We start from the raw sequence: 288,358 nt of genomic DNA, 5'->3' as shown, positions 1-288,358 counted from the left end.
CCTACTTTTAATACAGTCTTAAGTTTATGAATACTGCCTAGCGAACCAAAGCCATCGGTAAAGTAATCGGGTTTTAGGCCAGAATCCATGTGGCCGCAGTGGCCGAACTTGCTTTAGTCTGAAATGGCTAATTTGCAGAACGGGTGAAATGAATCGAGTCATTTCCACACAAAGCGCTGCTAATGTGGCCGTCCGCTGCAGTGGCCCACTGCACCGATACGTTTACATACAACCTCTGCAGTCTGCTCGACATTTACGGACAGCGAACGTGCATTTGAGGATAATATGGGGATTTACTTAATCCCACCCAATATCCAAGATTTACCCATGACTAAACCATTTCATCAACACCGAAGCTGTGACAGCCTAGTGGATAGGACGTCCACCTTCTAATCGGAGGTCGGGTTTTTATCCCGGGCACGCACCTCTAACTTTTCGGAGTTATGTGCGTTTTAATTCATTAAATATCACTTGCTTTAACGGTGAAGGAAAACACCGAGAAGAACACTTGAGAATTCTCCATAATGTTCTCAAAGGTCTGTGAAGTCTACCAATCCGCACATGGCCAGCGTGCTAGACTATGGCCAAAACCCTTCTCACTCTGAGAGGAGACCCGTGATCTGTAGTGCAAAAGCTTACTTTTGCAAATAGCAAATTAACTAATTGCAAAGGTAAGCTTTTGCATATAGGTAGCAAATATTTGTCGTATCTACTACAGCACAACTAGCCTTTACCAAAACACTAATCTGAGACCAAAACTTATATAGGTCATTCTATCAACATCTATTCAACATATTCTAAACTATAAGTCGATTTGAATTAAAGGGGTCAGAAACAGCGACTTTGCGAGCTCTCTAAATCATGAATTTTTGAAGTACTTAGATATATTTTTAAGAATTCCTTACAATTTAGCCGGGTTTAAGCAAAAAATGCCCCTATTTGCGTACCTTAAAATAGTAAGTAGGTATGTTCATTATACCTGCTAGCTATAACTGTGATAGCCTAGAGGTTCTAGCCTCCTGATCGGAGGTCGGGGGTTCGATCCCAGGCACGCACCTCTAAATTTTCAGAGTATCACTTGCTTTAACGGTGAAGGAAAACATCGTGTGGGAACTCGCTTGCCTGAGAGTTCTCCATAATATTCTCAAAAGTGTAAGAAGTCTGCCAATCTGCTTTGGCCAGCGTGGTAGACTATTGCCAAAGACCTTCTCACTCTGAGAGGAGACCCGTGCTCTGTAGTGAGCCGGCGATGGGTTGATCATCATGACGATGATGATGACGTTCATTATTTCAGAAGGCTTTGACAAACAGACATGTCAGATATAGCGTGGACAGTCACAAACATTTTCATTCAAGTTACTTGTCGTGGGCGATAAAAATTCTACAAAAGTGTTTTGTTTTTTAAAACACTTTACACACGTACCTACCACGTTTTTCAAGCACTATTATTCGCACTAGAAAAGCTCATGAAAGCATAGGCGACCCGATTTATACAGCGGCCTTTCTTCGTAATGAAAGCCGTATTTCATGCCCTAATGCGATGTTAACGAGCTCGCGTTAGTGTTCAATATGCTTTAATAGAATAAGTAAGGCTTACATCAAGAAAGCTCACACTTAAGAGAAGATTATACTACCTACTCTTAATACTTAAAACTGAGAGTACCTAATAACATTTGTTATCTCCAGAATACTGTTATTCGTAGTTTTAAGAAATATTTTTATTTATTATGGGTACAAATTGACTTTCACGCGCCATTTTAACTTTACATGTGTCAGTTGTCATGACATGTTTAGTCCTATTTTAAAGGTGAACCCGTACTTTTGACATATGACAGTTGACCCATAGAGTTGAAATGGCGCGAGAGAAGTCATTTTGTACGGAGTATACCTACTGTTTTGCCGCGAACAAAGTTGCGGGCATCAGCTAACCTTAGATTCATCCAAAAAATTATTTACCTACAATATCTAAATAACAAACCGTTCTAGCAAAAAAAACCTATAAGTATTTTTGCCTTGAATCGGAGTGGTTATACTTAGAGCGGATTTATTCAATCGCTAAATAATTATTTTATCTATGTATAGGAACAAGTTAATCTGGTTTGATAGTTGAAATCTGCAAGAATGAAAAATCAGCACTTACGGCCATCACCCACGTAAAATGCAGCGGCGCGTATCTTGGATTCTGGATCGCGACAATAGCTATACCACAGAATATAATATAATAGTACTGCTATACCCAGTCTGTAGGTAGATACAGCTACTGTCGCGCTACTACAGTTTACAGAAGCAAAGGGCAAAGGTACACGAGCCAGCAATAGTTCGCTACTGTATCACGACCTTTTTGCAGCTGTATTGCTGCAAAAAGGCGCAGTGAGAAATCCCCTTAGTACCTTATATTATTTATATTCATATATAATTTTAAATTAGTTTAATTCTATCATACTTCGGAATAACTTGTAAAAGTAATAAAGTGATTCAGAATATTCAACCGGCTTCTTGCCTTTAATTATTGGTTTTTCATGTTTTAGAACTTCTAGGGATATTTCTACATCCACTTACGTAGATGTTAGATTAAATACATCTTTTAAGCAGGGGCGCCACCTTAGGCTGCATCATCAGTCGCCTAAAGTACGCGGCAGAAAATAATGTACATCGACCTTTAGAAGGAGATAGCGGATTTGTAGAGCATTTGTCTCTGTCCTTGAGACCGACAAAACGCCTGAAATGAGTGACAGAGACAATGATCTACAAAGCCGAAAAGTCATTCTTAAGGCCGATGTACATTATTTTCTGCCGCATACTGTAGTAACAATTTGAAGTACATTATATTGTGTGTCTGTATAAGAACCAAACTGAAGTTAACCACTAACGAGATTCTAGAAGCTAATACCTGTTCCATGGAATTTATTGCCTGCACTTAGCAACCTCACGGGTGAGCATTTGTCTTAAGTAAAGTAGCCACTTGCTCGGAACTATTCTAAGCTGCTGCACCTTTTAGCCTTCTTAGGTTTCTATTCGTTTTTTTTAAATATAAAGAATCAACATAATATAACATATGATCTTTTAGTAGTAGTTAATTAGGAACATGGGAACTCAGCGGGCGATGGGAGAGAGCTATGCTTGGAGTTTCTTTACGTGATCAAAACAGAAATGAGGAGATCCGTATGAGAACTAGAGTAACCGACATAGCTCAACGGGTTGCGAAGTGACAATGGGCAGGGCACATAGTTCGTACAACCGATAAACATTGGGGTCCCAAGGAATGGCGACCTCGCACCGGAAGACGCAGCGTTGGAAGACCTCCCACTAGGTGGACGGACGACATCAGACGAGTCGCAGGGAGCCGCCAGGCGGCGCAAGACCGTGGCGTGTGGAAGTCCCTACAAGAGACCTATGTCCAGCAGTGGACGTCTATTGGTTGATGATGATGATGATGATGATGATGAGGAACATGGGTTCGTTTGCGTTAGTTGCCTATATCACCCACCAAAAACAAGTTGGACCAAACGTGGTCCACTACTTTTGTATGAGAAAAGCAGAGGGTAGTTTGAATAGGTAAGGTAGAGTAAAACTTAAAAAAGTAATACCTACAGACAGACTAATACCTAGATAGGCGATATCAAACAAGTCGTAAGGAGACACTGGATTCGGGCGGCATGTTTAAGTTTTTACTATAAACCTATGTCGGTTGACAATAGTGATGATAATGAGGTAAGCCTCATTGCAGTATGCAATGAGTCCTGGTTGCAGTATCACTTCAAGGTACTACATTATTGTATTGTGGTCGAAATTAGTTACTATAGTGCGCGTTAAACAAGCAGTCCAATCTTCAACAATTTTATTTTAGTTATATAGTATATGCTATAGTATATGCTATAGTATAGACTCTAGCACCAACTTTGAAACTTGACGGACTAAACCAAAAAGCGGCTCTTTTTAGGGTTCCGTACCTCAAAATGAAAAAGGAACCATTATAGGATCATTTCGTTGTCTGTCTGTCTGTCTGACTATTATTTGTTCTGTCACCTATAGGGTAGGTACTTCCCGTTGATCTAGAATCATGAAATTTGGTAGGTAGGTAGGTCTAATTGCACAAGTAAAGGAATAAATCCGAAAACTGTGGATTAGTGAACACACAAAAAAATTAAAATGTGTTAATGAACAAATAATACCTAATTAGTAGGTACTACCTGTGGTACTACTCACTACTTATTTTTAATTTTCAAAGTAAGAACTATACCAAGTGGTAGGTACCTATATCATATGAAAGGGATTTACTTGTATATTCTAAAACAGCTTTTTGTTTATTTTTTTGCAAAATTGTTTTTGAATTATAGTGCAAAATATCTAAAAAAATACCCGAGTATGGAACCCTCAGTGCGCAAGTCTGGCTCGCACTTGGCCGGATTTTTTAAATTACAATGTTTCTTGGGAACTCACTAAAATCAGTAGCAGGAATAAAGTCACAACATTTTTAAATACTTTGAAGGGAACTTTAAAGTATTGTAATTTTGTATTAAAATGTACCTACCTACCCGGTAACGCTGACTTCTTACTTTTTATTATTCTTATACTTGTTATTTTTTTAGTATCTGTTTCTATTTCAGCATTACTTTACTAAACCTAAACTTATACGCAGAATAGAACGGACATCAAAGTGATCCTACATAATATGCTCCGTTTTTCCATTATGGTACGGAATCCTAAAAAAGGCCTGACTTTTTTCCTTATGGAGGCTCTCCAGACTATTTTAATTTATTGTAGGAGAAATAATATAGGCAAAGTGAAAATCCGGTTTAACTCAGTCGTACCTGCCCGCAATCGGCGTCTAGATTCGATTCCCGAACGCCGCGAATTGAAATTGCATTTGCGGATCTGCAACGCTTTGCATTTCGCACGTCCTACTTTTACTTAAGTATACCTACTTTACTACTTACTTAGCTTTCTACTGAATACGAACGTTGTTTCTAAAGCAATACAAATAGATATAACGTCTTGCTTATTTGAAAGGATAGAGTCAGAACGTACGGCAGCTGTTAAATAACCAGCGGCAAGCATTAAAAATGAAAATTACTACAACTACTCACCTATTTATCGGTTCTTCAATAAATAATTGTAATAATGTGGTCTCATTGTGATAAAATGGCGACCTCACATTGAAAAGCGCAGCGTTCTCAACCTCCACTAAGTGAACAGATGACATCACATAATACCTTAGTCGCAGGGAACCGCTGGTTGGAGGCAACGCAAGACCAGAAATAATTTATACAAGACCGCATGTGAATTGTGGACTGTGGAAGTAAATCCCTACAAGAAACCAATACAGAGAACAGAGGAGTGGAGTATGGAATCCACTCTATGAAATTGCGAATAATTTTATCGCACATGCTACAATTTTACTGTGCTTTACTTTTTAAAATCCGTACCACCGACCACAAACTTTTTATCAGCCGATAGTTTGGTCGGTTTCTTAATCAGTATGAAGATGTAATCGTTATAATTTGCACACTTACACACATCTTCATAATGATTAAGAAACCGACCAACCTATCAGCCGATAAAAAGTTTGTGGTCTGCGGGGACTCTAAGTATACTTATCTATATATTGATAAAAATGAATCCCCGAAATGTACCTAATATGTACGCGCATAGCTTCCGAACGACTGGCACCAAATGGGTTAATTCTTTTCCGCTGTGTTTATAATTGTCAGCACAAGGTTTTTACGAAATATTTTTTTTAGAAAATTTGCGGGAAAGAACAGTCCCCCCAGGACGCGGGCAACATCTAGTAATATTATAAATGCGAAAGCGTGCCAGTCTACCTGTTACCTTTTGCACGACCCATTCGTTGACCCACCAATTTTGACGAAGTTCGATATAGCTATAACTTACATCCTGAAGTCCGACATAGGCTACTTTTTATTCCGGAAAATCTAACAGTTTTTAAAAAAAATTAAATCCACGCAGACGAAGTCGCAGGCATCATCTAGTTAATTAATAAGTAGTTGATATAGAGCCTAATACTTTCATAGTCGCCAGCCATTTGCCAGTAAACTTTGCCCAAAATGCTTTCGAACAACAAAGCAAATAAAGCTTTTAACCAAATGAAACCCATACATTACCGAATAACGCGCCCCGCTCAGTATATAAGCGGCTCAGAAAATTTCCCCGCACAATGTAGCGCTGATAGCACAGCATTCATAACGTGCTTAATGCAATTGTATATATCAGTTTATTCAATTTAGCTGCGATGAAATAATTGGTCTATTCGGTGTGGTGGTTGAAAATTACAGAAACGTCAATTTTCAAAAAATCCATCTCTAATTAATATTTATAGATAACTCAAAGAAATTGGAAGTACCTAGTACTTAATATTATTTATTATATCCGTAATGTTCGTCGTCAAACGTGGAGATGACGACTTTGTTTTATCTATATTATACTTACCTACTAAAGAAGGGAAAAGTATATCTCCATAATAATTGTAAAATCTGTTTTATTTTACGCAAAAGCTGTACAATACGCCCACTTTGCCGTAAAATTATGTGAAGATTGTGACAAATTGACACTTATTTAAAACAATCTAACGCAGCCGTCACCCCAAATTGGCCCTCGTTATCCTGAAACACGAATTTTTTCTACAATATCAAAATCTTTTTTGTTCCGCGAGATGACGCCACATTATCGCAATATCCTGTCGCTGCTGAACGTCCCGCGCGCCGGCGGGAATATCAAGAAGATAATATATTCCTATAATAGGTTGCCTTTTCTCCGAGTATCTCAATTTTCATTTTTACTCGTCGGAACACCCGGTGTGATTTATAGTCCGGGTACAAATAGTGTACGAATCCTTTGATAAACGCTTCTTTTAAATTTTTACCCGAATACCATAAAGCTGAAAGGGAGGTTTATGGTTTTAGAAGTCTATGTATATAAGTATGTTTGTATTAATATATGTTCCACCGTAGCGCCTAAACTACTGTACAAATTGTTTTGTACGGTATAAATTGTTTGTTTTACTAGTCAACCGTTTAAATTTGAATGTACCTATTGCTATGGTTTCCGCCAATTTGTCTGTATTTATTGAGGGACAAGCACGCTTTATTGGGTCGGTTATTCAGAACCATTTGATTTCCACATCGTTAAGTTCGTGCTTAATTGATATTCAAATGGATCGATGAACAATAATTGTATTTAAGTAAAACCTACTGTTATTTATTTCACAAACTATAAATGGTCTAGAATAGGTAGGTAGTAGGTACCTACAAAAAATGCTGCCGACGAAATATTATTGGTAAACAAATGAAAATAAGTACTTCTAGATATTAGTAAGTATTATTTATTATAATATATTATGTGATACTGACTTCAAAGTGGCATGCTTGTAATTATGTTGATTACTAGATGATACAAGCGATAACCCCTATTTCACCCCCTTAGTGGTTGAAAAAATTCGAGTGTAGTACGGAACTCTCAGTGCGCGAGTCTAACTCGCACTTGGCCGGTTTTTTACTTTTTAGCTGAACCTAACCTCATATAATATTGTCATTTTTTATGATTGATATTTCTGAAATGCGGAAACCGTTTTCGTTAATTTTTTCTACAAACAATATTCTGACGATGTCATTGAACTGATAGAATTTGATTTGATCGTGATATAAAAATCTTGAAGACCATTTTGTTCATACTTGATTAGGCATTGTCTTTTATAATAATAATATACATACGTATCTTATTAGTTATGTTATGTTTAACTTAATTAAACTTCATAGAGAGCTTCGAATTTATTTTAATTATATATATTGCAATACCAATAAGGTACCTATACTTCCTACTTGTTTAAACTGTTTAGATCTACACGACACTGTATCTTATTAGCTAAATGGGGCGTTGCAGCAGTTGTATGTGTTCTCTACAGTACACAGTGCGGTAGCGCTAGAAGAAGGACACTATTACCTTCTAGCGAGCCGTGGAGAAGCCGTTTGTAAAATAAACACACACCGTTTAGCACTAGCGTTGTTTACTTTGGCAATTGTCTTAGGAAATAAAACTGTTTTGTTGTTTTTAGTGGTCTTAAATGAAAATAATATTTATGGAACAAAATACATACTTTACTTTTACTTTGGTACATATTATTTTCATGGAGTCTCGACTCTACGGCTGAGATCTATAGAGCGCACTCTGACTTAGCTTAGACTGAAGACAGAGTTAAAACGAGACAGATTTATCTCTCTCTCATAAATCTGTCTCGTTTTAACTCAATCTTAAGTCTGAGCAAAGTCAAAGTGCGCTCTATAGTTCTCAGGGTCAAACTAGGACAGCCCATATTGGCGAGCCAGCCAGGTAAGCTCCCAGTGTGCCTGGGTGCTTCTGGTCCCTTTTGGATGCGTCCGAGGGAAAGAGCAGTATTCGGGCCGGTGCGGTAACATGGTAAGTAATCTCTCTTCGGGGATAAGTATTGTCGGCTATGGCAACAGTGGATGAACCACATGGGACGCAAGCGACGTGCGCGAGAACGGCGCCTGCATGCCGCTCTGCTGGGAGCTCCGGACGGTCGGTCTGCAGTTGTCGCCCGTTGGGTCCCCGGGTCGGGAGGTGCACTTTGTTGTTACGCCTCGGACCTAGCGAGCCGGGATCTAGCGAGTGGGTCACCGGTGGAGGGTCCGCCTCCGCGAACGTCGCTGGCTGTCATCCGTCCACCTAGTGTCCACTCATCTGTTCATAATAATCAGCTTAATCTAGTCCTACGCTTTAATGAAAACGTAAACTTAATCATCGTCTGATTATTATTCTAAACCGATCTTACTAGTTACAAGTTTTGACAACATTGAGCGACTGCCATCTGACATCCACAGCCCATGGTTGAAATAATAACCCATGGCTAGAATAATAATTATTACCCATTTGTCAGACCGACGCGACGGCTTAACATGCTCTTCGAGATATAGAAATTGAGACACTTAATAAACAAAGTAGAGAAAAGTAGAGATAAAACTTAATAGATAAATAGAGCGTTGACCAATGCAGACATGCACTGACTTAAGTCAATCTTGGAACCTTTATTAATCAATCAATCAATCAGCTTGTCTGCTTCCACTGCTGGACATAGGCCTTTCTAAGAGCGCACCACCACATGATCCTCCTTCCTCATCCACCCACTTCCCGCTACTTTGTTAAGGTCGTCAGTCCAGCGGGTTGGAGGACGTCCCACACTGTCCTTGCTGATATGCGGTCTCCAATTCAGAACACGTCCTCCCCAGCGGCCATCGGTTCTACGGCAGACGAGACCTGCCCACTGCCTCTTCAGCTGTCTAATTCATTGAGATATATCGGTCCCTGAACCTGTATAATCAACTGATATACCCACCTAGTTGCGCTGTTTCTAATACTCCACACCACTAGTTCATTCTAACACCACCGTTAAGAAAACTTTGCACTTTAAGGCCGGCCGCATATTATCAGAATTGTCTGTCAGAAAACTTTCTATCGCACTCACTCTGCGAACATCAGTAACGGACGACCAATCCGGCAAATTTTTTACAATAATATACGGAATCTCATGTAATAAGTGCGCGCAACTGATGACAATGTTCAATTTTCAAGCCCGGCAAGGCATAGGCAAACATATTTCTGTTTCGCTTATCAATATAAATAAATAAATAAAAATATTTTTTATTCAATGAAACTTTTACAAGTACTTTTGAGTCGTCAAATGCTATCTAAAATCTAAATCTACCACTGGTTCGGAATGCCTTTTCTACCGAGAAGAGCCAGGAAGAAACTCGGTGGTTGCTCTTTTTTAAAGATTTGATATTATATAAAAATATATAAGGCCCGTTTATTAGGTTAAATTAACTTATCCTAATAAATTATAAATAAAATACCTGGTGCTATGATTGAACAATTATTACGTTCCTATTTCCGATTTTTGCTGCGCTCAGACTTATCTGACACGTGACACGGACTCTAGTAAAATGTATGAGCAGAGACTAGAGTGCCTTTCAATCCATTTTTTTCTGACAGATAATATCTGATAACATGTGGCTGGCCTTATACGGTGAGCAGTAGCTTAAAATGCGGGTAGTTCATTTTCGCTGAGTGTGCGGACTAGACACAACCCCGCCCAAACCCGGTTCCAGCGCCACTAAAGAATATCGATTGAATTCAACTACCGGCTAGCTGGAATATAGCCTCAAGGGATTTATTACAATAGAGCTATATTTAGGCTATCGGAAATTTAGGGATTATGGACAGGTAGGTACCTATTACGTAGAAATAACTTAGCTACCCATATAAAACTTGTTTTTATTTAACTTAACATAATACCTAAATTCAGTCTAGTAAGTCTTCGATGGTTCTATATCGATAAGGTAAATATTATTCATTTCAACTTATAGTATGCGACAGGTCGAGATGGCAATCGGTGTATGAGGCTGGGGTACGCCCCGCAGTACCGCACGTCACCCGCGCTATCCCGCACCGGATTAGCGCAGGGGCTGTACGGGTGTGCGGGGCGTCCCCAGCCCGATTGCCATCTCGATCTGTTGCGTTGTCCTACTATATTAATTAATTGTGCAAAATTCCTCAAAATAATTATGACATGGCGTTATTGTGGCGGATATGCAAAACTCATTGGTGGGCGACGGTGGACACCTAATCAAGTAACATGGTGACATACCTGCTCGCTATTCATCTATATAAAAATACACAACATTTTGACGTATTTTTTTTTAAAGAATAGTAGCCATGTTAAATGACTAATAATCCCCTTTCCTCTTCAACTAAGCGTCAAGCTTATAGGAGTAGGTACGACAATAGTGCAACGGGCGGGGTTTGAACCGTCGACCTTGAATTTTGAATAGAATATATAATTATGTTGAGTCTATATACTCGTACATAAAAGAAATAGATATGAATAGCGGGCGAAGGATCTCCCGTGCCCTCTACACAAATTACAAAACACGATAGGTACTTTCTTTTCGTAAATCCTATTAGGCATGCAAAAAGTATACTGAATACAAAGGAGCGAAAGCAGCGGTACACAGACCTCATTTCATTTATTCAGGACCCCACCAAATGAAAGTGAATTTTATATGTACGTACCTATGCATATATTAATACGAGCAGCCAAATTCAAAACGAATTGAGGACCTGGCGCACAAAACCAGACACACAAACAGGGCTAGATTATGTAAAAGTAACCTTGGTAGTAGAATCGTCATATCCTATAACAACGTGTTCAGAAAAGCTAACCTTATAAAGTTAGCTTATAAAGTAATTAATTTAATTATAGATTTTAGGCAAAGGTCTTAGTTTAAGCATTACTATTTAGAAGTTTTAGATTACGAATGTTGAGTTAGCCTGTAAGTGAGTAGGTAGGTATGCATTGATAGTCTAAGTTTATATAAGTTGTCATAATATATTAAAATTATTTCTTTGTATACTGTCGGCTTCTGTCTTGATACAGTTACGTCGATCCGTGTAATGACTTTTTATGAAAACACTGCGCAATTGCGGTAGAATGACAGCTACAATGTCACGATCGCAATCACCTCTGACTGGTTGACGCTCGCTCATTATTGGCAGCTGCTAGGTACAATGCATTGTTGCAACAAGAATCACACAAATTCAGCCAATCAGAACAATTGAGATTGTAATAATGATTGATGCAGGCTTTACGAAATCGACCTACAGGCTTGGAATGGAGTAAAAATAACTTGAAAAAGTGTGTTTTCAAACAACACCGGATTAGTCGAATAGTAGGTACCTACCTATACAAATCGCGACCTTGAAGTTTCCACCAATACCAAAATCGCCCAACGTGCCTAAAGAAGTTTTCACTTCGAATTGAGAAACTCCTCCATCTCAAAAGTCGGTTGAAAGTACAATATGTTGATAGGACCACTTGTAATGAAGTTGATGTTAAATTAATATAATTAATTAATACCACACAACTCAATTTGAAAACAAATGAATCTGGCCAGCCAGTTAATTTGATTGCGCTCGCCTGTGAAATAATGAGGCTTTATTAATTATCTACACAAATTAAAAAAAACTTTTACTTTGGTTTGATAGCTATTAATATTTAAAAAATCAAGTGTGAGTCGGACTTGCACACGTAGGGTTCCGTGCCATCGTACAAGAATAACACTTTTTATTTTTTTTATTTTCATTGCGGTCATTTTTCAATTTTAATTGTTTGTTGTTATAGCGGCAACAGAAATACCTACACATTCTGTGAAGATTTTAGAATACACATTCTGTGAAGATTCACGAGATATAGCCCGCTGACAGATAGACGGACGTACGGACGGACGGACAGCGGAGCCTTAGTAATAAGGTCCCGTTGGCACCCTTCGGGTACGGAACCCTGTACAGTTAGTATAAGATTTTATAGTTTTAAAAATACCAATCTCGAAATCGACTGTTTCCATACATCTACAGGCAGCGACACAGCGGAAATATTGCGAACTAAAGATGATCGAGTGTTTGCGAGTATAGCTTTCAACTTTACGATACCAATTACCATATAACTACGTCACCATCGAGAATGGTTTGCGTTTACCTACACCAATACCAATATCGAGTAATTTGGCAGTACGAGTCCTAAGTTTGACGTCCTAAAACTAGTAAATGACGTCATTTTCGCTTATGGATACGAGTCGATAGTCGAATTGTAATTCACCAAAAAATACTCGGTGAGAGAAGCGTGAAAGCTTATTGATAATTAAACAAAATGATGAATTTTAATAAGTGAAGAGCCTTAATTTGCCCAGGGAGGCAAGGAGAATGTTTAGGAAGGCAGTCAAAGCTAACCGTCGTGATTGTGTAACTTAAATTTGGTTCAGTGGCGTAATTTGTGATGTGCGCAGTGTATCCGTCAAAGAAACAGGTTTTCACATAGCCCAAACCCCCCAGCAAGTGGAAGTGGCAGTGAACAATCCATGCTTGTCGTACTGGGTTGAGCATCCGTCAAAGAAACAGGTTCTCACATAGCCCAAACCCCCCAGCAAGTTGAAGTGGCAGTGAACAATCCATTCATGTCGTACTGGGTTGAGCATCCGTCAAAGAAACAGGTTCTCTGATGGACCGTCCATATTATAGAGTTGGTAGGTACCTAACGTGAAGTGGCTGAATGAGGATGCCTCAAGACTGGGTGTAGAAGACAGACATCCGCAGGCTAAAATGATAGATAATGATAATAGTGCATCTCGGATGAATCATTTTGTGCAGCGATAGCCATGCCATCCATACATATAGCTCGCAGAATGCATTTACTGAATGTTAAGGTAGAATTGTAGCGTTAGAAGATCGATCACAAAGAGTATGTCATACCTTGATCAGTGAGGCAAAGGTAAGATATGCACAATTTATTACCTACGTAATACCTACATATTATTATTCTAAGCCTTATAGGTAGGTACATCAAACGTGTGGCTCAAATTTACTACTAAGTAGGTGCCTACTTATATTATTTTACCATCATTTAAAACAGTTCACCAAGAAGATTGATTCAATTATACATATAAGTTGGTACAGCTATATCTGATTGAAATCAACCCATTTTTTCACCAGAATAGAAACCTAGGTAGGTACCTACCTACTAACTGAATATTTTCAAACTTATTCGGTACCTACCTACCTCATAGAGGTGAAGTAGGTAGGTATATTAATAAACATGCATACAATAACAGAAAATACCCACCTACTAGGTACCTACCATTCCTTGCATCCATTCCCAAACAAGAAAGTAGGTACCTAATTTATCTATATATAAACATATATAAAAGGAAAAACTGACTGACTGATCTATCTAATTGAAATTTGTGAAGTCCTCGCGGACAAAATCGCGGGCACAAGCTAGTATAGAAGGGTATAAGTTAGTATGAAATGGACCTACCTACCAAATTTAGCTAGCTTATTTATATAAGTATGTTTCTAAAATAAAATATTATTTTCAGGTTGCAGATCATCTATGGTACCTAACCTATACTTACCAGATTATGTTGCCTATCTTCCAGCTACCTAAGCTAGGGCCACTAAGACCTAACTTAATTCAAGAGTCAAGACTGCAACTAACCCGGGGGTCATCAGACTTGTAGAATACCTATATGTTGATACGAATTTTGAACTGTTTATGATGTACCTACTTAAATACACCTTATGAATTTTACAGCTGATGTAAAATACTTATATGCATACCTACCTACTTATAGTCTCAAATTTAAATAAAATGATTTAATTTGTTTTATTTCATCCTAAAAAAATAAGTTCTCAGATGATGCTAATAATAGTTAAAAGATATCCTGGAATTTGCCTGCCTGGATATTTCCAGGTATCTATGATCAAAACTAAATTAAAATGACAGGTTTATGTGTGTATTGCTGTTCCTTTCATAAGCTCCCTGCACTGCAGAAAAGGATAGCAATAGATTTAGACCTTGTCTAACAGAATTAACCACACTGTCCCCAACTGTTTGTGCACCAAGTCTCATCAAAATCGGTTCAACACTTCAAAGATTAGCTCACAGAGCTTATTGAGAACGTAACAGGCAATCTTCAATTTTGTTTATTTGTATGAATAAACATTTTGAAAACGTCGTACCGCCTTGATGGGGGTAGCTGAAGTAAGAGGGAGGGGAGGGAAATCATTCCCTTTGGAAGGAGTGACCTTCCGCCGGGGACGTATACTTTTTAAATGAATTTTTAATTTTGATAAAATTGTCATTGACTTAAAACGGACCTCGATAGGGGGCGGCGGGGTAAGTCAACCCCTTCACTCCTTCAGCGAGAGACTCACTCACTTTTTGTATGGGTGAATCCAGAGACCCTCCGGTACGTCCCTATCTACTCTTTTTTTTCCTCCATCAAGGCGGCAAGTCTCAAAAGCTAGCCCGTTGTATGTAGGTAGGTATAAATTGAAATGCCTATAAAAGAATCTATTATGGCATGACTAGCTATAAAAACACTATGTACTTAATAGAAAAGCAGAGACAAAAAAACATTTTATTTACTATTAAATTTTTATATTATTATAAAACTGTAGTTTGTTGCGCAGTGTTACTGCACTTAGATGACTTATGAGGATCCTGTAGGGTGTAGTCTTGATGCAGCAATATCAACTTGCATTCTTCTAACAAAGTGGATTAGGTAGGTGGTGTGGTAATCCACAGGCTTTGAATAACTAACTGGTCCACAGGTATCACTGAAAAAATAGAAATTATTGATCTTTAATTTTTTTAATTGCTAATTAGACAATGGGGCCGATTCTCTTGTACACAATCTCTAAACTAAACTAAATTAACAGGTCTAAATCTAGTGCTATCCTTTTCCACAAGCAACTTTATAAAAGGGATAGCAATAGATTTAGACGTGCCATTTTTAGTTTAGTTAAGAGATAGTGTACAACGGAATTAGCCACAACAACTGTTCCTCTTATTTTACTATCTATCTTAATGAGGTCTAAGTTTTATTTATAATATTAATTAATAAGTGGATGATGCCCGTGACTTTATCCACACTGATTTCCGGGATAAAAGTAGCCTAAGTCTTTCTCCAGCATGTACTCGCAACTTCATTTATCTTGTGGGAACTGTTCAATTTTCAGAGCCTAGGTTATTTAAAAAATAGGCTATATCCATGCCCAGGATGAAAGATCTTTGTACCTTTCGTCAAAATTGGTTGAACGGATGAGCTGTGAAAAGCCAGCAGATAGATAGACAGATAACCTTTATACATACACTAAAATACAGCTCAAACTCAAGGTCCCGAACTTCATTACATGTCTTAAACAAAGAAAACTTTATTGATTATTATTAAAGTGTAATATAGAGTTGCCTTTCTGTAATAGACTACCTAGATGTTTTATTGCAACTTTAACTTCAGTGTACCACAAGATTATGTCTAAAATGTGTTGCCATTTATCAAGCGGTCAGTAGTCAAAACTGTTCTAACAAATATAATAATTAATGATGGCTCAGCCCTTTTTGAACTCATTTAATGCTAGGTACCTAGTAGACAGTCATTATTTAAGTAGGTAGGTACATATGAACTCATTTAATGTTAGGTACCTAGTAGACAGTAATTATTTAAGTAGGTAGGTACATATGAAGTTATGTTATGATTTCACTATACTCTTCAAACCTGGCCACTTGTCCATGTGTCAGAATTCAGATCAAGAGATTTGTATTACCTAGTAATTAGTACATTATGTGGGCGTGATCCGAAGAGAGAGAGTAAACTTACTTAAGGTCGTCAGTCCAGCAGGTTGGAGGTCGTCCCACACTGCGCTTGCTGATACGCGGTCTCCACTCCAGAACACATCGGCCATCGGTTCTGCGGCAGACGTGGCCTGCCCACTGCCACTCCAGATTTCTAATTCGTTGGGCTATGTCAGTCACTCTGGTCCTCCTACGGATTTCCTTGTTACGGATTTTGTCCCTCAGAGAGATACCCAACATAGCCCGCTGAGCGACTTTGAACTTGTGTGTCCACGTTTCAGCGCCATACGTCATCACAGGTAGGACACACTCATTAAAGAATTTCGTCTTTAGGCTTTGGGGTAGCGACGAATTGAAGACTTGACAAATTTTCCAAATGCTGCCCAGCCCAGCTGTATTCTTCTGTCAGCTTCCTCGTCGAAGTTGTTTCTACCAAAGTTGTATTACGTACAATAATATATACCTAATAATCAGTAAAACTTCAGTTTTCTACTTAAAACTAAAGCGATTGTTCCCTTTGTTTCAGTTTCTATGTTGGTTTGTTTTGATTTATTTTTTATTGACAATGACAGAGTAACAGACTAGAAAGCGGTAACTTTTTTTTTAATCTGATGAAAATTTGGCTCTGGACACAAGTTTCTTGAGGTTTTTAGTGATCTTAGACAAATTACCATAGACACACATACCATAGAGTGTGCGGTGGGCTGTCACTTGACTGTCACTGTCACGCTGTCAATCTTCTGTCAAATGCGTCAGAAAACGAAATAATAAATGCCAAATTAAACAGAATGACAGCGTATATCTGTCTCATTTTTTTGCGAATGTGTAAGAGAGACAAATTGTGGCGAGAGTTGGACCATTGCGTATACTATTTCTTTTACTCGATGAGTCCAATACTGACTGTTATGGCCAACTCATACTGTGAGACAATACGTAAACATTGATAGTGAGGAGCAAACGAAACCATTAACGATAAATGCCTTGTTCAATCTTGTACTAACTGTACTGGAAATGGTCTAACAAGATAGGTATTTCAGGAACTCGCATGTAATGGGGACTTTTCGTAAAACTTCCTGTAGGTAGGTACATGAAGCCTTCGGAGTCAAGGGGGAAAATAGTCTATTTTAAACCACTTTCATAGATAATTTAAACATTTAGTTTAGATATAAGATAAGTAACATATTAGGTACATATTATTTAAGGCCCTCGCAACAAGTCCTTTCATTTGTCGTTGGTACAGTTTGCAAAACTTTTTTAAAATTTAATATCTTACCTCCCCAAAAGTGACCCCCATATTTAAAATTCATTTATTCACGTTACACTTCCATGTTTTGGTCACAAAAATTCATTTATGTACTGTACCTATCGATACAGACGATTCGGAGCAAATTGGCTATGATAAATGGACAGACAGACTGACAGACACACAAGTGATCCTATAAGTGTTTAGTTTTTTCATTCGGAAGTACGGAACCCTAAAAAAGTACTATTGGTTAGGTACCTACTAGCACAAAACATGTTCTCGAAGTGTATTGCAGTGTAAAACGTATTTGCAAGTTATTTAGTTGTCACTGACAAACGTTTGGTCGGTATGCAATGAAACTACATGAAACAGCATAATTCTTGTCGTTGCCTTTCACACTGTAATGTATGTAAGTGCCAGTTCAATAAACGACACACCTACTTACTGTAGGTACCTATAGTCCGCGACAGGTCCAGATGGCAATCGTGGTAGGCGCGGGGACGCCCCGCATTCATGTCCGCCCGCACCGGGTTAGCGCGGGGGCTGTATGGGTGTGCGGGCGTTCCCTCCGCGATTGCCATTTCAACCTGTCGCGTTCTATACTTAACTATGTATTCCAAATAAAACTACTTATCCATTCTCCTTTACATTAATGACAAGTTTTCAATAGTAGGTATCAATAAATACTGGATGATGAATACAAATTATCATAATATAGTATAGTAAGTAGCTACCTCTTTGCCAATCGGCACCTGGCCAGCATTGTTGACTATGACCAAGCCCTTTTCATACTGAGAAGAGACCCGTGCTCTGTAGTGAGCCGGCTATGGGTTGATGATGATGATGATGAAGTACCTACCTATTTAAGTAGGTACTTAGGGATTTTTTTTAATCCCGCGGGAATGCTTTAATTTTCCGGGATAAAAAGTAGCCTATGTACGGCCCCGGGATGTAAGCTAACTCTGTAGCAAAATTCATCAAAATCGGTTGGTCGGTCGGTCCGGGGACCTACACAACCTCATTCCAAATTCTCGAATTTCACTTTAGAAAATATGTGCGTTATCGTTTCATTTCCTTGCAATCGAAGTGAAAATCAGAGTGTATAACTCGGTCATAAAACAAATTTTATGCCTTTGTTGTACAATCAACTATTTTTTAACCTTAAAATCCGCTATCTCATTAAAATTCCTTCTATTTTGTCTGGAAAAGATACGACCTAGGATTCTTTTACGAGAGGAGTACCTAGTAAAGTTGATAAAAGCAAAATAACCGTCGACGCTCGGGTCTCGAAGGGGTTTAATCAAAGCGGGACTACTCGCTGCCGGGGATTTAGTCAATAGCCCATACAAATACTTCACAACAAGCGCTTGTAATTTCGACTAAAATCTCCAACAACATCAATTTTTTGGAGTTCCGTAGTAAACAAGGAACCCTTATAATTTCGTCATATCTGATCCGTCTGTCCATCCGTCTGCGGCTTAGCTCAGAGACTAATAACAATAGTACGCTACAGGTCGAAATGGCAAACGCCTCGCACACGCGCGCAGCCCCCGCGCAAACCCGGTGCGGGCGAGTGCGGTAAATTACGTGGACAAAGTGGTAGAATAGAATCTTTAAAAAAAAATCTGGTAGGTGTACCTCTGTTTAGCACCAAGAAGAAATGTTGAAGTATGTGCGCTCTGGCGCCATCTAAGCCGATGGTTGGTAGGAGTCACCAGCTGTTATGACGTCATATTCGTCACCATTAGGTACTTCCGTCACGATGAATAATATAATATACTTAGTTATTTAAGTACATTTTACAAAACCTGATCGGTTTTAAGAAATGCGATTACACTCAAGAGCAGAAAATCACTTTACCAATAAAGCAAGGCTGAAGTTTTGATTGCGTTAGCAAACTCTATTGACCTGTCAAATAGAATAGAGCCTTTCCGAGATTTAAAAAAGAAATAGTGGACAAAGTCTTCGAATAGAGCATGTTGCCAGTGATGATGACATGGATCCAAGGCATGGTCGCTAACTATGAGCCTCATAAGAGATACTCAGCGGGCGCTGGAGATAGCTATGTTTGTAGTTTCTCTACGAGATCGTAATATCAGAAATGAGGAAATTCGTAAGAGAACTAGAGTAACGGACATAGACGTAGACAATGTTAAGCAGGTGAAAACCACTGTGCAACTTAATAATGAGGAATTAGATTTAGTGGATACCGCTATTTTTCTTGGAATAACGTTAGATGCAAAACTTCAATGGGGCTCCCATATAAATCTCTTATCGAACAGACTTAGTTCTGCCGCATATGCGGTAAAAAAGATTCGCCAGTTGACAGACATAGAAACTGCGAGACTAGTATATTTTAGTTACTTTCACAGCATTATGTCATATGGTATATTATTATGGGGTAGTGCTGCTGATATTAATTCTATTTTTGTGCTGCAGAAAAGGGCTGTTCGAGCCATATACAGTATGGGGCCACGAGAGTCGCTGAGAACTAAATTTAGGGAAGTTAAAATTATGACAGTGCATAATCAATATATTTTTGAAAATTTACTGTACGTACATAAAAACATAAATAAATTTAAAAAAAAAAGTGACTGTCATAATATAAATACTAGAAATAAAAATAAACTTGTAATGCCCGCCTCTAGGCTCAGTAAAGTTAGCAATTCATTTGCTCGTAATTCCATACGTTTCTATAATAAGCTTCCAGAAGACATATTGGAGATGTCTCTCAACAAGTTCAAAGTGTTCATAAAACGTAAACTAATTGAAAAATCCTATTACAATGTAAAGGGTTATTTAAATGATAAGCAAGCTTGGGAATGAGTTGCTTAACGACTTTGTGATAGTTCTAATAAGTTTCAATAATTTTGTAAAGTGGTGATAATAAAAAGAATACCCGGCTGAGTTTGTTGTGGGCTCTTCTCAGACCTGGGCGCGTTTGGAACCCTCGTAGCTTTAGTTTTAAGTTTGCGTTATAATTATCACCACTATATCTTACAAATCTAACACCATACCAGACCATCAATAAGCGTAATTTATTACCTATTTTGAATAAATCATTTGACTTTGACTTTGAAATAACAACGGGCAGGGCACATACTTCGAATAACCGATAGACGTTGGAGTCCCAACGTGCCAGAATGGCGACCTCGCATCGGAATGCGAGTGGCCTCGCACCGGTAAGGGCAGCGATAGAAGACTCCTTACTAGGTGCACAGATAACCTCAAACGAGCCGCGACGATTCAGGCGGCGCAAGACCGTGGCATGTGAAAATACCTCCAAGAGACCTATTCCCAGCAGTGGACGTCTATTGGTTGACAATGATGATGATGATGAATCAAATTTATTCTCTAGAGCTGTAAATCGCTCAACTTTAATAGAGTTAGGTTGAAGGTAATTGCATTAACAATATTGATTTGGCCACAGTCACTGCTTGACAGATCCCTTGGCGATCGTCGCGTCGACCCAATTCAATGCGAGTGTTGATATAAATATCTTCCACGTCATTTGCAGCAACAAAGAAAGGTTAGGGTTCGATCATTATTCATGAATACCGCCAGTCACTGATGTCTTATTAAAAAGAAACCAGCCCTGAAGATCTCGTAAGTCACATACTATTAATCATCAGCATTTATTACTTATTCCGTTCGTAAACCTATCAATCACCTCTTAATGAAATTATCGCTAAATAAATTATTACATAAGACTCTACAGCTACATAATTAGCGATAGACCACAAGATTAAAAATATTTCAAAATTTCTCTTGCAGTTCTAGTTCTAGTTCTAAAGGGTTCTTTTTAATCGTAAAACTTATTTATAACTATGATTTTAGTGACCTCCTTTTGGGTTAGGACTCTCTTTCCTAATGAGTTTGAATACATCAAGTTAAATCAACTTAAAGCCTATTAACTATTGGTCCGATTCGTCCAGTAGTTTGAGGTGTGCGTTGATAGATCAGTCAGTCAGTCAAGCTTTTCCTTTTATGTATATTTAGATGTGCCCATAATCAAAGAGTCAAACTCTATCGCCGACCACTAATTGATCACTGACACTGATCTACTAGACTAAAATTCAATTTCATCATTCTTGAACTTAGTACTACCTTAAAATTTATTTAGTATACTATAGAACCTGGATTATTAAAAATATATAAATGAACTTAAATTTTACGAGCTTATAACTTTATAAGATAATAAGTAATTATTGTGTGAGTCATTTTTATTATAGACATACCTATTATTCGTATTATTCACACGCAAGAAACAAAACTTTTTCGCGACCTAACTCACTTGTAACAAAAGCAATAAAATCGTATACCATGGACCATTTATTTTATTTCCAGCAACGCTTTGTAGTTTTGTAAAACCAATAAGATATACGTGGAAAAGGTTTTTCATTTGAACGTTTCTGAGACGTACGAGTATTATCCACAGCCTCAGCAAACGAAGCTGTGGGTTCCGGAGGAACGCTTTAGTTCCGAGCTCGGTGCAATACAGAGATAATCCCCGTTTCTGATATTTGTGTAGATATTTTCTTTTTATTTATTCACCATGTTTAGAATCATAAATAAATATACCCTACCCTACGCAAGTAAACTAAACTAATTTGTGCCTCCGGCTTGGCCTGCGTGAAATGAAGAATTTCTGAAAATCATTTCTTAGTGGTTGAAGGCACAGTTGAAGGTCTACGGTTACAGTAAAAACCTATAGTACGCGGCAATCGGGGCGTGAACGCCCTGCACACCCGCACAGCCCTCGCGCTAAACCGGTGCGGGCGAGCGCGGGTGACGCGTGGGCGTGCAGTGTGAGGGGGGGTCCCTGATTGCCATCTCACCCTGTCGTGGACTATACATGCAAAACTCAAGAATGTCCGGGTTTGAAATGTATAGTCTGTGTGTGGATTTCGCGATCGCGCATCTCGACGTCCCCCATATAGATGTCAATACACTCGATTTTGCTGTATGTTGTTGTTGTCAAAAGGTATGTCGCGCTCGCGGATACTTATAAACAAACACAAACCACACACACACACGCACACACACACACATACCCGCGCGCACGCACGGTGGAAGATCCCGAGTTTCCATAGGTCGGTCACTTCCAGATTTTTCTACATTACTTACTTATATTTTTACTAGCAATACGCACTGTTTGAGGCCTTTGGTCACAAATAAAATTTACTCAACAAGAAAGTGATAAGACGAGTCAAGCGAATCGTCAAACCACAAACACGATCTTTTCCAAGCGAGAAAACTTTTATATCTTAACGCAACAACGCACCTTTCACAAAAATTTGAACTTTTATTTTGTTTAGTGACTGTCAACTTTTCTATGCGAGAGTTTACCCACTCAGTTGATTTGAATATAATATTAAGTACTTAGGTACCTATAAAAAGTTCTTCTAGGACCATGGCAGTACGAATCACACTAATATTATAAAGGCGAAAAATTTTATATGTATGTGTGTGTGTGTGTGTGTGTATATGTTTGTTACTCCTTACGCAAAAACTAGGTACTGGACGGATTTGGCTGAAATTTGGAATGGAGATACATTATACCCTGGATTAAGACATAAGCTACTTTTTATCCCGGAAAATCAAAGAGTTCCCGTGGGATTTTGAAAAACGTAAATCCACGCGGACGAAGTCGCGGGCATCAACTAGTAATTTATAAACCTGTGTCTTCTATTTCAGAGCTAGGCAAATAAAATAGATAAGTAGAATTTCTTATACAAAAATCTTTCAAGGTAAGCATTTAAAACGTACAACAAAAGCATTGTTCGTAGCGCCTTTGCTGCCTCGCTATTTTAATAACAGTTTGAAATTGTTGAAAATTTGTTAAAACTCCTTTTGATAATACAAATGTTTTTTTTCGAACGATTAGGTACATCAGAGCACTTTATTCAAGCTCCAATTTTACCGCAAAAGTTGACCAATTTTTACTTTAACCAACTCAAATCAAATATTACTAAATAGATTTATTAGTTTTACTTCTTTACTAAGTACTTTCTTACTACTACTTTGTCCTATTTTCTGTAATATTACTTACTTAGGTTCGTCTATTGAGAAAAAATTATGTACATATACCTATTCATGATCATCATGATCAACCCATCGTGGGCTCACTACAGAGCACGGATCTCCTCTCAGCGTGAGAAGGGCTTTAGCCATAGTCTACCACGCTGGCCAAGTGCGGATTAGCAGCCTTCACACACCTTTGAGAACATTATGGAGAACTCTCAGGCATAGGTACAGGTTTCCTCAAGATGTTAACGTTCACCGTTAAAGCAAGTGATGTTTATTTACTCAAAACGCATATATCTACCTATAACTCCGGAAACTTAGAGGTGCGTGCCTGGGATCGAAACCCCGTCCTCCGATAAGGAGGCGGACGTCATAACCACTAGGCTATCACAGCTTTCAGGGACTAGGTATTATTATCTCCGAATCAATAAACGATTTACTGACTTTTTGATAATACTTTATTAGAATTTATTCTCTGAATACCTAGGTATTAGAAAATTTTAGGTAAAAATTTATTGTATTTTATAGTTTTCTAAGACCCACATTTTGATTTTGCTGTCATACGCGTGCTGCTATGATAGAATAGAATAGAATAGAATAGAATAGAATAGAATAGAATAAATTTTATTGCATTAACTGTGTAGGTACATTAGGTGTTATACTTGTTATAAAGTTCTAACAGTTTGCCACTTAGTGGCGTGCAATACTGGTTATATACAATATTTTTTAAATATTACAATTTTTAACTATTTTGTTTACTAAACTAAAAAACACTACCTACTTACATACTATACTTACATCAATAATTTTCATAAAAATACTCATTAATATTATAAAAGGCCTTACTAATTAACCAATTTCTTAATTTATTTTTAAACATATTGCCTTCTGTTTTTTTAATATTGAGTGGTAAATGATTAAAATTTTAAACACCAAATGCAAATGCGCTTTTTGAGAAAGTGTAGCAGTTATTTTAGGGTACAATTATGTTGTATTGTATATTATGATCATGTCGTGGACAGCCAGGTTGATTTTTCGCGCAAAAAATATACTTAGTTAATTACTAGAACTACTACTAGGTACCTACTAAAACTTGGATAGAAGTCGTTGGTTCGTATGATAAGAAAGTTTAGTTTGTTAAGTAGAGACATTAAGGAAAAACAGGAAAACATTTGGGGTGCCATCTGCAGTGTGGCTGTTTGCCAGACGACACTATAAAATACCCCATCCAATCAGAACTTCCAATTGCAAAGCATTGCAATCGCTCTGGTAATTACTTACCGAGTAATTAATGTTTTAAACTTAAACGTTCCAACGTTTTAAACATGCTAAACTTCAATAAATAACAATTTTTTTAAATTGTGAAAAAATAAAACAACATATTATTTACTTATTCCGTATAAGTTTTAATTTCATGTTATTCATACTATTATAATCATATTATCTCAATTTTTAGGGTTTCGTAGTAAACAAGGAACCCTTATAGTTTCGCCATGTCCGTCCGTCTGTCCGTCCGTCCGTCCATCCTCGGTTAATCTCAGAGACTATTAGTGCTAGAAATCTGTTTTTTTTTTTTTTTCTTATTGTTGAGTGCCAATTAGCTACTCAATTATATTACGATCTAGCCTAATGTATGACTAATAAGTAATTTTATTTTAACCTAAACTTATAAATTATCTTATATACTAAGAAATTGTCCACTGACGCATCTTAGTCTTTCTTGATTTGAGATATGACACTTTGTTCACGTGTTCTTTCAGCACTTACACTATGTACACTATCACTAATCACTATACACTAACTCAAAAGGTTTGGTCCTTTTTAGTCTTCTCACTGTCTCCGTTACGTCAAGCAGCTGGATTGCTTTAACGTTGACGTGGTGGTGAAGCCTATAGTCGTGGGCTTTGGCAGATTTGGTGATAACTTTATGGACGTATTCAATTTGAAGGTCCCTATGAATATCATCATGTCTGATGTACCAGGTTGCATTTACAATATTCCTGAGTACTTTGTTTTGGAACCGTTGGATGATTTGGATGTTACTTTTTTTGGTACAGCCCCACAGCTGTATGCCATAAGTCCAAATGGGCATCAGGACTTGTCTGTACAAAAGAATCTTGTTGTGTATTGACAGCGAGGAATATCTACCAAGTAGCCAATACATCTGTTTATACTTTATATCAAGTTCTTTCCTTTTTTTCTTGACATGAGCTTTCCAGCGCAATTTCACATCAAGTGTCATACCAAGGTATTTAGCTGTATCCACGTAGGAGATTTTTTGGTCGTTTATGAAGACAGCGTGATACTTTTTTGTTTTATTTGTGAAATCTATATGAACTGACTTTGATTCATTTAGCTTTATTCTCCACTTTTTAGTCCATTTATAGACTTTATTTAGCGCTATTTGTACGTTACCCACTGCCTCTTCATGTGTGCCTCCTACGGCCATAATGGCAGTATCATCAGCAAAAGTGGCAATAGTATTGTTTTCAAGGTCTGGAATATCGCAGGTATATAATAGGTACAGGACTGGCCCTAAAACACTCCCTTGCGGAACTCCAGCTTTTATACATTTAAGCTCAGAGTAGGCATCTTCTTGTCTTACTCTAAATGCTCTATCTGTTATGTATGATTCCAGGATATCTGCGAATGATTTGGGTAGCTCGTTTCTAATTTTATGAATAAGACCTTCATGCCAAACTTTATCAAAAGCCTTTTCAATATCAAGAAATACCGTGGAACAAACTTTCTTTTCTTCAATTGTTTTTTCTATGGTGTTAACAATTCTATGTACTTGATCAATAGTTGAATGTTTCTCTCTGAATCCAAACTGATGATCTGGTATCAGGTTTTTGTTTTCTAATATTGGTTTCATCCTCTTCAGTAGGAGCTTTTCGAATAGTTTTGACATAATAGGCAACAAAGAGATAGGCCTATATGATGTTGCTTCATGAGGTGGTTTTCCTGGCTTAGCTATCATAATGACCTCGGCCACTTTCCACACATTAGGCACGTACCTGAGCCTAAATGCAGCGTTTATTATTGTGGTGAGCTTAACTATGGCTTTCCTTGGAAGGTTTAATAAAATTTCTCTCGTAATTAAATCATATCCAGGAGCTTTCTTGGGACCCAATTTGAGCTTTATTTCTCTACATATTTCTTTGGGTGTCACTAGTTTGATGTCTACATCTTCCTTGATTTCCCTAGTAGAGTCTTTATCAATTTCTTCTCCTTCGTATGGCTGAAATATATTCTCTAAGTGGTCTGCAAATCGTTTAGCCTTTTGGTCGTTATTTATCGCCCACTCATTGTTTTCTTTTTTAATTGGGGGAATATGCATTAGTGACTTGTCCATATTCTTTGTCGCTTTCCAGAGTGAATAATTGGTGCTCCGGTCATTTGTCAAATTTTGAAGGTAATTGTCCATAGTTATTTGTTCATACTTTTTGATTTCGCGCTTGATTTTTTTTGTAAGTTTATTCAATATTCTTTTATCTAATGGAGATCTAGTCTGATGCCATCTATTTTTTGCCCTTCTCTTTTCAGTTATTAGGTTTAATATATGTTTCGGATACACTGTACTTTTAGGTATATTTTTATATTGTGATGGAGTATTTTTCCAGGCCGCCTGTTGTATGTCTACAACAAATTGATTGAACTCTTCATTTAGTTGTCCTGGACATTTTAATGATACTTTTAGATTAATGCTGTAATTCAGTTCTTGTTTAAAGCCTTCCCAGTCCGTCTTTTTACTTGCTAAGGTCGGAGTAGATTCTTTAAATAAGATTGTTTCGCTTAGTGTAAGTAATATTGGAGAATGATCAGAGCTCATGTCATGTCGTTCTTCAATTCTAAGTGTTGGGATATTTAGAATTTATAGGAAAAATATCAGTAAAAGGAAAAACTTGGACGTCCTGTTTGAGATATATATTTGAAGTCAGTGAATATGTCATCGAATGTAAAACAAAAAACTCTTAGAAAATATAAGAATAAGAACATATTTAAATATAAACAATTTAGTTTGCAGCCAGTTCCAACATCCCCCGTTAAACTAAATTAACAAACAACAAGAAAAAAAAAATTTACATGAGAAAAAACTAAGACCTAAACTACCTGATGATTCTTCTAGTTCAATTGATTCATGCCTATGCGACATAAGTGTCCTAACCATATGCCAGAGCTGATACCTGCTCAGACGGTCAGAGTGCACCTCGTACGCAATATCTTCACTATACATCTTAGGTGGAATATTAACAGTACAATCAACTATGTACAGTCCACCACAGGGCGAAGCATGACGAACAGAATCACCTTCAATGATGCAGCGGTCGTTTCTCCTTCTGGATACCCATCAATAGGAAACCACAGGTTCTCATGTAGCAAATAGTTTAATCATTTTAAATTTCCAAGTGGGATATCCTTCTCTATTTTTGACATTTGGTAAAAATTGATTTTTCTTGTTCGCAACAAATATAATATAAATGGACAATTAACACCACTTTTCCCATTGATACTTTTTTTTTCGGTTGAACTGGCTGCAAACTAAATTGTTTATATTTAAATATGTTCTTATTCTTATATTTTCTAAGAGTTTTTTGTTTTACATTCGATGACATATTCACTGACTTCAAATATATATCTCAAACAGGACGTCCAAGTTTTTCCTTTTACTGATATTTTTCCTATAAATTCTAAATATCCCAACACGTTATCAGCACGAAGGGGCTCTAGGTGGAAAAATAAAAGTGGAAAAGTGGTATTAATTGTCCATTGCTGCTGTATTTGTTGCGTACAAGATTGGTTGTGAACAAGAAAAAATATTCTTTCCTACTTTAAAATGCGGAATTATTTCCTACATGACGACCTGTGGTTTGTGTTGATGGGTATCCAGAAGGAGATACGACCGCACGAGTAGAAATACGACCGCTGCATCAATGAAGGTGATTCTGTTCGTCATGCTTTCGCCCTCTGGTGGACTGTACAGTGTACATAGTTGATTGTACTGTTAATATTCCACCTAAGATGAATAGTGAAGATATTGCGTACGAGGTGCACTCTGACCGTCTGAGCAAGTATCAGCCCCCCAATTGTGTAAGAATAACCATTTCATGGCTATCGCAATCGTCAAGAAATTCTGCCCTTTGATTGGTTGATTCGCTGTTTACATTTTTTCACAGCCAATCAAAGGGCAGAATTCTTGACGATTGCGATAGCCATGAAATGGTTATTCTTACACAATTGGGGGGCAGCTCTGGCATATGGTTAGGACACTTATGTCGCATAGGCATGAATTAATTGAACTTGAAGAATCATCAGGTAGTTTAGGTCTTAGTTTATTTCTCATGTAATTTTTTTTTTCTTGTTCCTCTGTGTTAATATTTTATGTTAAGTTTTTTTTGTAAGACAATTTAGTTTAAAGGGGGATGTTGGAACTGGCTGTAAACTAAATTGTTTATATTTAAATATGTTCTTATTCTTATTTTCTAAGAGTTTTTTGTTTTTACATTCGATGACATATTCTCTTACTTCAAGTATATATCTCAAACAGGACGTCCAAGTTTTTCTTTTTACTGATATTTTCCTATAAAATCAAAATATCCCAACACTAAGATATTTAGGTGATATATTTTTGTAGATAAAGAAGTCTATTAGGTCTGGAATTTTACCAGGGTCAGTCGGCCAGTATGTTGGTTTTCCAGTGCTAGCTACATTACATTTCAGTTGCTTAATTGCTTCTAGTAGTTCTTTTCCTTTAGTCGTAGTTAATCTAGATCCCCAATAGGTATTTTTAGCGTTGAAGTCACCTCCTACGATAAACTTATTTCCATATTGTTCTAGAAAACTAACATATTTATCTTTTTTTACTGAGTGCCTTGGCGGACAATATATAGCTACTACTATAATTGGATACAGCTTTGTTTGTACGTGTATGGCCACAGCTTGAATTTCTTGTTCTTCATATTTGCTTTCCTGGAAGTGGTAGAGATTTTCTTTGATAATTACCGCACTGCCCCCCCCCTAGCTGTATTATTAGGATGTAACGCATGGTAGACTTTATATCCTTTAAATCTAACGAATGACTCTTTAGTGAAGTGTGTCTCGGATATCAGACACACGTCAATATTTTCCATATTCAGGACTACTTCTAGCTCGTGCTTATGTTGAAGTAGTCCGTTAGAGTTCCAAGCCATAATTTTGAGGATATTATTATTCATTATTTCGATTTAATTGTAGCTTTTTTGGTGCTATCTTCAAGTTTTTTTAGTCGCTCATCAAAGGAAGACATGTATTTTAAAATTGAATCTAGTTTACTTTCAAGATTGTTATCTGTCTGTATGTTAGATTTAGCTGCAACAGTTTGAGCATATGTCATTTTATTTGATGTAGTATTTTTTGGAATCTCTTGTTTTTTGGTAATATTATCAGTAGTTCCTAGTTTTCCTCTACTTGCTGCGGATTCTTGTTGCTGTCTATATGGTGCTGATGACTTTTTAGTATTATTTTTTCTTATGCTTTGCATTTCTTTGGCTATCATACACCCCCTATAATTTGCTGGGTGTGATCCACCGCAATGCACACACTTTGGTTTCTCATCTGCTGGTTTTTTGCAGTCTTTAGTGAGGTGTTTTCCGGTGCATTTTACACACCGTGGTTCCCGAGAGCAGTATTTTTGTGTGTGTCCATAAGATTGACACCTTTTACATTGAGGTACTAACTTCGATGTTTTTAGGGGTTGTTTTTCTACCTTGCATCCTAGGATAGACTTAATATTGTGGATCTTGTTGATATCCTCATCGTGATTAAACCTAAGAAATCTGTGATAGAGCCGAGTTAATATACATTTTTAGTAGGTATGTACCTACTTAATTACGTCTTGTTTATTAACACAGTGTTATTTTTAAAACACTATATATATTTGATTTTTATCCCATGGCGGCTAACATTGCTTTATAGCCATCTACCGACGTGAACAAGCGCTTAGAACGCAATATTATAAAAAATAATTTAGATCCACATTCCAACATCGTACATGAAATTTCAAACAGCAAGTTTCGTTACCACTAGACAGAGGTGTGAAATCACTAATACAAAGACAAAGGACATTTTAAAGCCTTCGTTTTGTATACCTACTATCAGGCGCTACAAATCAGACTGGATGTCCCAACGAGGGGAAATGAAAATTGAGATACCGAGGAGCATTGTTCCGCGAAAATATATCTCCCTGATATTCTCCGCGCAGGACATTCGGCAACACGCGGACTACGTTATATCATCTCAAGAGACGGGGTAGAAGCGCTTTTGATATTGTCGGATAAATTTTCGTTTAAGAATAACGAGTCTATTCAGAAAACTGCTGATAAAGATGTCTGAAAATGATGTTATATATGTATAAAGGTAACCGTATCTTAGCCAGCTCAAACAATTCTTTAGTAAAACCAATAGTCATTATAACTGGTTCATCACACGTTTTGATGTCGATAGATCGACACAATAATATCCACAGCCTCAGTGTGTGTTGCATTATCTAGCTAGCCAAAAAAACCAGTGCCCTGTATCGTCACTTGCCACCAAGAAAGATCGTTGTCAAGGGCTAATATTAATTTGTCATATTATTATAATGAAAATAGAGGTGCCCAATAATATAATAGAGGTGGTAGCAATGGTTTTGCGAGAAATCAGCCTCAACTTTATTTGTGAAGTCTTAGGACCAGTCGTGTTTTTGTCATTCATTAAATTTGATTGGCGCTATATCTACCTTTTTTTTGGATAACAATTATCATCATCACCTTCATTGTCTCTGCGTCAAATTCTCCGTTTTTAAAGGTCGTGAAGCTGGTATATACTCGTATGTCCAGCTGCAGTGAACGTAGATTGAATTGGATTGAATCGCCTCTAGGCCACACCACAGTTCACTTTGACGTCACTCTCGAAGTCAGCTCTTATTTATCTGCACCCTAAAAATTATTACCAATATTATATAGATATAAAAATATATACTTATCAATTTTATAAGCCACTTTGAAGTTTGATGTGAGAAACCATAAACTTGAAAACCCCGGATAATCTCTTCTAAAGAGCCTATTCGTGTTTTTATGTGGAGTTGTCAGCTCATGGTTATTAAAATGTGTTCTTGTCCCGATTTTTTATAATTTAAGTACCTAAGAGTAAACAGATCCAGTATCTCCGCTTAAATGACATATTTTACTTACGTCTGGCAAAGAACCATTAAGGACAGCCCCAAACGTTTTCCTGTTTTCCTTAATGTGCGGACTTTACGAAAAAACTTTGCTATCGAACGAATCAAAACTCAATTCAAAGTCAAACGAAATCTTTACGAAACTTTGATACTCAAATCTCGAAGTTATGTAGCCATTACAAGTTTTGGATTAATAATAATATGCTTTAGTTTTTCTTTTGAGACATAAAATAGTAGCAATCCTCAACAAAGTATACCATAATAACTAACAAACTTTAAGATGGATTTCAATACGGTTTTGACCGTTACTTTGGCACATTTTACCAAAGAGCTATTGGTATTGATAATCTTACCTAGCCATGCAAAACGGGGGTGAGTCAGCAACTTTTTAAATATACATAAGTAACTTCCTTACTAGATGATGGTCGTGACTTAATCCGCGTGGATTTAAGTTTTTTTTATAGGTAGGTAGGTATATCACAAGGGAAGTCTTCGATTTCCTAGGACAAAAATGTCCTGATTCATGTCCGGAATGCATGTACATATGTATCAACAAATAGGTGATGCCTGCGACTTCATCCGTGTGGATTTAGGTTTTTAAAAATCCCGCGGGAACTCCTTGATTTTCCGAGGGAAAAAATAGTATGTGGTCCATCCCCTATAAACATGCAAAAATGCAAACTATTTCTGTACCTAACGTTGAATTGGTTACATGGATGAACCGTGCAAAGCTAGCACACAGACAGGCAGACACTCTTTCGCATTTATAATATTACTAGCTGATGCCCGCGACTTCGTACGCGTGGGTTTAGGTTTTAAAAATCCCGTGGGAACTCGTTGATTTTCCGGGATAAAAGTAGCTTATATCACTCTCCAGGTCTTAAACTATATCCATGTAACAATTCAAGTCGATCCAATGCTCCGTTGCGACGAGATTGAAGGACAAACTAACAAACCAACAAACAAATACACTTTCGCATTTATAATAAGGGTACTGAAGTAATATAGTTTAGTACTTAGTTTCATTCGCATATCGAATGAGGTTAAAAAATGAAGAACGCAAAATGTTTTCAATTGCATATATGAAAAGTAGGCAATTACATAATTCAAAGCTCTACCACGGCATGCGATTTCTATTCACCGTGGCTGGGAATTGAATATAGCTGCGATTCCGGATTACATACCTACGTTTAAATCGGATTTTCACTTTACCTAGGTACCTTTTGCATCAATGAATAAAAAATTATTCAGCATTGCAAATTCTTTCTGAACGCTGAAGAAAATTAAAATACAACTAAGTGTAAAATCAATTATTATTTTTACGGTTCAAAAATTTCTTTTATCACGTTTAATTTAAAAGCCGAAGTCGATACTTTTCTTCATTGATAAATACTACGTAATATTGACGGCTATTGAACTGTACTGTAGGTTTTTTTTTGACCTAGTCAAAAAAAATTAAAATAACCGACTTCCAAAATCACTACAAAGTAAAAAATAACTTTTGTTTCTACACTTGTATGTATGTTGAAGTCGGGCGAGCTTCAGGCTTTGATTTCTAGTTTATTTTATTATGCTCGCCCGTTTTTTTTTACTTTGTAATTGATTTTGGAAGTCGGTTTTTTTAATATATTTTTTTTACCTAAACTATGAATTCCCTAGCAAAACTTTCGAAATCCACATGGCTTAGGAGTTCTTTGAACCTTGCAGCATCAGGATCGAAGAGTCGGCCCTGCAGCATCAGGATTGAGGAGTTAAGTCTAGAAAATTTTAATGGGACCCCCACGGAAACATCCTGTTTGATTAAAAAATAATTTGCAAATCGGTTTTCCGGCAAAAATTCCAGAAACCTGAAAAAAATCGATGTACATACATACATAAAGAAAACAAAAACGAGCCGAGTTGAGAACCACCTCCTTTTTGGAAGTCGGTTAAAAAGACTACGAATAGAATAAATAGAATAGAAAAGTTTTTAATCTAAAATAAGTACATAGTTTTACAAAATGGTTTGATTCTTCAGTTGAACCCACCCTGTACTCAGGTTCAAAATGCCCTTCCTACTTAGAATTCGATTTTTGTCATGTACAATATACATCGATGGTTATACCTACTAGAAATGTAAAGTATAATAAAATAAAAATTTCAACTTGGGCTTAGGTGTTAAAGACTAGCCAAAATCCTACGCATTATAGGAATGATACAAAAGAGATCTAAGTAACTTGGTATTCACATTACAGAATAGTCAATAGGTAGGTACAATAAAAATATGGTTTAGCTCATCAATCCTTGCGAAGCCAGTACAAGTCGTCTAGCACCCAATAAGCGGAACCACGAACACAAAGCCGCAGGCAACATCAACCCATTATTTATAACAAGGCCTTAAAATCCAATATACAACATAATTTTGTCTCTTGTCAACAGAAAATAAATGAAAATTCTCAACAAAGTGTGAAAGGAACCGCAACCGCCAATTAATAAAGATGTTGGCACCCGAGGGTATTATATGAACTTCCGCTATTATCGAGCAAAATTTTATCTGATGTTGCTGTAACCACAGAGAGTTACTAAATTACAGTTTTCTCTCTTATTAACTAGCTGATGCCCGCGATTTCATCTACGTGAAACTCTTTAATTTTTCAGAATAAAAGTAACTTATTTCACTCTCCAGGTCTTAAACTATACCCATGCAAAAAACACCTCGATTAATTGCTCCGTTGCGACGTGATTGAAGGACAAACCAACAAACAAACACACTTTCGCAATGATGTACGAGTATAATTTTTTTTTAAATTTAATTTCGTACAGATTGTTTTACAAAAAAATATGACCTTTTTTCAACGGCTCCTATTTTATAAGAAAGCTCAAAGTCATGGAGAGAGCCTATGCTTGGAGTTTCTCTACGGAATCAAATCAGAAACGAGGAGATCCGTTGGAGATCCAGAGTAACCGACAAAGCTCAATATGTTGCGAAGCTGAAGTGGTAATAAGCAGGGCACAAAGTTTGGAAAACCCATAGACGTTAGTGTTCAACGTGCTAGAATGGCTACGTTACACCGGAAAGCACAGTGGTGACAGAGCCCCACTAGATGGAAGACGACATCAAACGAGTTTGCAGGGAGCCGCTGGATTCAAGCGTGTGAAGTGAGACCTATGTTCAGCAATGGACTGCCTATGTATTTTTTTTGTACAATTCTGTTGGTAGTTCAATTAAAAAAATGGACATATCTATCGGTCGAAGCACCTATTTACAACAAGAAATCGCAAAATCGCTGATTAGAGGATTTTAAGGAGGTATTTACCATAATTTAGTCCGCGTAGAATTTCAAAGGAAAATTTTACATCAAAATTTGGTGAGAAGAATCTATTTATTCTTGTTTTCAAAAATTAAAATTTTTTATTAATTTTTTACGAATAATAATTGATATCTTCAAAATATTAAAAGCTTTAATACGAAGGCATTGTCATTTCATCTCTATATATAAAAATGAATCCCTAAATGTGTTGCTGATCGCAAATCTCGAGAACAGCTGGACCGATTTCGCTAATTCTTTTTTCGTGATTTCCTTGAAGTACGGGGATGGTTCTTACGGAGAGAGAAATTAAAAAAATTGCCTGAAAAATAATCGACTGTTAGGCGGTACGAAGTTCGCCAGGGCAGCTAGTTTCAAATATTTATTTTATTATCTCAATTGGCGCATGAGAGCTCTCTGGGCGCAATAGCCAGAGGGCGCTTAAAATTTGCGTGTATTTTGCTTTTGCAGCTCCATCACAAAATCAAATTCATCAATCAGCAATATGCAATCCAGGTAAGAGGATTAGTACCTTATGAAGTGAAATAATTTTCAAGTACCAAGCTTCACGTTACCAGGATTGGTGAAGCACGGAGGATCTATGGACATTGGGGTCCCAAAGTTTTGGAATGACTGAAACTTTATGTACAACGGAAAACACCGTGTGTAAATAGGTATAGTACGCGACAGGTAGAGATAGCTATCGGAGAGGGAAAATTCCGCACACCCACACAGCCCCTGATGCTGGCGAGTGCAGGTGACGTATGGGGGGCGGGGTGTCCTCCGCCTCATACCCCGATTGCCATCTCAACCTGTCGCGGACTATAGACCTCCTAATAAAAATTTCTCCTAGTGACCTAGTTAAATAATTTTAAAGCCCCAAGCTTTGCGTTGCCAGGATTGGAAGAGCAAATACTCGTAGCACGTAGGATCTAAAGGTAGATATCGAGATCCCAAAGTGCTGTAATTGCTGAAACTTTACAACGGAAAGCGCTGTGTGTGAGTAGACCTCCCATGTGTAAAGACGAGTATAAGGTTTGTTTCTGGTCCCAAAAATACCTTACCTTCAGATTAAAGCGCGCTGGGTCAAATCGACACAAAGTTCCTGGGCACCAGTACGACTGAGCCCCGCCGCGCCGGCTCAGCGTCTTTTGATATGATTGGTGTTATCCAATGATATCAGATGACAATTATCTAGATCTAAACTTGGAAACTAAAACATTACTTATCTAAAATTACAAAATTGCATCAAAATAGAATAGAAATAGGCATCTTATGTTTATTATATTAAACCTCTTATATCTTTTTATAATATTTTCATTTGCATATAGAACGTGAGTACAACGCGCTTCAATTGACAGTCTCGAAAAAAAATATCAGCCTGGTTCAGATACATGTTTTCTTCTAATAGATACCAATGTACCAACGCCTGACCTTTTTCAATGTCCTTTTTCCAAACGAACAATTTTATCCTACCTTTTATTATTTCCAGCCCATAAGCATTCACTCCGAATGATTCTGTGAATCTGGAACCAATCCCTCTGGCGCATATAAAAAGACAGATTTCTCGGGTTTGGTTCCCCGTAGGCTGTGTAGGAGGGAACGGGGAAAAGCACTTGGGTAGGTACATAAACTCTAACCCAAGCTATAGGTAGGTATATTATGCGTCATATTTTTATTTATCTTTACCATACTGCGTGATGTTTATTTAAACTTTAAGTACAGTAGAAATACCCCGCAGTAAATATTGCACATCAAACTTAAAACAGAGATAACGGTTTCGTAGAGCGGTGTCCCTGTCGTTGAGACCGACAAAACGTCACTTAGGTATGAGTGATAGAGACAGTTAAATTTTCAAAAATCCTTTCTTAGCGGATGCATACGTGATAATAGCTAGGTATATGCATGCCACATTTCAGCTCAATCCGTCCAGTCATCAAGTGGTTTGAGCTGTGTGTTGATAGATCAGTTATTCAGTCAGTCAGTCGGTCAGTTTTTCCTTTTATAAATATACATATATGTACGACGTAAGATTTTTATGAGACACTTTATTATAACACTTTACTGCTTTGTTTTGACTAACTAACAATAAATAAATACAATCTGAATTCTGAGTCGGCAAAAACTAAGTCATGCCAATCCGTGAGATAATATTTCTTTCTATTCTAATTCATTAATATTAAGGTTTTCCGAGAAATCTTTACAGGAAAAATTTCCTACCGTATTACAATATAGTGCTACTAGAATAGAATTGCTTTGAAGTGATTTTGGATCGTCAAAACAATTTACCACTGGCTCGAAATACCTACCGAGATGAACCAGTAAGAAACTCAACGGTTTGTCAGGATTTCAAAAAATGAAAAATTCTAAGCGTCACTGATGTTCAAAAATAATGCTCTAGCCAAGCCGGTGCGAGTTACCTAGTGCATACTCGTAGATATCTACCTATTTCTAAATATATAAATTTCGGGGAACTCATGGTTCGTTGCACGTCAAAGTAGCTTTACACGAATGCATATCCACAAACTTTGCTATGAAGCGATGTTTGAAAACCCGTGTTTATAGAGTTAAGTAACTTCAAACGTTATCACCTGCAAAGTTTCATAGCTGCTTCTAAGAAGTGCTTTTGAAAGCGATTTCTCTTCTTTTTCAGGATCAACCGTGAATTTATATTTGGATTCACACGGTGCAGCACGCGATATGCCACGTCCGCTGCGCCATAGTATGAGTATTCTTACTCTGTGGTAACCACAGTAAAATACACAAAATACATCGATTATGGTATGTGGATCGATTCGAATGAGGACCAAACTACGTCTGTCTGGAGCGAGTGACGGAGAGACCGCCGGTCGTTAAACTTCTTTGCGGAGTGAGCCTCCTGTACCGTACCTGTGTGGTACTAATAAGTTGCACGACGAGACTGGAGACACTTGTGTGAGATTTGTACTCCATGCAGAGAACAGAGTTCGCAATCAACGCACCATGCGGTGTGTAAAGTAAAACAATAATAATTATGTACTGGCCCTTCAAGTTTAATATAAGTAGTACCTAGATCACATTCTGATCCAAGCGTTATTGTCGCGTCGGGAAACCGCCCCAGACACACACACCCCTGTTTTTGCGTCGAGGTTACAAAACTAGAAACGAACATTAGTCAAACTCTAATTCTTGGAATACATCCCTTGAGGGTATATTCAAGTTAGCCCAATGTTGAATAGAATCGATATTCTTTAGTGGCACTGGAACCGGGTTTGGGCGGAGTAGCGTCGAGTCCGCGCACTTAGTGAGAAATGGAGTAACCCATTTTAAGCTAGAATAAATTGCACCCCGTGCAGGTTTGCTGGAAAGTTGCCCAGTGACAACTCTCACCTTAGATTACATACGCGTTTTTGTACAGTACCACGAGCCAGATTTTTATTAAAGTTCCACAGAATAGTCATGTTCTACCGTGTTGAACCCTATTTGACTACAATATTACATTAAAGACCCGTAATGTTTAATAAGTTATTTTCCGATTTATTTATTATAGTCTGAGAGCCAACGCGGCCAGACCTTCGTTATTTTATTAAAGCTGAAAATTTCTCTGCATGTTTTACCCAACATAGGGAGCGATGATCAGCGACTATGAAGTTTGGATCTAGTGGATTTGGGAGATAACAGGTAATAAAGGTGTAAAAAATCTTACTTCAAAGTATAAAGTCCATTTTTTTTTTCGGAATAGTATTAGAAATCACGTCATGCATTGCTTAGTATGGTGGCAACCCCCTGCCAGACACCCTTAAACTTTAATAAATTGTTAAACTTTAAAGGCGTCTGGCAGGGGGTTACCCCTAGCTTTAGTTTTAGTTGACTTAAATAATTGGCTACTTGACTCATATCTAATTTCGTCCAATAAATGATTATTTATTATAGTATTTTGCTAAAGACAACGAAATATATCAATAACAATTATTAAAAACGCAGGATGGATATATAAATCCAATTTAAAAAAATACAGTTTTTATTTTTATTTGAAATGCAGAAAACGCTGTCAGCCATGATGTGACGTCATTAAATATGTAAACAAAGAAATGTCATCCCTATGTCACGCGTGGACTAACGTAGTATCCATATATATAAAATTTAAAGTCCTGACTAACTTATATATCAACGCACAGCCTAAACATCTAACCAGCTGGTCCTAGATACATGAAATTTGGTGGGTGTGTTCTCTGTAGGTAAAGAGAAGGTATCCACTAGGAAAGGATTTTTTGAAATTCCACCCCTGAGTGGGGAAATTTATGAAGTCCACGCGGGCGAAGTCACGAGCATAAGCTAGTTTTTATATATTTCTAAAAACTCATAGTAAACGTAAAAAATTATCGTTTTCTCTTTATAAATTGAATAAGTTATTAAGTATGACTTACAACGAAGTGATCTTTGCAAAAATAAATTTGGGTTGCAGTCGTTAGTCATATAGGATCGTGTTACGTATATTATTTCACTGGGCACTCTAATCCACAACTTTCCTGTGGTCTTTATCGATGCGTTTTTACATTCTCGGATGATACAATAACGATAATTACTATATCTTTCATGAAAACTAGTATAGAAGTCATGTTTATTAAACTTTGGGAGGTTATGCTGTTGTTTACAAATGCATGACGTCAGAGCACAGATAATCTATCGGCCAAACATGGCCGACAGTGTTTTCACCTGTCTAAGAAAAATATATTTTTAAATTAAAGTTTTACGGTTTTTAGGGCGCAAAAAAATATAGTGTTAATTTTTTGATCTAATAGGACAAATATCTACCATTTAAGACCTACTTAAAAAAAGTGTCAACTAGCCTATTATTATCACTAATCTCACTTTTACTTAACTACTTAACACTATTAATTTAACTATTAACATTAGTAAGTGCTTCCAATATATTTTGAATATCGTCGCGCGTTCTTTTTATGGTAATAATATTAAGTATAATATTATGACGTTAAAAATATCAAATCAGAAACAAAGATTCTGATGAATTGAGAACCTCCTCCTTTTTGAAGTCAGTTAAAAAGGAACATGGCATGAAGATGTAGATATAAGGTACTCTGTCGCTGTCAATCTCAAGTAAATTCCATAGTAAACTTCGTTAACAACAAAACTTTATTCATTAGCGTGTATTGTTCCACGAATTGCTCGTCGGTCAAACACGGGCGGGCTTACCTAATCTTTCACTGGATATTTTCCCCAAATTCTTCTCCTAAATAAACAATTTGCAACTTTTAATAAATTATGATTCTTGTTTGTGTGAAAAACACTACGACACAAATTCCACAAGCATCACAACCACCACCATGCAACAAACACAACCACATAAATTCCCTCACGTCTATCAACCACGCAGCATGCTAAACACAATAAAATAAATTTCCACACGACCCTGAACCACCACTATGCAACAAACAAATTTCCAGACGTCCCTCACAAGTCACAACGCTCAAAACACAACCACACAAATTCCCTCACACCCTTCGACCACGCTAAAAATGCAACCACACAAATTCTCTAAAACACACATTATATCTACGTTTCGCATTATAGCGTCAACATCTCCTGAGAATACTTTGGTGTCGGAGTGAATTAAAGTTATGTCCATGTGGTTAAACATCATTTACCTCTTAGCTACCAATTTACTCTATATTTTCAGTAGTTGTTCGCTTGTTTAATGCAATTTATGTCAATTAAAACTAACCTAGTTTTACCTCTCATTTTCCTAAGCGGAGTGAATTTATGCAACAAATTCGCTGCGTCTAATGAGATACTTATCTACCTACTAAGTACCTACGGTATTTCTGTATTTCATAAGATAATGTTAGCTAAATATATCGACATGAAGGTTTTACTAACTAAAATACGTCAGTAAAATTGATTTTGTGAATTCATTGAATCAATTATGAATGTAAAACAGTGAATAATTGCGTAGGTAATATTTTTCTGTGCATCTCTTGCATACATTACTACCGCGGTTGACAGTTTCATTTACATAATACTCTCAACGTACCTACAGCGAAATTTAAATCCCGACGAGACGGGAAGAAAGGATTCCAAGATAAAGTTATCGGAGATTTATCCGATAATCCCCGACTTCGTATGCAAAATGAAAACCAATTGCAGCGATTAGGTACTAGTGACGTAAAATTCAGGCTGGGAAAAATTAATTTCGTTTTTTTTAAATCAAACATATTATTATAATATTATTTTGGCTTCTTTAACAAAATATAGTGAGTATAACGTAGCCTGTTGCGGTCTACTGCTGGACCAAGGTTCTGTTCTTAAGTTAGTTGAAAGCAGTTCTTCACCGCTGCCACCTCAATATCTTCGCACAATCTTGCAAGTTAGTCAACCTATCGAAAAATTTATAAATAAGTACTTAATTATTTCGATGGGTAAGACAATGCTTATGAAGAACATATTGTGCGGTTGCCACACTTGTATCTATTTTGACTTTTGAGTATCAATTTGCCTAAAATATTCCTAATTATTACTAACTGTCTGTAGTACTTAATTGGTATACTTACCTACATAACATTGAAAATCATCCTCAACTCATTAATAGGGTACTTTATCAGGAAACACCTTGAGCTTTAATTAATTGCACTGAAAGGTTTCTATGGTAAATCAAAATCGATACCTCTTTAGGTACCGATTTTACTTTAATATTGAAAATGAAAAGCGAGCATACGATCTATGAATAGATAAATAGCTACCTACTACCTATAAGGATACCATAAAAATTGTAGCCATATGCAATAGCTATGTATAATAATATAGCACTGTTCAAAAGTTAACAATTTGAACTTGACAGCTCCACGACAGTTCCTTTTCTCTCAACTTCATAATTATTTTGGTATTATTACTTAACATTAGGTACCTACTTGGTACAAGAAGCAGTGGTATCATCCCCGGGCACGCACCTCTAACATTTCGAAGTTACGTGCGTTTTAATTATGTAACTAAATATTACATAATTAAAACGTTAATTGGGGTCCTAGCGCTATAAGACTTTTTAAGGAAATAGCAAAAAGGTTAGTCGACATCACAGGAGACCGAAGAGCTGGCAGCTACCTCGGACAAAGAATTAGCCTAGCTATTCAAAGGGGGAACGCTGCCAGTATCTTCGGAACCTTGCCTAAAGGGACTCCTTTTAATAATATATTTTAGTTATAATATTATATTTTTTAAGGTTTTAGTTTTAGTTTAAATTATTAATTAATTAACTTTTAATTTGTATCTTTTTAAAATGTATTAAATATCACTTGCTTTAACGGTGAAGGAAAAAATCGTAAGGAAACCTGCATGTTTGAGAGTTCTCCATAATGTTTTCAAAGGTGTTGAAGTCTCTTTTGGCTTAGAGAATTAAAAAAAATTGAGTCCTGTATTAACAGTGTGTAATTTTCCCCCCATAGTGACACGCTAGCTTTCCACATTTTGTCTGGTGGGAGTACATGCCGTGGCTAGTTACCAGCCTATAACTAGCAAAGCTAGCCAAGCGATTTAGCGTTCCAGCGCCGTGTAGAAAAGGGGGTATGAGTTTAATAAAAAAACTGTCCAACCCCTTTTAAGTTAGCCCACTTCTAACTTAGACTGCATCATTATTCATTACTTACCACCAGGTGAGATTGCAGTCAAGGGCTTACTTGAAATAAAATAAATAGTGATCGCCATCATGTTGTAGGAAAATTATTTATATTTTATGATAACTAATTTTTTTTTTAATTATTATTGACATCGACATGCGTTTTTAATGTAATAGAACAATTTGCACACTAAGTTATTGGTTGAATGTGTTAGAACAAAATAGATTTAAGACCAAATTGTACCACATTCTAGCAAATAAACACTAAAAAAAAAAAAAAAAATCTACTTAACTAGGTACATTTTGAAGTTACAGATATAATTTAATTCTATATTCAGAGCACCAGGTTGAGATGGCAATCGGGTTATGAGGCGGGGGGACGCCCCGCACAACCGCACTTCACCCGCGCTATTCCGCACCGGTTTAGCGCTGGAGCTGTGCGGATGCGCGGGGCGTGCCCACGCCGATTGGCATCTGGACCTGTCTACTATAACTTTGACTAAATTGGAAGTCCAAATGAGAACAACATAAAAGAAACTGTAAGCAAGTGACAGGCAATTTAACAAGAAAGCTCATTGGCAGTATTGTAAAACGCTGAATAACGGCTGTCCCGAACACGCCCTGGCGTTCCCATTGAATACGAATGTATCAGCGTCTGACCTCTTTCAATATCCTTTTTCCGAACGAACAATTTTATCTTCTTTCTTACTTTTACCCAATGAACACTAACCCCTGGAATGACTTACAAAATATTCTCTGTATCAGAATTCAGAAGCAAAGAAAACTTGTACCGTTTTAGCTTGTAGGTAAACAAAATACAAAACTTTATAGGAAAAGCTGACTGACTGATCTATCAACGCACAGCTGAAACTACTGGATGGATCGGGCTGAAATATTTTGGCATGCAGATAGCTATTATGACGTAGCCATCCGCTAAGAAAGTATTTTTGTAAATTCAACCCTTAAGGGGGTAAAATAGGGTTTTTAAATTTGTGTAGACTTGACGTTTGGGACAGAGATAGCTGAAAAGAAAAGTAAAGTTCCCCCAGGATTTCGCGGACGAAGTAGCGCGCATTACCTATCTTGTAAATCGCCGAAACATGTTTCTGCAAACGAATCTGTTGGTCGAACTTAAGCCATTCAACTTAACAATTTCGTAGAATGTTGTTTATCTTGAGAAGACAGTTCAAGAAGTTTCCTTATATTAAACACAAATTCTATTCGAGGAAAAAGACGGACTGCAAAGTTTTGAGTCTTCTGTTGTTATCTGGACTGAAACCTTGTCTGCTCTTGATACAAAGTTATGTCGAAATTACCCCTTTTTCACTTCAGTTGATACTTGATAGTAGGTACCTAGATACCTAAAGTTTTGTAAGTATACGTATAGTACACGACAGGTCGAGATGGCAATCGGGGTGGGGATGCCCTGCACACCCACACAGCCCCCGCGCTAACCCGGTGCGGAAACGTGCGGCTAGTCCTCACGCCTCAGTCCCCGATTGCCATCTTGACCTATCGCGTACTATAGGTATCATATTATAACAAAATAATAAAAACAATATTTTATCAATAATCGCAGTAAGTATTGAGTATAACAAACTTGTACAAAAGTAGTAATGACGGTTTTTAGATCTCTTATTAACATCGAGTTAATAAGACATATTTTATTCGGGCCATATTCGAACAAACGTGGCACTGAATATAAGTAAGTAACAATAAGTGTGTAAACACAGGCGTCAAGCCAGAAGAAGAAGAAAAACCGGCCAAGAGCGAGTCAGGCTTGCGCACCGGGGTTCTGTACTACAGTCGTATTCTTTCGACATTTTGCACAATAATTCAAAAACTATGATGTATAAAAATAAATAAAAATCTGTTTTAGAATGCACAGGTGAAGCGCTTTCATATGATACTACAATTGATATACTTTTTGGTGTGATGCAACCACAAAATTCACGGTTTTCAGATTTTTCCCCTTATCTGCTATAAGATCTACCTACCTGCCAAATTTCATGATTCTAGGTCAACGGGAAGTACCCTGTGGGTTTCTTGACAGACAGACAGACAACAAAGTGATCCTATAAGAGTTCCGTTTTTCCTTTTGAGGTACGAAACCCTAAAAAGCACAACATTCTAAATTCTAATAGATAATGTTCGTGTCCTAAACTCTGGCAGGGATTTGTAGCGAGAAGGTAAGTGGCAATAAAAGTTTAGGGTGAACCCATATTGAATCTATGTGAAATGGATATCATCCTCAAATAAAGCATGATTGATGGCACGGAAGGATTACCTTTCAGTAATGTTATGAAAAATGGCCTTGGATTGTTGCAAATGATTTGTTAAAAATTATACACGTAATGAGTTGTGATAAGTTTTTTCTATATGTATATACTATATATAGTTTTCTTTTGTATTTCAGTTGTGATATTAAATTTGTCAGTCGTAATGAGTTTATTTTCGAATCACTGCATTTTCTCAAAAACCATTAATTATGTCTAAGTATATCAAGTGGGGTATACATATTATATGTAAATACCTCACTTGAATTAGTAACCTCACTTTCACCTTCTTTTTGCAATTGTATTAACAATATTTTTGAATGCTTTAAATTGCTGTAAGGTTGGGCAAAATTTATTTAAAACTAACTATCTCTTTCAACTTTCAAGTCCAACTAAGCTCATCGGGGGTTCGATTCCGGGCATCTCTAACTTTTCAAAATTATTGTGTGTTTTAAGAAATTAAATATCTCTTTAACGGTGAAGGAAAACATCGTGAGGAAACGTGCATGCTTGAGAGTTCTCCATAATGTTTTCGAGGGTGTGTGAAGTATGCCAATCCCCACTTGGCCAGCGTGGTGGACGACTATGGCCAAGCCATTCTCATGCTGAGAGGAGATCGGAGCCGGCTATGAGTTGATCATGACGCTCATTTTAATACGGGTACCGTCAAGTCAAGAGTGAATAGGCAACTTCTAGGCAAGTGGGCTCCATCTAAGGCTGCATCCTCACTTGTCAGCAGGTCTGATTGCAGCCAAGCGCTAGTCTATAAATTAAAAAAATGAAAGAAGGAATTAAACTGTTCATCGAAACGTAATTTCTTTTTCAGGGAAAATATCACATACCGTCCAAAGGAGCGGAAACATCAATTTCACAAAGGGTCCAGCTACTTTCCTGATAAACAAATTGGGAACGGTCGAAACTACTCTCCCGTAATAGAGTGACACATCTCGAGGAAGGGATGAGTCTATTTACGTTTGTCATAAAAAGTTATGATTTTATTAAACCCAGTGACTTACGTATACTTACTACTCGTAGTACTCTTACCTCAGTCATTTTAGCATTTATGGTTGAAATAGAACGGGTAGTTTTGAAAATCGGTTTACCTACCTACTTAATATGTCTTTCATTTTTTTCGTCACTCTTCCAGTTTGCCCAATATAAGACGTAAACGACGTTGAGAAATAAATCACCGCCATCTTGAAAAATATATTATTGTACTGTATCCCATTATGCAGATTTTTCCTTTTTTTGAAAATTGTCGATTTGAGAATTGTGAAGGTTACCTCTTATCAAAATTGATTTATTATCAAATAAAAATTGATGATATAGGTACCCCACGGTGGATTAGTCTGACCCGCACCCCAAACCTTAGAGCCGTATCAATGCATATAAATCATATCATCATATTATTATTATGCACCATTGGCGTAATTTCAAACTATATTTCAACCGATTCCAATTTGAAATTGTTGATTTTACCTTTATTTGTTTGTTATAGCAACTGTCCAACTGCATAATGTGCAACGGATGAAACGTATTAGCATTATTCTGTGAGGAATTTCGGGATATAGACAGTAACTTTATCCTACATATCATTTATCTATATTAGTTATTGAAATTGACATGTTCATTAATTATGTCCATAATTTTTTTTCTCTGTGGGTTATTCAACGGGGTATCGTTGAATAGGTCTTTTAAAAATACTGTGGGTGTGGGAACATCATTTTTCGATTTCTAGATCCGTTTGTAAAATATATTATGATGTTTTAAAGTGCTAATTTTTATTACAATCAAGTGTGTCGTCGTCCCCCCCCCCCCCCCCCCCCGCCCCCCTCCACACCTGACTGCATCACCACCAGATGAGATCGTAGTCAAGGGGTAAGTAACTTGTAATGGTTTTTTTTAATGTGGAGGAGATTAAAAGCAAATAAGAACTCTTCGACATCTTGAAAGGAGTGCGCAAGTTAGCATAAAATTTTGCTTTGTATTTTAGCCTTTTATATTAAGGCACAATCTGTTGAAACCAGACGACGCAATTGCACGATTATAATGACACAGCTTCAAGAATATATAAAATACCGCTTTGTGATAGAAATACGCTTGTACTACTTAAAGAAAAAATATTAAGTAAGTTGTTTAAAATGCTGAAAAATGGCAAAGGATGTAGTAGGGTAAAGGTAAAGCTAGTACTTACCTTATATGGTTTTTTTTTTTGCTGATGGGTGACTTTATGCATCCTTTTCGTATCTCGGAGAGACCAAGAAAACCGCTACCATCATGTCAATTGAAATCGTTATAGGTATGATAAGTATTAGCATGGGCATCACCCTTGACTTTATTCGTGTGGACTTAGTTTTCTTTCCCGTTAAAGTAAGGATACTTTTATCCCGGAATTTGATTGAGTTCCTGCAGGATTTTTAAAAACTTCATTTAGTATCTAGGTATCATAATATAATCCTTATAATGGTTGTGGTTTCAACGTCTCCAGGATGAAAACTATCTCTGTGCAAAATTTCTTCAAGATCGGTTCAGGCGGTTGAGCCGTGAAAAGGTAACAGACAGGCAGATACCAGAAAAATTATAAAAATACTTGCGTAGTGCATTTTTTATTTGTCTTAAACCATCTTCGCATTATTGTCTTTCTAATAAAACCGGTTTGGGGCCCATCGCGGTTCAAAGTCTATAAAGGACACAGGTAGAAACATTTTTACTGTCTTATCTAATAGAGATAAATAAATAATATTATGATAAATGGAGGTATAAATAATGATAAAGTAAAGCCAAAATGAAATAATTTACAGAAACCCCATAATAATATGAATAGAAAGGTTCATTCTAAAAGAAAACAAAGAGAGAACCTCTGTCAAATACTATTACCATTCTCATTATTCTTGTGTTTGTAGCCAAACGCTTTACAACACTGAATACATTTGTTGAAACAATTCTTCGTAGTAATATTATTATAATACACGGTTTCCTTATCCTAAATAATAATTACCTACTTACGTAAAACATACCTACGTATTCTGAAGATTGCATGTGAGATACAACATAATTTAATGTTCTTACTGTTATTGATTGGCTGAAATACAAGCAAGACTGAGCACACACACATACACACACACAACCGCCCGAAAGCCCGCCCGCCCTTCGCACGTCCTCCCGCACGCACATACGCACGCACGCACGCACGTGCGCACACTACAAATGACATTTTTTGTAATTGCATGTTAGTTTAGAGGAACATTGAGTGCTCATCTTGACTGCGTGATCTCAACTAATAGAAACTAATAAGACCCATGGGCCGAGCCCAAAACGAGCGCGGCGAGAAAGTCTCGCGACAAAGGTCCTAAACCAAAGGACAGAATAAAAGGTGAAATTATATATCTACGTATCTAAAGTCCGCGACAGGTTGAGATGGCAATCGGGGTATGAGGCGGGGGAACACCCCGCATACCCGCACGTCACTCGCGCTCGCCGCACCGGGGTAAAGCGGGGGCTGTACGTGTGTGCGGGGCGTTCACTCCCCGATTGCTATCTCGACCTGTCGCGTAGATACTATATAGGTACAGCTTGTCCCCTGAAAAGAGGCACACAAAAATAGAGTTTTCCACCGTCCCTGTTTAATTTTCCGAAAGAGCCGAGATGATTCAACACTTTTGTGTAACACGAGTTACAAGACTAACTAATTTCCTTGACTTCTTAGTACTGAAATAACTTCTAAAAGCCAAGGTAAGAAGGTAATAGGATACGGCATTGTAAGAATTGGCCTTTTCTGTCGGATAGCGAACATTAACACTGGTACCTAATAAGGTCCTAGGGATGAGATTTCTAACTTAGTAGGTACCTACTACCTACGGAAGCTGAAGTGGTAATCAGCGGAGCACATTAGGTACTGGAATCACCGATAAACTTTGGGTTATAAAAGTGAGTAGGCACTAACCTCGCATCGGAAAGCGTAGTGCTAGGAGACCCCCAACTAGACTGAAACACAACATAGAACAAGTCGCAAGAAGCCGAAAGACACAAGCGACACTTGAACAAGGAGTGTGGAGATCTCTTCAAGAGATGACCTATGCTGTCCAGCTAAGGACATCTAAATCCAAAATTCAATTCATTAAATCCAGAGGATTAAGGGATGATTTATGCTAGACCGTGTTGGGCCCGAGCCGTGCCGCGTCCGAGGCACCAGATTGAGAATTAATATGAGGTCACATCAGCCCGTGCCGGGTCCGAGTCATCTGAGCCTCGTCCGTGTTACGTTTTTTCATACAAAATTGCAATCCGTGGATCATCCGCGCGTCGGACGTGCCTCGGACGTGGCACGGCTCGAACCCAGCACGGTCTAGCATAAATCATCCCTAAGTTGCCCTTGTGGATGACCTTCAAATTCCAAGTCTTTGAAGTTTCAAGGAGTACGTACCCGAAAGGTGCCAACAGGGACGGGACGGGACTAAACCTCCGCTGTCCGTCCGTCCGTCTGTCTATCTGTCAGCGGGCTGTACCTATCTCATGGACCGTAATAGATAGAGAGTTGAAATTTTCACAAAATGTGTGTTGCTATTGCTGCTGTAACAACAAATAATAATAACTTCAACATGTCCGCCAGAAAAATGCATTACCTAAATTTAATTTAGGTAACGCATCAATAATTAATATTTTATAAGTAGTAGGTACCATATTACAGGTAGGTCTGTAAATATCAATTTTCAGCTTATTTCCAATTCAGCCTGTTTCTGACAGATGGTAAAGAGCGTTAATTAACTAGCAAATATCACAAATTATTTTATTGCTTTGTAACAATTATTATATTAATTAATTATATTATGTGGATTGAATTGCAGGAAACACAGATTGTTATTAGCTATTATTTCTATGAATATTAATAAAATATGTAAAATAAATACAACGATGGTTACCTAGAATAAGATAATTTAGGGCTGCCTCTTCCAACATGGTTGACAAAAAAACTTGAATATAGTAAGTTAGGTAATAGTCTCTGACCATCTCCAGGATGCAAACTATCTGCGTACAAAAAAAAATCGGCCAAGTGCGAATCAGACTCGCGTACTGAGGGTTCCGTAGTACAATAGTATTTTACTAGATTTCGTTCAAACCAATTTTCGATGGAAGTTTGCATGGTAATGTACATCATATATTTTTTTAGTTTTATCATTCTCTTATTTTAGAAGTTACAGGGGGGGGGCACACATTTTACCACTTTGGATTTTGGAAGTGTCTCTCGCGCAAACTATTCAGTTTAGAAAAAAATGATATTAGAAACCTCAATAACATTTATGAAGACTACGGAACCCTAAAAACGATGCAGCTGCTTCCATGTGGATTTAGGTTTTTTTTAAATCTCACGGGAACTCTTCGAATTTCGGAGATTAAAAGTAGCTTATGTCCTTCCCCGGGATGCATGCTACCTCTGTACCTTTTGTCAAAATCGGGTTAAACAGATGGGCCGTGAAAGCTGAAACAAACAGACAGACACACTTTTGCATTTATAATATTAGTATATGTATATCTATATACCTATATTATAAATGCAAAGTGTGTCTGACATCCATAGACTGCTAAACTTATAGCCCTTCTACCTATTCCGTAGTCGGGTAAAAAGATTGAAAGGTTAAAATCCGTACCACGACACGTAACCTATGTTTGATGGAGTGCTTTGTCAAACTGGGGTGATATACAGCCTCATATTTTTTGGATTACTCGAGATTGGCAAATTCAATCTACCAATAGCTACCAAGTTTTTATTGACATAGTGAAAGTAATTTAAGGAAGCCTAGCCTAGTTGTTAGGACGTCCGCCTCGTAATCCCGCTGCGTACCCAGTCCGATCCCGGGCGCATTTGGAACCCTCGTAGTTTTAAGTTTACGTAATTAATTATCACCACTAACATCATTGTATTGCAAATTCAGCAATTGACCATTAAAAAGTGTATACAATAATACCGAATCTGAATAAATGATTTGACTTTGACTTTGATCTGCACGTATTCCAGGCTTATCAAGGGCTTTATAAACACTAACCAGTAACCATATTATACTGAGTTGCTTACCTGCTGTTCTCAGTAGAATCTGTTTTTTTTTAATTCAGATACAAGTTAGCCCTTGACTGCAACCTCACCTGTTGGTAAGTGATGATGCAGTCTAATATGGAAGCGGGCTAACCTGGGAGGGGTATGGCAGTTTTTATTAAACCCATGCCCCTTTGGTTTCTACACGGCATCGTACCGGAACGCTAAATCGCTTGGCGGCATGGCTTTTCCGGTAAGATGACCAGACCAGAAATTTAGAAATTATAAAATTCCAAACCCCTGCCAGGAGTCGAACCCGGGACCTCCCACTAATAAGACCACAGCGCTTACCACTGCACCAGGGAGATCGTCGAAATCTGTTTTCCAAACCGCGATGGTAAAGTCGTGTCATTCATAAGTGGCAAGTGTTGTCCTACATAAAATAAATATTTCATATTATTTCTATACTAAGTACTATTATACTTCAACATTACCACACTAAACTATAGAAAACACTATCCTTTCACAAGAAAATGTATAGATCCAAACTTATGAAAAGTTTAAGGCCATTCATCATTCAGCTTTAGCTGTCCTCGACACGGCATCACAGAGTCGTGTTCTCAGTTCTCACTATTCAAGGTAGATAATACCTGCTATAGCGACTCCACTTATCCCGTTCCGTATCGCGTTAACTAACAAATAATTTAATCAGTATTGTTACCCCGTGAATTTACCAACACTTTTTAGAATAACCTGTCAATTGCGAATCGGACTCGCACACGAAGCGTTCCGTGCCATCGTGTAAGAATTTTTTTCAATTTTTATGGCTGCGATTTTGTTTTTTTTTTGTCATAGCGGCAATAGAGATACATATTTTGCTCTTTCTCTCTACCTCAAGAGTATAGTCAAGAGCACTTAAGAGCTATATACTTTGGACTTGGTACAGGTCCCATGGGCAGCACAAATTGAAACTCAGCTAGGACATTGGCTCTACTAGAGAGCTCATAACTTTTTAACAGTGAAAACAATATGAACTTGTGAGTCTTGGCAACCAAAACATGAAAAATTTTTGGGTGGGATATAATATCTTACTTTATTTAGGTAGTAGGTATCACCTGAAAAACCTATCAAAAGGCCCTTTAATAGGCACTATATCAGAGTAACTAGGTAGTAGGTAGTAGCTATCTTAATATTCTGTGATAGTACCTAAGGCAGATCACGTCCTCTTTTCAAAGATTTCAATTTTAAATATCTTTATTTCAAGTAGGCCAGCTAGGTGATTCTCTAACTCAGTGTCTAACACTAAATGATAGCCACCGAGGTTGGTTAGTTCTACATTGCTGCTTCACTGGGTGATATTAAAATATTTTTTCGTAGAAAACCTTCAACGGATTTAAAAATGAGCTCCGTGCCTATCATTCAGTGTTAGAAACTGAGTTAGCGAATCACCCTGCTGGTCGAGTCTCTTTTAATATAAATAAATAATAAATTAAAAGGGCCTACGTACTTGAACAAAAAAATCACTAGGTTAGCCAAAATTTACAACGGTTTTCGGGAAAACATTCAGTTGGCAGTAAATTCTCTTCGATAAAATATTCGCGTCACATTCACACGCAAATTCGAGCGATCAGCCGACTGTGAAATAATGCAAACACGATAAAGTTATGACATCTGCAGGGATCGGTGTCAGTTGTATCATTTATTTTATTTAATGCAATTCCACCTCAATCGCGACATTTTTAACAATTCACCAGAATGTAATAATATTATATTCTACGTAAAAAATATTTTTGTCATATTAATTAACCTCTTCACTGAAATTAATCAATAGTAGGTACCTATTGCTAATGTAGAATTGTATTAAAGATATTATTGATTAAATTGAATCAACCTTAACGCTTCTGATGTCAATGCTTATAAATAAAAGTTAATTTGAATAGCGTCTATAGAATATAAAGATTAACACTGCAGAATTGCAAATGCAATTACCATTCGAGGAGTCTGGGGATCGAATCCAGACAGCGATTGCGGCTAGTTACGACTGAGTTAAATCGAATTCAGTCAGCTTATATACTTACAATCTTTCTTGCGGAACAAATTATAAAAAGAAACTAGAAGTTTTATTATTTCCCAGATACGTAGAAAATGAAGAAAATATCATAAAAACCAGCTTCACCAGTCGTTTATTTATATACATTTATAAAATGATAAACTAAATAACGGCCTTCTTGAAAGTTAAAATTTCTCATAGTCTCCTCTACCTCTCTCTAAACCTAAACCCCAATACGTACAAAAGGAAGATTTTCAGAAATTCCACCCGAGGTGGATCAACAGCAGTCAATCAGTTTTATTTGTCATAAAACTGAAATTAGACTATACGTTTATACTACACTCTATTAGAGAGTCTACTACAGAAGCTCTGAAACTGAAATTACTTACATAATCTCAACCCGTCACCACTGAAAACGGGCCTCCTCGCAGAATGAGAAGAGGTTTAGCCCATAGTCCACCACGCTGGCCAAATACAGATTGGCAGACTCCACACACTTTAGAGAACATTATTGAGGACACTCAGACATGTAGGTTTCCTCACAATATTTTCCTTCGTCGTTAATGGAGTTAATATTTAATTCCTGGAAAAAACCTAATTCTAAGTAGGTAGGTATGATATGATATTCATACTTGTAGTTAAACATTAAAAAATACCTAAAATACTTTTAGAGTGGTTAAGTTATTCACGCTTGCTTTTTAAACTCCATTTAACAAGGCATTCGCATCTGTCAAAAGCGATATGCATATTTAATAAGCGAGATGCTGACCTAGTAAGCTTTTCTCATTCTATTTCTTAGAAACAATACAGGACGACCTCGGGTGATGCATTAAGCAAAGAAAGTCCTCTCTCTTCAAATTAACTCGCAAGTAAGATAGGACTGTTTTGTCTGGCAAGGAAATGTTAAACTTCAAGGATGCTTTACAGCAGTAGTAAAGTAGACAAAAGTAAAAACGTCGTCTATAGAGTATAGAGTAGGGATAGGACCCGCAAGGGCACAGAATACTTAACAGTATCTTTCAGTATAAGGGTTCAATATAAACCGACTGTAGGTATAAGTCTGCTGTAGCTACATATTCAGTTTCTGTAATAGGGAGCCAGCGCGTGCCAGACCTTCGTTAGTTTATAAAAGCTGAAAGTTTCTCTGCGTATTGTCCATAACACAGGGAGGAACGATCAGCGACTACGATGCGCAGGTTCTCTCTCTATAATGTATTCATTTCTACTCGTTTATTTCAGTCGTAGAAATGCTTGTTGCAGAATCGAGGGATTATCTTTAAATTGAATACAAAACTTGGAATTAAAATGTTTCTGGGTGACTCAACGTCTCGCGTGCCGAGACTGTGGATTTAGAAACGATCCAACAGAAAACCTTTTAACGTATTCTACAAAACAACATAGGTTACGGTAAATAATATGCCTTTACCGTTTAATGCGTTGGTAATTATATACATATTATTACATTATATACATATAATATTATGCATTTTATGGTTCCCTCCCCGATTGCCATTTCCACCTCTCGCGTACTAAAATCATAAGAGAAATTATTTTGCAACTAATAAAATAAACTGGCAGCGTTTTAATTTTTTGCAACAAATAAATTATGCACCTCCTAAGGGAGAAGGGGGTAAAATAGGGCGTTGAAATTTGCGTAGTCCACGCGGACGAAGACGCAGGAATAAGCTAGTAGGTAATAATTATAAATATTAAACTTGACGCACGTGTTGCTATTGCTGTTTCCTGAAAAGTTTTATTTCATTTTCGTGAAAATAAACAATTTTCATTTGAAAGCTTTCAATGAAATTACGCGAAAAATGGTTATTATGCAGCTAAAGCCAAAGTTTGAACTACTAGGTACCTACTTCGACTTGTTTGAGTTATAACTTTATTATTAAAACGGGAGGTGGTCAAAAGTTGGATTTAACTCCGCAAACGTGTTTTAAGCAAAGTTAAAATATTTTAATAATTAATTATTTTCTTAGATATGTAAGGCTTTGTTGTTTTAGCGTAAGTATATTGAAATATTGTAAACTCTGTCCATCATCATCATGATCAACCATAGCCGGCTCGCTACAGGGCACGGCTCTCTTCTCAGTATGAGAAGGGTTTCGCCATAGTCCACCACGTTGGCCAAGTGCAAATTTGCGGACTTCACACACCTTTGAGAACATTATGGAGAACTTTCAGGCGTGCAGGTTTCCTCACGATGTTTTCCTTCACCGTTAAAGCGAGTAATATTTAATTTCTTAAAAAGCACATAATTCCGAAAATTTAGAGGTGCGTGCCCGGGTATCTATCAACGCACAGCTCAAACTATGACGTAAGCATCAGCTAAGAAAGGATTTTTGAAAATTCAACCCCTAAGGAGGTGAAATAGGAGTTTGAAATTTGTGTAGTCCACGTGGACGAAGTCGCGAGCATAAGCTAGTCTTCAGTAAATATGCTAACCGCTAGACCAACGAGGCAGTTAGGCATATTATTATGACTAGGCATACCTACTCTAGGCATACTTATCATATTGTAGAATATGACATGGAAGGAAAATGTAATAGGAGTAATAAAATAGCAGTGATAACGAAATTAGATAGTGGGTACATTAGTAGGGGCATCCCTCACAATAAGTTCCATAAGTGGCCACTAACTTTTATAGTGCCGTTTACGATCTTGCTGTAATACAAAACGAAATCGGCCATTTCTCTCGGCTTCTGTAGTGTTAACATGATACTACTTTTTATGGCTTAGTGATTTTCTGAACAATACAATTAGCGACGCTATCTGTAAGCATAAGTTACCTAAATAATTTTAAATACATACTCATCAAAAATTGCGGACCGGCAGGAATCGATCCCGCGTCTCCTGGGATCGCGCTCGATTCGCAATTTTTGATATGTATTTAAAATTATTTAGCAATTTCCTTGAAGTGTAGGTAAAACACAAAAAAAACTTATAAAAACATAAGTTACCTCCTAAATAACAACATGATCGTGACATTTTAACTGAAAATTACGGAATATTTTTAGACCAAAACTGAAATTGACTTGGAACCAAACTTGTCCCAAAATGTTATGTTTTCGTTTCGTACAATTCAATCCTCGCATCAGGTGACCTAAGAGATAATGCTTATTTTAACCCAACGGCTAAGTTTGGCAATCCAACCAGGCATCAGCCAACAGCACTGCCACTGACCAGCCAGACTGCCAGTCTAAAACACTATGATTATATGATACTTAGAATAGATGGTATGCATTTTTTTTGTAATTAGGTTTTTTTTTGTGAAAGGCTATAATTAGCCTTTACGAAGGTACTTAAATATTTTATTTTGTTCAGTACGAGGTAATGACTGTTATAATAATTGTTGGTACAATATTTCTCCCATCACCCAGTTTGTGTATATTTCCATACTAGCTGATGCCCGCGACTTCGTTTGATTTAGGTTTTTAAAATCCTGTGGGAACTCTTTGATTTTCCGGAATAAAAAATAGCCTATGTCACTCTCCAGGTCTTTAACTATACTCATGCATAAAAATCACATCGATCCGTTGCTCCATTTCGCCGTTATTGAAGGACAAACCAACAAACACACTTTCGCATTTATAATGTGGGTAGTGAAATATAATATGGGTAGTGATTAAAAAATAAATTATTCGAGAAAAGTACTGACTACTTATAACGTAATTTACATATATTTTATACTTAATAATATTTATATTTATTATATAAAAAACAAAATTCGCTTCATGTTAACGTTCATCAAGAGAGGGCTTTAACATGTAGATTTTTCCATCCGCTGCCCTATCCGGCGTTGATGAGCAAAACATTTACATACTAAAGCAAGAAATATTACATACGCGTGAGCTTTTATCCTTTTATATTGAGAACTAGCTTTAAACCGCGACAGCTTTTTTTTAAAAACCCTTTGCATGAAGCAAAGGGTTTTTAAAAAAAAGTATAGATAAAGTAAGTAGGTATGGAGTAAAAAAGAGTGGTGATATCCTAGTGGTTTTAATGTCAGCCTCCTATTCGACAGGTTAGGGATTCGAATCCGGGCACTTTTCTTTGTATTTATTTTTAACACTAATAATTGGTTACCTACTCAAATATAATTCCGTAACATACCTGTAGAATAACTTCTAGTTTTATACCTAAAATTTATTATTTACTCCTTAGTGACGGGGAGCGTTTAGAGAAAACCTAGGAATCCCGGGAGAAAATAATATATTTAATTCACCAAATTGTTTTGGAGCAGCATAAGGGAATTCAAGCTTTACTTACCTGCACTCCTCTTTCGAATAAAACAGTATCTCAGAATTCTTAATAGTACAGAACAGTAGGTACCTAGGTCGTTAATAATATATTTTCAGAAAAGTATCTGTGGGTTACAAAATAAACTATGGGTAGGTAGGTAAGTTAATTTCCAAAGTATAAAAAATCTATGAATTCGAGTTCAGCTTTATTGAAAATGTAAGTAATAATTATTTATGAAGAGGAAATGTTGTGTTTGTTTGTTTCTCTGAAACTACTGAACCGATTTTAATAATTCTGTGACCATTTAGAAAGCTACCTTATCCAGAAGTAATATATTAAATTTTACCGGTAAATTGGAACTGGGCGGATCAGCTAGTAATTTATAATAGCAAACTACCTACTTATGTTTATTTAGTAAAATATACGAACGATTACGTCTATATTTTAATCTATTTTCATTAAAACCTTGCAGTTCATACTTTTAGGATACCCAGTTGAACTTAACCCTAATGGTTTTAATACAAAATCGATATACGTTAATCGCACCGCGCCAGATACCTTGCTCCTACAAAGTTCACCAAACTCATTACGCGTAGTTTGTTACTCTCCAGAGTGCTGTGTAAGTTTGATTAGAATTCCTACGGAGTAAAATAGCTTCCTTGACTGATAGGTGAAGCATGATTTGCAAAATAATAGCAGAAAACAAATCTATTTAAGTAGATAATGGCTTTTGAGCACACAGTTTTCTAGTAAGTACAAGACTTCAAACTTATGTTAAAACAAAGTTTTTACAAGTAGGTAGGTACAAGAACTTGCATACTGCGAATTGTATTTGCAAAAGTTGAAGTGGAAGAGTAGCAAAAGATTTAATTATTAGATACATTAGTAATTGCTTCATTATATTTATTCTTGGCAAATTCTGTTGAAGCGATGAACAAACTATTGTGAAAACTTTTCGAAAAATACCACATTTAATAAAGATATAAAAAATATAACAGATAATTTTGACTTGACTCTAACGAAAATTAGCGATTTTGAAAGCTTGATAATATTTCGGAAACGGATCCCTGAATCGAAAACTAAGATTTACACGCCGGTAATTTTTTTAAAGATCTTCCAGAGACACCACTTTACATTTATGAGAGGTACCCTAACAAAGTCCTAGATTTTATTTTACCACTTTGTCCTTAAAATAGCTTTCTAATACTAATAGTCTCTGAGCTAAACCGCGGACGGAATGACGGACAGACGAACATGGTGAAACTACTTATAAAGAAGAGTTCCTTGTTTACATACTACGGAACCCTAAAAAAGTCGTAAAGTAGTGACAGCCTGTTAACAAGAAGGCTTCTGACAGGGTGTAAAACACTGAATAGCGGCTGTCCCAAACACGCCCTGATATTTGCCTTGAATACGAATACAGAGTCTGACCTCTTTCAATATCGTTTTTCCGAGCGAACAGTTTTATGTTCCTCTTTGTTATTTCCACCCAATGAGCACTGACACAAAGGATCAACAAAAATATTCTAAAAAATTCAGTGAATACTTATTGTAATATTACATTTAAAAGATAACAGCCAAAATACACCAACACAAGAAAATTTCTTGTCTTGGTGTATTTTGGCTGTTTTGGCTGTTCTTCTTCGTCTTGGTCAGCGTAAAATTAGGTTTTTAAAAATCCCGTGGACACTCTTTGGTTTTCCGAGATAAAAGTACCCTATGTCACTCTCAAGTTCTTTAACTATATCCATGCAAAAATCACGTCGATCCGTTGCTCCCCTCGCACCTCTCTAGTTTTCTAACCGACTTAGTAGGTCAGTCAAATCACCACGATTTAGGAATGCAATTTGTTACAGCATCAGGGTTGAGGAGTTGGGTCTTCGAGTTTAACGATAAAGTATTTACTTGGTATTACCTCCAATATCAATTTATAACTGACAGTTTCTAAATCTCAGACAGACAGATATACAGACAGACAGACAAAAATGTTAAAAACGTTTGATTCAGTCATGGTACAGTCCAAATAACCATATTATGAGCTTAATAATGAGGTAGTTATTTCGAAATACAGACAGACACTTCAATTTTATTTATTAGTATAGATAAAAATACTAAATATAATAATACTAGCTGATACCTGCAACTTCGTACGCGTAGACTTAGGTTTTCAAAAATCCCGTGAGAACTCTTTGATTTTCCGGGATAAAAAGTAGCCCATGTCACTCTCCAGGTCTTTGACTATATCCATGCAAAAAATCACGTTAATACGTTGCTCCGTTGCGACGTGATTGAAGGACAAACCAACAAACCAACAAACTGAACCAAAAAACAAACACACTTTCGCATTATAATAGGGGTACTGATAAACTATAAAGCGCACTTCGTACACTCGAAAGCTCGCGCCTGCCGCTGAAACGCGAATGGCATATTAAATAATATTTTACGACATAATATTAAATCCTGCTTTGGAATTTTCATATTGAGAATGTTATTGCGAAGAAAATTGCCCTATACGCTTTACGATATAGGTATGAATTGTCTCCATGGTCGGCTTAATCGGTATCTAATCGTCCACACCCGGACATAGGTACTTAGCTCATTTCCCTGAACAGGGTATAACACTCATGGACAAATAGTAGAAATTTCCACACAACACGATCTCATGCCACTAGAGTTCAGTCAGGTCCCTGAGACCCGATTGTTGTCTACTGTACTCTGTACCTACATGAGAAACCAAACTACACTTTTCAGTGCGAGGTGCACCAACCAAGCAACAGGAACTATAATAATATAAAGTTAAATGAAGATGGTCTCAATTAGTTTTATCAGGTAAAATTAGATGGGGTGTGAGGTCATATTTTATAACGCGTAATTTCCCTTAAAGAAAATGTGGGCACCTACTTCTGTTAAAACGCCAATTTTATAACCTTTTTCAAGCCTTCAAGTTTCAGCACACGTGGATAATAATGAAAATTGGAATATGGCCTCTAAAAGTGTCATTAACCGACATCGCATAAAAGCTTATTAGCTGAACATGTGCAGGATTATACAGGAATAGGCACTTGGTACAGGAAACGTCTTTTCTTTTTAGATTAACCATAAAAAGAATGTTAGTACCTAATTGAATTGGTTAGCTAATGCGTGCTACAACATAAGAACGCAAGAGATTGCTCTTAAAGTCATTGTGGTACAGTCAAGGTCTTCGCACATCACATCGACTTAACCCCACAGGCACACATCTTGGTCGATTCTGGAAAAGCTGCATCAATCATTATTACAATCTCAATTTTGTGTAATCGGCTATGAATATGATATTCTTATTGCAACAATGCATTGTATGAAATGAACATTATTTAGCTAAAGGACGGGCGAAGGTGGACTAAGGCAGACATTAGCATCCTGAATGCATTATTGTACTGAACACGCAGGGCATTGTACTGTCTCTGCGTGTAGTTCACCCAAAGGCTGCGGGTTAAAGTTTGCACTTTGATGTTCAGCGGTTCAGGCATAAGGGTCTAGATGTGGACAAAAAGCTCACCGTCGTGCGTGGGGCTTTTTTCAAGTCCGATGATGCTTGCATCGTTATTGGTCACTACGTCGCCATTTCTTTGCACTGTTTTAGTTGATCGCGAAGGTTTTCACTAAAAGTAATTCTTTCGAAAAACGTTGGAAGTTAGAACACCGAGACAGCTAGCTGTGTAGTGTGCCTACCTACTAACTACATTTTTGGACGAATTACACATACCTACTACTACCGAGGTAAAAGGAAAATAATAGATGGAGAGAAAATCCGACTCCAGTTTGGAATCCCCTGAGTTGCTCCTATCCGTACCTACCAACTCTACGGATTTTTACGGTGCACTTTAATAAAGTAAATACTTACACTTTACTGCAAATTGGAGTTAGGAGATTTCTTTGTTAAGGGTTATAAAATAACACTTATCGCCGAGCCGAGTATAATACACACTTGTGATATACCTACTTAGCATTTTCTATTTTTCCTACAGAAAATAGTTTGAAAAATGAAATTAATATTTTAATTATTGTTCAGTTAATTTAAAAGTCACAAGTCGAGTAAACAGCAAATGGCGTGACGAGGCGGACGCCGCACCATGCTTTTCTCAAAGCAACTTAATACTTACGGCACTTTTAAGACTCTGTATCTTCGTTTTGAATAAAGGTCTGAAAGTATAAAGATTGCTTACTAAACCTACCTCTACCCTTAAATTACATGCTTGAATCTACTCATCTACTCATATTAGAAATGCGAAAGAGTGTTTGTTTGTTGGTTTGTCCTTCAATCACGTCAAATCAGAGCAACGCGACGGATCGAGGTGGTTTTTTGCTTGGATATAGTTCAAGACCTGGAGAGTGACATAGGCTACTTTGCGTACCTACGGGAAATTCAAGAGTTTCCACGGGGTTTTTAAAATTCCACTGATAGGTATATTTTTTATAAACTAAGAAATATCTTAAGTCTTTTTTCATTATTTTGTCCAATTATCAAAATTATAATCTGTACTTGTAGCAAAGAACTACTAACTGATTCGTCCGGCTTCTCTCGGGTGGAATTTGAGAAATCCCAAACGTTTTTGTACGCCGATGAAGTCGCGGAAATAACTAGTGGAGTACAAAATAAAAACTGTTTAATACAAGCTTTTAATAGGTACTTAGTTGTAACTCAAGGTTAACATATTACATTAAAGTATACATTTGTGTCTATATTCTCCCGTAAAACCACGAGCGCGAAAGAAAAATATCCGCTCTGTTGAGTGCTTAAAGCTCATCTGATATTTTCGCGAAAGGCGAATTTATTCGAATGATCGAATTTGAGATTACATTGCTTCTTCAAGGTAAAGTTGAAGATGCCTTCCATTATTTGTATCTTGAGTTCACTACTAATTAAATGCTCCAACTGAGCTAGGTTCTTTAGATTGTTAGAAAAACTATTATAGGTAGGTACCTATATTTAATTTTGAGATATGAAATAATCTGTCGCTAAAAATGCCAATTCTTTGTTATGTAAGTAGTGAATCTTTAAAAAGCCTCCAGTCAATTGGATGCAATGACCATTTGAAACTAAAAAGGCACCAATTTCGAAAAAGAAAACACTCGAACTGACTAACTGACTGACCTGACATTACTGATATTACTTACCACATGATTACCAAGCTCTAGCTATAGATCTGAAAAGATAAGACTATGATGAAGAATGTGCCCGGCTGTGTTTTTAACCTAACACATAAGAATGGTTTGGCCATAGTCTACCACGCTTGCCAAATGTGAATTGGTAGACTGAAGAACTGTAAGGCATGCGGGTTTCCTCACCATAATAGCAAGTGATACTTAATTGCTTAAAAAGCGTTGCTCCGAAAAGTTAGAGGTGTGCGCGCGCCTGGGATCGAACTCCAGATTTCCCGACTTGTAGCCCAACGTCTTAACTCTTAACCACTAGGCTATCACCGCTTTCATGCTCTCAGCCACCTTCAATCAATCAATCAGCCTGTTTGCGTCCACTGCTGGACATAGGCCTTCCCAAGAGCACGCCACCACACACGATCCTCCGCCTTCCTCATCCACCCACTTCCCGCTATCTTCTTAAGGTCGTCAGTCCAGCGGGTTGGAGGTCGTCCCACACTACGCTTGCTGATACGCGGTCTCCACTCCAGAACACGTCTGCCCCATCGGCCATCGGTTCTGCAGCAGACGTGGCTTGCCCACTGCCACTTCAGTCACCTTTAATATCATTAAAATATTTATATCTATAGGTGTGTATAGTAATACGATGAATCCGATGAATACAATATTAAGTAGGTATAATACTGGGTTTGGGCGGAGTAATATGAGTCAGCGCAATCAACGAGAAAATGGTGTAACCCATTTTAAGCGCACGTCGTGTACTGCAGGTTTACTGGAAATGTGCCCACTGTTCTTACTTCTTACACACTGTACGCAAAAAGGTTTCAGACATTACAGAACAGCACACACCATGCACACTGTAGGTATTTAATACACTTAACTAACTTGGAAATATAGCTGCTTGTATAGTTTCTAAGAAATTCTTAGTAAGAATCGATGTTGAGTACGATCTAGCAAAATTACCTAATATTTTTTCACACAATCCATACCTACTAATATAAATGCGAAAGTGTGTCTGTCTGTCTGTCTGCTAGCTTTTCACGGTCCATCCGTTCAACTGATTATGATAAAAGGTTACATCCCGGGGACGGGCATCTGCCACATTTAGAAAAAGTCTTAGAAAATCGAAGAGTCCCCACGGAATTTTTAAAACGTAAATCCACGTGTATGAAGTCGCGGGCAATCCATAGGTACATACTAATTATTATTATAAATCCAAAAGTGTATCTGTCTGTCTGCTAGCTTTTCACGGTCCATCCGTTTAACCGATTTTGATAAAAGGTACAGAGCTAGCGTACATCCCGGTGACGCACATAGGCTACATTTTGTCTTGGGAAATCGAAGAGTCCCCACGTCCCCACGGAGTTTTTAAAAACGTAAATCCACGGGTAAACCTAATCTAGTATTAGATATTATATTGTATTACTTGTCAGCTAGAAAGACTGGACTGAAGTGTTACATGGAGCACGAGTGTAATATGTACCTGCCTACCGCAAACTAGATAAAGGTAGATAATACAGGTTGACCCTTTTTAAGAAAACAGGATTCTGGAGTTGTGTAGTTTTATATATTCGTGTATTTTTTTGCCAAGGTGGCACTAATTTCATAAAAAGAATAACACGTTCGGCCTCGTGACAACGTGTTAGTACAATGAGAAGTGCGCGATCAGTCTAATTAAAATTGTAGGTAGGCATTTGTAGTTTGCACATAATTGCAAACATGCTTGTTTTATGTACACTGTTACACAGTTATAAAACTCATTAGCTACAATCAATGACATTCTAATGCTACAATGGACAATAATAATGATGAATTTTCATTTTTTATATTGTTTCTGTTCATTGTTTTTGATTCAATAATATTATAAACGCTAAAGTGTGTCTATCTGTCCGTTACTTTTTCACGGCCCACTGTCAGCCGATTTTAACGTAAGTAATTCGGTACAGAGATAGATTTCATCCCATGGAAGATGAAATCTATCGACGCATCTATCGAGTAATAACAATAATGTCCTCCCGCAGTTTGGCCAGAGCGGCCAGTCATTACAGGGATGATTAGCCATCTGAGCGGAAGATATTAGGTATAGTGTAGCACAAAATATGTCTACAAGCACAGTTGCACTCTCTAGGTATTATCTCACACTCATAGCCCGATGAAACGACAATCCGAGACGACCGGAGAGAGAGCAGGCGTAGGACTGCTCTTAAGAGACACGAAACGGGACCGCCGCCAATTATTCCTCAACATCATCATCACCAACTTTCGATTTTTAACTGCCGATATTTCGACTCAGTTGCATTAGTCGTGGTCATGACGGGACTCATTTATTAATAGGTAGCTTGTACGGTATAATTATGACGACATTAAGTAGAAGTTTAAATTTAATTGCGTCAAAATACACTTATAAGTACCTATTAACTTTCGCAAACGTGTCTTGACAGTTTTGGTCTATAGTAGAATTATCAATGTACAGAACCACTTTCATCGTTTCTGAACCATTTTCATATTTATGGCTTCCCGCGACATAAATATTGAAATGATTGAAATTGGGTAAGAAACAAGAAAAATATTATTATTTTAACGTTCAAAAGGGCTCGAGTCTAATGAGTCAAATCGAAAGATATTTGACTTTGGAGTAGATACTTAGTTAATTTACCTACTTAATAATCATCATTCGCATGCAGCTTGCGGTCCCCACCCTTTTGTTAATTTTCCACGTTTCCTTAATGGCAAAGGAATACATGAAGTTGCCTTTACGGATTACAGACTAAAACATTGATTGGCTAAATTCGGTTGAATGTTATGTGAATACAAATTAGGTTCCTACGATGTCAGTAGGTAGGTACGTAAACAATCTTCAAAATGATAGAGATATATTTAGATAAGCTGACCCCGAGAGCTGGTGGTAGTTTCTGAGATTTTGTAAAATTCCAGGTTAAATAAGTTGCTTCACTGCTAAGTGCTATCTCACCGATGCTAGATGGCAGTACTCTTAGATGAAGCATGCCATGCAAGCTAACATAGATTATAAGGGTGAGTGTCAGTAAGTAGTAACCATGTCAAATGCCAACCCATCTAGGTTAGGTACTGAAACTAATAAGCAGCATCGCTGTATATAAAACAACCAGACACCACACACCACCACACACGCCATACAAACGCCACACACGCCCCATACACACTCCACACACGTGCTACAAACGCACCTCACAACATCACACTTGTACCATACACACGCAACACTCGCTTCACACACACACGCCATACACGCTCCACATACGCCCCAAACACGCTCCACACCACACCAGCATGCATGCGCGCACTACTCACGGACCACACCGGCTCCACTCAAGGCCACACAAGCACCATACACGCCCCGCTCACGCTCTGCTCACGCATGCATGCACGCGCTACATACGCTCCACACGTACACCACACATGCGCCACACACGCACCACACATTCGCCAAACTTGCACCACATACATGCTACGCACGCGTATAGATTAGATACCCACTACACGAGCTTAACAATATAGAAATAAAATAAAATAAGAGGAATATTTAGGTGGTTAGATATTATCTTCGGGGAGAACTTCCGTCAGTTTATAGTTATGACTTCCTTGTTTATACGAAGGCCGTTTATTTTATCTCAATCTATCCGAGCCACAAAATTTCCTGCGAAATCCACACAAACTCATATCTCCGATTAAAGGTTTTATCCTTCGATATTGGACGATCGTAAAATTTTAACGACGGATCGTCCCTGAAATTACTTCTTTGTTTTAATGCTTATGTTTTATTATTTATCGAAACATCAAATTACCTACAACGCGAAATACCTTTCAAATGTCAAACAATAGTCACCTCAGTAACTTAACGGATTACCAGTTGGAAAGGAATTTGAAAGACTATCCACTGTCCCAAAGGCTTGGAAATAGAAAAACTAATAGATGAAAGGTTTTTTCAAAACTACTTTCGAATCGTCAAATTTGTCTACCACTGTTCGAAATGCCATGCCTACCGAGAAGAAGCAGCAAAAAATTTTTTACAAAAAAAATTAAAACCGACTTCGTTACACAAACACTAAAAATTGAAAAATAATTTAATTTATTACCGAATATATTATGTATACAAGAATTGCTATAGTTCCATAATAATACTTTTTGGTGCCGGTGCCAATTAGCTTTAGCCTTGGGCTTTAGCTGCGCGAATCGTCTAGACTTCATATTTTTATGGGACTCCACAATGGAACCTCATTGGCACCGACCCCAAAAAATATTATTATGGAACTATATTAACTCTTGTATACATAATATATTCGGTAATAAATTAAATTATTTTTCAATTTTTAGTGTTTGTGTAACGAAGTCGGTTTTAATTTTTTTTGTAAAAAAATTTTATTTCACAATTTTTAGTGGCCCCATGGAATTATGCTATGACTGGTTAAAAGTCTACTGTTTACTAAGCTATTACACTGATCGCGAGCAATTTACTCTTATCCGTTGAGGAGTTCCAGTATCTATCTTCGAAGATGTTCATCAGATCTTCACCAAATTGAAATGGGACCAACTTTGAAGTATACCCTTTCAAACAAAAAAATAATTTTCAAAATCGGTTTAGGCGTTTTCGAGTTATCGGGGAACATACATAAAAAAAAAAAAAAAAAAAAGATTCCGACGAATTGAGAACCTCCTCCTTTTTTTTGAAGTCGGTTAAAAACTCGGCAGTTGCTCTTTTCAAAGATTCATTTCACAATACATAATATTAGGTACCTATCTATTATTTCTCTTTTATTTCTTATATGTATAATATGTTACCGGCAATCTGTATACTCTGTAATTGTATAGAATACCTAAACATTCCATAGAATACCTAAACCATTCAGGCAATGTATAAAATATTTTTTAATTCTTATTTTATCTAAGTGTTCTATATAATTCCAAAACAGCAATAGGAAATGTATAAAATTCGGGATGAAAAATGTCTCCAGGTCATCATCATCATCATCATCATCATCAGCCTGTGGACGTCCACTGTTGGACATAGGCCTTCCCTAAAGAGCGCCACCACACCCGGTCCTCAGCCTTCCTCATCCAGCCACTCCAGGTATAAAATGTATAAATATCCTGGTAGGTATATAAATATTCGCATACAAGTACGATTCGCCGACCGCCTTGGGCCAACGGGCAACGCACAGACCAGTGATTGTGTGTGACCATTCAATAGAACTGAAAGTACTACAGAGTACAGATCTATGTACCTATGCTGCTATGCAAGGGGCTTAGCAAACAATGGACACGTCGTCGCGCGCCGGTGTGTTCGTGCTGGCGGAAACATCGCGTCGCTCCGTGTAGTGAACAGCAGATATGGGCAACAATAACGGCTTTTGCTGAATGTAGTGTAATGTTGTTAGTTTGTTGTAAACCGTGGATGGGATATTTATACGGTACGGTACGATTTCGCTCATCTACATTCTACCGCGATCCAATCCTATCAGATGTACCGTACTTACTTAGATAATAATTTAATCATAATTGATCTACTTATTATTATTATTATTTTGATTTTGCTAAGGTCATTGAGGTCTTTCAGAGCTTCTACAACAATGACTTGTCATCGACAAATCGGTCGCTCGGGGGACACCTGCACGTCACCCACGCTCGCCCGCACCGGGCTAGCGCGGGGGCTGTGCGGGATGTTCCGTCCCCGATCGTATTATTTATAACACAGACGGTAGAGATGTCGTGGTAGTAGTTAGGTAAGTTAGGTATAGGTACCTATGTTTCAGAAACACGACACGGTTCGTATGACAGACTATCCACTGAGTTCACGGGACAGCAAGTTTCTCCGAAGTCCCATCTTACGCTACAGCGAACTGATAAGTAAGGACTTGTGGCGATCTTGCATGTAGGTAGTCATCTCATGTTCTTTGTGAAGAGATGGACTATGCGGTATTGATATCAAATAAGTCAGCTTTAGCTATATGTTGCAATTGGAAACTGTCAAATGGCTCAACCTCATCGTTGTGTTATTTTATAATACAACGGTATTATAGGAACCGTAAACTGAGGCTTTACTCGTAACTACTTTAGTGTAACTTTAAAACTGTCACTGTATGTATGGAGATATCAAATCAATTTTTCCGCTCCTTTCCCGTCCATACTAACGACTTGAAAGTTTACCTATATCTACGCTCCGGGCTCTGAAATCCAAAAGGTCTTAGGTATTATAAAGCGCAGACCTGGTGTGCATTTAAAAGTGGAGTGGAGCCGAGACGAAGCTCAATACCGTTCAGGCAGAGTTGGAGACAATTTGCAGATAAACTTTCAGCTTTTATAAAATACCGAATATCTGGCACGCGCTGGCTGTTACTCCATTTCAACAGTATGTCAAAATGGTCGACATAAAAAGACTACCGGATTATTTGCCATTAAAATTAATGATGTTCAACGAATAGTTAATTAATGCAGTGCTGAATTACCGATTTTACATTGTAATGTTGAAGCTTTAACTAATCCCTATTAAGCTATATTGATTGTTACGAGACACATTTAATATGTAATTTCGTAGACGGATAGAAAAATCCAAACCCATCCATCCATCCATGTTTTATACCTATACAATGCTGTTTTTAGGGGTCCGTACCCCTAAGGATGCCAACGGGACCCTATTACTAAGCCTCCGCTATCCAACCGTCTGTCTGTCAGCGGGCGGGCGGGTATCTCATGAACCGTAATACGGTAATAGCTAGTGTTGAAATTTTCACAGTGTGTATTTCTGTTGCCTATACCTACAACCTATAACAAGTAGGTAAGTAATTATCTACCTAAAAATATTTTAACAATATTCCACCTTCTACCAATCCACACATGGCCAGCGTGGTAGACTATAGCCAAAACCCTTATCACTCTGAGAGGAGACCTGTGCTCTGTAGTGAGCTGGCGATAGCTTGGTCATCATCATTTCAATGTTTAAGCGTACATTCAAAATCCTTTAATCGTTTTATCGGTTTTATCGTTTTGTGTTTTGTGTCTTTTGTTTTTGTGTTTGTATTGAAATTTACTATTGATCATCTAGTAACTAGATGTAGTAACGACAGTGCCACTTTACTAACTAGATTCTAGTTAGTGAAGTGGCACTGTCGTTCCAATTATTAGATGTGAAATAAATAAATAATAACTGATGATGATGATTCCACCTTTGTTTAATCAAGAAAATATCATTCTCTTTTTCAGTTAACATAGGGCAGGTAATTACTAGTGATATCTGAATCAAATCTTACTAGCAAAATCAAATTTCTTTCCTATCGATAAAACTCGTTACATGAATAAAACTCCCGTGGGGCGGCCTTCGAATTTAATGTATCCTGTGTTGTATCGGAATATTTTTAGTCGCAATACATCAGTACTTTTCTTTTTTTTTTTGCTTTTGATAATAATAAGTACCTACTTACCTAAGAACTTGTACTGTGTAGCTGATGGTAAGTGACTATGCAGCCCAAGACTGAACTCAGTAGTACTGACTTGGGATAGGTAAGTACCTACGCAATTTTTTCAACCCGTAGGGCCCTGGGTTCCTCATCCTATGTGCCATTTATCCAGAAAAACTCCGCTAGCAAAAACTTAACGCTACAACCTAAACACAATCTAATACCAAGAACCATTTGCCTTACTTGCAGTTACTTGTACTTTAGTGATTTAGTATTTTTCAAACCCGTAATGTAAAGCTTGCAAAACTTGGAGTCAATGCCCCGCCTGCGACGCGGCATTGACCCCACGGGACCGCAACCTACGTTGACCTCTAGCGTCAGTCAGATGTTTTATTTGCAATAAGTACATTGCGATTTTTTTAATCAGGTTTAAGACATTTTAATTAAAATTAAAATACAGAATACAGAAAAATACAGAATTTTTCAATTTTTCTCGCGTAGATCCAGATTTTATTTTATATTAGGTACAGTCAGCAACAAAGTTAGGTCCATAGTCCCGTCCATAGTCGCTTGTCCTGGCGGGTGCAAACCTAGCTTTCTTGCTGAACCTACCTTACCCACGTAGCAGTGATAGCCTAATGATTAAACACCGGCCTTCTATTCGGGGAGTCCGGAGTTCAATCCTGGCACGCACCTTTCACTTGCTTACTTTGGTGAAAGAAAACATCGTGAGGAAACCTGCATGCCTGAGAGTTCTCCTTAGATAGCTGCTGTTCTATATGTCGTGTATGTATCCGCAGGTGCGGATGGCCTGGTGGCCAGGTGGCCAGCGTAGTGGACTATAACCAAACCCTTTTCATTTAGAGACAAGACTCGTGTTTAGTAATTATCCGACGATGGGTTGATGATGATGATTAGGTACGTAGTATGTAGGTAATTACGCCTATGTTAGATAGATTTTTTCAATAGGCAGACACTCTAGTTAGATTAGGTAGGTATATATCTACGCTCTAGAAAAGCTTCTGCATGCAAAACACAATTGAGAGAAGTGTCTGCTTCTAGGTAACGTAATGTAAAATTCATTCGAAAACCGACTGCTTAGGATCACCAGAAAGTATTTTTTTGCAGAACATATACTTTCTTGAGATTTTTCTTTGTGAATTTATTCGTATTCTACCTATAGTATAGGTACGCGACAGGTTGAGATGGCAATCGGGGAGGGAACGCCCCGCACACCCGCATAATAATAATTACTATGTCCACATAATAACAACTATGTCTATAATATATACTTAGGTACTAGGCTTTTTCTCAGGACTTTGTATGAATTTAGGTTTTAAAGATCCCATTGAAATTTTCAAATCTTTTTCTTTTTAGCAAGGGTCTACATTACAGACATAATCGACGCGCCTCGGCTCAATATAAGGCAAGGCAAGGGTCTCCTCTCAGAATAAGAAGGAATCAGGCCACAGTCCACCGTGCTGACTTTGCACAATGGGTCTAAATATCCTTAGAAAATTCATCATCATCATCATTATTATTAGCCGACTCAGCGACAGATCTTACCTACTGAGTCGGTTGACGCTATTCGTTTCTTCCAAGTTTTGTAGGTATTTTATTGGGGCATAACATCCAGCGATACGTAAGGGCACATCTACTCATGTGCCTAGTGCGTCCAACCACTCCAACGTCCAACGTTTCGGTTTACAGCGAACCTTAGCACGATCTCCTCCCATCCTTTGTTTGCCGGGCCAGCATAGTCAAGCATTTAGTTTCTATAATGACTTGGTTCAGCCACTAAATATACTTATTATAGGTAATACATCAATCAATGACGGCCTCCCTGGCGCAGTGGTCTTATTAATGGGAGGTACCTACCGGGTTCAATTCCTGGCAGAGGTTTATTGGAATTTTATAATTCTAAATTTCTGGTCTGGTTTGGTGGGAGGCTTCGGCCGTGGCTAGCTACCACCCTACCTGCAAAGTCGTGCCGTCAAGCGATTTAGCGTTCCGGTACGATGCGGTGTAGAAACCAAACGGGTATGGGTTTTATAAAAACTGCCATACCCCTTCCAGGCAGTGGCGTGCACAGGAGTTCAAGCCAGGGTATGCATTTAGGTATGAACTTATTTTACAGCCGGTTATAATGAAAAATAAACATTGATTTATTACAATGAGGGTAAGCAGTGCGTTTATGCCTCTATGAGCTGCACGCCACTGCTTCCAGGTTAGCCCGCTACCATCTCTTAGATTGCATCATCACTTATCACCAAGTGAGATTGCAGTCAAGGGCTAACTTGTATCTGAATCCATACTTCCATATTAGTATGGAAGTAGTTATGCAACACTTTCGCATTTATAATATTAGTATTATAAATGCGAAAGTGTGTCTGTCTGTCTGTCTGCTAGCTTTTCACGGCTCATCCGTTTAACCGATTTCGATGAAATTTGGTACAGACAGAGATAGCTTGCATCCCGGGGAAGGGCATAGGCTACTTTTGATTCCGGAAAACAAAGAGTTCCCGCAGGATTTTTAAAGACCTAAATCCACGCAAACGAAGTCGCGGGCATCATCTAGTAAAAATAGTATAGTAAGTATATTAGTTTGCACACCCCCTTTTATACTTACGTAGGTAGGTACTTGTTCTAAGAAAAGAACCGTCTTACTTTTAAAATATGCGAGTCCTACGTTAAGTTTTAATAAATAAGTACTTACAAAAACCTTTTGTTAAAAGTTAGCAGCCTATATCAATTTGTTTTGAAAAAAGATTTAATAAAATGGAAAGGTAATTCAAAAATTAATTTCCACTTTCGCGTACCTTACAGATAATATAAGGAAACGAAAATCCTCGGAAATCCTTCAGAAAAGCCAACATTAGCATATTTATTGAACTTTGCATCCGCCTCAGTCCGGTTCACGCGGCTCCGTTATCAATAACAAATTAGCTAGGTACGTGACAATACAATTAAAATTCAGATTTCCACTTGGAATCTGCTTAAAACACAGAAACATACTTACTTAATCTCAGCTACATATTTAAAAACTATACCTAATCACCAATAATTCTTATTTGGATTTTCGCAGTTTACATTCAGCATAGGTACCTATAGCACGCGACAGGACTAACCGGGTGCGGGATAGCGCGGGTGACGTGCATGTGTGCGGGGCGTCCCCCTGTCTCATACCCCGATTGCCATCTCGACCTGTCGCGAACTATACTAACCTACCTAATATTTATCATCTAAACTTCTTATCCAACTGCACTAAGGTTGATCAAAACCGACCGAGTAGGAAGGTACAACCCCGAAATATAGGTTCCTTTTAAGGTTTCGTACCCGCAGGTACCGCCATAAGCGCATTGAAGACGCGGAGCATGTGGGCAGCGCGGATTCAACGAAGTCAGTGTCGAGTCTGTGTAGTGTGCGAGGACCTTAATTCTGGTCGCCTTTGTCGCGTCTCAACTCTCAACGTGTGTTTGCACCTTTAGGTATCCCTTGCTCTTCATATCCGCGTTTTCTCAGGTTTTCGAGCAAACGAAAACGTGCTAAAATCTGCTTCGTAAGTGATTTCGCTGAATAACATTACAGCGATGCATTTAATGAACAAATTCGATTTATTAAACACATGAACTTCCTATACAGTGGCGGTGACTAATTAATTTGCACGTAAAAATGATTGAAAATGGAAATGCGACTTTGTTACGTTTATAATATTAGTTGCTGTGTTCTTGTAATATTATCTTGTAAGTACTTACCTACTTATTAAACTTTTTGAGTGGATACATACATAGTTCCATGTTCCACATAATATCTACAGGGTGGAACCGATTTGTTACAGCTTACAGGCGATAGTTTCCATAAAAGATAAATTCTAAAAACATCGCCTGCAGAACAAAATGACTAGGTATGTTATGTTATATGATGGTTAATTCATGGACGAAATGATATGGGTTATTAGTCTACTTTCTATTAATCTGTTAGGTACAATGATCGCAATTGGCCTCAAAAACTATTCATAAGATCTAAGACCAACCTGTCACTCTGTCAGGTTAGTTCTTTGTCAGTTCTTTTGCTTTTACAACCTTTGTAAAAAAGAATAAGTCGAAATCGGTTCAGAAGATTTGACGGGAGTTATAGAGTAGGTACCTAACATCGACAAAAAATTTCATTCCCTATTATGAAAGAACATTTATAATGTTTTATTTTCTTATTGCAGATATCGACGCCAAATCGGTTTCGCTGAACGACATCATAGCGGCTGAAGAGCAAGCCACCCAGCATTCTACCCACCGATCATCACGGCTCTACACTTTAGCAGGTGGCTATCTATACCTACCTAACAGAACCTCCTAGGTTAAAAATGTTAAAAATAACTAAAAATATATAATTGCAGGTACTGCCATACCAATTAAAGGAAAGAAAACTTCACCACTGCAATACCGACAAACTTTTCAAATAGCATCTCCTACAAAACCAAAGAAATTTAAAACCATACAAAAATTAAGATATAAACGAAAAAAAATTAACAAAAAAAGGGAAACTAAACACAATGACGGAATTATACAGAAATACATTCCCCTACTTAAAAATATTAGGTTGCTTGTTGATAACATTCTCATTACAGAGTCGAGCGAAACCTACGAACCTAGAGAAAATAAATTTAAGGGAGATCTCGTTACTGCCAATGAGAGAGACGTTGTTTGTACCTGCAAACGAAAATCCAATTCAGACTCCACATTCCATCCGCAGGAGGAGACAATCGCTTCTGCCTCGGCTGTTTCCACTGAGATCCAGAAAACGACTGTCACCTCTACCATTGCTACCACCACGCAGACCTTTACTACTATCGATGATAACGTCCGCCGTATCGGACGGAATAAGAACCTACCCCTACTACTTACAAGAAATTCCACTAGCGTTTGGAGAAACGATAGTGGATTCGGTCAGAGAGGCAGCACCCCATTTAACGGGAGCTCTGAAGGATATATCACCAGGAATAATGGAAATAATGAACATGATACCGGAGAAGAGGCTGGGCCCTATACAGAAAATTATGAAGAACATACCGATAGTTATTCACGAAACGATGCAGGTCGCGATAGATCCAGTGAACGATTACGAAGACTCGGAATCGAGCCCCGAGATACTGAGCTCGATAGAGGAACCGTCGAAGAAGAATCCACGTTACCGAGAAGTGAAACCTTTGAAGACGTTACAAGAAACCTACCTGAACACGAAAGAAAAATTGAATACAAAATTCGAAGAGACGAAGCAGAAAGCTCACTATCTGTACCAGAACTTGATTCAAGATTACGAGGATTTGACTCCCAAGAAAAAGGCACGACAATACGAAACGCCGAAATTAGTAAAGAAAGCGTCGCAAAAAATAGCGCCAGTGATAAACAATTCCCTCACAGAAGTGGCCCATTTACCTCAGAAAATCAAGAAGTTGGTAAAGCAAATGAAGCAATAGCACCAAAACATATTTTACCAAATTCAACTTATCCAGTGGGTAAAGTTGTTATGATTTTCGATGGATACAGTGTTGCAAAAGATGTCAATGGTGCTAACAGACTGACTGAAAAAGCTATCCAAATCCATACTTAGGTTATGGACTAAGAGCCAGCTCGTGCCAGACCTTCGTTATTTCATAAAAGCTGAAAGTTTCTCTGCATATTGTCCCCAACACAGAGATGAACATTTGTTTGGATCATTGTGGCTTTGGGACATAACAGGTAATAAAGGTGTAAAAAATCTTATGTCAAAGTATTAAGACTAATTTTACCACAATTTTAAAGCCACCATGATCAAAGCAAACGTGCCTCCCAGTGTTGGGGACAATACACCGAGAAACTTTCAGCTTTTCTAAAATAACGGAGGCTTGGCACGCGCTGGCTTTCTCTCTATTATGAATTTGTTAATTACCTATAGAGTTATAAGTATAAAAACAAATATATTAACAAAAATTTTATTACTTGTAAAATTATAAGAATAAACAATTTATCTGCGTCCTTTCTTTCCCTTGGCTTTATTGCTACCTGGCTGAACCGCTTGAGGCTGTTGATCCGCAGGTCTACAACAACAATTCTAAATTAGCATCAAATAAAGACTAACATAATATATTACAGTACCTACGCGGTACCACAAAGTAATGTACATCGACCTTTAGAAGGAGATAGCAGATTTGTAGATCTGTCGTCGACAAAACGTCATATAGATATGAGTGATAAGACAACGCTCAACAAAGTCGAAATGTCATGCTAAAGGCTGATGTACATTACTTTCTGCCGCATACTGTATACTAGATGATATTGTGACTTCGTCAAAGCAACTTTTTCGGGAACTCTTTGACTTTCTCGGTTGAAAAATAAGCTTTGTTCATCCCCTCACTTTGACTTTCTCGGTTGAAAAATAGGCTTTGTTCATCTCCAGGATGCAAGCTATCTCTGTACTTTTCGTCAAAATCGTAACAGGCAGATACACAGAAACACTTCCGAATTTATAACATTAGTATTGATTATTATCTTATAATATAATATATTATATTCCGTACTAAAATTATAAATGAGAAAGTGTCTGTATGTCTGTCTACCTGTCTGAGACTGCTAGCTTTTCACGGTCAATCTGTTAAACCGATTTTGACGAAATTTGGTACAAAGATAGCTTACATCCTAGCGAAGGACATAGGCTACTTTTTGTCCTGGAAAATCAAATAATACCCACAGGAATCTTAAAAAACCTAAATCCACATGAATGAAATCCCGGGCATTACCTATTTGGTACATAGATAGCTCGCATCCTGGATATGGGCATAGAGCTACTTTTTATCCAAAATCAAAAAGTTCCAAGTAAATTAAATCCAAGCAGACAAAGTGGTAAGCATCATCTAGTTTTTATATAAATAGCTTTAATTGGCTTTCATACCTGTTCTGACGAGTTTTCAACTTGGGAATAGATTCAACAATGAATTTCATGACAGATTCTCTATTTGGATATTCCTCCTTAACAGGTGAACCATCGTCATTCTTTATCTCAACACGGATTCGGCCTCTATGTAACATTTCCTAGAATACAAACAACAATTTCCGTTTATTTTACATTACCACATATTAATTTTGTAAAAAAAAGCACTTTATTTTTGTACCATGTTCAATTGTTCACACCTAAATTTCCATACTATTTTTAACCCCTGATACAAAAAGAGGGGTCTTAATAGGTCTAATATGTGTATCTAGGTACTTGTGTATCTGTGTGCCTCTCTGTAGCATCGCAATGTAGCCCTCAAATGGATGGACCAATTCGAATGCACTTTTGTTAATTTGAAAATCTGTTTAATTGAGATGGTTTTTAACTATGTCTGATGATTTGTTCAACTGTTTAAAGATTACCAGCTATTTTTTCAGCCAATATAGGGAACTTGGTCATCCAGTTGAAATTTTTATATTTGTTCCATTAACTACAGTGCAATAATATTGGTAACCTTCACCTTTTAGGGGTGATTTAAATTTAATGTATATAAAACAATGGAGAAAACATCATGGAGAACTCTCGGGCATGCAGGTTTCCGTATGATGTTGATGAATTACTTAAAACAGACTCGTGCTCTGAATCAAACTCCAAACCCACTTCCTCTTCTCAAGGAGGGTGATATCTTAACTTACTAGGCTATAACTGCTTCAATACTGAGTTATATAAGTTTATTTACCTTACTCTGCTCACGTGGATAGAGTTTATTTTCAACTCCAATACGTAAGCCAGTTGAAAATAATACATCTCTAATTTCTTGGTGAGTAGGATTTTCTACACATATCTCTTTAGGTAGCCGCCGCCCCTGTGCCAATGTCTTCTTATTGTTCAGGTAAGCTGGATATATGCAAATCCATCTAGAATAAAATAATTAGTAAAATTATTATTTCCTCAACCATAACTTATTATACTTCATGCCTATATTACATACTTATAAAATTATTTTAGGCATTGCATCAAATATACCTTTTTTCAACAAAAATCATGTCCTATGAAGTATCTCACAAGAAGCTCACAATTTTTTTATTTTGATAGTACATAGAGATTATATTTTAGGATACTACTAACAGCTAATGCCTGGCATCAGTGCCATGCACAGGGTTTAAAACCAGGGTAGGTATTAGTAAGGTAGTTGCCTATTTACTCACAGATCATAACAAATGAGCATTGAGCTATTTCAATTAGGGTAAGCAGTGATTTTATGCCTCAATGACCTGCACGCACCTGCCTGGCATGTGCTACCTTGCAACTCACGTACAACTTATTGTATGTCTATGTTACTAGTCATGTATGTCAGAATCACACAAGTCCTAACAACTGCTTGCTACATTTCAACTAAATTAGGTGAATAATAACAGATAAACTTTAATTTTTAAATATGTACATATTGTATATTATATGATATTAAATTGAAGTGCTTTAATGTTATTTTACTTATATATTTTAGTGTTTAAACTATCGCGTGAGTCATGTCCATGAAGGCTAAACTCCGAATGACATTATATCGCTTGTTTAAATTTTTGTGGTAAGACTGAAACTATTTTGTAATTATAATAATAAAATTATGGTTTAGTATCCACATAAGGTATATGGATATAGTATATGAAATAAATCTACCTACCTTTCAACGTCACTATGCTTCTTATCTGGACTCCAAGAAGTAATCATCGTTGCCATTGTGGATTAATATTAAAACGCACTTAAATGGCTTTCAAACAAAAATAAAAAGATGAAGCCAGCTGTTATAACCTTAGATTTCGTGCTTACGAGCAGAATATTTTCAGTTTATATTATTTTACTCTATGATATAGTGTTAGGTAAATACCAGAAATAAATAGGGCATAATAAATCCTACAAAATGTCGCTAAATAAACTGAAAAAATTGAATTATTGCGTTGTTCAATTAATTAAAATTGATTTTTCAGTAGAAAATAAAATTTAACTCCTCACGCGCCATTTTAACTTTTTATCAACTGTCAACCAGTCAACTGTCAAACGTCAGCCAAACACCTACCTTTACCTATGTTACTTTCTCTATGGTGTCAAAAGTACGATTTTAGTCACAGATCGTCAGATCGTAGACTGAGTAAAAAAGCCAGACTAAAGTACTGTGTAATCGCGTGTGAGATAGCGATAGCACGACGTAACGATGAATTACTTGACAATTACCATTGTTGAATAGTCAATATTTTTATTAACCGATCAACAATATTTGTGTTAAACGTTTTTTATGTGAAAACAAGTAAAGAATGCTTTTAATTCTTTGGACAGGGCAACTTTGCTGACAGAAGTCTCAACGCAACTTCCTGAAATTTACCCATATGTTTGGCAATGTTACAGCTCTGCTTCTAAATTATTCTTTGGAGATAGCGATATTAAGTCTTCTGTAGGCGTTCAGCAGGGGGATCCTTTAGGTCCGGCCCTGTTCAGCTTAGGGATCCATAACCATATCTCAAATTTAACATCTAAATTTAACATATGGTATCTTGATGATGGAACCATTGGGGGCAACGTGGATGACGTTCTAAAAGATCTTAATCATATTAAGCAACAGTTTGGGAAAATTGGTTTAGAACTTAATTTTTCGAAATGCGAATTGTTTTTTACAGAAAAACTGTCGCAAGAAAGAATTCTATTGGCCTCTGAATTATTCAATGAAATTTCACCTAATATTAAAATACTTGATAAACGTTCACTTTGCCTTCTCGGTGCTCCTCTTTATAATGAATCCATAAAACCACTCTTGGATCAAAAAGTCAGAACATTTTCGGCTGATACCGACAAATTGGGCACTCTAAATTCTCACATTGCATTTTCGATCCTAAAATATTGCCTTTTTGTACCTAAATTAATTTACATTCTCCGCGCGAGCCCAATTTGGAAATTTCATGGACTACTCGATAACATGGATGCCACCCTTAAAAGTACACTAGAACAAATTCTAAATTTAACTTTTGATGAGCACTCCTGGAACCAAGCAACTTTACCGGTCAAGTACGGTGGCATCGGCGTGAGGAAAATTTCCAGTGTAGCTCTTCCGGCTTTTCTGTCCTCTGTGCATAGTATAAAAGAGCTTAGCTCTCAAATTCTCAAATCCAATTCATCATTGACCTATGCCACAGAGGCCCTAGAGAGTTGGAAGGTCAGCTGATGTCCCAATGTCGACATCCCGAAGGAACGTACTACACAAAAACTTTGGGATTTGCCATTGGTTCAACTGACACATACGAATTTGGTTCAAAATCTTACAAGTGACAGAGATCGTGCCAGGCTTCTAGCATTATCCGAAAAGGAATCTGGGTATTGGCTGCATGCCTTGCCATCAAAAAATCTCGGCACACTTTTAGATAACGAAAGTTTTCGTGTGGCTCTAGGTCTCAGATTGGGAACACCACTGTGCCATCAGCACAGATGTCCGTGTGGAAAAGAGGTTGATAAATTTGGAATCCACGGACTCTCTTGCCAAAGGAGCTCCGGTAGGCTGTTTAGGCATGGCTCTCTTAACGATACAATTAAAAGAGCTCTTGCCACCATAAATATTCCTGCGCTCATTGAGCCGGCAGGGATTAGTCGGGATGATGGCAAGAGACCTGATGGATTGACGCTGGTTCCCTGGGAACGGGGACGGGCGCTAATGTGGGACGCAACTTGCGTTGACACATTGGCCCCGTGTCATATCAGGAAGACAGCATCAAGACCGGGAGCCGCAGCAGAAACAGCTGAAAACGGCAAGCGGCGCAAGTATGCCTCTCTTATAGAGAGTTACATTTTTGTGCCGTTTGCCGTGGAGACCCTGGGGCCATGGAGTCTTAGTGCTAAAAAATTTTTACGAGACATTTCACCGCGATTAATAGCCTCAACTGCTGACAGAAGGGCTGGCTCATTTTTTGCGCAGCGGATCAGCCTGGCTGTCCAGCGCGGAAATGCAGCCAGTATTCTTGGCACCATTCCACGCGGTCATGATTTATATAGTAATTAGATAAGGCTAGCTTTAAGTTTAAAAAAAAAAAAAAAAAAAAAAAAAAAAAAGTAACTAAATAACTAATGAGAAATACAATGATGCCACGAATTCTCATTGTTTTTTTTGCAACTAAAGTTGAAATCCTTGAAAAAAATCTGTTACACGATAAGAGACAAAAAATAGGTTAGATGCGTCTCTGTTTATCACTTTATCTGTGCTCTCTTTTTAGTGTGAATGAGAAAGCAAACGTCACTTTGTCTAGATTTTTAACTCCGTCTACGTCATAGATATATTCTGTATTTTAGTCCTTCTTCTTCTTCTCATTTTGTAATGTGCTTTTTGTGGAGATAGTATTCATCCAAGCTACTGGGGTGCTCCTCCTTCTATTCACCATCTTGTCACAGTTGGGCGTTGTCACTTATCAGGCTCAAAAAGGCTAGAACCTAGAGCCTTAAAACCAGTTTAAAAAAATTAACTTGCATAGACAGTCATTTGATTTTAATCACGATTTTGAGGTTATTTTAAAATCTGAATTTAATATTAGATTTATATTCTAATTTATTGCAAGTTACTGCCGGAAAGTGTTTATTAAACATGCATATTTAATTGTTACGATTGTCTTATTCATGTAAAACATGTTCATGTAACCATGACGCTTATTGCTGTAAGTAAAAACAATATTGTCGTATCCAAGGGAATCTATGTCGATTGTTATGATTATTCAAAACACCATGTTTTAAAAATCACATCAGGTACACCAGGGGAAGATGAAAAAATTACTGATATTGTATTATCGTTTGATGGAAAACTTCTAGCAGTGTTATTGTCCAAAATAATAATCATATATGACCTACCACATTTGAAGAATATCAAAAAATTTGTACTGCCTAGAAGTGCCAGTAAAATAAGGTTTGGTGTAAATAACTCGAGCATATTTGTAGCAGATAAAACTGGAGATGTGTTACACTTTGAATTAAATGAGGATAGTGGAACTAAACTTCTCGGACATTTAAGTCTTTTATTGAATGTATTGCAAACCAATGATGGTAAATACATTATAACCTCGGACAGAGATGAAAAGATTAGAGTGTCATGTTATCCAAATACCTACAATATTCAAACTTATTGTTTGGGTCATAAAGAATTTGTTAATCATATAGAACTTGTCCAAAATACAGATAGTCACTTGACAAGCACTTCGGGTGATGGAACTGTTAAATTCTGGAACTATATCAATGGATCACTTTTATACACTATTGACACATACATGGACATAAAAAATAATGATGGAATAAAAGAAGAGTTCTGTAAGATAATGGATGAAGAAGGGATAGAAATAAATAGTTTGCCGATTGTAGATTACACAATTACTAAGCTGAATGATGTTTCCAGTCTTATAGCAGTTGCTATACATTCTTATATGAAAATATTGGTTTATCAAGTTTCATTCATAAATGGACAGTTTTCCCACAGTCTAGTAAAAGATATTCCAGTAAACAACTTTCCTACTGCTATCAAATTTTATAACTTGACACTATTTGTATATGATGGTATAGATTCAGTAATAAATGAATACAAAGTTGAAACTAATAATGACAATATTTCTCTAAATCCAACTGACACAATAAAGGTTTTTGAAAATATGGAAGTCCAATTAAGTGCACATGATCATAGCTCAATTAAATTATTATTTAAGAGAAAATTTGATAATGTGCAAGAATATCAAGATAGAAAAAAGCAGAGACTGGAAAAACCGATCGAGTAGGATAGTAATAAAAATTTAAAAATAAAAATTTGCTTTCTTTGTCTTATCTTTCTTTTCAGAATAATATGATCAATCTAAAAAGCTGACTTGTCATACTAGATCAGCAATATATACCTATCCCACAAAATTGACTCAAACCCGACTGGGGCACAAGCTTACCCTGGTGTGCTCATCTGGGCATGCTTTTACTCTTGAAACACCATCTTTAAAATGTGTGTAAGTTGGTTACCTACCTTATACCTATGTGGTTTCCACAACCTTACATGGGTTACTGGAGCACCCTATTTCCAATGTAGGAATGTCCAACCCCCATTATAGGAAAATCAGCCCTCTATAATGGTGAACTGTTATTAAGAGCCATACGCACGGTCGACTAATCTGTCGTTGCGCACGAAGTCGCCGCAACTCCGTGCGCATAGACACGGCAACTTCCACATACATAACAGATAGTAATAGTTGCCGGGCGACTAGTCGACCGTGCGTAATGGGTCTAGAGCCTAATGTTAGGGCTTTCTCTTGAGCTATTTTCTTCTATCTGTTTAGTTCACACAAAAAAAAATTAAGGCTTAGTAAATAAAATACAGTAAAAACCAAGTAATTATTTATTTTAATTACAGTTTAAACATAAAAATATGAAGTGCAAGTCTTATAAGTTGTACAAAAATAAATGAAACCAAGTGTTGTTTCAACATTAAGCTAGCATGGTAGGTATCTAAGCCATGTTTTACTAACCAAAAGCTAAATTACATATCACATTTTTAATAAAACAACAAGAAACCCTTAAAGTATTGAATCGGATATTCCACAGGTTTTTAAAGCCTACACAGACAATGCGCGAAGCACGACGCAATGGTGACAGAACGTCAGTCACACTGAAGTCTGCGGCTGAGATCTATAGAGCGGACTTTGACTTTGCTCAGACTTAAGATTGAATTAAAACGAGATAGATTTACGTGAGAGATATAACTCTGTTTCGTTTTAACTCTGTCTTAAGTCTAAGCTAAGTCAGAGTGCGCTCTATAGATCTCACCCTCAATGAATAAACGACTTGTATTGTTAACACAGCAAACAGTATGGAGCAAGTTGCACTAGCACAACGCAAACGCCTTAGTCCTTAACGCGTAAAATTTAACTCCTCATGCGCCATTTTTAACTTTTAGTGTCAAATTTCAGGTCATAAGTATGATTTTAGCCCTTATTTTACAGGTGAACCGTACTTTTGACATGACAGTTGACCCCTAGAGTTAAAATGGCGCGTGAGGAATCATTTTGTACTGACTATACCTCAAGCGCCCTGTTAACGATTTATATTTTTCATCAAACCAATGTTAAACTTGCTCATAGTCTCGTTATTCTTTGTCGTGGTGTTATCGTGCGATATTACAATGAACAAAAATATCTACAGTTGTAAAGCATTTTTGGATGTAATGATCACAGATTTGCGACGATCATTGACCTATATATTACTTCGTAAGGACAGGGCCATTGAAACAGCAAAATGGCACCGACTCATTGGTCCTAAAATGTTTATTTAGCACCAATGCAACCTCAGTGACGTCTGGATTTCAATCGGGTCGTTCATTAGTATCTAAGAGGTGGCGCTGATTTATTTGATTCCAAAACCGTGAAACATTTTGTTCGCTTGGGCATATCTTGTCATTTATATCGATGGCGACGATAGAGATTTATTCGCATGCCCGCAAAACATCAGTTTATCAAAAACGCCGTCAATCATGATTTCCATCAAACGTACATATTGTTGCACAAGTGTGTCAAATAAAGCTATATATTATCAAATAAAAATTTGACAAGCACGTAAAGACAAATAAAGATCGTTAACAGGACGCTTAGGGCCGATTCACACCGGAATTGCAGCGGCCGGCAGCGACGCAGCGAGGACGGCAGATTCTGCCGCAGGCAGTAAAAAGAATTTTAAACTTTATCTACATAATTAAGAGACCAGCATCGCTTTTCAACCTTTTAATTATGTAGATAAAGTTTAAAATTCTTTCACACTGAAAGTGCTCTGCCGGCCGCTGCGGTTCCGGTGTGAATCGGCCCTTAGGAGCCGAGTTGTGTACACGTCCGTCGCACGTCTGTAGAGCTTTTAGAGCCTTTAGAGCTGTTTAAAACTTGTTAAATGGCTACTAAAATCCATAAAACTTAAGTATTATTATACAAACGATTTTTTTACAGTTACAATACATCTAAATGCAATAAATACAGCTGGGCTTTGATTTACCTAGATTTAAGCACATTCGCAAAGTTACGGAGCTGTGAACTGAGACTGTCTATTCCATTCAAGACACTGTCAACTTCAGATTTTAGTTCCAAGAGGTCAGGTAAGTTGTTACAATCAGGCACGTTTAGAAGAGTGGTAAATATTTTGTCCCACAAGACATTTTTCATGTACCTGTAAAAAAGATTAGAATTGACTGCAGTCACGCGAATTTTAAGGTTATTAATCTTTTTTTTTTCTTAATAAAGAATATTAGCCATATTAAATGACTAATATTCCCCTTTCCTCTCCAACTAAGCGTCAGGCTTGTGCTAGGAGTAGGTACGACAATAGTGCAACGGGCGGGGTTTGAACCGTCGACCTTTCGGTATTCAGTCCACTCCTTTACCGGTTGAGCTATTGTGGCCGATTCTCTTGTACACAATCTCTAAACTAAACTAAATTAACAAGTCTAAATCTAGTGCCATCGTTTTCCGCAAGCAACATTATGACAGGGATAGCAATAGATTTAGAGGTGCCATTTTAGTTTAGTTTAGAGATTGTGTACAAAAGAATTAGCCACATTGAGGCTCTTTAATATATAATAGGAAAAGGCGACTGGATCTATCAACGCACAGACGGATTGGGGTGAAGTTTCACATGCGGGATTTTTACCCACCGAAACCCCCTGGATGGCCACCCTCAGGGCATAATGAGACTTTGGCAACCAGATTCAGTCAAACCATTATGTTCATCACACAGAAGTGGGAATTTAACACTTGGCCTATGGTTTCAGTCAATTTGAACCATTAGACTAACAAGCCAGTTCATATGATTTTTATTTTATCTTATCTGAGTCAATGATTCATATGTCTCTTTTTGGGGCAACACTACCCTGTCCGTGGAGAGAAATTAGTATAGCGCTCCATCTTAGGCTGAATCATCACTTGCCACCAGGTCTGATTGCAGCCAAGCGCTAGAATATAGTCTATAAATTTTAAAAAAGCGCTATCTCTGTTATGTAATTCGAGTTCCCATACTAATGATATAGAGGCAAAGATCTCTGGGGGTTAACCATTGAGACACCAAGTTTTTTGAAATCATATTTGTGATTGGTTAATTTCTCAAAATGGTTAACGCCCACTGAGATTTTTGCCTCTCATTTATATGGGATGACGTAACAAAGAGAGTGCTATACTAACTTCTTTCCGCGGATAGGGTATAAGTATAGTACGCGACAGGTGAAGATGGCAATTGGGGTATGAAGTTAGGGGACGCCCCGCACAGTCGCCGCGCACCGGGTTGGCGCGGGTGACGTGTAAAGTGTAAAGGGCGTCTTCACCCGAATGCCATCTCGACCTGTCGCATTATATATTATTATTTTCTTGGAAAAAACTGGCAACCCAGGAAATGTCAATTTGTTTGATTCAAATAAATTATAAATTTAAATTATATAAATATAAATTATAAATAAATTGATTAAATTATAAATGTACCTACAATATTTTATTTCGCATTTTTAGTTTAATCAATATACTTATAATAAAACTGTAACAGGTCAAATTCTGTACATTGAAGATATTTTGAAAAATTTTTTTCGAGGGCACTATAATCACGGAACAGAAAAAACAGTGGAAGTGCTAAGTAGGCGTGGCACGCGTGCCACAATTAAGCGTAGTTACGCTTAACTGATCCCAGTCGCGTTCTAACATCGCGTAGAGTAGTCTCGCGACAAATTCATATTGCCCTAGCAATGCCGTACTGCCGTTTTGTAGTGTAAAAATGATAGTAGGAGATAAAATCTTAAAAATGGAGGTGTTTCGTATTATCGGTAAGTACGATTTTCATTGTTTTCTAATAAATATTAATTTATTTCAATTTACTAATATTTAATAGAATGGTTAGTTAAAATCAACCTTAAACAATTAAGATAAAGTTTATTTTGGATTGATTCTATTCCGAAAGTACTTCGCTCCGTGTTCGCTACTCAAATAGTGATGTGGCCAAGTAGAATATTGAATTTATCGATTGATATCGATACAAGGATATAAATAAATAGTAACGCAATAATTATAATTTATTAACGAGTGAGACGTTGCATTGATCACTAAATAGACATCAGTAGTTCCTCTAACCTTCATTTAAAATATTTTTAGGTTTCCCAAAGCAACGGGTAGAGTTAATTGGATGCCAACCAAATCAAGCATGATATGCTCTGAACATTTCTTTAGAAGTCGATTTTATAATATCAAATAAAGGATATAGATATACGAAACCTACTGCGCTTCCATCAATGAAAATCGTTAAGTCTTTTAATCAAATAACCTTGTTTTATTTTATTACTTTCAGTAAGTATTGAAAATACTTGATATTATAATACAAAACAACACACCTCTTAGTTATATTTTTGTATGAAGATTGACTGACTAAATATCAAATTTAATTCATAAACACACTAATTAATTTTTCTCCTATTCATTTTTATATAGGTACTAGATGATGCCCGCGACTTCGTCCGCGTGGATTTAGGTTTTTAAAAATCCTGTGGGAACTTTTCAACTTTCCGGGATAAAAAGTAGCCTATGTCCTTTCCCGGGATGCAAGCTATCTCTGTACCAAATTTCATCAAAAACGGTTGATCGGTTGAGCCGTGAAAAGCTAGCAGACAGACAGACAGACAGACACACTTTCGCATTTATAATATTAGTACGGATTTATTCTCAAAATTTAATTTTGGTTTCAGCCACAAAATGATAAATGTGGTCACTCCAGGTTCTTCAAAAAGACAAAGTGATTCGGAGATTCCTGCGTCTAATCACGTTACCGATTTGATGAAGGCAATATTCGAAAAATATATACATAAATGTTCGCATACACCATTTATTAAAATTAAAAATAAGACTTTCGAAACGCCAGTTTCTTAACAAATATGTTTTATTTCAAGGGCAATAAATAAAATTTATCTATTTTCATACGTTGCAGTATTTATTGTGCATACTTGTAAAAGGCATGCATACATACCAGCACTTTTATTCAATTTTATAATTACCTTTTTTAATTTTATTTTTGCGAATGAACAAAATAACGAGTATCTATCGATATCGATAGGTAATTCATTGAGCTACGTGGTGCAGCCTTAACTGAGTAGGAAAAAAAATCGACCGATCACGCAAATGTCAACCATATGTTTAAAGTAATTAAGTTTATAATTGCTACTACTTAGAATACCGCCATCTATGGTCAAGTAGCGGAATTAATTGGACAATTAAATCTAGTGTGACTATAGCTCGTAAATACGTTCTTCCGCTAAAGCAAAATAAATCTTATTTCTAGAACGTCAGGGTTTATTTCCAAATCTGTGACGTAGGCTAGTTTTGACTAAACTTAAACGACAAATCAAATGATTTGTTTCTTTGTCGTGCAATATATGACTATCGGTATATTTGTATGAGTTTGGCGACAGCGGTTCCTATAGTAATTTTGGTGAATTGCACTTCCACTGTTCTTTCTGTTCCGTGACTATAATCGATACTGAACCCAAAACAGTATTTTTTTTTTGTCTGTCTGTCTGTCTATCTGTCTGTCTGTCTGTCTGTATCACGGCCGCGCATCACGCTGAAACTACTGAATGGATTCCAATGAAACTTGTTACGATTTGAGGTCATACTATGAGGAAGAATATAGGATACTTTTTATCCCGAAATTCAGCATGGTTCCCGTAGGAGAGGGGATGAAAGTTAAAATGTATACTGAGTTGTAATTCATTGGAGGAGGTGGTTCTTTTTTCTACATCGATTTTTTCGCATTCTGGACCGATTTGCAAATTTTTTTTTTAAATCAACAAAAAAGTTTTCGTGGTGGTCACATAAAAAATTCTGGATTCAACTCCTTAATCCTGATGCTGCAGGGTTACTGCCCGCCTGAGTTATCAAGATTCAGGAAGTGTTCATAGTGAATTCATATTGTAGGTACCAAGCAACGACTTTATTCTCAGACTTCAAGTCCCAACTCCTCAACCCTGATGATGTAGGGTACAGCACTCCTAAACTATAATGTTTCAGTAACTGCGGATGATGCAAAATTAATTTAGGTACCAAGCATAGGCTACATCATTGAACTTCGGATCCTAACTCCTCAATCCTGATGCTGCAAAGTACTAAAGTCCTAAATCGTGGGGATTTTAGAATTTCTGATAGTGAATTGATATTTTAGGTATCAAGCAACGGCTTCACGATGACACTCCCAGTCCGAAATACTCCACCCGAGCGAAGCCGGGGCGGGTCAGCTAGTTGATAAAATAAAAACTCACCTTGGAAATTTTTTATCTATGTTCCACTGTCCAAGACGGTTAGCTACCTTCATGTAGTTGCCCATCAAGATAACATAAATTGTACCAGCAAGACAGTACAAGTCGGTTTGGTATGTCCAAGGCTTGTTTTCTCTCATTTCTGTACAAGTGAATCCTTCTGTAGCAATTAACTGCAACAGAACAGTTAATAATATCTTATTATTTAAAAGAGTAATGTACCCATAAGTGCAATGTACCCACCATTTTCTTATAGAATTTTTGTAAAAGTTATCAATGTATGGGTATAAAAACCCCTTCCCGGAAATGTCCGGAACGACCGAGGAAAATTATTATCAAAATCGGTTCATTGATCTTTGAGATAATCGCAGACAAATATAACATAGACACGGATCGAATACATAACGATACGGGTCGCTTAAAAATCAGCTAAACTCAAATACCTTATGTTTGAGGTCTGTTTGCGTAGGTACAGGAAGTTTTACGTTATAGATAACTAGCTGATGCCTGCGACTTCGTACGCGTGGATTTAGGTTTTTTAAAATCCTGTGGGAACTCATCAATTTTCCGCGATGAAAAGTAAGCCTGTGTCATTGCAAACTATCTCTGTACCAAATTTCGTCAAAAACGGTTGAATGGTTGAGCCGTGAAATGCTAGCAGACAGACAGACAGACAGACAGACAGACACACTTTCGCATTTATAATATTAGTATGGATTTTGTTATAAACTTTCATTCAAGTAAGTATTTAATTCAAGTATACTCGAATGAAATTAGTTTAGCACTATTGGCGGGAAAATCGACGTGGAGGGGACTTTGAATAATGATGTGATAAAAATTAAAATGCAATACTGAATACATACTTCTCTGAAAGTAGTTTCTTGAGGAAATAATGACATATCTATTGCACATCCTAAATCAATCAATTGTAAGGATGGTGTTCTCCATTCCTGAGTTGGGCTGTAATTAATTGAGAAAATAATATTTAGAGACATGTAGTACAAGTCTTAATGTCCACTGGCAAGTTTTCTTACATTGATGACATTGCCTTGTGAATTTCTGGCAATTTTTAATTAGTTATTGTACAAAATTTGCAGTTGTTAACTTGCTGAAGTATATACAGTTCAAGAATCTGACTTCTGCAATAAATTGTAAAAGTTACTCGCCAGTGAACACTTGGCCTTATAATAAATAAGTATATTAAATTTGTCGTAGGATAATCGGAAACATTAAATCGAATGATTTGAATCTGACATTTGAATGATGTTTTTCATAGTGAAATGGATTATGATGAAATGATAAGAACAGTTATTTGATTAAGATTTGATCAATTCACGGAAGATGTTAAAATGATAACTTAATATGATACTTTCCCTAAACAAATCTAGTAATTTAATCATTTGATCAAATGTTTTTAGTGAATGTTTTCTACATGGGCTACTAGACTCTCGATCATCGCTTGTCGTCTTTTCATTCAGGACCTTCGTTTCACTACAGAGGTCACCGGCTAGCTTCATTTAGGACCTCCATGGCGAGCTTCTGGCTTCGCCTTTACAAGTACACTCTAGGGGTACAACAGATGTCAAATTTTGTTCTGGGCTACGCCTTGGTACGCCGGTTACTTCGGATCTTCACTACCCCTGCGACATTTATCTACTTTCTATCAAATTAACTGCTGCTTTTGCGAAAATCCTAAGATTTTCTCCGATTGTCCTGCGACATCATAACACATTTTTAATCAAAATCATACGTACATCTTCATTAATAGGAAGTTGTCCGGCTTAATATCAGCGTGAATGATCTGCGCTTTATGCAAATAGTGAACTATGGAGAGCATTTCTGAAGTCAATAAAATGACAATAAACTCGTTTATACATTTTGAAGTGGCAACTTTAACTTTGTTCGCGACATCCAATAAAGAACCATATTTTGAATATTCAGATACAAATAAACTCGCGTTTTCTCCAAGAAAGGCTGTTGTTATGTCCATGTAACCTGGAAGCTGAATACAATACCTTGTTAATGTAAACTATACATGCACTGTAGTAAAGTTCTAAAGCAATAAATAATAACATAAATTGCACCAGCAGAATAAATAATAATAAATCTTATAATGTGGATATTTCTGTGTTAATAGAAATAAAAATAATTTATATTCACCATGAAGGGATCCTTAATTCTAGCTTTTATTTCTTGACAGATATAGAACTCCCACGGTCGGCTCGGTTTTTGATATTTTACAGCAACCGACTTATTGCTGTGTAGGTCCAAAGATAAGAATACTGCTCCATAATTTCCTTTGCCGAGTTGCTTCTCAATAGAAAATTTGTTATGCCCTACGTTCATTACAGTACCAGTCTGTATTTTTGGAATAGTTCTTACTTCCACATAGCCATCTTCATGGGTTTTGTTAGGAAACTTAACATATTCTAATAGTGACGCTAATATCTTCTTATTAAATGGATCAATCACTTTTGGGAATTCTATATCGGCCGGTCTAGGTATGTCACTAGTTTCTACTAGAGAAATTGAGTGAGTGCATTTAAAAGCAGCACATTCCATTGAGTTTTCACTATCGACATCCATGCCGTAGCCGTCGGACTGGAAGTCCGACTGGCGCGAGTAAATCGAAGAGATTCTACTGTCCTTGCCGACAGAATCCCGACTGTCTTCGGATTGGATGTCAACCCTATGTTCAAAGTCCAAAAGTCTTTTAGAAATGTCTTTATTTTTGTCGATTGAATGAGATATTTTAGCAGACTGAATCGGTGTAGCGGTCTGCGCCGTCATACCGTCTTTACTATCGGTGTCAGACAGACCAGATGATGGTGGGACTTGAGCCTGTTCAGGACTCGATACGTACAAATTTTTATGCATTTTCTGCGATATGTTTGGACTATTAGTAAATTTAGGTGTATTTGCGTTGTCTTTGGGTTCATTTCTGTTGGATATGAAGTTTAAAAATTGATTCGAAAATCCAATGTCTGGCGACTTCTGACTAAGCTTAACATTTGGCTGATCGTGCCTCACGTTCCTTAATACTGAACTATTAGGACTTTTTTCTAATGCCTGATTCTTAGACTGAATGGCATTACTGTTATTAACATATTTATCTTCTTCACTCCTCTCTTGACTTTTCATAGAAGAATCGGAAGTTTCTTGTTTAACTTGAGATTCGGAATACGTATTTTGTACCATATTAGCGTCTTGTACTATAGTATTACGGTAATTATTTTGAGGAGGTTGAGGACTTTGGTAAATTTGAAACGGTGGATTACTAGGCATTCCATATGGCGATTGAGTGTTTTCTACAGGTTTAGCGGGTTGTCGATAAGGACTTTGAACAACGTTATAATTTGTACTTCCGGAGTGCTGGTTTGTATTGGAATACATATTTGGGCTATTGTATTGACTTTGGGTATTATAATTCGGCTGTCCGTATGCTTGATTAGGAGCAGCCACTTGGTTCGGTCTTTGCTGGTAGTATAATGAGTTGGAGTACTGAGGCTGATGTGGAGGGCTCTGATAAACTGCCGCTGGTTGATGTTGTTGCTGGCTAGTGTAGGCATGTCGATCGGGTGCGTTGGGGTAGTGGAACTCCTGCCGATTGCCGTAGCTCGGCTGAGGACTCATCATAGCATGCGCGGGACTGGACACTGGGGAATGCTGGTATACCATTTGGTTCGAGTAGGTGGGGCTCTGAAACCCCACAGGGACCGATGGATTCATATCATGGGTGTTTTGTACACCAGGGTGCTGGGGACTATGATAGGCGTTCGGGTTTGGGCTCCCGAAACCTTGAGCTTGTGGTTGATTCATTAAATGGCTGTTATGATACGGTTGTTGGTAATTGTAACCTTGTTGGTAATGAGGGTGGATAGATCTTTGAGGTGAATATCCACTGTAGTTCTGCGGAAGAGGCTTCTGATACTGATGATCGTGAGAATGGTAAGACCCCGAGGACGGCGGAAGCACCCCTTTGCTTTCTACTTGATCACGTTTCAACTGATAATTTCTAGCGAATTGGCCATTAGGCAGTCTCGACTGAGTTGAAATTGAATTTCTTTTAGGTGCAGTGTTCTGTAGGTTTGGGTCATTTTGATTATTATACATTGAGTCGTAATTGGTAGTGTATCCTGTAAAATTTGTTCTTGTTGATTGTCCTGAGGAGCTGGAGCCTGATTTGCTGAAAACAAGAAAGTATTAACAATTTAAAAGCTTCGGTTCAAGACATATTGTGGTAAAGCTAAAACGTTGTCCAGAAAATACGTCCACATAACATTCGTGCAATGACCATTCGGCTCAACAATGCGATGGTCACGTAATCGTGTTTTATTTGGGTACTATTTGTTACATATACATCCAACCAACCAATCACAAACATGTTTTCAAAAAACATTCGAAATTCAATAAGAAAACATACTTTCGTTTGTGATTGGTTGGTAAGTCAAAATGGTTAGCGCCCACTGAGATTTTTGCCTCTATCATTTGTATGGGATTACGTAACTGAGAGAGCGCTATACTAAGTTTTTTCCACGGATAGAGTATGGTCGTCGCCACCGGTCGCTCAGCTTACCTATTGTACTCGCGCGTGGCTTCCATTATAACGGACAGCCCGGCGCCCTGCGCATCGGCGGCGAGCGGCTCGGACGGACGCGCGTCGCGCCCGCCCAGCTCGGCCGCCTCCGCCACACTCTCGTCCATCACAAACTTCGGCACGGACGCATATTTACTGGACTGATCGATGCTTGTGGGTTTTTTGAACTGTGACATATTTGGGGTGCTAGCATCTTTGATGTTGAAATTGAACACTTGTGTGCAGGAAGGTTCATCGTAATAAGCAGTCTTGTTCACCTGAAATATAGTACGGTAATTAGAAACGGGCATCAATTAAAATTTACTGTTCAATATATAGCTGGATACTCAGTGTAGCATTTTTTATTTTATTTTATGTGTAGACTAGTCTAGCTAATGGTACGGAACCATTCATGCGCGACTCCGACTCGCACTTGGCCGGTTCTTTAATTACCTGTTGCGTGGCTACGACGGGAGGAGCATTAAATTTATTTGCATTTTCTTTGTCCTCAGGGAAATTTCTGGCGTCCACTTCATAACTTTTTTTGACGTTGATGGCCATTGTCATAGAACGGTCTTCGTGTATGTCGAATTTAGGCACTTCGAATTGTTGAGCCGCTACTGGCTGCACCATAGACGGCTCTGCTGCGACAAAAGTATTACAATAAAATAAAAACCTACCAGGTATTTACATATTGTTTACTAGATGATTCCCGCGACTTCGTCTGCCTGGATTTAGGTTTTTGAAAATCCCGTGGGAACTCTTTAATTTTCCGGGATAAAAAGTAGCCATGTCCTTCCCTGGGATGCAAGCTATCTCGGTACCAAATTTCATCAAAATCGGTTGAACGGTTGAGCCGTGAAAAGCTAGCAGACAGACAGACAGACAGACACACTTTCGCATTTATAATATTAGTGTGGATTCTATCTCACGAAGAAGTGTCAAGCTGAAACTATTTATTCGAATTCGGTACCACAGTATACTTTTTGATTGTCAATTTGTGGAATTCGTAAGACAATGATATAATGGTAATAATTAATTACGGAAAACTAAAACTAAAGCTACAAGGATTCAATCTTTCTTGTACATAGCCAAACGAACTTTGTATGATAGAAGATGTAATATTCGTTTCAAGTTGAAATGTGTATGAATAAAAATTTTATAATTTACCATTATCGTTAAATATATTTCTCAGCTCCCATCGAGCTTCCTTAGTATTCACAGTAACGGAATCCCCAAGAAGGTTACTCATTAAGCTTCTATTAAACTCTTCCATCAAATTGTTTTTGCCGTAGCCGTTATCGGCATAGATATTTGCTTGCGGTGCCATTTGATTTTCTTTGTCGACAATAACACTTCTTTCGTTATCGTCATTTTTCTTAATGCTAACTTCTTTCGAGTCAAGATTAACTAATAATTTAGGTTCGCCCGGAGAATGCATGTTCGTTACTTTAGTTACGTTCTGTAGTGTGGGCATCGTCATAGGCATTAGTTGTGCCATATGGTCATGTTCTGCGTCTAGAGCGCAGTTAGCGAGTGTTTCTAAAGCACTGCATTGCGCAAAGTTTTCATTAATACTCTTATAGGTTTCCTTTATTTCAACCTCTTCTAGTTTGACCTCCTTTTGTACATTATATTTTCTGGCTCTGATCTCTTCTAAACTATACTCTTTGTCATTAACATATACCTAAAATGTTACATAATTTTTATTAATAATTGACTTGACAAAAATTAGCTTTTATAAATACAAACTATCAAAGTTATACAATGCACTCAGCACATGAAGTTTTTAAGTGGTATCTATCAACGCACAGCTCAAACTACTGTCAGACTGAAATTTAACATGCAGATAGCAATTATAATGTAGACATCTGCTTAGAAAGGATTTCTGAAAATTAATTGCCTGGGATAAAACAGGAATTTGAAATTTGTGTAGTCCATGTGAATGCGTGAATAAGCTATTTATACATGTTTATGAAAGACTGTACAGTCAAGTTGTGTATTTATATGGGATAGGAGGTTGACAAAGCATTACATATTTACATACCTGTGTTTTATTATAACAGGGTATTTTGGTTGGGTCAGCTGGGTCAGGTACAGATAGCGGCACGTTAAACGTCAAATCGTCCAGACAATAAGGCAAATGGTTCCCAGAAAGTTTTAATTCTTCATTATCATCCTCATATGCTAAAATATAATATTTAATTTATAACAATCAGTTCTTAGTTATTATTTTGATCACAGCATTTTCTTCTACACAAGGAAGCTCATATGTGGAAAGTCAAACAAGCAGGTGGGTCACGAGATGTTAAATCTAAGTCAACTCACGCGTAAAAGGTAACGGCTGATGCGGCACTATATTAGAATGAATCATCTTGGTCTTTGGATTTGTCCATATCCCAACTTCTTTCTGATTCTCAACATTACTGCAGGCTTGCACTAGTGATGCTGGCCCCGGATCTTCTGCGACATGAACTGTTCCTCTTGAAGTTGAAGGAGCATCCTATGGACAAAAAAGAACAATAGATTGGCTTATGAGGAGATTAAATTTTTTTTTTTATTTATAGATATGGAGCTTAGAAAGAAAGCTTCTTTATGGAGGTTCCAAATTAATAACGAGGAAAAAACATGTATCAAATGTGAGAAAGGAGAGCCCTTTCTCACATTTTATACATTATATTGAAAGAAAGAGTAAAAAAGTGGTAATAAAAAAATATTAATATGTACTTAGATTTTGTCAGGTGCCCCCCATTTAGTAGTTGACTCCACAAAAGCAGTGTTTTAAATCAAAACTTTTAAATTTTTTCTTTTCTTAGGTCTAGGTTAGGTAGTTGTCTTTGTGTGAACAAAGAGGCAACTAAATAACTTATGCCTTTTAAAAAGAGACATTGTCTAATGGTTATTTATTCAGAAAGTTTTAACTAAAAATATCTAGAGTTCTTATGAATCAATTAAACTAAATAATAAAAGTTATAACATAAGTGTGCAATGTAAATCAAATGCATAATCAAAATAAACTGATGAGAGTAAAGAATAAATTTTCTCTCTCTTCTCTGGCAATTATAAAGTAGCACTAAGTTAGCTTAGCTGTACTCACCTCATAAATATTGACCATAATATTAGAATTAGGTACTCTATTGACAACAGCTTGTTGTCTTACAACCCCGGGCACAACATTTTTTATGCTTTCACCGACTCTTTGTACTGGTACATTGGCTATATTCCGTCTTTTAAAAGATTTTAAGGATGTCAAAGCCAATCTAGTCTCAGCCAAAGCTGAAGCCGCCTTCCTTTTAGTAGGTGAATCATCATGTAGCATTCTTTGAGCAAAAAACAGTTGGAAGTTCCTGAAAAGTCATTTATATTCACAAATTGTTTAAGCTGGAAAAGCAATTTTATAATTAAAGACCTTAATTTGAAATAGAATATTGAAACAAATAAAATTAACAGGATGCAATGAAATTTGTTGAACTATAGCAACTCAGAATGTGGAAGTTGCTGATGTCAAAAATAAATTACATATTCTTAGTGATCTAAATATATAAAAGAAATGGGTGACTGACTGACTGACTGATCTATCAACGCACAGCTCAAACTACTGGACGGATCAGGATGAACTTTGGAATGCAGATAGCTATTATGACGTAGGCATCTGCTAAGAAAGGATTTTTGAAATTTCAACCCCTAAGGGGGTGAAATAGGGTTTTGCAACTTGTGTAGTCCACGCGGACGAAGTCGCGAGCATAACCTAGTTATTAAATAAAATTCGTTCCAAAATACGTAAAATCCACATCCTCTGTTAGTTTTACTTTTAAATTTAATAACCATTTTAAGATATGGATTAAAGTAAAAGAGTATGTCAAATGTTTATGATGTCACATTTCACTATTTCAACTTTTGTTAAATGTTTTGATTAGTTAGCAATATCCTTAGTAAGAATAGGTATAGAAGTGGCAAAGGAGTGTTTGCTTGTCACAGCACTGATAGTTAGCGTAAAATCACAGTGTACATTATTGGTAAAACACAGATTACTTGCATTTATTTAAATTAAGTTGTAAGTATATTATCCATACTAATATTAAGTACTAGCTGATCCCCGCGGCTTCGCCCGCGTAGATTTAGGTTTTTAAAGATCCCGTATAGCCTATGTCACTCAGGAATAATGTAGCTTTCTACTGGTGAAAGAATTTTTAAAATCGGTCCAGTAGTTTTTGAGCCTATTCAGTACAAACAAACAAACAAACAAACAAACAAACAAACAAACAAACAAACAAAGTTTTCCTCTTTATAATATTAGTGTAGATAATACAACGGGCCGTGCAGCAGAAATCGTAATATTTTAATTTCGCCATAACTTCAAAACCAAACGTCCAATTTTAATCATTCAAAGACCAAATATTATCTCCATAAACTGTTCTTAGTGATGAAATCATTTATTTTGATAAGGATTAATAGCATGAGTAAAATAAACGCGTTTAAATGTAGTCCAAAAAAAATTCAAGATTTTTAAATAAAAAATGGTTGCTGTGCCTCACTCGACATAGATGGGTATAGTGTGTCGCGGACTTTTTTGTAGATATTTATAAGATCTACAATTAATTAGAACATTTTATGGTTCTATCTTTTATAGTTTAGGCAGCGTACGCAAAATAAGTAACTTTTCTGGTTGATTTTTTACACCTTGTGTCCGAAAAACCCAAATATCTTACGGAACCCTATTTTTTTCCAAAATAAAATATAGCCTATGTTACTCGTGGATAATGTAGCTTTCGAATGGTGAAAGAATTTTTGAAATCGGTCCAGTAGTTTTTGAGCCTATTCAGTACAACCAAACAAACAAACAAACAAACAAACAAACAAACAAACAAACAAACAAACAAAGTTTTCCTCTTTATAATATTAGTGTAGATAAATGCGAAAGTGTGTCTGTCAGTCTGTCTTCTAGCTTTTCAAGGCCCAACAGTTTAACCGATTTTGAAGAAATTTAATACAGAGTTAGCTTACACACCGAGGATGGACATAGGCTTACTTTTTATCCCAAGGCCTATCCGTTCAACTTGAAATTTAGCGCATAAAAATTTGTATGGGTTCTTAAAATAGGAAAAACATTGCCCCACATTTAAAGACAGCAGCCACCATTTCTATTTCTTAATTAGAATTCTGTATGGCAACTTTAAGTTAGCTAAAGTTATGATTGCTAAAGAGTTTACAAGATCACTTACATATGGGCTTGTTCGAGCTCGTCTAATGGTTGTGCCTTTGCCTGAAGTCCCAACATATACACTTGGTTTGCTTTCTTATAGTCTCCTGACTCCTCACAGTAGCATGCCCAAGCTCGGTAAAACTCTGAGCATTCTACACCAACCCCAGTATTGTATAACCTTTGATATATTTCAAGTGGATTTGAAAGACAGTCAACCTAAAATGTTTAAAAAGGATAGCAATCTATCTTTTTTGCCAATCATTTATATTCCAATAAATTGTTATAGCTCTTCTACTCAATTAAGTAAAATACTAACGGTCACAATCAATAATATCAATCTATCTATAATAATCTGTTTATAGCTGTGTAGTTAATTGTTGAAAAAACCATGCTTGACAATTAATAATTACATTGCTAATTACAGATTGGATTAATTATTATTCAATTCAATTCAATTCCCAATTATTGGCTTTTAGGTGTGCACAGATTGTCTTGCCAGTGTCACGTTTATGGAGAAGGCACGAAGGAGATTGTTTGGATTCATTTTGGTCATTAGACCACCTGACATTTTAAGAAGTAAAATCTAATTTAGATTTCACCTATAATAATAGAAACAATTTTATGTACAACAATACACATATACCAAGTATTTTGTTAAAACAAACCATAAGCAAACCTGTTTAAGTCTGTATAACTACTAGCCATTCTTTAAATAATAACAAAACAATACAATATTATCAGTCATCTCTGTGAAAGCATTCATTGATACTGTGGATAATTCTGTTCTAGGTACACACAATCTCTAAACAAAATTAATATGACAGGTACTGTATTGCAATCTCTTCCATAATACTCTTAGCAGAAAACGATATACATTATGGCTAATTCAGTTTCTGTAGTCTCTAAATTAAAATGGTAGGTCTAAATATATTGATATCCCTTACGTAATGCTCTTTGTGTGTCAATCAAAAGAACACAGTAGCTAGGCTAGTCTAAAGTAAGTACAACATACCAGAATTTCTTATTTATTTAATGCCATTTAGCACTATTCCTATATCAAAGTAGAAAACAATAAAATTCACAGCACTTCTTCTTTAAGACTAGAGAACACCTAGTAACTACAAAATACATACATATACAACATACTAATGTACCTAATATGAACAAGAACATTATCATATTTCTTTCACAAACTTTTTTAGGGTTATATTTTTCCAATATGACATAAAGAAACCAGAATCAGTGTACCAGTCTGAATAGCTGTAATTGAAAACTCTAAACAAGAAATCTTTGTCACTTACATATTTAATCCACAATTTAACAAGTCTCCGGTCTTGAAAATATCTCTCATCTTTTTCAAATAACTGCAAACAGTCCCTTATTAATTTATCAATGTTGCCTTCATGACCATGTTTGGGAAAAGACTGCTCAACCCATTGGATGTAATTAAACCAAGGATCTAAGGGATCAGGGCCTTGATATAGTCTAATAGCTGTTTCATGTTCCCTGCAATGATATTATCAGTGTAAATTCCTATTTTTATGAATCCACTTGGAATAATTTGTTCTATTTTACACCATTGAAAGTAATGGCTATTACATCCTTAAAAGGATAAATAAATATTATGTAAGGGCTGGACAAGCTTTTGAACAGACAACAACAAACAAATAAAGGAAATAATAGTCATTTTAACCAATATATAGTGAGGCAGACTGTTTAATTCACTAGACATCATGTTAACCATCCTTTCCTCTCGCAATCGGAAGAACGGGTCTCCTCAGAATCAGAAGCGTTTAGACCATTGTCCACCATTCTGACCAAGTGCAGATTAGGCGTAGGAGCTTATTAGTTGAAATCTAAAATATACTAACTCTTTTTGCAATTGAAGCTGCCTCTGAGCATCAACATCTGATTGAGCTTGCAGTGCAGTTCCCAGCTGCATGAGATTTCTACCGCCTCTCAGAGGCTGAATATTCTCCTTACTGACATCAATATCCATCTTTTCACTTGATCACAAGCAAAATATCAGATCATTACAATTGAAAACACAATATATGATCACAAATATGCGATTCTAAAACCTCAAATAGACACGATGGATTTTACCCTTACACATTGATCAGACACACAAATAAAGTGTACTTTAACTACAAAATAATGTACTATTAATATTGTTCTTTAGGGAATCATCAATATTAGGGATTCACCGGTAATAATCTTTAAAAAATCATATCTGATAAAAATGAAGCACAAATCCAAGATTCACTAGTGTCCATCAAAGTGACAAAAATACTTAGAAGAACGATGTCTATGGTACAAATTCAAATTTTTGGAAACATGGCCGTTACAAGATTCAATGCTTCGCTTCAACAATCGTTAAAATCGGCAAGCTTGCAACCTCTAGAAAAGTGCGGCAAAGGCTCTTTTAGCTCTTTTGGCACTTGAATGACATTGACAGGGTAGTTTTAGAACAAATGTTGCCAGCAAATAAAATCTCCTCAATTTTACGGAATATATTGAAAATGTTAATGTCGAAAATAGAGTTAGTTTATCTTATATTTTAACTGAATGAGAAATTGGGAAAGTCGTCCCTTGAAACCATTTATAGGCCATGGACTTCTAATTCCAACTTTTGATGTTTACCTGCTCAAATAGTTACTTTATTTACCTATAGTCGGATTTTTAATAAAAAAACCGGCCAAGTGCGAGTCAGGCTCGCGCAACGAGAGTTCCGAACAACAGTCGTATTTTTTGAACATTTTGCACGATAATTTAAAAACTATGATGCATATAAAAATAAATAAATAAAATCCGTTTTGAAATGCACAGGTGAAGCCCTTTCATATGATACCCCACTTGATATAGTTATCTTACTTTGAAATGGAAAATACTAGGTAATTTTTAATTAAATGACCACAATTTATGACCAACAGTAACTGTCACAATAGGGCTACTTCTAATAGTCCTTGTTCTGAGGATCTAGGCCTAGAGTAAATGAATCTATTATAATAATATGGATATCTCAAGTTCCTTGGCTAGAGCTAGAGCCCAGAGCCCAGAGCCGCTTTCTCTAGACTATAGTGATTATTCATTATATACTCAGGGTGAGACTCAGGGCCGTAAAATAAATTTAAAAAATATTTTAAAAAAACATTATATACTCTGGTCTGTGATATACTCTTTGGAGTTTGTACGGTTTATTTATATCACCACAGATTAATAGGGATAATATCACTATCAAGTATCAAACTCTCAAATTATTCACAGAACAATAACGTTATTTGATTTTTGTGTTAAATAATAAATTGGTTATTGGTACCTCATAAATTAAATTATTGTTATGCCTTTTCAGGTTTCGTTTAATGTTAGCGTATTAAAAGGAAAAACGTGATATTATATACTAAATCTTAGGATAAATACCTTAACCTCAACTCAGGAAAATCTAAAAGTCTGCAGAACACGAAAGGAAATATGTCGCTTCGTATGCAAGTTGAAAAGAAAAAGGCTCAGGAGGAAATGCGACGCTTGATGTTGGAGCGAAAAAATAAAGACAAAAAACCCAAACAAACTATTAACAACCCACTAGCAAAATATAACAATATTGGTCAACTTATGTGTGTTCTATGTTCGTCGGTAGTACGTTCTGATAGTGTTTGGAAAGTGCACATAAACAGCAAACAGCACAGAAATAATGTCGAACAAGCGAAGAAATTAAAAGAATTAACAAAAAATTTCACAGATGATAAAGTAAGGAAAAGATTAGCTACTTCAGCATTAGACACTCAACAGGTAAAGAAACCTAAAGGAATATTGAAAAATTCATCAGAGAAATCACCTACAGTTACACAGAAACCAAATAATAATGCACCTATAATTTTTTCACATCATGATGAAGAAGTCATCAGAAAAAATATTAGTCCTGCAGCTCAAGAAGGTATTTTTTTCCAAAATAATCTATTGAGATCAATTTATTACTATATACAACCCCACATCTAGGTATAAGCAGGGTTAAAATGCAGACTAGAATATAAAATACTTCATACTTCGTAGTGACACATCTGGCAGAAATCCACTATTGTACTATTTCAATAACTATACCATACTAGAATATTAAGAGCAAAACTAAAATATAACGATTTGACTTTGACTTGACATATATCTAGTCAAACAAGATAAGAAAAAACCCTCATGTGTTTTTGGCTCGCAGAATTCTTCTAGCTTCATTTCTATATTTATTTATTAGCTATAATTTATATCTAGCCATAATTTACTAACATGTACATTTACCAAAGGTATTTACTGACAATATTATCAGTGTACAGCTCTGACCTCTGGGTCAAGAAACTTGATTGATTGAGATTTTGCATATTGGTTGTCTCTCTTTATTTTCTGCGGTTCTCTTGTCCCCTACCATGATAGGACTTCTAGAAATTCCACCCGAGTGAACTCAGGGCAGATCAGCTAATTTCTCTATTATGACGTACATGTTTTTAACAATTAGGTGGAATATTAGAAGATAAAACTGTTGATAACAAATTACTGGATGCAAAAGAAGATCCATCACTTACTCAACCAATTCCAGAAGGATTCTTTGATGATCCCATCTTGGATGCCAAGGTAAACAAGGCTAGTTCTGTTGTAAACCATCTCTAAACTAAAATGACATGTCTAAATCTATTGCTATCCCTTTCATAATGTTGCTTGCGGAAAAGGATAGCTCTCTAGATTTAGACCTGTTAATTTTGTTTAGTTTAAAGATTGTGTACAAGAGAATCAGCCCAAATTTTTGTTTAAATGATTTTTTTCACCTACCTGCTCAAATGACATGATTACATTATAAGAAAGGACCTACTATGAACAATGACCTTAAAATATTAAAAATTATACTTTTGGCATGTGTCAAAATATGGGTTAGGCTTTGCCACTTTCAACTTAGTCTGATCATCACTTACAACCAGATCAAATCCAGAATTACCTTATCATTGAATTAAAAAAAAAAATTAATTCAGTAGAAACTCGATTATCCGGCCCTCAGTTATACGGATTCGCGATTATCCAGACTACCAACCGAAAATTGTTCGGCCAAGTGGGAGTCAGACTTGCGCACCGAGGGTTCTTTACTCGGGTATTTTTCCGCCATTTTGTACGATAAATCAAAATATATTATGCATAAAAATCTGTTTTAGAATGTACAGGCAAAGCCCTTTCATATGATATCCCACTTAATATAGTTATCTTACTTTGAAAATTGAAAATACTATTATAGTGAACTACATAATATGCACAAACCCGCTTTTCTTCATACATTCGATTATTCGGATTTTCGATTATCCGAATCCCTAACGACAACAATTAGTCCGGTTAATCGAGTTTCCACTGTATTCCACGGTCAAAATGCTGGTCTTGTCAGTCTTTCTACCTTCTCAGAGCTTAAATACTGAAACAATCATGAGTAAATTTGGAACTAAAATAGCTTGCGTCTCAGAAGCAGGTAGACTAGTTTTATCCTGGAAAATATTCTCAGCAGGAAATTAGAAAAATGTAAGAAAATATGTAAGTTCCAGAGAATTGAAATAGCAGGACAGCAATTACTGCAGTCCGTATCACCATTTGTGTGGAAGTTATGAGATTAAGTAAAAAGATAATTTAAGTATAAATTAAATTAAGGTTAATGTTGGAACAGTTTATTGAGTTTAGCAGACATTATTCTTAAATCTAATGTATTTAAAAATATGCAATTTCACCCTTATAAATATAATACGTATAATTATTGAAATATATTCATTAACATATTATTCTCCATACAAATCCTTGAATGCTCCATGAATGTGTTCTATCATATCTGTGGCTAACATACTTCTACCTTTTTCTTGAAAAGCTTTTGTATTGCATGATCTTATTAATGTAGAGGCTGCAAAACATGATAGAGATGATGCTAATAAACTTTTATCAGTTTGTATTCCAATGTCTAGTTTATCTGAGTCTGCTAGAGTCCAATGTAAGAATGTTGCAATTGATCCAGATAGCAGGTCACCTTGACCTCCACACCGCCTTCCAGATCCTCCAGAATCATTTTTCCATTTTAATTCAGAACTGCAACTTAACAATTCATCAGTTGCTCCTTTTCGTAAAATTGTTATATTTTTACCCAGCATAGAAAACCAAGATTCTCCTTTTAATTTATTACTAAGCCTCTCAAATTCTATTTTGTTTGGTGTCAATATAACTGGTGATGAAAAATCTTTTAAAAGTTCTAGCTTTTCTGTTATTAAATATAACCCATCTGCATCAATAATCAGTGGTATTCTTTTATTTTCAATTATTTTGATAAGTTCTGAAGCAACATTTAATATCTTATCATCTCTTCCTAAGCCAGGCCCTATAACTATAACATGGAGTCTTTCAAGCCAAGGTGATATTTCATTTATAGAATTTGCTGTGTCAAGTAAAGGATGGACAATTAATTCTGGACTATATGATTTAATAACGGTAGCTGCTGGGGACGAGCAGAATATGTGCACTAAATCGGCTCCAACCTACAGAAAAAAATTAAGACTATCTTATATTATGTACTTATAAAAATTAATGTTTGTGTGCCTGTCAGTCTGATTGTTTGTCATCTATGCTTTCAAATATTGTTCAATGCAACTGAGTTGAAACTTTATAGTTGTTGACACTCTGTGAGAGGTTTCTGACATGGTACCATCCACATACAATAGGTGGCACACAAGCAACATGCATTGCATTATAATATGGACACAATTATTCATAACTAGCTTATGCTCGCGACCTCGTCCTCGTGGACTACATAAATTTCAAACCCCTATTTTACCCCCTTGGGGGTTCAATTTTCAAAAATCCTTTCTTAGCTGATGCCTACGTCATAACAGCTATCTGCATGCTAAATTTCAGCTCGATTCGTCCAGTAGTTTGAGCTGTGCGTTGATAGATCAGTCAGCCAGTCAGTCAGCTTTTCGTTTTATATAAATAGATAATGAATTTTATGGTACATAATCTGTGTCAATCAACCTCTGCTTCAAAGAACTAAACTTCAATTTATGAACTAACTTTTAAAGCACTTATGCCTGCAAAATAAGGAGCTCCTGTATACTCAAGTGAGCCTCCTACAACTCCTATTCTTCCTGCTTGGCCTTTATGATGTGTTCCGTCTAACGGTGGTATGCAAGCTTTTATCAATTTTATATTGTTTGCTGAGTCCATTTCTGTAATTTGCCGTAACGAAGAGTAACGTCTTATTATTTGAGCTGTAGCAAGATATTGTAATAACATAGCAATCCTAATTTATAAAAACTCAAAACACATTTTAGAAGTCATTGATCTCAAACTGCAACATCAGCTTAATAGATACTCGTATTTAATTATTGTTTAATTTGTTACATTCGTGAAAATATAAAAAATCTAATGAAACATAAATTAAGTCAAAAAAGCAAATTGTCCATGACATGCGATACTGTCCGTTGTCAAAGAAGTCAAAAGTCAAAACAAAGAAGATTCCAGAAGGCTAGAACCCAGAGCCGTAAAAGCAGTTTAAAAAATCGAAACAAAACAAACGATAAAGCCGGGGATACACATGCTTATTACTCGCACAAAAGCATGCCAGTTACAAGAAAACACGAGCTACTCGCATGTGTATCGAGCTTCTGTCAGCAGCTTACGTGCCAGTACAAGGCATACCAGTAGATCGTTTTAAGTTTGTTGTTGTTTCAGGCGCGTAATATTGAATATAAAGATCCAGTTGAAGAGGAATGGGAAAAATTTCAAAAAGAAATAAAAGAAGAAACTACCACTTCTGCAGAAATTATTGCTGGTGAACAAGAAGAAGCTACCGCAGAAAGACAGATTGATGAAATAGATGAACAGATACGTAACTGGTCAAGGTATTTTCTGCTAATCTTTTCCAGGTTCTAGGGTTCCGTACCTATCTCATAATGGATAAAAAGGAACTTCACTTTGTTGTCGGTCCGCCCATAAATTATTTTTGTCTCAGATACGGCTTGAGGTATCAAGTTGCACTCCTGCACTGCTCAGCAGGAGCCTCAGTTATGCGCCACACCTAAGTAGAAGATGATGTTGTTTGACCTTGACGCTCGTGTTTTCGCTGCTACTTCGCTTCTAGGCGTTGTAATTATCTTTATGGCTAGGGCTTTGTCTCGATTCGTGTGTCATCGGTTTCGTCTTTTATGTACCTACGCATACGGAACAAATCGATTCGATTCGACGGGTTCGTAAAACGGCTATAGTCGACGCCAGGCTTAATTTTAACTTTATTATTATTGTTTTCAGAGTTTTGGACTTGGAATTGAAAAAAGAAGAGACAAAGAAAAAAATACAAGATATAGAAATGAATAATGAAGACGACGATAAAGATTCAGAAAATGAAGCCGATATTGATGAGTTCTTAGATTGGCGAGCTAAAAAATCTTACTCTTAATGCTATGTTATCCATTAAATTTTTAATATATAATTAATAACAATAATAGTTTTCATTTTCTTTTGTAAAAAAAATAGAAACAAGATGAAAAAACAAAGGTAAGTAAAAACTGACTGCTCCTCTTAAAAACTCAATCAGGGAAGGAACAGTTTATATAATTCATGAATAATGGTCAACCCATATCGCCGGCTCACTGCAGAGCACGGGTCTTCCTTTCAGAGTGAGAAGGGTTTGGCCATAGTCTACCATGTTGGCCATGTGCGAATTGGTAGACTTCACACACCTTTGAGATCATTATGGAGAATCCTCAGTCATGCAGGTTTCCTCACGATGTTTTCCTTCACCATTAAAGCAAGTGACATTTAATTACTTAAAACGCACATAACTCCGTAAAGTTAAAGGTGCGTGCCCGGGATCGAACCCCCGACCTCCGATTAGAAGATGGACGTCCTAACCACTAGGCTATATAATTATATTTTCGCTAAAATAAATTATATTTTTGGAATCTACATTCTACACAACAGAATCTTTCATTTGGCATCAAACTGGATAAATTTAATATCTCATAGTGACTTTTTTTGTATCGCAATTTTGCTTATCATATTCGCCATATTTAATATTTGTCATGACGTCATGTAGCCTAAATCTTGGTCCTTGCCTGATCTAGCTAGACATGCGCAAATCATGTCCAAGCGGATTGAACATAGAAAGATTCCTTGATGTTCGTAGAACGATCTAGTTCAAGGAGTTCAAGTCTAGTTCATCTATAGTCTATTTCAATGTCCCTTTCGGTTCAAATTGCAATTTAAACAACTTCCAGTGCAACCGTTTTGAATCGAAATTAAATATTTTGGAACTAAGTTGTTTTATCAACAACCACAACCCTATCCCACCCCATCACATGAGTTTAGTTAAATTTGAGATTTTTATCTATTAAACTTTGTCTTATAAATTAATATAAATAGTTAATTGTTTGAATTTTACTCTACTGTGTATATGCACCTTTACCATGCAGTTGCACCACTTGCACTGATGACTCACTATTTTCTAAACCGGAAAGGACTAGCATGCTTTTGTGCGAGTAACAAGCATGTGTATCACCGGCTTTACTCTATGGTCATGACGCGCTTTTTTTTCTGGTCGGTGGCGCCGACAAATCATTTGAATCCTTGTTTATTTATATATTAATTAATAATTAATAGAAAATTCACTATCCAGCAACTACAATGACTCAACAAGATATTGAACAATATAGACTTTTTACTGAAAAACTGAAAATAGAAGAACACAGGTCGGCAGCCCTAAATGATATTAAAAATTTGTTTGTGTACAAACCGGCAAATGAAGCAGCACCGACTATCAGAAATATTGGAATCGGCAAAATTCTACACTGTCTTAATGGATCTGATAAGTATGCCTATAATTATTATTAATTAGGTATGTCTCTCAATAAAGGTATTAGGTACATCCTCTTGTCGGTGACTTATACAGCCTTGCAATATCTCCGACTCGTTTCCTATTGTATATGTTACGGCTAAAGGTGATTCCTAGCTTTAGCTGGCTACAACTAGGTAGTTTTTAGCAATTGCTTGAACTTAGCTGTGTATCCTATTTATTAAATTTAAAAATTAGGTATAGCTGGCATCTGACTCCTATGGCAAATTGTAGATCGGGCCCAGTATGTAATCTGATTACCCTGACTCCATAGTCTTGTCTGCACCTCTAGTGTTATTGTAAAGAGTGAAGACAAATGCTGAATGCTGGGGAAGGAGGCTGAGTGAAGCCAGCTGCAACCATCTGTAATTAACCAAAAGTCTAGTAGGTAAAGCTGAATGAAGGGATGACAAAGAAAGTCTTCTGGCTTAGCCCATGTTAGTCATATAGTTAGCTAAAACTAGGGGCAAACACACTGGCTTTCAGCTGCAACAATTTGTGCATACAAACCCCCTAATTTTTAAAATTTAATTTTAGAATGTACGAAATATGTTCTTTATTCCATTACAATATAGTTCTTTTCTGTGGTCTCACCCACTTCCTAAACTCAGTCTAGATAACTAGCCACAAAAAGCTTTCTACCAGACTTGGCAATCAATGATTTTTACTTAATTCATATGCACATACTTAACCACAATCACACCTGATTAAAAGAGCTGATGAGGCCTACAATGGGACGCTTTTATCTAGAAGATTCCTACGCACTCTATTATATCCAGCTAATAACCTGTTCCATTACTATGAGCAAAGATGTAGATTGTAAGTACAGTATGATTCAAACTTAAATGCATCTGCGTGAAGTTGTGAGATGTGCGCTGTTACCCTCCCCGCTACCCAGGACAACCAAAATGTGTGTGGTGCGCAAACTTCAGGGGCGCATTTACGTTTGAATCGTACTGTACTTAAGTATATTTTTGAATTATTGAAAATATGTAAGAATGGTTTGTAAAATTTTGTTTGCAGTTTGTAGGAATAGGATTTATGAACAATAATCTACATACTTAATTAAATAATTTCAGAGAACAAATAAAGTTAACATGTGAAGTATTGAAGTTATGCTTTGAAAAATTTGAAATTGGAGATGTTGTTAAAATCTATTTAAGTCATATCATGTATTTACTTCGCCACGAAAACGATTGCGTTCGTAGATTGGCTTTAGATGAGGTATGTTTTGTTTTTATTTATGAATTACTAGCTGCGCCCCGCGGTGAATTAGTTTGTACATGTAAAAAATATTTGTACAGAATAAATTGTCAAGACTAACTCTGCAAAGATAACAACATAGAACAGATGAAGCTTGTAAAAACTTATCCACAGCAGGAACAGTAGCCGGCAGAAAATAATGTAGAGGAAACAGTTTTGTAGTGTTGTCTTTGTGATTGAAACAGACAAAACGACATAATATATAGGTATGAGTGACAGAGACAACACTACGAAGCTGAAACCTCTTTCTAATATTCAATGTACATTATATTCTGCTGGCTACTGTTCCCACGGTGAACAAGTACCTCCTTTTGCTTTTATAATATTAGTGTGACTAGCAGACCTGAAGCTTTGCTCAGAGAGGAAAACCCTTTAGTGGGAGCCTATGTTACAGAAAAATCTGGAAAATATGTTACAGATAAAAGCTGGATATTTCAACATACAGCTGGCCTAGCTATTCCAGCTGTATGTTGAAATATTTTGTCATATCTACTGATCTGTCTGTTATTTTAGGGCCTATTTAGTATTTACCAACTGTCAAATAAACTTTATATGAGATTTTGACTGATTCCCAATTCAAAACCAGCCAAGACATACGTTATTTGTCAGATAAAGTTTATTTGGTGGTTTTGACACAGAGCCTTACTCAGAATAAGGACTGTTAGAAGTAGCCCTATTGTGACACTTACTGTTAGAGCGAGATAGCTAAATGCATTTAAGCTCTTGTTAGAACGTGACAAAATGATAATGTTTTGTCCTTATCACTGGCCATATTTGTACGTGAGTATTTGACAAACAATGTGAAGTGTAGAAGGAATGACATTTCACAAGTAAGAAAATCTGCTTGAGCGAGAGGGACTGAGGGGGGCACGCTAGTTGCAAATCTGGACATATCTGTGGAGCCTAATGTAATTATTATTTCAGATTTATAAAGTTGTAACATCAGACCCAGCGCTATTGCCCGTCCCACAGTACATAGATGTGTATGTAGCTGTTGGCCAAATGGTTGCTGACAAAGATGTAGGAGTAGCTAATAAAGCTTTACTAGTTACCTCCAATTTACCAGCAAAGGCCTATCCTAAAGTGCTTGAAGAAATGAAAATTGCCTTGGAAGGAAATAGTAGTAGCAAGTGCAACACTTATGAGGTAAAATGTTATTTATATAATACTAGATGATGCCAGCGACTTTGTCCGCGTGGATTTAGGTTTTTGAAAATCCCGTGGGAACTCTTTGATTTTCCTGGAAAAAAAGTAGCCTTTGTCACTCTCCAGGCTTTTGACTATACCCATGCAAAAAATCACGTCAATCCGTTGCGACGTGATTGAAGGACAAACCAATAAACCAACAAACAAACACACTTTCGCATTTATAATAAGGGCACTGATAATAAGGGTATCGATTACAAATAAAATTTACAACGTGAATGTATGATTATATTATGCCACTAGCTGATGCCCGCGACTTCGTTCACGTGGGTATAGATTTTTAAAAGCCTGTGGGATCTATGATTTTCTGGGATAAAAGTAGCCTGTGTCTCTCCCCATGTTATCCATGCAAGAAGGAGTGCGTGAGGAGTGAGTGCCATGAAAAATAAAGCCATTTTGAATGTTTGCATTGCAAATCTGTCAAAATGTCTTTATACCCCAGTTAAGACTATTTGACAATTTGAAAATCAGCCCTAATTATAGATTTAAAACAGGAATAAAAATTATTTTTAGGTGGTTATCAATATTTCCTTGAAGTCATATGAAATATTTGAATTGTGTGTCAAACAAGGGTACTTAGACTTCATGGTGAATGAATTACAGACTGATGATATTCTGTATCAGTTGAATATTTTAGAATTAATATCACAATTAGCAACAAAACCTCATGGTATCAACTTTCTTGTCAAACAAGGAACTTTGCAGAAGATTTCAGAATTAGTCAAAGATCTACAGAATAATCCTTTTGGAGGCCTTTTAACACCAGGTAATTATTTTTCTTTCAATGCATATTATTATGCTAAATCTCAACACTGTTACTAACGCTAAAAGGAGTCTGTCTTCTAGTTGGGGGTTCGATCTTTGGAACACACCTCTTAACTATTCAGAGTTATGTGCGTTTTAAGCAATTAAATATCACTTGCTTTATCAGTGAAGGAAAACATCGTGAGGAAACCTGCACGCCTTAGAAGCTCTTTATAATGTTTTCCGCAAAGCAGTATATGAAGTTTGCCAATCGACATAATGGCCAGCGTGGTAGAATATGGCCAAATCCTTCTCATTCTGGTGATGGGTTGATCATGATGATGACTGTTACTTTAATTGATTAGTTTTACAGGTTATCTGAAGTTTTTTGGCTGCATTGCTCATAGTTATCCAAATGAGGTATTCCAAAAATATCCTGCATTGTTGGATTTACTGTTCGATGGATTGGAGTCTGATGATTTGACTATTTTACCAGTTGCTCTAGACACTCTCGGGTTTATAGGAACAACATGGGAGGGAAAACTATGCTTAGTAGCCATAGGTAAGTAAAAGTTGTATGACTCCTTAAGTGGGCTCAGTTCGGTGCTTTCTTCATACAAACGTAGGAGCGTAACTTTGGGCGTAAATAAATTAGATTAGGGGTATGAAAATTCTAAAACAATTTAACATTAGACATAGTTTATTTATTCATTAGTTGAAATATCTTTATTTTGCAAACATACATTTAGCATTTATTTCTCAAAAATACTTTTCCTAAACCCTTGATTTCAGTGAAAATGATCATGCCACCACCTTGAATTTTTTCAAGAATTTGAACCTTGGTTATTGAAGTCGTTTTTTTTTTGATTTTTTTTTAAAGAGATACTTAATGAAATGGGTTACAAGTCTATTTACTATAATTTTTTAGGGAGCAAATATACACAAAATGTCGAAAATCTCAGTGCTATTATTAGAAATAGTCGGACGGAAATTAAAGTTCGCGCATTACATTGCATGTCAAATCTGATCAGCATAGATAAGGATCCAAAATCAAAGACTGAGCCAATCGACCAAAGAATAACATTGATGACTCGCGAATGGTTCAGAAGCTTAAGTAAAGAACCTGGACCAATGGAAATGTTATTTGACATTTGTAAAAATCCATTTCCCGACATACAATTAGCTGGTTTAACATTGCTGGATGCAATTTGCCAACACCATTGGGGTGAAGAAATGTTGGCTAGGGTGGCAGGTAAGTTGATCAACTTATTTTGAGGGTTGATTGCGGTAACAAGACAGCTACAGTGCGACAATCGCAATCACCTTCAATTGGTCGACACCTGTTTGTTCAGTTGCAGCAATAATAATAGCATAAAGTCAACCATCACAACAATTGCGATAGCCACAATTATTATAATTGGCGGAATTGATGCATTGAAGTGCAGTGCAGTGACGACAGACAATCCGAGGTGATTGCGATCTTTGCCTTGTACCTGACAAACTAGTGCTAAGAGCGATTACGCACTCATCCGCTCAGAGTCCGTGAAAATACGGAAATTAAAAAACTCGGATATTGCTTACGCACTAATCCGATCTCTGATCCAAATTCAAGCTATTCAAGCGACATCTTTGGCATATTTACGTCTGTCATTCCTACGCAGAGCTTACAGAGAGAGAGAGAGAGAGCCAGCCAGCGCGTGCCAGACCTTCGTTATTTTATAAAAGTTGAAATTTTCTTTGCGTATTGTCCCCAACACTGGGACGAACGTTTGTTTGGTTTATGGTGGCTAAGGGAGATACTTTATTACCTGTTATCTCCCAAAGCCACCATGATCCAAACAAACGTTCCTCTTAGTGCAGATAAACTTTCAGCTTTTATAAAATAACGAAGGTCAGAATTTACATATTTAGTACCATAGGACCATGAAGTAAAGAGTATGTATAGGTCCATGGAATTAAACCATAATCTTACCCCACTTACTCTCTCCGATTTGAGTGAGTCACAGCCGAGGTATTGTCAAGGATGACAAACTGAACTCGGATGACGGAAATGTAGTGCTAATCGCCGTAAGCCTACTGCTTTAGTACAAAATAATAATCTTAATTAATAAAAATATTGTAATTTATTTCATGAGTGGTACCTACCTATTAAATATAATTATTTAAAGGGATTGTAGAGTATTTAAATACAAAATGAAACTTACATTCATTTTCGTTTTAGTTTTACTTAAAAAATAACACAAAAAATTTAACCGTAAAATAAAACTTACAATCTAAAATCATTATTAATTTATTAAGATCGATCTAACATAATAAGTAAATACTTGCATCAAGAATTCAAGAAATGTTAATAAGAATTTTATATTACAGGATTTGTAGAATACCTTTTGGATCGTTCTGCAGATTTTAAAAAGCAATCAAAGGAAGCTAAGTATGCTATAATAAAACGTTTATCGCAGTCAACAGCTTTTGATGATAATATTATTATGAGGCTTCAAACCTATGTTAAACAGGGACCTTTTTACTCTGAGACGATGATGCAAGTTGCAATGGAGGAGGAGTGAGAAGTGTTTATTTATTTCTACAAAATTGTTTGTAACAGTATCATAAAAAGTTCAAAGCTATAAGTTCAGAGGCTCGCGCGACGTCGCACTTCCACATATCTCGTGCATATAAAGATACTGATTATTTTCTTTACTTAGCTGATACCCGCGGAGTTTTCCGGGATATAAAAAGTAGCCTATGTCCGTCACCGGGATATAACCTAACTCTGTACCCATAAAAATTGGTTAAACAGTTGAGCCGTGAAAAGGTGGCAGGCAGACAGGCACAGTTTTGCATTTATTTCTTCGTGTAAACCTGCAGTGGGCGAGGACCAGCTCTCAAGTACCGCGCGACGTCGCGCGAAATACTGAACCAAGCAATTTATACAGTTAATAAAGTTTTGTAACATCCCTGAGCATTACTTCTTTTTTCTCTTATTTTTTCCTGTTGCTTCAGACTTGGCAGTAGCTTTACGTTTTGTACCTTCAGATTTTCCACCGTACTTAGTTGCCAAATTGTCAAGAAATGAATCCATTTGTTTATCTCTACTTTCTTGCTTTTGCTTAATCATAAGTTCTAAACTATTTGCACCTGAAAATAATAATCTAATCTATATATATAAAAGGAAAAGGTGACTGACTGACTGACTGACTGATCTATCAACGTACAGCTCAAACTACTGGACGGATCGGGCTGAAATTTGGCATGCAGATAGCTATTATGACGTAGGCATCCGCTTAGAAAGGATTTTTGAAAATTCAACCCCTAAGGGGGTAAAGTAGGGGTTTGAAATTTTTGTAGTCCACGCGGACAAAGTTGCGAGCATAAGCTAGTTTTATTAAAAATAAAAATGGTTAATTTACAGTACATGTAGAAAATTAATACCTGCTTTGATGTGATAGGTACATGAGTGATTCTAAGTTATGAGGTATTGTCAACGGCATGATAAAAAATCATATGAACATATTTAATTTATAGTGTGATTTTTTTATAGTGCTAATTGACAGACAGACACACGAGTTCCCATAGTTGATCCCATAAGGGTTCCATTTTTCATTCGGATGTACGGAACCCTAAAAACTGCATCAAAATCGATTTAAAATTAAGAAAATGATGACAGTCACTCACACAACTTACTGTAAATACTATCTGTTCAGTTGTATTGTGGGCAAAAAATCTCAATTTTTTTTTAATGAGACAATCTAGAAATCTAGGATAGAGGCTGGCAGGAAGTGGCTGAATGAGGAAGGCTGAGGACCGGGTGTGGTGGTGCTCTTTAGGGAAGGCCTATGTCCAACAGTGGACGTCCACACAAATTGCTAGAAAATACAGTTTACAAACCAGAATTCAAGCCTAGTGATTCCTTGAGCTCTTCTGCTTCCATGGACTCACAGTTTTCTTTAGCATGTCGGCGTTGCCGTTTCTTCGCAGGCTCATGTGTAAATATTTTGAAAGCTGGAATTTCACCTTGATCTATCATTTCCTGAAACAATAAAGTTTTAAACATTGATTACAATTTGAATTTCGCCTTTTCATCTCCCTAAGGAGTAGGGAGGGAAAGTTGCTACACTAATTCAAAAATTCAAATTCAAAATTCAAATAGGGTACTATTGTACGCTTTTAGTTGAATTTGTAATATAATGATAAACTTAATACCAAATCAAAATGAGAAAATCATCAAAACATTGCTTATTACTCACAGTAAGGATGCCACGAATCCTAGGTTCATGTTCAGATCTGGCAAACTGCACCTGATCCACAATGTAGTCCATATCTCCTTTGCCAGCAATGTAGGCATTCTTCAGATCTTTTTTTTCTTCATCAGACCCTATAATGGACATAGGTTAAAGGTTAAAATAAACATTACTACAGTACAAAATTAAAAATATTTTGTATTGTTTTCAATGAAAATTGTTAGAAATAATCTTATCGTTAGTATTGTCCTTTCATCGTAACTTGACGAGTAAGTAATATAAATAATATCTATCCCGGCTCTACTCACGTGTCTAGTCGACGTTAGCCTGACTAGTTTCGCCCTCGCAGCGGGCTCTACGGACGGCGGCGCGCGCGGCCCGCTGTCAAGCCGTGGCTCGTGCGCGAACTGACTCCCTTGAAAAAGGACCCCGGATGGGTTCGAAACTAGTCGGGCTAACGTCGACTAGACACGTGAGTACAAACCGGGATAGATATTATTTATAATGGAAATCACTCACGGTAGTTTAAACGCTAAAAAGTGAGTAATATGTTGGCACTTGGCACCATTGCTTTGTTACTTTATTCCTTAGAACTTAGGGTTATATTTTGTGTTTTGCAATGGTGCCAACATTTTACTCACACGTCAAGTTATTTAACAAAAGCATCATTTAATTTTTTTTTTAATTCTAGATAAGACCGCTTGGCTGCAATCAGACCTGGTGGCAAGTGATGATGCAGCCTAATATGGAGCGTGCTTGCCTATAAGATGGCTATTCACTCTTGACATGAATGTATAGGTATAAATTGCAGACAGATGTTTAGATTTATGTGTCTATAGATATATGATCAACAAAATAGTTTTTGTCTTACTTAAATAAATAAACTATAATTAACCATATTTATTATTTACCAATATATTCCTTTTCATAAGCTTTAATACTTTCTTCAGTAACCTTTTTAAAAAGCAATCTCCAATAGAACATCCAATCTTTATCTTTCAAAACATCATCATCATCTTCATCCACAGTCTTTTTGGTGTCGTATAAGTATCTTTTGTCCTTGTCACTCAAAATAGCATGGACTCCACCAAGAACTTTGAATTTTTCAGTAGCTTCCAACTTTTCAGCGTCATTTACCCTGTCAGGGTGTACTTTGAGCGACAATTTGTGATAAGCTTTCTTAACTGTAACAAGTAACAACCTTCATAGTTTAATAAAATTTAAAGAGTTCAATTAAAAATTAGAATTGTTGAAAGAACTCCTAAATAATGTGGTACAATGATATTCGACTGAAAATGTAGGAGTCCCAAGGTGCTGGAAGGGCGACCTCACACTGTAAAGTGCAGCATTGGAAGACCTCTCACTAGGTGGACAGAAGATAATATCAAACTGTGTGTGGAAATCCCTAAGAGACCTATGTATGGCAGTGGATGCACTATTCTGAGAATGGATGTATATCGCTTGATGGCTGTGGCTAGGGTTGCCAGGTCTTAAAGCCGAACAGACCAGCGTAGATACCTTCTTTTTCGGTGGCCTTTTCGGTAATTTGTAGCACTTCATATAAGTTGGTGGTATTAAAATATTTTTCGCATAGTTCCAAAAGACCCATGACAGTGGCTTTCTGTTTCGTCTTTACGCGGACGCCAAACAAGATATCAACACTACGCTTAAATTTAACAATTTTTTTAGATAAATAAAGTTAAACATCAATCGACAAGAAAACAATAAAATTAATTTTAATTTTAAAGTCGTTATTCGTAAAATGCCCAAAAGAAGAGTCAAAACGCGCCAAAGATGAAAGATTTGACATTAGCTAATGTCAAATTTTATTGTAGGTCACAGAGGTAAAAAGACCAGTAATCCGGCGTAAAATGGAGAATCTCAGTCATTATTCTGAGAGAATCTCAGACTAAGAATAAGGAGACTTGTCAAACGCGTATACCCGAAAAGCTTGCCCGAAAGGGACAAAACAACAAAAGAAATAATACTTACGTATGAAAGGTTATATTGTTTCATAATTTGCGTTCGCTACAACTTTTACACAGCAATGCAACATAAATGGCTTCTACACACCTTCAATACTAAATTTAAAACAAAAAACTAAATAAAAACTCGTAATATTCGCAATAAATTACTATCACAGAGGTTTGTTGGGCACAAACTACAACGTGCCCAACAAAAAAAGATGACAAAGACAAAAAACTGTGTTTATGTCTCTATCACTCTTCAGAGCTTTGCTCTAACAAGGTATTATTATTTTAATGGGAAATATACCTTGATTCTTAATCTGAGTGGCGAATGCTACACAGTGTAAGCGAATGGATTGGCGATAATTGGATCAAACCAGTCTTAATAAACAGATAGACCTGTAGCACCTTTTACCGTGCATTACCTACCTATTTATTAAGGCATCTCAAGACAAATAGACATAGGTTCGGCATAATCACGAAGACAGATCTGTGATCACGAATTATGGTAAGTAGGTATTTCACAGATATGTCTTTGTTCTGAGAATAATTTTCACTGTTTTTTTAAAAACTGGTTTTACGGCTCTGGGTTCTAGCTTTTTTTAGCCTAATTTTCCTCAGAACAAAGAATGTGACACTTACTGTTAGAGCAAGATAGCTAAATGCATTTAAGCTCTTATTAGAACGTGACAAAATGATTATGTTTTGTCCTTATCACCGTGGCCACTTTTTTTGTTTGCCAAAATGTATTTGTACGTATTTGGCACAGAGTACATTGAATATAGGGTATAGAGTTAACACTCAGATTGATTGCATAGCGCCATCTAGCGATATGTGACATCCCTAAAGCCGAACAAATCGCGCTCCTCAGGATATTTCTTAAATAATATTATTCCCCAAAGTAATTTCCAAAAATCAAATATTAATTGATTTGACTTTTAGAAATTACTTTGGAGACAGTGGAATTTGAATTACTTTAGGCAAATAAAACAACAGTGTAGCGATTAGACAGTTTTTTATAATTTCTTTTATTAAATAGATTAAATGCCAACATTTTAATTATATCACCTTCGTCTTAATCTGAAACTTCAATTCAAAATAAGCATGGCACACTCGTCGGTTTCGATACACATAGTGAGGATCCAAAGATGTGTCTAGTCCAACAGCTCGAGTCCACGCAAGATACAGATCTATTTCTTTTTCAGGATTGAGAAATGAATATAGAATTGTACCATCTTTGCCTGAAAAAAAATTGTGAGAACTGACCATATACCGTTGCATAATTCATCATCATCAATGAGTACTACTACCAGCTTCTGTTTATGACTTTGTCGGCGAGGACTTTAGAATTGGTGCATATCTCTGTTGCTAATTAACCTTTTAGAATTGGTGCATATCTCTGTTGCTAATTAACCTAATCCAAATTGTTTCTTTAATTGTGATGTGGAGGAGTAACAAACATCCAAAAATACATATTATCTAAATATATAAAAGGGAAAAGTGACTGACTGACTGACTGATCTATCAACGCACAGCTCAAACTACTGGACGGATCGGGCTGAAATTTGGCATGCAGGTAGCTATTATGACGTAGGCATCCGCTAAAGGATTTTTGAAAATTCAACCCCCAAAGGGGTGAAAGAGGGGTTTGAAATTTGTGTAGTCCACGCGGACGAAGTCGCGAGCATAAGCTAGTTTATAATATAAATATTGAAGAGCAACATTTAATGAAGCTTTTATTAGACCAAAGGTCAGATACAGAAGGAGACGTACTCAAGACAGCAAATATAGTGTGGAGAGCTACCTTACTATGAAGCCCTAACCACCAGTAGCTTAACAGATGGACTCAAGTTATTAATATATCAAACGTTTCATAACACTGTTAAAACTCCTCTTTTCGTGAGGAAATCTGCATCAGTTTTTAGCATAGACACGAAGGCGACGAAGACTAATTACCTTTGCTTTAAATAATAATTTATAAGTTGATTACTTACGAGTTTTACCGTATCTCGGCACACAACAAAATAACCTCTCTCACAAGCAGCTATAGTCCAAATCGTTAGGCAGATCAGTGTTCAGGGGTTTGCGCGTAAGTCCAGTGAGAAAAGCGAAGCCGTCGGAGTCCAGGGAGCAAGCAAAATCGTAGAATTTATCATAAAAACACAAACAGAACACATTCACGGATCACAAAAGGAAACAAAATCACAGAACACAGACTAATAACATCTGAAGTTCACCGAAGAAATAATTCTCCGAAGTAGCGCCATCTACTGCAAAGTGACGAACTATTTTTCACGAAGAAAAAAGATTTGTATGGGCTGTTAGGACACTGGTATTTGGCAAACAACGTGAAGTGAGGTTATGTTGACTCAAGTATTTTACAGAAATAACTAATTGATTTGTTTTGTTGTTTTTTGTTTTGAAGTTATTGTGCAATGGTGGGTTGCAATAATTATAGGTACTAGGCTACAGTAGCCAAAGCGAACGTAAATAGACGGAATCACATTTCACAAGTAAGTACCTCTGCTTGAGCAGTTGAGCGAGAGGAACTGAGGGGGCCACGCTAGTTGCAAATCTGGAAACATCTGTGTAATTTTCACTGAGTAACACATAGGTACAATATTAATAAAATTAATACACAGAGTACTATATATATAGGATATTCACAAAGTACAGTGTTGCTCACTTTGGAATTTCATGAGATTCTGGTCTACCTATAGGTAATTCATGCTCTATGAACAAGTGCTATTTGCTGTGCTTAGGTGTATAGTACGCGACAGGTCAAAATGACAATCGGGGAGGGAACGCCTCGTATTTTTTTATAGCCCACACATTAAAGCGCATAAAATCCGCCATTTTGATTTTTTTAGTTAGGTGGTAGATAGAGTAATAAAGCTAGATAATGCAACGTTTGCTTTCTCATTCACACTAAAAAGAGAGCACAGATAAAGTTACTAATGTGATAAACAGAGACGCAGCTAACCTATTTTTTGTTCCTTATCGTGTAACCGATTTTTTCAAGAATACATAAAGGAATACAACTTTAGTTGCAAAACAAACTTTGAGAATTCGTGGCGTTATTGTATTTCTCATTAGTTATTTACTTGTTTTCACATTTAATACAAATATTGTTGATCGGTTAATACAAATATTGACTACCTACTAAACAATGGTAATAAATTGTCGTGTTATGCATCTTTTTTACTCAATCTACAAGTTAGGTATGATACATGATATTTTATTAAAATCAGTTGAGCCGTTCAGTAGTTAGTTAGTTACATGCGGACATAGAAACGGACATACATACAGGTTAAACAGATAACTCCTTTAGGCTTCGCTGCAGTCGGGTAATAAAGAAAAAAGGATATAGGAACACTTCGTTGTCTGTCTGTCTGTCAAGAAACGTTACTTCCCGTTAACCTAGAATCATGAAATTTGGCAGGTAGGTATGTCTTATTATAGTATACATATGGGGAAAAATCTGAAAACCGTGAATTTGTGGTTACATCACAAAAAAATTAAAGTGTATTCATGACAAATATAATATGATTAATATTTTCAACTTTTAAAGTAAGATTACCTACTATACCAAGTGGGGTATCATATTAAAGGGCTTTACCTGTACCTACCTTTACCTTTACTTGAATTATAATTTCCTCTTTATCCATGATTTGTACCAATTTGCATAAGTAGGTAGGTACTTATGAAGAAAACATAAAAAGTTCAATAAGTATTCAAAAAGTGGCAAATTAGACAAATCCATGACATAACAAAAAACAAATCGTGATTTTTAGAGCGTTTAGCTGGTTTTAGTAAATTAAAAAATACACTAAATAAATCAAACACAAGTTATTTTAAATATTTAGCCAAATGGATTGTAAGAAACTTGCGTCTGGTGATAGCAAAACAATTACGCAGTCCACGGATATAAAAGAAAACACTTTTCATGAGATTAATCAAGACACGGCCCAAGCTAATGAAGTGATGGAAGAAAACAAGGAAAAGGGCAATCAAGATGCAATATCACCCAAAACTATCGATGAAAATGAGATAAAATTAAAAGAACGAGTAGCACAGTGTAAAAACATAATCGCATCATTAAAGTTGGAGCTTAATGAAGAGAAAATTAAATTAGAAAAAGAAGCAAAAGAGGTTCAGTTAAAAGCTAAAGAACCTCCACACAGACCCACTTCAAATAATGCTTATAGTTTTGAAAAAGAAACTGGTTTTGCCGATTCATGCAATGTTAATATGTATTCTGCTTCAATGGACAGTAAATTAAATTGTGATGAGAATTTGATGGAATATGAAAAACAATTGCAACGATATCAAAACACTCTTAATATGGCCCAAGTTGAGAAAAAAAATGCAATCCGAAAGCAAATGTTAGCTAAAGCTTTTAAACTGAAACTTATGGAGGTCGAAAATCAATGTAACATAGAGCTCTTACGAATTAAACAAAGCTTACAGTGCCTGGAACCTTTACAAATGATAATAGAAAAATGGAAAGTTAACAGTAACTATAATGTAGATTTGAACAATTTCGAGCTCATTCCTCGGTATCCCGAACTTAGTGCGAATTCCGGAAGTGACTTATCAAACACGCCTGGTATAGATAACTTTAAAACGGAATAACTTCCTACATCAAATCTAATTGAGAAAAAACAAATAAGTTAATTTTAACAATTATGAGTTTATTTAGAAAAGTTATTTAAAATAATATTTATTTTTGAAACTTTTTATTATATAAATATCGTAAAATGAGATATTTTTATTAAAAAATATGAAAACGAACTTTATTTTTTTGTTATTTACAGGTAGTAAGTAAAAACATTACCTAGCGACTTTTGAACACACGCTGAAAATAATGGCATGTAGCGATACCTCTACCTGTACGGTACCCGTCAGGAAATATTGTACATCGAGGTTTCGTAGAGCGTTGTTCGTAGACCGACTAAACGTCACATAGGTATGAGTGACAGAGACAATGCTCTACGAAGCCGAAATCTCTTTCTCAAAGTCGATGTACAATATTTCCTGCCGGCTACTGTATTGTATTATTACCTATGTTACAAGTTCGTGAACTTAGACTGTGATTGAATACATAAATTCAATCACTATGTTCACGAACTTTTTCGACCTATGGATATTCCCCGAAAGATTAGGGACAATACAATCCGAGCTGCCAGTGCGAATTAGTGTATTTCCATAAAGTTTCACTACCCGCTATAGGTATGTACAAATAATAATTTGCTCTCAATTTTGTAAAACACTAATTTATCGTATTTGAGCAAACATATTAAACATATGAGGCGTGTTTGCAACTTGTAAAAGAAACAAGTATAAAAATCAGCTCTCAATATATCAAAAAGGCGAACGGACCTCCTCCAGTGGACCACACACATCGAGGCACGCGCTTCGAATGCTGCCGACTTTTTATTCTTGCCGCCCGAACAGGCGTCGTTTTCACTCGGCATTTATCGGCACCCGACACCCGGTCGGAAGGCTTCTTCGCCGTCATAATATTAAACGGCTGATTGTGCTTGTTCAAGTTAGGAACTTGAATTTTACTTTAATAAGATTCCAATTTGTCAGTTACAGAGCAAAACCAACCATGAGTCAAACTGGTTTGGCTTCTCAAATCTTCTGGTTTGAATGGATATTCTGGCTGTAGATAGGTGCTACATTATAGTATTTTTAAGTTTTGATACCCTGAACTTACTTCCTTCATTATTTTTTTTTACAGCTGGGTTCTTATTTATGTAAAGTGCAACTGTACCTACCTATCTAATGTAATTGTAAGTATCTCTAACTTATCAATGTCATGTAATGGATAAATAATCATTAACTGTGATCTCATCTAGTGGTAAGTGTCAATAAACCCTCCGTTTAAGCTGGGAGGTTTCTACGCAGCATCGAAGGCATTGAAAGTTAGAACGCATAATAGGTATAGGTAAATGGGTATAATCGATTGGCGAATGCAATAAAATTAATTCAGAAAATATTGTACTTACTAGCACTAGCACTATTCTATTGTAGGTACCTACCTACTTATATTAATGAGCGATTTGCTGTTTGGTTCCATTTTTCATTCCAAAAAAAGTTTGATTAAAGTTCCTCATATTCACATCAGTAACCGCCGACACCTTTGTCATTTGCATTGTAGATGATTAGACGATTCTATAAGCCTACTAGCTTATGCTCGCGACTTCGTACACGTGGACTAAACAAGTTTAAAACCCCTATTTCGCCCCTTTAGGAATTGAATTTTCAAAAATCCTTTCTTAGTGGATGTCAACGTTATAATAGCCTATCTGCATGCCAAATTTCAGCCCGATCCGTCGAGTAGTTTGAGCTGAGATTAGTCATAGTCACCTTTTCCTCTTATATATTTCTCGACTCTAGTATCATAAGGTCGGATGTGGATTTTTGCTACTTTTCAGGAGAGCCAAAACAAAAATGCTAGGGAAATCGGGTCATAATTTCTTAACTACTAGAGATACAATTTCAGTTGTTTTTGTAATATTTAACACTTAACTGTACCTATCATTAACCATTACTAGAAATACTTTATCATTAATAAATAAAATATAAACTCACAATTTCTTCAAAATGGACGATATGCGACTTTATGCTGGTAATATTCGTAACTGTGCTAAAAAATTGTGTGCATAAGTTGTAAACCGACTTTATGGCTGCAATTTTTACTATTACAAATTTGAAATAATAGTCGGATCTTTTACTTAATATTTCATAATACGTCTTAACTGATTATACATAAGTAATATTCGGACAAAAGATCACAGTAGTTATCTCACAAAAATCATTTAGGAGTTTTGTGAGATAGCAACAATGTACCTATCTGATTTTTCTGAAACTGATTAGTTAGATCTGAAACATAATAATTGCATTCGCCCGATAGTCTGACCATTGCATCCGTGTAAACCTTGTGACTTCTGAATGAATGAAAATAACATTTACAAATTCACAAATAAAGCCCATTAATTAAAAACAACGGCCAAAAATTGGAAAAAAAATTACAAAGTAATTAGAAACCTACAGTGGGCCAAACATTTTTTGTGGAATTGCATACATGACGGTTACATCAATATAGAAATCTAAAACATGCCAACATAGCCTGATTTTCCTTATAATGATTAGGTACGTAAAGTAAGAATGGAGGTCAGCAGGTGCCTACTGCAAAAGTTGGTTATATTTTACAGTGGATAATGGTTTCTCATTATGTCGTATATTGGGCGAAAGCGGGGAAGAATTTTAAGTTTATATGTACCTATAACATACTAATGAAATACAAAAAAGTCTTCTTTAAAGTAGTTTTTATAAAATAATAACACCCAGCATTATTGCGTTAGTTGTAGCCAGGTAATATATTCCGAAATCTGAAAATCCCCGCCGTTCTTATTTTTTTTTTTTATAGAACAAACGCTCCTGATATATCACCTTTGTAAAGGGATGTGGTCTTTAAAAATATGTTGTAGTGCCAAATCAAACTTATCAAAAAGTTTTGTTTCCTTCGCATGTTCTTGTAAACTGTGACCAATCTTTTAGTTTAGTAATCTGCATTGTTTTCAGCTGTTCCCTTTTTTTCTATTTGTGCATGGACTACATCTTACTCCACGTAGGTACATGTTGCATTTTAGCATAAAGCTTGTGATTTATCATCTTTTAGTGTGGTAATCCTTATAATAATCATAAGTAAACCATAACGATTATCATACTCCGATTATGACCGACACAATTATCAGACCACAAAGTCAATTCTTCAACAATTTCGAGAATACTTTGTTTCTTCTCTAGTAGATTAATGAAATAAGACAGATACTGTTTTATTCCTTCCGCTGCAGCTGATGTTTTCAGACCACATTAAAGTAGCAACACTGCTGGTAGCATCATGAATCGTTTTTAAGGTGCAAAAACTACGCAGGTATAAGGATTTACTGTTAGTCAAATCCGGCATTGCCACTTTTGTAATTTAAAAAATACTTTCTGCTTTCTTGAAAATTCCATTGCTTCTGTTTCGACTGTTCTTTTTAACAGATACTTATTTAAACTGTTTTTTTCGTGTTTTAGTTAAGTTTTTTTTATTTTTTTACTTTCACTTTTATTAGTTTTTAATTAATAAATTAATTTATACTACATTTATATTTAAATTAACATAATCTAAAGCTTCCTATAATTAGGTATGTTTCGTTAGAATCACTATCATCACATATTGTAGGTGCCTTATAATTTCTGCTCTCGATTAATATCAAATTCGGTCGATTATAAGACGGGTAAAGAAGAAAAAAATTGATTAGGTACTCTAATTTTTTAAGGCTACGTTAAAAACTAGGGCAATAAATTTTTGAACTGATGATTTGAACTGTGATTCATAAAAAACACCATAAATGCACGGTTTTTTGCTTAGTGGGGTTTTATTATAATATATGTTTAGATTTCCATGGTGTGATTTTCGTGGTCCTAAAAGATTTTCTAGTCTACATTTTCAAAATGCCTTCAGCTTTATTCTGGCTCTTTACTTTTTTCCCGCAGTTTAGTCCAAAATTTTGGTGAAATAGGATGGATCTCTTACCTATTAATCACATCAACTTTAATGTAGTCACAAACAAAAAGCTTTATTTCAACTTACTTCCATGAATTTTATTGCAAAATTATTTATATTACAAGGCAAAAAGTCTTAAATGATTCACAGTCCAAATATTAATACAAAAAATTCGAAGCATAACATCTGTTGTGATTTTACCTAACAAAATTATTACATATTTTAGAAGCAGAAGTGCGTAGCTGCAGTACCAGCTAGTATTACAAATAAACTTATTTCGTAGCATAATGGTCGAACTCAAAATACATCTATAATTTTTCTCCATTGCTTTGGTGCATACATACGCAAGTCAAAAAATATAATTATGGTTCTCCAAATTTTTAGAATGTGTTCAGATACGACATTATGCATGTATTTATCTTTGCAACGAAAAGAGATATAAATACTGGTGTCAGCTTGGCAGAAAGAGCCCGAAATGCTCATTACCTTTATGTAAAAAAGTGAGTTTGGTCGGAAGTACACATCCGACCTTATGATACTAGAGTCGAGATTTAGATTACAATATATTTGGAAAAAGATGTTTCGCATCCAGGGAACCAACGGACACGGTACTTTTTATCCAGGAAAATTTTGATAAACAACTATTTGACGGGATTTTTGATAAACATCATTCCTCGCTGATGAAGTTCAGAAAGTCAGTGTCGAAACTCGAAAGTAAGAAACTGACAAAAATAATTGTTAGTTTGTCTGTTACCTTTTGACGACTAAACCGTCGAACCGATGTTGACGGAATTTGATAATACTTTGATAGCTTGCAAATCACACATCCCGTGGGTTCCCACCCACGGGATTTTTAAAAACCTTGATCCACGTGGACGAAGGTCGCGGACTTCAGCTAGTAGTAATAATATAAGTCTAAGTAAGTTTCAGTATAGATGAGGACAACAAAATTCAGAAAAGACCAAAAAGTATAACAGAGCCTCGACACTGCAGCGGTTTCGCATCCCAGATACGGCATTCGGTTATGCGAGGAATTTCGATGATGTGATACGAGTTTGCGGTTCAAGAAACCTGGTTGTGGAAATAAAACGAAGACTCACTTGACTGATTTTTGTTTTATGCAAAAATAACTGTATCAATAGTGCTACTTAATTTATCTAAAAGCTATTAACTACCTAGGTAGGTTTACCTACTAGCGACTGCCTGCGATTTTTACTTATTTTTCAAAAAATTCAACAAAACCAAACAAAACCGGTCCTATTCCTGGTCTACATTTTAAAGGGAACCTCTCTGTACCTACCTAAAATTTTAGCTTTCTTGGTCTGTTAGGATTTTTTTGGCTCGCTTTTCCAATTTTTCTTTAAATAAATTCTTGAAAACTGCAGCAACCGCCTTTTTGGTGACTATTTGTTGTTATTTTTTTGTGTTCAAAGGATGTCCCATAAGAAGAATACTTATTTCAAAACGCAACTTCTTAAGTCCCTAAGTATAAGTACATGGACAGAAAAACTAAAAAACTGAACATGCAAAGATTAATTATTTTTAATGCGAAAAACTTGCAAGTGTAATTTGTAGAGCTTTATAGAACAAACAAAACTACTTATAGCTAAAATGTGAATTAATACCTACTGTATAGGTCATCGTGATCAACCCATCGCCGGCTCACTACAGAGCACGGGTCTGCTCTTAGAGTGAGAAGGGTTTGGCCATAGTCTACCACGCTGACCATGTTACGATTGGTACACTTCATACACCTTTGAGAACATTATGGAGAACTCTCAGGCATGCAGGTTTCCTCACAATGTTTTCCTTCACCGAAGCAAATTATATTTAATTACTTAAAACGCACATAACTCCGTTAGAGGTGCGTGCCTGGTATCGAACCCCCGACCTCCGATTAGAAGGCGGACGTCCTAACCACTATCACAGCACTTTATAGGTAGGTACACATTAAAACGTGCGTAATAGGGACAGCATAGAGATCGTTGTTATAATATATTATAGATATACCTATTATTATTTACTATGGTATGCAACTTACATTTTCCAATTTTTAGAAATGTTTTTTCTAAAACTGCAGTGACGCCTTTCGGTGACAAAATTCATGCATTATTTTTTGAACATGTACTTACAACATGGAGAGCTTTATGGTAAATCAAACAGTTTAAAACACTACAAAGCGGGCGTATTGGCTCAGCACTCTCCTCCATTAGCCCCCGCCGACACCTCGGCCGGTCCTTTGTGGAAATATTGTTTGCTTTCGAGCATACTGGCGGAGGTGCCGACGCGACACTCGTCCACTACTTGGTACAGTTTGCTTTGGCTGCTTTTAAGCTGCTTGACGAAACACAAGTGTTATTTAACATGATCGATAACTTAACAAAGTACCTACCTACCTAAGTATGCAGCTTTCAAATGGTGAACCAATATGGAGTGGAACCACGAGTACGTGGTGGTATCCCGTAGTCCCACCAGTGCAGTGGATCCACGAGTAGGTACATAGTGGTATATCGTAGACCGACCAGTAGGACCACGCTACATGGTGGTATACCGTAAACCAAACAGACAAAGCAGTGGGACCACGAACCCGTCATCTTTCAAATACCATTCTATACCTAGGTACCTATACGTAGCTATTTATAACTGAAAACCGAAACTTAAAGTGACAAATATTTTAACGGTACGTTAACAGGGCTACATTATCATTTAGGTATGGAAGTATTATGTAATATTGTTGAATTGTGTAAACACAAACCGACTAAGTCGATCCCAAAAATAGGGTTCAGGCAGAGGCTGTTCAAAGGAAAAGTTGTTAAGATAAAATTATTTATTATCTTATCGTTAATTCGGCAACGTTTAGTATCTATTGTAAGTTGGCGCAAACATTTTTCACACGCTTTTGTTAGAGTTTACCTAATTTCGGTCTGCTTGAGGTAAGGCCACTTCCGAGTATTATCGATAAGGAAGTGTTAAGACTTTATCTCGGTAAAGCTCATTAGTCACACGTCCGGTTTACTAAAACAGAGACACCATGCGTTTTACATGGTTCCTACCTACTTAATAAGAATAAAGAATACAACAGCTTTTGACTGCTATTCATCATCATTGACTTACCGCCGGCTCACTATTGAGCACGGTAGGTCGATTTCGTAAAACATGCATCAATCATTATTACAATCCCAATTGTTGTTATTGGCTGAATTTGTGCGATTCTCGTTGCAACAATGTATTGTAGCCAATGATGAACGAGCGTCAACCAACCAGGTTGGGGGAGGTGATTGCGATCGTGACATTGTAGCTGTCATTGTACCGCAATCGAGCACCAGTGGCCCTACCGCGGTTGTTTGACAGCTACAATGTCACGATCGCAATCATCTCTGATTGGTTAATGCTCGCTCACAATTGGCCACAATGCATTGTTGCAACAAGAATCGCACAAATTCAGCCAATCAGAACAATTGAGATTGTAATAATGATTGATGCAGGTTTTAGACAATCGCCCTACTGGTGTCCTCTCAGAATGAGAAGGGTTTGGCCCGAGTGTACCACGCTTTTTTTTTAAAGAATATTAGCCATGACTCATATTCCCCTTTCCTCTCCAACTAAGCGTCAAGCTTGTGCTAGGAGTAGGTACGACGCTGCTACGAATAGTGCAGCGGGCGGGGTTTGAACCGTCAAACTTTCGGTTTTCAGTTCACTACCTTTACCCGTTGAGCTATTGAGGCTCAAAAACATTAGAGAGAACTCTCAGGCATGCAGGATTCCTTTTGCAGTTTTCCTTCATCCTGTGCCAGTGACAGGCCAAGGCAAGGATGACGTGATGGATTAAATAAAACAGTTAGATGGCCAAAAGAGGCATAAAATAGGGAGTTGTGGAAAAATCAGAGGGAGGTGCTTAGTCATAGATAGGTAGGTAAGTATGATACACGCGCTACACCTATGATACCACACAGTAAAATACGCGGACGACTGAATTTCATGACATGCCGAAAATCTTTGGTTTCGTTTTAGTCACCTAATCTACATAATAAAGCTTTTAGAAAACATCATAATCCCTGAATAAGATCTAAAAGAAAAACGGAATGAAAACGACAATAATATTTCCTTCAGTATAAGTATGATCTGATTATGCGATCTATGTTTTTATTGTGTAAACCTCTTTGCGATGCGTACAAATTGTCCTAAACGGGCACTCTCTGTTATGTAAATGTGCATATAAATTTCCCTGTAAAGACCATTTCTTTTTTAGGTCAAAATTGAAAGGGAAGCTGTTGTTGTTTGAATTAAGAAATGGGTATTTTGATCCTTTTGCAGCGTTCAGTCATAGAGTAAGGATACTGTGGTCTAAGTACTTGCATTTGTTATGTGATGGCTAGCTGACCCACCAAGGATTTACTGGTGCAGAATTTCTGAAAATCCTTTTTAGGGTTCCGTATCTCAAAAGGAAAAACGGAACCCTTATAGGATCAGTTTGTTGTCTGTCTGTCTGTCTGTCTCTCAAGAAACCTACAGGGTAGCGGAGTAACCTGGAAGGGTTAAAAAACGCAGAACTTGTTATGATATCAGGTACCTACCTTCGTCATACACATCAAAATTATTTATTAATTTGCGTAGATAAACAAATCTATACTAAATGATACCCGCGACTTCGTCCGCTTGGATTTAGGTGTGAAAATTAGCCTATCCTTGTCTCCAGGATCCAAACTATCTCTGTGAGTTTGTCACAACAAATAGACAATGCCCGCGGCTTCATACACGTGGATTTAAGTTTGTTGAAAATCTTTGTTTTTAGTCCCAGGAAGTCCTATAGGGTCTAGCTAGGGACCAAACATCAAAAGTGTCATAAAGTGTGAAAAGATAGCAGACAGACAAACAGATATTTTAGCATTTATAATATTAGTATAGACTAGCTTATGCCCGCCACTTCGTCCTGTACAAATTTAAAATCCCTATTTTACCCCCTTAGAGGTTGAGTTTTCAAAAACCTTTTCTTAGCAGATGTCTACGTCATAATAGCTAGGTATCTGCATGCCAAATTTCAGTCCGATCCGTCAAGTAGTTTGAGCTGTACGTTGATGGATCAGTCAGACAGTCAGCTTTTCTTGTTGTATATTTAGATTTATAATAGGCTACTTGACACTTTTTTAAAGTTGGTCTTAAATGGTTAATATTTGTGCTATTATATCAAAAAAATTAACACTATATTTTTTTGCGCCCTAAAAACCGTAAAACTTTCATTTAAAAATATTTTTTTCTTAGACAGGTGAAAACACTGTCGGCCATGTTTGGCCGATAGATTATCTGTGCTCTGACGTCATGCATTTGTAAACAACAGCATAACCTCCCAAAGTTTAATAAACATGACTTATAAAAATATAGTAATTTTCGTTATTGTATCATCCGAGAATGTAAAAAACGCATCGATAAAGACCACAGGAAAGTTGTGGATTAGAGTGCCCAGTGAAATAAATATACGTAACACGGGAAGACTTGCTTAAAGGGATCCTATATGACTAACGACTTCAACCCAAATTTATTTTTGCAAAGATCACTTTGTTGTAATAACTTATTCAATTTATAAAGAGAAAACGATATTTTTTTACGTTTACTATGAGTTTTTAGAAATATATAAAAACTAGCTTATGCTCGTGACTTCGCCCGCGTGGACTTCATAAATTTCAAACCTCCATTTAACCCACTCAGGGGTGGAATTTCAAAAAAATCCTTTCCTAGTGGATACCTTCTCTTTACCTACAAAGAACACACCCACCAAATTTCATGTATCTAGGACCAGCTGTTTAGATGTTTAGGTTGTGCGTTGATATATACTTAAGTTAGTCAGGACTCTAAATTTTATATATATGGATACTACGTTAGTCCCCGCGTGACATAGGGATGACATTTCTTTGTTTACATATTTAATGACGTCACATCATGGCTGACAGCGTTTTCTGCGTTTCAAATAAAAATAAAAACTGTATTTTTTAAAATTGGATTTATATATCCATCCTGCGTTTTTAATAATTGTTATTGATATATTTCGTTGTCTTAAGCAAAATACTATAATAAATAATCATTTATTGGACGAAATTAGATATGAGTCAAGTAGCCTATTAAGTAGGTATTTGAAAAATTTTACAATTTTGGTGTCGTTCAAAAGGAAAATTCACGTATCAGTACTTATTATGTTTAGGTTAGTTAATTAGCATGGAGTGGTAATAATATGAGTAATGGGTATGTTGATATTAGGTATAGTGTATGTATTACCTATGACCGCAGTTTTACACAATCTCATTCTAACAATGAATCGTTAGTGGTTTTACTATTAAGGGCCAGTGTCATATCAGACGGTTAAAGTTACGTTATGGTTACCGTTAAACTTTCATCATCATCATGATCGCAACCCATCACCGGCTCACTACAGAGCGCGGGTCTCCTCTCAGAGTGAGAAGGGTGTTGGCCATAGTCTACCACGCTGGCCATGTGCGGATTGGTAGACTTTACATACCTTTAAGAACATTATGGAGAACTCTCAGGCATGCAGGTTTCCTCACGATGTTTTCCTTCACCGTTAAAGCAAATGATATTTAATTAATTAAAACGCACATATAATTCCGAAAAGTTAGAGGTGCGTGCCCGGGATCGAACCCCCGACCTCCGATTAGAAGGTGGACGTCCTAACCACTAGGCTATCACTGCTTACCAAGCACTAGGCAACCGTTAAACTTTACCAACCAACAAAAGTCAAGTAGGTGCTATTGCCGTGATTAAGGTTAAAGATGAAATTTTGGCCTAAAGTTAACAAACGCTGACTTGTGCAACCACTTTGCTTTTTAGGGTTCCGCCAAAAGAGTGCCACGGGACACTTACTAAGCCTTCGCTGTCCATCTGTCTGTCTGTCTGTCTGTCTGTCTATCAGCGGGCTGTATCTAATGAACCGCAAAAACTTAAAAAGTTCAAATTTTCAGTGTGTTTTTTTAAGGCCACTATAACAACAAATAGTAAAAAAATCAAAATGGCCGCCACGTATTTTTTTCAATGTGCATAATTTTGTACTGAAACTTTCGTGTGCAAGTTCGACTCGCACTTCATCGGATTTTTAATGGTTGTCAAAATTTGAAGTTCAAAGTTTAACGGTAACCATAATGTAACTTTAACAGCCTGATAAACAACTGGCCTAAGCTGATGACTGTAGTTTCATTCATCATCATCATTCACATTCATCATCCTTTTCAGCCCGCGCATAAAGCGCATAAAATCCGACAAATTGATTTTTAAGAATTATTTTAGGTAGGTAGTGACACTCGCGCCATCAAGACGAATCTACCTAATGAGTAATGACGAATCATTTATCAAAATCAGTGGAGCCGTTGAGTAGTTACGAGCGGACATAGGAACGGACCTACATACATACATACAGGTCAAAACCATAACCCTCCTTTTGGGCTACGCTGCAGTCGGGTAAAAATATAATAGTTAATCAAAATAGGAAGAAATGCTTCATTTCTATGATGCAGTGCTAGGTTAATGATATTATATCCCAAATAAGGGATCTGGGCTCGCCCGTACCGGGTTAGCGCGGGTGGGCGGGGCGTTCTCTCCTCTCCCCGATTGCTATTTCAACCTGTCACGTTCGGTAGGTGTATCTAATAATTTCGTAGTCATATTTTAACTATTTAATCCACAGGCTTAACAACGAACATTTTTTACCTAGTTCTTTCAAAAGCTTATTTCCTATTTTTCATCCTACCCACAAATGTATAGGTACAGACTTATTTAAATTATACGAGTAGCAGTTGTACCCTAGAATAGTTGAACGATCTACATATTTTATTATTATGTAAGTACCTACAGGATATTTTTTTTGCAGACAATGATTACCTATACGAAAAAGAAGCAACAAACAACGCCAAAAAATTTATTTACAGGTACCGAAGTAACTAACACTATAATTTGTATCATGACATCTCTTATTTTGAGACTTCCCCCATCACCGCGTTGCGCTGGCGCACTATTGAGCACGAGTCTGCTCCTGCTGAGAAGGGTTTAGGCTATAGTCTTATCAAGCTGGTCAAGTGCAGATTAGCAGACCATTTGTATACCTACTTACGGTTTTTTTTTAATTTTTGCAATTTTGTGTCATTAGTTATCATAATAGTGAATGTCTCTAGGGTTACCCAGAGGTGTGCGAATCACGAGTAATGGTCTCGGCCGCAGAGGCATTGCGCGGCCGACTTCAGCGGCGACGGCGATGGCCGGCAGCAAGGGATGCAGGCTCGGTGGCTGCCCGCTGCGGTGGTGGACGCTGGGGCACGGCGGCACCCAGCTCAGTGTCGCTCAAATCGCGGCGCGCGGTGGTCGTGCGTCGAGCGCGCGTGAAGTGATGTCTGAGAGATGAGGCTGCCGTTGGTGCTACTGTGGCTGGGAGCGGCGACGGCTTGTGGCCCGGGCCGCGGCTTCACCCGCCGCCACGGACCGCGCCGCATCACCCCTCTCGTCTTCAACCAGCACGACCCCAACATTAGTGAGAACTCCAAGTCTGCCAGTGGCCCTCCGGAGGGCCGCATCACGAGGGAGGACGAAAAGTTCAGAGACTTAGTGCCCAATTATAATCCGGATATAGATTTTAAGGATGATGAAGGGACAGGTGCCGATCGTCTTATGACACAGGTGAGAGACCTTTTGTTTAACGGCCTTAACGACCGATCACTAATTAATTAAAAATGCCTTCATTCGCATGGAAATTCATATGGACGTAGTCTCGTTTCATTATTTTTTATTTGGCAATAAATCCAATAGTTGAAATTTCGAACCGAAACAATGGCTTTCATGAAGAGTCGTCTGTTTTGAAAACAGCTCTTCAGTGTGCGGGTAGGGACAATCGCCGGTGTAAATATTACCGGCAATGGAACAATGGACACAAATTGCGGGCGTTACGGTAGCTTCGTAGCAAGTGTTACGATTGTAGCACTGCAATTACACAGGCTTTGACAAACAATATTTTGTCCCTGTGACTAATGGATGAATGATGAATTCTTTTCAATTTTGCTAAATATATGACCATCATAAAATCGATGTCGAAGGTATTCAAAGTCATGCGTTGTCATTCACGACGATTTGTGACGTATAAATAAACTTTACGGGAAACTTTTTTTGCTATCCGTTGTAACTTGTAAGGTGTATTGTATAATTTTGGTTAGAGTTCTTTAGATACCTAATCTTTTTGTCTGTGCAAACTTACGCAAACAATTCTTTTGACTTTTTTTCAACAAAATACTGAAAACAATCTAAATAGCTACTAATAGGATTTTATGTAAGTAACTCAATATTTTGAAAATAAATAGTGCAATATCACACACTTACCTACATATTTATATCTTAATTCAATTTTTTTAACCAGTTTGTACAAAAATAACTTTTCTGTAGATATTTAGGAAGGACTGAAATCAAATGTAGGTGTACCTATTCATATCGATATTGCCTCGGTCTGCGTACGTCTGATACGTAGCCGTCGGCAAGCAAATTATTTTTTAACTTACTTCAAAAAAGGAACAGATTCGCAATTCTACTTTTTTTTCTAGTGAATACAGTTTTCGTTTAAAAGGGTAGGTAGGTATATCATCGATCTGGTTCTACTAAAATAGTTAATACTTAAAAAAATTCAAAAAAAAATAACCGACTTCAATAACCACAAACACTAAAAAGTAAAGAATAATTTAATTTATTACCCAATAATATAATATGTACACAAGAGCTATTGTAGTTCTATAGTAATATTTTTTGGAGCCGGTGCCAATTAGCCGCACGAACCATCTATCTACTCTTCAAATTGTTTTGTGACTCCACATTGGCACCTCATTGGTTGGCACCTCAAGTTACTTAGTATCAAAAATTAAAAAAAAATTATTTGTAAATCAAAATCATTAACATAAGATCAATTTTATTATTTATCGGCACTCCAAGCACTAATTAACATTAGCATGTTTGTGAAGAATTAATTTTTAGGGTTCCGTCCCTCAAAATTAAAAACTTCCCTTATAGGATTACTTTATTGTTTGTCTGTCGGTTTGTCAAGAAACCTACAGAGTGCTTACCGTTGACCTAGAATCATGAAATATGGCAAGTAGGTAGGTCTTATAGCAGACATATGGATAAAAATCTGAAAACCGTGAATTTGTGGTTAGTATTTTCAATATTTGAAGTAAGGTAACTATATCAAGTGGGGTATCATATTATGAAAAGGATCACCTGTGCATTTTAAAACAGATTTTTATTTATTTTTATTATGCATCATAGTTTTTGAATTATCGTGCAAAATGTCGTAAAAATACGACTGTAGTACGGAACCCTCGTTGTGCGAACCTGTCTCGCACTTGGTCGTTTTTTTATTCTTTATAGACAATGAAGTTTTCATTTAAAGACAGATAGATAAATAGAAGATGTATGGATTGTATGGCAGCTAAATCGGTTAATACGCACGTAATATAATTCTTGTAGACTTCAGCGCGGCCTCGCTCTAATGGCTCGACAAACATCGGCCATGTTGACAAACAAACAAACATTCGCCATCGGCGTCCATAATATTTCCTGCAGGATGTAGGTCATGTAGTGCGTAACACTAGCATTTTCTTTAATGCAAGACGATTATAGGTACCTTCCTGTATCTAGTTCCAATATTTTTTAAATGATTACCATGTACTAGTCAGTCATTATCAAAAAACATGTCTGCATTCTTTATCTATAACTATGCATAAAAAGAAAAGCTCACTGACAGTCCCAAACTTTTGGACGGATCAGGCTGAAATTTGGCATGCAGATAGCTACCTATTATGACGTAGACATCCGCTAAGAAACGGTTTTTGAAAATTAAATCCTTAAAGTATCCACGCGCACGAAGTCGCGGGTATTGGCTAGTTTATGAAATATGTAGAAACCATGCAGCAGTGATGCTCATAAGTTTAGGTTTTATTATATTTTATTTATATACCTAAGTACTACTAACTACGTACTAAATAAATGATCTCTGTTAAAAAATCTTATACCTACTTACTAATTACTATAACATTTTACTTACATAAGTACTTAGGTCTTTGTTGCTTGTAATAAACCTCTATTTGAAAACGCAGTAAGTCAGTTTCTGCAAGTTTTCTTACAGAAACTGACTTGCTGCGAAGGTTTACACAGTGCTGACTTGCCACATATGTAGATACGATTTGCATATGCAATAAATTATGTATTATTTTTATACAAGTACAGGTAATAGGAACACATGCACCGGATTAAGTTCTTATAAAAGGACACTGCATCAACACTAAATAATTAAAGGTGACATGTTTACCGAAGCCAGTATTTCAGATGCTTGTTGGGTGCAATGTCAATCTATCCGAACCATTGATGCTGATATCAGTCAATTTGATTTAGCGTTCATAACACAAGGTGTTTACTGTTTACATTCCAGATATACCTACCTATGTTCAATACACTGACTGACACCTATTAACAGTTAGTTGAAATTTTATTCCGATGCGAACTGCCCGAAATTATTTTCATCATATTGTTTTCGCATTGTTCAAGGATGCCTATGCTCATAATATTCTCGACTTTTGCAAATAATTACTTAAGCGTATGGACCGTTTGTTCAGCAAATATTATATTAGCCTAATGTGCTTATGCATGGAGTCCACGTCTAGATACGTTTTCATAGTAATAATGGTTAAAGACAGACAATCTAATGCACGTGTGTGTGTATGGAAGAAGAAAGGCCCGGGCCGCGGCCGGCGCGAATCCGCCGACGGTTATGTTATGTGCTCGCTGCGGGCAGCACATAGCCTTAGGGTCTGCACCCACTGGCGGCACGGCACGGCAATGCATTTACATGCGACGAATCTAGATGATGCTCGCGACTTCGTCCGCGTGGATTTAGGTTTTATTTTTAATTCCGCGGGAACGCTTTAATTTTCCGGGGTAAAATGTAGCCTATGTCCGTCTCCGGGGTGTAAGCTAACTCTGAACCGAATTTCATCAAAATTGGTTGAACGGTTGGGCCGTGAAAAGCTAGCAGACAGATAACAAAATAAAATATTTTTTAATGTTGATCCTCTTAGGGACAAAAATAAAACTGCGGCTTGCTTAGGCAGCCATGTCGGCAGCCGTCAGAATCCCTTGGCATCCCTTCGACAGTCTTCGCAGGGTGGGGTGCAAGGTAGGCTAGGCCCGCACCCCGCGTCTTCATACGCACAAGCAGATGTTGCGACGATATGCTTTGGTGTGGATATGAAGACCGCAGCTTGCCTAAGGATGCTGCATACCACAATATGAGTTGCTTACAGTATGCGCATTAAGCGAAGGATCCCTTGCCTACTGTGCCGACAGTGAGCGCAGGCCCTTAACCCAGCTAAGCAGCCTTGCATTCGTAAAAATCTTCAAACCGGTTCGATGTGCCTCCATTACTTTCTTTCTGCCTCCATCGTGCCTCCCATTTAACTCGGGCCCACTTTTTATCAGGAATCGGTATCTTCCTCTAATAGTATTATTTATATCTCATGAATAAGAGGGAGTATAAGTAAAGTTAATGCATACGGATGCGGTTCTTTACAAACCGTAGGTATGCTTCAGAGATAAAACAAGTTTCATTCTTGAACGTTGATTTTACTCCGTAATAGAAAATAATGTTTTGTATAGGCACATTTATTTAAAACAAAAACTACATATTTAATCTGCACTGTGTTCTTTATCCATATCTAACTGATATCCATACTATTGTTATAAATGCGAAAGTGTGTCTGTCTGTCTGCTAGCTTTTCACGGCCCATCCGTTTTACCGTTTTAAACGTTTGGTACAGAGATATTTTACATCCCGAGTAATAAAATAGCCCACTTTTGGCCCCGGAAAATCAAAGAGTGTGCACCAACATTTTAAAAACCTAAATCCACGTGGACGAATTCACGTACATCATCTAGTAACTGGTTCTTTAAAACGTAAAATAGAACTCGAACGAAAGGGTAGCAGCTGGACCAAAATTGGCGTTATGCTCTTCATTCGCTACTTTACGGTGTAGACTGTGGAGCAACATAAATATAAAAACAATGATGTGGGAAGGTTACAAAGGGGTTTTCATTTTAAACACATTTTAGCCATTTATTTGTTGGCTAGCTGTGCAAACCACAGAATAGGTGCGCGACCACATCGCTTGAGCTTCTCCTCCAGTAATTCCAATTGGAATTACTTACCACTTTATGTAGATTTTTATTTAATATTTTATATTCTTGAATGCGAATAAGCCTGGGGCGAGAGGACGGTGGAGCGGGGGTTGAGGGACATAAATATCTTGGTGATTTATGGTCGAGGCGGTCGCGGGATAGGTCAGCATTATTCAATTTCGTATTTGAGGCTCGAATTACAATGAGCTTTTACTGCGCGCGCGCAGATAGCTCGCAGCGACGCCTCGACTGCCTCAAACTATTGTTATCTAAGTTTTTGTAATCTTAGGATTAGCTGGTGTTTATTTTTCATATAAAGGCAGGCGTGGTATTTTTAAATATTGTTTTAAACATATCCCAATAAAACTTTACGACTATGCAAACATAATTTAATCTTATATATACTTTGATTTATAAGATAAAATCGTTTTAAAGTCACTCAATTATGCATTGTTTTGTGTTTATTTTATTTTACGAACCGATACGCTAAAGTGGTTTAATTTGTTAGCAGCAAAGACACCGCCGTCTAAATTCGATACTTTTCGGCTTATTAGCGCAGGATAAAAAACGGAACGAGGCTCGATCGCTTTGTGAATAATTGACCATAATCAAATTAATCCTAAAATCCTACGGTGAGTTTACAGCAACGTTATAAAATGTCATAAAGACCTCTTAACAGCCTTATAATATCACTGCGTGTTTACTATTAGTAGGTACCTATCTTTCTGTGTACCCTCATGATGCCCCTCGAACGTTTACCTCCGTTAAGTTTTATTACTTTTACTAGATGATGCGACTTCGTGCGCGTCGATATAGGTTTTCTGCGGGAACTCTTTAAATTTCTGCGATAAAAAGTAGCCTAGACAGGGTGTAACCAGAACGCTAGCAAAAACTTAGCGTTATTGTTATACTGCCTAAACACAATCCAATACCGATAACCATTTGCCTCATTTTGTAGTTTTAGTGATTTAGTATTTTCCAACCCCGCAATGTATAGCGTGTAAAACTCGGGTCAATGGCCCGCCTATGACATGGCATTGACTCCGAATGGCCTGCTTACGCAACGTTCGTTGATCTCTATAGCGTCAGTCAGATGTTTTATTTGCAATATATCGTGAACTTTTACAAAATATAGGATTTTTTGGATTTTTTCGTGTTTATTTGATGTTATCATATCTGTAATCATCTGTTTACGTTTTTGCTAGCGTTCTGGTTACACCCGGTATGTATTGATTCCGGATACTATATATAGTATCCGGTACCAAACTTTTTGAAAAGTTAATGGATGGATATTTTATCTCCATCCCAAAACAAAGAAACAAACAAACCCAAAAACCCACGGGAATTCTTCGATTTTATGGGATAAAAAGTATAATTATGTAGTTATTTGCAATATCACTTTGTATGAACGACCTGCGCGCCACCTATCTACTACATTGATGGTAATATCAGAAACCTTCCCGCAAACCCAAACAACAACTGTACAAAGTTCGCAATCGGATAAATAGCTAGTATTTTTATTATTTTTATTATGGACAATTTATCCAAATTGTCCACGCATTATAGACAAACAAAGATACGTTAATTTGTAGGGTTCCGTACCTCAAAAGGAAAACCGGAACCCTTATAGGATCACTTTGTTGTCTGTCTGTCTGTCTGTCTGTCTCTCTGTCCGTCTGTCTGTCAAGAAACCTACAGGGTACTTCCCGTTGACCTAGAATCATGAAATTTGGCAGGAAGGTGGTTATTATAGCTGACATTTGGGGAAAAATCTGAAAACTGTGAATTTAGGGTTAGATCACACAAAAAAAATTAAATTGTGGTCATGAACTAATAATTAGTATTTTCAACTTTCGAAGTGAGTGACTATATCAAGTGGGATATCATATGAAAGGTCTTCACCTGTACATTCTAAAACAGATTTTTATTTATTTTTATGCATCATAGTTTTTGAATTATCGTGCAAAATGTCGAAAAAATACGACTGTAGTACGGAACCCTCATTGCGCGAGCCTGACTCGCACTTGGCCGGTTTTTATATTATAAACAGGTAGATTGGTCTGATTTACACAGTTGATCTGATTTAATTTTATTGAAAAATAAAGTAAGTAGGTAGGTAACTAAGGTTATCTTATTTTTTCAGCTTCTTGACAGCCGATGCATTAGGTAATCATCAAAGCATGGTTCTACTTAACAAGGTGATGAAATAGCGATATGCAAGTGAAACAATTGGAATGATGTTAGTGTACACAAATCCTATGTTTATAGCTATCAATCGTCAGTATGCAAGCCCTATGTTTGCATGCGAACGCAAGAAACACTTGTTCAAATACAAGCCAAACTGTTCATGTGATAGGTCTTTGAACCTTGTTCGTGTTTGCGGTTTGCTTTATATAGTTGCTTCTTAAGGTGGCGATAAATTACCGATTTGCATCTCTTCGGCCAACGTAAACAGTTGTGATGAATTGTGTGTGTACCTGAGTGTCAATATCCTGAAACGCTTGTGAATATTGCATTGTGTACAATATTATGCATTTCGTTTAATTATATTGAGAAAGAAGTCGTTTAATGTTTCATTAACATCCTACCGACCAGCAAAACTCGTCGCAAAAGATAGGTCTTTTGTACAACTATACCGCTTTCCGTGGTTTGTTTTAATGATTCCCGCAAATATTTGTAGTGGTACAGCTGTTGCCGCTTATCTTATTCTTATCTGTCAAACCTCAGTCAATGCTGAAAGAGGCACGGGCCACTAAATAGGCTAGAAAGTCGAAGGCCTCATTCAGGGAAACGCGGTGCATGATGCGTAGCGTGGCGCGGCCAAATGAAATTTAATCTAAGGTTAACTGGAAGAGAATATCTCTAGACTGCAAGACCGTAGGTATTAAGTTCTGATATTATATTTTTATGTGCAACTAGATGATGCCCGAGACTTTATCCATGCGGATTTAGTTTTTGTAATCCCGTGGGAGCTCTTTGATTTTCCAGGATAAAAAGTAGCTTATACCCGTCTCCAGGATACAAGCTATCCTGTACCGAATAGATGATACCGGCAACTTCATCCAGCTAGATTTAGGTTTTTCAAAAATTCCGTGGGAAAATCAAAGAAATTTTCTGGGCCAAAAAGTAGCCTATATAGGTATCTTTCCCAGGGCTGCAACTTATCTGTACCTTACGTCAAAAACGGTTAAACAGACACTCTCGTAGTAGTAAGAATGGATATGGATGTAATATTAATATGCATGAAGAATTCAAATAAACATACAAATGAAACTTATGCTAATAAATTCATACTACTCAAAGCGTTCATATTGTAGAAGCGTTACGCGCGTTTTGCTAAACATACAGATTTGGTCATAGTTAGAGCACGCGTCAGACAGACACCACTGCGTGCGCGCAGTGTCCGCCTGGCCGCGTTTCTCGCGACGCGACGACAGGGAAAAGTGCAGGGAGGGTTGTGGTGTGAAGTTGCAGTGTGTATAGATATGGATGGATCGGCGCTCCTAAAGAGGTTCCGAGACGGTCAAGCGGCTTGACGTCAAGCCCTACGTCAAGAAATCTACGTGAGATTTTTGCTTAAGTCAAGCAATTTGACCGTTTACAATGACTGCTTGATGCTTGAGTCCAGCATTTACGTGCTTAACGCGTGATTGATGCGATTTTATTATTTTTGCTTGACGTCGTTCGCGTCGGCTTGATCAAGCACAGCTCATTCGCACGTCAACTGCCAGACATGGCGGATGCCGACTCTTAGTTATGCGACAATAGTGAAAATTATGTAGCGAACAATGGAGCGGAAAATAGTTTTTATTATTACTCATTTCACTATACCGAGACGTCCCAGAAATTTGGAAAATAAAATTGCCGTTGTATTTTGATGAAAATCACTTTGTTTCACCACCTCTTGACTACCTATAAGTACGACAATCATGTACGAAATGATAAAAGTACTCTTGCTGCTTGACGGGTGTATCAACCGCGCATCAAGCAGCTTGATCAAGCAAAACAAATCTACGTGCTTGACGTCAAGCCGCTTGACCGTCTCGGAACCTGCTAATACCTACTTGAAGGTATAACTTCCTGCTCATGTGCCACTGCAAACACGAGTCACCGCCGCGGGTATCACTACAAGCGCCGACATCGCCATCCGCCACCCGCTTCGCTTCTCCAAGAACGGTATCACCACAGGACGCGCCGCGCTACTCCCCGCGTCTCCCTCAACGAGGCCTAACAAAAAGTCGCAGATCAAAATTACGAATAGCTACAAGACGGATATAAATAGATGCTTGTAGGTAACAAAGTGTTCTTAAATTGTTACTTAAGGGTTGTTGTTAAATCTTAAGGGTCTCCCAAATCTTAAAGTTTTTTCAAAACACTTAGCATCTCTTGAGGCTTTTGTAGTAGTAGTAACTCAATATTCGTACGCCTTGAAATTCAAGAACACGTTACTTGTACCACGAAGTTTTACTAGAATGTAAGTCCGTAAGTAAGTAAGGTCCGGGGTGATTTGAGTCCCACATTTAATTCCATGGTTGGATCAAAGTGCAATAGGTATACCGGTAAAATAAAGCAATTAAGTATACATAACAGTACAATAGAGAGTTATTTTTTAATTTAGAGGTTATCAAATGACATGGTTATATATTATTTTACAGGTAGGTACAGTAGCTGGCAAGAAATAGGTACCTATTGTACATAGACCTTTACAATGAGATTTCGGCTTTGTAGAGCGTTGTCTCTGTCACTCATACCTATGTGTATTTTATCGGTCTCAACGACAGAGACAACGCTCTCTTTCTAAAGGTTGTTGTACAATATTTCTTGCCGGCTACTGTATAAGTAGATGTAGGTACAGAAGTCGTCCAGTTGCAGTTTTATTATCAGTACCTATAGATATAGATGAAACACCTAATAATATAGTATTCATAGATACAGAATTCAAATAGATAGTCGTAATTTACAAGCTAATAGATAGGTACGATTACGGATAACTTTAGAGACGATCCTAAATCCGAGAGATCATAGTTTGTATGATGATGCTCGCCAAATAGGGCACAACAACAAATAATTGCGATATTTATGTCAGATTCTATTATTTCTGTTATGAGGAAGTAATTTTATGATTGGTTGCTCCAATAATAATATTATTAGGTGTAGAAAATAGTGTATCATGTATGTACCAAATCTTCTTCAACCATCTGCAATTAGATATAGATATTATCTGGTAGTACATTGAATGTGACATGATAACTTGATTTAAAATCCAAAAACCATATGAGCTTAATACGCTTAGTTATTTCGAAATTACAGACATTTGTCATTTTTTGTTTATTATTCCCATAGATACCTTTTTCACTTTTCAAAATATAAACTGTTAGGACTTTGCAGAAAGATTATCGTAGATGTGTCAATAAAATTAATCTTTCTACTACAAGTGTGGATGCCAACATTATATACAGCACCGTATCCTGATAAATGGATTGGCATTCCACAAGGCATTCCATAACCATTTATGGATGAACGAATGAATGGATATTCTCCTACATCCTCTACCCCTCCATACCGCCCTTTTTGCACTTCCGATAATGTATTTAACTGATCTCAATTTCGACGTTGGGGTCCCTAGGTGCTGGAATGGCGACCTCGCACCGGAAGACGCAGCGTTGGAAAACCCCCCACTAGGACGGACGACATCAGACGAGTCGCAGGGAGCCGCTGGATCCATCCAGCGGCGCAAGATCGTGGCGTGTGGAAGTCCCTACAAGAGACCTATGTCCAGCAGTGGACGTCTATTGGTTGATGATGATGATGATCTCAATTTCGAAGTAATTTTGCGTTAACTCTATGAAAAAGCTCGATGCAGTCGGGTACTTATAGTCCGCGACAAGTTAATATGGCAATCGGGGTATGAGGTGGGGGGTTGCCCCGCACAGCCACACTCGCCCGCACCGAGTTAGCGTGGCGTTCCCTCCCCGATTGCCATCTCGACCTGTTGCGTACAATACCTACTCTCTCATAAGATTTGCAAGATCATAGGCTCAGAGTTACTCAAACACTGTGATGCTTATGGAAAATATTGATTTCAGTGAGAAAATAGATCATCAAAAGAAAAACGATAAATAAATATAAAATGTAAGTACAACTGTAGGTACGTCGTAGTTAGGAAAACGATGTAAAAGCTTTCTTGAAGACACAAGTGGCAATAAAAATCAGGCTTGACCATACTCTGGCGTGTCGATCGGCACTTAAATCTTACACCCAATAAAAGTGCACCTTTTCATGGCGCAGACCTGTAATTGGTCGTAGTGCTTTCGATTATACTTGCGACGCAAGCGAACTCGATGTACTTTTACGATTCTCATTGGTGCTGCTTAATGATGTGTGACGCTTAAACCAAGAACAATGAGCTTGTAATTGGATTTTAACAATGTAGAAAATTTACAAACTCATGTATGGTATGTCTGATGTGCATTTTTGAAGGCTGTATTGCCGTTGATGTCTTTTTGAACCTTCTTACTCTTAGTACCCGTGCTCAGTATTACTATTGGGCCGGTAATGGGTTGATCATGATGATGATGAAATATATAAAAGGAAAGCTGACTGACTGATCTATCAACACAATGCACAATCTCAAATTAAGTACCTACTGGACGGATCGGGCTGGGCATGTTATGACGTAGACATCTGCTAAGAAAGGTTTTTAAAAAAATTCATAACTTAAGGCCAAGCATTAAGTGGACAGGCATATCCACTGATGGGGAGAAGAGAGGAGTGGAGTGGAGCTGTGCAAATATCAACCAATAGAATTGCATAAAACTCCCGCTCCGCTTCAGTGCACTAGTATTTGCCGACTAGTTTAAAAAAACGCGGAGCGGGGAAGCGGAGCGAGGAAACAGAGCGGGGAAGCGGAGCGGTGAAGCGGAGCGTTGAAGCGGAGCGATGAAGCGGAGCGGGAAAGCGGTGCGGGGTAGCGGATATTTCGCGTAGAACTAAATCAATTGCCCGCCGCGTCGCCAGTGCTTAGCTAAAATGACTCGTCGCGTGCTCCGCTCCGCATTACTTTTTCGTTCCGCTCCGCTACCTAGCTCCGCGTCTATGGACAGATACAGTCCGCAACACCCCTCCGCATCACTTTCGCGCTCCACTCCGCTATCTAGCTCCGCACCAGTGGACAGGCAGCCTTAGGGGATAAAATAGGGGTTTGAAATTTGTGTAGTCCACGCCGAGGAAATCCCAGGCATAAACTAGCTATATTATAAGTATTTTACTAAAGTAATAGAACTATAACAGGAAATTAGGTAGAAATATACTTGTTGCGAATGTTTCAAAGATTTTCAGTGACATAGCTTGATAATAATATGAGCGTTTATATTGTAAGGTTGCGCAGCGCAGGCGCCGCAGGACGTCGCCTCTGCCCCCCGCACCGTGCCGCTCTCACCTTTATTTATATTTATTTACCTTCCCTTCATTCAACGAAGGGCCGCCCTTTCGGCCCTTTTTGTCGCCCCGGTACAAATATTGTGAAATAGGCCTGCGGTTTGAGTGAATTTATTGTGGCCACAATTTGATGGTGCAGTTCAAATGTAAAAAATATTTTTTGTAAATTTCTAAGCAGATGGTTCATAAAACGGCATTAGTTAGCTAGGTGGGTACTCGGTGTTCATAAATTTTAAAAGCTTCGTAACTAATACACCTACCTAATATTGCATAAAAAGAAATACCTACCTATATAAGTATTTATTTAAACTTAAAAACGTGTTTATAAAGATTTTCCCCTTTAGAAAACAAATAGGTAGGCAGGTAGTAGGTAGGTACATGATTAACTGGTTGTTATCGGTACCTGAGTCTTGAGCGCAGTGGAAGAAAAAGGAAAATCAAGCGAAGATACGAACAGAGAGATAGCCCCAGCTTCCCAGCGCACATAAATAAATTGTGTGCTGCTTCTGGTTTCAATATAAATTATGCTCTTCTTATTCGTATTATCCTGGACTAACAAGTAAACAATGCCAAGATAAATCGCTACAAATCGTGAAGGCTAAAGATCAAATCTTCACCCCATTTGAACGTTGTGACACGGCGACATCCATGCACATCAGTTATCATGATAAATGACGTATTTATTTATCCGACAGGCCTAAATAGCTATGGTAATATTGGTCGTACAACAGCACAAAAGGTAACAAAACACAAAAGTTGAAAAAGGTAAACCGCGCTATTTACAAAGTGGCTAGCGAGGACCACACAGCCACAATCGAGCCGCGCGTGCGACTGCGCCGCTTCACAATAAAAAACATTCCCAACATAGATCTTTTTTGGTTATAGATCTCGCATTTTGCGGGTGTGATTTGTGACGTTCGGAAATGTTAATGGCACGTCCGACCGGGGCTCTCGCTAGTCGCTGTAAACTCTATTGCAATAAGACCAGTCTTATCTCTAACGGTTATTTCGCTTTAAAATTTGATTGTCTGATATTATCTGATCTTGCCTACGATTATTGTTAGCATTGGTGGTCATGGACTCCGTATAACGCAAAATATAATTATTGTCGGTATACACCACCTATACACCGTACGTAACTCGACGGCAATGTTTACGCGATCGGCGTAAGTGTTGACGGACGAAACACATCCCGCCCAGTCTTTGAGACAATACTAGCATCTGCTAGCCCGCGCCCGCGCCCGCGCTGCCCCGATACTGACTAGCTATTTTTGGGTCTTTGAATATAATAGGTAAGTAATATTTTCATACTCATACTTTAAATGCGAAATCGTGTCTTTCTGTTTGATAGCTTTTCACGGTCCATTCGTTTAACAGATAGCTTGCAATCCGGGGAAGGACCTAGGCTACTTTTGGTCCCGGATAATTAAAGACGGGATTTTCGCGACATCGTTCGCGTGGACATCGTCCGTCCTTTCCCGGAAAGCAAACAAAGCAAACTATCTCCGTACCAAATAGATGAGGTCTGCCACTTCGTCCACGTGGATTTAGATTTATTAAAAATCTTTGATTTTCCGGGACAAAAGGGACGAATTTTCGTCAAAATAATCAGTTAAACGGATGAACCGTGACAACGCAGCTGACAGGCACACTTTCGCATTTATAATATACTAGCTGATCCCCGCGGCTTCGCCCGCGTATATTTAGGTTTTTAAAGATCCCGTATAGCCTATGTCACTCAGGAATAATGTAGCTTTCTACTGGTGAAAGAATTTTTAAAATCGGTTCAGTAGTTCTAAAGATTACCCCCTACAAACAAACTTAACGACATTACCTCTTTATATAATACAACGGGCCGTGCAGCAGAAATCGTAATATTTTAATTTCGCCATAACTTCAAAACCAAACGTCCAATTTTAATCATTCAAAGACCAAATATTATCTCCATAAACTGTTCTTAGTGATGAAATCATTTATTTTGATAAGGATTAATAGCATGAGTAAAATAAACGCGTTTAAATGTAGTCCAAAAAAAATTCAAGATTTTTAAATAAAAAAATGGTTGCTGTGCCTCACTCGACATAGATGGGTATAGTGTGTCGCGGACTTTTTTGTAGATATTTATAAGATCTACAATTAATTAGAACATTTTATGGTTCTATCTTTTATAGTTTAGGCAGCGTACGCAAAATAAGTAACTTTTCTGGTTGATTTTTTACACCTTGTGTCCGAAAAACCCAAATATCTTACGGAACCCTATTTTTTTCCAAAATAAAATATAGCCTATGTTACTCGTGGATAATGTAGCTTTCGAATGGTGAAAGAATTTTTAAAATCGGTCCAGTAGTTTTTGAGCCTATTCAGTACAAACAAACAAACAAAGTTTTCCTCTTTATAATATTAGTGTAGATGTAGATTAAACTGGTTCCCACATTTCCAGAGTCAAATCAACATATCTACTACATAATGAATTCCGTAGGCGGAGTGTATCGTCACGGTGAAATTATATCGGTATGCAGTTGCATCAATATTTTCTTCAGACGATTATTACACGAGGAAGTCGATGTGTACACGTTCTTATAGTTCTCTTCATACGAGTACATCGATATAAATGTTCCCCTAGATAGGGCGCTTCATAGACATGTTTCAACGATCATTGCATCGCTGTCCGCACTCTGTCAACGTAGACCGTAGTCCGCTTGAGACGCGGTCCATTTCTAGAAATGAAACTTGCACGAAACTCTAAATTATTATCCACATTAAATCATATTTGAGTTGGTACATATAAGTACCATTAGAACCTATAATCTGCGTTCGTAGAAACGGACTGCGGACTGCAGGGCGGACACCGTTGCTCGTTGGAATTGGAACATGGTGTTACTATAAAGCGCCCCATCTATTGGCACACTTATATCGCTGCACGAGTACATACGAGCTACTTTGGAACACATCTACCTAATTGAAAGTAGGCGCGGCGGCGGGCTGCCTAACCTAATTTACATTAATGCAAACGAGGAGCATTGTTCAGGTGTGAAACACCAGTGTCAACACGACGAACTACTCAAATAGTTTATTAGCTCCACCCAGCGCTTTCTGGCGGTCGGACCTTTGAGTCGCTGACGACCAGCTTGAAACAAAATATGAGTAGGTACCTACCTACCTGCTAAATGCTTCAGGGCCGATTTTCGAACTAAATCTTCTAATAACTTATATTTTAACGATTTTTTGTTCAGGAAATCTGTCACATATTACAATATCTTCGTTCGTCAGTAAAAGTTTAGCTGGCGATTGAAGAGTCAGACCTCAGTTTTATTTGTTTACTAGCTGATGCCCACGACTTCGTCCGCGTGGATTTACGTTTTTCAAAATCCCGCGGGAGCTCTTTGATTTTCCAGAATAAAAAGTAGCCTATGTGTTAATCCAGGGTATAATCTATCTTCATTCCAAATTTCAGCCAAATCCATCAAGTAGTTTTTGCGTGATTGAGTAACAAACGTCCAAACATCCAAACAGCCACACTTTAACACTTATAATATTATTAGGATTACGATTATTGTGGATCCATTGATTCAAACAGCAGGCTTATGAAAAAATGTATATTAAAATGCAGGTATACTGAAATGCAGGTATACCTATGTATGTACGTGTATCTACTAATACAAAGTTACAATATCTGGTTAAGGTTCTTTGGGAATTCACATGGGAACTTTTAATTTTCTAGGATAACAAGCCTTGTCCATTTCCGGGATGCAAGCTATTTCTGCATTTAGGTTCTGAAAATCCCCTGGGAATTTTTATCCTATGTCCATCAGCGGGACGCAAGCTATCTCTGTACCAAATATCAAACTCGGTTGAACGGGTGGGCCGTGAGAAGCTATAGCAGATAAACAGACGACTGACAGACTGACAAATTATCGCAATGAACTATTTCAATTTTAACTTTTTCGTGACAATTATGATTTTTTGAATTTTTAGCCATGGACCAACGAATGTTTGCCGAACATTTGCCAATGTTCGCCGATGGAGTCACACCATTAGGGATTAGTTGAAGAAACGTTATTGTGCCAGATTGTTTTGTAGAGGAGATATCATGTCGGTCAGAGCACTGGGGTCAACAACTGAGTTCAGTGGAGGCTGTGGTCACTGAAACACTAGATGACAAGCGGTCACTGCATGCATTCAAAACCAATGAGTAGGTACCTACTTACATACCTATATCAACTCTCTTTAAGATTTTCTAATCTATGTCAGTTATCAAAAAAATTAAATAGTTTTTTCTTTAGTTTAATCTTTAAAGTAAGTGTTTTGTCTTTTATTAATACAAAAGAAAAACTTATCACTGAAACTTTTATATTTAAAAAAAATATACGCCGTCCAAGTGGTCATTTATGGGCATTGTGCCCAATACACTGGCGCTATTGCTTACTGAACGGCAAGGCTTAACCGTTGAGCGAAATAAGCGCCAGCTCTTGGTTCATCAGACGCGTGGATCAGCTTTTGGGACAGGACGTTTATAAAAGCTTTCGTGTCCGATAACCATGGGCCCAGAGGCCCAGGGGAATACGTTAGTCCTTATTGTTAAAAAAAAATCTTACTAAAAATGAATGTATTATTCTAATAAGTATCTAATTATTTTTATTTTTCGGTGATAATCTAGATATTAGTGGTTTAAGAAAGCGATCATAGCCCAGTGGCTTTAAGACATCGTCCTCTTATTCAAATTGGGAAGGTCGGCATCCCGGGCACGCTCGTCGAATTGTGGGAAGCTATGTGTGTTTTATCTTTCACGGTGAAGAAAAACATCATGAATTGAGTAAACCTGCATGCCTGAGATTTCTCCATAATACTACTGAGCACAGGTCTCCTCTCAGAATGAAAAGGCCTAGACCACGCTGGCCATGTGTGGATGGGTACACTTCAAACACTTTTGAGAACATTATGGAGAACTTTCAGAAATGCAAGTTTGATTCACCGGTGAAGCAAGGCATATTTACTAATTGCTTAAAATGCACATAACTCTGAACTCTCTCGTCATTTAAGCGGAAAGGACAGCATTAGGACAGCGTGCGTGGTATCTAACCCCAGACCCCCCCCCCCCCCCCCAAGGACGCTGATGTATTAGCCACTAGAACATGACCTCCTAAAAACCTTTTTAAAATATAAAATAAAAGAAAGCAAAATAAAATATAATTGAATCAGATTTTACCGCGAATGCCTGGGATGACGTCAGTTGAAAGACAATGGGCGATCATAAATTAAAGTGACAATCTGCCACCTCGGAAATTAATCTCAGCATGTCGGGTCTCGTGCACATTGCTTGGCCGTTGGCAAACATATAAAAAATTACCGATTGAGACCTCGCCATGAGGTAAAGTGCATTCTTGTGTAAGTTGGTTAAAATCAATTCGCGAGAATGTGCGAATATTGAAGACGACTGTTAATAACCGGCGACGCAATTCTGCTACAAGTATGAATGCATATTACTTCTCATGATTCACGTTCTGTCTTGACGTATGTCTTGTACACACTGACACAAGTACTACCTAACACAAGTACGCTGGACTTGCGATTGCCGACCTGTTTCTGAAGCAACTTGATTTTCTCCATTTTGCGTTGATAGCAGCAGTGTTATGCGAGCGTACTCGAAACTAAATTTTAATGATGATATTTTGATACAAAGTGTCAATTATAATAGGGTACTTTGCCTTTTTTATGAAATGTGTCTTAATTTGATCCTGAAGTAATAGATAATAAACCACCAAAAAATTTACAAAAAAATTATTCGGTCTATAAGTGCAAGAAAAATGCACTTAAAAGCATTTCAAATTGCGCCGCGTAAATGCTACCCGTTTTTACACATTTTGTTTGTACATTTTTTGATTTTTTTCTCGCTTGGTGTAAAATACCGTATTCCGGTATACGGTGGAGCGGGCGCTTCGAATTTGCACAAAAAATACCTAACTGTCAATTGTCATTTTGTATGGCACACCTTTTCTAGCGTACTTGTACGAGTATGTCCATTCCGATGCTTGTACATAACATCAGAAAAGATCCAAAATAAATCCGCATTAATAATGATAGTAGGTATCAGTGGCGAGGGGTGAAAATCTAAAAAAGGGAAGCCGGAGCAACAAAACAAAATGTTCTTACCTAAAAAAATATCAGCTCCACACCACCGTCACCGATTCACCATTTATTTTGTAAAAGCACTGGTATTTTCAAAATCTTTGTGACTTTGAAAAAAGCCTTTTTATGTTGCTGTGAGACACATCTGTGCTTGCTTGCTTTATTAAATACACACTTAACCCAAACCAAATCAAAAACTAAGTATACCTAACCATTTTAGTCTTTAAATTAAAAGATAATAATCAAAGAGATTCCAACACAATCGCTAACACACAAAAACAAATGTAATAAATAGAAAACAAGGCCAGAACAGTCATTTGTATTCGAAAGGAATATGCCTGTTCTTTTTTACGAAATGAGCTAAAATCTAAACATCTACTTAATTATGTGAATTTAATGCCATTTCTTATGTTGAATTACCAAACTGAAACTAAATCAATATTAACTTACACTTATTAGAATTATTAGTCACTAACCCCAATTTATTATACTTAAGTATATCAAAATAACATAATCACAAACTTTAAAATCAAGCGCGCATGATGCTTCACCTTCACGTAAACAAAATATGTATCAAAGCGCCCTACAAAATACAAAATAGTAGTATGTACCTGTTGAAACAGTACTGTGAATACAATTTTTAATTTGGAGGTGTAATACAGTAACCCGGCATGCAGCGGCTTATTCATGTCTAATTTGTCTGACCTGTCAGAGCTACAAATTCGTATTTGCTACCGGGCCAAATTAAATTGGTGGTTCTCGTCCGTAAAGCAAGACAGACGTTGTTCGCTTCCTAGGGAAATGAAAGAGATGGAATGCTAAGAAAGCGCTAAGGCATAACCCGATGTTTACCGGGTTGTTTGCGAGTTTACTATACTATTATATTAGCTTGTTTATAACTATGACTTGATGCATAGCATAGATTTTATTTGATGTTATTATAAATTTTTAGGCAAATAAATTTCGTACACAGTACGTTGCATGCATTTGGGCTTTGGCCTACATTTATGTCACTAAGTACTAGTAGTACCTAAGTACTTACGCTATATGCCAATTCTGAAAGGGAAGCCGATGGGAATCGTGTTATATGGACATTTCGCCACTGGTAGGTATATGTACAAAATAATATACATTCCTAAGTTCATTGATGTTCTATTTTCCACCAAATTACATTGCTATTGGCATAGCCAAACGTGTATAATTTGACACGTTGTTTACATAATGTGATTGCCATTTGACTTACCTACATGATCGAGAATAAACTAAGACATATATTTTAGTTAACACTAGCTGAGCTGCCCCGGCCTGGCCTCACTCGAGGGGAATTTTCGAAAATCTGCGAATAGTATATTTTTATTTATACTTAGTATAGTAAACTTTTACAGTTGTTTGTGGGTCGTTAAATAATTTACCACTGGTACGGTACGAGGGCGTGGAATTGCCAAAAACCATGAATCACGCAAACCTTCATTTTTAAACGAAAGCCTAAATACCAATTTTCATGGATATACCTAACTTGAAAAATGACGGATTTTGATATAAACTTTCATCCCATATTTAATTTCATTAGGGGTAGAATTTCCGAAAATGTTTTCTAATGAGTTCCTGCGTCTTAAAAGGAACCTACTGTCAAAATTTCAACTTTCTAACCCTAGAGGCTATACATTATGCTACATCAGTCAGTCAAGACACCAAAAAGACCCCTCTTTTTGGTGTCTTGACGGACTGGTGGTTAAAAGTTTGACGTGTATATCTGTGTGTTTGTGTATCGTGTATTTTATATGTAGAGATAATTATATCGATTACGTATAAATTAATGACGTGTGCCTACCTTGGCGTTCCACCAAAATCTGCTGGTGTGCAATAAAAACATCATTAGTAACTGTTTTTTTTCTGACTGTTTATTTTATTTTGTCTACATTTAATTTAGGGTCATTTTATTAAAATCACAATTTTACTGTGTTTTCTAAAGAAACTGTACTTAGTTTAGTTTAGGATTTCACAAATAAAATAGATCTCTCCAATTTCTACGTAGGTAAGTACTTAACTTTGTGGGACTAATATTTTTTTCTTCATAGAACTGTACTGTACTATACGTAATAAACATACTTTTTATACATAACTAGGTTTAAAAAAAAGGATTTCGATCAGAAGTGTAACTACACCGTTCTGTTTACCAGCTCTTTAATTTATTTTAATTACTATATATTTGTTTATTTCGAACGGAATCCAAGTCTGGTGGGCAAGTCTAACTCATACTTGGCCGGCTTTTTAAAAGCTACCTACTTCGCTGAAAATCGAAAACTTGTTACACAATCTATTGCAGATACAGGCTTAACTTTACCGCAATTTGTAGGTTACTACGATTAACTTTCAGAGTCTAATGGGAACGGGGTGTGGGCGCCGTGATTCAATTGTTTACTTTACTACACTCATCAATTCGTATTCACCCATCCATATGGTACGTTTACACTGGTGTCTTAGTATCACATTATTATTCATTTAATAAAAATAATCTGCTATTATTTAGTAGCGGGCAACGGCTAAATTTTGCGTAACCAACCTACTTTGGATATTTTTCGTCCGGCCCCTTGTGGGAATGTGTTGATGAATTTATACGTGAAAAGGGTATAATTCTGTTTATTATTCTGCTAATACATGTGTTATATCTAGACTAGGTATATACTTACATACGTATGTAAAATTGAAATATACTTACTTAATTCTTATTCCTACCTTTATAGTATAAGCGATTGATGAAAATTCTTTATGGTAATAAACTTGCACAAAATTTGGTACATAACCAAATGCAACCAAACTTAGGGCAACCATATTATTATGAGTAGGTACTATAAAACTCTTGTAGTTGTGGCTATACCTAAAAGCCTTGTAATAATTTCATCATAATATCTACATTAGTTGTTTACTTTGCTCATTGCATGAGCATGTAATTGGGTTTTCTTTAACGATGTTTAAATGCATCCGAATGGAAGCGCGTTTTTCAGTAGCATGCACTAACATTTTGTACATAAACCAACCTTTGTTTGCAGAAATTGTTTATAAGCAACTTGTATAACACGATATTTTAAGGTTTTATAGCCAATGCCACTCGAAATGGCCGAATTTTAGTGAATGTTGACTGCGGTTAAATACGACCTGTTGCTCGGAGGAGCAACACACAAGTCGTTGACAGGTCCCAAACACGTGTCACGTGGCTAAAAATATGATTATTCCACCTTCCACCGATCGTCCAAACGCATCGATGATCGTGAAGCGATGTCCAATTTTGATAATTTACAGACGGTACTCTCTGATTTTTGAACTCCTTCATTTTTCGGGATAAATACTACATAAATAGTAGCCTATGTCTCCAGGTCAACCCCTCTCGATAACTCGGTCTCAGTTGGTCAGGTATGGTACACACCAGGTCGAGGTGGCAATCGGGTTGGGGACGCACCGCACACCCGCACAATCCTCGCGCTAACCCGGTGCGGGATAGCGCGGGTGACGTGCGGGCGTGCGGGGCGCCCCTCTGATTGTCATGTGTACCTGTCGCGTACAACAACTACCTATATCTACCCGATAAAAAATCCCTTCAGTCCGTTGCGGTGTGATTGAAGGACAAACCAAAAAACAAACACACTTTTGTACCTATTTATATTATGGGTAGTGATGCACAGAAATCATCCAGTTACAGTTTTATTATAAGTAGATACAGATTACAGATCGTAACGGCCGGACTGTGCCGCGAACCGCAGTTGCAGCAAAGGCTGACCGCATATAGACTATGTTCTCACGGAGCTCGTTTTTACATCCCACTCGCTGTCCCGCTGTAATGAATGGCACATTTTGTCATTACATAATTTCAACATTTAGGTAAGTATTCGATTTATAGTTTCATCGCCGGGAAATAAGGTATTTTATTAGTTTTTACGGTTTCTAAGTTGAGTTCTTCGCAAATAAAATTATTATTGCTAATTTTAAAAGTAAGGATAAGCCCGTACTGCGAATTTTATCCGCACGTTTTTTTTTACGTAGAATTCTGTGACATCCTTCAGTCACGTCGCAACAGAGCAACGGAGCAACGGACACTAAGCCCCTTTTTATCCCAGAAAATCAAAGAGTTCACACGTGATAAAAAACCGAAACTCACACTTCTAGTTTATAATATTTTAGTTTAAGTATGATACTATTTTACCTTGAAAGTGTCATCGTCGACCGGTTTGGAAATACAATCCCTCATATTCTAGTTCTTTCATGGTTCTTTCTTACAATCATGTTATGTCTGCCTCAGTAGGCAAGTACGCAATCCGTCGCGCGTCGTCGTCGACTCGGGTGTTATTTGGTCTAGCTACGATCGTCTTCCGTAGAACAATGCTCGGTGCGTTTCACGATTAATAAACTAATGGCTTTTATAATAATACTAAACGTACGACACGGTCGTAGTTATTTTGACTATAACGCCCAACTTCGTGCTTTCGATAAGCCTTCTCGCTTTCATTTGTTATTTTAATATTTCTACTGTAGGAGTTCCGTTTATGCAAATCGTGCTCAAGATTTACATAGATTAGGTACCTATTGTGCATGTAACTTTGTCTGAAAATAGGATGAAACTTTTTTTACTCCGATACAAGTTAGTTCTTGACTGCAATCTCACCTGGTGGTAAGAGATGATGCAGTCTAAGATGGAAGTGGGCTAACCTGGAAGGAATATGGCAGTTTTTATTAAACCTATGCCTTTGGTTTCTACACGGCATCGTACCGGAACGCTAAATCGCTTGGCGGCACGGCATTGCCGGTAGGGTGGTAACTAGCCACGGCCGAAGCCTCCCACTAGACAAGACCTAAATTTAGAAACATCCAATTCCAAACCCCAGCCGGGAATCGAACCGCGACCTTCCACTAATAAGACCACAGCCAGTGGCGTGCACAGGGTTTGAAGCCAGGGTAGGCATTAGTTAGGTGAGAACCTGTTTACTGGCAGGTCATAATGAAAAACATGCATTGAGCTATTACAGCTGGGGTAAGCAGTGCATAGAGGCATACTCTATGACCTGCACGCCACTGACCACAGCGCTTACCACTGCGCTAGGGAGGTCGTCAACCTTTAACCTTCTTTTTATTAACTTTTGAAAATATATTTTGTCAAAGCCATTTAATTTGATCTACCACCAATTTCAGTGTCTATCACTGATACAGTAAGTACCTAACAAGTTTAGAAGAAGAAAAATTTAATTTTTAATTAATTAGGTCTAAATTCGTCATTATCATCGTCAACCGATATACGTCCATAGCTAAACATAGGCAAGGACTTCCACGCGCCACAGTCTTGCGCCGACAGAATCCAGCGTAAGCGGCTGCCTGCGACTCGTTTAATGTCACCTGTGACGTGTACAGTGCGGACTGGGGACCCTTCCAACGCTGCGCTTTCGGTACGAGGTCGCTATCCTAGTTCCTTGGGACCCAAACGTCTATCAGTTTTCAAACTGTGCCCTTTCCATAGTCACTTCAACTTTGCAACCCGCTGAGCATTGTCGGTTACTCTGGTTCTCCTACAGATGTTTTCATTTCTGCCCCCCGATTGTGTAAGAATAACCATTTCATGGCTATCGCAATCGTCAAGAAATTCTGCCCTTTGATTGGTTGATTCGCTGTTTACATTTTTTCACAGCCAATCAAAGGGCAGAATTTCTTGACGATTGCGATAGCCATGAAATGGTTATTCTTACACAATTGGGGGGCTGATTTGATCACGTACAGAAACTCCAGACAAACTCTCTTCATCTTGGCGCCCGCTGAGTGATTCTGAGCTTTTTTGTGAGGCACCTAGTTAGCGACCAGTCTCGGATCCATATTATTATGTCATTGCCATAGGTCTAATTATATCTATTTTACACTCGGAGTCTATCTTTTATGTTCTGATAGTAATTTTGCGCTCCCAGAAATAGACACCTTTCATCATTGATTTATTAACTACTTTCATCATCTATCTATATTATTTTACAAAAATCTCTACACTTACCTACTGAGTTTCAAATTAAAATTTAAATCATTTTAATGAAATATTAAATCAGATATTTGATTGTCTTAAGTTTTTGAACAAATTAAAAAGTCAAATTGAAATTAAAAAGAAAAACGAAAACTTCCCACGGGATTTTTAGATATCATCTAGATTAGTAGGTATAATCTAGATAATAAAAATAAAATAGATATGTAGACTGTAGATGCCTTCTACCTATTACATAGATTTACTTTCATAGATTACACATTCAAAAGTACTTATAATATACCTACTAGCTTATCCCCGCGACCACAGAATATATACCGCGACTTCATCCGCGTGGAGTACACAAATTTCAAACCCATATTTTACCCCCTTAGGAGTTGTATTTTCTAAAATCTTTTCTTAGCGGATGTCTACGTCATAATATCTATTTGCATGCCAAATTTCAGCCCGATCTGTCCGGTAGGTACTGATTAGGTACTAAATCTTCGCGTAAAAATTAATTCATTATAACGCCTTTAACTGGGAAAAACTGACTTGGTCCTATTCCCATACAAAACTGATTTTGGGTATAACTTTTTTTTTGTGTATCAAATAAATAAAAAAAAGTGTTTATGTTTAAGTACTAACTAGGTACTAAATCCTTACGATAAAACATATTAACTTTAACGCCGCCAACTTAGTAAAACCGACTTGGTCCAGCCATCCTGACGGTCAGAATGGCTGACCACTTTGATTATAAAATTTCTCCCTATTTATCGAGGTACTAATTATTTGATGTCAGGTACCAAATAGTACTAAATAGGTACTAAATCCTAGCATGGCTTAAACTTCCAAATTCTGTGGTGGTCCAGCCATCCTGACGTTCACGGTAGTTTGAGCTGTGCGTTGATTAGTTGCAGTCAGTCAGCTTTTCCTTTTATGTAATATACCTACCTATAGTCTCCTATAGATATTGATCTATGTTGGATGTTAATAATTTTTTTTAAAGAATATTAGCCATGTTAAATGACTAATATTCCCCTTTCCTCTCCAACTAGGCGGCAAGCTTGAGCAAAGAGTAGGTACGACAATAGTGCAATGGGCGGGGTTGGTTCGGTTTTCAGTCCACTCCTTTACACGTTGAGCTATTGAGGCTCTAATAATGCGTGACTATACACACGAACTTTATCAAATTGTAATATTGCATTCAGCAAAAATACAGTTAAAACCATTGTATTGAAGTATAAACAACTAATAGTAGAAACAGGCGTGCTTGCTTGCTTCTTTTTGCTGCATAAATACAAAATTATTGGTCATTGTTTTAATACAACGGCCGACATACCGCTCATAACTATTAAAATACACGACGGCTTGGCCTCAATGCTCTCGCGCATCTGCAAGTGTCGTCTCCGTTGCATTGTCCAAGTTTAGCTTAAACGCAGAATACTGCATCATTGTTTCCACAGCGATCGATGTGCATACATCCACGCTGCAACGATAACTGCTAAACAAACTACCTTACAAATACAAACGCAAATCTAAATATATAAAAGGAAAAGGTGACTGACTGACTGATCTATCAACGCGCAGCTCAAACTACTGGACGGATCTGGCATAAATTTGACATGCAGATAGCTATTATGACGTAGGCATCCGCTAAGAAAGGATATTTGAAAATTATACCCCTAAGGGAGTAAAACAGGGATTTGGGTGTAGTCCATGCGGATGAAGTCGCGAGCATAAGCGGCTAGTAACAAATAAGTAAGTAATAAAATTAAAAAAAAATTGTGCACTGTTTCTACGTGTTTCGGTAGTTTGATAAATACAACTAAGGTGTATGCCTATTTACCTATATTTATATTATATATTTTATATTAATAAAATAAAACTGCTTAGCTAAAATCTCCAAATAAATCGGTAGCTTGCTTTATATTGTTAGTTGGTACCTACATCCAAAAAAAGTGGAAATAGTGCACCAAAATTTTTAAAAGCTGACTGTTTGTGTTTCCTGGTAGATATCCATTCGTAACTGGAACTTTAGCTACAGTAACAGTTTGAGATGGGGACGCACCACATATCCGCACAGCCTGCGCGCTAACCCGGTGTAATTGGATAGGGCGGGTGACGTGCGAGGCGTCTTTCGCGCACTATACCTAATTGTTTATTATAGGCAAGGTCGCAGTACAAGTATCTGTTAACATTACTAATTATTATTTATCTCTTAACATAATCTTGTAATTGCTAGCATATAGCACTTCTATAACTCTTGACATTTCGCACTTATTACATAATTTCGTGTTACAAAACCTTCAGTGTATCTTTATGTAGGTACTAGCTGATCCCCGCGGCTTCGCCCGCGTAGATTTAGGTTTTTAAAGATCCCGTATAGCCTATGTCACTCAGGAATAATGTAGCTTTCTACTGGTGAAAGAATTTTTAAAATCGGTTCAGTAGTTCTAAAGATTACCCCCTACAAACAAACTTAACGACATTACCTCTTTATATAATACTTACGGAACCCTATTTTTTTCCAAAATAAAATATAGCCTATGTTACTCGTGGATAATGTAGCTTTCGAATGGTGAAAGAATTTTTAAAATCGGTCCAGTAGTTTTTGAGCCTATTCAGTACAAACAAACAAACAAACAAACAAACAAACAAAGTTTTCCTCTTTATAATATTAGTGTAGACAACGGGCCGTGCAGCAGAAATCGTAATATTTTAATTTCGCCATAACTTCAAAACCAAACGTCCAATTTTAATCATTCAAAGACCAAATATTATCTCCATAAACTGTTCTTAGTGATGAAATCATTTATTTTGATAAGGATTAATAGCATGAGTAAAATAAACGCGTTTAAATGTAGTCCAAAAAAAATTCAAGATTTTTAAATAAAAAAATGGTTGCTGTGCCTCACTCGACATAGATGGGTATAGTGTGTCGCGGACTTTTTTGTAGATATTTATAAGATCTACAATTAATTAGAACATTTTATAGTTCTATCTTTTATAGTTTAGGCAGCGTACGCAAAATAAGTAACTTTTCTGGTTGATTTTTTACACCTTGTGTCCGAAAAACCCAAATATCTTACGGAACCCTATTTTTTTCCAAAATAAAATATAGCCTATGTTACTCGTGGATAATGTAGCTTTCGAAAGGTGAAAGAATTTTTAAAATCGGTCCAGTAGTTTTTGAGCCTATTCAGTACAAACAAACAAACAAACAAACAAACAAACAAAGTTTTCCTCTTTATAATATTAGTGTAGACAACGGGCCGTGCAGCAGAAATCGTAATATTTTAATTTCGCCATAACTTCAAAACCAAACGTCCAATTTTAATCATTCAAAGACCAAATATTATCTCCATAAACTGTTCTTAGTGATGAAATCATTTATTTTGATAAGGATTAATAGCATGAGTAAAATAAACGCGTTTAAATGTAGTCCAAAAAAAATTCAAGATTTTTAAATAAAAAAATGGTTGCTGTGCCTCACTCGACATAGATGGGTATAGTGTGTCGCGGACTTTTTTGTAGATATTTATAAGATCTACAATTAATTAGAACATTTTATGGTTCTATCTATTATAGTTTAGGCAGCGTACGCAAAATAAGTAACTTTTCTGGTTGATTTTTTACACCTTGTGTCCGAAAAACCCAAATATCTTACGGAACCCTATTTTTTTCCAAAATAAAATATAGCCTATGTTACTCGTGGATAATGTAGCTTTCGAATGGTGAAAGAATTTTTAAAATCGGTCCAGTAGTTTTTGAGCCTATTCAGTACAACCAAACAAACAAACAAACAAACAAACAAACAAACAAACAAACAAACAAAGTTTTCCTCTTTATAATATTAGTGTAGATTAGTGTCCTCTTAGTAACTACAAGTGATCAAAACAAGTGTGAAGTGAACAAATGATTAATTTTATCGTATCAGTTCGACTATGATATCTCAGTAGGTATTACATACATTGTTGCCTATTGTATGACAAACATTTGCTTTTCTGCTATCCCGGTCTTTTCTTTTCGTACAATGAACTGATTCTTACATGAAACTAAGTCGATCGGCATTTAAATTTTTTTAGCCAATTGTACATTGATTTTTATGGACAGCTCACGCTTGACCAACAAATTGACGATACCAAAATTGTTTTTAAAAGAGCTAAAGGTTTGCAAGACAGTTTCCTTGTATCTCCTATGGGTTTGGATTTACCCATACTGTCCCAGTTTAAAAAAAAACTCGCGCACTGAGGGTTCCGTACCCAAGTACAATCGTATTTTATCGACATTTTGCACGCTAAATCAAAAACTACATACTAGATCTCGTTCAAACTAATTTTCGGTGGAGGTTTGCATGGTAATGTACTACATCATATTTTTTTTTTGTTTTATCATTCCGTTATTTTAGAAGTAACAGTGTGTGTCCGCCACACATTTCACCACTTTGGAAGTGTCTCTGGCGCAAACTATTCAGTTTAGAAAAAAATTATATAAGAAACCTCAATATCATTTTTGTAGACCTTTCCATAGATTTTTTTTCATCAAACATATGGGATGGATAAAAAAAAATTTGAGTTTCAGTTCTAAGTATGGGGAACCCCAAAATTTATTGTTTTTTTTTTCTATTTTTGTGTAAAAATCTTAATTCGATTCACAGAATACACCTACTACCAAGTTTCAACAGTATAGCTCTTGTAGTTTCGGAAGAAAGTGGCTGTGACATGCGGACGGACAGACAGACAGAATCTATAAGGGTTCCGTTTTTTGTTATTCGGCTACGGAACCCTAAAACACTATTATCTATATATATAAAATTCAAAGTCCTGACTGACTGACTGACTGACTGACTGACTGACTGACTGACTGACTGACTGACTGACTGACTGACTGACTGACTGACTGACATAGATATCAACGCACAGCCTAAACCGCTGGTCATGAAATTTGGAGGGTCTATTCTTTGTAAAGAATAGGTATCCACTAAGAAAGGAAAATTTTTCGAAATTCCACCCCTAAGTGGGTTAAATGGGGGATGGAAGTTTGTATGAAAGTCCGTCATTTTTCAAGTTATGTGCATGAAAATTGGTATTTGGGTTTTCAGTCACAAATGAAGAAATAAGTGTTTCAGGATGTTTGGAAAATTCGCTCATAAGGGTGGTAAATAGGGGATGAAAGTTTGTATGGGAAAGTTTTAATTATTGATATTATTAACTAGACTAGAAATTTGGAAAGTAGGTTTTTTCTTCAGGTTAGGTGTCAGCTAAGAAACGAATATGAGAAAATCCCCTCCCTAAAAATCCCCCGAAAAGGGATGAAATGGGGGTTTGAAGGTTATATGAAAGTCCTATGTTTTTGAAGTTAGGGACGTGAAAATTGTTGTTTAGATAATTAGCTTTAAATAATAAAAATCTGTATAAGTTATTTTGGAAATGCCCCCTTAATGGTGGTAAAATAAGGGATAAAAGTTGGTGTTGCAAAGTTTAAATTATTGTTAACTTGAAAGTAAGTTCTTCTTTATAGGATGAAGGTATCACCTAAGAAACGGTTTTTAGATAATCCCCCCCCTAAGAGAGTGAAATGGGGGTGAAAGGTTATATAAAAGTCCTATGGTTTTGAAGTTACAGACGTGAAAGTCGACTTTTAGGTTTAGGTATTAAGGTCATTTTCATGCCTGATTTTGCTTTGGTGGTCCATGATCGTGCACGTCTAGCTTCTTGCTATCCTTCATATCTCTGTTCATATCGAGATTGTGTTATTCGGTGCTGTTCAGGGTGCGAGTGCTGATGTTATAATGTTTGTTTCTGAAAAAAAAAATGGCATTTCTTTCCTGTAGGCCACGCGGGCGAAGCCGCGGGCAGAAGCTAGTATATTAAAAGTACGAAAGTGTATTTATTTGTCTTTCTACTAGCTTTTTACAGCGCATCCGTTTAACCGATTTTGACGAAATGGACGAAAGGTAGGTAGTAGGTACAGAGATAGCTTGCATTTCGGGGAAGGATATACTGCTATTTTTTTATCTCTGAACTTCAAAGAGTTCCCACGGGATTTTTTTAAGTCTGAAGCTTACGCGGACGAAGTAATGTAAAAATATTACTAATAATAATTATGCAGTATAATATAATTACGTTCTAATTGCGTATAGAGAACAATATAGGTAGGTGATAGCAATTTAAGCGATATAATCTGGATATAATAGAATAATGCAGGCCCTACATACATAAACAATCACAGAGAACCTGTTATCTAGTGATAAGGAGAAGCTTTTATATAAATAAACAAGCGACCTGTCCCTGCGTCGCACGGGTAGCTTATTATAACTTTCGTAGGGACCTCTAATTTTTTTGAAATAAAATAGGCTTCTACTGGTGGAAATTCTTTCACCAGTAGGAAGCTTCATTATTCCTAAGTAACATTTACTTGGGAATAATTTAGCTTTCTACTGGTGAAAGAATTTTCAAAAATGGTTCAGCAGTTTCAGAGATTACCCACCCCCAACAAACAAACTTACGAACTTTACCTCTTTATAATATTAGTAGGTAGGTATAGATATGTATTTAAGTAAAGGCATGGTTGATTTGAATTTATTTTAAATTGCACAGTTATATCATTTTTGTAAGCGCAGTGTTTGTTAGCAATAAATAATTGTGTCGGAACACAAAAGATGGCATTGTGAAGTCGATACGGCGACGTCCGATAAAAATCGCGCGGCGGGTTCGGCCTCGGCGACTCCTGCGCATCCTCGCTAATCCTTCAAATCTTTCACTCAAAATACAATACGGTATTTTACAGCAAGGGAGAAAAAAATCTAAAAATGTATAAACAATATTATAATATTAGCAATAGGAAAGCAATCGAAAAATGATAATTTCAGTTTATAAAACTATACTTCTAATGAATTTTATAATTCACTAGCTGGTGCCCGCGACTTCGTCTGCGTGGATTTAGGTTTTTAAATCCCGTAGGATTTTTTTGATTTTCCGGGATAAAAAATAGTCTATGTCACTCTCCAGGTCTTTAACTATATTTACTATATCGGGACAAAAAACACGTTGATCAGTTGCTCTGTTGTGACGGGATTAAACGACAAACCAATAAACCAACAAACAAACACACTTTCGTATTTATAATATGGGTAGTACCTACTAGTAATATGGTCGTATTGTAAACGGAATTTTTTTGTCTCATTTTATGTCCAACGCAACGCAACGCATCGCCTTTGCATACTACAGCTAGTTTTTTGATATGTTTACTTTGTGTTGTGTGCAATAAAGTATAAATAAATAAATACGAACACTTACGCGGACTTTTGTCCTCGTAACTAACTAAGCTTTTCATCTACTGCACGGGCACTATAACGGAAAAAAGCGCTCTAGACTTTCAAATTAGCATGTTTCTGAAGTGAACTGATCGCTCGGAGGTTAGTCATTGTGTCCGCTAAGGGGGACATTTGTCTACTATTATTATTTTGGGCCGGTTTTTTATGTACCTGCCTACATGGCGCCTGCCTATTCATATTCAAATAGGGTTTCTGTGTTGAGTAATTTTCAACATTTAAAATAAAAAGATTTTATTGTGCAATCGATGCACGTCAGATAGTGAACTGAAAAACTGCCTACCACAACTTACCTACGATGATCATTAGGATAAAAAATAATGGAGACTGCAATTAATGACTTAATGACTCACCATTAAAATATAAATAAGGGAAGGTCGTTTATTACTGTACTGTACCTATAAGTACCTATTTACCCTTATTACCTACTTAAAAAAATTCAAACTTTACTAGATGTGAAAATAAGACAGGTTAGTTAGCTACCTACTGCACTATGTAGGTAAATTTTGCTCTCTCCTAAGCCATCTATAATATCAAAAGGTTTCCCAAGGAGGCATGAAGCTACCACAACCGAACAGAAAAAATTGCATCGTCTTTTTAGCCAATAGAAACACTTCAAAGGAGCCGAGGACGTGCGATGGCAACATACCCTGCTGAGGCAGAGTTGGGTCATCCAGCTTATTCATTAGCGCGCAGTTCCTCCCACCGACGTCCCTCATTTTATTTTATTTATGGCCGACGAGCCGAGGTGAGACACCAATTTCGCATATGCCTGTAGCTTGATAATAATTATACCCTAGCAGCGCAGAGGCTTAAAAAAGCCGCCATTTTAAAACGCAATCTCTTGATCATACTCGTACTTTTCAGTTCGTGAGTTATTCTTTTGGTATTGCATTTATTTTTCTTCATTTTGAAATTTGGTGAGTAAAGGTCAGGTTAGCCTGAAAGAAAAATATCATCGTTAAAGTCAGCGAGTTGCAAAATATTATAGTCAATGTATAAATTGTATTTGAACAAATATTGCACAAGTAAAATAGGTATTCTCTCAGCTTTACAATGCACGTTTAGCATATAAATTAACGCTCTTATAGGTTCACAATATAAAATAATATAGATATAAAATATGATAGATTGTAAATTAGCACTTCTTTGTACGTTTCGCTTCTATAGATGAATAAGTGTGATACCTAGATATAGGTATAATAATATAATCTAGTAATTTACACTTCTCTGTATCTATCGTTGGTAATGTTTTATAGTCTAGTTAGGTACTTGTTTTGTTTTCCTAAGTGTTGTTGGCCACTATTCTTTATAAAAAAAAAACTCATCGCTTAAGTACCTACCTATACACATTTTTTTTCTTAGAGGTAAGACTATACATGCACTGTTGCAAACACCTTCAGAACCATCTTAATGTTATAATTTTAGTAACTTACTTTTAAGTAGACACTTGATTAAAAATAAAAATGAATATAATTAGTCACGTCAAGCTATATTATAAGTAATCAGTAATTTAATTGACTTTAATCATAATAAATCTAATCTAAAGATAAATAGCTATACTGAGAATTGTATAAGGCGATATGAGAAGGTCAACGCGAGGGACGCAGTGGCAAAAAGCTCTCTCGTGTCCGCGATGTTCAGATAACCTTAAACTGAGCATTTGTTATCCTTATCTCGTGTTCGAGCGTGGCTAATGTGGCTGCAGGCAGATACACCCGATCGATTTATGTCGCCTGCCTGGCACCCACGACAAATTGATAATTAATTTTGGACCGATGTCTTTGATCACACCGAAGTATTTGCGAAAATACCTGGCACTTAAATGTCGACTACCGTTAAAGATTTAATGAAAAATACTTTTACATGTGTTAACCAGGTAGGTGCCTACTAACCAGATAGGTAGTTTTGTGTCCGTACTGTTTGCTATTGAGAATTGTGTTTGTATCTTTTTTATACCTACCTATTAAAAATATGCAAATAAGTTTCAGCTTAAAAAAATATTGAAACATGTTTTACTTCAATTACTTTACGATTTACGTACCTATAAAAAGTTTATTGAAATTACAGAAGATCTGTAATAATTGGACTACAAGCTAACTGTAAAATTGCGGTTTGGATAGGTAAAGTCCAAAAGGCAGACAATCTACATACATAGGAAGGATATACCTATAGATAAAACCTTATCAACACGCGCCGCTCATGCTCGGATGAACTTCCGAAAATTAATTATTCTTTGTCGAGGTCTACGTTATAAAGAAAACCATCCTCAAAACTTCGAGTTTTTAGACCTAGTTGTTTGACTACGTTGATATTATATCAGTCAGCTTTTTTCTCGTTTACTGACTAAGCCACTTTACATTTTAGCTTATTGCAGAAAACGGAACTTCTTTTAAACATTGAATAGGTACCTACTAATGTTAAGTACTTAATACCGCAAAATTCCGTAAGTGAACTGAAGTGAAATAACCACAGGATGGTCCCATGTCAGTGACTCGTTGGTAAAATATTAATCGATTGGAAGCACATATAAATACGTGTAAACCAATATTTTGAGCCACCAAGTTACATTTGCAGTTAAAAACCAGTCTCTTACTCCGAAATTGTGTGTGCATATGGGTTACAATTTCTTTCATCGTTACGTATTGCAAAGGTTCTTTTACAAAAACGATACCCCTCTCATCGAGTAATTTTGTCAAATAACGTGAGCTATCGCTTTTGATTTGGGTACCGAAAACAATACAAAACCTTTTGTGCAATTTGATACCGAGCGCTGACGCAACTAATAAAATTTAGCGGTCAGGCCAACCCAATCACACGAAAAACGCATCAGACTCGAACTTTAAACGGCATTTATAAATGCTTTAAAGTGCTTATTTAGTAGATGATGTTTGTGCCAAAAAAGTATGTAGGCACCAGTAGGTAATCTATTTTTTCACTTGACAAATGTTGAATAATGTGTAGGTAGGATAGTTCAAAAGGATGATACCCATTAAGGTTTTAAACAAAAACAACTCGTACTTATCAAACACTTACGACCTGGTAGCCATTTTACACTGATTAAACAAAAAAAATGATAAGTATGTGTCATAAAAATATGCGTGTCGGACGACACGTCGCCTCACAATGCGCCCCTAAACACCGCTTAATCCTTTAAAACAATGCTAATGGATCTACGTTAAAGTGCGCCGCCCGAGGTCCTGTCAGCGTATAATACATTCGACTGATCGCCTTAACGCTTCCACCAATAAAGTTGACACTAAATTACGAACCGTTTTATTTTGTTGCTACACAAAATCACAAAATTTGTAAATAAAAATTTTATTATACGCGTTCACTGAACACATTTTAGTGTGAGCGATGAACACGGGTTCACGTCAAAACATCTTTATCGGGTTATTTGTCTTATAAAATATTATCGAGAGGCTCTTCGGGACCGTCAGCAAAAGAGGACGTATAGTGTGATATGTGTGCGATTGTTGACTTTACGCCCACGATGATGCGATCACTTCTCTTTGGGACGAGACAAACAATAAAAGCGGCGATTACGAACCTGCGTTGTAACAAATATAGTTTATTATTCTAAGATGAGCTTCAAACGAAGTGATTCTTTAGGCGTGAATAGTATCGCGGCGGACCGTACCGGCTTCGGAGATTAGTGCGCGAGCGACGCAGCCGCCCGTACCAAATGCGACGCGACGTCTCGAGTTATGAACTTCTGATATACTGATAAATCAATACATTTTGTTTCGATAGCTCAAACGCTTCATGATTTTGCCCTTTGATTCATTTAATGTAGACCATCATTTCATTAAACAAATGTACATTAAAAAAAAAGTGAGATGGGATCATTCCTACTTTGGATCAAAGGTAAGGCGGAACGTGTTTAACGTAAACGTCACAACCGGTCGAGTTGGAGGAGGCAGGCAATCATCGCGTCCCGCTATCACGTACTTGTCGCGTTTTCATCACCTCCTGCGCTAAAAGTGACGTAATTACGAATGCAAATCGATCAGCGGTAGTTATCAGCCCGACAAGGGTTGACGCAGAAAATTAGCACGATACGCAAGTTAATGTTTAAAGCCTTCCGTGCGTCATTTAACGCCGAGGATAATTGCGAGGAAACTAATCGCCTCATATACTTTACATATTGCGATGGAGAAACCGAGAACATTATATACGCTCAAGTCAACATGCTGAGGCAAATAAAATACATACGATGTTTTGTGAAAACAAATTAATTATAGACATAACGAAATAAAAGACATCTAAAATTATTCCACGTCGGAAGCGTGGATTCCGTTGCTCATACGAATGACTTGCAACTTACAACTAGTGGGCATGGTCTCATTGACTCCACCATTGACCCCCGCTGCAGCCAGTGATCGTGATATTATAAATAATACCCACACAATTCCCGCGGGTAATTGGAAATCGAACAAAAATAAAATAACACCCAAAACAGATCGGACTCTTGGGAGGACTGCAATTGAGACGAGACGCGTTGTAAACGGATTCTTAAATTTTGCTCTTGGAACATTTATCAAAAGAAATTTTATATTATTACAATATTATTGTATTATTATTAAATATTAAAGTGAATGAAGTGCAAATTCTTTGTAGTGTAATACGCTCAAGCAAGCAAACTCAAAAACCATCGGGCACACGGTTAGTTAGTATTTTTAAAAAAGGTACCTACCTTTTTAATCCACCACAATCACACCTGATGAGCCTAAAATGGGACACGATGGTGCCTATTCACTCTTGTTTTAAAGATACCCGGATTAAATATTTTAGTAGGAAACCTAGATCGCGGAAGAGTATTCCAAACCCTGACCATCGGTATAAGAAATGATGACCCAATGCATGTCGTGCGCGTAGAAGAAATGTCAACGACATAGGGGTAGAAACTCGCCTGATGTCTTGCGGTACAAAAAGCTGAAGAGGTGATGGCATGATCGAAAAGCTCCTGAGCACAAACTCCGAAATATATCTTGTAAAATACCAATAAGCCAGGAACCTTCAAGATAAGTGAGCTAGAAAACCTTCAGTACTAATATTATAAAGTATGATTATAGATAGACACATAAGTTTGTGTGTATGTTTGTTACTCTTTCACGCAAAAACTACCGGATGGATTGGGCTGAAATTTAGAATGGATATAGATTATACTCTGGATTTACACATAGGCTACCCATATCTACGTGAACGAAGTCGCGAGCATCAGCTAGTATTATATAATTGTGCTTCTGATGAGAGGAGCATGTTCAAATTTTTAACATTATTTACCTTTCCGAGTAGGATGCAACGTGGAGAGAAGAGAAGAGAGAACAATCCTAGTGAATGAAGTGTAACGTTTCATTAGCAGTCTTTGTAACTCAAGCAAACACTGCGTATCGGTGTTTTGTTTCAAAAGCTTTTTTAACAAAGTGAAAGGCGCCCAAGTCTCCTTAAAAACTTTGTGGGCTGTTTCCGTTAGCATTTATCATGTGTAGCTAACTAACTCTATGAAAAATAAAAAAATGGTCAAATGCGTGTCAGAACTCAGAACACTCATAAGGTAGGTAAGGTAAAGTAGGTACCTATTACTGTAAAGTATAATAAACAAGATTAATCCTCATCCTGATATATCCTACTAATATTATAAATGTGAAAGTTTGGATGTTTGGATGTTTGTTACTCAATCACGCAAAAACTACTGCACGGATTTGGCTGAAATTTGGAATGAAGAAAGATTATATAGCCTGGCTACTTTTTACCCCGGAAAATCAAAGAATTCCCGCGGGATTTTGAAAAACGTAACGTAAACGCATCAGCTAGTGATCAACAAAAATTTCACAATTCTAATATTGTAGTTCAAAAATATGCAATTCTATAGAACACAAATTTTTGTCAGCACATTAACGAACAAGAAAGATTTGAATGAGAGGTACGCGGTGTTCCCACTGTGATGACAGAGGCCTTAATATAACAAAGCCTCTACAAAGGGTGATATTTTTCGTGGACAAACATGAAGGGGCTTCGAACATAAACGGGCACAGTGATCTACCTTCTCTATGCATATTTATGACTTGTTCGATGGCTAACGCGGCACCAGGGTTTACGTGTCAAACAAATATGTTTACTTTGAGCTTATCTGTACACAGACATGTTAAAATATTAGATACGTGTGTGTAATGAGTAGCTGAAGAAATTAAAAACTAATCAATCGCTGTTTTGTACTACCAATAATTGAAAGCAGAATGTGTGCAGTTGAACATGTTATTTTTTTAAAATTAGGAGTAGCTTAGGTACTAACTAAAAAGAACCAATGAATATGCTGAAATAATTCAGAGACCTTTAGCTAGATACATTTAATATTACTTGCCGAAAATTATTATTAACGGTTGAATTTGTAAAAACCGCCCTTAACTATTTGTTGTAGATTCACCAACACAAAACACGAAAAAAACCATCAAAACCAGTCAGCATTGGTCGGTGCTTTTTGACTCCTGACTTTGTACAAAAAACAACGTGTTAAGGAATGTAAAGAGCCATTTAATTATCCTAATATATTGTTATGGTCGCGGAGGGAGGCGGCGATAAATTAGGGAAACTAAGTTCTGTGAAGGTGGCGAATGATGCAGTAGAGAATAATCTCCAATGTTTATTTCAACATTTATTTATGCTGCTTAATGTACAAAAATGTACCTGCTGTGCTTCAGCAAAACATAACCTTCCATTAGTCAAAATCTCAAGTTAAATCCAGCGTTGTCGGGATCCCTGTTCACGTGTTCTCACGTTACTGCACCCGTTGCTATAGTGCGATGATCCTTAGAGTTTTTATTCCATTTTTGCCTCAATTCCATCGCACGGCCTTCATTATGCGTCCGCAAGTGCCTCGTTCGCCACCGGTTCAGGTAGCCTGGTTTCACTTTAAAACTTGACCTTAGGTATTGGACACGCTCGTTGTTTTTTAATTAATATAGTCCGAAATGAGGTTTTGATGTGGCGTTATTTGATAATTTGCGATTTTTTTAAATATTTGGGACGGGAACTCGTTTGATGGTTGATCTTCATTGGGTAGGTATTCGAGGTGTATATGCCCATCACACAGAAGATAATCGTGCTATTAGGGTGGGTTGGTATGGCGTGGCGGGCAAGGCGAGGTGTCAGAGGCAGGCGACCCGCTGCGCCCGGGTATTGTGATCGACAGCTTGTTTACTAAAAATATGCATAATGAATTTATAATAGCCCGCCCGGCCTGTCGCGCGCTATCTTCTCGCTAGGCCTACTTATAAGTGCACTAGCAATTGAATAAATGTATTTAAAGCTCAACAACCTTACGAGTTATTATTTCAAATGAATTCAGTATAAAAAATTACAATATAATATCAACTTTGGAATTGTTCAGAGATATGAAGCGCGGTGGAGACATGAAGTAAAAGCTCAAAGATGAAAATTTCTTTGTAAAAGAACCTAATTGTGCAGCTACCTTAGCGCATTATGTTCCCACGCTAAAGTGCATCAGTGTTTGAGTATACGTTTAGCATTCGATTGTTTTAGTGCGGGCCGAGACGTCTGCAGAGTAAACACTGAGCATCCCATGACCCGTCGCGGTGCCGCAGACCGGCCAAATCTTGATTGTGAACGTTCCCATACTTATTCGAAATCGTTCTGTTGAAATAGTAGGAAGCTTATTTTACCATAAGTGGTAAACTATTTTGACAAAAGTAGTGTTTAGGTTAAGTAATATGACACCTAGTGGTACACTAATATTTTGTGTTCGAAATATTTGACCAAATCTTCAAATTTAAACTGAGCCGTGAAAAATTTGGAATCACTTTGGCGAAGCAAAGCATTTGGGATTTCTTACAACTCTTTATGAGGTGGTTGGAACGTTCGTAGAAGCAATTATGCACGGTACTCCAAAATATCTTTTATATTGAATGCAAGCGGACGTCGCGTCCAGACTCCAGGCGGGGCGCCCATCGTTTCGATTCGTTACGTCGATCTTCAAACTTTTTCACTACGAAATCTGCATAGAATGAGTTGAAATTGCGGACATAAAGCTGACATGCCGTGCATCGCACATTGTCCACATTTCTTTATAAATATTTTGACATTTCCTTTATTGGGCGGCAAGGGCGGCAAAGTTATTTCACAAACACATCGTGTCAATCCCTTTGTAACCATACTCTGTTTTAATTTGATTTATTTTTCGTGACAGAATACTCCGATGCACGATGGGGCGGCAGGTTTTGTCAACTTGTAGTCTCATATACTTACACGCATTCTTTAGCTATCGCAAATAATAAGGCAAATTTTAAGTCGCAGGCTTCAGCTAGTTTTATAATTAAAACCCTTCTCTATTCTATCACTGCCCATATTATAAATGCGAAAGTGTGTTTGATGGTTTGTTTGTTTATTAGTTTGTTGGTTTGTCCTTCAATCACGTCGCAACCGAGCAATGGATTGGCATTTTTTTTGTACGGGTATAGTTGAAGACCTGAAGAGTGACATAGGTTACTTGTAATCCCGGAAAATCAAAGAGTTCCCACGGGATTTAAAACCGGCCAAGTGCGGACAACTCGCGCACTGAGGGTTCCGCACTACAGTCGTATTTTATCGAAATTTTGCACGAGATATTAAAAACAAATAAAAAATTAAAATCTGTTTCACAATGTACCTACAAGAAAAGCCCTTTCATATGATACCCCACTTGGTATAGTAATCTTACTTTGAAAGTTGAAAATAGCAACAATTGTTCATGAACACATTTTAATCTTTTTCTTGTGATGTAACCACAAATTCACGGTTTCAGATTTTTCCCCTTAGTCTGCTATAAGACCTAGCTTTCTCCGAAATTTCATAATTCTAGGTCAACGGGAAGTACCCTATAGGTTTCTCGACAGACAGACAACAAAGTGATCTTATAAGGGTTCCTTTTTTCCTTTCGAGGTACGGAACCCTAAAAAAATCTAAAGCCTTTTTGACGCCTGAAATTGCGAAGATCAGCTAGTTATGTATGTGATTCGACTAAAATGTATAAGTACATAATAACAAACGATAGTTTACGGTAAATTTCCAGCGGTGCAAAGAAAAGCTGAACACACTCGCCATCAGCGTGATGAACCAATGGCCCGGCGTGCGGCTCCGCGTGATCGAGGGCTGGGACGAAGAGAACTCGCACCAGGACAACTCTCTGCACTACGAGGGCCGAGCCGTGGACCTGACGACCAGCGACCGCGACCGCAGCAAGTACGGGATGCTCGCCCGCCTCGCTGTGGAAGCCGGCTTCGACTGGGTCTTCTACGAGAGCCGCTCCTATATACACTGTTCCGTCAAGACAGGTGTGTGTTTACCTTTTATACTGTAAGTACTAGCTTATGCCCTAGACTTCATCCGCGTGGACTACACAAATTTCAAGCCTCAATGCTACTGCTACTGCTGAGAGCTACTGAGAGCCTCAATAGCTCAACCGGTAGTGGAGTGGACTGAAAACCGAAAGGTCGACGGTTCAAACCCCGCCCGTTGCACTATTGTCGTACCTACTCCTAGCACAAGCTTGACGCTTAGTTGAAGAGGAAAGGGGAATATTAGTCATTTAACATGGCTAATATTCTTTTTTTTTTTTTTAAAAGCTCCTATTTTACCCCTTTAGGGGTTGAATATTCTAAAATCCTTTCTTAGCAAATGAATTGCTATTCTGCATGCCAAATTTCTGCAATATCCATCCAGTAGTTTAAGCTGTGCGTTGATTAGATCAGTCGGTCAGTCAGCTTTTCCTTTTATATACTTACTTACTTGCTTAAATATAGACTACCTGCCAAACCCTTCTCATTCCGATAGGTGACCCATGCTCGATAAATAGTGAGCACGTGATGGGTTGATGATGATGACAACTAGTATATAGTAGCTGATTCCCGCGACTTTATTTGTCCACGTTGCGTGTGCATTACAAACGAGAGAGGGTATCCAAAATAGTGCGGGCATCATTGCGTGCACTACAGCGTTTGATGCATGCGCTACTGTCAACAAGCATCAGGCATGTGTACAGGCATTTGCTAGTAGACGTTTGGGTCTAACGCAAGCATCTAACGCAAGTTGAAAGCGTAGCAGTAGACCTATTCGCAGCGGGACTAACATTCATACAAATCACACAAGCGTTTTGTGACGTTCTGCCTCTATGCTGCATGCCGGCGCGTTTTGTGTCCTTCTAGGCCTTAATAGTATAACAATATTTGTGAAACAATTAATTAAGATAGCAAGTTCATAAAGGTCTTATAAGATATTAAAATAACAACTTACGTAGGGTCAATCGCTAAGCTATGAAAGTTTCAGTGCTCTGTGAAACCTACAATTTTGTTTGTGTTACGATCTGTTCATATTATCATGCAATTGGTTCGATCTAGGCTTTAAAGGTTCTTTCATAAGCATAATTAGAGTACTGTGGAACGAACAAAAGTGAACGAAAAGTTTCATGATTTTTCAAATTGATGGGTACGTAACTGTATAAGGTGGACTACGGGACATGCCTCGCGGGCCAAATATATGTATAGTTGAGCTTTACAAGAAGAATGCATCTCAGACAGCTTCCCGCGCCCGCTCGCCGGCGGTGTCGATCAAACGGACGAACAAGAGGCTTGTTAACCTACGTCCTCCTCGCACCCTACCTGCTCACATATCTCTATCCCCTTCCTGCACGACCACATCGCAGCCAATCCCCCACTTCTATAATTACGTCGGTGATTCAATGGCTACTATAGATATACGTGTGTATATGAAACATAACGATGAGAGAAACGGCCATTTATATGTATGTATCTATGTATGAGTAAAATTTTAGATACTTTTATGGCAATTTGACGCTTGCGCAGCTTTGTTCGATGTTTCCCATTGAGCAATGAAAAAATAATTTCTCACTTACTGAAATGATTTCTATTAGGTCGGATTTCTGGAAAGGAAACAATAATAGCAAGCTTTTAACAGAATAGATTCAATTTTAATATACATAAGTATCTACCTATGTAGCTACTGGTTATTAGTTTTGATATTTAAGTATTTGGTTAACAAGTGATTTAAAAAGTTTTCTTGAAAGCCGACTACGGTTTGCACTGCATCAGGTCTGGTGGTTATCAAGTTAAAATAATAAAGATTTTTTTTATATATATTTGATAATGGTGCCATACAGACGCCATATTGAATTCTTTCAAAATTATTTCCAGTGTCACTCAAGATGATGTAAGGATTCTAACGATACCCCAAGTCTTTAGAAGTTATGGTGGGATAGAGAAACTCACATACATGAACCCTGAAAACATTAAACACTCCTTGTTTTGGGCAGTCGTGAAAATAGAACGTATATACCTAGTACATTAGGTATATGATTAGGTACAGTGGAATACACGTCTCAATATTTTATTTGTCTACTCAATAGTTCTCGAAGGAGTTTGCTACCTTAGAGAGATAACGTCAAGCTTAGCATCATCTTATTTATAGTCATCGATTAGTTCAAACATGGCACGGTGCCCTTAATTTGATCATTTATCATCCTAGAGAAAAAACTTAGGCTTTGTTTAAAACGGGCGCTGGCGGAGAGGAATCCGTTCGATTAGTTCCGATGGTTATACATTTATTCGAGCGTCTTGTTCGGAGCGTTTAGGTAATAATTTGGTTTATAAATAATTAATGTGGCATGCGTATATTGCGGTCGCGACTCTCCTTGCTGAGGTCAAGGCCGCGGTAAGCACGACTTTCTTTATTCATTGCGTCCATTACTTCGCTTATATCTTCTGAATCCTGACAAAGAAGAACAAACTTAGCGGCACGCGGCACGGAATCTTGGCCTAGTTCTTATTTTGCTATAACAAACATTTGAAGTGTTTCTAACTAATGTTACCGAAAACATGAAAAATATTATGAGTCCGAATCACTTTACGAGCTCCAGATGGTCGAGAAAGGACGTGGGAAAGAAAAGACCCATTACCAATACACAAACAGTTAGCTTCATAATGGTTTGGAGAGTAGTAAATAGCTGGTAGTTGTGGTAGTAGGTTCAGATGCTCGTACGGAGTTAGTAGTCGTCGAATGGTCTAAATGCCACTGAATACATTTAAGAGATCCTCCAAGCCCATTCTAGCTGTACCTCCTTGCTGAAATTTGGCATGCAGATAGCTATTATGACGTGGACATTCGCTAAGAAAGGATTTTTTAAATCAACCCTTAAGGGGGTAAAATAGGGAGTCGAAATTTGTGTAGTCCACGCGGACAAAGTCTCGGGGTAGGGTAGGTTAACCCATACATTACTTATTCAACAAAATTATAAAAACACAAGTTATTGTAAAATTCATCAGAGGCCAAAATTCCAGGCCACTAAGGCAGGTACAGTACGCGGCAGGAAACAAGTACATCGACATATTTTAGAATGAGATATCGACTTTGTAGAGCTTTGTCTTTGTCACTCATACCTATGTGACATTTTGTCGGTCGAAACGACCAAGACAGTGCTCTAAAAAACTGCTATCTCTATCTAAAGATGGATGTACATTATTTTCTGCCGCATACTGTACCTATATCTTTAACGGGCATGGCTATCCAAATACCAAGACGTTGGAAATATTTCGCCTTCGTATGTACAGGTCCATGTAGTCCAGTGTTTTAGGTATAAACTAAAAAAATATTACGTGAATTAAAATTATACAGGCACTTTGTTTATCTTAAATACTTAAATCGAAACCTGCATTTAAACTTCACGACTGCCGCTTTGGTGATATATTTAAAAGTAATGAAGAATTTAAAGTTTGTTTTTCTTTTTAAATGTCGCAATCGATATCAGCGGTGACGCGAGCAATTAAAAGCTTTTAAACAGCCGTAATAAAACCTGAATTAGTTTTATCATTTATGCTCATACAAGATCATACGAACATTAATAGCATAATATAATTAATATTAATACCTACCTACGAGCACATCTTATACCCACACAGTTTTTTAAGATGTAGGTATGCACCTGTTTGCTTTAATAGCACAAATAGATATGCCAAGTATAGTTACCTACAAACTCTAACTTACGTTTTTTTATAACAACTAACGACAAATAAAAAATGAAATTAATCGTGGTATGTACCCGTTATATACATTAAAATATGTCGTTAAACCTCGAAATAAGCTTAAAATCATTAGTTTACTGACGATATTTTTAAGTCAAAATTTTAGATAAAAAACATACCTATAGGTATAATTTCTAAATTGTCACTGGTCTGGTCTGGTGAGAGGCTACGACCGTGGCTAGTTACCACCTTACCGTCAGAGTCGTGCCCCCAAGCGATTTAACGTTTCGGTACTATGCCATGTGGAAATCGATAAGGTAATGGGCTTAATAAAAAAACTGTCATATCCCTTCCAAGTTAGCTCCCTTCCACATTCTGCATCAGTCACTCACATCGCGTCACCACCGTCCGTCATATTATACTATGCCTACATCTGATTATGTTATTGTATTTATGTCAAATGTGCCTAACCAGTCTCTTGACAATCATACTATCATGCAGGTAAACCTAATAACTAGGTAAGTATCTATAGGCACGGCACTGGATCATCGCAGCGCCAATAACATGACCAGTTTTATAACTCTTCCAATTAATTCATTTTCATTGGGCCGCTCTTTATTGTTCTTTTGGAGCTTTATTTTTTAGCCTATATTAGGTACCTATAAGTACTTTTAATAGTTCAAAGATAATTGTAGCCTTTTAAACATTTAACCAGTGCTATCCAGCGATTCTTAAGCAAAATTGTAACACTAAAGGTAGTTCCTACAATAAGTATCTGCCTACTACATTAGTCATATCAGAGACAAGTACAGATATCTTTATGTATTTTGCATGAAAATATTTGTAGAGTGTAGACAGAAGGTATGTAACGCCAAAAATTATCACAGATCTTTTTATATTTCCAAGAAGTTATATATATTATTTAAAAGAATAAAATCACGCAGAAACTTGAGACTTTACATATATGTGTTGTCTATAACGTAAGACCTTCACTAATAAACGACTTTCAGAAAGTCCACCCGAGTGACGCCAGAGCGGATCAGCTAGTCCATTTAGTAAATATTTTATCACAAAATACAATATCAATCACTATTTCCCATCAATATGTGTGAGTAAAAGAAAATAATCCATACTTCTCTGTCTGTCTGTATGTCTATCTGTTAGCTTTTCACGGCCTAACAGTTTGACCAATTTTGATGAAATTTGGTACAGAGTTAGCTTACATCCCAGGGAAGGACATAGGACAATATTTTTTATCCCGGAAAATTAAAGAGATCCCATGGGATTTTTAAAAACCTAAAACCACGCGGATGAAGTCGCGGGCATCATCCAGTATCATATAAATATCCGGCCTCATAAACTTCCGTGCTAATTTCATATTATATTTATGTCATACAAAACTGCAGTTTAAAAGACATCAACGCGCTCACGTCCCAAATCCCAATGTCATTGAGAGGCTAGCTCAGTCTGGTGGCGTTGAGTCGTCATTTTGGCTAAATTTTAAATATTATACAGTGTTCCTTGAGTTTTTCTATTACATTATTGTTGAGTTATATACAGTAGAGTTGGCGGTGTTCCCACTAGATTATAACATGGGGTTATTCAAGGGGCGGACCAACAAATTCCTAAAAGGCCGGCAACGCATCGACGGCTCCTCTGGTGCTGCGAATGTTCATGGGCGGCGGTAATTACTTAACATCAGGTGACCCGCCTGCTCGTTTGCTAGCTATATCTATTAAAAAAAAAAATTAGTAAATTAATTATTATAATTATAAGAGTAGGTACTATATGATTCTCCACTAATGAAAATTCAGATTAAAGAAACAAAGGTGAAAGAAAATGCTCGTAAACAAACTATAACAACTTAACAAATTGTGGATGAGTTTTAATAAGCGCTTTTAGAGATTATTTAAATAAAAATTATATATCATCATCTCGTCAAGATTAACCCATTGCCGGCTCACTAGTCACTACTAAATACGGGTCTCTTCACAGACAGTAAAGGATTTGGCCATAGTCCAACTGGCCAAGTACGGATTGTTAGACTTCACACCTTTTTGAGAACATTATGGAGAATTTTCAAATTTGCAGGTTTCCTCACGACGTTTTTCTTCACCGTTAATAAAGCAAGTGATATTTAATTGCTTAAAAAGCACACAACTCTGAAAGTTAGAGGTGCGTGCCCGGGTCGAACCCTCGATCTCCCGAATAGGTGGCGGACATCTTAACCACTAGGCTATAGAAATGTATATTGTTTTTTAAAACGAGGTGCATAGATGGGTTCTTGAGGTGGTTAGCACGAAGGAGGCGCGCGTAAATGGGGCGTGACCGAAAGAACGGGTCACGAGTGCTGTGTGAAGGACGAACACGGTCCGGTCTAGACAGTGCCGTCCCGAACCAGCCTGTGATCCGAGACTAAATGATTGTACCGATTATAAAAGCCAGCGTTAATTAGCTGAAGAAAATTTTTAAAAGAGTAAGTAACCACCGAGCTTCTAAGTGGCTCTCCTTTGTAGAAAAGGCCTTCTTAACCAGTGGTAACTGCATTTGACGATTCAAAAGTTACTTGTCAAGTCTTATTTAGATAAAAAACCTTCGAATTTATATTTCAACAAATATTTTTTTGTAACATAGTAGCTTATGCCTGTGATTTCATCCTTTGCACTTAGGTACACAAATCATATTATATTTTCTGGGGATAAAAATAGGTATGCTCTTTTCGTCTCTACGATGCTATCTCTATGCCTTTTGTCAAGATCGGTTACGCGGCTGAGTTGCAAAAAAGTACCTAACAGACTTAAATATATAGACAGTGATAGCTTTTGCTCGCTTAAAATTGAAACAAAGAGAAGCGGATAGAAGCGCGAGTGAGCGATGTGTGCTCGAGCGAGCGAGTTGCCGCGTGCGAACGTTGCCACGCCACATCCCGGAAAGCTGCGGCCGGATTCCTGCCTTTTCCCACACATGCCGACATACGCTTTGATTTGTAATCATATTCGAATTAAACAAGAATGTTGAGTCGATAGATGTACCTACCAATAATTGCAGGCATCTATTGTAGAACAATTTTAATAGGTGCTTTGCACAGTTTTTAATAATAGGTATATTATGTAAATACTAGCTTACGCTCGCGACTTCATCCGCGTGGACCACACAAATTCCAAACCCCTATTTCAGCCCCTTAGAGGTCGAATTTTTAAAATCCTTTCTTAGCGGATGTCCACATCATAAAAGCTATCTGCATGCAGAATTTCAGTCCGGTCTGTAAAGTAGTTTGAGTAGATCAGTAAGTCACCTTTTCCTTTTATATATCTAGAAGGATTCCTTTCCTAAATGACGCATATAATAATAAATAATAATATGGGTCTCCCTACTAAGGTCTAAGGACCAAATTGCGACACCCAAACTGGGTATCCATAATCCTACTTTGTACATAATATGTAGTTTATGGAAATGCAATACATTGAAATTGAAATTGAAGGTTGAAGATAGATAAATAAGTATCAGCAGACTCATTGCGATGCTTTCTATTGATTTAACTAGCTGATACCCGTGGCTTCACCTGCGTGGATTCAGGTTTTTAAAAATCCCGTGGCAACTTTTGATGTTCTAGGACGAAAAGTACCTAGGTAGCCCGTCCCCAGGATGCAAGGTACTGTACCCATACCAAATTTCGTGAAAACATTTAAACGAATGATTCTTCAAAAATCCCGTGGGATCACCATGATTTAGGAGTGCAATTCCGTACAGCATCAGGGTTGAGGAGTTGGGTCCTCGAGTTCAATGATAAAGTCTTTACTTGGTAGGTAAGTAGGTACCACCAACATCAATTTATAACCGACAGTTTCTAAATCCCATCAGTTTTGGTGACCAGGTTCAGGATCAGGATTAAAAAGTTGGATTCCAATTTTTTATGGGACAAAGTGGCAAAGTTACTCTATCAATAAAAAAAAATTACGCAAATCGGTTCAGAAATCTCGGAGATTTCGGTGTACATAGGTCGAAAAAACACAACTCCTCCTTTTTCGAAAGTTGGTTAAAAAAGTAGTCTGTTACTCCCTGGTTAATCTTCTACTTATTTGTGAAAGTCCCGTTAAAATAGGTTTAGCCGTTCCGAAGATTAGCCCGTTCAAACAGGCAGACAGACAGACAGAAACAAAAATTTTGAAAACGTGTGATTTAGTAAGTTATGGTCATTCAAATAATCATATGAGCTTAATATGAGGTAGTTATTTCGAAATTACAGACAGACACTTCAATTTTATTTATTAGTATAAATAGTATAGATATAGATTGGTGTATGTGTGTTTGCTTGTTGGTTTGTTGCAACGGATCGACGTATTTTTTTGCATTGGCATTGTTAATGACTTGGAGGGTAACATAGACATAACTTTTTATCCCGTAAAATCTCGAATTCCCACGGGATTGTAATGACACACGGATGAAGTCACGGGCATCAAGTAGCATTATCATAGTTTATTGACCGCTATTTGAACTGGCGGTCAAATTCAACATCTGATTAACCTTAACGAGAAAATAAATAATTGGGAGTTAAGGCATTCGCTCTAAAGAAACCATAGTAACACAGTTCGATGCTCCGACACTCTGCAACATAACTGAATGATGTCGATTAATTAATTATAAGTATTATTATGGCTGGCCATTAAGAAACATTGTCTCCACTACTGCGTCTGTTTGTACTTACGGGCTAATCTCAGAAAATTGTAAAGGGATTTACATTCTGTTTTTCACGAATAGGTAAGTAGGTACCTCAAGGAAAGTTTAATTGCCCACACCATGATAATAGTTGTCAAAAATTCAAGTAACAGAGCTTTAGTAGGTATATATATACTGAAATAGGTAGGTAGGTATGCTGCGTATTAGGTATCCGTACTAATATTATATATTCGAAAGTGTGTCTGTCTGCCTATATGCTATCTTTTCACGGCCCATCTGTTTAATTGTATTCGACGAAATTTGGTACAGAGTTAGCTTACAGTTTAGGGAAGGACACAGGCTAATTTTGCCCTGGCAACAAAAAGTTTCCACGGCAATATCAGAACCTAAATCCACGTAGATAACATCGGCCATCATCTACCTATTTGGCACAGCAATAGTTTGCAACCTGGAGACGGAATAAGTTACTTTTTATCTCGGAAAATGAAAGAGGGATTTAAAAAAACTAAATCCACGCAGACGAAGTCGTGGGCATCATATTACAAAAAATAAATATTTCAGCTAAGTATGTTTACAGATATGTTATAACACAGATCGATATTGCGTAGTATTCTGCGTAATGAAAATTAAATCTCAGGATATTTTCAGCTAATCAATGCGAAGCTGGGGCAGGAGCTTGTTATTTTATGAAATCTTCACTCAATTTACTTATAATATCCTTAAATAAATGGGTAATCTATTTAATGTCATAACTTTTAGACAGCAATAACTCAGCGGGTTACGATAATCTGAGGTATAAAATATACCTATACCCACTTAATTTATATTAGAAAGTCAGCCTACTACTACTATCTTATTTGTATCTCAAAAAATATGAAATAATATTATGATGCTTTGTCTGTGTGAATTTAGATTTTTTATTAATCTGTTTAAATCCACAGGATATTAAAAAAAATTAAATACCCTGTGGGAACTCTTTGAATTTCCGGGACAATAAGTAGCCTATGCTGTTCTCCGGGATGTAAGCTATCTTTGTACCAAATTTCGTCAAAATCGGTTGAACAATGAGTTGTGAAAAGTAAGGTGACAGACAGACTAAAGATTATGAGCAGATACTCAAATCTAGTTATCGATTTTACAATTTTTAATTTATTTTTGGGTTTATAAAATGCTTCTCTGGAAGTCACATCTGTTTTTTGTAAATATAGAGAGCTAAAAGCTCAGAATAAACATGTTTTAACTACTAGCATAAGTTACGGGTAGGTATGCTTTGCCTTTGTAACATTAAGCCGTTCTGGCTGTTTGAATTTAGTGTTTGATAAAATTCAGGTATTTTTAGCAGACTAAATATTTATTACACTGGAAAGACTATATCGATACACCGCGCGGCCTCAGTGTGTGAATCATAACCGAACCGGCGCAGTTCGGCATTTGCATGACCACGCCGCTCTGTTGAGGGCTAATTGCTATTCCATACGATAATAAATCAGATAGACTCACCGATCAGAGCGCAGCTTCAGGCGTATTTTATTTAACAATGTATTAAAATTAAACGGAAACTTTTACATAGCTAGAGGTACTAAAATTATACCTACTGGTGGCTAGATACCAACTATGTAACAAAATAAAAAGGAATCTCGCAGGACATAACGTGTTCGCGCAGCTGATCGTAAATAAATACGAGATGGCCCGATGATGGTGATCGAACTTGCGGCATGCGAGCTTTCATGTAATCTAAGCTATGATATAAACTTATAAATAAACTAACTTAGGGAAAGTGCATGGATAGGTGTCTGTGCATATATCTATTTATAAATAGATTATCTACTTATCACAAATGAAAAAATCTACTAAAGGCTGAAGTTTTCTACAAGTATGAGGATAGATCACCTGTCTCTTGCTAGGTATTTAAATATATAAAAGGAAAAGCTGACTGACTGATCTATCAACGCACAGTTCAAACTACTGGACGGATTAGGCTAACATTTAGCTATTATAACGTAAACATCCGCTAAGAAAGGTTTTTAAATTCAACCCCTAAGGGAGTAAAATAGGGGTTTAAAATTTGTGTAGTCCAAGCAGTCGCGAGCATAAGCTAGTTAGGTATAAATTATGATTAATTAAAATGATTATGAATTATGATTATGATTATGGTTTTTAAAAATCTCGTGGGAACTTTAATTTTTCGGAACAAAAATCAGTCTTGTAGGTATAGGAAACTATCTAAATGTACAGGAGTATTCATTGTATCTGAAATATAGTCAAACTGTTTTTCCATCACCTTGTTATCCTCTTTCTGTCTCCTCTTTAATTTGACCTAACTGTCTTTTATATCTCCTCTTTAATTCGACCTCACACTCGATATGATAGCTGATTGTTCGTATAAAATATAACCTTAAATGTCACTCGGACCATACCTAATAACAAATCGATTCGATCGACACCTCGTTCATCAAAATAGGCTTAGTAGTTTAGACGCTACCGTGTACGCTACGGTGCGCTACGGTAAGTGGAACATACATAAATACATACACACATAGACTGCTAAAAACATAACCCTTCCTTTTGACTTTGCCGTAGTCGGGTAAAAATAGTCGATGACCTGAACTCGAAAAAAGTAACCTGAATCCGGAAGCGTTTTGGCGTGATATGAAGTCGTGAATTCGCTATGTATGATGTATGATCCATTGAGAAGATTAAGTGAATAGTGTCACGTGCGTGTATTTCTCTGGCCGGCAGCATGGCCAGGCGCCGCCTAGCTCTCCCGGTGGTCCTCGCGGGGCGGGGTCGGCGCGGCCACTCAGCGCGCCCGCCTCCCCGCCGCGCCGCGCGCCGCGTTGCGCCCGCGCCGCTTATCGCCGCATCTTCAGCCTAACTTTACTTACGTCACGCCACTGGAATCGTACTGTGACAGCTTTTAAGAGCTTTATACACATTGGATCTTGGCCTTCACACAAAATGGACTCGAATTGTACATTCTAGTTTCTATCATTACAATTTTTTGCCAAAAACGGTGGTAGCCTTTTTTTTGCTGACGAAAGGGAAATCTTCTTAAGATACCTACCAGACCTCTTTGGGGAGAGATCGGGTTAGATGAGGGTTCTACCCACTAAGTAGTGGGCCAGCAATTGGTTGTTGATGATGATGATGCATTTTTTTGCTATACCTACCTATAGATACCTACATTTGCCCAAAATTGAGTAGGAGGAGGAGGATTGCCCAAATACCTAACTACCCAAGGACCTCGCTAGCAACTAAGTATAAGTCACGCCAATAAGTACCTAATATAATTGAAACTTATGAACCGAACGCCGGAAGCGGTCACAAAATAGCCTGGACTACTTACAAGTTTTTAAAATTTCAACTCGTATTTAAGCGGTATAAAGATCCAGGAAAAAATGTGATTGCCTTGAGACACGCGCAAAAAACTAAAGGTGGCCGACACGTATTCAATGATTCGTATGATGTGTTCAGCCAACAACAAACAAAATCTCGACAATAAGCTCTTGACTTTGAACGGAATCTAATTTGTGTGGTTATTGTGTAATGTGATCTCGGCGTCCCATCGTTTTGTGCATGAGTATTGGCCGAATTTATCGCTCGGTTACACAACAAATCAAAACTTAACGAGCTCTCGCAAACGTTGCCATCGGTTTTGTAATAATCCACCGACACTCCTGTCCGTGTACGCATGTAATTGCACCGCCCTGATCAATCGGCACAAAGTACAGTAACTTTAAGAATGGTCTAGGTACCTACTTTTTTCCCTCGCTAATTCTTCTTTACACCTTCCATTGTAGCCGAAGCGTCAGCATACCTTGCTAGCTTACCGCCAATGCATTTTGAATTACTTATCTCCTCGATGTCATATCTCTGCACGTAAATATTTTTTGTGCGCTTCGAACAGGTATAGGTACGTACCTACCAACGCTTTAAGCTGGATCAGGATTTAAATAAATACCATTAGAGAATAAATAAATAAAGTTAAGTAAAAGCAATTTTAGATGTGGACGTTCGTTTTTAAGTTTATTTTTTAAACAATAAGTTAAAGATTTGGCAAAAGGGATAGAATTTTTTATCAGTTAAAATTTGTTTAGGTTCAACTTAACACATTTCCTTGAATTATTATCTGTGTCAGAATAAATAATCTTCGTTTGTTATATTGGATTTTCACATCGTCTTCTGACAAAAGCACCGTGCCTACCTGTATATTATGATACAAAGTTTTGTTGTAAGTATAAGATAACCTTCGGACTGAGAACAAGAAAGCCTCCGCAATTCTCTTTTGTTTTATATCTTATCGGATTTTAATTACGAGCGTAGAGAAATCTTGTTTGTCCTTTAAGGGATATACCTACCTACTACATCGAGCTAATTTACTAAACCATCTCTTTTGGCTTGTTTTATTTAGGTTTGATCGAATTTGTGATTAAAAAAAACCTAATTAGTTATTTTGTATGTTCCAGAATCTTCTGTGGGAACCGGAGCGGGTTGCTTTCCTTCTGGATCTATTGTGCAAACGGAAGAAGGTCCTCGAGATATTGCTGCTCTTAAGAAAGGAGACCGAGTTCTGGCCGCAGCTGACGATGGCAAAATGGTTTATTCAGAGGTGGGTATACTAAAACTAATAATTTCTCGTATACAGGTCATAAACACTTTTTGCAGAATATACTAATCACCTGGGGCATGATGACATATGGATCCGAGACATGGTCGCTATAACTATAGGTCTCATAAGAAAGCTCAGTGTCACACAGATGGGCGATGGAGAGAGCTATGCTAGGAGTAGGTGATCAAATCAGAATTTTTTGAGTTGCTCCACGTGATCAAATTAGAAAGATAAGATTTCACTGGTTCAGGAGAACCTAACCTAGATACCTAGAAATCGACCTAATTTGACGTGATGCAAAGTTAAAGTGACAATGGGGAGAGCACATATGTAGGTATCCGTTGACGATGATGATGTTGAATTCCAGAATTTAAATACTGTAGGAAGTAAACAAAGCAAAAAATAAACAGGCTATCTGTACCTACTAGGTAAGTCCGTTAATAAAAGATTGGCCGAGCAAAACGAGATCTAGGTCTATCGAGAGGATCCAGGAGATCTAGCGAGACCTACATAGTGATTTATTGAAAATTGGGTGGACATAATTATGTATTATTAATTTTTAAAGACTAGAATAACTCAAAAAAATAATTTCTAAAACTGACCATTGCGGAGCCATTAAAGCCGCTGTTTTAGATTTTTTCTCAGGATATACCTACCTATCTCAAAAACAGATTTATTGTGTCTCAATAGCTGCACCTACCTACTCGTATTTATATTCCTATCATATCCAGAACTTAAGTTACATACCTACCTAATATCAGTGCCTATGCCATACATAAAAGCTTCAAAAGTTCATATTTTTTAAAATGTAGTAAATTAAATACTTTTATCATGTACCTACCTATCTACCTATAGATAACTAAGTAGTGTAAATATTTAATACGATGCTTGTATGTAACACTTTAATTTTTATATTTCAGGTGTTAACATTTATCGATCGAGACTCGAACGTAACGCGACAGTACATAGAAGTATCAGCCGAGAACGGCGTGACTATAACGACCACGCCATCTCATCTCCTGCTTCTAGCCGCCGCAGATAGTTGGCGAGAATCTTTCGCCATGAATATTGAAATCGGAGACGTCCTCCTCACGAGGGGGCAAGGTAGCGTGATGCGACCATCGAGAGTAGTCAAGACTCGAATTGTGTCAAGGAGAGGAGTGTATGCGCCACTCACCAAGACGGGGACGATCATCGTGGATGACGCACTAGCGTCTTGTTACGCTCTCGTGCGAAGCCATGCCCTGGCGCACGCTGCCATGGCTCCCTTGCGCTGGGCGGCCGGCTGGAGCAGCTCCAACGAAGTTTCCCGCGGAGTCCATTGGTACGCTAAAGCACTCTACAATGTCGGCGACTTCGTCCTACCCTCATCGTACAAATATCACTAAAGTTGTAGTGTTCTTGTGTGACTATTATTTTAGAAGTGATCAAGCACTAAGTATATTGCGCGCAGGCCGTGCCAATCTTGGACACTTGTAAATAAGGTACCTATGTAAATAAAAATAGTAGACGGCGGTTGGAAAAAAAATGTAAATATATTCTTGTGTATCAAATAGTTTTCCATAGGTATATGTACTTAGTTAAAACGAATTATTTAGTAGATGTTCTCGTCTAACAGCCGAAACTAATACACAATCTATCTGTATAATCTGTAGATGAATTACTTAGCAGCATTGTTATAATTGTCAAAAGGTCCCATACAGTTTATGACAAATAACACCGTTGCTAAGTAACTTATCGATAGATTACACATAGGATTTATATTAATTTCGGCCATAGACCGTGTTTATTTATTAAGTAAGTAGTTTTAGAGATGACTTTGCAAAATTTGCATATTATTGGTTAACTATTATAAGTTAAATATTTGTAAATTGTGTCCGTATTGTTATTCTGCACAATGCAGAAATACTTATCTGTATGCGCTTATGTTCTTTAAGTAGTTGTGTATAGATAGTAAGCTCTTTATTAGCTAATCTAAATTATCTTTCTGCCTATCACGATAAGTATTATTAGGTCTAGTACGACGCAAAACAGTATTTGGTATGTTCTCCATGTTTGTAACTTGACATTCCATGGCTTTTACGTACTTAACATAATATTACAAACGTTTTGATGTAATGAATTTGTGATCTTGGTACCTACCTTAAAATGTGCCTTAAGATTTTATTTATTGTTAACTAGGCTAGTTTTCTATTTAAAAATTGACTAATACAATCAAATAAATCTTATATTCTTCTAACTTATTTCGATGCATTTTTCTAACTTTAAGTTTATAAGCGGAATGCATTATTATTTATTAGTACCTACTTTAATGTCATGCTTTGCTTTCTATTTATTTAGTACTACTTAAGTTTTTAAAGAAAGTCCTACCTACCGACTCTATATTCTACAATTTAATCATGGGTATTTGAATGACTTTTTTGGATATTTATCTACTGATTTTAATAGGCGTACTTAGGTACAGTCTTTACTGTATGTACAACAGGCTTTAGCTAAAAAATAATGGCCGAGAGACCGAAATGTTTGATAGGAAGTAAGATAGTTTTCAGCGTTAGATATCTGTGTGAACAGACGTGCCATGCTGAACGGCAGTAGGATACAAGTAATGTGATTCGCTTAAATTTGTAGGAAAAATGATGTTGTGTGTTGTAAAGTCGGAATGTCAGAAATTTTATGTTTTCGGTTACACATAGTTCATGTAGGTATGTTGTTGTGAGAATAATAGCAGGCGATTACTGAGCAGTTCATATAAAAAAAGATTCCGACGAATTGAGAACCTCCTCCTTTTTTGAAGTCGGTTAAAAATGGGAACAACCACGGAGCATTTTTTTCACAGGCAACGCATATAACCACCATTTAGGTAGGTAAAAACTTTCATAGATTATATAAAATATGAGTAAAATAACCCTCTTTAAAAGTAAAGATCTTTCATCAAGTATCCCAGAATATCTGAAAGCTTTTAATAGCCTACTGTCCAAGTTATTACCGAAACTATCGTTCTTTTGTGATTTTCCGGTTTCTTAATAGGCGTAATTTTTATTTATCTTTCTTTATGGGGTTAAAATTAATTATCAAAGAGAATAATTTTAAAAATATGATTTTTATTTATTTTATATTAAGTGATGTCTTTAATTGCTTTCTGTACCGCGTGATATTAATATTAATTAATTATGTCAAAAAAAACAACAATCAATCAATCAATCAGTCTGTTTGTGTCCACTGCTGGACATAGGCCTTACCTAGAGCGCGCCACGATCCTCTGCCTTCCTCATCCACCCACTTCCCGCTACCTTCCTAAGGTCGTCAGTCCAGTGGGTTGGAGGTCGTCCCACACCACACTGCGCTTGCCGATACGCGGTCTCCACTCCAGAACACGTCTGCCCCAGCGGCCATGTTTCCAAAAAAAAAATTTGATCATTTTTAATTATTCTTTTTATTAATGAATTCTAACTACCACTAAGTATACAAAAAATCAAATCATTTTCCAAGTCCAAGACCACAAGTAGGTACAATACAAGTTCCAAGTACACAAACTTTGAACAAAATAATAAGGCAAACGACAACAATCTGTTGGCTTTCCGTTGGCCTTTCAATAACAATCAAGTTCAATTTTGTTAACGTACAAGTTTAGAATAAACCGAAGAGTTATTGTTAACCAAAGTGAATCGTTCTATGAGAAGGAAGTAGGTAGGTAGATTAACTTTACCCGAAATAACATTTTTGGCATTTATTAGAGGTTAACAAGCGGTTATCGTCTTGTGGTTAAGAAGTCGGAGAGTCCCGGCGGGGTTCGATCCCGGGCACGCAACTGTCGGAGTTATGTACGTTTTAAGCGATTAAATATCATACGCTAAAGGAAAACATTGTGAGCAAACCAGCATGCGAGTTCTCTATAATATTCTCAAAGTAGTGTTAAATCTGCCAGTTCGCACTTGGCCAGCATGGTAGGCGATGGCCACACCCTTCTCATTCTGAGAGGAGGCCCGTGCTCAGTAGTGAGCCGGCGACGGGTTGATCAAGATGATGATGATTAGGTAGTGGTTATTGTATGAAAATTGACCTCATAAAACGCATTTTGTGTATGGGTACATAATAAGTAGGTAGTTACCTGCCTAAAATTTCAATTTTAGTATCAGGGCCATTACTCCCCTCTATTAGGCACATAATATTATTATCTAAGCTTAGGTACATCACTTTTCATTAATTAAATTCTCCTGTTGGATCGTACAAAAGATCTAGAACTGATAATTAGGTTCCTATAGTTTGATTTTATAAAATGTTTCCTAGCTGGCAATCAGTATTTAATAGAAATATTAACTGAGCTGAATGTTTATGTTTATTATATTCTTATTTGTTTGTATATGAAAATTAAAGTGGCTTCCATATCGTAAAAATACGGTCCTATATTGTGTTTCAAATATCTTTTGATGTAGAACAATAATTACTAGGCCACATGCAACGTCAAGACTACTACCGTTTCGTATACCTATATCATATGGCTTAGTTTTATTAGGTATTCCGAAAGCTTATTGCTACTTCGACTAATTTGAGATACAAAGCTAAATTTTGTATGTACCTACTCTATTTGTTAGGAATCGAATATCTCGAGTTGGCTGCAAATTCTTGCATACGATCTGGTGAGTAGGTACTGGCAATCATTCGATATGCCTGGCAGTCAAAATAAGTTATTTCTTCACAGCCTTGTAAAGTATGCACACACTAATCATTAAAATAAATATAAAATCATCAAAATAAACCACATTTCAAGGAATTAAAATTCAAATAAACAGGTAGTTCACAGTTTTAGCTAGAAATAATAATTTGTGACCACGTTGCAAAAACGCCAGTCTCCGTAAGTGCAAGTACACATTAGACGCATGTACTCGTATCCTACAAGCGCGCAGCTGACGCTTTTGCAATGCGCGTTCGAACGAAATTCAGACGGCGCGCGTCTGACGCGTGCTTGATCAGAAGCGCAAGCTTGCATGTGTACACCTTCGACCAACCTCTTTATCCTAAAAACGCGCGTTACCAAAGCGCGCGCTTCACAACGCCTAATGTGTACTCGCTCTAAATGTATGAATTACGGAACGTTAATTTAATACTTACTAGAGTTACTAGGTTGCCATTGAAATAGGTACCTACTTACTACTTGTGTTTTGACATAGCCTACTCATTAGTGATTTGAGTTTGCAACGGATTTCTTTTGAGTATCGTCGTGGACGACGCGACGCGCGACTTTGCACGGTGCTAACTTATTTCCGAATCGTACTTACCTATTGCAAGTTGCAACTCAATTTGTAAATGTTTCACGATTAAGTATTCGGCCTGTGGTTCGGCCCATTGATGTTGGAATCCCCCTGTTCGGCCAATATTTATCTACTAATTTGATTAGTTATTGAATAGCGATCCGGAAACTAAAGCTGTATGGTAGTATATAGGTATCTAATAGTTTAGGTCAAAATGTATTGATGTGATGGATTATTTAGAATGTTTTTGTACTTACCTACCACTTTCAGAATACGTACCTAGTTTGATAATGTTATTTAATAAATATATTTGAAGCTTTAACTAATATTGCTAAAAAGTGTGCATGCCATATAAACGCCATATTGAATAGATGCAAAAAAAATACAACTGAGCTGTCTTATTTATAAACATGTATCCTACTTACTATTTCATAATCGTGTTTAAGTAGTACCCTACGTGAGATAATATGGTATTTATTGCTATAGAATTTCTCTAAATGATGTATATATATTGTACTTAGAACCATTTACTTTTAATGTCTGTCAAATAGACAAAGCGCTTTAAAGTTTATTACATAGAAATGTAAAACCGAAATTGACAGACTGTTGTGTAAATTAGAACGGTTCCATGTAATTATTGCGCTTTCATAATATTATTTATTTATTGATGTTATTTTTGTATTGATATAAAAGTCTTAAATATCCAAAATCAGCTGTTTCATTTTGACCGCCAATTTTCATATCATTTTTTCCATCGAGCCTCGACTCACAATGTTTGTCACGTTTGAAATGTTACTTAGTGTTAATTAGTGAAACGTTGGAACACTTTATTTTTAATTTTAATTTTCTTGCATCTAGGATTTTCCTCAGTGACATGAAAAGTTGTGTATTTCGGCACGATTGCAAAATTATTTGCGTGCATTTGAATTAGGTATCTTAGCTACGCTCAGAATTCTATTTTCAAACAACTCGCTTCGATTATGTTAAACGAACCACCCTTGACATATCTATGAAAAGGTGACTGACTTACTGACTGACTGATCTATCGACGCACAGCTCAAACTACTGGACGGGCCGGGCTGTTTGGCATGCGGATAGCTATTATGACGTAGGCATCCACTAAGAAAGTATTTTAGAAAAATCATCCGCTAAGGGGGTGAAATAGGGGTTTGAAATTTGTGTAGCCCACGCGGACGAAGTTGGAGGATAATCTAGTATTTTATATTTCCATGGGATTTAAAAAAACTAAATATCGTGCCTATTAAAGAAAGTAAGGAACTATTTTATTGCTAACGTAGAATTTAGGCCGTCCTTCGCTTTTGTGTTATCAGAGCTTCATCAGATTCAACTACTTACTATAGGTACTTATTCAACAACTACTAAGATGGGAGTTTTGATATGTGATTCAGTAGTAAGTAGGTACCAGCCGCCCTTTTCTCAGAACTCATCCTAACAATTATAGACTACATAATGAATTTACTTTTATCATAACATCAGTGAGTTTTGTATCACTAGGATTGACCGTCCTAGGCCTGGGCTTACTGGGCCTTAGGGCAAATCCACCACTGATGTGATTAGTTAATAATAGCTAGTCATTTTTCATAAGTTTAACAAAATAAAATCCGTTGTTAACGAAAAGCTACTGATATCTATACTACAAGTAAGTACTACAAGTAGTACTACAAGTACTGGAACTGTAACTGCCGACCTGTATTTTTAAATTTGAAGCAACTTGATTTTTAACATTTTGACGCTGAGTGCAGACTTCTGTTAACATAATGTCTACACGAAGACCATTTGACACATTTGACACAAAGTGTCCATTTCAATAGGCTACTTGACAATTTTTTTAAGTTGGTCTTAAATGGTTAATATTTGTCCTATTATATCAAAAAAATTAACACTATATTTTTTTGCGCCCTAAAAACCGTAAAACTTTAATTTAAAAAAATATTTTTCTTAGACAGGTGAAAACACTGTCGGCCATGTTTGGCCGATAGATTATCTGTGCTCTGACGTCATGCATTTGTAAACAACAGTATAACCCTGTGGTTATACTGTTGTTTACAAATGCATGACGTCAGAGCACAGATAATCTATGGTTATACTGTTGTTTACAAATGCATGACGTCAGAGCACAGATAATCTATCGGCCAAACATGGCCGACAGTGTTTTCACCTGTCTAAGAAAAATATTTTTTTAAATTAAAGTTTTACGGTTTTTAGGGCGCAAAAAAATATAGTGTTAATTTTTTTGATATAATAGGACAAATATTAACCATTTAAGACCAACTTAAAAAAATTGTCAAGTAGCCTATTCTCGGTACGCTCGGTGGGGCGCTTCAAATCAGCACAAAAATAACTTATTTTCGGTAGGTATTTTGTATAGCACACCTATACCAGCGTACAAATTACAATTGCTATATTATGTCCATTTCAGTGCGAAAAGTCTTTTGCAGCCTTGCACACGCTTCTCACGTAGTTGTTTTCGCTTCTAGGTTCAAACAGGAAATAAATAATTTCGAACAGTATAACAGTATTATAGGTGGGTACATCCCCATAAATAGATTTCAGCTACCAGCCAGGCAGTAGGTAGAGCTAATTTAACAGGCTACGTTTATCATTTGAACAACGATTAATATAAAAATCCTTGACCCTATGTAACTTTACATTTTACAGAAATCTGGAAAACCAGTAGTCAGTATATCATAAACTTTTTTCGGCGTCGAATTCTTCTATCATAAATTTTCACCAACGCACTCCACGTCCTTTTTGCTCGTCGTTAAGTTTGTGCGGCACCCATCTCGAACAAAGCTTTGTTTTCTTTTTTATTCAGATACAAGTTAACCCTTGACTGCAATCTCACCTGGTGGGAAGTGATGATGCGGTCTAGTTGGAAAGCGGGCTAACCTGGAAGAGGTAGCTTACGAAAGGACAGTTGTCCATGAATAATATAGTTTGCAATGCTGCTGATCTAATATCCAGTTCTCGCTCAAGCTTTTCATGTGTAATTTGTTGGTTTTATAGGAATAATATTTTTGACAGCTTGAACATTTTCGTGAGTAACCGCGGTTGGCGGCTGACGGTCTTCACCTCATCTACAAAGTCTTCTCTGTTTTCTTTTAAATTCAGCAAACTATTGCTAGCAAATAAGCAAACTCACATAAATTTGTGGCTAAAAGCTCAAAATACTATTGCAGCTTTAAACTTTTTTATAGTTATAATAAGTCATAACTCGAAAATCTCTCGAGTCTCGAGCTTTGTTGCGAGCGACCTCCCGCCCGTTTCTCTTGGAATTATTTACAAAAAATAAATAGGATTTAATAAGTGTATAACTTGCCAGTGTCAAACTAATGAGCAAGGAGCATCTTTTGGCACGACCCTCTAGTACATGAACTGTAATCAATAGCTTGGACAATAAACACTACGAAGCGCAATAAAACATCCGGAAAACTACGCTTCAAATTGTAGCGTAAGTTTATTCTTACCACCTTTTCCTATGACCATTATCTACTTTACGAGTTACGACTCCTTTCTTTGGATTTGCCCCAATAATAACTTTTTATTACGTAAGTAGGAGAGTATTACTGTATTGTTCGCAAGCTCAATTCGAGTATAATATTTAATTTACTGCGGTTGGAATGCTCAAATGAAAAGCAATTCCAGCCGGGAAGCGAGGAAGCTCTATACTAAAGAGATTCCATTATCGGACAACGAATGTTAGCACACATGTATCCACAGACAGACAGAGACGTAGGTGGATCTGTGTGACTATAAGTCAGTAATATTTCAGGCCCGATCGAGCGTGCACGTAACGCCCGGGCCCTCTAGCAACAAGTATTTTACTTATTTATATTGCCTTTTTGTGCAGATTGTTTATTAAAGTTTCGTCACGTTAACTATTTTTATAAACTCAGTTATATGTACCTACAAATTTTGACTGTCATAAAAAAACATTCAGTTTTCCCTAAAGTTAACAATGCGTGAAAAGTTATACATATTATAAATTTTGTTTGCAAAATCCTGTTCAGTGAAATCTTATACTGGAGTAATTAATTGATAAAATAATGAAGAATATAAGGTAAGACTAATAAAATAATTAGCTAATTGTAATAGCTTTGAGCTTAGAGCTTTTAGGGTTCAGTATCCGAAGGGTGCCAAAGCTCCACCGTCCGTACGACCACCTGTCTGTATGTCTGTCAGCGGGCTGTATCTCGTGAACGTAATAGGTAGAGAGTTGAAATAATCACAGAATGTGTTTTTCTATTTAACAACGATAGTAAAAAAATCAAAATAACCGCCGTAAAAATTAAAAAAAAAAAAGTCTTATTTCTTGTAAGACGGTACGGAACCCTTCGTGTACAAGTCCGACTTCCATTTGACTGAGTTTATTATTTTTAATTTTTTTATTTTATTCAAGTAGACTTATTACAAGCGCTTTCGAATCGTCGGGTAGTTTTAATTTACCACTGGTTTTATTATTATTCTATATATTATCTTTAGCTATCTGTCTACCATGTAAGTACAAAATTACCTTATACAATTTTTAAGAAGCGAAAAAGAAATACGTGAGATTGTATAGAACTATACATACCTACATAATATTTCATTGAACTCTTTGCAAGTTAAAGTTTCAATTTATTTATTTTCCTTTACTTGCAAACTGAGGCGACACTCGAGCTCCACGTGAATGCAATTATCGAGCACTCTCTAGTCTACGGAATGACGCCCATCTGGGTCTTGAAGGAATAATTTATGCAGGACTTTATACCTAAACAATATATACACCCATATAATAATTATATATCCGTACTAATATTATAAATGCGAAAGTGTGTCTGTCTGTCTGCTAGCCTTTCAAAGCCCAACTGTTCAACCGATTTTGACGAAATTTGGTACAGAGTTTGCTTATGTCCCGGGGAAGGACATAGGCTACTTATCCCGGAAAATCACGAAAGTTCCCACGGGATTTTTAAAAACCTAAATCCATGCGGACGAAATCGCGGGCATCATCTAGAAGAGAATAAAAGCGCTGAAATTTTTGTTATATATAAACAAAAAAAAATGGTAAATTCAAGAATTATTATAACATATTAGCCATTTAAAAAATAATTTCCTTTTGTCTGGAATTTGGCGAGGGGATTGCCCCTCCCCCCTACCCCTGGCTACGGCCATGCCCTTACACCTATTTTAAAAAGATTTGTTTAGGTAGACTAATCTTTTCATTGTTACAGTTGAAGATATTCTCTACGATATCAAGATGAACCGTAATTCAAATGGTGTTGAAACCAAAGAGGAGTTACGAATACTGTTAGTAGTAACCGTGGTGATTGGGTTAATACTTATGCTATCTTTGCTGATGTGCTATGCGTGTGTGTTGAAGAAATTGTGCTGCGGTACACCGAGAGAGCGACGGGCGAAGAATAAGGATTGTGGAAGGACTGAAAGTTACCCCATGGGGGACGTCACTTTAATGTCACAACCGACGGAAAGCGAACATGTTTAATATCATATAATTAATTATAGGTAACTTTACGATCGGGGTGGGAACGTCCCGCACAGCCCCCGCGTTAACCCGGTGCGGGACAGCGCAGGGTGGCGCAGGTGTCATGCGGGTGCCCCGTCTCGCGCCTCATACCTGATTGCCTTCTACATCCTACCTATCGCTATCTATACCTAATCTATTATTTTATCCTAAGAAATCAAAGGTACGTACGTACGTATCAAGGATCTACGAAGAAGAATATTGAGCAGAGACTATCCAAAGTGATGTCTTTGTAGTTCAGAGGTTCGAATTTTGTCTCTTCCGTGCTTCAAAGAGCATTTCATTTTAAGCCGTCGGTTCTGGTTATTATCACTAGATAATCAGTAGGTACCCTTATTATAAATGCGAAAGTGTGTTTGTTGGTTTGTCCTTCAATCACGTCGCAATGGATTGCCGTGATTTTTTGCATGGGTATAATTTAAGACCTGGAGAGTGACATAGGCTACTTTTTATCCCAGAAAATGAAAGAGTTCCCACTGGATTTTAATAACCCAAATGCACGCGTACGAAGTCGCAGCATCAGCTAGTATGGTTTTCAGATTTTCCCCCAAATGTCAGCTATAAGATCTACCTACCTGCCAAATTTCATGATTCTAGGTCAACGGGAAGTACCCTGTAGGTTTCTTGACAGACAGACAACAAAGTGATCCTATTAAAGGGTTCCGTTTTTCCTTTTGAGGTACGGAACCCTAAAAACTGTCGAAATCTAAGAACCCACCGCATGAATATCCCAAGAACATTCGTAGGTAAGTACAAGTACCTACCATTAATTATGTGATTAATAGAATAAAGTCATGAGTCATGACATGACCCTTAGAGAGAGGGATGGGTATTAAGGAAACTCATTGTGTAGTTTAATTCGATGTTTATTCACAGAATTATCCTTATCACAGAATACTTTAATTTAGAATGTTATTTTTTTTTTGTCAAAGTTAGGCAAGGTTCAGATTATAAATAATATTTTATATAATTGTTTATTTCGAATACTTTAAAATAATAATAACACAATTCTATTAAATAAACTTAAATCTAAATTAAAAGTACTTAAAAATATTAAAATAAAACATACAAACTTGAATAAACCTTACCAACTTAAAATTAAACGTCGTCAAAAAGTCCGCCCCTGGTTGCCCCTGGGCCAAAGGTGCCCATTAAGCTGGCACTATTGCCACGCTGAATGGCGATGGACAACCTTTGGACCAGGTAGGCCCCAGAGCGTGGATCGCAACCTCTTTCCCTTAGACGACGGCCGATGTCACGCACGAAACCCTTCGCTTCCTCACCCCAGCAACTCAACGTCTCCACCGCCAGTGGAACAAAGAGGTATTTCCCCAGAATTATTATGTAATTATACCAAATATTTTATATTATAGTATTTTGAAATAATAATAATATGTGAATAATTTTAAAGACGTAGATTCAAATCCTGCCGGTTTTATAAAAACATTCACGCGGCTATCTGAACCAAGCCCTATTATTATTATTAATTGAGTCTTTAGCACACTAACGCATGCGCACTTGCTAGCGAAATTATTAAGACGCCATCTCTACGGACGAAAGAATCGCGGCAATAGTCTCGCCGTGTGACAAAATTCGATATCTCTATGGGCCAGTCACCACAGGGCGATAGTTTGTATCGAAGTTTGTGACACGGCCGCCGCGATTCGCTCGCCCGTGGAGATGGCGCCTAACGCTTATATACCAATGTAGTACATGCGTATTTAAGTATTACATCCATATTACATCATTTTCTTACAAATCCAACAATTGTCAATCAAAAAGTGTACAATAATACCTACTTTGAATAAATCATTTTGACTTTGACATACCGCGAGTGATTGTGTCGGTATGCTAAAAGGCCAAAGGATAAAGGAATTAGAGCCTCTTTCAATATTATCGTGGACACCATCTCAAAAATATTGTCATAAATACCTAATATATTTGTTGCGTATCAGATTAAGGCACATTTGTTTTACAATATTACTTCATTAGGCAATTCCAAATAATTTCATTAATAAAATGAATAATTGAGGACTTGTCAAACAAAATGGTGTAAGCACTAAAAGCTGTAACTGGATAAAAGCTGTTGAAACTTTACTGTAATTATTGTATTGTTTCGGTTTGAAATAACGAATTTTGGACTCAATTTTGGCGTAGTCTTAGGCTGTTTTGCTTGGAAATGAGTTCATGTTTGTATTCAGTGACCGAAATAATGAGCTTTGGACCCAATTTTAGTACAGTTTTAGGCCGAGTTGCTTAGAAATGAGTTCAGATTTGTATTCAGTGGACTAAAAACGTCAGTATTAAAGAAAAATGTAAGTATAACAATTTGATCAGAAGTGTAACTACACCATTTTGTTGGCCAGCTCGTCAATTGGATAATAAAGCGTAGAGCGGAGCGAGACCACTAATTAATCTATGAATAAAGCATTTAGTGACATATCCAATTAATGAACGATATAAACTGTACACAACATATCTGTCTGTAATTTTAACTTTCAAGTCAATAATCAATTAATTATTAGTCAGGTTTTTAGGGAAAAATACATTTGTGAATAGTACAATATTATAACTATCTTACAACTAAAATGTACAATGATAACTAATGGTTTAGGCCCCCATTAATGCTATAAAAGTATTCAATCATTATAAAATATTAATTAACAGTTTATTATAATATACAACAACTATTTTAAAATTCTTTTAAAACAAAAACGATATAATTCACATAATTACAAAATTATTTTACATTGATATGGTTCAATTCTATATAGGTAAGTATAATGAATCTGAATAACTGACTGTTATTTATTGTCGAAAAGCAATGGTATTTATTATAAAATATTTAAAAAAACGCATTTTCAAAAATAATCATATTCTGTGCTATCCAATCCAAATTGCTCACAAATAATAATATTATTATTGGTCATTGAACTAAATATATATGTTGAGATGGATGTGTGGTGTCACAAGGATGGATAAGATAAGGAATTAATATATAGGGGGAAATTTATAAGTAGCGCCAGTAGTAGAAAAGATGAAGGGGAATAGGCTGGCATGGTATGGACATATAATGCGGAGGGAAGAAATCCATGTCACTAGAAGAATGTTAAATATGCATGTGGAAGGATAAAAGAGAAGAGGATGACCAAATAAAAAGGTGGATGGATTGCGTGAAACTTGAAAGAGGATATGCGTGAAAAGGGGGTGGATAATACGTTAACGAATGACAGAAGTGACTGGAAGAAGAAGACATGTGATAAGCAGAAGAAGAATTAAATATATCTCTATGTTATTGGTGAGCAATTTAGATTGGATTGAATTTACAGGTTCACTAATAATTTTAGCTGGCGCCTTCCCTTCCCGATTTTATTCGATTTACACAAATTAAATACTTATTTATTAAACGGCTCACATCGAAAAAGATGTAGAATTAAAATTAAAGTGTGATGTTTTTAAAAGCCTAAACAGACACAAAACGCGACGGAAAATGCATGAAGATGTCTGAACTGAAGAAGCACTGAACGCGCGCATACACGTGTTTGAATAGGGATGTTGCCTAGATAAATAATTTCTTAGTGATTAATAAATAGAGGGTTTTCCAAGACATGTACTTAAAATCCACATCCTGTTAGTTTTTAACTTAATAACTATGTTAAATTATCGATTAAACTACACCAAAAAAGTACGTCAAATGGTTAAGACATCACATTTCACTATTTCATACAAGCTTCTACATACACGGACCTCTACTAATACAAATACGCTGGACCTGCGATTGCCGACCTGTTTTTGCATCATATGAGGGTACTCAGAACTAAATTATGAGACATCTGTCAACATAGTGTCAACACAAAGATCATTTGACACAAGGTGTCGGTATGCTCATTGGGGCGTTTCGTATTGGCACAAAAATTAACTGTCATTTTGTATGGCACACCTCTTCCAGCGTACTTGTAATATCCATTTCAGTGCCCAAATATCAAATGCGTTTTGACGTTTGATAAAGAGTTACTGGTTTGATTAGTTGGCAACATCCTTATCCCTTGCATTACAACGTTGGACACGTAGCCATCGCGCATTGTATGTTTCAAGGCTAAATTGAAGCTAGGGAGTATAGCTCTGTTCCCGCAACACGCCGTGCACCAATGTCCTTAGAGATTGGGGCTTGCAGTACTCCTCGAGCCAGTTGAACACGCCGGCGGAAAACTCGGCGAAGTTGCTCGTGGGCACCGACTCGAACGAGTCAAACAGCTTGTCCATTATACCCTGAAACTAATTACCAAACATTATAGAAACTAGGGTTAGAAATAAGTATTTAGAAATTAGAAATATGTAAAATCGTACCTATTGTACAGTATTCAAACTTAAATGCGCCCCTGAAGTTTGCGCACAACGTTGCGCACCACACACATTTTGGGTGTCCGGGGTAGCGGGGAGGGTAACAACGTATCGCATGCGCAAATTTAAGTTTGAATCGTACAGTAACTATGTACAAAATTACAAATTAAACTTTAACTTTTAGCAACTGCTTGGTGTTACTGGTCGCTTCCAATGCGACCAGTAACACCAAGGGAAGTTCGTAAACACATCAACAATTCAAAGTTGAAAAAGGCGCCTGGATATGACCTCATAACAGCAGAGGTTCTAAAAGAATTGCCAAGGAAAGGAATTGTACTGATCACAATAATTTTCAATGCAATACTACGATTACAGTACTTTCCTTTGGTTTGGAAAGTTTCTATTATAAATATGGTAGCTAAGCCAGGAAAGCCCCCAACGGAAGTCTCATCATATAGGCCAATAAGCCTCCTTCCGTTACTATCAAAATTGTTTGAGAAAGTAATTCTACAGCGTCTTCTTCCAGTCTTAGAAGAACAAAATGTAATACCAGCTCACCAATTTGGTTTTCGTGCCCACCATGGAACAACTGAGCAAATCCATCGAGTTGCACACACAGTCCGCCAAGCATTGGAAAGGAAAGAATATTGTTCAGCTGTATTCCTAGATATCCAACAGGCCTTTGACCGTGTCTGGCATAAAGGCCTACTTTATAAATTGAAACACTGTATACCGAACACAGCATATATGCTTATGAAGTCCTATTTGTCACAACGGATATTCCAGGTCAAGTGTGATGACAGTCTATCTAGTTTCTATGCCATTGAAGCGGGAGTACCACAGGGATCTGTACTGGGCCCTGTCTTGTATACCATCTACACTGCCGACTTACCTGTGTCAAAGGATGTGATCACAGCGACATATGCTGATGACACTGCTCTACTTGCCTGCAGCAATGACGCCAACATTGCTTCGCTTAAACTGCAAAAACATCTCAGCAAAATAAGTTCCTGGCTAAAAAAATGGAGAATAAGAGCTAGTGCATCGAAGTCAAACCATATAACATTCACTTTGAAAAAAGGAGATTGCCCACCTGTCAAACTAGACCAGACCATCCTACCTACGCAAACAACAATTAAGTACCTAGGTATGCATTTGGATAGAAGGCTAACCTGGAGAGATCACATCAAGGCAAAACGTGATCAGGCCAACTGGAAGTTCCGAGAACTATATTGGCTGATAGGTCGACAGTCCTCACTAAGCTTTGAAAATAAGCTCCTCATATATAAATGCATCATCAAACCGGTATGGACGTACGGCATCCAGCTCTGGGGTTCAGCTAGCCACTCAAATATTGAGATACTCCAGCGCTTCCAGAACAATGTTTTAAAGGTCATATGCAACGCACCGTGGTTCACAAAAAACTCCGAAGTGCACGAATACACAGAAATCCCCACGGTAAAGGAGGAAATAGACAGGTCACTTGAGGCCTACAAACAAAGACTTGAGCGTCATAAAAACAGCCTGGCAGTCCAACTTCTGGATGCCAGTAACAGCACGTTCCGCCTTAAGAGGACAAGTTTGGCCAGCATAATATAGCATAATAATTCATATTGAAGAAGGGATGTCACATCGCTGGATGTGCAAAGCCTAAACTGTGAACATTTACGAACCTCCAATCTGTTTATAGTCCAGGGACTGATCGCAGATAGAAGAGAAAGAGTGAAAAAAAAAAAAAAAAAAAAAAAAAAAAAAAAACTTTTAGCAACTAACATATTTGTAAAAATGAAAAATGTCTGAATATAGACTTTTTTATTTATTTATTTTATAGAAACTAGGTTATGCTCTCGACTTCGTCTGCATGCACTACACCATGATTCTAAGTCAATGGGGTGTACCCTATAGGTTTTTTGACGGACATGACAGACAGAAGTGATCCTATAAGGATTTATTTTTCCTTTTGAGGTACGGAACCCTAAAATCTAAATCCACGCGGATGAAGTCGCGGACATCGGCTAGTCTATAAAATATTAAACTTACCACTTGAAATTTATCCTGGTCAGTGAGCCTCTGTTCACTGTGACCGGGTACTGAATGCTGTGCCTTCACAATTTGCTCATAATTGGCCTGCATAATACGCAGGGCGACGACGTCCTTACGCAGAGCGTTGCGCTCCTCCTCTTGCCGTCTGCGCTGTTGCAATAGGTACTGTATGTAGTCTATGGACTTTTGTAGAACCTGTATCAATAACAAGATAAGGTTCAAGATTACCCCTAACTCCATCAAAGACGGACAGTTTTTATTTTTATATACTTGACTATAATTATTATAGGTTTAGAATCTACGCAACAGGATCTTTCATTAGGTATGAATTTATCGCACTGGCTTATTTTTTAGGGTTCCGAGCCTCAAAAAGAAAAATTATATACTTATAGGATCACTTCCCTATCTGTCTGTCATGTCTGGCAAGAAACCTATAGGATACTTTCCATTGACCTAGAATCATGGGCAGGTAGGCAGGTCTTATAGCACACGTAAAGGGGGAAAATCCGAAAACCGTAAATTTGTGGTGTAACATCACAAAATAATTAAAATGTGTTCATGAACAAACAATTAGTACTGTATTTTCAACTTTCAAAGTAAGATTAATATACCAAGTGGGGTATCATATGAAAGGGCTTTACCTATACATTCTAACAAATTTTATTAATTTTTATGGATATCAAATTTTGGATTTATTGTGCCAAAAATGTCGAAAAAATGCGACTGTAGTACGGAACCCACGGTGCGCGAGTTTGACTCGCATTTGGCCGGTATTTTTTTAATTATGCTTAACTGCTATGGCTGTGTAATTCAATGTTCCTAAATATATTTTTTTATTAAGACGCGCTTGCGCATGCTGACGACAATCATGTATAACAATGGTGAGGTTGCGGTGTGCTTCAGAAGATGTCTATTCTACTCTTGTCTAGGTTATATGTGGTAGAAAACGGATGCCACAGATGGATGGACCTAAATCACATGAACAAAGTCAAATATATGTTGAGTTGGAAATTGGAACACTTACAGCAGCTTTGCTGGGTTTATATCCTGAAGCATCAGTCTGTTGGCAAGTAGGCACCAGTTCTTGCAAGGAGTCATATCCCTTCTTTATAGCATCTCTTCTTTTCTGCTCAGCCTGTTTACAAAGAATTTTACTATAGAACACCAATTGTCGTTATAAATGTGGCATCTTGTAGCTGCAATAATGAGGCAGTGTTACATTTTGATATAATATACAATACCCATATCATAATTTCTTATCTTTCTGGTCATACTTTGTAGGTATAGGATGCTTAATTCACAAAAAACTTGCTTAGCGAAAACATGAAATTGACCAATTATTGCAGATTACAAGATGCTAATCTAGAGTGATGCAATATGTTAATTATATCTTAATGAGAGCTTGGATATATTGTATATCATACTAGTCTATTATATAAAAGGAAAAGCTGACTGACTGATTGATTGACTGATCTATCAACAGACAACTCTAACTACTGGATGAATGGGGCTGAAATTTGGCATGCTGATAGCTATTATGACGTAAATATCCTCTAAGAAAGGGTTTTTGAAAATTCAACCCCTAAGTTGCTTAATAGGGGTTTGAAATTTGTATAGTCTATGCGGACGAGGTCGCGGGAATAAGCTAGTTTTAATTATGATAATAATATGCAGTATTACCGAAGTTAGGGCAGATAAAATACAATAATTTTATTTGACACAGTGGTAACAGAGGTGGTCACTGCTCAGTGTTCTGGCCAAATCAATTCACTGCAAAAATACGTTAGGAATATTGTATAAATACCAAGGTATGAGCTTCTCTCCTTCTTTCTTTGAAACTGCTAAGTGCTGACGCTTTGTTGTCACCACTGTCGTCTTCATCTTCTACAAAAACACGTTGTTTTAAAATAATATTATTCTGTCATGTGTAATGTTTAGGTGATGACAAAGTTCTTGAATTCTTGATGTTCATGAAATATAAAGGTCTTTACCCTACGCCGCAAGCACAGGGCGCGCGGGAAAATGCTGTGCGCCTGCACTTTGCTCCCGCTTGCCGCTGATACCTGCCTGCTAGGTTGCGACACAAAGAGTAAATGTGTATATTGATGCGACACTACCCGTCAGTCGTCACCAATAAACTAACTCACGGCTCAACACTTCAGTGCATTCAATATTTGATTTCATATAATATTATAGCTGTTGATATTGTTATAAATAATAAGTACATATTTTAAACAACTAACCCGAGTTGTGGTTCGATGAAGACGGTGTCTGATGTATATTTTGAATAGATCCACTACTTCCACATTGAGAATACATGATAAAACGAAGAAATAAAAACACAATAAGAATGAATAAAATAAAAACTATAAACGCTGCAGTGATAAATAACCTCTTCTCCACCTTTAATGTGTTCTCCACTTGTTGTTCTTGTATGACATTGACATTCCAATTTCGAAAACAATGACATGACAGATGACAGTGAACGCAGAAGGAACGCAGTGTTAGGTACGTCTTATCCAAGGTCTTCTAGCTAAGGTTTTGGTTTTACCATAGCATTGAGACATGGTTCCAGCGCAATAGCAATTTGCGGGATTTTATAACTAAAACTATAGCACTCCGCAGTCTGTGGCTGTGGGAGCTTTACTCTATGGGAAACAAGCTTCTCGTCCGTGGCTTTAGTGAACGCGATACAGAACTTTTATTAAATCTGATCTGGCAATACTGCTCTTGATCAGTGTTCCCACTTTTGGAGATTTCGCCTTATTTTAGAGTGAAACGACTAATATTGGCAATGACTTTTAAATGTTAGAAAATTGAGAACCACCTCCTTTTTGGAAGTCGGAAAAGAGATTTAGGGATGATTTAAGCTAACACATATATAAAATGTTCGTGATGTTTAGAATCCGTGCCTCATCCGCATTTCGTACGTTCCATGGCTCGTGCCCGCCACATGTTAGCTTAAATGATCCCTTAGACTTAAGAGTAATTAAATGAAATCGAACTTCAAATGGTAATCCTGTATTTTGTATATTTGTCACTCATTGTATACTTTGTATTTTTTTTTAGAATAAGCTCAAAATCTAAAAAAGAGTACTAATGCAAATTATTCTGCATCGCGGAATTATGAATCCGCATCCGCAAAAGCTCCACATTAATTGATGCGGATGTGGATGTCAGAATTAATGCAAATATTCCGTATTTGTGGATACGGATGCGAATATCCATAACACCCCAGGTACCTACCCACTTTAGAAAAAATTATGACTTAACAGCTACCTTCTCGTTTTGTACTGTGCTGGTTATAAGATTCAATGAACCAAGATTTAGGATCGTGAAATAATGTTTTTACGAAGCTTGTGTGATGAAGTTTATTAAAATAAATAATGATTATTATCCGGCCTAAGAAAGGGTATTTCGAATTTTTAGGATGAATTGAATAGGTATTTTTTTAGTGTCTATAGGAGTAGAAGTTAGGGTAAAACAAAACTTGTAAGTGGAAACATTGATCTCAAGTCTCAACTCATCCCTATTAATCTGTGTCTCAACTCAAACAAAAAGGAAAAATATTTCTCGTGAAAGCAGCAGAGCATTATTGAAATTATTGCGTCTTACTAAAAAAATTTATACGTAACATCTCTATTATTTAATGAAATCATGTGCATGAACTCTTGAGTGAGTGTATTATTTAAATAAATTGAGTTTATATTAACGCATTGAATGTTTGATAACCACTTGAATTTAAATACTCAACTCGAGTGACCTAGCCAGCAGTGGCCACCATTTTAGAATTGTTCGGTTCTCCTTCCAATTAATTTATTATTCAGTATCAGTGTCAAACAAACTAATAGACACAAAATAATAGACATTTATGAAATATTATGTTTGAAATCTCAATATTTTACATTTTGCTCTATGATGAAAAATTGTTTCCGTCCTTTTATTTTTTTCTAATTCCAATATGAGTGTAAAGTTATTACTTATAGAAGAAACTTTTTCAGAAGTACTAATTAATATAATAGCATCGGGGCAAGATGGTGTCAACTAGGCAGATGAGTAGTATCGGGGGTGGCAGTGGGAGCAGCGAGGCCGGCGGGCCCTCGCACGCGGAGCCCGTGACGGTGGCGCGCGTGACTCGCCACTCCAGCGCCCTGCTCCCCGGGGGCTCGTCCCCGCACGCCAGCACCTCCAAACATGTCATGATACCTGCACCCAAGTTATTTACCACTAACTTGCTTGATTTGCCTATTGAAGTTTTAGAAAAGATATTTCGCTATTTGGGATTTAAAAGTGTCTCACACCTAAGAATGGTAATCCATACTTAATATTATTAACAAGAAAGTGTGTCTGCCTGTCTGCTTTTTTACATCCCATCTGTTAAACTGATTTTGACAATGTTTAGTAGAAAGGTTAGGTAGTGTAGGTACCTACATTCTGGGGACAGACATAGTAGTCTACTCTTTGCCCTGGATAATCAAAGTTCCCATTGGATTAAAAAAAACCTAAATCGATATGGATGAAGTTGCAGGCACCATCTAGTAGCTTGCATTTAAATAAGCAAATGGAATGTTTGTTTCTATATTTACTGAATGTTCTGACAAACATGTTATTGAAATATTTAATCTGATTTTAGGTAAACCGGCATTGTAATACAGTATGTAGTGGCATTTTAAATTCCACCTTTCAAAGACTACAAAATCAAATGCTACATCGTTTCCAAGCAATCAAGGCAAAGATGCCTCGCAGGGAGTCCGCACGCAGAAGTCACCCACTTGCATGTGAATCTGATATAATTGAAACATTGCATATGCGGTTAAGTTTACTACAAATGACGTTTGGGAAACATATAGAAAGGAAACATTGCTGTTTTTTCCCAGGAGAGGTGAGTTTTGAAATTGTACACAATTAAATTCTTGGGTTATAGCTCTCAGGCACACTAACTTTGTTATAATATCCAGTGCTAGCTGAAGTATCCACTAGTAATTAAAAATGCAGAAGTTAGTTTTGGCAAGTCACTTGTACTATACTTAAGAGTAAATACTTGCAGTAAATTAAATTTGCAACTAATAGTTAGAATAGTGCTATTCCTGGAATGGCAGTTGAGAAATATCAGAAACTTACCAGCAGTTTCAATGATTGATCAAAATATATGGGATGGATCCTTAAATTTATGATGATCAGTGTTAAAAGATATGAAGCTACCAGTTACATACATTGATTAGGATTTGACTTCTACTACACATTGTCCTAAACCACACAATATATAATAATACTAACGTAACTGGTACTTTGCCCTTGAACAAAATGATTTTGCATCTTAGGTATATCTGCAGTTAAAACGTTATAAATGTTGCCTAATAAATACACTAATGTAGTACAATTACATAATTATTGTATGTTGTTGGTAAGAAATGTATATACATTTCTTACTAATAATAATATATTTAAATAATAAGTATCCTACTATAGTATTTATATTTATGAACTCATAATTTTCTCCTCTTTCATTTGACACAACTACCTACTCGATAACAATAACAAAAAAATTTTGGAGACCTTCGCTTTTTTGAATGTAACATCTGTTAGATAGATTTTTTCCTATAAAATGTAGAGTCACCTGGACCATAATAACAAATCAATTGACACCTCATTCATCAAAATAGATTAGGCGCTACAGTGGAACACAGAATCTGATACAAACACATATAGACTGCTAAAATCATAATCTTCCTTTTGATTTGAAGTAGTCAGGTAAAATGTGCCGAATTAAGAACCTTCTTTTTATTTTCTCAGACCAGGAACATTTGGAACCCTTTAGCTTTGATTTGATTAATATGTTGTCACTAATACTATGTCACTATACAAATCACTTTAATGAACAGTTCAAGGTCTGATCTATTGGAAAAACTTAATATATATATACTTAATATTGACAAGGCTAAAAGTGATCATAATATTCTTTTCCACTTGAAACAGTATGAAAAGGGTAGCATATATTTTTTAGACTTGTTAATTGTTCAACTGAATTAGTACCTGTGATAAATTGATTTAAAGAATATTGGTGATTTTTAGATCCTTGATGAGGTGTATAGCATTTTGTCATATTTGAAAACAACAACAAAACTTGCAAGACCTTATAAGGTGACAGATGAGCTTTTTGATTTGACCACAATGGCCATGGAATACTTCAAGGAGCACATTGAGCCTAATTTACCTGAAATCACATATTTTGGTACTGATTTCTTTGATATCACTACAGCGTTTTCACGTAAGTACCCACTTCTTAGCTTTGAAATATTTTTTTAAATTTTGCCATTAAAACTAAGTGATAATATTTTAATCTATAGGTAACCTAACTTAGATCTAATGCTAAACCATACTTGATTAAATATACATACAAAGTTTGAATCTGAAACTTTAATGAACTGTGAAACAGGTCTAAATTAAATAGGATCATTATGTATTATTTGAAAAAAAATTGATGTAAAAACTTCAGGCATATACCTACCTAGGAACCAATAGCAGGGGGCCCACCCCCTAGGGCGGGCTATGCCAGATGACTCTTCTCTACAGATGCCCCTCCCTTCGCTTCACTCAGCGTTGTAGTCTTGCTTCTTGTTCTGGGCTTTTAAGTGCTAACGCTAAGTCATAAGCATATCGTCGAGAGTATTCGTAACACCGGCGTAGTTTGTAAACAGTGAAATTCGACAAAAATTTATTGAGTTTTATACATAATTATTATAGGAAAAACAAAGCCACATAATTGTGTACACAATACAATAATAATTATAAGCCTTATTGTAATAGCTAGGCTTACCTTTATTGTCTTGTTGAATCAATAAAGATTGTAATAATTATGAAGAAAATTAATCACTATAATACTTATATATATATTATTGCTCTTATGACATTGTGTAACCTATCGGTCCTGGTATGAACTGCACTCCCACAGGATGTGGGGCATATCGTCATCCCTCTAACCGCATTTACCCAAAGTGACGACAACCCTCCACCTCTCATGGCCCCACCAACCTCTCGGTTATATGGGTCGGAACGGTAATATCGCCCCTTCGTTACTCTTTGGCGTGTTTCTCGGGGCGCCTTGACTCTCTACAAATTATTTTCTTTCTGCTTCCTTGTCTATATAATATGTATTTCTCCCCTTTCTGCCTTCCTTGTCTATATATGTATTTCACTCACTTGTTCCTCCTCGCTGTATTCGCTTCCGCTGCCTTCCTCTGCTCTCGTCACATCTTCCACCTTATTTTCTCCCAAGAGAAAGCGGAGAGGAGGAAGACAAGGATGTCTTCCTCCTCTCCGCGCCCTCTTCTCCGTCGTCGCTGCCGTACGTACGTCTGAGCAGCTCCACCTCTTATGCCACGCGTGTGCGAACTCGGCGAAGTTCACTCCGACGAGACCAGCTTCTGGTAGTGCACAGGGCCTGCCTCCACGCACCCTATCCCATCTTCATCTTGCTTTAGAGGTTGTAGTACAGACTGCACTCCCACAGGACGTAGTGCACATCCTCGTCCCTCTCACCACATTTACCCAAAGTGACGACAGTGAAAATGTGTATTGAATCGCATGTGCCTGCGCGCAGCCGGCGAGAGCAGCAAGTCCTACCTGTGCCTGGACTCACCGCCGCCCGCCGGCTTCGAAGCGTCGCCGGCGGCGGAGCGCGCGGCCGAGCGTCGCGCGTCCGTCAACCTGTACCTGGAGGAGAGCCTGCCGCCGTCGCCGCCGCCGCCGCAGAGCAACATGGTGCTGCGCAAGCGCATCCACCGCATCAAGCAGGGCATGAAGAAGTTTGTACCATTTTTTACACAAACGCTAGCCTCCGTTTTTGGGAAGTGTGCCAATGGGGAGACCCTTAGACACACATGTAACACGTCATACTTATAGCTATAGATATACTCTCATCATTAGCAGGTTGATGAAGCGACCTTGAAGTTTTTACCCATCCCAAAATCGCCCAATGCACCTGAACAGTTTTCACTTCAAAAATAAGTTAGAAATTAATTCCTAAACAAATCAATGTTTGCAGGTACAACGACCAATTATCGGCACTACGAAGTGACCTCAGGAGTTGTAAGCGCAAGACGGCTCTGCAGCAGAAGCAAATCGCGGAGCAACAGAAGCAGATCGCCGAACAGCAGAAGCAGACTTTAGAATATGCAAACCGGTTGGATGACTATGATAAGAAGAATGAGGAAACTAGTAGAAAATTTCAGACTTTATTGCAGGTAAAATTATTGTATTTTGTTAACATCCCGCTGGCTATAATATTTTTGAAATACAAATACCTGGCGCCATTTTAAAATGTGAAATTTTTTACTTATTAGTTCATTTAATTTTTTGTTCCAATTGGGTACCATTGTATAGTCCGTACAAAATGAGAACTCATTCGCCATTTTAACTCTGTGTAAACTGTCATGTCAAAAGTACGGTTTACCTTTAAAATAAGGACTAAAATCGTACTTGTGACATGACAGTTGACACAAAGTTAAAATGACGAGTGAAATCTCATTTTGTACGCATTATACACTTTTCGACTGTCAATAATAATAATTGTTGAATTTGTCGGTGACTACATAACATAGTAGCTACATACTACAGATGTGTTACATTCTTATATAATACGTAGTTTTTAGTTTAATTTTTATATTCTTAATAATTTTACGTATCTTAATAATCTGGTATGAAGATTAAAATACAAATTTCCATTTTAGTAAAAAGTGATAGAACTTTGATTTCATTATTATTTTTATGGCTTCAATACAGATACAGTATATTATTTGTGATGTTTCAGGAGCTAAACAAGTGTAAGACGGAGTTGCAATACTGGCGCTCTCGGTCGCCCGCCGTACCGCCGCTGTGCGCCGAGTGCGGCGCCTCTCTGCGCCTCTCGCCCGCTCTAGCGCAGGTCAGTTGCCGCATGTGTAAACAGTGTGAAGGAGTTGCAGACTGCAGTACCTACTGGCAAAAGTGTCTGTTAAGGTTCGTACGCACCTGAGCGGCGCGGCGCGGCGCTTCAGTCCGACTGCAGAACGCGTCACCTCAGGCCGCTCGACGGTGCCTACCGCACTACAACTTCAGTACGCGGCAGCTCGCGTCACTTGCGCGTCACTTTTACACCCGTTCGCGTACGAGCAACAACGTCGCAAGATGAGCGACAGTGAAGAGGATTTGATTATTATTTCTTTGTTGTGCAGAAGAAGAACGAATTATCGAAGAGAAAAAACCGGCCAAGTGCGAGTCAGGCTCGCGCAATGAGGGTTCCGTACTACAGTCGTATGATTTCGATAATTCAAAAACTATGATGCATAAAAATAAATAAAAATCTGTTTTAAAATGTACAGGTGAAGACCTTTCATATGATACCCCACTTGGTATAGTCACTCACTTCGAAAGTTGAAAATACTAATTATTAGTTCATGACCACAATTTAATTTTTTTTGTGTGATCTAACCCTAAATTCACGGTTTTCAGATTTTTCCCCAAATGTCAGCTATAAGATCTACCTACCTGCCAAATTTCATGATTCAAGGTCAACGGGAAGTACCCTGTAGGTTTCTTGACAGACAGACGGACAGACAGACAGACAGAAAGACAGACAGACAGACAGACAGACAGACAGACAGACAGACAGACAGACAGACAGACAGACAGACAACAAAGTGATCCTATAAGAGTTCCGTTTTTCCTTTTGAGGTACGGAACCCTAAAAAAGAAGAAGAAATGGATTGCTGACATACCAAAGTCACGATATCAAGAAGGATATCACATTTTGTTTCCTCGCCTTCTTAATGACTCTGTACCATTTCACATTTACTTCAGAATGTCGAAGACAAAATTCTTTATGCTATTGCCTAATAGTTTTTGTGGAAATTACATTAGAAACAATAGGTATACCACACAGGTCGGTAATATAATCCTACAAGAAACCTATGTCCAGCAGTGGACATATCTATCGGTTGATGATGATGATGATGATGATGATAGTTTTTATGGAAATTATAAAAAATATTTATGCATATCCATACTTATATTATTATCAACGCAAAAGTGTATTTGTCTGTCTATCTACTAGCTTTTCACGGCTCAACAGCTTAACCGAATTTGATGAAATTTGGTACAAAGTTGAATTACATCCCGGGGAAGGACAGGCTACTTTTTATCCTGGAAAATGAAAGAATTTCCACAGGATTGTTAAAGGCCCATTTATATGAAGTTTGGACCAGTGGTAGCTTGCATTCCGGGAATTGACAGAGGTAGGCAACTTTTTATCCCGGAAAATCAAAGAGTTCACACGGGATTAAAAATCTAAAAAAAATGCAACTAGATGATGCCTGCGACTTCGTCCGCGTGGATTTAGATTTTTCTATAGGTGAGCACATTTCCGGGAATTACCTACTAGTACCTATATACCTGAGATAGATTATACCCTGTAGGATAAAAGTAGCCTATGTGTACCTACACATAGGCTAGTTTTATCCCGAAAATCAAAAAGTTTCCACGGGATTTTTAAAAAACCTACATCTACGCGAACGAAGTTGCGGGCATCAGCTAGTCCCTTAGGTTCTGTGGAAATTACATTACAAAAAGCATTTTCGCAAAATGTCTTTCTTTTATGTGCAATAGAATATATAAAATAGGCAGGTAAACACAGGTACATATTATATCTAAATACCTATATAAAAGAAAAAGGTGACTGACTGACTGATCTATCAACGCACAGCTCAAACTACTTGACGGATCGGGCTGAAATTTGGCATGCTGGCTAGCTAACTAGCTAATATGACGTAGACATCCGCTAAAAAGGTATTTATGAAAATTCAACCCCTAAGGGGGTAAAATAGGGGTTCGAGATTTGTGTAGTCCACGCGGACGACGTCGCGGGCATAAGCTAGTATAATATAAACACAAGTACAATAGGTAGGCATATTTCCGAAACTATTAATTCTACCTAGATGAAGTAGGTAGGTATAATATGTACATAATATATTATAGTTATTTAATCAGGATTATTTTTACCATTGATGTTTTCTCATAACGCTCGGAGAGACATTTATACATTTAGACACTGGGAAGGGGGGAAGCCGACATCCTAGGGGTTGGGACCTTTGAGGATATACTTCTAAGAGCATGAGGAACACGTCATGTGTCAAAAATTAAACCTACGTTATTTATTTTGAGGTCTATCTTGCCGATTCTTGCCTGTACTTTAAATACCTAACAAGATGCGCGTGTATCTTATTCGAGCGACGTACGCATACTGAAGCGCCGCGCCGCGCCGCTGGGTATGTCGCACTAGCGTCACTGCACTGCGCGTCGCTTCGGTGCGCTTCAAAATATTCTCTCCAGCCGTGCCGCGCGGCAACGCGCGGTGAAGCGCCGCGCCGCGCCGCTCTAGTGCGATATGCGCCATACATAATGATAGAAATGATATTTTGAAGCTCTGTGCCGCGACGTGAAGCTCACTGAAGCGCCGCGCCGCGCCGCTCAGGTGCGTACGAACCTTTAGTCCTTAAATCACGCCACAACAGATCGACGACGTGACACAGACGTTATAATGAAATGAAATGATTGTGTGATTACAGTGGGCGGCCGGTTCGAGCGCAGAGGCGAGCGAGGAGACCGCAAGTGGCAGCAAAGACGCGGTCGCGGTGGACACGCCGACCGACGCGCCGCCCAAGCCCGAGGCGAAGGAGAGCGAAGAGAGAGAAGCTAGCTCGCCGCCCGCGCGCCGCCGCGCCTCGGCCGACGCCGCACACACGCCCGACCGCAAGAAGCGGCGCCTCACGCGCCCGCGCAAGCTGTGAGGTGACGCGCGCCGACTGCGGGAGCCGCGCCTCAGGGCTCGTGTACACGGCGCCGCGGCCGCACCGACATCGCCTCGCGTAACCATCTAGACTAAACGCAACCGCCACACAGCTGCCGCTTGATTTTGCCATATCACTGTACATTTTATTGCTATCCAAGAATATCACACGTGTCGCATAATGAACATGTTGAATTTAACTAAGAAAAAAAGTTAGTGTTTGCGTACATATGACCAGAAAATGGCAAAATCAAAGCAAAAACTCGAATAGAAGGTTATTGGTTCATCTTATTCTGATGCAATGAGGCAATATGGTGAATGGTGAACGGCGCTACCAGTACACCATGCCGTTCACCATGTTGCGCGGTGGCGGTGTGTCCGTGGACTGACAACGTCTCGGTATGTACAGTCCGTACAAAATTACTCCTCACGCGCCATTTTAACTCTATGGGTCAACTGTCATTTCAAAAGTACGGTTCACCTTAAAAATAAGGTCTAAAATCTTACTTTTGAAAAGTAAAAAAAGATAAAATGGCACATGAGGAGTCAAATTTTACGCGTTATTCATAGTCTAGAGACGCGGTGACGGCGTCGTCGCCCTGAGCGCACACGCGTCGGCGCAAGCAGTGCTACTCCGCGCACATTACGATTCAGCAAAGCGTAATTTTTTAGTTGCGAGTCGCTTGAAATTTGTCTAGTAATCTACGTTCAATAGAAACAACACAACTCGTTTTGCATCGCCGTGAGGGATAAACAGAACTTTTGTAATAACACCGAATGCAGCGTCAATTACGCGACTCACAACTCCAAAAATTACGCTCGTTTGGCTGGAGCTATACTGTCACCTGGCAATTCGCAGTGCGAGCGCTCTTTGCTTCGCGGCGCTTCGACTGCGCTCGATAACCACGTACGCTATATATTTTTTTGTTAACGGTAACGTGCAATGGTTGGTTACAGCTTCCTAGTGAGTACAGAAGATAAGGAGCATGCGCGCTGCATGCTTGCATGCTTCTTATCCGTCCATCTTGTTTCGAAGGTCGAATATCAATAGAGTATTTTCAACATTTTCAACACCAACCTCTCAACCATATTATGGGCCAAATCTCCGGAGGGGTCCCCGGTACCTACTTGCTCTTGGCATATTTCCTAAGGGCGCTTTCTTGACTCCCTATAAATTAGTCCTCTCTGTCCTTGTCCTTCTCTCTTGTTGCTACTTTTAAATATTTTTTATTTGGTGAAATTATAATTTTTCTTAACGGCGATTTTTCACGGAAAGTTGCCTACTACTACAATCTTGCTTGCTTTAATCGTTTGCTACATTCTCCCCATTCCGGGGCAGATATACACATGAACGCAGATCCCCGCGTGCCTCTCCGTCCGGATCCGCTCGTCACATACTGGTCCGCAGTCACAGTGCCAAGCTCGCATCTCCGAGCTTAATGATGGTCTCGGTAATCAGCACGATACTAAAAGTACTCGAGCTGACAGATCGGCGCTGACATGATACGCGCTGGTAGCTAGCATCGAATATCAGCGTGAGAATAAACCCTATCTTCGCTTATATTATAACTATATTTTAAAAAAATATATATATTTTATTTTAATCCCCTGAATGTTAGCCTCAACACGAATGTAAAAGAATGAGTATAGATCAACCAATTGCTTATCTGTGATCTGAAGGATGTCGTTTTAGCGTGCTTGTGTGCATTCACGCGTATTCGATTCGTTTATTGAATCTATATTCGTGTTTTTTACAAACATCAATCCCTCAAATGAAAATGAAGATTTTTTAAAATTTTAGCCCTTGACTGCAAGCTCACCTGGTGGTAAGTGAAGAGCAGTGCAAAAACAAATCACATACTTATTTGTGAAGGATTCTTGTATTCACGAATCACACAAACGAATCTAATACAAGTGTATACTGATAAACGCCATTCATTCCATTGAAGTAGTATCTGATTTACAAAATCTGATTTATAAAATTTTCAAATTATAAACATCAAACATATTATAATTTTTATAATTTATCTTAATCAAACTTTTAATTAATTTGAAGGGTGTTTAATTTTAACATCTTTGTTGTTCCATACTAATAATGCGAAAGTGGGTCTGTCTAGTTATCTTTTTTTAACTATTCACGCTCATCCGTTTAACCGGTTTTGACGAAAGGTACGAAGATGGCTTGCATCCGGGGATGGACATAGGCTACTTTATTGTCCCGGAAAATCCGAGTTTCCACACGATTTTTAAAAACCTAAATCCACGCTGACGAAGTTGCGGACATCATCTAGTAAATAATAAATATTTAGTTTAAACGAAATATTAAATCTAATTTATTAAGATACAACAATTTTCGATTTTTAATACGGCAACCCAGTCAGGGACAATACTGACTGGTGTACAATAATTACAGTCCGCACAAAATGACTCCTCATGTGCCATTTTAACTTTATGGAACAACTGTCATGTCAGAATAAAATCATACTTTTGACATAAAAATTGACACATAAAGTTAAAATGGCGCGTGAGAAGTCATTTTTACACACTATTGACGTCCTTACGATGGCTGCCATAGTTCCTTTTTTCGCCACTTATATAATAGTATAGGATCCCGCTATAGAACGACCTTCACCGAGCTGGTAAATGGATGAAACGTATTTTATATTCAATTTAATATGCCAATAAATATATTGCATATGGGTTGCCTAAAAAATTTCAGTCCAGGATTATTAATTAATAATAATATTATTTTTTTAATCATTTCACAAATTCCATACCAATTGAAAGTATGAAGCCCATAGAATATGCAAACGTTAGGTTAATGAAATAATGTTTATTTTCATTTAACTTTTATTCATTAACGCGGTGCAAGTTACTAGTATCGATTTACCTGTTTATACCTGCCTACCCGGGGAAAAAATAACGTTTGCATATTCTATGGGCTTTTTACTTTCGATTGGTATGGAATTTGTCAATTAAACAAACCGGTGATATGATTTTAAAAAAAAAAATTATTATTTACTCATATACTGGACTGAAAATTTTAGGCAACCCATATGCAATATATTTATTGACATATTAAATTGAATATAAAATACGTTTCATCCATTAACCAGCTCGGTGAAGGTCGTTCTATAGCGGGATTTTAGACCATAAGTTGTTCGCAGTTTTATACTGTAGTAAACGCCACTGTATTATATCAAATTCACGTTATCATGCTAAGCGAATGCTATTTATCCGTTTTAGTATTTTTATCTACACTCATCTAAAAGTGTGAATAATAACAGATTTAATTTACATACCTACACAATCTAATAGGAAAAAGAAAGTTTAATAAAGAATTGTTTTATTAACAAAATAATGCTTTAATAAACATTTTACTCCATTTAAGTACAGCCTGGGTTTCTGGGTTCTAGCTTTTAAGCCTTGGCCGTATTGGGCTGTATGGCCAATTACCAAGAAGCCGTCGAATTGACATTAACAATGTTTGGCGGCGAATGCGCGCTGTCATTGAATTTCGTCAATCCGCAATGCTGTTGCTCGATTGCGGTAGAATGACAGCTAAAATGTCACGATCGCAATCATCTCTGATTGTTTGACGCTCGCTCACTATTGGCTATAAATGGCTACAATGCATTGTTGCAACTAGAATAGCACAAATTCAGCCAATCACAACAATTGAGATTGTAATAATGATTGATGCAGGTTTTACGAAATCGACCTACTGGGTTTGACGCAATTTTAACAAGATTTTTGAGTTTTGGACCCAGTTTTTACCATAATTATGAGTTTAGAATTATATGAAATTGCACATAACTAATTTCATAACCTAGTATTAAAGAACTGATACTTTGCATATTATTTTTTTCGGTGCAGTATTTGAATACCAAATGGATAGATAGATTTCTATGAATTATAAGTTATGAGGAATATTGTCGAGTTATGTTTTTGTGCTTATAGAAAAATAGTTAAGATGATTGCCAATATTTGCTTCTTGTGTAATAAAAATGTCGATAAAGAAGCAAATTTTCTGTATCACGATCAACACTTTTATTTTAAGAGAAACTTAGTAGGTGAAAGCGGGTGCCACAATTTGCATGTATGTGGCAGAAATGACCAGGAATAACCTGAGACATCACCCAAATGTCAAAAAAAATTATGCTTTATTTCTATCGATATTATCGAGGTAACAACACTTCATAACTTTCGATTCAAAAATAATAATCTATCTGAACAACGGGATTTTTATAATAATCACGACACGACATGACTTCATAAAGAGAAAAAGAAATATTTGTAGCCTCGTATTGTTACGTGAATATGGAATTATTTATTTAGCAATTAACTTTCACACATAAATAGACGCTGTAAAAATAATAAGATTGTATTATGTAAATGGCTACATTATATTATATTTCAAAAGTTATCTATCTAAGGTTTTGTATCTATGCCGCTCGAAAATGTCGATGACAATATAAGTAAATTTATTTTTAGTAGGTAACGTGTTAATAAGTTTTAGTTAGTTTACTTTACAGCCCTAGTTAGTTTATAAAACTGTAAATAGACGTAGGAGGCGTAACGCTGTTTTTATTTGTAAATATTTTAAACAAATCTCTCGTGTAATGTACAAATGAATGTATTTATGGTTATATTAATATACAAGTTGAAAATAAATATTTTTGTGACATGGTGTACAGTTGAGACAATGATAGTCAGTAGAGGCTGCATAACCTATTTTCTCACACTCTTGTGTTGTAAAGTTAAAAAAGCGCTCACGGGCTTCACACAATTTTTGCATCATGTCACTGATTATTATGGAACATATCAAACTAAGTTCAATCATCACTCGTGGTATATCTGACCACGCTTTTATCTATCGACAATCACGCACAAATATTACAATTCAATACACGTTACGAGATAGTCAGGATTTACTATTGGAACATTATCTTGTGGATAATTCATTTAATTTGGGCCAAATAATTTTTAACTGAGGAAAAATTTTATGTTTGACAGTTTTTGTTTTGGAAATCTCCAAAAATGTGAAATTGTATTGTGAAATCAAAATGTGATCGGATAAAGTTTATTTGGCCATAAAAAATCTGTTCATTTTAGGTTAATGTTGAAATAAATTATTTACATTTTTGTATTTATTGATATTTGATAATCATTATGTATCTTCATTGTGAACTTCTTATTTTATTCAGTGACAGTATTTATTAATTAAATACATAATTTATTAAACGAATATGATATCCCTGTATAAAATTGTCGTAATAATTACTGTTCTTGTACATATCGTCATAATCGTAGAACAGTTTTTTCACAAAACTCAAAAATTACTTTGCTATATTAGTATACTACAACATGAAAATATCAATCTACCAGTACCATCTCAAAACATAACTTTCGGATTTATGTGAATTTTCATTGCTACAGATTTTTATATAAAAAATTGAAAAAAATCTTCGGGAATTGCTTAAAATGGCTATACTACAAAGTTTTACAAAATGAGGATCCGTCACTTTTCTACGTAACTTTTTAGTTGTCTGTAATACAATAATAGTAGAATTGCGTACATCAGTACCCTTATTATAAATGTGAAAGTGTGTTTGTTTGTTGGTTTGTCCTTCAATCGCGTCGCAAGGGTACAATGGATTGAAGTGATTTTTTGCATGGGTATAGATAAAGACCTGGAGAGTGACATAGGCTACTTTTTATCCCGGAAAATCAAAGAGTTCTAACGGGATTTTGAAAAAACCTAATTCCACGCAGACGAAGTCGCGGGCATCAGCTAGTTTATGATAAAATGAATGAATTTAGTGTTAAATGTTCAGTCTTGTGTGAGATAACATTAAGGCTCCATTACATTTATACAAGTGCAAATTAAGACATTTTTTGACAGTAAGAATGCCCAGTTACCAGAGTCGTCAAACGCCACAGTAGTTATAATGACAATTGTAATCATCGAGTTGTATCATAGATAATAGCCATAATCTCATTGTCGGTGGTAGAGGGGTTGTACTCAAAAGCCGTATTGCCAAAAATCCTGACTTATTAAAACGATAACATGTGCATCTTTTATTGCGAACGATTTTCTCTCAGTAGTATTTTTTTAAGTACCATCTATCTGAGCCTAACCATTACATTAGGTACAGTACGCGGCAGAAAGTAATGTACATCGGCCTTTAGAATGACGTTTCGGCTTTGTAGAGCTTTGTCTCTGTCACTCATACTTATATGACGTTTTGTCGGTCTCAATGACAGGGACAACGCTCTACAAATCTGTTATCTCCTAAACTGTACCTAAACGCGTCAGCAAAGGAAAGTGAAAAGGACATCAAGTTATTGTACCAACTTAAGATTTAAACATCTAGACAACGTGTCATAATATTCTTCATACTTTGGTTTATGGAAGAGTATACATTATAATTTTGTATATAGTTAGGTATTATTGTACATACTATGTATGCCGTGTGTAGAACTGTAGATTGTTTCACATTGATTAGGATGATTAAGTGGAATTTATGAAATGAAAAAATAATAATAAAAGATTTACCAATATTTTATTATTTTATATAATCCCAAATCGATTAAAAAAGTATAACTGGGATTAAATATGGTTAGGCTGGGCAAATAAATGTGTAAGTACGTACCCTGTTTACTTTTGCAGTTTTTAACAAGTTAAGTTAAGTTATTTATTAAAAAAGTAGTGCTTCACGTTCACATTCAGACAAAACACTAACACAGAAACCGAATAACTGTTTTAAGCTGACACAAAAGTCAATTGAGCAATTATGTAATTTGGATCAATGGGTCCAAATTATATATTATGTTAATATTATATGGGTCGTCTTATATTTTTGCTTATTGTTTAAATAAACATACTTAACAATGGTATTTTAATATATTATTATATTTTTTTAACAAATACCATAGTAGGTTTGGTTATGAACGAGTAGATATTAGTATATATTCAAAGCAGAATGTATTAGTTACATTTGATAATGAACCCATATATAGCCTAGTCTTACAGGTTTTGTCTGTTCGATTCTGTATTAGTAATTGTCTTGTCTTAATAAAAGAATGTGTATTTTGTCACTGCAATAATAATTTTTTACTTCATTATTTTGATTAAAGGTGAGGTTACAAATGAGTTGGATTTTATAATTGTTTAAGCTATTTTAGTTTCCTCTTATATTGTATATATTATAATATTGCATAATAGTTTAAGTAGACCATTTTGAAATATATTCTGAGAGTGCAGAGCGATTTCTAGTGTAATATTTTTCCACTATTATTCTTGACTTGTGAAACTCAATGTTTTCGTGGTTTATATTTTGTGATGTTACATAAGCTGAATTTCAGTAAATTTACGTAAGATACCTGCGTGTATGTATGTGCATACATTTTGAGAAAGCACTCGCCATATTTGCTCGCATGTTTCAATTACTGTCATGTGAAAAATTCTAGTCCTTAATTGGGTAGGTAAACCCGCTGTTCGATTGCGGTAGAATGACAGCTACAATGTCACTATCGCGATCACCTCTGATTGGTTGACGCTCGCTCACTATTGGCTACAATGTATTGTTGCAACAAGAATCGCACGAATTCAGCCAATGACAACAATTGAGATTGTAATAATGATTGATGCAGGTTTTACGAAATCGACCTACTGGGTAAATCGTATTGACTTTTGACATGACAGTTGACACAGAGCAAATATGCCAAGTGCGTTCTCCCAATTTATGCATTATATATTGTTTAAACGATAAAAATATACGTAGTATGCTCTAAAACAAAAACTTAAATATAATATTACTGATCGAAAACAAATTGTGCCTAAATTAAATTACAAAGTGCTAATTATTACGCTTGCTATTCCGAAGATTTAATGGGTTCCAAATATCAATTTAAAGTATTTATAATAGTACTTATCACTTATATTTATTTAACAATTTCTGCTTCAATAGTGCAATACTTGAAGATTTCCATTGAATGGTGTTTATTGTGGCAAATGCTTTGTTTAATAAATTAATTGAAAGGCGACGTCAGGGCTGTAAATTTAGGTTAAAATAATTTTGTTGGAAAAATATAAGTGCACTAAACGCATTAAGGGTAAAACAAAGTTGTGTTCCGGTGGGTGTACAGCCAGCAAGACTGTCAATTGCTGTATATATCCTTATAACATAATATAATAGTTTTATTATAAAGTATTTTATTAGAGAAAAATACAATAAATGTGTGAAGTCCATTGAATATTTTATTTCTAACAATATCCCAACGCGACGGTCTAATTTGCGTGCAAGTGCAGCGCACAATTATTTTTTATATGCCTACTACTAAGGATTTGGATGTACCAAGCGCCCCGGACGCGCGGACGGTACGCTGTGTTGGTGCTTGGGACGAATTACAACAAGCGCCCGCCGTGCACCCGTTTCGTTCGATAGAGCTGGGAGCCATATATTTTGTCGTTACAGCTTCCCGACAGCGCGTCGCGGGCGCTTGCTATATTAATACAATCCCAGACGAACGGTCCATATTACTTTTCTCCCACTTGCTCGGAATTGGCTACTTTACTGAAGAAAGGATTTCATTACAGAACTCGTTGATTTTTCGTGATTAAAAGAAACTTATGCCCATCCCCAGGATGCATGTTTCGCCTTACTTTTGCCGAAATCGGTTCAGCGGTCTAGGCATGAATGTGTAACAGAAAGGCAAGGCTTTTATATTTATTTTGTAATATTAAGGTATGGATCAAAATAAGATAAAAATGTATTTTCGGAACTGCACAATAATTTAAAACCTTTTTTGTACGTACCAAACCCGATACATTTTACTTACCGTACCGGCCATATTTCATTTGTCATGGCGTCATTATCCCATTTCACAACCAGCACGAAAGCGATTTCAATAAAATAAAAAATATATAATAGGTAAGTATGTATCATACTCATACCTACTAAAACTTTTTCGTGAAATACTTAATATATTTTGTAACTAGCTTTTGTCTGCGTGGACTACACTTTCGCGATTCTAGGTCAACGGGAAGTACCCTATAGGTTTTGATACCCTAGACAGGACTTGTGCCAGACATACAGACAACGAAGTGATCCTAAACGAGTTCCTTTTTCCTCCTGAGATACGGAACCCTAAAAATGTCACCTGCCTTTGTTCTCCCGGTCTAATCCGTATCAAAATCAATCAACGTGCTAAGATTTTAATATTCCTGTTTAACCTGCCAAGTGAAATCGAAAGTATTTCATAATAACATCATCCGTTTGCCAAAGAAGATTATGGCAGAAACAAATATTAGGTACGTCACGCCACTCGACATAGCGTCGGGTGTGGGTAGTGTGTACCTACCTAATTGATAACAACTATACAAGTAAGATTTAAGAGTTTTCAATAAACTTCTACTGCGGTTTACAGTCCATCTTTTTCAGCCCGAACATCAAGACGAATCGAGTAGGTAGTTACTAGCGGACATAGGAAAGGACATACATTCCTACATACATGTTAAATAGGTAGCCTTCCTTTTGGGTTTCGCCTCACAGTCGGGTAAAAAACACTACAAGACTCGATGGAGTCACTTCCACGCCAGAACTCGAAAGACGTGTCCGAAGAACTTTAGTATGTAACTGTATTAACGCCGAAAGACGTTGTGAGTTAGGGGCCGTAGCCCGTACCCACTAACTCAATGTCATCATCATCATGATCAACCCATCGCCGGCTCACTACAGAGCACGGGTTTCCTCTCAGAGTGAGAACGGTTTTGGCCATAGTCTACCACGCTGGCCAAGTGCGGATTGGCAGACTTCACACACCTTTGAGAACATTATGGAGAACTCTCAGGCATGCAGGTTTCCTCACGATGTTTTCCTTCACCGTTAAAGCAAGTTTACTTAAAAACGCAACTTAACTCAATGTAAAAAGTGGTAATTTAAGAAAAATTAAACTATTAGAAATTTGAACAGTCGAGACAGAAATTTACACACAAACTGCAACAATCGGTCTGCAGCATTGAGTTATACCTACAGTTCAGTTGCAGTTCTGTCAAGTGACAGCTGCACCAAATTGTCCACCCATCGGCGACCCACTTCTGAGCACAGGTCTCCACTTAGAATAAGTAGGGCTTAAGCCATAGTCTGCCACGCGGACCCATGATGTGCGGATTGCCAGAGTTCACACATATTGAGAACTTTATGGAGAACTCGCAGGCATGTAGGTTCCTTTTCCTTCACCGTTAAAGCAAGTGATATTTAATTGCTTTACAATGCACATAAGTACGAAAAGTTAGAGGTGCGTGGCCGGGATCAATCACCGACCTCCCGAATAGGAGGCGGACGTCTTAACCACTAGGCTACCACGGCTAGACTGATTAATTTGTCTTTTTTTATAATTTTTTAACTGTCTCCTGTCGGTTTCGGAGGTTTCGGCCGTGACTAGACCGTACCGGCAAAGCCACCAAGCTTGCTACATACCTGTGGTAGGTATCTATCTAATATTCGTAATATTAGGATTTGGTTTGACTGCTAATACCAGGTCCTACTTTCAAAGTAGATTGGAAAAAAAATCGGAAAATTTCGCTTCGGAAGCAGCTGTTGCTCTTTGAAATGAAAGTCAGGGCAGTTACCTATAACTATAAGCAGGGGAAGCGTTGGTAAGTGGTAACGCCACTCGCCAGTCCATTGTCTCGTTACAGCCGCACTGACGTTTTGGCGGGCAATGTGAATCATGCACAATTTGTCAGCAATTCTTTAATAAAAGGTGTGCCTCGTGAATTTTTGGCGCCAAATAATATTTGTAAATAGTGCCGTTATGTGGTTATTAATACAGACAGTGATTGTTCTTGCGCTTTGTCAAGGTAGGTATATTTTTAAAATAATTAAGTAATTTAAAATGTATTTACTATAAATATTTCTTATAAATATTGTGATATTATTTCTGATCTATTTACAATTTAATGGATTATTATTATTAACCTTTTTATTGAGTTTTATGTTGGTATCGAATAGTGATGATGAATAGTGATAATGAATAATGATGATTGACGGGGTAGATACCTAGCTATATTTTCCGAATAATAACTATTATATCTAAATAAATAATATTATAAAACATAAGCACTCACTTAAGTATTTTAACACCGTGATCAATTTATAATTTTTCTGTGAGTAATTAAACTAAAAATAAATGTTTAAATTAAATTTTTGCGGCGTTGTTTATAGCGGCAATAGAAAATATATACACATTCTGTGAAAATTTCAACTCTCTACTGCAAACGGTAAAGCCACACGAGTAGATCTACTCGTGTGGTAGAGCCATAGTTATCTCTATCTTCAACGGTTCACGACATGCAGCCAGCTGACAGACAGACGGACGGACGGACAGCGTAGCCAATCGGGTTGTCACCCTTGAAAACCTAAAGAGAGGACCAATGATTATTATTTTTCAGTAATTTCATCTTGAAAACGTATACCTACCTACATATATACCTACCTAACCTAGGTAATTAATTCACTTAGAAAATATAATCAGTAGATCAACTAAGTAATTACCGAACTTAATAATAAAATAATTAATATGAAGATTATTTTAAAACCTTGTCCATTTAAAGTAGGTAGTGCACACGCACTCAATAGATTAATCTACAAGAGTATCAAATATGTATATTAACACTTGATTGCGTTTTGAATGTTAAAAATCCCTTCTAAATCTATTACGTACAGGCCCCTTAAGAGCGTTTGCTTAAATAGATTCGACGAAGACCTTTGCGCGATTCCGTGGGACGAGTTCTCGTTTTTGGGAGGTGTTAATCATATGGTCACGTTTTTTAACAGACATTTAATTTTGACGGAGCTCTTTGATAAACATGCTCCAATAAAAACTAAAATTGTAAAAGAGCGCCTCACTCCATGGATAACAAGTAATGTTAAATTTATGATGAGACTAAGAGACGACGCGCACACTCAGTGGCGTAATAATAAAACTGTCTCAAACAAACTTTATTACAAGCGTACCAAGCACTTAGTTATCGAAGCTATTCACAATGAGAAACGCGCATACTTTAAACATGACATAAATAGTAAAATTAAATACCCTAAAGTACTATGGCAAAATTTTAAGCATACTATCTTATCAAGTAAATCGGATCAATAACCTGAACACTTCGTAGACGCTGATGCAATAAATGCGCATTTTCTTAACGTTCCAGGTTCAAACCTAGTTTCTTTTTCTCAGTTAACCTATTTTGAGTTCAACAAACTATTTAACAATGATTTCTCACTTAAAAAACAACATAACAATTACACACTAAAGAAGGTACAGTCTATTCTAGACGACCTAGTATCAAATGGTTCAACTTTTGTGATCGCGCAGGAATTCACGTCACTATAAGCATTTTTGCAATAAAATCTTTCAACACTGTTTCAAGTTTCAACACAACTATCAAAAAAGGTGAATCTAAATATTACTCCTACTACCTAAGCGAGATCTAGATTTCTAAGTGTTTGTTTTATTTAGTAAGTAGGTATATAAAGTACCCAATTAATTTTTAGGGTTCCGGACAAGTGCGAATCAGACTCGCGCACTGAGGGTTGCGTAGTACAATCGTATTTTATCGACATTTTGCACGATAAATCAAAAACTACTTAGGTCTAGCATCTCGTTCAAATCAATTTTCGGTGGAAGTTTGCATGGTAATCCGTACATCATATATTTTTTTTAGTTTTATCATTCTCTTATTTTAGAAGTTACAGAGGCATTTTACCACTTTGGAAGTGCCTCGCGCAAACTATTCAGTTTAGAAAAAAACGATATTAGAAACCTCAATATCATTTTTGAAGACCTATCCCACACTAGGGTTTGATGAAAAAAAAATTTGAGTTTCAGTTCTAAGTTGGGCCCCAAAATTTATTGTTTTTTTTTCTATTTTTGTGTAAAAATCTTAATGCGGTTCACAGAATACATCTACTTGCCAAGTTTCTTTCTTTAACAGTATAGCTCTTATAATTTCGGAAAAAAGTGGCTGTGACATACATTCAGACAGACAGACAGACAGACATGACGAATCTATAAGGGTTCAGTTTTTTGCCATTGGGCTACGGAACCCTAAAAACAGTCAAGTGGGAGTCGGACTTGCATACGAAGGGTTCCGTACCGTCGTACAATAACCCTATGTATTTTGAATTTTTTTAATTTTCATAGCGGGCTTTTTGTATTATAAATACTTTGCTCACGAAATACGGCCCGCGGACATACGGACGGACGGACGGACAGCGGAGTCTTAGTAATAGGGTCCTGTTGTCATCCTTCGGGTACGGATCTCTAAAAAAGAACTCTGTCTGTCAAGAAAATTTAATAGGGTACTTCCCGTTGACCTAGGGCAGGTAGGTAGGTCTCAAAGCACAAGTAAAGGAAAAAATCCGAAAACCGTGAATTTTCACGGTCATCACACAAAAAACTATTACAATTTACACACATCACAAAAAAAATTATTAAAATGTGTGAAATAATAATTATCACTACCCATATTATAAATGGTCGATGGCCGTTGGAGCCGGAAAGTCCTTGAGTGGAGACCGCGTTTGCAAGCGTAGTGTGGGACGCCCTCCAGCACGATGGACCGACGATATAAAGAGGCTGGTGGGAAGTGGCTGGATGAGGAAGGCTGCGAGGACCGGGTGTGGTGGCGCTCTTTAGGGAAGGCCTATATCCAACAGTGGCGTCCACAGGCTGATGATGATGATGATGATGATGATATTATAAATGAGAAAGTGTGTTTGCTTGTTGGTTTATTGGTTTGTTGGTTTGTCCTTCAATCTCGTCGCAGCTGAGCGACCTGATTTTTTGCATGGTTATGATATGAAGATATGGAGAGTGGCATAGGCTACTTTTTATCTCGGAAAATCAAAGAGTTCCCACGGGATTATGTGAAAGCTAAATACGCGCGAATGAAGTCGCGGGCATCAGCTAGTTAGTTAACTAAATCACTCATTATTGATGGCGCTGACCGTCATTACTTGCAATGTTCTACATAAAAATGTTAATTATATTGTACGATGGTACGGAACACTTCGTGTGCGAGTCAAACTCGCACTTAACCGGTTTTTTATTTTTGATAGAGATTGCTAAACATACCTAATAAATTATTTATCTATTTAGTTTTTAGAAGAATAAAAAATTTACGTAAATACTTGAAGCCTACTTAGTAGCTACCTATTCAAATAAATTGTACTCTTTCATGCTAAAAAAGCAAAGCATGTAAAATGTGCTATTTACGGTGCCTATCTACCTGGGTAGGTAGTAGGTACTTACTTGTGTAGGTACCTCTAAAACAACGTTTTACAACTATAATGTTTATTTTTTCACACTATCTAACTACGTAAATATAGATTTATAAACAGACCTAAAAGACAAGGAAGTAACGCAATAATTAAGCATTTTTTGGTTGTTAATTAGTAATTACTTAGCTACCTATGAGAGGTATAACTAATGGTATGATTATAGGGTCTATAGTATAGGATCTTCATCTATAGTAAAGGGAGGTACCTACTGTTCTTTTGTACCTCGCCAGAAATGCCTGCGGCAGCATAGGTGACCCCGGCGAAGTCGCGCCGCGCTTTTCTTCGTACCACCTAGTAGATCGATAAATCAACCACTGCACAGGTTTAACGTCAGAGCTTTGCAAACAATATGGTGAGTAAATCATTTCAAATCATTCCAATTCACTGTTGACCGCGGAAAGGAAAAGGTCTACAGGTACAGAATATAATATAATAGTCCTAGGTACATACCTACAGGCCGCATACAGACAGACATACATCCGCATTTATTGTATTAGTAGGTAGGATGACTGTGGTAATGACACGATACAAAATAAAACATCGCTATGCGCTAAACTCCTGTTAAGGAAAATTCCAATTTTAATCCCGTTAACAATTAATTACCTAATATACCTACCTATAATACCTACCTTGCAATAAATATTGCTAATAATAAAGGAAATTTATCGTTTTTGACGCAATGAAGCCGGGGAGGTAAAGCAATAAAATATGTAGGTAACAAACATAAAAAACTTTCTTTTGAGAGGCCCAGACATGAGATACAGTAAGTAGATTTATTCACTTTAGGGTACCGAGAAAAGAAAGACATGGCAATAAACTAATTTTTCTCGCGACGGGAACAAAATATAAATTATAGCGTTTTTAAAATACATAAACTATGTTAAAAAACCGGCCAAGTACGAGTCAGACTCGCGCAACGAGGGTTCCGTACTACAGTCGTATTTTTTCGACATTTTGCACGATAATTCAAAAACTGTAATGCATAAAAATAAAAATAAAACTTTTTAGAATGCACAGGTAAAGCCCTTTCATATGATACCCCACTTGGTAAAGCAATTTTATTTTGAAAGTCGAAAATAGCAATATTAGTTCATGACCACAATTTAATTTTTTTTGTGTGATATAACCCTAAATTCAGATTTTTCCCCTTATGTTTGACCCTATAAGACCCTATAAGACCTACCTACCTGCCAAATTTCATAATTCTAAGTCAACGGGAAGTACCCTGTAGGTTTCTTGACAGACAGACAGACACAACAAAGTGATCCTATAAGAGTTCCGTTTTTCCTTTTGAGGTACAGAACCCTAAAAACAATAAAATTACACTACGTTTTTAGAAATCGTGAGTAAGTAGGTACCTACCTATAGTATTAAGTAACGTTTGAAAACAAAAACTGCTAATGGGATATGTTTGCGAAAAATTAACATATCTAGCGATAATATGGAGTAAAAGAAATACCTAAGTAAAATAAACTGATAAAAGTGGGAATTAATAAATCTAATATTGTAATGAAAATCTCAAGTGGCTGAATTAAAAAGTATAGTTACTTAACTTAGCTAACATCGTTTGATGTTAGCTAAGTTAAGTAAATAACTGCATAACCGGTTTGAGTTAATACTTTAAAAAAATTACCTTTTGGGAAACTGTTTTGTGCTGCAGTAATAATAATATTGTAAGGTATATTATATTTGAGATTCTTTAAGTCTATTTTAGGATATTATTCTTTTGAAAAATTGAAACATTGTCGTTTCCGTTATAATGTAGTAGGTACTCTTGAAACAAAATAATATTGCAAAATTTTGAATATATTGTGTGCTATATAATTGTCGCAAAAATAATTTAATAATAATAATAAATAAATAATAAATAAATAAATAATAATTTTCGCATAATAATTTAAACACTGATCGGTCTCAGTAGCAAGTTTGTATTTTCAAATCACCGTTTTCAGTATTTGTATTTGCCCTCAAGTTTCCGCACATTTCAGTATTTCAAAATCAGTTTTCTTTAAATAAAATCTGAAATTAGAATTTATAGATGCCATAAAGTAACACTGTACCTACAGTAGCCGGCAAGAAATATTGTACATCGACCTTTAGAATGAGATTTCGGCTTTGTAAAGCGTTATAGTCACTCATACCTATAGCTATGTGACGTTTTGTCGGTCTCAACGACAGAGACAACGCTCTACGAAACCGCTATCTCTTTCTAAAGGTCGATATATAATATTTTCTGCCGCGTACTGTATCTAGGTGTGATTCTAGATAGGTTTCGCAACAATAAGCCTCTTTATCTAGTCAGGAACTAAGCCACTCGACTTTCACTCAAGTAGGTTAAGTGCGACTTGAGAGTCAGGGTAGGTTTATTCCACTTCATGTTACTTACAGAGATATCAAAAAGGTTTCCTTTATTCTGATAAAAGTTAGATCTCACCTAGTGGTAAGTGATGCAATCTAAAATGGAAGCAGGCTAACTTGGAAGGGGTATCGGTAGTTTCATTGAACCTATCCTTTCTGATCGGTGTTTACGCGGCATCGTACCTGAACGCTAAATCGCTTGACGGTACGGCTTTGTCGGTAGGTTAGCAACTAACCACAGCCGAAGCCTCCCACCAGACCAGACCAGAGACAATGCAGAAATTAAAAATTCTAATTAGTAAATTCTATTCAGTAATCGAACCCGAGACCTCCCACTTATAAGACCACAGCGCTTACCACTGCGTCAGGAAGGTAGTCAAAAACCGTCGGTACATATAAATTACTTCCTTATTTTTTAAATATTTTCATGTACAATGAGAAGAGCATAGGCTTTTTAGTTTTTAACCCGGAAAATCAAAGAGATTTTAAAAACTTATCCAAGAAAAATCCACCCGGTTGAAGTCGCGGGCATCATCTTATATGAAACATTTTTTTAAATTCTTAAAAGCAATCTTGTCCGAGGTTTGTATCCACGACCCTTAGTAAGGACTTCGGGTTAGGAAAGCCATCGCAGTTCGTAAGCATACCTACCTCTACCTAAATTGAAAAGCTACAGAGGATCGGTCACAAAAATCCTAATTTTTCGGGATCTATTACCCTACAGCCCAGGTATGATTTGGTGCATCCTGCGGGGCAGGCAGCGGGCGCGTTGCCATATTATATTCTATGCCGCTCGGCACTCGCTCTCGAATACGATATTAAGAGCTTTTTCTACACGCTGGCCACCCCGCAGCCTCGCAGGATGCACCCGCTCCCACCTGGGCCGCAGGCTTATGGTAAGTATGGATGAAAAATGAAGCGGTGATCGGCCTCCTATGTCGGGTTCAGGCTATGAGTCCAGGTTTTATCCCTGACACGCATCTCTAACTTTTCGGGTTCATGTACGTTTTAAGTGCAATTAAATATCACTTGCTTTAACGAACGGTGAAGGTTAACATCTTGGACACCTGCATGCCTGAGAGATCTTCATTATGTTCTCAAAGGTGGCGAAGTAGGTACGGAGTCTGGCGCTCCGTACTTGGTCAGCGTGGTGGCCAAATCCTTCCGTTCAGGCAAAGGCGTCATATAGCATCCACTCTACAGCATGCCTTGAGCCATACTTCGTATTATTATATTATCGATTATGATTCACTGATTTATCCTTTGTATTGCTGTCCTACTTTGGTAGGTTCCAAGTAGGTACTCTATAACAGAAGTGGTAAGTGATTATTAGGTCGTAGTACAGTAGTATAGTAACAATGTGGTAACACGTAGGTTGACAAAACTTTCAAGGAATAGCATTGAATCACATATTATTTTGTGACTCATCAGGCAAGGATCAGAAACATGATTTTGGGAGACATAGTTGCAACCCCCCTGGCTTGAAAAAGCGGGTTATTCCGTTTCACCGCCTAAAAAATCCCCTCCTAGGGTGGATACTCCATAGTTGGGGTCCAAAGTGATAAAATGCCGACTTCGCACTGAAATGCCGCGCCACATTGGTAGACCTCCGCTCCGAAGTACCTACTCCGAAGTCCGACCTTAGATAGGTATAGATAGGTACATAATAGGTAGGTATACACAGTTTGAGTGATATTTATAGTTTTATACTTGAATAAGGCGGCTACAGAAAGTCGCATAAATCATTAGTCGCATAAATTTTCAGGAAGCTGAAGGGTCTACGCTGGACACAAGGGCACAAGACCCGACAGGTGGAGATGGCAATCCGAGTATGAGGTGGGGGGACGCCCCGCACACCCACATGTCACCCGCGCTCGCCCGCACCGGTTTAGCACAGGGGCTGTGCTGGTGTGCGGGACGTTCCCTCCCCGATTGCCATCTCGACATGTCGCGGACTTATAGATTGCGAAAGCTGAAAATACTTGCAGTACCTACAGTCGAATCGATATCGACGTTAGAGTATAGTCACTCGTACTTCCTTTGGTGCTTCAAAAGAAATGTTAGTAATCAGATAACCGCCCACCTGCCCGTTTGCTCTCTATAAAATTGTATTGGACCCGATGATGAAGTGCAGTATATATAGGTAGTTTATACTGTATACCTTCAATTAATCAAAACAAAATGTTGGCGTCACCATACGCGTCACAGATTCTTGGCTATAGCGATAAATGCTGTTTGAGTTGTACGGCGAGCACTACATTTGGATAGGAACCAACAACTGCATTTTACAATAATTATCGTACAAGATAGTTATACCTAGGTATATGACTTTATAAAATATGGACTCGTGTAACTTTAGGTGTCATTCATTCATCAATGTCCCCAGTTTTAGATATATTATGTAGATTGTAGGTTGTAGGTAGGTATCTAGGTAGGTAAATAGATCTCTTGACCAATTTTGATATCGATATTTTTGTCCGGTGGGTCTTATTTGTAAGTTCATATCAATTCATAATCGTCAGTTTCTCAATCCCCATAGCTTGGCGTAATAGGTAGTAGGTAGTCATCTGCAGCAAAGGATTGAGAAGTTAGGAACGCAGTCCAATGACTAAGGAGTTCGGACTGGACCAATAGGTACCATCAGTGCCAACAATACCAATTTCACCATCAAGCGTTGTTGAATCGCCACGGCTTAGGAGTGTTGTACACTGCAGTATCAGGATTGAGGAGTTGGGGCTTGGAGGTCAATAATATCTTTTATACATTAATTGATGACTAAGACCCAGGTGTTCACTCGCAGGCGACTTATACCTAATAAAAATTGCTTGTCAATCATTCTGTGAATTAAGTCCGCTACAGACAGAGGCATATTTAAAGATACAGGTGTAAATTAAAAATTTAAATCACCCCCGACATATTGTCAAGGTTACCATAATTTTACATCGATTCTTAGAAGTAATATAAATATAAACTGGACGACTGAGTTTAGGAACCTACACTGATACCTACTTCTCAAACGGTTGAACAGATTTTCATCGAACATATAGCTAAGGACTATCTCTATTAAACAGCCTTTGGCATAAAAGAAGCCGCATTCAAATCGGTCTATCCATTTGAGCGCTACGATGCCACAGACAGACACGCAGATACACACGTTAAACTTATAATCACCCCTCTTTTTGCGACATCGGGGCCCGGTGTTAAAACTAAGGTCCCGAATCCCGAAGAACATGAACATGAAGAACATGAGTCGAAAACAATTTTGGTTTATTTCCTCGAGTGACACCCTGTTAAATGGGTATCTAGCTATTATATTACCCATCTATTTAAATATAGGATACGCGTGGCAGGTAGCTACATCGAACGCATCGAACGGAAACGTTATTATTGAATTCATAACAAAGTCGCTATTTTAATGCTTATCGCATGTGCATTTTATTGCTTACAGAGCACAAACAAGAGCTAGTCACAGAAAGCTATTTCAACTCTGCTCTTATATTTTAATAGGAGGTGTACTGTGTACTACACTTATGACCTAAGCAGGAAGAGTGTGAAAGTCTCTGCAAGAGTCCGATATCCAGTAGGAGTCTACTATCGCATGACGACGTTTGACGACGAAGTGTCCAAAAGAAAACAAATGTGAAAACTGAAATGGCTTGTAGTAATATAGATATATTTTAATTTTTATACCTATTTGTACATATCAATCCATATCAATCTCTATAAGTACTATTTTTCTGTGTAAATTATATAATTATACTTAGTTACGTGTTGGTAACTACTAACTAGGTATATGATAATCTTTTTCAGAGTTTGTAGCGCTGATCGTTATCAATGGTGCATACAGGGTTGGCTCTAGGCCATGTAGCGCCCGGGTGCAATCAATACTCTGGTGCCCACTAGTAGGCACGCGATCAAAATGGAATACTTGCAGTTATATTTTCACCAATGATAGGAAGTTCAGGTGCAAATGGTAGGTACATATTCGGGTGCAAAATACAAATGGTCAGCCATAACACGGACACAAGGTCTTTGGAGGCGTCGCTCGCGGTGCTTGGCGCTTTAAGTTTAAAACCCTGCACCCACTGCACACCCTGGAACATCTATACTAATATTACAAAGAGGTTTTCTAAGTTTGCTTATATGAAGGAATCTCTAGAACTACATAGCCAATTTTGAAAATTCTTTCACCAGTAGAAACTAGAAAGCTACATTATTCCAAAGTAACTGCTTCTTATATATTTTTTCAATAAAATTAGAGCTCCCTGCGAAAATAGTAATAAGCTACCCGTGCGAAGCCGGAGCGGGTCGCTAGAGATATTAAAGCCGGCATTGTGTGTACTGCATACTGCATAAGCCACAATCTACAGATTAGCTATCTGTACCTATTTAAATGCAATTAAACCACTATATTACTTGAATAGAGTACCTACCGTGTATTTATCTTTTACGTCTTCTCACTCAAGATCATATTCTAAGATTATGTTAAAAAGCTACTCGTGCGTTTGCAACTTTCTGACGTTTGAACTAGTGATAATCAATTAATTTATTAATCGGTTCAATTAATGCGTATTTACGTTGGTTGTTTACATTGAATAATAAGGAGGAAGGAAATGCTGTTCAAGTCGCGTGCTCATAGAGACCCTGGTCGATCAACACACACCTGGAGGAGGTCCATTGAAATTTGAGGTAGACCTTAAAAGAGTGGGATTCTCATGTAATCATGTCAAAGACGGGGAAATGAAAAATAGGTAACCCAATTTGGCACCAGAATGAAATAGTTTTATTGTAGAAATGATGTGTTGAGTTATCGTTAAACTATAGTTTACTTTGTAGCAGATACCTATTCACGGAAATGAGTAAAACGTGCTACCACGGTTTTATTGGCTTTCTACAATGATGTACACTACCTAAGTACCCACTTAGTTTCACTTTGTCTAAAATTGGCTACTGCCTACTTCCCAAAGAGGTGGAGGAGGGCACCTACTTTGTTGATCCGACTTGGTCTTATTTAGTTACAAGTGATGAATAGTAAGTTTATGATGAGCATTCTGATGAGAAAAAAGTGCGGGTCGGATTCGCACACGAAGTGTTCCGTACCATGACCGTCGTAGTACAAGAAATAACACTTTTAATTTTTTTGTGATGTAACCACAAATTCCCGGTTTTCGGATTTTTCCTTTACTTGTGCTATAAGACAGTGCTACTTGCCAAATTTCATGATTCTAGGCCAACGGGAAATACCTTTACAGACACGACAGACAGACAACGAAGTGATAAGGGTTCCTTTTTTGTCTGGAGATACGGAACGCGTTTAGGCAGCTGTAGGTATTTTTTAACAATTACCTACGTACTTTTCCCTACTAGTACAAGTTTGATAAGTATTAACTTTTACTAGTATACCTACTTATGCGAGTTATGAAGTAGGTATTGCCGATAGTCTTTTCAACTGAAATGCTCAACATAATGATTATATTCTGATAGAAATTATAAAAACATTTTACGGAAAATCGCTATCGAGAATCAGTTATTATGTCTTGAATTATGAAGTGCTTTATTCGGATTCATAGCGTGTATGTAAGTATTGCATGTTATACCGTTTAGTAGTAGACGTCTGGCACTATTTTATTTAAAACGATGTCGTGATAGGCAGGTACATGGTCTGATGGTCTACCTATCTAAGAATTAAGATTACTTATTCAATTTTTCCCTTATTCAATTCCCAGTTATTGGCGCACTTTTTTTTCTATTTTATTTATTTATTTATTTACAGACTTAATGAAAATTTTACACTTTACAGTTTTGTATGAGACCGATTCCGATATACTTTGTAGGTATTTACCTACTTACTTACGATTGCATTAACCGGTAGGTACGCGTCAAAACCTTTGCAAATTCTGTTGTGCATTTTTGCAATGATCCTGAACGTCGCTTATATTATGATAATGAAATCTTGCCAGTAGGTTAGGTAGCTGGTCCTTTGCAATCGTCCGAAGAGCCGATTTTTCCGACTATCCTACCACGTAACGCAAAGTTTTTTTTTAAAACCGTAATTTCAAATTTTCAGAGGAGGTCATTCAGGGGCTGAATTGCAGTAGCCTATTCAACGTAGGTCTACTTAGTTTCTCCTTTGTACCTACTCGTTGAATTTGTCTCGATAAGTAGGAATAGTTGGTAGGTAGACACCACGTAGATACGATAGATAGGAAAGTGGCGGGAAATATTCCACATGGCGGGAGTGATTTAAATTTTTAATTTACACTAGGTTATAATTTATTTATGGATAGGTACCTACAGGATAACCGATCTATCATTAAATAATTAATATACCTACGTATTTACATATATCATAATAGATATTCACAATAAACGCTAATGAAGGGTCTACTTATTTGATTAGTAAGAATATCTAGTAGGTACTTTACATGATATTATATCCATATAGTCTATCCGTCTGTTAGCTATTCACAGCTATTCCGCTAAACCGATTGATGAAAGGCACGCACACCTAGATAGCAATTAGCATGCATCCCGTATTTGGATATTACCTAGACCACTTTATAACTATAAAAATGTAGTATTTTGCAAATCGGTCTAGAAACCTCGAAAAAATCAATCAGCACATACCTACATAAAAAACGGGCCGAATTGAGAACCACTTCCTTTGGCAGTCGGTTAAAAAGCAAACTCCACGAGTCAAACTCGCAGACAGGTAGCAGCAAGTTATTAATTTAATAAAATCATTTTGCAGATTCAACAACCTTTTGGGGTTTTTATAGCGCTTTTTTTGAAGGCAAAGGAGGTAGTAGGTGCCTACGTCACTACCTACATGGGTATACGTCTTTATACAATTATACTTTATAGTTACTATGCTCATTCTATTGATTCTAAAACTTAAAAGGTAAATGAACCTGTGCTGTGTTACACCAAGCACGATTCTTGATTACGATTATTTTTTAGTAGGTATCATTGCTATTAAGTACAAGACAACTTTTTTCATCCATCTTCAAAACATAAGATTTTTCTATGAATTTGAAGTAATTAGGTACCTAAGTATCTACGTCAGATATTTTTGTAAGTACATACTAAATAAATAAATAGGAGGTAAGTAAATAAAAACGAGTACTTAATTCATTCTTTGCAAATTGTAAAAGGAGGCCATTATAATATAATATGTTTATCTACCAATACCACCTACCTACCAATTGAAAAGGTTTTCATCCATTGTTGTAGCAGTTATTTTGGTAGGTAATAATAGCGTATCGGTGCAAATTACCAATTATTTTAGAACAATGTGTAAACCGGGAATAGTTCAAGGAGTAGGAACTTACGTCGAACATTGTTTGAATCATTGCTATTTTGTACCTAGGTAAAATAATATGTAGGTACTTATTATAATTTGCAGGGTCATGCTTGGTTGTTTAGTGTTTACCTACCACTACAGTAAATGCTAAAACTAGTAGTCGTGGTCATGGCCGTAGCCAGGAATTGATGTATGGATATAGATGGACTTAATAGGTGTATGGATTTATAGATGTATAGATGTATGGATGGATGAATGAAAGATCCAAAACGTACCAGAAACCGTCTATATGGTCTTTCTATTCTAACAAAACTTCAAGAACTGTAGTTTTTAAATGTAGGTTTTCCACTAGGTATAATTTTCATCATGCCGCACTTGTTTTTGTTTTTTTTTTTTAATAGATATACCGAGCAAGCGAGCAGGCGGGTCACCTGATGTTACGTGATTACCGCCGCCCATGAACATTTGTTTCTTAATAAATAACTACTAAGTAATACTCAATTTAAAGACAGGTTAAAAATAATGTTGGCCTATTTGTATTTGTCCATAGCTTACCCATTTCAAATTATTCGGTAGACAAGCACAAGTTTTGGCACTCGTAGGTTTACACGTCTATCAAATTATTATTCGGTCATTGGCAACAACAGAAGGTCAGAACAAAGTAAATTACTCCAATTATATTATTTTATATCAATGAACTTGATACGCTACACAAAAACTTTATGGCACAATTTGTCAACTAGAGTCATTTGTTAAGACTTAGTGAACCATTTGTTAAGATTTAGTGAACCTTTAACCGTGTTCAATTAAGACAGGCTCTACCCTAAAAAATTGGAACAGTTTGTAAAATAATTCGTATCAAATACGGAATGATTGCAAAAACCCATCATTTTTGTTTCGTTTTTTATTGTATTTAAATAAATTTCGTAATATTTTTGCAAACGTTGCGCTTTATTTATAAGCTGTAAAAATCTGAATTTGGTTGTGACTGATGCACCGTTTCGTGAGTTTCTGCTTTTCTGTATTTGTATATTGATGCCAGCCGATTTCATCCAAAAGGCATGCAATTTATTAGCTTTCTAATCGTATTATGTAATCTTTAGATTCATCATCATTATCATGATCAACCCAACTCCTCAGAAGAGAGAGATCTCCTCTCACAATGAGATAGGGTTAGGCCACCACGCTGCACTGGCACCAAGTGTGGATTAGCAGACTTCACACACCTTTGAGAACATTATGGAGAACTCTCATGCATACAGGTTTTCTCACGATATTTTCCTGCACCGTTAAAAGCAAGAAAAGTTAGTTGTGCGTGCCCGGGATCGAAAATCTCGGGGGCTTCGATCTCCCGAATAGGAGGCGGACGTTTTAATCATTGGGCTATCACGGCTAGATCTTCAGATTATTATTATCTACAAAGTATATTATCCACAATCTATTTTACTATTTTTACAACCACAGATTTTTTGCTTTCATTCGCTTTTTGCGTCGGTTCACCATCAAAACGACATCAAGTTCGAGTAACGTCTCTGAGTTAATAATTTTTATATTACATAAAAAATTAGGCACCTTGAGCTACAAACCACAATCCGTTCCAGAAGGGAAATCATTATGTAACCTACTATTCAGAACAATATGATATTATGTCACGTTTGAATCACAATTACCATTATACCTAGTAGATATGCATTAAAAAATAAGTAGTTACTAGATATACCTACCTACATTGATAGTTTTATATTTAACACTGCATTGATATAAAATGTTCAATGTTAAAAAATAATAGTAAATCGTGAGCTAATTACAATACAAGTGCGAATAGATGACTAAGTTTCAAGTTGGAAAACCAAAGTTAAAGCATTAAAAAAAAACCAAAGCCACTTAAATAAAGGATTACAAAGTTTACACTATTTTTAATATTTTACTGAAGCACCCGGTGGAAGCACCGCATTCTCTTACCTATTACATAATGCAGCGGTTATTTTTATTATAAAATAATTTCAATTTTCCGGTGTTACACTGAACACAAAGGGACATGTCATGCCTTCATATTATGCGATAGGTACTCACCGTGCTTAGATGATAACACAAAATAATGATGATGGCATCAATCATGAGCCTTGCAGCAATAAATAGCAAAACGTAGGAAGATACCTAAACGTAAGTAGGTACGTTATTTAGATGACTGTAAGAAAATTTAAAAAGATATATTTGGTGTAGATGTACCTAGTAGGTACCTTAGTTTTTTACATAGGCGAGAAAACGAGCATGCTGAAAAAATAATTAAAGTTTCCATTGCCCATGACCATTGTCCTTTACCAGAGGAACTGTCAATGTGTTTCCACAGGAAAATATTTCTTACTCCACCCCTTATACAACTCCATAATTATTGCAGTTTTGAAGGAAGTAGAAAGTAGGAACACCGTTAATGAACGTTGGTTCTACAATTTGCAATAGATAGAAATGACCTGGAGTAGTAGGAATCTGAATAATACCAGCCATCCACTATCCAGACGGGCGTGGGTGAAACTTGTTTCTTTGACGTATGATACCTATCTTAGGGGGAAAGTAGTACTGATACCAATACGACTAATCTGAACCAATACCTACTAGGTAAATACTAATTACGGCAGCTACACACTAATCCGATCCGAGTCCGTGAAAATAGACATTCCGGAGTTGTCATGGAACTATTTGTATTATACTCGTAGCTCATGATATCTATATGACGTAGATGTTTTTTATATCCGTATTAATCGCTCTTAAGCTCAGAGTTTTCCCGAAAGTCTCATGCGATGCTCACGACAAGTTTTGTGAAAGTCATCTGAAATGTAAATGACAAACAATGGGAAATCTAATCTCGACTCTAAATAGCTATAGGCATGGAAAGGGTTTAATCGCAGAGGTTATAGGTATGAGCGGTACTTACAACGTAAGAAACCATTGTCAACAACCTGCAAGGTCACGCACTATAAAGAGGACTTTCTAAATAAACAAACAAAAATTTAATCGCTAATATCTAGTTCTATTTTATCGCATAATCTCGATCATGTCCGCGACTTCATCCGTATAAATTTGGGTTCATTAAATCTTATGGAAACGAGATAATAAGTATTCTATGTTGGTCTTCAGAATGCAAGCTAAAACTATCTCTGTGCCTGGCGAAATCGTTTCAGCGGTTTAGGCGTGAAAAAGTGACAAATGGACAGACAGGTACGAGTATATGTAGTTACTCTCAGTCGTCGATAATTTTTTTTAATAACTGTCTAGGGTGAGCATTCTGCGATTAGCAAAACATAGTTAACGGAATACCTACACTACACAGTACGTGACAGGCAATCGGGATATTATACGCCTTGCACACCGGCTCACACGTCACCCGCGCTATCCCGCACCGGGTAGCGTGGGGCTGTGCAGGTGTCCGGTCGCTATTTAATTAAAAATATAAAATCCGCCTCAGTTGAAGGACGGAATAGACCATTATTCATAGAGCCTGCTATTAGGTCTATTAGATCCTGTTCACTGGAAACAACCGGATCTGACAGCGGTTTTCTTTTAATTTAATTTCTACTTTTTGTTAGTGGTCATTGGTTTTTCTGTAATATTAGTTTTATTATAAAAACTCCAACATACCGCGTTAGTAGTAGGTATACCGTATAAGGTATACCTTCTCACAATAAAACACGCTTCACTAACACATCTTTTGACAGTAGGTTTGCCTACTGTGCATATTATAATATCATCGTCATCATCATGATCAACCCATCACCGGCTCACTACAGAGCACGGGTCTCCTCTCAGAGTGAGAAGGTTTTTGGCCATAGTATACCACGCTAGCCATGTGCGGATTGGTAGACTTCACACAACTTTGAGAACATTATGGAGAACTCTCAGGCATGCAGGTTTCCTCACGATGTTTTCCTTCACCGTTAAAGCAAGTGATATTTAATTAATAAAAACGCACATAACTCTAAAAAGTTAGAGGTGCGTGCCCGGGATCGAACCCCCGACCTCCGATTAGAAGGCGGACGTCCTAACCACTAGGCTATCACAGCTAGACAGTTATTAGGCATACTATATTGCATTTCGCATATTATATACATTTAATTAATAGTAGCTGATGCCCGCAGCTTCGCCAGCGTGAATTTAGGTTTTTGAAAATCCCGTCGGAACTTTATATTTTTCAGGGCAAAAATTAACCTATCCGTAGAAGCCCGTCTTCGGGATGCAATGTACACATTATCAAATTACGTAAGAACATTGCAATTGCACACGATGCAATTCCTTACAGCACCAGGATTGGCAGATGGGTCCTTGAGTTCAACGGTTAAGTCTTTACTCATTAGGTACCTACCTGCAATATCTACTTATAATCATCATCAGTTTCGATCATCATCCGTACAGCATCAGGATTGAGGAGTTGGAATCCAATTTTTTTATAGGACAATGTCGCAAAGTATTTCTATCGATTAAAAAAAGTTACGCAAATCGGGTCAGAAATATCGGAGATTTCGGTGTATATAGGTAGAAAAACACAACTCCTCCTTTTTTGAAAGTCGGTTAAAAAGTAGCCTATACTTGTGACTCCTTGGTTAATCCTCTACCTGTTTGTGAAAGTCTCGTCAAAATAGTTTCAGCCGTTCCGGAGATTAGCCCGTTCAAACAGACGGACAGACAATAATTTTAAAAACGTGTGATTCAGTTATGGTACAGTTCAAATTACCATATGAGCCTAATATCAGGTAGTTATTTCGATATTACAGACAGACACTTCAATTTTTAGGGTTCCGTACCTCAAAAGGAAAAATGGAACCCTTATAGGATCACTTTGTTGTATGGCTGTCTGTCTGTCCGTCCGTCCGTCCTCGTAGCTTATACTCGCGACTTCGTCCGCGTGGACAAACCTCTATTTTACCCCCTTGGGAATGGAATTTTCAAAAATCCTTTCTTTAAGCGGATGTCTACGACATAATAGCTATCTATCTGCAATCTGCATGCCAAATTTCAGCCCGATCCGCCCAGTACTTTGAGCAATGCTTTGAAAGATCATTAGTCAGTCAGCTTTTCTTTTTATATACTTACTAGCAGATGCCCGCGACTTGGTCCGCGTGGAATTAGATTTTTTTAAAATCCCGTGGGAACTCTTTGATTTTCCGGGATAAAAAGCCTATGTCACTCTCCAGAACTTTATCTATACCCATGCAAAAAATCACGTCAATCCGTTGCACCGTTGCGACGTGATTAAATGACAAACCAACAAACCAACAAACAAACACACTTTCGCATTTATAATAAGGGTACTGATTTAGATTTAGATAAGCATAACACAAGCCTTTTTTGTTACAGCGCCTGAGCTCGCTTGTGGTGAAGACTTTGGATATGATGGAGAGATAGGTGAGCATAATAAGCAGGTACTTATATGTACTTTTTTACTTTAGTGAAATCTGGACCGAGTTAATGACTTCGAACACTTTGTGGACAAAGAGAGCGAATTTGCACAGGGTAAATTATATCCTGTGCAAATTTCAAAAATAACATAAATCCCACTAAATTTCAAAATTCAATGTGTACTAAATTTCAAAACTAACGTAAATCCCACTTTCTATCTTTGTTGTAGGTAAGTAAGTAGGTACGTACATATTTTTCTTCTCTTACAACGGTGATTTACAATCTCTCCCACTGCCAAGGATCACTGGTAGAGATCTCACAAGTTTTCGACTCCTGCCCATATTTTTATTTTATTTTATTGTTAAAAATTTTTGCTGGTATGAATCAACATTTAAATAAAATATATAAATAAATTAAACGTTTAAATAATAAGCAGTGATAGCCTAGTAATAAATACGTCCGCCTTCTTTTCGGGAGGTCAGGGATTCCCGGGCACGCACCTTTAACTTTTAGGAGTTAGTTATGTGCGTTTTCAAAACATTTAAAAGGAAAACATCGTGAGCAAACCTGCATTCCTCAGAATTGTCCATAATGTTCTCAAAGGTTTTGAGAACATTAACCGGCCAATCCACATTGGGACAGCGTGTCAGACTATGGCCTAAGCCCTTCTCACTCTGAGAGGAGACCTGTGCTTAGTAGTGGGCCGGTAAATGGATGATCACGATGATGATGATGATAACTTAGGTTTTTAAAAATCCCACGAGAACTCTTTGATTTTCTGGGATATAAGCCTAGAGACACTCCTAGAGGCCTATGTCACTCGACACTCTCTAGGTCGTTACCATGAAAAGAATCGCGTCGCACTGCTCCGTTTCGGCGTGATTGAAGGACACGCCAACAAACAAACACACTTTCGCATTTATAATATGGGTAGTGATTAATTATTATTATCGACCTGGATCGATCATTTATTTGCTCGCGTGGTTGTCTTAATTGTTATCACCAATTATTTCAGGTCCAACATATTGGGGTGACCGGTACAGGGAGTGCAGGGGCAAACATCAGAGCCCAATCAATATAAACATCTTGCGCGTGAAGCAAGTCGCGCTGCCCGACATAGCTTTTATCGGCTTCGACGACCCAATCGACGATGTACACGTCACCAACAACGGACATACAGGTAAAGGCGATAATAAACTTGAGCAAACACATGTAGGTAAACACTGACGACCTCCTGCGCAGTGGTCTTGTTAGTGGGGGGTCCCGGGTTCGATTAACGGCAGGGGTTTGGAATTTTATAATATCTCTGGTCTGGTGGGAGGCTTCAGCCGTGGCTAGTTACAACCCTACTGGCAAAGTCGTGCCGCCAAGCGATTTAGCGTTCTGGTACGATGCCGTGTAGAAACCAAGGCGTATGGGTTTAATACTTTAAACTGCCATACCCTTTCCAGATTAGCCCGCATCTACCTTAGATTGCATCATCACTTACCACCAGGTGAGATTGCAGTCAAGGGCTAACTTGTATCTGAATATAATAGGTACTTAATAGACAAAGAGGATGTGAGGGCCAGACCTTCGTTATTGTATAAAAGCTTTAAGTTTCTATGCGCATTGTCCCCAACACAGGGAGGAACAATCTGCGACTATGAAGTTTGGATCATGGTGGCTTTGGGAGTTACCTGTTAACTGCCAAAGCCACCATGATCTAAAGGTGTAAAAAACTCTTACGTCATAATATTTTTTATATTTTCTTCAGAATAGTACCTATTAGAAATCGCAGGTCATGCATAGCCATACAATTTAGTGTCGTGGCAATCCCCCGCCAGAAATCGAAGAATTTGAATTTCTTAAACCAAATCTGAAAGCTTTTTGGTGAGGACGCAATAACATTTGCTTGAAACATTATTTTTCAGTTCTAATCGAGGTAGAGAACGAGCCCCACCCGCGAGTGAGTGGAGGCCCTCTGGACGGTAGCTACGTGTTCAGTCAGATGCATTTCCATTGGGGAGACAATGATACTTTTGGTTCGGAGGATAAAATTAACCACAGAAGGTAAGAGAAACCAAAAGTATCAAATCGCGACAGGTCGGAGAGATGGCAAATCGGAACGAGGCGGTGGGACGCCCCGCACACCAGCAAGTCACTCGCGCTCGCCCGCACCAGGTTAGCGCAGGGGATGTGTGGGTGTGCGGAGCGTTCCCTCCCCGAGTGCCATTTCAACCTGTCGCGTACTATAGTTTTTTATCAGCTTTTAAAATGTGTTCCTTTAACGCAAACGAATATTAAATTTTTAATGCATGCATGGTAGCGTATGACACTTCCTATATTTTTTGTGAGCATGGCTAGACATTGACACATGAGTGTACAGGATTCAAATTTGTTATTTTTAGGGTTCCGGTACCTCTAAAGAAAAAGGAACCCTTATAGGATCACTTCGTTGTCTGTCTGTCGTGTCTGTCAATTATCAATTCGGGGGAATGAACACCTGTAGGGGCCAGCCAAATTTCATGTCTTTCATGACCTAGAATCATGAAATTTGGCAGGTAGCTATGTTTTATAGGACAGATAAAGGAAACAATCCGAAAACCGTGAATTTGTGGTTACATGACAAAAAAATTAAAGATCTGTCACCGACCATTTATTTACTTTACTAAATCACATTGGCGGTGTCCGTCATTAACTAGCAAATTTTTATTATACTGATTTGAGATTTCTTGTACGATGGCACGGGAACCCTTCGTGTGCGAGTCCGACTCGCACTTGACCGGTTTTGATTACGAAAACGTTAACTGAACTGCAAACGTATCTGATACAGCTTATACAGGGTTTTTGCATATTTTCGTACTATCAGACTTCCTTCATGAATACCATTAGAAGTAGATAATTTATCTTTGGCCTTGTCTTTGATTAATCTAACAAGACTGTATTCAGTGAGAATGTGCAGGTACTTACATTGTTTAGCTATTGTGTTATATTAATAAATTAATGTATAATAATTATATTATGTATGTTTTAGTTTCGCAATGGAATTACATATGGTGTTTTACAAAGAAGACTACAAGTCGGTCCAACAAGCTGTGAAACATTCGGATGGGTTAACAGTACTTGCCTTCTTTTATGAGGTAACCTACTTTGACTTTGCCTCAGTTAAAACGAGACAGATTTACTTACAGTACGCGGCCGAAAGTAATGTACATCGACCTTTAGAAGCAGATTTGTAGAGCACTGTCTCGGTCGTTGAGACCGACAAAACGTCATATAGGTATGAGTGACAGATACTTAATGCTCTACACTGCGGGTGTGCGGGGGTTCCCCACCCCGATTGCCATCTCAACCTGTCGCGTACTATACACTTATTAAATTACCTATGTTAGTTATAGTAGTCACTACCGACGTGCGCTAAATTCTACTCTAAATCTCCAAATTCAGAAGTTTCAAGCTAAAATTGTCATAACAGCCATATTAAGCTGACGTACATCAAATCTACTGAATATTTTATTGAGTTATGCAGTTTTTCTATGATCTATCAAGGCACAGCTCAAACTACTCGACGGATCGGGCTAAAATATGGCATGCCGATAGCTATTATGACGCAGCAACCGCTAAGTAAGGATTTTTGAAAATCTAATCCTTAAAGAGGTAAAACGGGGTTGAAATTTGTGTAGCCCACGCGGACGAAGTCGCGGGCATAAGCTAGAAGATACACGTTTTGAAAAAAGCTTCAGATTAAGCTTATTTTGTTCGTATGTTGTCAGTATGTCGAAATCGGCAACAGATTTTTCGGCGACTCATTTGCTTGGCAATGAAACAAAAACTTAATTTGCTGTAATCCGCTGACATATCATATTGCATATCATGGACTTCCGCAAAGTAACGCCTGCTTCTATACAACACTCATTTGCTTTGTTTTCGTGAGTACTTTTCAAAAACACAATGACGAGCTGACGGAGATGAACGATGAGAACGGAAACTCTCTAATGGCATATTATGCCAGGATGCTCGAGTTTGGAATTGTGTTTTATAATTTTTACGGTGTTTTTACCTACACTTGAAGGAAATTTCTAAATAATTTTAAATACACATCAAAAATTGCGAACCGGCAGGAATCGAACCCGCATCTCCTGGGATCGCGCCACAGTCACAGAAAATTATATACTAACAAATAAAACTAAGAATAAACAGACATTTGTAATACTATTATTTAAATTTGTATATTCTTTTGTGACTTAGTATTTAATGCGACTAATTTTATCTAACTATGTAGGTACACGTTGTTAGGTATATCATAACATATTGCATGCTAATAGGCAGAATTTGGCAGTACCTTTTTGTTTTTGTAACATCTCCACTGTTTAGTGTTTACCCATATTCGCAATAAAGAAATTTGAATCGATGGTACGGAACCCTTCGTCTGCGAGTCAGATTTGCACTTGACCGATTTTTTAGTAAACATATTATTGAACGTTTAGTTGGATCGTCACAAGCACCCCGCCTACGACGACATCACGTCCGCGCTGGCCAACGTGACCGAGCCGCACTCCAGCGTCGTGATGAGCAACCCGTTCTCCTTCGTCAACATCCTGCCGCTGGACCTGCGCCGCTACTTCACCTACAGGGGCTCCCTGACCACGCCGCCGTGCTCGGAAGTGGTGATATGGCTGGATTTCGAACAGCCTATAAGACTGGAACATGATCAGGTACAAGTTCAGTTGCCGGCAGGAAATATTGTACATCGACCTTTAGAAAGAGATTTCGGCTTCGTAGAGCGTTGTCTCTGTCACTCATACCAATGTGACGTTTTGTCGCTCTCAACGACAGAGACAACGCTCTACAAAACCACTATCTCTTTCTAAAGGCACAATACTTCCTGCCGGGTACTATATGGAATGTTCTTAGGGTTCCGCTCTACAAAACCGCTATCTCTTTCTAAAGGTAGGTACAATATTTCCTGCCGGGCTGCCGCGTAGTATATGGAGTTTTCTTAGGGTTCCGTATCTCCAGAGAAAAAACCGGCCAATGAGACCCCACTCGGTATAGTTATCTTACTTTGAAAGTTGAAAATACTATCATATGAAAGGACTCTACCTGTACATTCTAAAACAGGTTTTTATTTATTTTTAGGCATAATATTTTTTGATTTATCGTGCAAAATGTCGAAAAAATACGATTGGTAGTATGGAACTCTCGGTGCGCGAGTCTGACTCGCACTTGGCCGGTTTTTTAACTCGGATTATTACCGTACAACGGGCTCTCAAGAAATACGAAAATAATGAGTAAAAAAATTGCAATACTTAAAAAAATTGCAATACTTATAGGTGATCGGTGGCTACATATTTTTTTATTCGTTTCTCAGATCGAGGCATTTAGAGAGCTGCGATCTGCGAATGGAAAAATTACGCACAACTTTAGACCGATCCAACCGATCGGCGACCGCGTCGTGTTCTACAACATAGACAACAACTACTTTGCCTACAACGAAGTGGATGATCCTGACGATACTGACTCGGGAAATACAAGAAAACACGGAAACAACAGTAGCTATAAGTTTAGGTTAAATATTATTTTTTATATGAGTACATTAGCGTTATTGGCAATATAGTTACATAAAGGTGCGCAAGTATGACGGCTACCAATGGACGTAAAATATTGTAAGTAGATCGACAAGTTCCTTTTATGACGCGATTGGTACTTAAAGTTCCTACGATGAATATAAGTAAATAATGCTACATTCTAAAACGCGACAGGTCGAGATGGCAATTGGCGAGGACACGCGTCGCACAACCGCAAAGCTCCCGCGCTAACCCGGTGCGGGCGAGCGCGGGGACGTGCGGGGCTACGGCGCGACCCCCGCCTCATACCCCGACTGCCATCTCAACCTATCGAAGACTATACCTACAAAAAATCGGTCAAGTGCGAGTCGGACTCGTACACGAAGGGTTCCGCACCATCGTGCATCGTACAAGATATCACGAACCAGTATAGTAAAAATTGTAAGTTAATGACGGATAGCGCCATCTGATGTGATTTAGAAAACTAATTATTGAGTCGGGAACACATTTATTTGTAATTTTTTTTCGTGATGTACCTAACCACAAATTTACGGTTTTCGGATTTTTTCTTTACTTGTAGGTAGGTACCTACTATAAGACATTGCTACCTGCAATTTCGTGTCTGAGAACTCGGAGAGGCCCGAAATCCTACAAACTAAGTGGCCTACCTACCTACCTATCTAATTAAAACATTATATACTGTACTGTATTTATAAACCAAATTTTTATTTTAGAGTCCCCACAATAATATAGCTAGGTACATTTAGTTGGGGTGTCTTAAATAAGGATTTTTCTTAGTTTCTTGAACTCGCACACGAAGGATTCCGTACCATCATATAAGAAATAACATTTTGAATTTTTATGGCGCCTATTTTAGTTTATTTATTATTTTTGTTGTTATAGCGGCATTAGAAATACACGTTCTGTGAAAATTTCAACTTTTTATCTATTACGGTGAACGTGATACAGCCTGCTGACAGACAGACGGACGGACAGCGGAGGCTTATGGCTTAATAACAGGGACCCGTTAGCACCCTTCCAGTCATCATCATGATCTACCCATCGCCGGCTCACTGCAGAGCACGGGTCTCCTCTCAGAGTGAGGGTTTTGGTCATAGTCTACCACACTGGCCATGTGCGGATTGGTAGACTTCACACACCTTTGAGAACATTATGGAGAACTCTCAGGTATGCAGGTTTCCTCACGTTGTTTTCTTTCACTGGTAAAACAAGTGATATTTAATTAATTAAAACGCACATAACTCCGAAAAGTTAGAGGTGCGGGCCCGGGATCGAACCCCCGACCTCCGATTAGAAGGTGGACGTCCTAACCACTAGGCTATCACAGCTTACACACCCTTCCAGTACGGAACCCTAAAAAGTGCTGAATGCTGTGCTTTTACTGATGTAGTACTTACTCTCTTAAAGCTACTCACACCAAATTATAACGAGCATTTTAAGCAACCTGTAACTAAACTCTAATACTAATAAATTATCCCAATATGTATATAAAATATAAATGTAGATTGTGTAGGCAATTGGAGAATCAGTGAACTGAATAGAGTCTTGGACTGAAATAAATTCTAGCCCCATAAACTGCCGCTATACAAAAAGTCACGTCATTTTATTATTACAGTCCAAGACCCTATTTATTAAAAATCATACACAATCCTATAATATACATGTTTATCTACACCCATACTTTAAATCCTCTATAAAAGATTCTGAAATCTTCAAATTCTGAAATTTTTAAATTCTGAAATCCTCTATAAAAGATTCTGAAACAGTCCATAATATCATCCAAACGGGTGTTATTATGTTGTACCTACTGAATTTCATAATAACACGTCTATATTACTTTACTCTATGATAACACTCCTTTGTTTTTTTTTCGATCTCTGCGCAAATGGCCACAGACAACAGACAGCCACATTCTTACTGCTTTGATGCGTGGTATTTGTATGAATTTAAAAAAAAGAACATCGTCATTGAACGCGTCTTTCGCTACCAGAACGCCGCGCCGTGCGCCGTAAAAAAAAGTAAAATATTCGAATCCCCGCCATTTTTCTTCAATATTTTTACGTGATTTTTATTGTTTTGTTTACAATAAAATGAGCGATTCAAGCTTCGAAAGCATACCGCCAGATATTTTAAACGCTGCAAATTTCTAACAAATTACTACCGGAAAAATCAAGAAATAACTATGAAAAAACGTATCAAGATTTTATCAATTGGAAAATATCAAAGGGCAGTAAATCATTTTCTGAAGAAGTACTTTTAGTTTATTTTCAAGACCTATCAGAGAAATTTAAATCTTGATCCCTAGGGACTTTCTACTCAATGCTCAAAAGTACGCTGAGTATTAATCACAACGTGGATATCTCAAAATATTCAAAATTAATTGCCTTGTTAAAACGTAAAGGAGAAGGCTATACCGGCAAGAAATCGAAAACGTTTTCACCTGATGAAATAAATAGGTTTTCAAGTCAAGCGCCTGATCAACTATATCTAGCGATAATAGTTATTTGATAATTGCACTATTCAAAATGTAAATTACTACTACAATAAATAATTGTTTCATTAATACTTAGTTTACTTATTTGTATATACCTACTCAGTAATGGATGATGTTAGGTTAGCAGTGAACAAACTGTTTCAGAATCTTTTATAGAGGATTCATATTATGGGTGTAGATAAAGTCTTGTATGCAACTGTTGATAATTAGGTGATACACGCTCAAGTGATACTATTATCACACTCGGCTTCGCCTCGTGTGATAAACCCACTTTCGTGTTTTAATACCCATCTTTATACAACAGTTGCATAAATAACTATAATGTTATGATGATGTATAAAATAAAATTAACGAAAGTACTGAACTGTGATACATAACAATTTATTTAACGTTAATGATAAAACAAACTAAACTTTATCTGTATTTTTATTACATATACCTACCTACCTATTCTTTTTTATCCTTATCCTACCAAATTAAAATACCTACCATTACCTTAATATATTATTGGTTGTCTGTTAGGTAAAGTACCTTTCACAGCTCAAACAAAAATACTCAGCAGTATTTAGGAAATATACATAGCTCCTTTTTACCCAACTGCGGCAACGTAAATGTTAGAAAATGTATGGCAAACGGGGGCAATATTTAGCCTACTACTCAGAACTATTAGTTTGCCCCTGCCATGATTATGATCTTATCAAATTCTAGTTTATAGAGTACAAAGCAAACAAAGTTAAGTTACCAGTAACTTTAGTTACTGGTAACTAAAGTTTGTTTTACACAGTCAGGTTTTATAGTTATTTAAATTATTACAAGTCAGCCCATAGGAAAACGATACATGCATAAAATGTGTATAAAGTAGAAACCTAGAGCTAATACTATGTAATAAATATTGATTTTATGTTTTCATCCTTTGAATTAATTATTAAAAGCATACTTTCTAAAATGAAACAACTATATGCAAAATACAAAGCATCTTTATTACTACAAGACTTAGAACTGGTTTCCACCTAAGCAGAGTGGAGAGATGTGTTCAGTTGACTAATCAGATTTTTTATAAGATAGTAGTTTTATCATTTTTAATATAATATATGTAATTAACTATATTTATAACACATTCTAAATAGTTAATTATATATAATATAATTAACTATTTAGAATGTGATTGGTCGATAGAACACATCTATCCGATTTGCTTAGGTAGAAACCGGGCCTTAGCATACAAATTGTACCTCAACTCCACATAAGACTATTTTCCATTCAATCATCATCTGCTGGTCTACTTTCGTTCATGGTCACCATTGCACTCAGGTTTTCTTCATTGCCATGCCTCAGTCTCTCCCAAATCAATTCAGCTATAGCTTTTTGGGTTCTTCGTTCAAGCTTCTCTAACTTCTTAGAAACATCTCTCTTCAGATCCCAATCAGGCTTCCGAGGTGCAAGACTGGATATATCTAAATCTTGTAAAACTACCTGTAATATAAAATTGGATTTTGTGCTATCTCTAAGGGCCTGAGGCTTGCGCTAGGGAGGAGTGGACTGAAAACCGAAAGGTCGACGGTTCAAACCCCGCCCGTTGCACTATTGTCGTACCTACTCCTAGCACAAGCTTGATGCCGCTTAGTTGGAGAGGAAAGGGGAATATTAGTCATGTAAAATGGCTAATATTCTTTAGATTAAAGATTTTGTTCTAATAATCATGAGTATTTTAAAGAACTAGAATTTATTAATATTTAGGAGAATCCTTTTGCATACAATAGAGTATTTTACCCTTTTTTGAAAAGTGTCTTAATTTGATCCTAAAGTGATAAAATAGACTACCAAAAAATGTACAAAAAATTTATTCAATCGTTAAGTGGAACAAAAATGCAGTTAAATTTTGCATTTCAAATTTTACCACGAAAGCTGCCATCTTATTAAGTTCACAAGCTGTCATGATGTCACACAGATTGCAATTTCAATCAGTGTGACGTCACAGTTGGAATTAACATGGGTGTTTTGGATTTTTGTACAGCAGATAAAATAAGGTAAATCTTTAAAATTAATTATGAATTCTAATCTAAATCCATACTAATATTATAAATGCGAAAGTGTGTCTGTCTGTCTGCTAGCTTTTCACGGCTCACCCGTTTAACCGATTTGGATGAAATTTGGTACAGAGATAGCTTGCATCCCGGGGAAGGACATAGGCTATACTTTTGATCCTGGAAAATCAAAGAGTTCCCACGGGATTTTTAAAAACCTACATCCACGCGTACAAAGTCGCGGGCATTAGCTAGTAATATATAAAAGGAAAAGGTGATAGACTGACTGACTGATCTATCAATACACAGCTCAAACTACTGGACGGATCGGTCTTAAATTTGGCATGCAGGTAGTTATTATGATTTATGACGTAGGCATCTGCTAGGAAAGGATTTTTGAAAATTCAACCCCTAAGAGGGTGAAATAGGAGTTTGGAATTTGTGTAGTCCACGCGGATGAAGTCGCAAGCATAAGCTAGTTCATTATATAATTTTATAAGCTGAAACCAACCTTAATCGATTGCTTATTGCTAATACTATGTTTTTTATACATTTTTAGATTTATGCTCACTTGGTGTAAATACTGTATTATGTTTGGATGTACCTTTTCTTTGCCAGCCTCAATTAAATCTCTAACTTCTTCTTCAACTAAGGATGGTGCAGCATCAGTTAATTTATCTTTTTTTAAGTTTTCATCTTGTGGCTTGTAACTCCGAAATTTAGGCCTGAAACATTTACATTATTATTGGAGCAATTATTAACTTAAATATGTATTAGCAAGAAATTAATATAGAATAATAAAAATCACATAACTCTGAAAAGTTAGAGGTGCTTGCCCAGGATCGAACTCCAACCTCTCAAATAAGAGGCAGACATACTAACCATTAATAAAAATAAAACATGTTAAGTAATAACATTGCTTTAGCAATGACAAGTTTGCATGTGTCACATGAAAACTGACTTATCACAACTTTAACTACAACAAGATCTATTTCCTAGCCTTTGTCGGTTGTGCCAGTCTATACAAAACGCAAGATCGCTTATAAAGAGCAAGCAAACATTTAGGGCCAGAATATGTAAAAGTAACCTTGGTAGTGCTGCTCCTCTTAATAGAATTGTCATATCAATGTGTTCAGAAAAGCTAACCTAGATATTTTTCAACACTCCGCTTCATTATTTAACAGCAAAATTAAAAACCACCTAATGAATCTTTAAACATTCTATAGTAATCCTACTGTGGAATATTTAAAGATTCATTTTGAAATTGTAGGGTAGGTACTATTGTTAGTCTTAATTGTAGTTTTTATTGTTAGTTGTAAGAATCATCGTAGTTTTAACTTATTTAGTAATTAATTTCATTGTTATAGATTTTAGGTACGCAAAGAATGGGGCCGATTCTCTTGTACACAATCTCTAAACTAAACTAAATTAACAGGAATAAATCTAGTGCTATCCTTTTTCGCAAGCAACATTATGAAAGGGATAGCAATAGATTTAGACGTGCAATTTTAGTTTAATTTAGAGATTGTGTACAGGTGAATTGGCCACATTGTCTTAGTTTAAGTTTTACTATTTAGAAGTTCTAGTTAAGCATGTTGAGTTAGCCTGTAAGTGAGTATACATTGATAGTCCTAAGTTTATATAAGTCGTCATAATTAGTTTTCTTTGTATACCGTTGGCTTCCTATTAAATAAAATAAAATAAAAATACACAAAGCAATATTCAAATTTTGACTCACTTCGGAAGTATAGTAATAAAATCCCCTTTAGAAGAGGTGTCTTCATCGCCTTGGTTGGGAGCTTTTCGTTTGAGGGTTTTAAGTCTCTCCTTTCTTTTTAACGCCTGTTCTTCTAAATTTCCAATTCCTTCCATCGTATCCAATATTACCATAACTGTTTGTTGATTACAAAAAGGTATACGTATATCTCAATTTGCTTTTAAAATAATTTATTTTCGCCGTATTAAAGAGAAAGCCTATTGCTATTGTTGAATTTTCAATTAACCCAAAATTAAACACGTTTTGACATTAGCTAATGTCAATCAATGTCAATTGTCAAATCGTAAGATCACTAGGTAGGTATATGAATAGCGAGTCAAGTGTTGCCAACTCGGATTTTGAAAAAGGCGTAGACCACATTAGAAAAAGACGTAGATTTAGTAAAAATTTCGGATGAAAAGTTCGTAGATCTACGTACTTTTTTTTCTGGGTAAAATGAAGAGAGTAAGGTAGTGTTTTGTCATACAATTTATTCATTTTCATCAATTTCAGCCTCACGCAAATGAAACTAATACATATAATTGTTAAAAAATTTAAAGTGCTCTTGCAAAGGTCGCTGTTTTTTTATGCTACTTTTTGTAAAAAGTAGGCCAGTTAGTGTTTCAGTGGAAATTCTGTTTCTTATGTTTGTTTTATTACTTTGTTAGTCCGTTTGAATTTAAACTTTGAATCGAAATACATAGTACGACAAGGCTCTTTTGGCACTTGAATGACATTGACAAGGGGGGTGTAGTTGTAGAACAAAGGCTGCCAGCAAATAAAATCTCCTCAATTTTACGGATTATACCTACCTATTGAAAATGTCAATGAAAGTAATTGTAAATTATTCGAATAGTCAGATCATTCGCAGTCACGCATCGTTAACTGGTTCCCATTTGCCGTAATACACAGACCCTACGACCGTAATAAATACGACTTCCGATTTTACAATCGACTAAACTCATTCTTATCATTCACTCTATGGTTTACGTTTTACTCAGCACTAGGGATTTGTTCTATTTGCATATGTCAAACACAAACTAGGTTATTAGTCTGGGGTTTATTTTTCCGATTCTGTCTAGATTTAAAAGTACTCTGTGGTCTAGATTTTTGCTAAAATATTATCGCAAACTACTTAAATTGAGTTACATTTGTGTTTAATAGAAGCTTAGAAATGTTCTGCTTCAGGAAATAAGACGTTTGTGAGTGATTTGTAACAGGAAACAGTGAAATATTATCTGTTGTTAGCAAAACTGAAATGTCGTGTCAGGTATGTTTTGTTTACAATAAATGCATTCGCTATTCAAATGGACTTTATACTAACTAGTCTATCGTAAAAACGTAAAATAATGATACCATATTTAAGATGATAGTGATGTATGTGGTTCAGTTGAGTCATGTGAATGAGTCAATGAACCAGTTCCTGCTTCTCTATTTTTACATTGAGCCCACACAAAGTAAAAAGGAAGCATTATAAAAATAGTAAATAATTATTACTAAAATAAAATAAGTAGAGGTAGGTAAGATTGGTAACTATAATGGTGCTTTAGAAAAGGGTTAAATTAGGTGGTCTTAGATGTTATTAAACAATTCACAGCAGGTGATTAAGTTTTTTATTCTATACCATTAAGTCCATTGAACAATCGACTCGTAAAGTTAGACACCTTTTTAAAGTTACCCGTAGCTACTGTATCAACTCTGATTGTTGACTCTGGTGATTTCTTTTGCCCCACGCAATATTTATTTTTCATAAAAATCTGGTAGCACTGGAAACATAAAAAAATGTTGTTGTTGTTGTTTATTGTGTGTGTGTGGCTTAGTTAAAAATTCGACTATAGTACATGTGCACAACTACCTACACAAAATTATTTTAGTCACTTTTTCACATAAATTTTGGTTATTATACTGTAAGTTTTGTTGTGTTCTATTTTACTTCACCATTAATTTTGTAATACTATGTCTTTTACAATTTTTCTAAGCAAAAATGATAAATAAAAATATGATATACAAGCATTATACAAGCTGTATCTACAAGCAAATCAACTGCCAATGCCAATATGTTATTGGTCTGTGGTCTGTGCCAAAGAGTATGTACAAAGGTACAAAGGTAAAAACCATTGATGTTGGTAGCCCCCTGAAGCCACCTTTTAAAACCTGAAGGTGATTTGATAAACCCAGCCGCGAAAATTCAAATTTTAGTTAGTTTTTCGAAAATAGTAGACTAAATCAAAGGCAAAGGTAATGAGTTTTCCGCGCATAACATTTATGCATCTAGATGTTTTTCCATAAAAACTTTGGTCAAAAATACTCATTTACTTCATATTTGTTATTGAAAGATAATTTTCTGAATTTTCCCAGATTTGCACAAATATGACGTAAATGAGTATTTTTGACCAAAGTTTTATGGAAAAACACGTAGAATTCAGGGCTATATAAAGTTCACAGGTTAAGGAGTTATATCTGTTTTTCGAGGATTGTGACTACGGAACCCTACACTGCGCGTGGCCCGCCACGGACTTGGCCGGTTTTTCATAATATTCCTTGAAGTACGAGGGATGGTTCTTACGGAGAGAATTTTTTTAAAAAAATCCTGAAATAGAATCGACTGTTAGGCGGTACGAAGTTCGCCGGGGCAGCTAGTTTATAATAAATAAAAAAAACATAATTTTTAGAGTTTTTATAAACTTATTTAGTAGATAAGTAATATTTACATTCTTAAGTAATTAATTCACCCTAAGTTAAGCTTTATGTCTAGATAATGGTCTACCTATATTATATATGTATATTTACATAATACATACAGTAGGTACGCGGCCGAAAGTAATGTAGCTACATCGACCTTTGGAAGGAGATAGCAAATTTGTAGAGCATTGTCTCTGTCGTTGAAAACGTCACAATGTGGACAAAGACTGCGCTCTACAAAGCCGAAATGTCATTTACTTTCGGCCGCGTACTGTACCTACCTACATAAGAAAATTCTAAACAAAGTGATATAGCATCAATATTATTGTTTTAGCCTCTAACAGCGGATTGATTGACGGCTTTGGATTTAAAAAACTGAACTTACAAATATGTAGGTGCGCGCATTTTTGTTTCACAATTAACTTTTGTTTCGAAGCAGCTACTTTTTTTTGTGATGTACCTACGTACCTAGCCATTTAAATTCATGGTTTTCGGATTTTTTGCTTGTACTATAAAACATTGCTAAGTACGTCTGCCTATGATTCTAAATCGACGGGAAGAACCCTATAGGTTTTAATTCCCTTGACGTGTCTTGAAATTTTGACACGACAGACAGACAACGACGTGATCCTATAATAGTTACCTTTTTCCCTGGAGATACGGAACCCTAATAAGTTTAGACTCAAAATACATAGCATAGTATAAGTTCTTAGGTACCTAGCTCTTTCTTAGGTAGCTAGTTTTCTAGGTTTATTAAAAGTTTATCGTATAAATGTTACATACCTACTATTTTATTTACTTATGGCAATATGACATCGAGTATAACTATGTAAAATAAATAGTTGTTAAAATCTACTAATAGAAACTAAATTAAAAAAAACTGAGTACATAAAGCGACACTTACGCACTAGTTGATAAAATATAATTTATGGAGCTGGCGAACAAAACGGTGTGATTAAACTTCTAATCAAAATACTTTTTTTTCTTTAATCCATAATAAATAATTAAGTACTTTATCACCAATTTGTTCGCTGGGTCTTCAATTATGAACTTATGAAAACTATTATAGATATCTACATAAGACCAGTAGGCACTAACTACTCGCGGGACATAAAACAATAACTAAGTATTGACCGTTAAAAAACAATGAACCCAATAATTATGATTTTTCTTTGGATTGTAATTATTTGTATGGTGTAAAAAGTAAAGAAATCCAGATGCTACTCCATATCGGATCTAAAGTATTATGTATCTTATTACTTACTAAATAATATTATAAATTCAGTTCAGTATAAATAGGTAGTCTCGTACTTTCACAGGTACTCATATTTTCATAGATTTCGTGTTTTTTTTAATCTAAGTACTTACCTAACTAATAATAACCCTCTAGCATTTCTGAGATGGCAAGTTACTTATTTTGCAATAAGTTACCTAGCTACTCTTTATTCAACTTACAATTTTTTTTACGAAGAAGTGCTTTTCTGTCTTCGATTATCGAATGGAAGTCTATTTGATACATAATTTATTGGGATTCCGTGGTTCAAGGACAATACTTTAGATACAATATTCAGGTCTTCATGACCTCTTGAGTTAAGACTACTTTGAGCCAACAACTGCTTTAATTCCGCGTCAGGACTAAATCTATTTCCCGGCACAAAGCGATTTGTAAAAGCTGGTGCTTCAAATGTATTAAACCTATTGTAATTTGGACTATTTACTCCGAAATTTCCAACTCCACTTTCGTGTCGAAAAACACGATTCCCTTGCTTTTGTCTAAATTGGTCTTCGGTCGGCCTTACTTGATTCGAAAGCTGTATATATGGAGCTTGTTGGAAGCTCTGAATGGGATTCGGATGCAAAAAACTGCTTATTCCCTGAGGAAGGTGATTTTCTTGCAATGGAAATTGATCTGGATGCTGCCTACGTAAATTAAGGAGGAAGTCTACTGCTTCTTTATTAGGCAGTTGCTGATGAGCTGCTAATGTACTAGATTGGTCGAAAGCTAAGCTTGGTTGAATTGAAACTTGTGATTTTTGTGGACGATGAGCACTATTTTGATTTAAAATACTTTGTGGGATATTCTTATGCACCGAGAAATTATTATTAACTTGAGTAGAGGGAAGCTTTTGTTGCTCTGTGAATTGTTGTATTTTTAATTGTTCTTGTTCGATTAATGATTGGTGTCTAAGTGCTTCTTTTTGTTGTAAAAGAAATTGTTGATTTCTTAGTAACTCCTCTTGTTGCCGCTGCTGTATTTGTAAAAATCTAAGCTGTTCCTCCAGGATTCTTTGCTTCTGTTCTAGCTGTTTCTGTAATGTTAATTGCTGATTTATGAATTCTGTTGACGGCACATTTGGAAAACTTTCGATAGGCAGCTTCTGAGTGTACACATTCGATGTTGGCGATACTTTTAAAATTTCTTGATTATTTGTTTGTTGATAAATCGGTATAACCTTTTTTGGAACGCCTTGTGCATCTTGATGTACGGTAAATGCTGCAACTAAAGGAGCTTGAAAAACTTGAACATCTTTTTTGTCGACATCTTCAATGTTTTCCCCGTCGTCGTTATGGGTTGGTTTTGGGGTCGTAGTAGTCGTTGTCGTTGTAGTCGTGGTTGTGCTTGTGGAACTTTTTTGGTTTGAAGTAGCATACTTATTATGCACAATATCATTTTTCGATTTCGTTGTGCTTTGTATACTCCGAACTTGTTGTAAATTAATGCCACTTTCCCTCGTCTGAAAAATTTCTTTAAATGTTGCTTGTGTGGGAAGAGTAGCTGTTACATAATTTTCAACATTTCCAACTGTTGTGCCTAAAATTGATATATTATCGTCTATTAATGTCGGGCTCGTATTGGACGTATTGGCGAATGCTGCTTGTCCGTTAACAACAAAAGAATGAATCTGTATATTCTCTTTGTTAGTGTCACTAACTGTAACATCTTCGCCAGTATTTAAAACATCGGAGTCCAATGGAGAAGTCGCATCTGTCGGATCTATGTCGGTAAAGCTTTCACTCTCTTCCAGATCAGTAAGCGCTTTTAATAATGCTTTCCGAATGTAAGGATCCAGCCGAACTGAGGGCGATGGATCTACAGTATTTGATTTGTCGTTATTATCATCTGTACTAGTTGTCTCTTGGGTGGCACCAAGAGATAACAAGGCAAAGAAAATAATTCCCAGCACCTGAAAAGAAAGGAAAATTCTTGGTAAGTAATCAGAATCATTAGAAATAACTACGTCAGTAGGCTTATTGGACAAACTAGGTGGACAGCTGATGACATCAAACGAGTCGTAGGGAGCTGCTGAATTCAGGCAGCGCAAGGCCGTGGCGTGCGGAACTCCTTACTGAACATCGAACATCGGTGGTTGAAGACGATGCTGATGATGAAATGTACTATATTTTCAATTTTTTTTTGTATTTAATATGAATAAACTCAAGCTCAAATCATTTATGCAGAGTGGTTATTATTGTAGGTAGGAATACACTTTCTGATTGTTACTTGCTGAATGTGTAATACTAATGATATAGTGGTGAAAATTAATAATAATAATACTGTATCAATAAGCTGCTCTAAGATTAATTTATATTGGAACGAGTCAGTACTTAGGTACCTATGTATCTATATCTACGAAATGTCGGTTGACTTATATTCATGTAAGTAGGTACTTTCACGATTCCACGATCATGTTTAGTTGACTTTAATAAATTCTCTCGTGTAATGTGGAACAATGATCACGAGGTTCTTGCCATGCAGTTGCGCAACAGTTTCGTCTTCCTCTGCAGATTCTAATGGACTAAGAGCCAGCGCGTGCCAGACCTTCGTTATTTTATAAAAGCTGAAAATTTCTCCGCGTTAACACAGGGAAGAACGATCAACGACTCTGAAGTATATATAAGGCTTTGGGGGATAATAGGCAATTAAATACAGGTGTAAAAAATCTTACGTCCAAGTATAAAGTCTAATTTTTTATATTCTTTTCACGTCACGACAAGTGTCTGGAAATGCATGACGTGATATTTAAAAAGTACTATTCCGAAGAAAATATAAAAAAATTAGGCTTTATACTTTGACCTAAGATTTTTTACACCTTTATTACCTGTTATCTCCCAAAGCCACCATGATCCAAACTTCATAGACGCTAATCATTCCTCCCCGCAATACACAGAGAAACTTTCAGCTTTTGTAAAATAATGAAGGTCTGGCAAGCGCTGGCTATCTCTCTCTCTAAAGTTCTACACGATTGTTTGAAGTAGTTCATTTAACAAGTAAATTTTTCATCTAAGTAGGTAGGTATTTAAAAAAAGATATCCGCCTCCTATTCGGGAGGTGGGGGGCACCTCTTAACTTTGAACGTGAACAAAACATCCTGACGAATGTCTGCCTGAGAGTTCTCCATAATGTTCTTTCTCAAAGGTGTTTGAACTCCGCCAATCCGCACTTGGCTATAGCAGCGTGGTCAAACCCTTCTCATACTGAGAGGAGACCCGTGCTCTGTGGTGAGCGGGCTATGGGTTGATCATGATGATCATAGAACATTATAATAATTACAATTTTCGGTACCTAAGTAATTCCAATATTCTGGAAGGTCTCAGTGATATATTTTACTACCACCGAGCTTGTAATGTTGTAGCCTAGTCATATTTTACGCTCGGGTGAAAATGTATCGATTACAAACAAACAAGCTAAAATTATAATACCTACCTACATCTTTATAATATTATTATACTTAGACTAGTATAGTCTTCGCCCGGGTTGTTGTTAGCAGACAGACAGCTGTCTGCTAGCTTTTCACGGCCCAACAGTTTAACCAATTTTGACAAAATTAGCTACAGAGTTATCTAACATCCCGGTTAAGGACATGGGCTACTTTTCATCCCGGAAAATTAAAGAGTTCCCACGGGATTTTTAACAACCTAAATCCAAGCGGACGAAGTCGCGGGCATCATCTAGTATCTAATATAGACAACGTTCTACTAATTAATTAAAATTAAAATTTAATTGATTCAATTAATTTGAATTTTAATTGAAACAAATCGATTAAGTATTATGGCAATGTTATTATGCCACTAATTTCTTAATGATCCCACGCGTATTAAACACTAGGGCTAACAAAAATATTATGTCTTTCCAGATTACCATCGTGTTTCCACATCGCATTGTTGTTCATGAGAAAGATTTTGTATCTATCATCATTATAATAATATACCTAGTGCCTACTAGAGTATAACTTATTGGGTAGCTGTATAGCTACTGATAGTTTTCAACTGTACCTTACTAGGAAGATATGTGGTATGAATAAATGAATATTAAAGATGGGCGTTATTGGCTATTTACGGCAACGGTTAATCAACAGTTACTTAGTTTCAATACCAATATTGTTAACCGTTGCCGAATATCGGTATCAGAGTTGTGTTTCAACTAATTTAATATGCGCAACGCGCAGCGGTTTCCGTAGTAGTAACTAAGCTAGCTGCCGTATCAATACCGTCTGTATAGCTAGCGCGCGCATATTCACTAAAATAAAACCAATTTTACTTTCATGAATATTGTGAAGTAATCACAACCTTAAGTTCATAGCAGTAAAGTTTAATTTGATCATTGACATAGGTCAAACTATAGTGGACGCCTGCACGAATAGTTTGCCACAGTCCAGTTAACCAAAAACATTTCATAAAGATTGATAAACCAAAGAGGACCTTATCTCTATTACTCTAAGGCTAACTGTATTTAGAATGATAGATCAAAGTGTAATGGACAAGTACTTGTACAGTTAAGCCTTAGCGTAATAGAGATAAGGTCGGCTTTGGTTTACCAAGTTCTTAGTTACTAAGCCGGTAGCCAATAACCGCTCCTTCTCAGCTTTCAGTGAAAGAAAGAAAGAGAAGGCATAATTATTGCGTTTCTAGTTACCCAAAAACCAAACAATGCATTGTCGGTTGCCAGTTGGCAGTGTTGCGTTGTCAGGTGGTTCGTCATAGATGATAACTGAAAACCGTTGCTAGCTACGACAATAACGCTATGGTACGCTATAGGCACGGCAGCGGTTTTCAGTTAAGTTAAGCTATAGCGGACACATGTCTAATGAATATACTTTTATTGTACACCACAAAATTAGAACAGAAAAACACATACAAGGCAAAACAAAAATATAGGCAGGTATAAGTCTCGCAAATTGCTATTGCGCTGGAACCATGTCTCATTAACATCACCCTGACGTCAGCCGAAATAAAAATATACCATCGGCAAAAAAAAATTTTTTTAGAATAATTATAATAATTTATAAACCTAACAGTAATAGTAAAACACAAATTGCGAAAGTGCGAACCGATTGTACGGCGAGAATAATAATATAGTATGACTCAATAAATACCAACGCATGTACAGATCGCGCGGCGAGAGTTTGGCTTTGACCTTCGGGTGGAGGGGATTACTGCGCATGGGTACTGTCACGCACACAATACTTTTCCTTTTTTATGTACCAGGTTGGATATTTGAGTGGGTCAAAATTCATGTACAGTGGTAATAATGCTAGAAAATAATACGAAATAGATAAACTTCTTCATTTATTAAAACTATTGATAGTTATTTTACTTATATAAAATGTTTATTTCCTTTTAAAGTTTACAGAGACAGCGATGAAAATTCTAAATAATTGTTTTTTAATAAAATTATTTATTCCAAGATACATGTAAAATTGGTACATACAAACAAAAGAAAACTTAAAATAATTATTAAATACAAAAGTTAACATTAAAAAAAAGTCTTAGCAGCAGTGCTATTCAGATTCTGAATCAGTTAAAGGTTTAACGCCTTCTATGAAATCACCGCATGGTCCAGTGGTGCTGCCGCGACACGAAATTGTGCAACGTCTTTTGCTTGTTGAGGGTCCGGGTTCAGGGCTTCCTCGGTTGCAGTTGTCATCATCATCATCTTCATAACCATCATCAGAATCATCGTCTTCGGAATTATCATCGACGCGAATTATAAATTGCTCGGTAAGTAAATCAACTACATGGTCACTCTTGACGTACTCTTCTTCTATATCTTTTACCTTTTTACATATTTTTCCCCATTCCTGGGCACCCATTAAGGATACTTTTTCTTTGATAAGTTTGGTACATTCTTGTAAATTCCATTTAACATTTTTGCTAGCTACATATTGTTTAATAGTAGCCCATGCCATTTCTATGGGGTTGAGGTCTGGATGGTAAGGCGGTAATCTCAATATGCTATGGTTTGCTTCTGCTAAAATTTGATCTATTGAAAAAGTTTTAAATCTTTCTTTATTAGCTTTTATCAAGTTGTACAATTGTGGCTTGAGCATTGTTGAATCATATTGTATGCCTTTATCAGTTAGCCAATTCTGCATATCGGCTTTTTTGGTATTGGAGGACGGTGCTAAATCCCATTGTTTATTGTGGTATGAAGCGTTGTCGACAACCACTACAGAATTGGGTGGTAGGTTGGGAATTAATTGTGTCCTAAGCCATTTTTCATAATTCTCGTAATTCATGTTGTCGTGATAGTCCCCTGTTTTGGTGCCGGCTTTAAAAGTTAATAAAGCATTTGGTATAAACCCAGCTTCAGATCCTGCGTGGACTATCACGACTCGTTGTCCTTTAGAAATGGGTTTTTTTAGTCCTTCCGTAGGGCCATCGCTCCAGGCTTTGGTTGTTGAGTGCGATGAATCTACGTAGGATTCATCTGTGTAAACAATGGGTCTTCCTTCTTGTCGATATTTTCTTATTTTACTTAAATATTCAATGCGTTGTAATCGGATATTCGATGTTTCTATTAGTAATTTACGGTTGTTTTCTGTTTTTTTCCAGCGAAATCCTAACTCCTTTATAATTACACGAAGACTTGTTTCTGACCCTTTAAAGTTTATATCTTCCTCAAGTTTCTTTTTTAGTTTCCCAATGGTGGGAAGTTCATTATTCGTCTTGTGAAAATTGTGTATACATCTTTTTATAATACCTTGGTCAAAATTATCAATATTCGTAACTGGTTTAGCTCTGGGACGTTTTTTTTCCAGGTGTTCTGAAAGTAATTAGCAAATCGGAACTCTTGGCTTGATTTGCGATATTTTTTACAGTTCCAATTGAAGTCTTAGTGGCCTCCGATGTCCGTTTTTGAATTTTAGCTAATTTACTGACTACACAATTTAATTTAGAAACAGTTTCCGTTTTCATTACCTGCATAGTCTGTATAGTTTGGTTATTCTCCGACTGACTGAGTAAAGAAGCAACTTCCTCAATCTGACTTCGAATTTGCTTCAATGAATCGACACATTCGTCAGCTTCTTTCTTTAAAAAGCAATTCACGTCATATATCATTTTCCGTGCTTGCCTTTTTAAAACAATGTTTTTTTTACGCATTTTCAAATCACTTTTTAATATTTAACAAAAAAAACTTAACTGACAAACTTAAACAAACAAACTCAACAAATAATAACAATCGACAACAATAAACAATTAACGAAAATAGCAATTCACTTGTGAACGTGATTGTACAACACGAGTGCGCGGTACGTCGTATCGATGCGAGAGGCAGGGAACGACTGGAGCAGTGGAGCGCCAATCAGAGCACCGCGTGCGCCTACACACCCGCCCCGCACCCCACTAATTGCCCGTTGATACCCAATTTCTGATTTCTGCGCAATAACGGTCAAAGCCAAACTCTCGCCGCGCGTACTATAGCCATTTATAATCATTATCTACAATTAGGTCCGTACTCCTTAGTTAATTGTGGTCATCTTCACACTTTCACCTCCTTAAATTTGATAACAAGTTACATAAATGCTTATACGATAATGAGCTTTTATGGCGCATTAACGTATAAGCGACTATAATTCCTCCTACATGAATACGATATTGATATATATACCTATGTAGAATTAAGTTATTTCTGTTATTTAGTTCTAATTTTTTTACGTAAAGATTAAATACTTACCTACTTAGCTTTCATTTTATGAAGTTGTCTAAAAATACCAGATCCTTTCAAAATTGTCTGCGAAGCAGTGAGAGTCAACGAACGAATATTATTAAGATAGACATGCAGGTAACAGGTAAGAAACTGCACTTTACAAGTACCCGGTGTCGGTCGTGCCAATTGAAACCATTCAGTTGACCGCAGGCCACGTTTCTCGATTGTTCTCACTGATATACGAAATCTTGCTCAATGCTCATTATGCGTGTCATCAAATTCAAAAATAAATTTGTCTTTTTAAATAACAATAAAAAATATCTATTATTTAAAGTGGCACTATTCACACATCTGTGGTGGCACTTATCACAATATTTCTTACTAGCTGATGCCCCCGACTTCGTCCGCGTGGAATTAGGTTTTTTAAAAATCCCGTGGGAACTCTTTGATTATCCGGGATGAAAAGTAGCCTATGTCACTCTCCACTATCCAGGTCTTTATCTTTACCCATGCAAATCACGTCAATCCGTTGCACCGTTGCGACGTGATTGAAGGACAAACCAACAAACAAACACACTTTCGCATTTATAATAAGGGTACTGATTATTTCGTAAACAGTGGTTTTTTTTGTGTGACGGGGTAGGTATACCAAATTTTTTAGGCTCTCGCCATTCATGTTCAGGATTTTTTTTCAAATGATAGATATGACCTAGTAGGCATGAAGTATGTCCATGTGTAGCGGTATCAGGTTGCTACAACCACAACTGTGCTCAACTCTGCAGCCCATAAGGTTTATTTTTAAAATGGCTATGATACGCACACATACGGACAGGCGGACTGAGCGAAACAGTAAGGGTTCCTAGTTTCTTTCACTGTAGAGTTATCACGAAACCTTACGAAACCCTCAAAAGATTACGGCAACGGGCAATTATTAAATCTCATCTAAGTAGAGCACTTTAACAAATCACACTAATTCAGAAATGTGTTGAGTTTTTACAGATTTTGAGATAATTATGTAAAAATAAAATATTTAGATTGACGTGACATTCAGAACAATACCCCTCAAGGCGGTTTCATATTCATGTTACTAAACGTAGTGATTTACTCTGCGTGTTAGTAGGTGGATTTGCTAAAATGAGGCTGACATCGACACTGTCATATAATTAATAATGTATAAATCATGTATACATATAAATACATACAATGGGTTGGTAAGTTCTTGGTAAGTTACATAAGAAGGCATTGTCAACAAAGAAACATTTCTCTTTTATTTATAAAGGTGAACACTGATTACTTCGGTTCAAAAAGTATATCAATTAGCAATCAGACAGTAGACATATCAATCAATTTTGTCTCTATCTGTACCTTCATAAAGATTTATACCTACATAGGTATTTTTATTAGAATTACCTTTACTTAGGTAGGAACATTTATTTACCTTGAAGTTATCAATGTGTTATTGCCTATACAAGCCTATAAAAATGGTAAGTATTGCTTTCGGTTTAAACATTGGTTTCCGCCGTCAATTTTATGATATCGCAATATTAGTAGGTAGGCACCATCTCTTACGTAGGGATTGTTATAAGCTTTTTATATCTATTCTTAACAGTTCTAATCAAGTAAGTTTTACGTTTATAGCAGACGCCGCCGGCCGGCGCAACCATACGTACGTACTTACTACCTACTACCTAGATATTCATATTGTATCGAAGAGACATCTATAAATCAAATTGCTGCACCAAATCAACTGTCAGTTTAGTCTTACTTATCTTTGCATAACTAAGTACCTTGAAAATTATTCTAACCAGTGTTAGATACCTACCTCTTATTAGCTTGGCTTTGATCGCGGCAGAGATCAATAGTTATATTCACGCAATCGATTAACCTTTACAAACGATACTGAATTAAACTGACAACTTATATTATACTATACCCATATCATACTAATAGAGAGAGAACAGTCGTTCAGCTCTCTAAATACCTACCAATAGATATCAATCCGCACATGACCAGCGTGGTAGACTATGGCCAAAACCCTTCTCACTCTGAGAGGAGACTCGTGCTCTGTAGTGAGCCAGCGATGGGTTGATTATGATGATGATTAGATATTGCGGGTTGCGAACAAAGGCCAGTCAGCCAATAAAAATTTAGACATTGTCATTAACTCTATACTAAGGAAATAAATTACTTAACTTATATTGTAGGTACCCAACTTTGACCACACATAAGAGAAAGTGTTAAATATTTTCCATAATAGCATGGCATTTTATGGGCAATAAAACAAAAATATGATGTTCCTCAATAAGCGGTGGTTTACCGAATTGATTGATTCATCATAATTAATTAAATATGTAGGTATGTTTTTACGAAAACCTTATACTTACTGTATTATAGTACCTACTACTTATGCGCTCAAACACTGACTATACTTACTTTAATTAATAGCCCCTAGATCGTTGGTTTATGGAATCCATAATATAATTTAATATTATAAAATAGGTATAATATATAGGTTTAGATGTAGATACGTTACTATAAACATTTAATATAATATGTAATATCTTGGATTGCACAACTATTTTATATGGATGAAGAAAAAGATTGTTTGTTGTTCGAGAGTTGTAGACGTGATCGAAAGCCTTTCCTTCAACGGTTTGAGGTTTCCTTATATTGCTTATCGGCCATTTGGATCTAAGCTTTAAACACGCCCTCCATACACAGTTTTGGATCATTAAGGTAAGTTTATTCTAATGTATTGTGGTTCCGTACCCGAAGGCTGCCTATGGGACCCTAGCTACTACTTGTGCTACTACTAAGCCTCCGCTGTCCTTGTTTATTTTATTAAATTCTATTTTAATTTCACTAAATACTAAATATATATAAGAGGCTCTAATTTAGAGCCACAAATTATATCATCAGATTTTCTCTACACATAAGCACAATAAGTATGTCTAGAATTTAATAAGTATTTTTTTTATTAGTCACCAACAACTTCCATACATGAAAGACCATAAAACATTTAAATACACTAACCGTACGACGGTTGTCAACAATTACAGGTGAAAAAGAATACTGATAAACTAACATGCACTAACTTAAGGTTATTTATATTAATACAATAAGTAATAATAAGGTTAAGTATTAACTAGGGTATCCGATTATTCTTGGACGTTGATATAAAGACCGAGACTAATGGTTTAATGTGTTTTCTGACACTAAAAGGGAAAGTTAACACTTATTATTATTACAAAATAAAAATAAATACTTACATACTAAAGTTTGGGCGAGAAGTAGATAGGTACCTAAGTATCGAAATCGTTTGATATGAATAATACGTATTACTTATTATTAAAAGACCCTAAGCCTCTCTTATCGAGAGTTACATTTTCGTTCCGTTTGCCGTGGAGACCCTAGGGCCATGAAGTCTTAGTGCTAAAAAAATTACGAGATATTTCACCGCGATTGCCTCGTCTGACGACAGAAGGGCTGGCTCATTTTCGGCACAACGGATCAGCCTATCTGTCCAGCGCGGAAATGTAGCCATTATTCTTGGCACCATTCCACGCGGGCATGATTTGTATTATAGTATAGTAATTAGATAAGGCTAGCTTTAAGTTTTATTGTAATATTCTCATTAAAACAAAAAAGACCCTTGCTAATATTTAAATACTGTTTATGCCTACATGAGTTGTAAACATAATATTTTCATACACCATCACATAAGCGGCGATAGCCTAGTGGTTAAGTCGGATGGGGAAAATATCGTGAGCAAACTTGCATGCCTGAGAGTTCTTCATAATGTTCTCAAAAGTATGTGAAGTCTGGCAATCTGCACTTGGCCAGCGTATAGTAGACTATGAAGAAACCCCTTTTCATTCTGAGAGGAGATCCGTGCTCAGTTGAGCCGGGCGGCGATCGGTTGACGATGGCAATGACAGATTTCAAACAGGCATTCATTTGAAGTATGTAAGCAATAACTTAGATGTAAGAATAGAATTACTAGTAAGGGCCTAGTCTAAGTAGATATGTCTTGCTAATTACAACTAAGCCTCCCGTAGATACCGATTTCCATTTAAGTTAGAATTGTTCTATATATTTTCATTCAGACCCGAGGACTAATTAGACCAAGATTACAGTGGGGGACCCTGAATCGTAATCAGATGTAACACAATAAAAATATTGCATATTTCCCTCGTAAGAACACAATGCTGGTCTCTCTTATGAGATATCGCGCTCGTGTGCCAGGTAATAACCTGGTATACTTGTTGAAGCGTATCTAAATTTAATGAGCCTCTATTATGAACATTGCCCAATTTGTTTAACTACGTGATTATGATGAAACTTCAGAAAATATAATGAAGGAGGATTACTTACTTGCACTCATTTTCTCAAAAAAAATTGATCTCTACGAGTATGATATAATTCCTACATACTGTAAACCTAACCAACCTAAATACTATTAAGACGACTCTACTTTAAAGTTGTACCCTACTTTTTACTAGAAGCTATTATACTGATCGCCATTAATTTGATCTGTAGTTTCAGCGTCCGTTCAGTAGTTTCAGCTTGAAACGTGCACAAACAGATGGAAATTAAAAAAAACTTTCTGCTGCTCTATATCAATAATAATCCAATTAAAATGTTCGAAGTACATATTATATTGTTTCATGCACTTACAGAAATAGTTCAGTTGCAGTATGACTTAAAAGCTTGCAAAAAATGATTTTAAAGTTTGAACAGATGAAATCACTTGTGAAAACTACTTAAAAACTGAAATATTTTGCTAGGTGCCTATAATCAATGCAGTGCCGAATAAAAGGTATGGTACTCGATAGGTCGAGATGGCAATCGCGGTATGGTGCAGGTGTGCAAGCGACGCGCACGCCCCGCACACCTGCACGTCATCCGCGCTATCACCGCATCGAGTTAGTGCGGGTGCTTTGAGGGTGTGCGGGGCGTCCCCAACCCGATTGCCATCCCAACCTGTCGCGTACTATGGGTATGGTGTCAGTTGTCATTATGAGATGATCCCCATGATTACACAATTTTGTGACGTTCTTTCAAAAAGTAACACGTTTGCAAGTAGGTATTATTTACCGACAACGTTAACAAATATAGTACGTATTGAGGGAAAGTAGGGCCGCCTGTTCTCACTCAGCACACGGACATTTCGTAAGCACGGAATATGTTGTAGAATAAAACATTAAAGATGCGAAAACTCCAGCTATGCTTCTAATTCTGACGTAAAGGCAAAACATAGACGTAAGTAGGCTAAAAGCTCTGACGGACTTACCCACTTATACTAACTATATCTATCTACTCATATTTTCAAGTTAGGTAAATACCTTAGACGAGATCTATGGCTCGGGCAAAGAAAGTCGACCACTTTTCTACAGTTAGCACCACGATTTTTCGGGATGACAATCCAACTGTTGGCTAACTTAACTAAGGACAGAGGATTATTAGGATAAACAGCCGACGCAAAGTGATACATTAGTAGGGTACCACCTGGTAGAGCTTTATGGAGTTTTAACCCAAACAGAGGTGTGGCAATTTTTGCATAGGGACCCGATGCAAAATTGCCACAATAGAGATTAAGACTTCCGCATCCTAATCGGGGGTTCGATCCCATGCACGCAACTCTAACTTTTGGGAGCTATGTGCCTTTCAAGTACTTAATTAAAATATCATTTGCTTTAAAGGTGAAGGGAAACATCGTGTGGAAACCTGCAATCCTGAGAATTTTCCATAATGTTCTCAAAGGTGTGTGAAGTCTGCCAATCCGCACTTGGCCAGCGTGGTAGACTATGCCAAAACTCTCCTTATTGTAAGAGGAGACCCGTGCTCTGTAGTGAGACGGCGACGGTAGCTTGATCATGATGATATAAAAAATGTTATATGATGGTGTTATTGATATGATGATGTAAAAGTATAATGAAAAATAAATTTCGAATTAGAACCCCGTCCAAAACCTTTATGTTGTTAATTACACGCGAATACTCCTAGTGAGCATTCACCCTAATACAACTGTTACGATTTACGAGTAAAAGAATGAATTCCAAACTGAATCTTTCCATAACATCTTATGTAATTTGAACTGTAGAGCGCAGTTAGAATCTGATGTGTTTAATTGCTTGAACGTCTGTTGTTAAACCTCTCATAAATCTCAAGCCTATCGTCACGAAAATTACGTTTTATAAATTCAATGCATATTAAAGTGCTTGATAACAATCTTAAGAGAAATATAAGTTTTGATAATCAATTTAGAGTTTCTGGACCTGATTGACTGTTGCCGATGGTAAACTTAAAACTATTCTCTGGTAAGGAGGGTGTGTGGCGGTAATTTTTTTTTTAGATAGTTAGTTAAAGATATTTTATACTCTTCATGGAAAGATTAAGGATTAAGATAGCTATTTCCAGTTTCTACCTACATTTATGTTGCATAATAAACTTTTACTTCGCTCTTTGAATCCTACACAATTTATGTATAATCTCTTCCTCTAATAATATCAAATTGTGACCTTTGATACCTTTAAACTTACTTATTCTAAAATTTTAAGTGATATAGTAGGTAAAAAAAAACTTCGAATTAATTAAATGCATGTACGATTCATCAGCGTAATTGACGTAAATAGTACAGGTATAACGAGTAAAATTTAACTCCTCACACGCCATTTTAACTTTTTGTGTCAAAATTCATGTCAAAATTACGATTTTAGTCCCTATTTCAAACGTGAACTGTACTTTTGACATGACGCGCGTGAAGAGTCATTTTGTACGGACTATAAATAAGTTTTATGGTTTTAATAAGTTTCATAATAAAATGTCAATGATTAAAAAAACTTGAAACCATGTAGCACCTCCTTCCTAATTCCATGCTTGAAACTATGTATTAGGTAAAAGTTTACGTAAAAAAATAGGTAGGTAGAAAAACTGTTGATTAATAAGATTGACACTACTATATAATACAATGAGCTTTTTCATTTTTGCGATTGTTTGAATGTATGTCATATTAATGTATAAGTAAGTAATATTTCACTGCGTGTTTACAAGATAATCTTACGATTTGTATGTCAAGATATTAGCTGCCGCCTACTTACTTCAAATCATCATCATCATGATTAACCTAAAACTGGTTCACTACAGAGCACGGGTCTTATCTCAGTATGAGAAGGGTATGGCCATAGCGCACCACGGTGGCTAAGTGCGGATTGACAGACTTCACACACCTTTGAGAACATTACGGAGAACTCTCAGGCATTCAGGTTTCCTCACGATGTTTTCTATTTCATTTCTTAAAACGCACATGATTCCAAAAAGTTAGAGGTGTGTGCCCGGGATCGAACCTCCGACCTCCCCAATAAGAGGCGGACGTCGTAACCACTAGGCTATCACAGCTATTACTTTGAAATAAAAAAAACTATAAAATTACATTTAATATTCCGATGGTGCATTTTTTGCGCTCGTATACAGCTCGTATACAAATACAATACACGGTAGGAAACTAATACTATCCTTAATCCTAATGATATTTAATAGGTATTTTATTGTAACTATCATCAATATACTCGATTTTACGACACTAAAGATAAATGTTAATTTTTTTTACTAAATTCTCCAGAAAGTGTTAGTATGCATAAAAGCTGGTATGTAAAAATATGAATGGGTTACCCACCCTTTAACGAAACTCGAGGGCTTCTAAGCAAAAAAACTACATATTTTTAACTCTTTTTAAATTCTTTATTAGATCAGGCATGTATGGAGCTTTTGACTAAAGACGGTGAACCACTTAAAGGTATTCTAAAACGCTTTTAAGTTCTCCGTATTAACATAATTAAATTCAAGTTACAGTAGGTTTTCTCCTTAAGTCGTAAGTTAAAGGTTATATCATCGTTTATATCATTCAAATCTGTTTTATTACTTTTAGGAAAAGTATTAATTATGCAAGTTATAGTTTAGTATTGTCGTGTGAACTGAGAATCATCTGAATTAAAAATATTATGTTTCTGAAAGCTTTCACTGTCCCACGACGATGAATCCGACACTAATGCATTTTGTAATGGCGATAGTTAACCTAAGTGATATGTAAATCACTTTAGAAATAACCGCTTTTGTTTTATGAGAAACAAGATGTATTTTTTAACGTTATAATTGTTATCTAAGTATTATACTTCTGTTTTAATGAATACACAGGATTCTAGCGTTTAGGTACTCTTTTTATTGCCTCAGTCACAGCATCAGGTCCAGGTTGAATATTTTATATTTAACTTTAAACTTAGTTATCAAGTATAGCTGGAGTTCACCTACTTAGGTATATTTAAAAAAATCAGCTTTTATATTCTTAGATCCTTCCATTCAGAAGCTACGAATTAAAACTCCTATCACCCCTTTTATTATTTTTGGGATTAAAAAAGAGTTTAGTCTTGTTATTAAATAAAATCTGATAGCCTATAGTGGATCGGTGATTACCTAGTGTTAAAACTTCAGCCTCCAAGTCGGGGGTCCAGAATTCGATCCCACGCACTCACCTCTAACTTTTTGGAGTTCAGTAAGTGTATTTTAAACACGTCCAAGGAAAATATCGTGAGGAAACCTGTATGCCTGAGATTTCTCCATAATGTTCTCAAAGGTGTGTGCGGAAGTCTGTCAATTTACACTTGGCCACCGAGGTGGAATACAGCCTAAGCCCTTGTCATTCTGAGAGAAGACCTGTGCTCAGTAGTGGGCCAGCGATGGATTGCGATGATGATGATTAATAAACAGAATTTGATTGATAGCCAGTTAAACGAAGGTCTATGATTATAAAGATGGATATTTGTAAAAAACAGTCTTAAATCGGTCCTTATCGTGCTAAACTCGTATGTATACCAAAACTTCTACAGTGACTTACACGCAGTTTGGAATCAGCTTAACATATTATTCAGTAATCTGTGGTGACATGCAACTTGCAGTGACACTGACAGTGTACAAAACACAATGCATATTAGTCTGGAATTTCCTTTCGCGGATGTTATGATTACTACTTGTCTCATAATAATCACAATAGACGGTAATTTAATACTGTCGTCTGAACTTATACCGGAGCTTGTTGTAGCTACCAAACACAAACACAAATTTAGGTCACACGCAAGGTGTATTTAAAATATATTATAACGTTCTTATTAGCTTATGCTCTCGACTTCGTCCGAGGGGACTAAACAAATTTCAAACCCTTATTTTACCCCCTTAGGGGTTGAATTTTCAAAAATCCATTCTTAGCGGATGTCTACATCATAATAGCTATCTGCATGCCAAATTTCAGCCCGATCCGTCCATAGTTTGAGCTGTGCGTTGATAGATCTCTCAGTCAGTCAGTCAGTAGGTTTTATATATTTAGATTTATATATTTAGATTTTATAAAGTAAAAAAAAATATGAATATTAAACGCTACGTAAAAGAAATAAAAGTTTAAATTAATTTGACTCTCTAGAAAATATTTTCTAGAGAGCATAGGTTACAGATGCGAGGTGGCGACATGTCATACTGGTTTCGTTGCATAATACATACGGATCATCAAACCCATAGTGTGTTTTAATTTATCCATATTTCTTTCTCACGTGTTTCGTAACAGCAGGATCTTCTAATCGCATTTATATGTAAAAACTTAATGCTAAGCAATAATCTTAGTAACTGACTTCTTTTGCGTAAGTAGGTAGGGTTATACCTCAGGTATCTACTTAATTAATTTGTAGTTAACATCGCTGTCGTTGTTAGGTCGTAGATAGATATACTTATCCATACTAATATTATAAATGCGATTTAGTATCACAGTAGTCAAAAACACATTTTAATTTTTTTTTTAAATCACACAATCACAAATGCATGGTTTTCAGATTTTCCACTTATGTCTGCTATAAGACCTACCTAAGTATCTACCGAATTTCACGACACTGCCAAAGACACGACAGACAGACAGACAACGAAGTGATCCTATAAGGGTACCTTTTGAGGTACGGTACCCTAAAAATATAACAAATCTAGTTAAGATATTATAAAACCTGTTACCAGGTTTGGTCCATACTAATAGCTATTATAACAGTGTGTGTGTCTGTCTTACCTTTTCAGGCCCAATCCGTTTAACGGATTTTTACCGAAAGTGGGTACAAACAGGCTAATTTTTGATATTTTTTATTTCGTAAAATCAAAGAGCACCATGTAGATTTTTAAAAACCTAAATTCACCCGGATGTAGTCGCGGGCATCATCTAATAATACATATTATTTAACTTAATGCTTAAAATAAAATAATAAAAAACTTTTAAATCGCTAAAAACGTCTGAACTCTGAAGTTAAACGCAACCTTTTTACGGAGCTTTTACGAGTATTAGGTACGCGACAGGTCGAGCTGGCAATCGGGGAGGGAACGCCCCGCACACCCAAACAGCCCCCGCGCTTACCCATTCTGGGACGTCCGTCCCTCCACCTCATACCCCGATTGTCATCTCGACCTGTCGCGGACTATAGGTACACGATACCTAAACTTACTGCCTAATTCCGGCTTCACGCGGATGGACTTACGAGTGCGGCCTATCTACATATCCTACAGACCAAATAACGTGAAATTTTCTAAATTCTGCATTGGAATCCGCTAAAAAGTTTAAGAAATTTAAAGAAATCTACTTATACAGACAAACACAGAACACAGATACCGATTTTGTTTTATGCTATAGGACAGAATATGACTAACGGAAATAGTAAGTATAATAGAGTTGCGCAAGCAAGCATCCATCAAAATGAAGTGAAATCAAAATTCTTTTTTACATGATATAATTTGTGCTAAAGCAGTCAACTAACGTCTGAGTGTTGCGAATCGAGGTATGAATCCTTAATAACTGCGACTTCTTACAACTTATACTTAATTGTGAAGGAACAGATCGCATCAAGCATGCAGATTGCGTCATACGGGGAAAGTGCATTCATGATTTTGTATTTATAAGATAAGACGGACATATTACGTAGTAAAGATGGTATTTATCTGTTGTCGCTCTTTCAGTAGGTATCTTTAGTATCTTTATAATTTATAAAGCGACTTATTCAAAACTATACTACTAATTATACTAAAAATCACGATAAAACTAAGACGAAAAACAATAATTTTATTTTTTTACAGTTAAACTCTATTAACGAATGAAGTACTTATATACCTACCTTCTAGTGAAAAATCTTAACTGATAACAAAAAAATTAACGGCCAACAACCGTTTGATTTGAAATCCAAAAGAGCGTACTCATAGGTTCAAATCCCATCCATTGCATTCGTTGGAATCGCATTGCTTGTTCTATTTCTAACACAAGTTTCAGGCAGTCAGAATGGAAACGATAGTAGATAGTCATAATTAAAATGATTCTTACTCTCTGGAATTAATTATGTAAAGGATTGTTATGATAGAATTTAATATCTACGCATAGTAAACAAACACTGGTACTAACCGGGCGTGTCATGATGGCCTATCACTGCACAACTTTCAACAAGACGACAACTTCCACAGCACACAAGTGGCTTTCTCGCTACACCGAGGAGCACTGAGCGGACCCTCACCATCTCTCCAATATCCCCTATGTGTTAATATGATACCTGACACATGTTTACAAAATTCACTGAATCCCGGTGATTGTTTTAATATTGCGTACTCTATACTTTATTGACATTTCTCAGTCGAAACAGTGAATTTTACTGCACGGTTAATTTTAATAGCTCACGATCTTGACAAGAACAGGGATACTTTGCATCCTAGAGGCCGATAAGCCGGAAAAATTTCCACTTAGTCCTACGAAAAAATATGAAAAAAAAACATAAATAATAGTAGTAAGTACTTAGTTAATTCATTGTCATCAAGGTCTGCAATCTACGCGGCCAAAATTCCACGGCGCGTACCTATAAAATGATTTGCCTCCTTGTTTCTGATCGCTAGAATATGAAACACCCTTCCGTCATCAGTTTTCCCCTCCACTTTTAATATAGATACCTTCAAGTCAAGAGTGAACAAGCAGCTTCTAGGCTCTATCTTAGGTTGCATCATCACTTGCCAGCAGGTCTGATTACATCCAAGCACTAGTATACTAAATGAAAAAAAAGTACTACTTATAAATAGCGCTACATAGATAATGTAGAGCATACCTAAGTAAAGCGTTGGCTATATTTTTTTTAATAAAAAGAAAAGCTGACTTGACTGACTAATGTATTAACAGCTTAAACCACTGGAGGGATCGGGCTGAAATTTGGCATGCAAATAGTTATTATGACGTAAACATCTGCTAAGAAAGGATTTTTGAAAATTCACCCCTAACTGGGTTAAAATAGGGGTTTAAATTTGTGAAGTCCACGCGGACGAAGTCGCTAGCATAAGCTAGACAAAAATAAGTACCTAAATATCCCAGAAATGCAGGTAAGGGCTGAAATAAGTGCTTCAGATTTTGAAACGAGGATGCACAAAAATACAACTACCAATTATTCTAGTTTAAGCATTATCATCATTATCATGATCAACCTGTCATTGGCCCAGCACGGGTCTTCTCTTAGCATGAACTAGGTTTTAGGCCATAATCTGCCACGCTGACCCAGTGCAGAGTGGCAGACTTCTCATGCTTTTGAGAATATTATGGAGAACTCTTAGGCATGCAGGTATCCTCACGATGTTTTTCGTCACCTTTAAAGCAACTCCTTCCGACCGGACCTTCCGAACAGAATGCTGTCACCGCTGAAACATCAATACTTACAAATAATATCGACGATGATGGAGTTTTCACTTAGTCGTAACCAGCGGCACTTATGCCACCTACTCGTGTGCTTATGTGCTGGACATGGACACGCAATTTTGTCAATATCTTTAGGCACGCCTTCGTAACGTAATCGTGTGCGACTTCATGTTTTAAATCACGCAAAAACGTACACATAATAGGCTGACAACAAGCGTCATACTGTGCCTTTACTGTGCTTAGTAAAGAACTTTAATTAAGTATAGTCAGTACAAAATTACTCCGCACGCGCCATTTTAACTCTATGGGTCAACTGTCATGTCAAAAATATGGTTTACCTTTAAAATAGGGACTGAAATCGTACTTCTGAGATGAAATTTGACTCAACAAGTTAAAATGGTGCATGAAAAGTTAAATTTTACGCGTTAAACAGTGTGTGACAGAAAATAATACAGTACATCGACCTTTTGAAAGAGGTAGCGGTTTTTTAGAGCACTGTCTCGTTGAGACTGGCAAAAGTCACATAGGTATGAGTGACAGAGACAACGCTCTACAAGGCTGAAATGTCATTCTAAATTTTAATTATTTTCTGCCGCATACTGTACTTATATTTTCTTTTATACGTCTGATTTAATTTTGACACGCAAGAATTCTTTATCATTAATAAAATAATTAACCTAACTACCTCACACCAATGCTACCTAACTATTGCTAAAAATAATGATAAGTAAGTAAGTAAATACAGTGAAAGTAGTAGATGTAGTGAAATATTTAGTAATTTTTTTTCATGTTCTTACTTTGAAAGTCTTAAAAGTTCTTCTAAGTTTGAAAGTTCTTTCCAAGATGTAATTTTGTCTGTGTTATGTGACCTGCCTTAATACATTTAGAAATACTGGGTGTCAGCTTTCAGCAGGAAATACTTCTTCAACCTAAATACACTCAATTTGTATTACTAGACGTTTGTCATTTAATGTAACATGCTCAACGAGCGATGACTTTAATTTAGTAAATTGCACAAAGCGAATTATATCCGAGTTGTTCGTGTAATTTTTAGGGTTCCGCACCCGAAGGGTGCCAACGAGATCATATTAAGAGTAAGCCTCCGCTGTCCGTCCGTATGACTGTGTGTCAGCGGGCTGTATCCCATGAACATAATAGGTAGAGAGTTGATATTTTCTCAATGCTGATAGCGGCGAAAGAAACAAACATAGATATAATAAATAATAAAATTTCCAAAACGGTCGCCATGCAAATTAAAAAATGAAAAAGAATAGCTTTTACGATGGTACAGAACCCTTTGTGTGCGAGTCCGACCGATACTTGACCGGTTTTTAATTTCCTATTGAGCATGCCTATTAATTTTGCATCTTCAGTTTTTTTTAATTTATTTATGTACGTGTATTAATTCCTTTTGCGAATTTAAAATAAGTATAAAAAAATCAGGTAACGAAAACTCCCTTGTAAAAGACATCAACGCGTTCGCATCTCGTAGTATGTTAATAAAAAACATACATGAGACACAAGTCTCTGATACTGTTTCTTTTCATAAAATTAATTGTTTACTTTGATTTTGGGTTTCTGTTTATCGTGAAGTCAGCATTTTTAAAGAGAGAGAGACTTTGTGTTGTCTAAAAATAAAATGATGTCACATGTACATACACTTGTTACAAAAAGGCAATCAATGCCTAAAATGTATTGTATCGATAAGATGACAAGATTTTTCTCATTTCTATTCAAGTAAAAATAAAGGTTTGATTACACCGATGGAAGATGAATGAACATGTAGCTTATTATAGTGGGAGGTCAAACACCGACCGGTCTGCACTTCTCCTAACCGTGGACTTTCTATTACGACACTATGTCCGTCTTCTCCAAACTCACACGTAAACCACATAGATCCAAAGCAAATATTTCCCCATGGTGTGTGTTTGATTCCATTTTTAAACAGTTAGATAGCTTATAGGAAACGCATATTACACGTAAGTAGAAACGCCTTTGAAATATTTTTGAACATTTCAAGAACTTTGAATTATTACAATATGTATGACAAAGAAATAATAATTTTTCAAGTAGATACTGTTTTTAAGTGTCTCCATAACAAGATTTTTTAATACATCTTTATTGAATAAGCAAAAGCAATCAAATAGATTATAATGATCAAAGTTAATGTATTATGTTACTGTTGAATTAATTATTGTTCCTGTTGACGCCTTGTCAGGCTTCAAGCTCGGCAGATTGGGTTAACTGGGGTCATTCAAAGTATTGAGAGAAGTATAATCAAAAGGTATTATGTAAATTTCTTTGAGATATTCTTTGTTCTACTCAGCAGCAATTAAATATTTGTGTAAGTACTTACCTAAGGAATTTTAACTAAAGACAGCTACAAACGTAACAAATACATAGAAGGTCGTATTACCGCCATCCATATAACTGGTAGATGGTATGACTTTAGTTGCACTTTAAGACCTTCCTGGCACAGTGGTGAGTACTGTGGTATTATTAGGTCCCGGGTTCGATTTCCAGCAGGAGTTTGGAATTTTATAATTTCTAAATCTGGTCTGTTCTGGTGGGAGGCTTCAACCGTGGCTAATTACCACCCTACCAGAAAAGCCGTGCCACCAAGCGATTAAGCGTAAGCAACGCGTAAAAACCAAAGGGGTATGGGTTTAATAGAAACTGCTATAACCCTTCTAAGTTGGCGCGTTTCCATCTTAGACTCCACCATCACTTACCACCAGTTGAGATTGCAGTCAAGGACTAACTTGTATCTAAGTAAAAAAAAATTTTTTGGGAAATGCACAAAAAAATCTGAAAGGATTTTATTTTTATATGAAAATCTTTGTTGAAACCAAAGATCGTATTTTACTCTTACGGAGATACGACTACGAAGGAAGGAAAGATATGGAAGGATCTGGGACACACCTAATTATTATTCCAGGGACATCCTTACCAACAAGTACACGGGGTCACGAACCACATCAATGAGTATTGCAATATTCGACGCTAAGAAAAATAGTATTAATATTATTTCACATTTTATAGACGCCATGTACTTCCGATTTCATGTTTTACGCCTTCATATCGAAGCTGTACAAAGTCTGTTTTTATTTTATGATTGAACTTCATCTCATGCGTGAATTATGTAATCATAAGTAGCAGGTAACAATGTGCGACAAGCACGCCAAATCGTTGAAATTAAAAACCGATGCCGCTCCTTCGAGTGATGTGTGTTTTTACCGCTTTATGGCTGTTTCGTCATGATGAGGCTTTCTCCTCGCGTCATTTACATATACTTACGCACATTTTCTGTTTGTTTAAAAAATTTCACTAACAATAACTTACGCGACGTCGTTAGTAAGTACAGTGTGTACCTATGTACCTATCATCGTCATCAATCATCATGATCAACCCATAGCCGGCTCACCATCGATGTGGCTCACTACAGAGCACGGATCTCCCCTCAGGATTTGGTCATAGCCCACTACGCTTGCCAAGTGTGGAACGGCAGACTAATTAAACGCATCTATAGTTACAGATATATGTAACTATAGATGCGTTTCTAGCGTCGTTATTTATACCACAGAATACATATACTCACTTTTTGTAGTCTTCGTTAAACTTCGTAAAAAGTTTTAGTAGTCGTGGGTAGGGTATGGAGTCCTGCAATAAAATTATTTCAATACTGATATTTGTGGGACGGAGAAATTTTCGTCCTGCGGAATCCAGGTATTTGGGGAGTGTACCCTACGTGGTGGAGTTAAAACCACTCTCTATTGACTAGGTGCTCGTTTGTCATCAGAGTGATAGCTAGTTATCTAGGTACTTATGGGACTCCTGTGTGATTCATTAATGGAATAGATACTAGGAACTTATTTTGTAGAATATACAATTTCTCATACACTATAATAAAATTCATCTCTTATTGCAGTACATAGTTATACCTTCTTGATTGCAAGATACGCTTCAATTATTTTTTATGGTTTATTGTCTTATTAATTTTTTTTTTCGTACATGTGTGTGAAACGTTATGAGATGTCCAAAATTATTCTGCGATTGCCAGTTGAATGGGTCGAAGTGGAAATTTTATCTAATCAAGTTACGATTGCAGTTTCTTATGATTGCGAAGTAAAATCATAAATAACATTAAGAACCTCACACTTTCAGAGCAATATAGGCTCGTATACGTTGAATAAAAATGTGCTTATAACATACCTACCTAATATTCCACAGCTTTTTCACATTAATAGTACAGGTTTTGGTGGTTCTCTATGCATACATCACAACTCGGTTTCTATTTTGCAAATATAAATATTAAATAAGTAAGTACATAAGAAAACAGAAAACTAGTTCTTCATATAGGTATATTTTTAATCTGAACATTTTACATAAGTACAATCTATAGTAGATACATAGAGTTATAAAAAAAATCACTAAATTATTGATAGAAATAACAAACTCATAAATAGGTGGTTGGAATTCAAAGTCTGCCTTGCAATGTCGCGGAATTTCTTTTCAGTACATTTTTTAAACAATTTTTTACATGATTTAAATACAAGGATACGACTATTTTAGCTCATTTAAGTAAGTTACGATTAGTTTAGATGCAAAAAGTTCGTGCTGATTCTACAAGCGTCACTGTCGCCAAGCGTTATGTTTGCCCAGGCTTTGCACCGGGCGGCGGGATGAGATTGGGACCC

The 288,358-nt window shown here is 36.9% G+C and overlaps 15 protein-coding genes and 1 long non-coding RNA gene across 22 annotated transcripts; 7 read left to right on the top strand and 9 right to left on the bottom strand.

Annotated features, from left to right (window-relative positions):
- Nucleotides 1–14,975: 14,975 nt before the first annotated feature.
- LOC138403089 (uncharacterized) lies at nt 14,976–15,998 on the bottom strand. Its single transcript, XR_011237374.1, has 2 exons — nt 15,740–15,998; nt 14,976–15,204 (listed from the first exon to the last, which is right to left on the bottom strand). It is a non-coding gene; the product is annotated as an uncharacterized lncRNA (long non-coding RNA).
- Nucleotides 15,999–73,308: 57,310 nt separating this feature from the next.
- LOC117986952 (uncharacterized) lies at nt 73,309–75,757 on the top strand. Of its 2 annotated transcripts, none has more exons than XM_069502110.1 (3): nt 73,309–73,493; nt 73,967–74,068; nt 74,375–75,757. In XM_069502110.1, exons 1-3 carry the CDS (start codon nt 73,433–73,435, stop codon nt 75,355–75,357), a joined length of 1,146 nt encoding a protein of 381 aa, XP_069358211.1. In that variant the 5' UTR covers nt 73,309–73,432; the 3' UTR covers nt 75,358–75,757. The 2 variants fall into 2 exon arrangements, with proteins under 2 accessions (XP_069358211.1, XP_034829801.2); XM_034973910.2 differs by having other exon boundaries at nt 73,314–73,493; nt 74,144–75,757.
- On the bottom strand, nt 75,705–78,766 carry Srp19 (signal recognition particle 19). Its single transcript, XM_034973915.2, has 4 exons — nt 78,398–78,766; nt 77,456–77,633; nt 76,675–76,814; nt 75,705–75,823 (listed from the first exon to the last, which is right to left on the bottom strand). Exons 1-4 carry the CDS (start codon nt 78,451–78,453, stop codon nt 75,751–75,753), a joined length of 447 nt encoding a protein of 148 aa, XP_034829806.1. The 5' UTR covers nt 78,454–78,766; the 3' UTR covers nt 75,705–75,750.
- Nucleotides 78,767–81,201: 2,435 nt separating this feature from the next.
- Nucleotides 81,202–82,546, top strand: wuho (tRNA (guanine-N(7)-)-methyltransferase non-catalytic subunit wuho). Its single transcript, XM_034973907.2, has one exon. The coding sequence runs from the start codon at nt 81,387–81,389 to the stop codon at nt 82,500–82,502; it is 1,116 nt and encodes a 371-aa protein (XP_034829798.1). The 5' UTR covers nt 81,202–81,386; the 3' UTR covers nt 82,503–82,546.
- A 544-nt stretch (nt 82,547–83,090) lies between these two features.
- On the bottom strand, nt 83,091–101,105 carry LOC117986945 (uncharacterized). Of its 2 annotated transcripts, none has more exons than XM_034973901.2 (14): nt 100,677–101,105; nt 100,107–100,311; nt 98,825–99,021; nt 96,700–96,949; nt 95,931–96,105; nt 95,650–95,789; nt 94,773–95,289; nt 94,056–94,246; nt 93,603–93,880; nt 91,187–93,212; nt 90,781–91,028; nt 89,890–89,986; nt 89,030–89,199; nt 83,091–84,915 (listed from the first exon to the last, which is right to left on the bottom strand). In XM_034973901.2, exons 1-14 carry the CDS (start codon nt 100,802–100,804, stop codon nt 84,741–84,743), a joined length of 4,797 nt encoding a protein of 1,598 aa, XP_034829792.1. In that variant the 5' UTR covers nt 100,805–101,105; the 3' UTR covers nt 83,091–84,740. The 2 variants fall into 2 exon arrangements, with proteins under 2 accessions (XP_034829792.1, XP_034829793.1); XM_034973902.2 differs by having other exon boundaries at nt 94,056–94,243.
- Nucleotides 101,106–102,020: 915 nt separating this feature from the next.
- Nucleotides 102,021–114,858, top strand: LOC117986946 (26S proteasome non-ATPase regulatory subunit 5-like). The gene is given in 10 exon segments (XM_069502074.1): nt 102,021–102,739; nt 103,307–103,422; nt 106,534–106,703; nt 107,110–107,258; nt 109,773–109,915; nt 110,879–111,100; nt 111,674–111,926; nt 112,278–112,466; nt 112,833–113,156; nt 114,275–114,858. Coding segments are annotated over 10 exon segments (2,223 nt in total). The 5' UTR covers nt 102,021–102,276; the 3' UTR covers nt 114,469–114,858.
- Nucleotides 104,474–106,280, bottom strand: Naxd (NAD(P)HX dehydratase). Its single transcript, XM_034973909.2, has 2 exons — nt 105,874–106,280; nt 104,474–105,341 (listed from the first exon to the last, which is right to left on the bottom strand). The coding sequence occupies exons 1-2, from the start codon at nt 106,093–106,095 to the stop codon at nt 104,598–104,600; spliced, it is 966 nt and encodes a 321-aa protein (XP_034829800.1). The 5' UTR covers nt 106,096–106,280; the 3' UTR covers nt 104,474–104,597.
- On the bottom strand, nt 114,110–117,931 carry LOC117986955 (dnaJ homolog subfamily C member 9). Its single transcript, XM_034973912.2, has 5 exons — nt 117,661–117,931; nt 117,054–117,326; nt 116,149–116,276; nt 115,790–115,931; nt 114,110–115,039 (listed from the first exon to the last, which is right to left on the bottom strand). The coding sequence occupies exons 1-5, from the start codon at nt 117,749–117,751 to the stop codon at nt 114,867–114,869; spliced, it is 807 nt and encodes a 268-aa protein (XP_034829803.1). The 5' UTR covers nt 117,752–117,931; the 3' UTR covers nt 114,110–114,866.
- Nucleotides 117,932–120,492: 2,561 nt separating this feature from the next.
- LOC117986956 (uncharacterized) lies at nt 120,493–122,822 on the top strand. Of its 4 annotated transcripts, none has more exons than XM_069502083.1 (2): nt 120,493–120,622; nt 121,976–122,822. In XM_069502083.1, exon 2 carries the CDS (start codon nt 121,980–121,982, stop codon nt 122,742–122,744), a length of 765 nt encoding a protein of 254 aa, XP_069358184.1. In that variant the 5' UTR covers nt 120,493–120,622; nt 121,976–121,979; the 3' UTR covers nt 122,745–122,822. The 4 variants fall into 4 exon arrangements, with proteins under 4 accessions (XP_069358184.1, XP_069358183.1, XP_034829804.1 ...); XM_069502082.1 differs by lacking the exon at nt 120,493–120,622 and adding an exon at nt 121,000–121,281; XM_034973913.2 differs by lacking the exon at nt 120,493–120,622 and adding an exon at nt 121,000–121,281 and having other exon boundaries at nt 121,904–122,822.
- Nucleotides 122,823–134,927: 12,105 nt separating this feature from the next.
- hh (hedgehog signaling protein) lies at nt 134,928–195,032 on the top strand. Its single transcript, XM_034973906.2, has 4 exons — nt 134,928–135,342; nt 175,828–176,089; nt 188,932–189,074; nt 189,995–195,032. The coding sequence occupies exons 1-4, from the start codon at nt 135,067–135,069 to the stop codon at nt 190,460–190,462; spliced, it is 1,149 nt and encodes a 382-aa protein (XP_034829797.1). The 5' UTR covers nt 134,928–135,066; the 3' UTR covers nt 190,463–195,032.
- Nucleotides 195,033–200,713: 5,681 nt separating this feature from the next.
- Nucleotides 200,714–208,680, bottom strand: bigmax (helix-loop-helix-leucine zipper transcription factor bigmax). The gene is made up of 5 exons (XM_069502049.1): nt 208,496–208,680; nt 208,057–208,136; nt 207,277–207,387; nt 206,250–206,447; nt 200,714–204,143 (listed from the first exon to the last, which is right to left on the bottom strand). Exons 1-5 carry the CDS (start codon nt 208,569–208,571, stop codon nt 203,976–203,978), a joined length of 633 nt encoding a protein of 210 aa, XP_069358150.1. The 5' UTR covers nt 208,572–208,680; the 3' UTR covers nt 200,714–203,975.
- A 1,108-nt stretch (nt 208,681–209,788) lies between these two features.
- On the top strand, nt 209,789–226,327 carry dmpd (F-box protein dmpd). 2 transcript variants are annotated; one of them, XM_034973905.2, is made up of 8 exons: nt 209,789–209,927; nt 210,254–210,562; nt 210,886–211,134; nt 212,325–212,520; nt 213,853–214,057; nt 214,297–214,495; nt 215,062–215,175; nt 217,853–226,327. In XM_034973905.2, exons 2-8 carry the CDS (start codon nt 210,287–210,289, stop codon nt 218,072–218,074), a joined length of 1,461 nt encoding a protein of 486 aa, XP_034829796.1. In that variant the 5' UTR covers nt 209,789–209,927; nt 210,254–210,286; the 3' UTR covers nt 218,075–226,327. The 2 variants fall into 2 exon arrangements, with proteins under 2 accessions (XP_034829796.1, XP_069358486.1); XM_069502385.1 differs by having other exon boundaries at nt 209,815–209,927; nt 210,257–210,562.
- Nucleotides 226,328–228,741: 2,414 nt separating this feature from the next.
- On the top strand, nt 228,742–255,954 carry LOC117986950 (putative carbonic anhydrase 3). Its single transcript, XM_034973908.2, has 7 exons — nt 228,742–228,940; nt 247,432–247,479; nt 248,489–248,653; nt 249,387–249,525; nt 250,490–250,595; nt 251,943–252,170; nt 252,827–255,954. The coding sequence occupies exons 1-7, from the start codon at nt 228,895–228,897 to the stop codon at nt 253,070–253,072; spliced, it is 978 nt and encodes a 325-aa protein (XP_034829799.1). The 5' UTR covers nt 228,742–228,894; the 3' UTR covers nt 253,073–255,954.
- A 542-nt stretch (nt 255,955–256,496) lies between these two features.
- Nucleotides 256,497–259,572, bottom strand: LOC117986943 (coiled-coil domain-containing protein 12). The gene is made up of 3 exons (XM_034973900.2): nt 259,300–259,572; nt 258,166–258,286; nt 256,497–257,010 (listed from the first exon to the last, which is right to left on the bottom strand). Exons 1-3 carry the CDS (start codon nt 259,449–259,451, stop codon nt 256,798–256,800), a joined length of 486 nt encoding a protein of 161 aa, XP_034829791.1. The 5' UTR covers nt 259,452–259,572; the 3' UTR covers nt 256,497–256,797.
- A 3,871-nt stretch (nt 259,573–263,443) lies between these two features.
- On the bottom strand, nt 263,444–282,539 carry LOC117986942 (putative uncharacterized protein DDB_G0268364). Its single transcript, XM_034973899.2, has 2 exons — nt 282,396–282,539; nt 263,444–265,184 (listed from the first exon to the last, which is right to left on the bottom strand). The coding sequence occupies exons 1-2, from the start codon at nt 282,405–282,407 to the stop codon at nt 263,463–263,465; spliced, it is 1,734 nt and encodes a 577-aa protein (XP_034829790.1). The 5' UTR covers nt 282,408–282,539; the 3' UTR covers nt 263,444–263,462.
- On the bottom strand, nt 268,398–275,312 carry LOC138403127 (uncharacterized). Its single transcript, XM_069502363.1, has 2 exons — nt 275,303–275,312; nt 268,398–270,043 (listed from the first exon to the last, which is right to left on the bottom strand). The coding sequence occupies exons 1-2, from the start codon at nt 275,310–275,312 to the stop codon at nt 268,779–268,781; spliced, it is 1,275 nt and encodes a 424-aa protein (XP_069358464.1). The 3' UTR covers nt 268,398–268,778.
- Nucleotides 282,540–288,358: the final 5,819 nt, after the last annotated feature.

This window comes from Maniola hyperantus, chromosome 12 (assembly GCF_902806685.2).
Source record: "Maniola hyperantus chromosome 12, iAphHyp1.2, whole genome shotgun sequence".
Lineage (NCBI taxonomy): Eukaryota > Metazoa > Arthropoda > Insecta > Lepidoptera > Nymphalidae > Maniola > Maniola hyperantus.
Note: the sequence above shows the minus strand (reverse complement) of the source record. Positions and strands in the feature narration are given on the sequence as shown.

Excerpts from the sequence above, each read along its gene's own strand:
- LOC117986952 (XM_034973910.2), top strand. The coding sequence starts at position 73,433 with ATGGAAATGCGACTTTGTTACGTTTATAATATTAGTTGCTGTGTTCTT. Across the intron at positions 73,494-73,966 it reads TGTTCTTGTAATATTATCTT|ATATCGACGCCAAATCGGTT; the intron begins GTAAGTACTTAC and ends TTCTTATTGCAG. Across the intron at positions 74,069-74,143 it reads ACGGCTCTACACTTTAGCAG|GTACTGCCATACCAATTAAA; the intron begins GTGGCTATCTAT and ends ATATAATTGCAG.
- Srp19 (XM_034973915.2), bottom strand. The coding sequence starts at position 78,453 with ATGGCAACGATGATTACTTCTTGGAGTCCAGATAAGAAGCATAGTGAC. Across the intron at positions 76,815-77,455 it reads ATCCACGTGAGCAGAGTAAG|GAAATGTTACATAGAGGCCG; the intron begins GTAAATAAACTT and ends TTTGTATTCTAG. Across the intron at positions 75,824-76,674 it reads TTGAAAACTCGTCAGAACAG|ACCTGCGGATCAACAGCCTC; the intron begins GTATGAAAGCCA and ends TTGTTGTTGTAG.
- Naxd (XM_034973909.2), bottom strand. The coding sequence starts at position 106,095 with ATGTTATTACAATATCTTGCTACAGCTCAAATAATAAGACGTTACTCT. Across the intron at positions 105,342-105,873 it reads CAGGCATAAGTGCTTTAAAA|GTTGGAGCCGATTTAGTGCA; the intron begins GTTAGTTCATAA and ends TTTTTTCTGTAG.
- bigmax (XM_069502049.1), bottom strand. The coding sequence starts at position 208,571 with ATGTATTCTCAATGTGGAAGTAGTGGATCTATTCAAAATATACATCAG. Across the intron at positions 208,137-208,495 it reads TTCATCGAACCACAACTCGG|AAGATGAAGACGACAGTGGT; the intron begins GTTAGTTGTTTA and ends GTGTTTTTGTAG. Across the intron at positions 207,388-208,056 it reads GGAGAGAAGCTCATACCTTG|GCTGAGCAGAAAAGAAGAGA; the intron begins GTATTTATACAA and ends CTTTGTAAACAG.
- LOC117986943 (XM_034973900.2), bottom strand. The coding sequence starts at position 259,451 with ATGGTAATATTGGATACGATGGAAGGAATTGGAAATTTAGAAGAACAG. Across the intron at positions 258,287-259,299 it reads TTTATTACTATACTTCCGAA|GCCTAAATTTCGGAGTTACA; the intron begins GTGAGTCAAAAT and ends TAAATGTTTCAG. Across the intron at positions 257,011-258,165 it reads TTGAGGCTGGCAAAGAAAAG|GTAGTTTTACAAGATTTAGA; the intron begins GTACATCCAAAC and ends TTTATATTACAG.
- LOC117986955 (XM_034973912.2), bottom strand. The coding sequence starts at position 117,751 with ATGGGTCTTTTGGAACTATGCGAAAAATATTTTAATACCACCAACTTA. Across the intron at positions 117,327-117,660 it reads AAAGGCCACCGAAAAAGAAG|TTAAGAAAGCTTATCACAAA; the intron begins GTATCTACGCTG and ends TACTTGTTACAG. Across the intron at positions 116,277-117,053 it reads TTATGAAAAGGAATATATTG|GGTCTGATGAAGAAAAAAAA; the intron begins GTAAATAATAAA and ends TGTCCATTATAG.
- dmpd (XM_034973905.2), top strand. The coding sequence starts at position 210,287 with ATGGTGTCAACTAGGCAGATGAGTAGTATCGGGGGTGGCAGTGGGAGC. Across the intron at positions 210,563-210,885 it reads GTGTCTCACACCTAAGAATG|GTAAACCGGCATTGTAATAC; the intron begins GTAATCCATACT and ends ATCTGATTTTAG. Across the intron at positions 211,135-212,324 it reads GCTGTTTTTTCCCAGGAGAG|ATCCTTGATGAGGTGTATAG; the intron begins GTGAGTTTTGAA and ends GGTGATTTTTAG.
- LOC117986950 (XM_034973908.2), top strand. The coding sequence starts at position 228,895 with ATGTGGTTATTAATACAGACAGTGATTGTTCTTGCGCTTTGTCAAG. Across the intron at positions 228,941-247,431 it reads TGTTCTTGCGCTTTGTCAAG|CGCCTGAGCTCGCTTGTGGT; the intron begins GTAGGTATATTT and ends TTTTTGTTACAG. Across the intron at positions 249,526-250,489 it reads GATAAAATTAACCACAGAAG|TTTCGCAATGGAATTACATA; the intron begins GTAAGAGAAACC and ends TGTATGTTTTAG.
- LOC117986956 (XM_069502083.1), top strand. The coding sequence starts at position 121,980 with ATGGATTGTAAGAAACTTGCGTCTGGTGATAGCAAAACAATTACGCAG.
- LOC117986945 (XM_034973901.2), bottom strand. The coding sequence starts at position 100,804 with ATGGATATTGATGTCAGTAAGGAGAATATTCAGCCTCTGAGAGGCGGT. Across the intron at positions 100,312-100,676 it reads CAGCTTCAATTGCAAAAAGA|GGAACATGAAACAGCTATTA; the intron begins GTTAGTATATTT and ends ATATCATTGCAG. Across the intron at positions 95,790-95,930 it reads TCAGCCGTTACCTTTTACGC|CATATGAGGATGATAATGAA; the intron begins GTGAGTTGACTT and ends ATTATATTTTAG.
- hh (XM_034973906.2), top strand. The coding sequence starts at position 135,067 with ATGAGGCTGCCGTTGGTGCTACTGTGGCTGGGAGCGGCGACGGCTTGT. Across the intron at positions 135,343-175,827 it reads CCGATCGTCTTATGACACAG|CGGTGCAAAGAAAAGCTGAA; the intron begins GTGAGAGACCTT and ends GTAAATTTCCAG. Across the intron at positions 189,075-189,994 it reads GCAAAATGGTTTATTCAGAG|GTGTTAACATTTATCGATCG; the intron begins GTGGGTATACTA and ends TTTATATTTCAG.
- wuho (XM_034973907.2), top strand. The coding sequence starts at position 81,387 with ATGACGCTTATTGCTGTAAGTAAAAACAATATTGTCGTATCCAAGGGA.